Consider the following 288,358-nt stretch of genomic DNA (forward strand, 5'->3'; position numbering starts at 1 on the left):
ATGAACAGAGCTGCATAAATCTAAAATTTCTTTTCCTGCACTCTATTAGTTCATTCACAACCATATTTTCTCTCTGTAGCTTAAAACCAACAGCTATTTTTTCCTATCTTTGTACTTCCATTTCACTGATTGTACATGAATAACAAACCAGTCCTTAGCCTAGTCTACTAGTACCTTCTTGCCACTCTGCAATTCTCAGTTTCCTTTGATGCAGCCAGTTAGCAAATCCACTTCAGTAAATGCTCATTTATTCTGAGATTGTGTTCATTTAATAAACCTGCATCTATGTGGTAAAAGACTTTTGATAAATGGAGTCCACTGCATTCTCTACAAGCTTAGATACCTCCTGAAAGCATGATCTTTCCATTGCCCTAATAATTTCATATTCCTAGGCCTTTCACAATGCACATGCAGATAGTTTGTAACCTCTGTCTTATTGGCCTACAATTTCCAGAAGTTTCTCCTCCCTTCTAATAACCAGTGTTAATGTTGCTTTTTTTTATTCCTCATAACTTCCACTTTTAATGATTTCCTGTAAAAACATTTGCCACTTCCTTAATTCCCTTTGTATGTAAGTAATACAGCCTTGGGGGTGCTCAGCATTTAAATGCTTTCAATATTCTTGTAAAAATACTTTCCCATCAGTAAGTACTCCTGTTTTAAAATCTTTAATTTCCTGGAATATCAATCCATGCTCCTGGGGCAGAATTTTGCCATCAGCGAGCAGGTGGCAGGGCCCGCTTGCCAATGCATAAAATGACGCGGGATGACGACGGGTGGAACCCCTGACGTCACCCGGCCCCATTTAAATTTTCAGGAAGGCGGGCCCGCAGCTGATTATGCTGTGGGCCCGCCGACCTGTCAATGGCCAATTGAGGCGATTGACAGTATCATTTAAACAATTAAAGGACCTGCCCATCCAACCTTAAGGTTGGCAGGCAGGCCAGGAGCCCCGGCGGCAAATAGAGGAAACATGAAACCTCATCCACAAGTCGGATGAGGTTTCATGCAGGGTGTTAAAAATTTTAATAAAGTTATTCTGTAAATTATGAACATGTCCCATCTCATGTGGGGGACATGTTAGGGAATTTTTTTTTCTATTTTTAATATTTTTCAAAGTGGAAGCGATCTCCCTGAGGCTGCACTTAGCCTCAGGGAGATGTGCGCTCTTTCGTGCGCATGCACAAGAGCGCACTCTCGCTTTTAGGGAATCCCTCCCACCCGCACAGGAAGTGCACAGCGCTTCCCGCCGGACAGGCCTTAATTGGCCCGCCCACGGAAAATGGCGGCACGGCCTGCTTTGCTGGCGGGGATCAGCTCCCCGCCCGCCCAACAGGCAGAAAATTCTGGCCCTGGGGAAGTGTCGCCAATGGCTTTCAAAGACCCTAATACTTCCTTGACATTCATATGCACTAGATGTATTTATTAGATAACTAGTATTTTCTTTTATTGTTATTGAAATCTTTATCTACATTTGTTGACAGTGAAAACCAAAGCACCTTTTGAACCTGAATCCCGAAGTTCAAGCTGGTATCTATCAGGACCCAAGTACAGATAAGTCAACACTGGGAAACAGGAGCTTCTTGTACCTTTCACTTTCACATAACCACGATGTTGCAACTTGAAACACCTATAATCATCCCACAGGTTAGCCCATTGCTCAGGATGGTGAAGATGGCATTTTAAATCCCCTAGGTGGGTCTGCCAACATCACAATATAAGCTGGGATAAAAAAAATGGCACAATTACTTCCAAAATACCTCATGTCCCTTGTGCTGTCCTCCAGCAAATCAGGGATGAAAACAATGAACAAATTGGGTGGCCATGTAGGATTTTGTTTTCTTCAGAGGAAAGATTCTTGCAGTGATTCTCCCTCTATCTTTGCATAGATCTTGGAACTGGAGTAATATTCTGGATAAGTCAAATGTTCATTCATGTATTCACATTCCGTCTTGTTCATCAGTGCAGAATCTTTACAAAAGTTGTCAAAAACAATGTTACTGGTTTCACAAAAAGCATTACAACATTCCACAATCTTAAAATATGTATAAACCAAATCCTTTATTAAGTTGCTTCAGAGGTTATGAATCTTTTACATCACAGAAAATGTCAATAAGCTATATGATTCCAATGAGTCACACAACCATTTGGGCAGATATGAGCTGGATCATTCCTCATTTCCTTTGCCTCCATCTCTAAATGTTTATTTGGATCAAGATACTGCATAATTAGGATAAAATTAGTGACAGTGCTAAACTGCAATATAACCTGTGTAATGAATTCACACTTCTAACGTAATTTGGAATGCCCGCCAAAAGTGTGTCACTGCAGTCAATCCTGCTTCAGTTTTACTTCAACATGAAGAAAGAGGCATCTGACTCATTCTGTCAAAAACAGATGATACAGTTCAACTGATGCTTCTATGTAATTATGCAGCCCCCAGTAAATTAGATATTAACCACTAATGAAATTAAATTAAAATACAGCAAATGATCCAAAATAGAGCTCAAGCCAAAATTCCTGTTCAATTTTGAGAATCCATGCCAATGAGAAATGTCTCTACAATCTGCTAAACCAAATCCAAAAACCACAATCCATTCATAAATACATATCAAAGCAAATCAGCCAGTTAATAAATGGTTCTAAAAAAACGGTGCTCCACAGGGTAAAAAGAGTGACTCTATAACTATTCCAATATTATGATTATTCATCAAAAAGTACTTAATTGGTTGTAAAATGAGATTTCCAGAGGTCATGAAAAGCTCCATTTGCTTTCATTCCTCAAGCTGAACAAACCCACAGTTGCACTTGTATATCAGTATCTTATGATAGGGAACTCAGTTCCCTACAAGTTACCTACAAAGATTCTGTAACCAATGTTCCCTCCCAGATGTGCAAAAAACAACAAAGGACTCGCACACTTAAACAAATCAACTGCACACAACAAAAAAAAAGCGCATACATTGTCCACAACTTCTGGGGAGGGAAAAAACATTTGAAAATGCTAAATGACTAAAAATATATAATACCATTTGTAAAGGACTTACTCACCAATGAGATTAGTGTTACATCAGTAATGGCCTATCTCCTATTTAAAACCCAACACAAAGCCTGTTCTGATGAAAGGTAATGAACCCGAAACATTACCTCTGTTTTTCTCCCCAGGGTTGCTGCCAGACCTGCTGAGTATTTCCAGCATTTTCTGTTTATCATTCATTCCATTATCTACAGTATTTTGTTTTTCCAGAATTACTTGGGGCTGTTTGACAACAGCTTTAAAGAAATTGCAGTGATCAAAGACTAAGGCAAATAACTCAAAATAATCCCTAAACCCCGTGTGAATTAACACTCATGACACCTCCACAGTGCCATTAAAGCAAAGGATAGCAATAATGAACATTAGCTGCCCACAGTTTATAAAGAGACTTGATTTAAAGTAAAACATAAGCCCTGTACAGATGACTACATCAGATGTCGAACTTTTTTGTAACTCAAAAATATAATTATGCCCAAGTTGCATTTTGAATATTTCCTACAAGCAGCCATTAATAATGGTGAGATTTTTAAAAAAAAGAATGTTGATGGACTGTTGTAATTAAATAAGGCCACAGAAAAAATGTCTTTACATATGTTATTCATGTAAAAAAGCTTGAAAGTATAGGCTGGTTTGCTAATGATAAGATATAAACATGCCACAATCATATGCTCTTGACAAAGATTAAAGTACAGGAACAGGGACCCCAAACGCCATTATATGCCCGGAAAGTACTCTTTACACCATAAGAAATTAACATTAAAGTGCTGAAATTATTATGCTGAATGATAAACTGGTATGTTGGCTAGACATAGCTGATTTAACGTAAAGAGAGGAATAATGTTCACAAGTGCAATTTTTGTTTTTCTTGGGAAACTTTCTCCATCTGTACAAATTTAACCACATCTACCTTTCATAAAGATAGGAAATATTTACTTTGGTATTTGGAAAAACAAAATTACATTGAACAGAAAGGAGGGGTAATCTATTGAATGCAACAGAATGATGTCGCTATGGAGTAAAATTGTGAAGTGGGAACTGTACAGCCGAGTTATTTACACAGATCAACTTCGAAGGGCAGCCAGCCGTGACTGCATCTCTTCAATATCTTCCTCTGCCTCACCCTCATCAGATGCAGCTGCAGCCCCTTCAACCTCTGGCTCTGGAAGAGCATCTGTGACTTTGCTGGGAGCTTTCCCAAGAGCACCTGCAAAAATAAATGTAGCAAAAGATGTCAATAGTTCGAGTTCTGATGAAAGGTCATTGACCAAAACATTAACTCTCCCTTTCCACAGATGCTGCTTGAGCCAATAAGCATTTCCAACATTTTCTGTTTTTATGTCAAAAAGCATGTACTAGCTAATCACTATTGTGTATTAAGAAATAGAAAGAGAGCAGGCAAGCTCATCCCTCTTTCCAATGGCGGACAGAATGCACTTCTGTAATCCCAGGGACCCAACAATTCAGCATTGTCAAGAGTTACTCAACTGACATATCAGCAGTCATTCCCAGGGTCAGCATCCTGCTCTGTCCTAAATGCTGAACGCGAGCTCTCAGGGATACTAATAAATTCCATAAAATTTATATCCAAATCCCAATTACATATGGACTTCTCACTGATGGCATCTCAACAACCAATGACAATCAGATGTAAAATGTTGGGTCACAACCAGGCAGCTCCACAGGAAATACATAGTCAGATTTTTTAAACTTTGATCCTTAATATATTAACTATACGACAGACAGGGATATCCTACTTGAAGGTTCTCTCCCTCCATACTAACTTGACCTGTCAAATTGCCTCCGCCCATTAAATGGCAATTTCTATTATAAATACTGTTAATAACAAAGGGATGCAGACTGTGGAAACTTGTTCCCTTTTCCAATTCACATCCCAAAAATTTACTAGCGGAAATAACTCATTTCTGGGAATGACATTTTTTTAAAAATTGAAGAGATTCTGTGTTACTAAAGATTTTAAACATACGCAGTGGCTTTAGTTTACCTGCAGTAACCTCAAAAAGTATCTTATCGATTTCCATCTCTGCTGCTTCTTCCATTTCTTCCTCATCTTCCATACTTTCAAAAGTATCCTCTAGCATCTCCTCAATAATCCCTGCCTGACAATATAAAACAGTGTACATTATGGAAAAGTATTTTATTTACCCCATTATGTACAATACTACTAACATCATTGCCTTGTCACATATTCACAGAATGAGAAAGAAATACAAGTTATTTAACTAATCTATGAAATAATCTGAAATAGCAATAAGCACGAGACTGATAAAGGTGCAAGAAACCCATTAATTGCTTTCAGTTCTTATAAATCATCAACAACTGAAATATTTAATCTTTTCTCTCCAAAGATGCTGACTGATCTGCTCAGTCTTTAAAGCATTTACATACCGATTAAGATTTCTAGTAGTTCTTCACTTTTTGTTTAATTCAGTAAATTGATCCACTGAGCAGCTGTGCCAAATAAACCAGCTTTAATCTGCATTCTTTGTTGAATTGGTTAATCTCAGGAGAGCAACAAGACACTATATACAGCCTTAGCAATTTATGTATACCTGCTCCAATCTAGTATATTGCACCCACTGATAATGATGCTGCATCCTCTATATTGGGGTTGCTAAACCCCTGCTGAGGGTGTCACTGTAAGAGACACAAGATCACTCCCTCAATGGTCGAATAATCCTTTAGGAGGGGAAAACACTAGCAAGAAGATACTGAAGCAATCCAGTGCAGCAAGAGATTATGCAGACCGTTAGGTCACAGGTTTGATTTCAGCATGAGGCAGTAGAATAGGCCTCATCTCCCACAGTTCTCTGGAAGATACTGATGATCATTATCTTCTGATTCCTAGTGGAGTCACACAAGTCTGATAATCAGGATTAGTCCTAATACATATTCCTTCTAAAAGGAACGGGTCAGTATTTTTATGACAAGAATCAGGCAGCATATCCGATATACACAATTGTACAGCACTGTAACTCTAAAGGCTGGAGCCTGGTTTCTGTCTCACCTTCATCATTTCTTTGGACAGATCTCTCATGGTGGCTTGAATTTCAGGGATTTTTACTAAATTCTGCATGGCTTTCATCACCTCTGTGCTCTTCTCTAAGGAACCAGTGACTCTTGCTATGGCTGTGAAGAGAAGGGCGGGATAAAGAATTGAAAACTGAAGGCAGGAGCAACCTACTATAATTTTATGATCATTTCATGATGACTTCAAAAAGTTGCAGGGCTCCAATATTTTGAGCACAAAATCTCCAACAATAGCAATCACTGTAGTCCAATCTACATATAAATGATTTAAATGAACATTGGGCCCAAACGTAGTAGCTCATAAAATAAATTTAACAGCAAAGGAGTCAAAACTGTGTTTGGAGAAATTTGGCTCAGTTCATTTCAGTAAAGGAACTTGTAATGATCCTGAAGGGCAGTTATGTGGAAAATGGAGTTGTGCCTCTCATATTAGGAGAATGAGGAGCTGGAGGTTGGGTAGGGGTGGTGCAAGAAAGCTGGGCTTGTAAGACAAAACTGAAGGAAGAGAGGCAGAAAGTAAAGCTCTGTTGTACCTTGTACCTTTGTCACCAATTGTTAAATATGTTGTGTTCTATATAGATAACTGTGAATAGACTCATATCTGGGGGAAAAAAAATGAAGATGCTCTTTTCCAAATGTTACATGGGTCATCTTATACCTCAAAAATAGTTTTGCATTTTTATATATTTTGTCGCCATCCAAATACAGATGTGTACAGTTATATACCTTGTTAGAAATGGGATACAATTTACACGTTGAATCTTAAGAGCTCTAGGTGGCAAATGTGAAATGATGCACAGACCTTCTGTATGCTGCGCTCCAGGCCCTTACATGCATTTCTACCGGATACCAAAGGCATGCGCCTCTGGGAAATGTGATCTTTTTTTACATTAAAAAGCATTTGCTCTAGGTAAATATTTTTTGAAGAAGAAATTTTAAGCAATAACTGTGATATTTGGGTTTAACCACAATAAACTGACCAGGTTACTACTTCTCTAAAACCTACTTGAATGGTTACTCTGTCCTTCACTAAGACACTGCCTCCTCACCCCAGCACATCTCCAGTTCCGAGGCATTCCTTCCCCCAGTTGAAAGGGGAATCAGCCCTCTAGTGCCTAGTTCACAGAGACACTAATTATCTTTGATGCTCTTCTCACTGCTTTTTTTTAGCTACAACTTCTATATAATGTCATGCTTCTGTCAATGAGTGGACAAGAATAGCTCATCTGTTGTGAAACCAGGTAACACCCATTTGTAATCCACAGCATAGAGTATGCTCCCCAGAGCAAAACAACGTACATCAGATATAAGCTGCTGTCAGTTAGATCACCAGGGAGCACTATGTGGGCAATTAGGAAAATTTGGCTGACAGAATTGCTTAAAATTAAAATTATATTCAGTGGGGAAGAGAAATTATATATTTTTTTTAAAATACCATCAACAACTTCTTACAAAACATTCCAGGCTTTCATTTTGGGGCTAATTTGAAACCATTTTGGGTGGTACTTGGATGTGAGTAGCAATTCTAAAGCAACTTGCTCTATGTTTATAAACAGTTAAGACTATGTTACGATTCTGCTTACAGTTTTTCAGTGCTTTATGATTTATTCATTGAAATTCTGAAGTAGTTTTTTCTCTTATAAAATGAGCTGCAATAATATTTTGGAGAAAATTGTAAAATATTTTGTTATTCTTGAGTATCCCATTAAATAGAAAATACTATTGTTAAAGCATTAAGACTAAAAAATGTATTTAAACCCTGCATTCCTGGACTTTTTAAATTAATTCACAGGATGTGGGCATCTTTAGCTAGGCCAGCATTTATTGCCCATCGCCAACTGTCCTTGAGATACTGGTGGTGAGCCACCTTCTTGAACTGCTGCAGTCCATGAGGTGTAGGTACAGTGCTGTTAGGGAGAGATTTCCAGGATTTTGACTGAATGACAGTGAGCGAACAGCAATATAGTTCCAAGTTAGGAAAGTGTGGGGCTTGGAGGGGAACTTGCAGGTGGTGGTGTTCCCATGTGTCTGCTGCCCTAGGTGATAGAGGTTGCACATTTAGAACGTATTGGCGAAGGAGCCTTGGTGAGTTGCTGCATTGCATCTTGTTGACAGTACACAATGCTGCCACTTTGCGATGGTGTTGGAGGGCATGAATGTTTAAGATGGTAGATGGGGTGCCAATCAAGTAGGCTGCTTTGTCCTGGATGGTGTCAAGCTTCTTGAGATGTTGGAGCTCAAGTGGAGAGTATTCCATCACACTCCTGACTTGTGACTTGTAGAGGTTGTCAAACTTTGGTCAGTCAGGAGGGGGTTACTCGCTGCAGAATTCCTAGCCTCTGACCTGTTCTTGTAGCCACAGTATTTATATTGCTGTTCCAGTTCAGTTTCTGATCAATGGTAGCCCCCAGATGTTGATAGTGGGGGTTTCAACGAAGATAATGCTATTGAACATCAAGGGGAGATGGTTAAATTCTCTCTTGTTGGAGATGGTCATTGCCTGGCACGTTTGGCACGAATGTTACTTGCTGCTTATCAGTCCATGCCTGGGTATTGTCCAAGTCTTGCTGCATTTGGACACGGGACTGCTTCACTAACTGAAGAGTCGCGAATGGCGCTGAACAATGTGCAATCATCAGTGAATATCCCCACTTCTGACCTTAAGATGGAAGGAAGGTCATAGAAAAAACATACAAAATAGGAGCAGGAGTAGTTCATTCGGCCTTTCAAGACTGCTTCGCCATTCAACATGATCATGGCTGATCCTCTTCTCAACGCTGTGCTCCCATGCTCTCTCCATACCCCTTGACAACTTGAGTCCAGAAATCTATTTCCTTCTTAAATATATTCACTGAGTTAAGCCTCCACAGCACTCTGTGGTAGAGAATTCCACAGGTCCACTACCCTCTGAGTGATGAAGTTTCTCCTCATCTCAGTCCTAAATTGACTACATCATATCCTGAGGCTGTGACCCCTTGTTCTAGACACCTCATCCAGAGGAAACATCATTTCTGCATCCAGTCTGTCCAACCCTGTCAGAATTTTACATGTTTCAATGAGATCTCCTCTTTCTTCTAAACTCCACTGAATACAGGCCTAGTCAACCCAATTTTTCCTCATACAACAATCCTGCCCTCCCAGGAATCAGTCTGGTGATCCCTCTATGCCAAGTATTTCCTTTCTTAGGTAAGGAGACCAAAACGGCACACAATACTCCAGGTGTGGTCTCACCAAGGCCCTGCACAGCTGCAGTAAGGCATCCATGCTCCTATACACAAGTCCTCTCACAATGAAGGCCAACATACCATCTGCCTTCTTGACTGCACCTGCATGCTTGCTTTCAATGACTGGTGCACAATGATACCCAGGTCCCTTTGTACATCGACATTTCTCAATCTATCACCATTTAAGCCTTCTATTCCTCCTACTGAAGTGGATAACCACACTTTTCCAAGTTATACCATCTGACATGTATTTTCCTACTCATTCAACTTGTCTAAATCGCCTTGAACCCTCTGAACACCTTCCTCATCGCTCACATTCCCACCAAGGTTCATGTTATCAGCAAACTTGGAAATATCACATTTGGTTCCCTCATCCAAATCATTGGTATGAATTGTGAATAGCTGGGGCCCAAGCACTGATCCCTGTGGTACCCCAATAGTCATGCCTGCCACTCCGAAAAAGACCCATTTATTCCTACTCTCTATTTCCTGTCTGATAAAGAGCTGAAGGATGGTTGGGCCTAGGATGAGACCCTGAGGAACTCCTGCAGTGATGTCTTGGGACTGAGATGATTGACCTCCAACAACCACAACCATCTTCCTGTGTTAGGGATGACTCCAACCATGGAAGAACTTTCCCGCTGATTCTCATTGACTGTAGTTTTGCAAGGGCTTCTTTATGCCACGCTCAGTAAAATGCTGCCTTCATGTCACTCTCACCTCCCTCTGGAGTTGAGCTCTTTTGTTCACGTTTGACTTCGATTTCTTTCAGCAAATCACAAAGTAACAGCTCATCTAATTTATATAAAAATCCAATCTAAGCTTTTCGTCTTACACTGCCCAAGACAAACAGAAGTGATGTCCTTCTATGCCCCATTTTATTCATGACCGGTTTGGCGCAACATGAATTGGCCAAATGTTTGGGTGAGTTGTTACAACTAGTTTTGACCACGTTTTCCACATACATGGTGAAGGACTCCTTCATATTTGCGAAGGCCATACAGGACTTACATATAGATAACAATACTGCGTCCATGTGCTCATTTGACATTGCTAGCTTATTCACCAATGTTCCACTTAAGAAAGTCTTAGATCTTAGCACTGCAGCACTATATCATGGCGATCTAGATCCACCACCATTGAACTTATGAACTCAGCAACTTGCACTTGAATTCAGTTTTAATGACACCATGTATGCCCAAATAAAGAGTGTTGCCATGGGATCCCCTCTAGGCCCAGCTCTCGCAAACGTCCTTGCTGGGTTCCATGAGAAACATGTCTTCGATGGAATGACACCTAACTTCCTAGCCTTCGCATATTTCCGATATGTGGATGATACATTTGCTATAATTAAATCTGCAGCTGTAACAATTTCCTTACATGTCTTAATGGGTTCCATCCTGTACTCAAATTCACCTACAAAATAGAGCAGTCAAATAACTCCCTTTCTTTGACGTACTAGTTGAGAAATCTGCCAGGGGATTCTCTAGCATGGTCTACAGCAAGCTTACTTCACTGGTCAATATATACGTTGGGATTCTTACAGTTCCAAACGCTATAAGATTGGTCTTATCGGCAACATTGTAAATAGGGTCCAAGCCATTTGCACACCATGCAAGCTTGATGCTGAAATCGGACACAGCAAAAGCATCCTGCAGGGTAATGGCAACCCTGATCAAATCATTTTGCACTGTATATCATGCAAACTCATGAACAGCCCCAAGGCCATCACTTTCGGCCCTAAAAAGTGCTCAGTCTACCTCAGATTACCCTGGAAGGGAATGGTATCTCAAAAGTTTGAGCAACAGGTGAAGCTAGCTGTTTCATACTGCTACAATGCAGAAGCAACACAAGTGGTAATCACCACTAACAGGATGCTGCCGTCAAGCCAAAAAATGTTCTAAAAACAAAAAAACTGCGGATGCTGGAAATCCAAAACAAAAACAGAATTACCTGGTCCGGCAGCATCGGCGGAGAAGAAAAGAGTCGACGTTTCGAGTCCTCATGACCCTTCGACAGAACTTCATGTTCTGCCTATCACACAAATGAGTAATATGATATATGAATTTCATTGCTAGTGTGATGCTAGGTATGTAGGCTGTATGTCCCAAAGGCTGGTGGATCGTATCAAACAGCATATCCCAGCTGCTGTTCGCAACGGGCAGGGTACAGACTGTGCCCAACCAGCCCGTGCTTGCAAAACTCAAAACACAGTATCCAACATTACACGTGATTCCGCGATTGAGAATTATTTAGCAAATGTTGTCCAATGTGCTAAGAATTACACTGACGAATGATTTAAGATTAATAGTCGGATTCACAATGTGGCGCATGCGTGTACTGGAAGCTACATATATTAATATACAGAGCCCTGTTCTTTACAGACAGAAAGAACATGTATGTACATTGCACCTGTTTCAGCTAAGTCAATAAGTGACAGCCATTCGCTGACTCATTCCTCAGGGCAATGCCTTGACCAATTAGGGTCAAGCTGCCTGGTTTAAATTTCAAACAATGCTTGGCAGTTAACTGTCAGTCACCATCAGCGGTTCATTCTCGATGGCAACACCACTTGCCAACCAATCAGTACTCTCTTCACACACAGTATAAATTGTTGTTTTCCCCTTCTATTGGTATTTTTGCGAGTGTCCTGATGAGTGCAAGAAAAGCTTAGACGTGTCTCTTTTTTCAGCAATACTTAAGATCTGTACTACCAAACAACTAAAAATCCAGCCATTACAAGAAATTGAACTGGTATTGCTCATATAACCTTTATGATATTCACTAATGACCCAAGTCCCACTATGATACAGAATTAAAAGCATCTGTCTAAACTAGCATGAATCAGACAAGTACCTGTTCACAAAGAGTGTGCACATTAGAGCCACAAGGCTTTCAAATCCAAAACTGAAGCATAACCTCCCTACTTTTTTATTTCAAATCCAAAAGGACCTTTCAAATTTTACCTATTTTGGTTTAAAAATTTACCTGATCTGCAATTAAAATGAAAGCCAGTTAAATCTGCCCCTGTACTCTAAAGGCTTGAAAGAATCATGCTCTTCATTATAACTTAACTGTTTAGAGTTTGGTTATCATTTCAGAAAAAGCACAAACTTAAAACAAGGCTGTCTTTAATATTTTCATTACACTTTGAGACTTCAATTAAGATTACTGTCTCCTGGTAGTTCCATCCTTTTAATTTTAGAATGCTTAGAGGCCTTGATTTGGAAACCAGGGCAAAATTATAACCAGCAAGTAAAACCTTAAATGATAACTTCAAAGTACTCAGGCAAGTTTGTTTGAATGGGGTGAACTACAGTTAATTTTAGAATATTACAATAAATACCAAAACAAAATGTAAAAATTAAGTTATTTGAGAATTTAACAGTTAATATCCAATCCATCGTAGGCCGAATAACAAGTGAGTCTTGCCAGTTTTAAACCAGCTCTTGCCTTGAATACGAACATACGAAGCTACTGACAAGTAGTAGTAGGCCATTTGGCCCCTCTAGCCTGCTCCGCCATTTAATAAGATCATGGCTGATCTGATAGTAACCTAAAATCTGCATCCTGCCTACCCCCGATATCCTATCACCCCCTAGCTTATCAAGAATCTATCCACCTCTGCCTTAAAAATATTCAAAGACTCTGCTTCAACCACCTTTTCAGGTAGAGAGTTCCAAAGACTCACTACCCTCAAAGAAAAAAATTCACCTCATCTCCGTTCTAAGTGGGCGACCCCTAGTTCTAGATTCTCCCACAAAAGGAAACATCCTCTCCATATCCACTCTGTCAAGACCCTGCAGGATCTTATATGTTTCAATCAAGTTGCCTCTTACTCTTCTAAGCTCCAGCAGATACAAGCCTAGCCTGTCCAGCCTTTCCTCATAAGACAACCCACCATTCCAGGTATTAGTCTTGTAAAAATTCTCTGAATTGCTTCCAAAGCATTTATATCCTTCCTTAAATAAGGTGACCAATATTGCACACAGTACTCCAGATGTAATCTCACTAGTGCTCTCTAGAACTGAAGCATAACCTCTCTACTTTTGTAATCAATTGTCCTCACAATAAATGATAACAATTTATTAGCTTTCCAAATTACTTGCTGTACTTGCATACTAGCCTTTTGCAATTCATGTACTAAGACACCCAGATCGCTTTGCATTTCAGAGTTCTGAAATCTCTCACCATTTAGATATGTTTCTCTTTTATTCTTGCTGCCAAAATGGACAATTTTACATTTTCTCACATTATACTCCATTTGTCAGATCTTTGCCCACTCAATTAACCTATCTATATCTTTTTGTAGCCTCCTCATGTCCTCTTCACAACTTACTGTCCTCCCCATCTTTGTGTCATCAGCAAATTTGGCAGCCATCCCATCCATCCCTTAATCCAAGTCATTTATATAAATTGTAAACAGTTGTGGTCCCAGTACAGATCCCTGTGGCACACCACTCATTACATCTTGCCAACCTGAAAAAAGACCCATTTATGAGTACTCTCTGCTTCATGTCAGCCAGCTAATCTTCTATCCATGCCAATATGTTACCCCCTATACCACGAGCCTTTATTTTCCACAATAACCTTTGATGCAGCACTTTATCAAATGCTTTCTGGAAGTCCAAGTACAGCACATCCACCGGTTCCCTTTTATCCACAGCACATGTTACTTCCTCAAAGAACACTAATAAGTTAGTTAAACATTATTTCTCTTGCACAAAACCTGGCTCCACAGGAGCAATGATAAGAATTTCAACAGCCAGTTATGGTATTTTGCTGAAATCCCGGGACCAATACCAACTACTTACCTAATTGGTTCTTCATGCTCATAAGGACGGAGTTCATTTGGGCTTTTGATGCATACAGCTTGCTGACGGCCTTTCTTGATCGCACAATTTCTTTAGCTAATATAGTGCACACATCCTTTTGGCCTTTTTTTGCAGCATCTTTCACTGATCTCTTGACTTTTTCCTCTTCTCTTTGAATATCTAACAAAGCAATAGGGAAGAATTTTTGAAAAACGAGCATTAAGAACATGCACTTATAAAGCGCTTTATTTATTTATTTAATGCCTTATCACATTTCTCAGGACACCTCAACAGGTTTCACAAAATTACTTTGAAGTGCAGTTGTGGGGTGAGGTGAACCTGGCAGGCATTTTGTACATAAGATCCCATTATCAGCAGAGAGATGAATATATAGGAAATAGGAACAGGAGAAAGCCACTCAAGCCTGCACCACCATTCAGCTAGATCATGGCTGATCTGCTACCTCAAAGCTATTTTCCCACACAATCCACATATCCCTTGACATCTTTAATATCTAAAAATCTATAAATCTCTGTCTTGAAGATACTTAATAACTGAGCCTCTACAGCCCCCTGGGGTAAAGAAGTCCAAAGATTCATCACCCTCTGAGTGAAAAGATAACTCATCATCTCAGTCCTAAATGGCCTAGCCCTTATTCCGAGACTCTGGCCCTTGGTTCTAGATACCCCACCAAGGTGAAATATCTGCATCTACCCTGTCGAGCCCTGCAAACGTCTGCTTTTGATGATGTTCCTTGAAAGAGCAACGTTGGTCAGGACATCAGCAGAACTTGATGTTCTTCTTTCAATAACATGGAATTGTCAACATCCACCTGAACATACCAACGGGTTTCAAAAGCACTGCCGAGGAAGTAGCGTGCCCTCAGTGCTATACTGGATCACTAGCCTAGATTACAAACTAAAATCATGAAGACAGACTTAAACACATAACCTTCTGACTCAGGAAAATGCTAGCATGCCTAGAGCTTAGTCACTATCTAAAAAGCAACATAAAACTTGTAAAGTCTAATGAGAAAAAAATGTTTAATTTGTTGCTTTCAAAGAACTTGTAAAAGTCAACAGCAACAAGCACAGAAAGAATATGCAAAACTGGCCAAAAGGCACGAAGAAGCAACACGCCACCTCAGATTCTAACAGAGCATATCATGAATCCTACAAGTACACTTCTAACAAGGGTCACTGGGCAGCAATGAGGAATGAAAATCTTGTACAACTGCTTCCCTTTTGCTAACCAGGGGCTACGAGGTCCAACTGCATTACCCCTACCACCACCATGGCTGAGATTAGTTAACTCTGTGCAAGCTGGTAAATTAACCTTCTTAGTCTATATGGCATGCACATTATTATCTTCTTATTAAGTCTGCACCAGTTCTGAATTTGGACTGAGCAAGAAGCAAAGAATGGCTAATCTGCCCATCCAGCAATATTTATTTCTGTCCTTATTAAATACATGGAATAAACAAGCTTGTGGATGTTATATTAATATCCAGTTTATTCTAATTTTAGAAATCGAGGAGAAATGAAGCCACTGGTACTGTTCTTTCAGATAGCAAGTTGTCACCAGTCTTGATTAGCACATTTGCTTTGTTTGGGTTGGGGGGGGAAAAGAGAACTGCAGTTGAACCGATACGATTTAATGCTTTGCAAAATATTTATAAGAAGCCCAGTTCATCATCTAAAATTGCTCCCAACATAGATTATAACTTTGTCCTTCCAAACTTTGGCTATTTGTGTTGCTGGGAGATTTTTTAAATGAAAACATATGGATTTAGGTTATAAAATATTGTACACATTTTACTATAAGACTGTTGACTAGTTTGATCAGAAATCCTAGGCAAATAGTTTTCCTCAACACTTCACATAGAATATTGCATCAAACATTTAACTGAACAGTATAACGGAAAAAAACTTTACTTTCACTTACCTCGGATTTGTCTGTCAATCACTCTCATTTCCTTTCTTATTTTTAATGACCATTCTGTGACCTAATTAAAACCAAATTGTAACAGTATTAAAACCACAATTTATTTTGAACGTTGATGAGGTTAAAATCATGGAACGTCCTACCTAACAACACTGTGAACGTACCTCCACCACAAGGACTGCAGCAGCCCTGGAGGGGGCCCACTACCACCTTCTCAGTGCCAACAGCAAAGGCACACCCAGCCCAATCGACTCTCCTCAATAACATCTGGGGGCTCGTGCCAAAGTTGGAACTAGTCAAGCAACTGCCTGACATAGTCATACACACTGAACCATACCTTACAGCCAAGGTATGCCAGGAGCAGCATCAGGCATACCTAAAAATGAAAGGCCAACTTGGTGAAGCTACAACACAGGACTGCATGCATGCCAAACAATATAAGTAGCATGCTATAGGCAGAGTTATGCAGTCCCCAAACCAACAGATCAGATTTAAGCTCTGCAGTCCTGTCCTATCCAATTATGAATGATGGTGGACAATTAAACAACCAACCAGAAGAGACTCTCCATAAACGTCCCTTTTTCTGGTTCATTAATGTCCTTTAGGGAGGGGAAATCCTTACCTGGTCTGGCCTACGTGACTGCAGACCCACAGCAATGTGGTTAACCCTTAAATGCCCTCTGAATTGGCCAAGCAAGCCACTCAGTTCTCAAGGGCAATTAGAGATGGACAATAAATGCTGGCCTAGCCATCCCACGAATGAATAAAAAAAATCTTCAATTATGACAGAACCAAGCACCTTGTGCAAATGACAAGGTGCATATGCAAGCATTTTCAATCAGAACTGCCTCCCCGAGGTCCACGAGATCACAAATGCCAGCCTTCAGCCAATTAGATTCACTCCATGTGACATCAAGAAAAGGCTGAAGGCACTGGATACTGCAAAGGCTATGGGCCTTGACAATATTTCTACAGTAGTACTGAAGACTTGTTCTCCAGAACTATCTGTGTGCCTAGCAAAGCAGTTCCAACGCTGCTACAACACTGGCATCTATCCAAAACACAGAAAATTGTTCAGGTTCTTCCGATCCACAAAAAGCAGGACAAGTCCAACCTGGTTAATTATCACCCCGTCAGTCTAGTCTCGATCATGTGCAAAGTTCTAGGAAGTGTGACTGACAGTGCTAAGAAGTGAAACTTTTAAAGCAATATCCTGCTCACTGATGCTCAGTTTGGGTTCTGCCAGGACCACATTGCAGCCTTTGTCAAAACATGGGACAAATGAGCTGAATTCAGGTGAGAGTGACTGCCCTGGACATCAAGGCAGCATTTAACAAGAGTGTGAAATTAAAGAGCCCCAGCAAAATTGAAATCAATGGGCATCAGGGGGAAAACCATCCACAGGTTGGAGTCATATCTAGCACAAAGGAGGAAGGTAGTTGTGGCCATTGGAGGTTAATCATCTCAGCCGTGGGACATTGCTGCAGGAGTTCCTCAGGGTAGTGTCCTGAGCCCAACCATCTTCAGCTGCTTAATCAATGACCTTCCCTCCATCATAAGGTCAGAAATGGAGATGTTCGCTGATAAATTCAGTGCTCGGTACCTTTCGCAACGCTTCAGATGCTGAAACAGTCCACAGCAATATGCAGCAAGACGTGGACAACATTCAGGCTTAGGATGATAAGTGGCCAAGTAATATTCGCACCACACACATGGCAGACAATGACCATCTCCAACAAGAAGAATCTAATCATCGCCACTTCACATTCAACAGCATTACCATCCTTGGGGTTACCATAGACCAGAAACTGAACAGTCATATAAATACTGTGGCTACAAGAGTAGGTCAGAGGCTAGGAACTCTGCTGTGAGTAACCCATCTTCTCATTCTGCAAAGCCTGAAAACCATCTACAAGGCACAAGTCAGGAATGTGATTGAATACGTTCCACTTGCCTGGATGAGTGCAGCTCCAACAATACTCAAAGAGCTCGACATCATCCAGGACAAAAAATCCCACTTGATTGGCACCCCATCTACCACCTTAAACATTCACTCCCTCTACCACCATCATAGTGGCAGCAGTGTGCACCATGTACAAGATGCACTGCAGCAACTTGACAAGCCTCCTTCAACAGCACCTTCCAAACCTGCGACCTCTACCACCTCGAAGGATAATGGCAGCAGATGCCTGATAATACCACCACCCGCAAGTTCCCCTCCACCATCCTGACTTAAAATTATATCACCATTTCTTCACTGTCATTGGGTTAAAATCTGGGAATTTCCTCCCTAACAGCACTATGGGTGCACCGACACCACATGAACTGTTTAAAAAGGCAGCTCACCACCACCTACTCAAGGGCAATTAGGGATAGTGGGCAATAAATGCTGGCTTTGCCAGTGAAGCTCACATCCATGAACAAATATAAACAAGCTAGGAGAGGACAATAAATGTTAGCCTTGCTAAATGCCACCCATATCCCAAGAATAAATTAAAAATATATAAATTAAGCTAGTCAACAGTGGATTTTATAATTCAAATAGGAGTTAATAACAGCGAGACTGTCATTAGTAAGGCTGTAAATACAGGGGTGACATTAGTTTTAGATTACTATCAAAAAATGTCATTCTCATGGACGACTAGCAGAGCTGATAAACTCCTTTCTAATTTTTGTGCCATATAACCCTAAATTTATTCACGTCAATGTTTCTGCAAATGGTATCACTGTCTTTCCTCCAGGATCAGACCACGGAAACAATAATCAAAAGATATAGGGAAGGAAAATAAATCACTGAATAATGAATCAGAGAGATATTTGTTATTCTAATGCATTCATAACATAGTGAAATATTTATCTAGACACCGAAAGGCATTCTTTATCCAGATTGTTTGTTTTTTCATACTTTCTTAATTGGCCAGGGTTTTTAAATCTGTTTTCCACATCTCCCAAGTGATTATATGGCTCCAGGCAGGTAGGGAGTGTCTCTATCATGATGCATAAGGCATCACAACTATAGGGGACAGGCAAGGCTCTGGACCCTGCATAAACCACATTTGCTAAACTTCAACACTCAAATTCTATTCCTCACTTTTTTTATTCATTCATGGGATGTGCGCATCACTGGCTAGGCCAGCATTTATTGCCTATTCCTAATTGCCCATGAGAAGGTGGTGGTGAGCTGCCTTCTAGAGCCGCTGCAGTCCATGTGGTGTAGGTACACCCACAGTGCTATTAGGGAAAGAGTTCCAGAAGTGACCCAGTGACAGTGAAGGAACAGCAACATATTTCCAAGTCAGGATGGTGAGTTACTTCGAGGGGAACTTCCAGGTGGTGGTATTCCCATGCATCTGTTACCCTTGTCCTTCTAGATGGTAGTGATCGTGAGTTTGGAAGGTGCTGTCTAAAGAGCCTTAGTGAGTTCCTGCAGTGCATATTGTAGATGGCACACACTGCTGCTAATGTGCGTTGGTGGTGAAGGGAATGAATGTTTGTGAATGGGATGCTAGCCAAATGGGCTGCTTTGTTCTGGATGGTGTCAAGCTTCTTCACTGTTGTTGGAGCTGCACTTATCCAGGCAAATGTAGAGTATTCCATCACACTCCTGACATGTGCCTTATAGATGGTGGACAAACTTTGGGGAGTCAGGAGGGGAGTTAGTCACTGCAGGATTCCTCACCTCTGACCTGCTCTTGTAGTCAAAGTACAGTAGTTATATGCCTAGTGCAGTTCAGTTTCAAATCAATGGTAACCCCCTGGAAGTTGATAGTGGGGGATTCAATGAAGATAATGCTACTGAATATCAAGGGGTGATGGTTAGATTCTTTCTTGTTGGAGATGGTCATTGCCTGGCACTTGTGTGGCGCGAATGTTACTTGCTACTTTTCAACCCAAGCCTGGATATTATCCAGGTCTTGCTGCATTTGGACATGAACTGCTTCAGTATCTGAGGAGTTGCGAATGGTGTTGAACATTGTGCAATCATCCCTGCTTCTGACCTTTTGATTGAGAGAAGGTTCAATTTTTCAATGACACAAGAAACTGTTCAAATCCAAGTTTTTCATTTCTTCATGTGTAACCCCAGATAGTGACTTGGCTATTCTGCCCAAACAAAGAAAAAAATAGCTGACACAAATTCAGTTCTCATCTTCTGGATAGATAGCAGTAATTTGCTCTCTCAAACCAGAATAGGTGAACTGAAGCCAAATTTAGTGCCCTATCTTCATTAGGGACTGTATCAATTAACTCAACACATATCACGTGAGCTTCCTAGTTTGTATATTTAATTTTGTTCTTACCAAGTAATCCTGGGAGCTTGTCTTATATTTTAAAGGAATTACATTCAGAGTTAGCATTTTTATACCATATTTAACAACTTCCAGAAGTTATCTACAGCCAATTTTAAACGTTATCACTATTGTAACGTAGGAAAAATGGCAGCCAATTTGTGTACAAGGTCGTAGAAGTAGCAACATGATGCATTAAGTACTAGATAATTTGTTTTTGTGGCATTGATTGAGCAATAAATATAGGACAGAAAACTGGGTAGAACGCCCTTAATTTTTCTTTGAAAAATTCCATGGAATCTTTTACATCCAACTCAGAGGACAGAGAGGACCTTAGTTTAACATCTCATCTGAAGATGGCACCTCACACTGTACAGCACCAAAATGGCCAGCAGTGATTTAGTGGCACTGGATCCACAATCTTTGCAAAACTTGCATTTATATGGAACCCATAAAGTAAAACACCCCAGGAGCATTAACAGCCAAAATTTGACAGCAAGCCACATGAGGAGGTATTAGTACAAGTGGTGAAACAGGAATGGGTACAGAGCAGAGAGATTTCTATAGCTTAGGACTTTATCAGCTAAAACCATGGCCACTAATGTTGTGGGCTAAGGTAATGGGGGATGCAATTGAGGCCTGTATTTGGAGTGATGGGTGTCAGACAAGCAGTCTGAAAATATAAAGACAGTGGAGGGGTTAAGAGAAGAGCTGGTAAGGCAGGGCTAGGTGTCATCAGTGTGCATGTGGAAAATGGCACTATGTTTGTTGCTAAGGGACAGCATGTGGATGAGAAATAGGAAGAGGGTGGGGGACAGCAAGGAAAAAATTCTTATACCGATGGACTTGGAATAGCCCATTATAAAGCAGTGCACTGAGGATCTAGAGCAATGAAGCAACTCAGGACCTCGGTGTATATATGTACATAAGTCAATGAAGATGGCAGGGCATGTTGAGAGAGCAGTTAGTAAAGTATATAGTATCTTAGGCTTTATTAATAGGAACACTGAGTGCAAGAGTAAGGAAGTCATGTTGAACTTATGTAAGATGCTAGTTAGGCCTTTTCTGGAGTACTGTGCCCTGTTCTTGGCACCATACTTGAGGAAGGATGTGAAGGTACTGGAAAGAGTACCAAAGAGATTCACAAGAATGATACCAGGGATGAAGAACAGTAGTTATAAGGTAAAAACAAAAAAACTGCGGATGCTGGAAATCCAAAACAAAAACAGAATTACCTGGAAAAACTCAGCAGGTCTGGCAGCATCGGCGGAGAAGAAAAGAGTTGACGTTTCGAGTCCTCATGACCCTTCGACAGAACTTGAGTTCGAGTCCAGGAAAGAGCTGAAATATAAGCTGGTTTAAGGTGTGTGTGTGGGGGGCGGAGAGATAGAGAGACAGAGAGGTGGAGGGGGTTGGTGTGGTTGTAGCGACAAACAAGCAGTGATAGAAGCAGATCATCAAAAGATGTCAACAACAATAGTACAATAGAACACATAGGTGTTAAAGTTAAAGTTGGTGATATTATCTAAACGAATGTGCTAATTAAGAATGGATGGTAGGGCACTCAAGGTATAGCTCTAGTGGGTTTTTTTTTATTTTATATAATGGAAATAGGTGGGAAAAGGAAAATCTTTATAATTTATTGGGAAAAAAAAGAAGGGGGAAACAGAAAGGGGGTGGGGATGGGGGAGGGGACTCACGACCTAAAGTTGTTGAATTCAATATTCAGTCCGGAAGGCTGTAAAGTCCCTAGTCGGAAGATGAGGTGTTGTTCCTCCAGTTTGCGTTGGGCTTCACTGGAACAATGCAGCAAGCCAAGGACAGACATGTGGGCAAGAGAGCAGGGTGGAGTGTTAAAATGGCAAGCGACAGGGAGGTTTGGGTCATTCTTGCGGACAGACCGCAGGTGTTCTGCAAAGCGGTCGCCCAGTTTACGTTTGGTCTCTCCAATGTAGAGGAGACCACATTGGGAGCAACGAATGCAGTAGACTAAGTTGGGGGAAATGCAAGTGAAATGCTGCTTCACTTGAAAGGAGTGTTTGGGTCCTTGGACGGTGAGGAGAGAGGAAGTGAAGGGGCAGGTGTTGCATCTTTTGCGTGGGCAAGGGGTTGTGCCATAGGAGGGGGTTGAGGAGTAGGGGGTGATGGAGGAGTGGACCAGGGTGTCCCGGAGGGAGCGATCCCTACGGAATGCCGATAAGGGGGGTGAAGGGAAGATGTGTTTGGTAGTGGCATCATGCTGGAGTTGGCGGAAATGGCAGAGGATGATCCTTTGAATGCGGAGGCTGGTGGGGTGATAAGTGAGGACAAGGGGGACCCTATCATGTTTCTGGGAGGGAGGAGAAGGAGTGAGGGCGGATGCGCGGGAGATGGGCCGGACACGGTTGAGGGCCCTGTCAACGACCGTGGGTGGAAAACCTCGGTTAAGGAAGAAGGAGGACATGTCAGAGGAACTGTTTTTGAATGTAGCATCATCGGAACAGATGCGACGGAGGCGAAGGAACTGAGAGAATGGGATGGAGTCCTTACAGGAAGTGGGGTGTGAGGAGCTGTAGTCGAGATAGCTGTGGGTGTCGGTGGGTTTGTAATGGATATTGGTGGACAGTCTATCACCAGAGATTGAGACAGAGAGGTCAAGGAAGGGAAGGGAAGTGTCAGAGATGGACCACGTGAAAATGATGGAGGGGTGGAGATTGGAAGCAAAATTAATAAATTTTTCCAAGTCCTGACGAGAGCATGAAGCAGCACCAAAGTAATCATCGATGTACCGGAGAAAGAGTTGTGGAAGGGGGCCGGAGTAGGACTGCAACAAGGAATGTTCCACATACCCCATAAAGAGACAGGCATAGCTGGGGCCCATGCGGGTACCCATAGCCACACCTTTTATTTGGAGGAAGTGAGAGGAGTTGAAGGAGAAATTGTTCAGCGTGAGAACAAGTTCAGCCAGACGGAGGAGAGTAGTGGTGGATGGGGATTGTTCGGGCCTCTGTTCGAGGAAGAAGCTAAGGGCCCTCAGACCATCCTGGTGGGGGATGGAGGTGTAGAGGGATTGGACGTCCATGGTGAAGAGGAAGCGGTAGGGGCCAGGGAACTGGAAATTGTTGATGTGACGTAAGGTGTCAGAGGAATCACGGATGTAGGTGGGAAGGGACTGGACAAGGGGAGAGAGAAGGGAGTCAAGATAACGAGAAATGAGTTCTGTGGGGCAGGAGCAAGCTGAGACGATCGGTCTACCGGGGCAGTTCTGTTTGTGGATTTTGGGTAGGAGATAGAAGCGGGCCGTCCGAGGTTGGGCAACTATCAGGTTGGAAGCTGTGGGAGGGAGATCCCCAGAGGAGATGAGGTCAGTGACAGTCCTGGAAACAGTGGCTTGATGTTCAGTGGTGGGGTCATGGTCCAGGGAGAGGTAGGAGGAAGTGTCTGCGAGTTGACGCTCAGCCTCTGCGTGGTAGAGGTCAGTGCGCCAGACAACAACAGCACCACCCTTGTCAGCAGGTTTGATGACAATGTCAGGGTTGGACCTGAGAGAATGGAGTGCAGTAAGTTCAGAGAGAGACAGGTTAGAATGGGTGAGAGGAGCAGAGAAATTGAGACGACTAATGTCGCGCCGACAGTTCTCAATGAAAAGATCGAGAGAAGGTAAGAATCCAGAGGGAGGGGTCCAGGTGGAGGGAGAATATTGAAGATGGGTAAAAGGATCCGTTGAACTGGGAGAGGACTCCTGCCCAAAGAAGTGAGCCCGGAGACGAAGACGGCGGAAGAAGAGTTCAGTATCATGCCGAGCCCGAAATTCATTGAGGTGAGGGCGTAAGGGTATGAAACTAAGTCCTTTGCTGAGCACTGAACGTTCAGCATCGGAGAGGGGAAGGTCAGGGGGTATAGTGAATACACGGCTGGGGCTGGGATTGGAAGATGGGGTGGGGACGGAGGGACAGGCAGGGGTGGAGGGTCCTAGATGGGTGTTGGTGTCGATGAGTTGTTGGAGCTTGCGTTCCTTAGCACTTGAGAGAAACAGAAAAAGTTTCTTGTTGAGGCGTCGGATGAGCCGAAGAATAAAATGAAACTGGGGGCACGCGCAGCTTTGAAAAAGGGTACGGCGGTGCTGCTGGAGGGAGAGGTCGAGTGTGTTCATATGGCGGCGTATAAGGATTGTTTGGAGAGGTTGGGACTGTTTTCCTAGGAGCAAAGAAAGCCAAAAGGAGACTTGATAGAGGTAATCAAGATCCTGAAGGTTATGAACAGGGCAAATAGTGAGAAACTGCTCCTGCTCAAGGGAGCATCAAGAACTCGAGGGCGTATATACAAAATAATTGGCAAAAGGAGTAAAAGTGATGTGAGGAAACCATGAACTTCCTAAGAGGGTGGTGGAGGCAGCCTCGATTGAGATATTCAAAAAGGAATTGGATGGCTATATTAAAAGAATGTACAAGGCTGTGGGGAAAAGGCAGGGGCGTGGGACTAGGTAGAATGCTCTTTCAGAGAGCGAGTACAGACTCGATAGGCCAAATGACGACCTCCTGCTCTGAAGATTGTGATTCTCTGTTTCCCCATTATTTACAGCGACCAGCTCAACCTAACTCGTTGACCGCCTGGCAATGTGACATCAACCGACTGGATGACCCACTCATACACGGGTCGGAGCTCCAACGGTCCAATAAGCAGCGACAGGAGGCGGGAGCACCCCCCCCTCCCTCCCTCCCCTCCCCTCATGTTAGGTTTACACCGCGTCAACAATACCCAGTGTAAGGGACCATCGAGAACGCGTGGTGCTTTCGCCGATTGGAAAGTCGGACAAAACCGGATTTAAAACCGAGACCGATGGGCGGGAGGAGGGGTAAACTGCAAAGTCACTTTTTTTTGCAGCTGTTCCTCACTCTGCGCAGATATCTCGGCAAGTTGATAAATGTTACTTGGTATGGATGTACAATGTATGGCAATCAGTAATTTTATATATAGATATATATATAATAAAAATACTGGTAATATATAAAAATACCAAATCCTTGGGTGGACGCTCCTGCGATTTACCGAACAACCCCATGTCGCCGAGCTCGAGCCTGACTCTTACCCCGCCCTCGCGAGCCACTTCCGGTCCATGACGTCAGCAGCCGCGACCCTTTCGTTCTGCTGAACTGCCGCAGGAGGCGCTGTGACGGAGGAGCCGGTCAATAAAGACAACGAAGATTTATCTCGCACCTTTCACAATGTATCATGAGGAGGCCTCGCCCACTTGTCTTTACCTATTAAAAGTTTAGCAGTGTATGTACACACACGTCATAATCATTATTGTGATGTAAGGTTGCTTCAGGAATGGAAAGCCATTCATTCATAGAACATAGATTAGATCCACCCACTGCGGTTGACAGGGCCCTCTACCGTGTCCGGCCCATCTCCCGCGCATGCACCCTCACATCTTCCTCTCCCTCCCAGAAACATGATAGGGTCCCCCTTGTCCTCACTTATCACCCCACCAGCCTCCGCATTCAAAGGACCATCCTCTGCCTTTTCTGCCAACTCCAGCATGATGCCACCACCAAACACATCTTCCCTTCACCCACCCCACCCCCCCCCCCCCCCACTGGCATTCCGCAGGGATCGTTCCCACCAGGACACCATGGTCCACTCCATCACTCCCTACACCTCAACCCCCTTCTACGGCACCTTCCCATGTAACTGCAGAAGGTGCAACACCTGCCCCTTTACTTCCCCTCTCCTCACCGTCCAAGGGCCCAAACACTCCTTTCAAGTGAAGCAGCATTTCACTTGCACTTCCCTCAATTTAATCTACTGCATTCATTGCTCCCAATGCGGTTTCCTCTACATTGGAGAGACCAAACGCAGATTGGGTGACCGCTTTCCAGAACACCTTCGGTCTGTCCACAAGCATGACCCAGACCTCCCTGTCACTTGCCATTTCAACACTCCACCCTGCTCTCATGCCCACATGTCCGTCCTTGGCCTGCCGTTTTGTCCCAGTGAAGCTCAATGCAAACTAGAGGAACAGCACCTCATCTTCCAACTAGGCACTTTACATCCTTTCGGACTGAATATTGAGTTCAACAATTTTAGATCATGAACTCTCTCCTCCATCCCCATCCCCTTTCTGATCCCCCCTTTTTTTCCAATAATTTATATAGATTTTTCTTTTCCCACCTATTTCCATTATTTTTAAATATATTTCCATCCATTGTTTTATCGCTACCTTTTAGCCTATTTTGATTCCTTCACCCCACCCCACCCCACCAGGGCTATCTGTACCTTGCTTGTCCTGCTTTCTACCCTTAATTAGCACATTCCTTTGATAATATCACCACCTTCAACCCTCTTTGTCCTTTTGTCTATGACATCTTTTGGTTATCTCCACCTATTACTGGCCCTCTAACCAGCTCTACCACCGCCCCCCACCACCCCCCCCAACTTAAACCAGCTTATATTTCACCTTCAAGATATTGCTTGACAAGGAGCCAGTGTCAGGCAGCAAGCACAGAGGTGATAGGCGAACAGAACTTGCTGTGAGTCAGGACATGGGCAGCAGGGTCTTGAAAGGAATTAAGTTCCTGGAGTAGAATGTGGGAGACTAGCCAGTAGTGCGCTGGAATACTGCAGTCCAACCTAAAGGTAATAAAGCCATGAATGAGGGGTTGAGCAGCAGATGAGCTGTGACAGAGGCATCGTCAGCAATAGTAGGGATGTGGAAGTAGGCGGCCTGAGTGATGGTCTAAATACGTCGTTAGAAGCTCATCACAGTTTGTGAATAGACTGATTTAGTGTCAGAATGTTGTCAAGGAGAGGGATGGAGTTGGTAACTAGGGAACAGAGTTTGGAACAGTAACCAAAACAATGGCGTTGACCTTCCCGATATTTAATTGGAGGTGCAATTAGTAAGTGCAATATGCCTGAGCATTTATCATGTATTTGAACCACAACACCTAGTTGCCCACATCGCCTCAGTATTATGGTTAAAGAATGATACAGCGTAGAAGGAGGCCATTTAGTCCATTCTGCCTGTGCTGGCTTTTTGAAAGAATTATCCATTCAGTGCCTCTGTCCCACTCTTTCCCCATAGCCTTACAATTTTTCCCCTTCGGCTCACCACCACCTTCTCGAGGGCAATTCGGATGGGCAATAAAGATGCTGGACTAGCCAGTGATGCCCACGTCCCGTGAAAGAACAAAAATGTATTTATGGAATTCTCTTTAGAAAGTTAATTATTGAATCTGCTTCCACCACCCTTCAGCATTCCAGGTCATAACAACTCACCATAATTATTTTCCCTCATGTCATTCCTAGTTCTTTTAATTACTTTAAATCTTTGTCCCCTGCTTACTGATTCTTCTGCCAGTGGAAACAATTTATCCTCACTCTAATACAACCCTTAGCAATCTTAAAAGACCTCAGGTTAAGCATATAATGAGGAAAAAATGCAGGATTACAAGGAATGGGCTGGGGAGTGGGATTGATTCATTCTTGCGGAGAGCCAACATGGACATGATGGGCCGAATGGCCTCCTTCGATGGTATTATCTTGAGTGCTGTCAGAGCTGCACAGAATTCCCAGCCTCTACCTGCTCTTGTAGCCGCTGTATTTATCTGGCTGGTTCAGTTACATTTCTGATCAATGGTAACCCCTAGGATGTTGATGGTAGGGGATTCAGCAATGGTAATGTCATTGAATGTCATGGAAAGATGGCTAGATTCTCCCTTCTAGATGATCACTGCCTGGCACTTGTGTGGCACAAATGTTGTAGCATCCCAAGCCTGAATGTTGTCCAGGTCTTGCTGCATATGGACACTGACTGTTCTGGATACTAAGCAAGGATCTTACAATTTCCTGTCAGCCAAAGCTCAGTGACAGCACTCCTACCTCTTCAAACCCTTCTCTAGAGACTTGAGCACATAGCCTAAGCTAATACGTAAGTGAAGTATTTATTTACTGCTGAATGCTGCCTGGACTGCAGAGTATTTCCAGCATTTTCTGTTTTTATTTCATATTTCCAGCATCTGTGGTATTTTGCTTTTATGGAGTTATTGATGCCTCTGCCTGGCACTGGGGTTGAATCCCGAGATCACCTCTAGGACACGCAGACTAGGTCAGTATCCGAGTCTGGATTTGACCTCTCGCACCATCCCGCCATCCCTTCCAGATCACAGATAGGAAGTTTGGGTTTATAAACAGAGGCATAGAATTCAAAATATTAAACCATTATAAAACACTGGTTAGGCCCCAGGTGGGGTAATTATGTCCAATTCTGAGCACCATATTTTTGGAAGTACATGAAGGTCTTGAAGAGGGTGCAGAGATTTACTAGAATGGTACCAGGTATGTGGGCCTTCAGTTAACGTGGAGAGACTGAAGAAGCTGGGATTGTTGTCCTTAGAGCAGAGAGGGCTAAGAAGAGATTTGATAGAGACGTGTAAAATCATGAGGGGTTTAGAAAAAAGAGGAACTGTTTCTAATGGCAGAAGAGCCAATAATCAGAGGAAATAGATTTAAGATGATTTGCAAAAGAAGCAGACACATCGTAAGAAAAACATTTTCATGCAAGGAATGGTAAGGATTTTGAATGCACTGCCTGATATGGTGCTGGACATATATTCAAAAGTAACCCTCAAGAGGAAATTGGATAAATCATTGCAGAAATATGGGGAAAGAGCAGACGTATGGGACCAATTTGATTGCTCTTCGAAAGAGCCAGCAGATACTTAATGGGCTAAATGGCCTCCCTCTGTGCTGGACTATTCTATGATTCTATGACAATGGGAATTGCTCTTCAGCGTACTTAATTGGCTGTAAAGTGCTTTGGGATGTCATGAAATTCACTACATAAATGCAAGTTCTTACTTGGTCCTTTAGTAGAACTCAAATTTTGCTGCCTTCTGTCATAGACTACATTTTTTGCACTCACGCATTACATAACACTATAAATACAATGTTTATAATCCCTTTTTTTTCAGTAGTAATATCATTTATATCCAGGGTATTAGGTGACTTTGTTTCCATATTTTAAGGTGATCAGTCAGTTGAGGACTTTACAATTATAAATCCCTTGTAAGTGTGAAACAAATATTTGTATGGGTTCAAGATAACCTCTGCCGTTCAATAGTAAACAGACCACCATAAATACCTTATTTTTGCCAGCAGTTGAACAAGAAGTGCAGCAAAACGTACTTTCAAATATTTTCTGTATGACAATCTTTGATTAGTTAGTGAACTAATGTTGTTATAGTGTTTTCCCTCATATTTCATTCTCTCTGCTCCCAGCCACCATTCTTCTCTCAAGCAACACACCAAATCACATACAATTCATTCATCTCATCGCTGTTTGCAATGATGATCCATGCAAAATGGCTGGCATGGCAACACTTCAAAGGAATACTTTGTATATTACTTGCTTTCGGACATAAGATATTGTGTAATTGTGCACCATTCCTTTCTTCATCTCTTTCCTAAAGCACCTGGCCTTTATTGTGGAATGATTCCACAAGCATTTACATCCTCTGATCCAAGTGATCCTTCTTCAGTGAGCCTGACATTGATTCGATAGTTTTCTATCTGACCACAGCTTGCATCATAACCAAGTCTAAACTTATCACTTCAAGGCTATGCATGTACACTTTCCAGCAGGGGCACTGAATAGTGATTAGGAATAGGATCTCTGGCTGACATTTCCTCTTTTCTAGCCCAGGGGCACTACAGTCAATTAGTGTCCTCCTGCTGCCCAGGCTGAGATCAATTGAATGAATGCGTACCAAGACCTGGGATTTCCTGATCTGTATAGTTTCACTGCACGCTATGCAGAAAATGTACCGACTGACCCATTAGGAGAATTCACCATTAAACTTATTGTGCTATACCAATATTTTTCTGTATGAAAGAATACCTCCACTTTTACCTCACTGCATGTAGAAGTCTGTGCTCGAATTGATACAGAAAAAGAATTGGTATCTTGGACTGTGTTCCTCTCAACTGTTCAGCAATTTATCACCCATTATTCAAGCTGGCAAAGTACATTTGTTAGGAAAGTAAGGCACCATTTCATTCATAATGCATTTACTCTACTAGGCTAATCATTTGATCCTAATAGGAGAAACCTTAGTATATTTCAGATTTTGTTGGGATGGGGGTTTCACATGGTGGGGGTGTGTGGAATGGCAAGAGAAACACCAAAGCTGAGCACATGTTGTTCAGCTGAATGAAATACATTGCAACCTCTTCAGTTTAGAGCTCTGTTGTTCAGAAACATGGAAATATTTTGAGCAGACCCAAGCATTTTACAGTACTTCGGGAGCAGAAACATGGCAGTTACAGCATTTGGATGAGTAAATTTTTTTTTAACCACCATTTTATAACGTTTCATTTCTCTTTTATGCTTCAGTTAAATATTTACATCTAAGGTATTTTCTGGTTTACACACATCACAAATGTCATTCTACAATCCAGAAAATTTCAAAATCCAGAAACAACTTGGTACCAAGCATTCCAGACAAGAGAAGTTACCATATAGCTGATTAAAATGTTCTGAAAAGGTAATGCAATGGTGCAAAATATTGAGGAGCTAGCAAACAACTGCAACCCACAGTTCTTTGAGTAGGTTAACCAAAAGTGTATGTGTGAGGATCTAGGTTCCTCTTTTTGACAGATCATTCTCTGAATTTATTCATTCATGGGATATGGGCTTTGTTGGCTGGGCCAGCATTTATTGCCCATCCCTAGTTGCCCTTGAGAAGGTGATGGCAAGCTGCCTTCTTGAACCCCTGCCGTCCATGTGGCATGGGTACACTTACTGTTAGGAAGGGAGTTCCAGAATTTTGACCCAGCGACAGTGAAGGAACGGCAATATATTTTCAAGTCTGTATGGTGAGCTGGTGGTTTTCCCACCTATCTGCTGCCCTTATCCTTCTAGATGGTAGTGGTTGTGGGTTTGGAAGATGCGGTCGAAGGAGCCTTGATGAATTCCTGCAGTGCATCTTGTAGATGGCACACATAGCTGCTACTGTGTGCTAGCGATGGAGGGAATGAATGTTTGTGGATATGGTGCCAACCAATAAGGCTGCTTTGTCCTGGATGGTGTCAAGTTTTGAGTGTTGTAGGATCTTCACTCGTCCAGACAAGTGGGGAGTATGCCACACACTCCTGACTTGTGCCTTGTAGATGATCGACAGGCTCTGGGAAGTCAGGAGGTGAATTACTCACCACAGATTTCCTAGCCTCTGACCTGCTCTTGTCCTGAAGGGGGAGGGTGATAAGGCAGAGGTCATGGTACAGTGACATAGGTAGAAAGAGGGATGAGGTCTTGCATCAAGAATTCAGGGAGTTAGGCAGTAGACTAAAAAGCAAGACCTCTCAGGTTCTAATCTCTGGATTACTCCCAGTGCCACGTGCTAGCGAGCTCAGAAATAGGAGAATAGCGCAGATGAATATGTGTCTTAAGGGTTGGTGCATAAGGGAGGGTTTTAGATTCCTGGATCACTGGGACCGTTTCTGGGGAAGGTGGGACCTGTACAAACCGGACGGTCTACATCTGAACCAGAGCGGGACTAACATCCTTGAGGGCGGGTTTGCTAGTGCTGTTGGGAGGAGTTTAAACTAATTCGGCAGGGGGAGGGGACACAGAATGTTAGCACAAAGGGACACATCATAATAAAGTAAAACAATCAAGTCAGAGGGAGTACAGTTGCATAAAGTTTCAAGGGAGTAAGGCAAAGCTGGGTGGCCTTTACTTTAATGCCAGGGGTGTTACAGGTAAAACAGATGAGTTAAGGGTGAGGATTGACACGTGGAATTGTGATATAGTAGCCATAACTGAAACGTGGTTGAGGGGGGGCCTAATTGGCAGCTCAACATTCTGGGATTAGGAATCTTCAGGTGAGAGGGGTAGGGGGTAAAAGAAGAGGAGGCATTGCATTATTGGTTAAGGAGTCAGTTACTGCAGTAAGGAGAGATGATATATTGGAGGGGGCATCGAATGAAGCTTTGTGGATACAGCTTAGGAATAAAAAAGGGGCAGCCACATTGTTAGGTGTTTATTATAGACCCCCAGATTTTCAGCGGGAAATTGAGGAGCAAATATGTGCACAATTTGCGGAGGTGTGTAAAAACAATAACAATAGGGTAATTATATTAGGTGATTTCAACTCTCCCAACATTAATTGGGATAGACATAGTGTTAAGGGCTTGGATGGAATGGATTTCTTGAAATGTGTACAGGAGAACATTTCAGGTCAATATGTAGAGGGTCCAACAAGGGACAGCGCAGTGCTGGACCTAATTCTGAGGAATGAAGCCAGACAGGTGGCTGAGGTGGTGGTGGGTGGCTGGGTTGGAGGGGGAGGTGGTGGGGGGGGGGGTGTAGCATTTTAGTGATAGCAACCACAACATGGTACAATTTAATATAAAAGCAAAATATCGTGAATGCTGGAAATCTGAAACAAAAATAAAAATAGCTGGAAAACTCAGCAGGTCTGACAGCATCTGCGGAGAGGAATACAGTTAATGTATCGAGTCCGTCTGACTCATCATCTGATGAAGAGTCCTACGGACTCGAAACGTTAACTGTATTCCTATGCTGTCAGACCTGCATGGTACAATTTAAGCTTGTTATGGACAAAGAAATAGACAAGTTGCAAAAAAATGTTTTAGAATGGGGGAGAGTGGATTTTAGTAAAATAAGGCAGGATCTGGTCAAGGTAGACTAGGAACAGTTACTTGTGGGGAAATCTACAGAGGAGCAGTGGGAGGCATTCAAAAAGGAAATGGGGAGGTTACAGGCTCAACATGTGATAGGAAGGAGTATCAAGCCCAGAGAACCATGGATGACCAGAGATATTCAGGATAGGTTGAGAAGGAAAAGAGAGGTTTTTAGCAGGTAAAAGTGAAGCAAATCAGCAGAGGCATTAATGGAGTACAGAAAGTAGAGGGTGGAGCTTAAGAAAGCAATTAGGATGGCAAAGAGGGGATAGGAGAAAGCTCTGGCTGGTGAAAGTAGGGAAAATCCCAAGATATTCTATAAGTATATCAATGGGAATAGGATAACCAGGGAAAGAGTAGGGCCCATTAGGGACCAAGGGGACAATCTATGGTTGGAGCCAGAGGACATCGGTAGAGTGTTGAATGAATACTTCACATCCGTCTTCACCCAAGAGAATGAGGATAAAGGTATCGAATTCGGGGAGAGAGACTGCGAGATTCTTGAGCAAATTCATATAGGGAGTGACAAGGTATTGGAGGTGTTGGCAGGCTTCAAAGTGGACAAATCTCCAGGTCCGGATGATTTGTGTCCCAGGCTGCTGAGGGAGACAACGGAGATCGCAGGGGCTCTGACCCAAATTTTTAATTCCTCTCTGGCCATGGGGGAGGTGCCAGGGGACTGGAGAACAGCTAATGTGGTTCCGCTATTTAAGAAGGATTGTAGAGATAAGCCAGGGAACTACAAACCAGTGAGTCTCACGTCAGTGGTAGGGAAACTATTGGAGAAAATTCTGAAGGAGAGAATCTATCTTCACTTGGAGAGGCAAGGTTTGATCAGGGATAGTCAGCATGGCTTTGTCAGAGGGAGGTTATACCCAACAAATTTGTTTGAATTTTTTGAGGAGGTGACCAGGTGTGTAGATGAGGGTAGTGCAGTTGATGTCGTTTATATGGATTTCAGCAAAGCCTTTTGATAAGGTCCCACATGGGAGACTTATAAAGAAGGCAAATGCATATGAGATACAGGGTAATTTGATAAGGTGGATTCAAAATTGGCTTAGTTGTAGGAGACAGAGGATGATGACAGAAGGATGCTTTAATGACTGGAAGCCAGTGTCCAGTGGCGAATCACAGGGATCTGTGCTGGGTCCCCTATTATTTGTCATTTATATAAACGACATAAATGACTATGTGGGGGTGGGGGGGTAGGATTCGTAAGTTTGCAGATGACACAAAGATTCACCGGGTGGTTAACAGTGAGGTTGAGTGTCTTGGGCTACAGGAAGATATAGATGGGATGGTCAAATGGGCAGATAAGTGGCAGATGGAATTTAACCCTGAAAAGTGTGAGGTGATACACTTTGGAAGGAGTAATTTGACAAGGAAGTATTCAATGAACGGCATGACACTAGGAAGTTCTGAGGAACAAAGGGACCTTGGTGTGTTGTCCATAGATCTCTGAAGGTGGAGGGGCATGCTAGTGATGAAAAAGACATATGGGATACTTGCCTTTATCAATCGAGGCATAGATTACAAAAGTGGAAGATCATGTTGTAGCTATATAGAACCTTGGTGAGGCCACAGCTGGAGTACTGTGTGCAGTTCTGGTCGCCACATTATAGGAAGGATATGATTGCACTGGAGGGAGTGCAGAGGAGATTCACCAGGATGTTGCCTGGGATGAAACATTAATTTATGAAGAGAGGTTGGATAGACTTGGGTTGTTTTCGTTGGAGCAGAGAAGACTGAAGGGGGCGACCTGATCGAGATGTACAAGATTATGAGGGGCATGGACAGGGTGGATAGGAAGCAGCTGTTCCCCTTAGTTGAAGGGTCAGTCACAAGGGGGCATAAGTTCAAGGTGAGGGGCAGGAGGTTTAGGGGGATGTGAGGAAAAACATTTTTACCCAGAGGGTAAAACTGTTTGGGAGGGTGATGGAGGCCTCACATCCTTTAAAAAGTACCTGGATGAGCACTTGGCACGTCATAACATTCAAGGCTATGGGCCAAGTGCTGGTAAATGAGATTAGGTAAGTAGGTCAAGTGTTTCTCACATGTCGGTGCAGACTCATGGGCCAAAGGGCCTCTTCTGCACTGTGATTCTGTGATTCTTGTAGCGACAGTATTTATATGGCTAGTCCAGTTCAGTTTCTGGTCAATGGTAAACCCCAGGATGTTGATAGTGGGGGATTCAGTGATAGTAATGCCATTGAATGTCAAGGGGCGATGGTTGGATTCCCTCTTGTTGAAGATTTTCTTTGCTTGACACTTGTGTGATGCGAATGTTACTTGCCACTTGTCAGCCCAAACCTGGATATTGCCCAGGACCTGCTGCTTTTGGATATGGACTGCTTCAGTATCTGAGGAGTCGTGAATGGTGCTGAACATTGTGCAATCATCAGCGAATATCCCCACTTCTGACAAGATTATGAGGGGCATGAATAGGGTGGATAGGAAGCAGCTGTTCCCCTTAGTCATTGGAAGGTCATTGATGAAGCAGCTGAAGATGGTTGGGCTGTACCCTGAGGACCTCCTGCAGTGATGTCCTGGAGCTGAGATGACTGACCTCCATAAACCACAACCATCTTTCTTTGTGCTAGGTATGACTCCAACCAGTGGAGAGATACCCCAACCCCCCCACCCACCCCTGATTCCTATTGACTCATTTTCGGGATCCTTGGTGCCACACTCTGTCAAATGCTGCCTTGATGTCAAGGGCAGTCACTCTCACCTCATCCCGGGAGTTCATCTCTTTTGTTCATGTTTGAACCAAGGCTGTAATGAGGTAAAGAGTTGAGTGGCCCTGGCAAAACCCTAACTGGGCATCAGTGAACAGGTTATTGCTAAGCAAGTGCCACTTGATAGTACTATTGATGACCCTTTCCATTACTTTACTGATGGTGGAGAGTAGACTGATGGGGTGGTTATTGCCGGGTTGGATTTGCCTTTTTTGTGTACAGGGCATACCTGGGCAATTTTCCACATAGCCGGGTAGATGCCAGTGTTGTAGCTGTACTGGAACAGCTTGGCTAGGGGCATAGCAAGTCTTGGAGCACAAGTCTTCAGCACTATTGCCGGAATATTGTCAAGGCCCATAACCTTTGCAGTATCCGGTGTCTTCAGCCGTTTCTTGGTATCACGTGGAGCGAATTGAATTGGCTGAAGACTGGCATGTGATGCTGGGGACCTCTGTAAGTGGCTGAGATGGATTGTCCACTCAGCACTTCTGGCTGAATATTGTAGTAAATGCTTTATCTTTTGCACTGATGTGCTGGGCTCCTCCAGCATTGAGGATGGGGATATTTGTGGAGCCTCCTCCTCCAGTGAGTTGTTTAATTGTCCACCACCATTCACGATGGGATGTGGCAGGACTGCAGAGTTTAGATCTGATCCGTTGGTTGTGGTATCACTTAGCTATGCCTATCACTTGCTGCTTATGGTGTTTGTCATGCAAGTAGTCCCTGTGTTACCGTTGCACCAGGTTGACACCTCATTTTTAGGTATGCCTGGTGCTGCTCCTGGCATGCCCTCCTGCACTCTTCACTGAACCAGGGTTGATCCTCTAGCTTGATGGTAATGGTAGAGTGGGGGATATGCCAGGCCACGAGGTTTCAGATTGTGTTCAAGTACAATTCTGCTGCTGTTGATGGCCATGGATGCCCGGTCTTGAGTTGCTAGATCTGTTTGACATCTATCCCATTTAGCACTTTAGCACAGTGGTGGTGCCATGCAATGATGGTATACTTAATGTGAAGCCGGGACTTTGCCTCCACAACAACTGTGGAGTGGTCACTCCTACCGATACTGTCATCGACAGGTGCATCTGCAGCAGGTAGGTTGGTAAGGATGAGGCCAAGTATATTTTTCCTTCTTAATGACTCCCTCACCAGCTGCAGCAGACCCAGTCTAGCAGCTATGTCCTTTCAGACTCGGCCAGCTTGGTCAGCATTAGTGCTACTGAGCCACTTTTGGTGATGGACATTGAAGTCACCTGCCAAGAGTACATACTGAACCCTTGCCACCCTCAGTTCTTCCTCCAGCTTCATCAGTTGAGGGAGGGCGGTACGTGGTAATCAACAGGAGGTTTCCTTGCCCATGTTTGACCTGATGCCATGAGACTTAATTGGGTCAGGAGTCGATGTTGAGGACTCCCAGGGCAACTCCCTCCCAACTGTATACCACTGTGCCACCACCTCTACTGGGTCTGCCCTGCCAGTGGGACAAGACATACTCAGGGATGGTGATGGTGGTGCCTGGGACATTATTATCTGTGAGGCATGATTCTGTGAGGATGACTATATCAAGCTGTTGACTAGTCTGTAAGACAGTTCTCCCACTTTTGGTATTGGCCTCCAGATGCTCGTAAGGGGATTTTGCAGCGTCGACAGGGCTGAGATTGCTGTTATTGTTTCCAGTGCCTAGGTCGATGCCGGGTGGTCTGTCTGGTTTCATTTTTTGTGACTTTGTAGCGGTTTGTTACAACTGAGTGGCTTGCTAGGCCAATTCAGAGGGTATTTAAGAGTCAACCACATTGCTGGGTCTGACAGATTTCCTTTCCTAAAGGACATAAATGAACCAGATGGGTTTTTACAACAATCGACAATGGTTTCATGGTCATCATTATACCCGCTTTCGGGGTAATAGTTGAATTATTGCATCTTAAAACTAAAAAACATATTGCTTCAGAGGACAATTTTTTTGATGTTTTTCAAGTTCAATTAACAAATATCTATTATCATATTTGATAGATCTAAACCTTGTTCTTCATTGATAATCAGGTCCTATCTCCTTTACAGCGCAAATGGAATTCCCATGAGTTTTTCTGTTGTTCAAGCAGCCTTCAAGAAACTCGGTTGCTCCTTTTGTGGCATTTGACTCTCATTTCTCTATAAAGCTAATTTCCAGGGAAGCTCCAACACCTTATTTACATTCCTGGACAGTATACAAGGCTAGACCCCCAAGAAGCGACTCCACACTCCAACATCTTTCTTTTGGACTATTTTACAACTACTGTGCTTTGCTTATTCTTCCTCTTGCTCCTAAACTTCAAATAGAGTTTACACACCCTTCCTTCTCTCTGTAGCCAAATTAAAACTCAATTACATTCTCCTACCTATTTACTTTGCACATAGGACCTCAAATGTGAAACTCCTTAATTTTCTCATTCTTCAATCTTCAAGATTTTTAAGCTAAGGTTATTAGCATCACCTAATTGCTATCCTATTGCCTTATCTATTCTTTTTTACTTTGGTGCCAGGCCTTGGTCCTTCATTTAGGTTTCTCAAAAATATTTCACAGCAAACCTGTTTCATTGTAAACTGGTGTCACAACAGATTCCACTCCCTCATTTCCTTGCAGCTGGGGATGGTAAAAGCTTAGGAGCAAGTCACGTATTCTCTCTTGACTGAGCAACATCACTGAAAAGCTTGACTCGATTCTGATATTTAGCTGCTGTATTTTATGTCAAGTATTAGTTCAGTATTCAGTGACTATTTTATTAGTGGCTGATACTTTAAATTTACTCCACTATTAAATGTATTTTAGTTCAAATCTTTTGCTTTTTTTAGCTTTAGGTTGCTAACTAGGAGCACGCGAGGACTTGCCATTTGACTCATTGACTACAAGGACAAAAAGACTTGGAGAAATGGATGTTCATATCTGCATACTTTGCAACAGGAGTCATGGGCAGTAATCAAGAACAGGAATTTGGCTATTCCCATCCCCACGTCACTGTGGCCATTGACGCATTCAATTTAACTTTTAACTAGGGCTTTTCCCCAGACTTTGCAGTTCATTACCCCACCTGGATGTTACATAGCCACTTGGCCATGATGCTTAATGCCACAAAGAATCTCGAAATCTGTTCTAGTCTAATATAATCAGATAATATTCAACAGAGTGGTACGATGAACTTTGTTTTATGATGAAGGAAAACCAGTCAGACAGATATTTGGGAATGAATCATAAATACATTACTTCATGGGTATAATTATAATATGGGAAGAATAAAAGTTACAATAAGAAAATTGGTTGATATATAATTCTGAAATAGTTTGAAATATCCACATGGATAAATTAAAGCAAAGTTTTTTAAAAAATGAATAAACTATATTCTACCACCCTAATCAAGTTTTAGGTTACCATTAGTAAGTGTTCATTTTGTCATTAGCCTCTTTTCCAGGATTCCCATTATTATCATAGGAAAGAGAATTAGATACAAACAATATAGTATGCTGTACAAGTCTCTTCAGGGGGCAATTTGAGTGACTTTTTGCTTTAAAAAAGATGCGAGAAAAAGATTGGAGCATTGGAAGCTTGGGATTTTATTTCAATTCACCAAGGTCCAAAGCAGTTGATGTTAGAGCACCAGTGCCCACACATGGAAATATCCCCACAGTTAATACCATCATCTGCTGTCATTTGTGGACAGTATTAAATAGTCTTAATAAATGATTAAAAGAGTATTTAGACATTTAAATGATGGATATAAGTATTAATGTAGACATACAAGTAAAAATACAAATATTTTTAAAGTAGTGCCTGAAGTCAACTCTCTCCATCTTAGATCAAATAGCTCACCTTCTAATTATTGCATTCCTTTTAAAACAATTTATCATCTTAGAATTAAGTTGGAATATCAGATCACATTTATCCTAAAAGGTGTTGCTTTCTTTTGTCCCTTTCTCTCATGAACTTGTCCAGCTTCTTTTTATAATAGGTTAGTCAGATTCAATTAGGACCAGGGCAGATCTGTCAAAAGTTGATACAGATGGTTGATGGAAGCGAACAAGAAACAAACTCTTATTCATATCAACTTTGAAGAAAACACAGGTAAGGTCATTAGCACATTCCAAACAGCTTTGCATCAGTAATGTTAGATTGGTGTTCAATCAGGTGCTAGCAGATGGCTCAGTTAAATAATTTGCATTTAATATAGTATCTTTAATGTAGTAAAACATTCCAAAGTGCTTCATATGTGCATTAACAAAAACATTTGATGAGGTAGACAATATTAAGAAAGATGACCAAAAGCTGTAAGATGTAAGTTTTAAGGAGTGCCGTAGAGGAGAGAGAGGTATGGCAGCAGAGATGTTTAAGATGGGAATTTTAGAGTTTACAGCCTCAAGCAAATGAAAGGACAGCCACCAATGATGCAGTGATTAAAATCAGGGACGTGCACAAGGCCAGAATTGGAAAAGCAAAGATATCTTGGAGGCCTTTGGGGCTGCAGGAGATTACAGGCATAGGGAGGTCTGAGGCTCTGGGAGGTATTTGAATAAGAATAATTTTAAAATTGAGACATTATCAGACCAGGAGTCAATACAAGTCAACAAGCAGAAGTCGTGTGTGAATAGGCCTTGATAAGTATACAGGCAGCAGTGTTTTGGACAATGTAGTTGTATAGCACCAAGTCAGGCTGGCAGAGAAAAGGGATGAAAGAGAGGTTTATTGTTTGAGGTGGCAGGCTTAATTGACAGCTTGACAAGCCAATTCTTGAATAAGAGTTGATTAAGAAATCACAGAAACCAAAGACCATTCAGCCCATCGAGCATGTACCACCATTCAATGAGATCATCAATTCCCCTGGCTCCATTTTCCTCAACATACTCGATTAACAAAAAATACAATCTGATTTAAAATTAATTGAGCTAGTATCAACTGCATTTTCTGAGAGTTCCACACCTCGATCATCCTTTATGTGAAGAAGTGTTCCCTAATTTCTCTCCTGAATGGCTTGACTGTGATTTTAAGGTTATATTCTTATTTTAGACCCTCCCACCAATTCAACTACATATTATCCCTACTCTTGTCTTTTACTGCCTAACAAAACCCTGAACCAGATCAATTTGCCTTCAATTCCATGACCTTTAATTTTAGCTAAGTCTCTTACAGGGAACAGGGAATGTCTTCTGGAAATCCATATAAATTACATCAGGAGTCTAATTTTTGGCTTCCTCTCCCTGGAAAAGGTTTGAGCCTAAAACAGAGATAGTCGAGCCTCACCTTTCAGAGATAATGCCATTTGTTGGAGCAATGTCAACTGGCAGAATAAGGCATTTATCGAAGGACAATGTTCATTATGTTGATGTTACAAGAATGATAGAAATTGTGAAAACACCATTGTTTACATTCCACGTTAAGAACAAATCAGTTTATTGGTTTATAACTAGCCCAGTTACCTGGTATTCACTACACATTCACTTATCTTTCCTGCAACCCATGACGCCTATCACTCGTCCTATCCAGCTTGCTGATTTTCCCGCTTGCCGCCTCCGGAACTCTCGCAGTGAGTGACGAAAAGGCAACGATCAGCAGAGGGGTGGGGTGGGGAAGATTGTTGGTAAGAAGGAGTTAAGTAGAAATAAGTTACTGAGAGTTGTTGTTATTAAACAGATTAGTAACTGTGCATTTGGCATCATGTGCAGTTACTAATTTGTTCATATTCTATAATCAGCGTTTTATGAAGAAATGAATTGCAATGCATCCATCAGTATTTTTAAAATTCTACCTGGGATCTGATTAAAACTTTCCAATGTCCTAATTGGCCCTTGCTATTTTTCTAGTGAATACTACTGCCCCAGGGCGCAATTTCACCTTCTGAAAGATGGGAGCATTTGCAACATCACTGTATCCGATACATGAGATTTCATCAATACAACTGTTTAACTAGATCATGGTCCAAATCTTCCAAATAGTGTCAGAACGACTGTGTCAGAAACCTACACACTTACCTGTTTACATTTAAAAGGGCCCGACTTCCGACGTAGCATCCTGGAGTACTCACTCAGTGCAGGAATCCACGTGAGATGTGCAGAGATCAGCACAAGACAAACCCCCCTTGGGTGGGGGGGTTAAGGTGGTTAGTCAGGTTGGGGCAGGGGTAGCATTCGGGGTTAGAGTCAGTTTGTGGTGCATTTGGGGTGTTGGTCAAGCAGGGTCGTGGGACGATAGTCAGGGTGGGTAGTCAGGTAGGGTTGAGGGGGAAGGGGTGGAGGGATGATGATTGGGAAGTTAGTTGTTACCTGAAAAACTTAGAGAAAAACAAGTGCAAGTACCGTGGATCTCTCCCAAGTCTTCAACTCAAGCTCAGAGTTGGAGATATTTGTAGGGAGTCCCGGGGAGCAGGGGAATTATCCATCCCAGGCAATTCCCATGGAAGTCTAGGGATCAAGACTTCCACGGGGTCCTGATGTGAACCTTTCGTCGTACACCTGGTCTCCGACAATGCGGAGACGGTAAGATTTGGCGAAATATGCAGTAAAGGTTCTCTCCAGATTGTGAGGTACAAAGGATCTACTTATGGGAGTTACCATTGATGCTGAATATAAGAACCTATCAAATAGATCCTAAATTTGTAAAAATCTGACTCTTTCCTATAGCTTAAAGTCTCAATTTTTCATTCCACTTTTGATGTACAAACTTTAAAACTGCATAGACTTCTTATATCTTTGTAACTTTGGTGCTGTCTGCACTATAGATTTTTTGCCTTCACTAAACATTTGGAATGAGACAGATCTATCTTTCAATGCACATCAGCAATGAATACAAATAATTCAGTAGTATCTAATTAAGATACATTAAGTATATGGGCCATCCAATAGTATTAGGATCAAAAACACACGGCGAGCATCTTGACAATTAGTTCTCTAATTTTCAGTGTGAAATGTTTGCTGGAACCATCCATTGTATTATTGCACTATTAATTAACTGTGCTGGTCAGTTTCCTTAGTCCTTCTTTAAAAAGAGAAATGCTTAAAAAATGAACAGATACGCATAACACATTAATTTTTTTTAATTGACTCCTTTTACAATAAGCAGGTTTTCACTTCAAAATCATCATGAGCTGTCCCCAGATCTACGTAAAGAAAGAAAATTCTTTCAAATAAAATGGTAAATTCATTTATTTTTTTTCTAATAAAGTATGTCAAATCAGTAGGTCTTTCTTTTTTGTTCTCTGGTAGATGTCAATTTTAATAGTTGAACATCCCGAAACAGAACAAACAAGAATTAGTGTGTTACTGTTAAAAAAACATCCAGAAATAAACAAGGCAACTTTATTAGACTCATCAGTAAATGTAGTGCGGTTATATTGTGGATCAGCTCAAAATAAAACCTACATAAAACTAAGTTTAAACCACAAAAAAGCACAAACATGAACAACAAACATCACAATACATATTAAGTGTTAAGATATTTAACAGCCTGAAATAGATCTTAAGTACTTTTCAGACAACTAGGAAACATTGCTGCTGATTATTCTTATCTGACAAAATGATGCTTCTTTTTGTACGAAGCCCATCTGCACACAGGGCAGCAGTGTCGTCCTCCAACCAACCAGACCACAATGCATTGCTGATGGAACACATGACCACAGGGTAGCCCCATTATTAAGCAGCCATTTCTGAAATTTTCCAGGCACACCACACATTCTGAGCAACGCAGCATGTTATTGGGCCAGGTAGACCAATCTGGCTCATCATCTTCAGTGACACTTGTGGTTCCATGTAATCTTGGTGTGCTTTGAGAAATATTGCCAGAGTTTTTCTCACTGGCATTGGTTTCTTCATTAGTTTGCCCCTTTCCTTCAGTAGGCAACAGGCACGCACTTGCCTCTTCATTATCACTTATCCCTGATTTATTACACATTACGTCATGGCTTTCACTTTCAGAATCACTATCAGTCTCATGGCAACTTTCACTTATTTCATCTTCAGAATGCCCTGCAACACATTTAAATCGCCATGTTGGTAAGTTCTTTATGTAATCTGTTGGTATCAATGGGTGCAGCCACAGATCTGGGAATGCAAGCCTCTCCAGCAACAAATCAGGATCTTCCTCCCAATCCAAAGTGTGAGGGTAATGCTGAAATGAAGCAATTGGATGGAACAGGTAGCTTGTATACCAATCCCACAAACTTGATAGCCACTCAAGATTATTAACATTTACTTCATCATCATTATTATTACGTCTCCGTTTTTTTTCAAAGTAATCTATTAGCAAACCATGACCCAGGTATGTGCTGAGAAATAGAGCTGGATGGGACGAGTAGAAAGTCCAGTCAGCCCGCACCCAAGAAGCCAAAGTGGTTGTATTGGCATACCTCAAAAATTTTAAACTATATTCATAAAAACTTTCCAAATATGGTAACTGAAGAAATCCAATTATAGGTAGCCAGGACATTATTAATAAGGAGTTATAAGTTCCTAATGTGCTTATAAGCACCACAAATCGTTTTATTGTAGCACCTTGTGTTATAAATAAGTCCATCCATGCCATTAAGTTAACCAAAACTAAACTTAAGACAAAGAGATCATTTACTTCAGGCTGCAATGATCGAAGGAATACGTCCATTGCATGATGTGATATAAATTCCCCAGTAGTGTTCCCATATTTATAGATTCCTTCAGGAGTTTTCACTATATATGCTGGGAACTGGTGTACACCAATCTCCTTCATCTGACTATCATTGTTCCAGTTCTGAACATCAACAAAAATGAATTCCACACGGCCTGTAAATTTTACACTGAGAACAGAATAGAATGCAGGTGGTTGGTCCAGGTTTGCAAACAAGTACATCTTTACAAGATAGCGGTCACTTTTGTTCCATTCTTCCATTAACTGGTCAGTGCTTCGGATAGTTTTGATCCGAGATGCCACATGAGCATTTATCCATTTAAAAATATGCTCAACTTCAATCCTGCGGCCACTGTACTCCTTAAGCATCACTTTCCCTTTTGAAGTGTTAGTCTGTGGAATGGACATTATGAGTGTGGATTTCAACCATCCTCTTTTGCTACAGTATCTATAGAAAAATGCAGAGAGAAAGTGAATCAATTTTATAATTATTTGCACATCTTACAGAGAAATAGCAACTGCTAAATTATTTGTAAATACAGCTCAAATTTAGGAATGATAACTGCATCTATGTAGCTGCTTGAACAGTGAAAATATCACACGGGTGACATTGAGCATTAGAAGAGTTAGGGAAAGTTATCAAAGGCATGACTTAAAATCGAGGGATTTGAGATGGCACTGGGTGATGCATGAGGTAGTTAGATGGAAAGCTGTACACTGGGGAACAGCCAAGTCAACATAAAACTGGATGCAGCAGGAATCATAGGTGAAGACAGGATGCAGGTAAATTTTGAACAAGCTGGAGTTTATAGATGGTGAAAAATGTTAGGTCAGCAATGGGGACATTGAAGAAATTGAGTCTAGACATTCAGAAAAGTGTGGGAATAGATTTAACAGTAGGAGTGAGGTAGGGGCAGAGGTAAGCAGCCTTGGTGCAGATAGGATCTGGGGATTCAAATTCTGCTCTGGGTCAAACAGGATGGCAAGGTTTCCTGCATCTGGCTCAGCACGAGCAAATGGAACAGAAGGATATGGAATCTGTGGCAAGGTACAGAATTTAGGCAAAGGTTGAAAATGGCAGCTTGCCTTTCCAATGTTCAATTGAATGAAATATTGATACATTCATCATGGGCAATCTGACAGCAGAAGTTATCGTGAGCTTGAAGGAGGTAGTGAAGAGCAAGACTAACAGCAGAATAATTCCTTGGGGTAGGGTCATTTTTGGCAAAGCCAGCATTTATTGCTCATTGCCAGTTGCGCATGAGAAGATAGTCCTGATGGAACTTTTTTCTTGAACTGCTGCAGTCCCTCTCTAATGCCCTTAGGGAGTTCCAGAAATTCGACCCAGCAATGATGAAGGAATGGCAATAGTCAAAACAGTATGTGACCTAGGGGCATACCTTGAATCTTGGATTAGTAAGAGCGGGGGGGGGGGGGCCATGGAGACATTCCTGGGGTCTCTGGAGTTGATGTTTGAAAGGCAGAAAAGGAAACTACTGCTGGAGATATGCAAGCTGTATGCAGCTGGAAAGGATTAGGATCACGAGGGCTGCCCCACAGAGTTGGGCAATAGAGGAGAAGCAGCGGAAGAAGTGTCTTGGTTGACCATATCAAAAACTGCAGAGATGGGGGAGGGGAGGGGGTCACATTATGGTCACAGTCATACAGGATGTCATTTGAGCTTTTGTATGGTCACTTATGGTCATAGACCTGGTTCACCCTCGACAATGAAGTTAGTTAAACTGAAAAAGAGGCATAAATAGATGTGACGTTCTTGCTTTGGTTTCCATGGAACTGGAACCGGCCTCCACAGTATTGAAAGAAATCCTTCATTGTAAATTTAAAGTGCACATTTCATATTAGATGACTCATGATTTAGAAATGTTAATATCCAATGCTCACACTCAGTGTTGCTACAGATCAAGAGCCAAGCGCTCAGCAAAGAGCTGCTAAAACTATCACATGAAAATAATCTTTTGGAAGGAACCGTTAAATATATTGGCAACCTGCAGTTGTTTCCATGTCAATTACATTTTTAAAAAAATTATTCTGTAATTCTGTACAATAGCTGTAAAACACACTATAAACCATCCACATCAGTGAGTAGGAAACATAAATAACCAAAGTCAATTAACACCCCATTTATTTTACAGATTGCAGACAACTCCGAAGTTAAATAAACAATGTTATGGTCAGAGAAGATTTCACCTGGGGTGCCTCAGTATTGCTGATACTGAGGGATAAAATACAAGTACTACCTCCAGTGGTGCAAGGGTCATTTCCACCATTTAAGTCACAATAGAGCTGGCCTCTCAGAGTTCTTACACATACCAGTAAGGTGCTTATAGTATTCCCAGCCTCTGTGAGCCTTTCCCTTCCTCACTATAAAAGAATGCCTTAGTCATTGTGCAAATATGACTGCAGTAATTCAAATGCAAAATCATCTGCTGTTACCAAATCTTTCACGAAAAGTGGCCAGATTCAGTGTAGGAAAACTGGATTTTTGTTACAAATGGACACAGTTCTGTAACATAACTGCTGTTAATAGGCAGAACACAAACAGGTGCTAAAGGGTTTGTATGGTGAACAGACTATATAAAACTTACCTGGGGTCATTGGAACAATTGAAAGCTCCTGTACGTATACCAAACTGGGATACTTTCTTCACCATTTTGTGCCATTGATCCTTGCACAATAAAGGATCTTTATCTTTAGCCACAACCTGTGAAATAACTTTAAAGGTTATAATAAAACAAGTAGTATTGCTATATTCCAGAACTGCAACCCAGACTGTAAATGCCATTTACAAATTCAGAAATTACATGGCATATCATTACTCAGTGACAGAATATGTATTCACAGGTTTATGATCCACAATGACACTTCCTCTCATGCTGATTTTGGAAAGGCAGAGAACAATGGGGTGGCAGGGAGTGCCGAAAAAGAAAATTTCATTTCAAATCTGGTAAAAGTAATGCATTTCTTACTAATGTTCAAAGTGAATGAACTGCTTGAGAACGTGGTGGAGGCAGGGTGAATTGAGGCTTTCAAAAGAGAATTGAATCATTGTCTGAAAAGGAAAAAAATTGCGGGGCTACAAAGAAAAGGCAAGGGAGTGGCATTAGATGAATGGCTCCTTCAGAGGGCCAGTAGAGACATGACAAGCCCGAATAGCCTCCTTCTGTGCTGTTTGAAACTATTCCTTAGTTTGCCTACTTCTTTGAAGTGACTGCTATTCTTCCCTGAAAACATTAAAGGAAATGCAAAACATGCTGCCTGTGACAGATATCACAAAATTCCTATGTGAAAGGACTGCTCTATTTGTTTCCTATCAAAAAAGTAAACATGCAGATTGCAACATGAATGGAGACTATAGTTTGTCTAAATTCAGGCTTTTTACCTTATATAAATCAATCATTTACATTAAATCACTTCTGGAAAAAAATTACACTGATGAAATCTACTCCAACTGCATTAAGAATTTAAAAAATGAAAAGTTACATACCGTTAAGGAACAACTTTTGAATACTGTAGCAGCCAAATTACTGTTACCTTGTTTTGTCCACTCCCTCCCCCAGAGCACAAGTGTAACTGAGGTCCAGGCGTGGAAAGGTCCACATTTACCAATCTAAACAAAACTAGCAAGCAGCTTCAAAAAAAGATGAACACAATCTCCAAAAAAACTGACAACTCAAGAATGGCCCTGACCACACACCCAATGTGAAAAGTAGTTTATATAGGCTTTGTAATCGGAGCTCAATATACCCTTCAATGGATGGGGCTAAAACACAAGTACACCAAGCAAATGGAAAAATGCAAATAACAAGGGTGAAATTGATGATGCATTTCTAGATGTGTATTCTGGTTAAATTCACATTTTTAGCAGATCAGTCATGACTCCTAAATTCAGCTCAACAGTCACATTCACCCACATTCAAGACTCTGATCTGCATAATCAATTTAAAGATACTGCCATGCATCAAAGTTCATTACGGCACTGCCCCTCCCTTCTCCTCAGTTAATTCTGGCACTTTACTTTTTGCTCAAAGGGGCCTGGGGTTATTAAAATACTGGTTTGGCCTCAAGTGGAGCACCGTGTTCAACTCTGGCGCCACACTTTAGGATGTAAAGACAATGGAGAGGGCGCAGAAAGGAATTAAAAGAATGGTTCCAGAAATGAGCGACTTCACATGCAGATAGATTGGCAAAGTTGGCGCTGTTCCTTTTAGAGAAGAGGTTGAGGGGAGATTTGATGAAGGTGTTCAAAATCATGAGGGGTCTGGAGAGAGTAAATAGGGAGAAACTGTTCCCACTGGGGGAAGGGTTCAGAGCAAGGAGATACCGATTTAAGGTGACTGGCAAAAGAGCCAGATGTGATAGGAGGGAAACGTTTTTATACAGCAAACATTTAGGTTCTGGAATGCACTGCCTGACAGTGCAGTAGAACCAGATTCAATCATATTTTCAAAAGGGATTTGGATATTTATCTGAAGAGAGAACGTTTGTAGAGCTACAGGCAAGGGAGTGGGACAAGCTGTGTAGTTCTTTTAGAAAGCTGGCACAGACACGACGGGCCTAATACTCTCCTTCTGTGCTTCACCATTCTATGGTTCTATAATTTACTTGTGTAGGATGATAAAGCTCAAAGATAACTAGATCCTTAAGTTATTAATCAATATGTGACGGTGACATTACATACTTCAAATCAAAAAATCTGTCATATACTGTTTTAAAATTTGGGCACGAGATGTGAGCGTCGCTGGCTAGGCCAGCATTTGTTGTGCATCTCTAATTGTCCTTGAGAAAGTGGTGGTGAACCACCTCCTTGAACCACAGAACTTCATGGAACACAACGCTATTAGAGAGGGAGCTCCAGGATATTGTCCAGTTGATTACGAAGGAATGGCAATATAGTTTCAGGTCAGGATTGATGGGGAACTTGCAGGTGGTGGTGCTTCCACAGTCTGGTTACCTTGTTCTAGCTGGTAGAGGTTGTAGGTTTGGAAGATGCTGTCAAAGGAGGTTCAGCGAGTTACTGCGGTGCGTCTTGTAGATGGTACACACTGCTGCCATGGTGCGCCAGCAGTCAAGGGAATGATTGTTTAAACTGGCGATGGGCTGCTGATCAAGCTTTGCCCTGAATGGTATCAAGCTTCATGACTTGTTGGGAGCTGCATTAAGCAGGCAGTGGGGTACTGCATCACATTCTTGACTTGGGCCTTCTAGATGGTGAATAGATTTTGGGGAATCAGGTGGTAAGTTACTTGCCACATAATTCACAGCACCTGACCTGCTCTGTAGCCAGTGTTTATACAGCTGATCCAGATAATTTTTTGAATGGTAAACCCTAGGATGTTAATGGTGGGGGAATTGCCATTGAGCATGAAAGAAAATGGTTAGATTTTCTCCTGTAGGACTTGGCCATTGCCTGGCCCCTAGGTGCTGCAAATGCTGCTTGCCACTTATCAACCTAAGCCTCAATATTGTCTGGATCTTGCTGCATGTCAGCATTGGCTGCTTCAGTATCAGTGGAGCCGTGAATGTTACTGAACATTGTGCAATCATCAATGAGCATTCCTTCTTCTGATCTTATGATGGAGGGAAGGTCATTGATGAAACAACTGAAGGTGGTTGAGCCTAGACACTATCCTGAGGAACTCCTGCAGTGATGTCCTTGGGCTGATACTTAGCTTCTTTGGCTCCTTCATTTCTTAAAACAGCAATAGCTACTCCCTGATAAATTTAGTTTCCCCCTCATATTGCCATCAGATTACAAAACAATCATGCATTTTAAACTTTCAGAAGCCCCAAAAAGGCTTTTTGTAAAACAAAAAAGTAATTACTTGGACCAGCCATATCCCATCTTTAGTGTCTTCCACTTGTTCGTAGAAATGCATCTCGCCACTGAAGTTGGTGCTGGAGGTAGATTCCGATGCTTCCTCCTCCCGGAGTGCAGAATAAAGCTCACCCTCCATCAAATCACCTGTGGTGACAAATGCACCGAAAAAGAGGTTCAGAAATACCATAGTGTATTAGAAGGCATAAGACAGTAGAATGATATGCTAAGGATATGGTTCCTTTTTCTGAACATTCAAAATGAACTTCAAAAGACACTTTTTATAGCTAGAAAATACTTTGGGATGTCCCAAGGTCATGAAAGGCCCTATATAAATGCATTTTATTTTTAAAAATTAAACTAAGGGAGGAACCCGGCATTTATTACCTCTACCTACAAGAATCACAGAACCTACAGTACAGGTGTCCATTCAATTTACCATCCCTAGGGAGGCTCTCTGAAATTGCTAACCGTTAATTCAATTTTCCTGCCTTTTTGTATTTGTTTTTCAGACATTTATTCACTTCCCTTTTGTCATGATAATGAAGGAAAAACACCGAATTACGTCCAGAAATATTGGACTTTAAAAATAAGGCCTGAGTTTTTAAAAATGCACACAAGCCATTGCTGGAATGCTGCAGTAACCCTGCCAGTCACCATTTTGCAGGTATCCCGATCTCTCTCCCTCTCTACCAAATTCAATTCTACTGGAACCTTGAAACTGACTAGTTATCTAACGCAGTCAACTCGAATCTGACTATTCATCACAATGGCCACAACGCTCAATCACCCACTCATACTTGAGCTAGGCCAGCATTTATTGCCCATCCCAAATTGCCCTTGTTTGCAGGGCATTTAAGAGTCAACCACATTGCTGTGGATTTGGAGTCACATGTAGGCAAGGAAGGCAGATTTCCTTCCCTAATGGAAAGGAAGGACATTAGTGAACCAGATGGGTTTTTACAACTATCTGCAATGATTTCACGGTCACCATTAAGACGTTTTTTATTCCAGATGTTTATTGAATTCAAATTTAACCACCTGTGATGTGGGATTTGAGCCCGGGTCCCCTGTGTCTCTAGATTACCAGCCAGTGACAATACCACTACGCACCCCCCTCCACTTATTACAAGCTAAATTGTTACTTGTGACATGTATGGTCATGTATGCATGAGTTTTATCTTTTCTGGCCTTTAGTAGTTAATAAATTTACTCTTACATTTAACATGAGAAAGTCTGATCAAATTGGCTCCTTCAAAGCCAGAGTGATTGGAAAAAGGTAACCATGAAAGAGATTTTTTTTTAGATTAAATTTTGTTGCAACCAACAGAAGGGTGTGGGGGTGCTGAATAAAGTCAGGGAGTCAGTTCACCCTTCACCTGGGCTATAATAATTTGGGGGTGTCCCAGCCAGACAGTGACAAATTGAGGGATCTTGTCTGGATCAACAATTTTGGGGAACCTCACTTGGGGATGGGTCATAACACTTTTAAAATATAATTGGAATTAAACCTGTAAGGCATTTCACGTTCTAACAACCACCTACTTGATTTTAAAAAAATCTCCAATCCAAAACGCTTCTTTAACTCTTTGGTGAAAATTTTGTTTTTACTCTCACTGACCTTAAGTATTTTGAAAACATCGATCAGATCTTGTTTGAGTGAAAAGTGCCATAACTTCTGTAGGCTCTTCTCATAACTAAAGCCTGATTGCTTGTTTCATCTTGGTAAATCTCTTCTTTACCCTCTGTATGGTCTTAATGGCTTCCTAAAGTAGGGTGTCCAAAATTAGACAATTTAATTAGCCTAATCAATAATTTGTATAGTTTTATCATCTCTGATTTATAAAACCTAGGCTCTCAAGTTCTTTCTTCCACTTTTGAAGATTTGTGTAGCTGAACCCCTAGGTTTCTTCGTGAAAATTTAATAGCTCCACTCCTCAGCCATTACTTCACATTTATCTGCACTAAATAAACCTAATCTACTAGCAAGGTGGAAAATAAACCTGCGTGTTTATATTGTGCTTTGGATACTTAACAAGAGTATGGAAATTTTGTGTAATATTCTACAATGCCAAGTTCCAATCATATACCCTTGCTACATTTCCAATGCTAAAAGTAGTAAATTATGTATGGTAAATTTATTCCCAGTGTTTGACTAATTCAGTACATATGTACATAGACAAACAATATTTGTATCCGTGTTAAACTGTATCAATGCTAGAATGGCAGTTTGAGAAATTGAATTTAATTTTAAAAATCCAGAAATAAAAAGCTGGCACCAGTAAAAGTGACCATGGAAGCTATCAGATTGTCATACAAACCCTACTGGTTCAGTATTGTTCTTCAGGGGAGGAAATCTCCCATTCTTACCCTGAGTAGTCTATTGGTTCCAGTACAAAACAATGAGGTGGACTTTTAACTGTGCTCTAAATACAGGGTTTTTAAAAAAATCTGGATTTTGCCTCTCCCAGGAGATTACAAGACCACTGGTGGGAAAGAGTAGGAGACAGTGCTTTGTTGGACCATGATTGGGACAACTTCAGTTTTTCCCTGTCCGCCTTTATAATGGAAACTCATCATCCTATAATTAAACCCTCTGATTAGTGGCAGCGCTGTAGTATCTTCACAACAACTGACAAGTTTATATGGGCAGTTCCTGTTTTATAAAGGAAAAAATTGACAGGTAACACAAGTTTGGATTTTACAGCAAAAAAAAAGCAAAGCCATCAGCACCCTCTGTTATTAAAAGAATAAATTGGGCACCAACATTCGGCGACTGCACATGCGCAGTTAAACTAAGAAATCAGGAAGTTGCTTGTGAGCTGCCCTGCTCCTCCTGTAGCTGAGCTACAGAGTACTTCGTCAGAAGGCTTAAGATTCAAACACAGATGGAGGTGAAATTGGGGTACTTAGATGTTAAGATATCCACCAAACAAGCCAGAAAAAGATACAGCTTGTCCATTCAAGTGCAAATGAATTTGTAATAGTGTGATCAGTCTTAATTGCAGGTAAACAACCTCTCCGGCACTGAAAATTATCTTTCATAAATAAGAAAGTTCATTCTCCTTTGGATTTTAATTATTTCATATTTTTTAAAATTTCTTTTATCAACCTCTCAGTCGCATCTGTCTTTCCCTTTATTTTGCTTTCTATACACTATTTTGACCGAGATTTCCTAGTTCAGATGTTACGTTGCAATAAAGATTTTCCCAACCTGACTTATTAAAAAGATAAACAGTTGATTGCCCTATTCACATAGGTCTCAGAGTTTTGGATTTTTAATTGCCACAAATCCCTGTGCTAAGACCCATAGAAAGTTTGCAGGCAAATGCAAGTATGAAGGGAGTTGACTGCAGAATCCAGGTCAGTAAGTTTCTTGCAACATTATTCAGATTTATGGGCATTCAGATGCATGGCTCCATGTGGATTTGCAATTTTCATAACTGAACTATTAGGTAGTATCCGTTTGGAAAGGGGGCAGTGGTGTTGGAGAGAGAAAAACAATTCTTTGCTACTCTTACCCCTGCATGTACCAGCAAAAGAACACTTGTGAGGCCTGACAGCAGGAAGCTTGCAAGGAGAGGACAGGTAAAGGTAAAATTACTGCTATAAACCTGGCTTCAGCCATTTTTGAATATATATATATATTTTTTTTAAATCACAAAAGTTTATTTTCAGAAAAGGAATTCTGTCTTTGTTTTGAACTTTTTGAAAAATTGACATGTTCAAGCTAAAACGTTTCAGGTTCAGAAGCAAATTTATTTTGTAATCAAAGGTTATGTCATGTGAAAAAAAAACCCATGAAAAACACCCAAACATTTTCTGTATTTCTTTACTTAAAAGTGGCCCCATCAGACAGGCATTTCAAAAAAATTATTTCCTTAAAACCCCTACAAGATTTATAATGCTTTGAAACCATAGCCCAGATCTTCTGATCTCCAGATAGTCAGAGACCAGACGTATCCCGGAAGATGCGCTACAGGAATCCTTGGAAGCCCCAATGCAAGGATTCCATGGGAATTACCTGGGAAGTTTGAACTTTCAATGGGAAATTCCACTGCTCCCCAGGACCCTCTGGAAAAAGTCTCCAACTTTGAATTTGAGTCAGAGACTTCGGATGGTTCCGACTCACCTCGATAGTTACCCAGGAAATATTGGTCAGGAAAAAAACCCCGTCTAACTCTGGGTAGCTATACCACTGACACTCCCTAGTGCTGTTAAGAGGGGCATAGCTTGTCTTCCCCCAACAGCTCCACATCAGTTAAGCTCCACATTTCTGGAGAAGCAGGTTTTGAGGTCTCGGCAAGAAATTTGGAAATCTGGCATGGCAGAGAAAATTATGAGTGGAGTGGTATTCCGATAGTGATTACCACTTCTTGGAAGATTCAGGCCCTTACTAAATATAGCTTATTATTGAATTAAAACAGAATTTTTCTTTTAAAAAAATCAGCTGCACAGAGGAGAGCTAAGAATTTGGTGACAGGTAGAAATCAGCAATTCCAACATTTGTGGGTGAAACAAATTACTCTAGGATGGTTATATACACAAAAAGATTTTGTTTCTGTCATTCTAATAGAACTTTCCTTCTTGCCTCGCTGGCTGCCTTTTTTGGCTGAAATCCAGAACTGCTGGAATTTCTTTGCTATGCCTACTAGAACTATGAACGACAACAAACTGTACACATTAATTATCTCCTTCCAAGCTAAACTGCATAGAGACAGTAGGAATAATGGTGAGAGCAATCTGATGTGGCAAAATAAGAACTTTACATGTTACAACATCTTGTCTTCAGTTTGATTTTTTTTCTATAGTGTTAGACAGGTGTTACTAATTATGCCTAGTGACAGACTGGAACAAAATAGTGCAACACATTTCATAAAATAGGTGAGTGAGTGTATGTTAAAACACAATCACAAGTTTCAGGTGATAGTAATACAATGCTGTCAGATAATGTAAAAATCTGCTGGAAAATAATTCTTTGGAATATGGCCAAATCCAAAGAATGAAGTTCACAGTATTTTGTACTTTGCTAATTTTAATTATTTTACTTTGTTTTGAATCAGCTATGATTGCTCCCATTTGACACATTGCGACCTTATTCCTTCAAACGTAACTCATCCAAATGCTGTTCGGCTGTTGCTTTGCTGACATCATAGTGACGATTGCGATTTCAAAAAAATTGTTGCCAGCGAGATGAAAGGGATAATGTTATCTTTAGAAACATTTTCTCTGTAATGCTATCTTTTAGCAAGATACTCAGAATCATGTGTATACTGCAACCCCAAAATAATCTGCCCCAGTCACAAACTTTGCGCTGCAACACTGCAATACTTCTGGTGGTTTCTGAATCGGACATTTCACGATACATCAGAAACCAGAAAGCAGTCACCTTTATAACATTGTCATTTCAACCTTTAGACAAATGACTGAGAGAAAAAAAAATCCGATTTGACAGTGTTTTCAACCACACAAGCCCAGTTTGTTAATGTGAATTCCACCTCCAAAGTAGTCTGTGGGACATAAGCAGTGGAATAAAACAGGTAAATATTGGAGGTGGAAGGGTGAAGAGGGTGCATTAAATAGAAATAAATCGACAGTATATGTCAAAGAGAATGAAGACAGTAAAACCAGGTAAGCATTTGTTTCATTTTAAAATTTTGTCCCCCAAGAAAGAGTTGTTATTACAATAATAAAATGAATTCTGCATTACAACTACTATAATTAAGGGATGTTTCAGTATTAATGCACGCCTAGCCCAGGAACCATTGTGATCTAGAGTTAAAATGGTCACTTTCAGGGGAAGAAAATATTTATCCTTCCTGCTCTTTTCAACAGGCAATAAAAGGAATACGCTATGAAAAGAACTTCAAATTAACTTGAATTAAACATTATTTCTGTCCATAATCATTTGGAATGTTACAATTTCACTGTACTCAGAACAAATATTTCAGAAAATTAAAGTAACAGTTTAGAACACATTAATAGAGGGAAATATTATTTGCAGTTATTTCCATTTATAAGTTATCATACAATTTGAGTTAATTTGGGTTTTAATTTTTTTTTGTAGGCAAACACGGGGTGTGGAATCAAAAAATGATACCTAAGGTGTGGTTTTATCATCAGAAATCTCCCATAGAATTGCAACGTGTGTACACAACACCTGCTGTTGAAATTAAATGAGCTCCCCATAGTCTACACATTAAAGGTAAACAAGGGATAGGTGCAGTACCCATATGCTTTACTGCCAAACAGGTACATCAACTATAGAAAGCCAACTTCAGATAATTTGTACTTGAGCTACCTGATTCAACCTTGGAATTCCAATACATACTTAAGCATTAAATATTTTGAATGTATGTGCACTCGCTCTCATTTTACATGTTCAAATTTATCCTATGATGGGATGTAATTAGACAGGTATGCAAATCTGCCGAGTCCAACACTGCAATTGCAAGAATAGTAGGATTATCCTGTTACTCTCAAATTTCCAGATTTTAAAAAATTACTTTTTACTCCTCTTTTGCCTTTCTTGTCTTCAATCATTCAAACATTTGGCCAGGTGACCTACACAGCAACAGTCATTAAATTAGCATTTAAGTAGAAAGCATGGTTTGCAGCCATCTTTCTGGGCATTTATTCAGCAAAAGGACAAAATATTCTGCTATCTCCTTCCACACGAACAACAAAAAGCACAAATGTATGGACCACCACAGTCTGCCTGTCCATTACACCATAATGAACTTTATAGAGAAAAGATGTTTCCATTAGCTATTTGCACAAGGACTAGGAGGACATGAATTCAAGGTTTTGGACAAGAGATATGGGGGGGGTGGGGTGGGGGTTGGTGGGAGATGTGAGGAAGATTTATTTTAAAAATACAGCAAGCGGTAATGACCTGAAACTCGCTGCCTATGATGGTAGCGGAAGGAGAGACAATCATTGGTTACAAAAAGGAAACTGGATGGGCATGTGAGAGAAATAAACTTGCAGGGCTATGGGACAGAGTGGGGGAATGGGACTGACTACATTGCAGAGATCCTTGTGGACTTGATGAGCCAAATGGCCTCCTTCTCTGCCGTAAAGACTCTATGACTCTAATATCTCAAACTGACAACCTCAATCCAATTGGAAAATGTTAAAAAGGACTTCAACATCTAAAGCACAAAATTTCTTCATAAAGACTAACTTTAAAAATGGGAAAAAAAATCACCTGAAATAAGATTTGGATTTTTGAATTAAGTCAGTATGCCATTAATAGGATAAATTTTCTAAACCACTATCAAAAATGGACACCACCTTTATCTTTGAACTGAGGTCTCTTTTGGGCCCTTAAATAAGCTGGCACATTCATTTCATGCATCAATATTATGGCATGTGCACATTAAACCAGACTTTCTAAAGCTGCCAAGCAGTAAATAATAGTCTGCTGATGCCCGTAAAAAAAAATAAGCAAAAAAAAACTTGGCCAAGTTGTTTCGATACATTTCAATAAACAGAAAATACTGGAAAGACTCAGCAGGTCTGACAGCAGTGAGAAACAGAGTTAACCTTTCAAGTCTTTGATCTTTCATTAGAACCACTGATGAAGGACCATCGACCTGAAACATTAACTCTGTTTCTCCGTCCACAGATGCTATCTGACCTGCTGAATATTTCCAGCATTTTCTGTTCTTATGTCAGGTTTCCAGCGCCAGCAGTATTTTGCTTTTAGATCAAAGGACAAAGAAAAGTACAGCACAGGAACAGGCCCTTCGGCCCTCCAAGCCTGCGCCGATCATATTGCCCATCAATTAAAACATTTTGCACTTCCGGGGTCCGTATCCCTCTATTCCCATCCTATTCATGTATTTGTCAAGCTGCCTCTTAAACACCACTATCATACCTGCTTCCACCACCTCCTCTGGCAGCGAATTCCAGACACTCACTACCCTCTGCGTAAAAAACTTGCCCCGCACATCTCCTTTATAGATTTAAAGTGAGAGGAGAAAACTATGTCCCCTAGTAATTGACTCTTCCACCCTGGGAAAAAGCTTCTATCTACTCTATCCATGCCACTCATAATTTTGTGAACTTCTATCAAGTCGCCCCTCAATCTCCGTTGCTCTAGTGAGAACAATCCGAGTTTCTCCAACCTCTCCTCATAGCTAATAACCTCCAGACCAGGCAGCATCCTGGTAAACCTCCTCTGCACCCTCTCCAACGCCTCCATATCCTTCTGGTAATGTGGTGACCTGAATTGCACACAATATTCCAAGTGTGGCCTAACCAAGGTTCTATATAGTTGCAGCATGACTTCCCAGCTTTTATACTCAATACCCCTGCCAATGAAGGCAAGCATGCCATATGCCTTCCTGACTACCTTATCCACCTGCGTTGCCACTTTCAGTGACCTGTGAACCTGTACACCCAGATCCCTCTGCCCGTCGATGCACTTAAGGGTTCTGTATAATTCCTGCCTGTATTAGACCTTCCAAAATGCATTATCTCACATTTGTCCGGATTAAACTCCATCTGCCATTTCTCTGCCCAAGTCTCCAACCGATCTATATCTCGTTGTATCCTTTAACAATCCTCTTCACTATTTGCAACACCTCCAACCTTAGTGTCATCTGAAACTTACTAGTTAGCCCAGTTACATTTTCCTCCAAATCATTTATGTATACCACAAACAGCAAAGGTCCCAGCACTGATCCCTGCGGAACTCCACTTGTCACAACTCTCCATTCAGAAAAGCACCCTTCCACTGCTACCCTCTGTCTTCTATGAATAAGCCACTTCTGTATCCATCCTGCCAGCTCACCTCTGATCCCGTGCGACTTTACCTTCTGTACCAGTCTGCCATGAGGGACCTTGTCAAAGTCCTTACTGAAATCCATTGTCGATCATCTTTGTCACTTTCTCAAAAAACTCGATCAAGTTAGTGAGACATGACCTCCCCTTCACAAAACCAGGCTGCCTCTCACTAATACGCCCATTTGCTTCCAAATGGTAGTAAATCCTGTCACGAAGAATCTTCTCCAATAATTTCCCTACCACTGACGTAAGGCTCACCGGCCTGTAATTTCCTGGATTATCCCTGCTACCCTTCTTAAACAATAGAACAACATTGGCCATTCTCCAGTCCTCTGGGAACTCACCCGTAGCCAGTGAGGATACAAAGATTTCTGTCAAGACCCCAGCAATCTCCTCCCTTGCCTCCCTCAGTACTCTGGGGTAGATCCCATCTGGCCCTGGGGACTTATCCACTTTAATATTCTTCAAGATGCCTAACACCTCTTTTTTGATCTTAACATGATCCAAGCTATCTACACACTCTTCCCTAGACAAATCGACGGCTAAGTCCTTCTCTTTGGTGAATACTATTGAGAAGTATTCATTTAGTATCTCTCCTAGTTCTTCTGGCTCCACACACAGATTCCCACCTCTGTCCCTGAGTGGGCCTACCCTTTCCCTGGCTACCCTCTTGCTTTTTACATATGTATTTTGTATTTGCACTTGGAAGAAAACGGCAATAAACTGACGAAGCAAAGAAACCCCAACAACATAGAAGAAAGCCAGCTACAAAATGTCGTAAAAAAAATGTCTAAACAAAAAAAAACTCGACGAAATAGCTAAACAATCCCCTGTGGGGCAAGCTTTGGAAAATATCCAAAGACATTAAAAAGCAGCAGCACCACCTCTGCCCCCCACGACCACCTGATTATTTATAGTTTTTTTTTAGAAAAGAAACAAAAATACGGGGCACCCACAGCAGGTTTTTGGCAGCATCTTGCGCGGAGAAAGAGGAACAAGGCAACGCAAAGGTTTCAGGTTGACGACCCGCCGCCCATCCTCAGACCTGCTCTGAAAACAGTGCCGATCATTCGGATACCTGATTTCTGCACCAGCTCCCGCACATCTTTCTTCTCGGGCAGGCCGGCGTAGCAGATCCCCCTGCACTCCAGGATGGTGCGGAGCTTCTTGAAGCTGAGGGCCACGGGGTCCACCAACTGCGTGGCGAACACCCCGGTCTCATACCAGACGATGGCTTCGAAAAAGCGAGCCAGCACGAAGAGGACGAGGAAATAGAGGAGCAAGAAGAACAGTTTGAGCCACATCTTCACAGCAGCGGTGCCGGCCGGGGGTGGGGGGGTCAGAGGCTGAGACTTGGTTTTCCTTCCTCCCCCTTTAAAACCTGTTTTAAACCGGGCCCTCCGGGAGCTGCTGGCCCGACACAACCAACATCTCAATCGCCGCTTCGCCTTGGCGGGGGGTGGGGGGGTGGATTTTCTTTTTCCTCCTTCTGGAATATTCCCCGCTTGTCAAGTCTCTTCACCGACCCGATTTCTCTCCCTCTCTCTCAAATCTATAACGCCGGCTGCTGTCCTTCTTATATTTTTATTATTTATGGTTAGGTCGATATTTGTGGCTCTCCAGCTTTCAGGCACCACCGCATTACCATTTATTTCCCCGGCCCCGATCCAGACGCCGGCAGCGGTCAGCCCACAAGCGCAACATGCGCCTGCGCACTAAAAACTGACCTCACCGGATGGTGTGCATCTCATCTGCATTTCGCTTATTAATTATGCAAAGTCTCTTATGACGCGCCACTTATTTGCATGTTGATTATAATTACGTAGTTCTCGTGGATCGCGTCGCTCGTTTGAATATTGATATTAATTACGTAAGCTCGCATGTGACGCGCGGTCATTTGCCTTTTTATTATTTATTATTGCAAGTTATTTTGTGACACGCAGCTAGCTGGACCCCATCAGAAATTTTGGGCTGCAGCAGCCAATGAAGAGCTGCTGCTGTGGCTGTTTCCCCCTGGCTGAGAGAGGAATTGGGGAGGGACTGAGTTGGCACAGAGCAGTGCTCACTTTCCTTTAAATGGTGGCCTCACCTTCACTGAAGCAGAATTTCAGAGCTTGAGCTGCAGCTGGAGGCACTGAGGTGCATCCGCGAGGCTGAGAGTTTCGTGGGTAGCACGTTTTTAGACGTGGTCACCCCAGAGCTGACGGAAGTGCAGACAGTGAGGGAATGGGTGACCATCAGTCAGAAGAAAGGTGTCAGGCAGGTTGTCAGGAAATCCCCAGGGTGCATCTCGCTCGAGAACCGTTTTTCTGTGTTGGAAAATGGTGAGAGTGACGGTTCCTCTGGGGAGTGCTGCCACGCTCATGGCACTGTGAGTGGCTCAGCTGCACGGGTCAGGTCGGGTCGGGTCGGGTCGGGTCGGGTCGGGTGGGGGGGAGGAAAAAGAGGGGAAAAGCAATAGTGGTAGGAGATAGTAAAGGGAGCAGACAGGTGTTTCTGGGGCCATAGACGTGACTCCAAGGTGGTATGTTGCAGGGTCAAGGATGTCACTGAATGGCTGCAGGGCATGCTAAAGGGAGAGGGAAAACAGACAGAGGTCGTGGTACATATTGGTACCAACAACATAGGTAGAAAGAGGGATGAGGTCCTGCAAGTAAAATTTAGGGAGCCAGGAAACAGGTTAAAAATCAGGACCCCAAAGGTAATAATCTCTGGATTACTTCCAGCGCTAGTGTGTATAGGAATAGGAGATTAGTCCAGATGAATGTGTGGCTGGAGAGATGGTGCAGGACGGAGGGCTTTAGATTTCTGGGACATTGGAACCATTTCTGGGGGCGGTGGGACCTGTACAAGGCGGACATGTTGCACCTGAACCGGAATGGGACCAACATCCTTGCGGGGTGATTTGCTAGTGCTGTTGGGGAGAGTTTAAACTAACTTGACAGGGGGATGGGATCCTAAGAGGAGATTCAGCAGTAGGAGATGCACAGCCAAAATTAGAAGAGGGAGCAAGTGGAAGGCAGAGAAATTATAGGCCAGTTAAGACACAAGGGAGTTTGGCAAGGTTGGATGGTATTTATTTTAATGCAAGGAGTCTGACAAATAAGGCAGATAAGTTGAGGGCACAAATGAACACATCGAAGTATGATGTCATTGCTGTCAAAGGGACATGATTGAGAGAGGGGCAGGATCGGCAGCTCAATATTCCAGGTTATAGTGTCTTCAGGCAAGACAGGGAAGAAGGTAAAAGAGAAGGGGATATTGCAATATCGATCAAGGAATCAATTACAGCAGTAAGGAGGGACGACATCTTAGAAGGGTCCTCAGATGAAGCCATATGGGTAGAATGTAACAAAAAAGGAGCAATCACATTGCTGGGAGTGTACTATAGGCCCCCAAACAGTCAGGGAGAAATAGAAGAGCAAATTTCAGAAAAGTGTAAAAATAATAGGGTAGTAATAGTGGGGGATTTCAACTTCCCCAATATTAACTGGGTTAGTCATAGTATGATAAGTTTAGAGGGAACAGAATTTTTAAAATTCATCCAGGAGAGCTTTTTATGCCAGTACATAGAAGGTCCTACAAGAGAGACCTGGACTTAATTTTAGGGAATGAAGCAGGGCAAGTGGTAGAGGTATCAGTGGGGGAACATTTTACATATAGTGATCATAAGTCCGTTACATTCAAGGTTGTTATGGAAAAGGGCAAGTGTGGGCCAGAATGAGAAGGCCAATTTTAATAAGATCAGATATGATTTGGCCAGAGTGGACTGGGAGCAGCTACTTTTTGGTATATCTGCGTTAGAGCAGTGGGACTCATTCAAGAAGGAAACAGGGAGAGCACAGGGCCAACATATTCCAGTAAAGACAAAGGGTGGGACCAACAATCCAGGGAACCCTGGATGTCGAGGAATATACAGGATTGGATAAAGAGAAAAAGGGAGGCTTATGGCAGATACTGAGGGCTCAAAACAATGGAAGCTCAAGAGGAGTATAGAATGTGTTGGGAGGAACTTAAAAAGAAAATTAGGAGAGGAAAAGCGGGACATGAAAAAACATTGGCAGGTAAAATAAAGGAAAATCCAAAGTTATTTTACAAGTACATTAAGAGTAGAAGGATAACTAGGGAAAGAGTAGGGCCCTTTAAGGACCATAGTGGTAATTTGTATGTGGAGCCGGAAGACGTAGATAGGATTCTAAATGAATATTTGTGTCGGTGTTCACAAGTGAGATGGACGATGTGGGTATGGAAATCAGGCAGAAGGAGTGTAATATAATTAAAGAAGTTAGCATAGAGAGGGAGGATGTTCTAAGTGGTCTGGTAGGCTTAAAAGTAGATAAATCTCCAGGCCTGGATGAATTGTATCCAAGGCTGTTGAGTGAGGCAAGGGAGGAGATAGCAGGGGTGCTGGCAATAATTTTCAATACCTCTCTGGCCACAGGAGAGGTGCCAGAGGACTGGAGGACAGCCAAAGTGGTACCGTTATTCAAGAAAGGAGGAAGGGATAAACCAGGGAACTACAGGCCAGTCAGTCTAACCTCAGTGGTGGGGAAACTATTGGAAGCAATTCTGAGGGACAGAATTAATCTACACTTGGAGAAGCAGGGATTAATCAAGGACAGTCAGCATGGTTTTATTAAAGGGAGGTTATGTCTGACCAATTTGATTCAATTTTTTGAAGAGGTGACCAGGTGTGTAGATGAGGGCAATGCATTTGACGTAGCCTACTTGGACTTTAGCAACGCTTTTGATAAGGTCCTGCATGGGAGACTGATAACGAAGGTAAGAGCCCATGGGATCCAAGGCAAATTGGATCCAGAATTGGCTGAGTGGACAGAAACAGAGGGTAATGGTGGAGGGGTGTTTTTGTGACTGGATGCCTGTCTCCAGTGGAGTTCCACAGGGATCGGTGTTGGGTCCCTTGCTGTTTGTGGCAATATATAAACAATTTAGACTTGAATGTAAGAGGGTTGATCAGTAAATTCGCAGATGACACGAAAATTGGTGGGGTGGTAAATAGTGAGGAGGATAACCTTAGATTATAGAGGATATAGATGGGCTGGTCAGATGGGTTGATCAGTGGCAAATGGAATTTAATCTGGATAAGTGTGAGGTGATACGTTTGGGCAGGACAAACAAGGCACTGGAATACATGATGAATGGTAGAATTCTGGGAAGTACCAAGGATCAGAAGAACCCTGGTGTGCATGTCCACTGGTCTCTTAAGGTAGCAGGACAGATAGATAAGAAGGCATATGGGTTACTTGCCTTTATTAGCCGAGGCATTGAATATAAGAGCAGCGAGGTTATGCTGGAACTGTATAAAATGCTGGTTAGGCCACAGCTAGAATATTGTGTGCAGTTCTGAAATCTGCATTATAGGAAGGGTATGATTGCACTGGAGAGGGTGCAGAGGAGATTTACCAGGATGTTGCCTGGTCTAGAGAGTTTTACTTATGAGGAGAGATTGGATAGACTGGGGTTATTTTCCCTGGAGCAGAGATTTGCGGGGGGACATGATTGAGATGTATAAAATTATGAGGGGCATAGATAGGGTAGACAGGAAGGAACTTTACCCCTTCGTGGAAGGATCAATAACCAGGGGGCATAGATTTAAGGTAAGGGGCAGGAGCTTTAGGGGGGATGTGAGGAAGAATTTTTTCACCCAGGGGTGGTGGTAATCTGGAACTCACTGCCTGAAAGGGTGGTAGAGGCAGAAACCCTCATAACATTGAAGAAGTATTTGGATGTGCACTTGTGATTCCATGGCATACAAGGCTATGGTCCTAGTGCTGGAAAAAGGGATTAGAATAGTTAGGTACTTGTTTGACTGGCGCAGACTCAATGGGCCGAAGGGCCTTTTTCTGTGCTGTAGACCTCTATGACTGGAATATTACACAGATACTCAGATCACAATTTGTGTGTCTTTTTTACTGGTCAGCCATGTTGTGGTGCGGTGTGGATGCTGGGCAATACAGCACAGAAACAGGCCATTCAGCCCAACTACTCTATGCTGGTGTTTACACTCCACCCTAGTCTCCTCCAATTTTATCTACCACATCCTGTCCTTACAACACATATTTTTATTCCTTTTTCTTTCGTGTACTTGTTCCGTTTTGAAAACATTCTCGTTATTTATCTCAACCAGCTCTGTGTCACTACTCAGTAAAGGAATTTCCCTTTATTTCCTTAGAGGGTTTATTAATAATTACCCTGTATTAGATGTCCCTAGTTTTGGACACTCCCACACATGGAAACCTTCTCTCCACATTTACCCTGTTCAACCCACACAAAATCTTTTTTTCTTTCACCAGCAGCTCTTTACCTTTTCTGGAAGGGTCTAGTCTGTTTTTATTCCACCAATAACTATGAAAACAGTCACTGCAGCTTCTCCAGCCAGACATATTCCTAACATCTGGTTGAAAGGAGTCTGTCATCCCACTTCTGTTTTCTTCCTCAAAAATCACCTTTTTTTTGGGTTCTCCAATGACAGCAAAGGAGGAATAGAGAGTTATAATGTAATTAAAGGAAACTTGGGGTCTCTTGCTCATCCAATTCTGGCCTCTTGTGCAATGTCAACCTTTGGTGGCCATGCCTTCAGCTGGTAAACTTCTAGAATTTTCTCCCTGGCTTCTCTGCATCAATACTCCTCCTTTAAGACACTCTTGAAAACTTACCTCTTTGACCAATCTTTTGGTCACCTTTCCTATTAAGTTTGTTAGATAATATTCCTGCAAAATGCCATAGGATATTTTACTATTTTAAAGGTGCTATGTAAATATAGGTTGTTATAAACAGAGATGTGGTGGCATGTTGGGGTAGAGAAAGTCTGACATTAGGAGGAAGGGTGCATGACATCATGGGTTAGGAGGTTGAAGTCACTGAGGTTGAAAAAGGGAGTTGAGAGAATATGACTGGGAGAGGTATGGAATCATTGAGTAGAGATAGGGGAACTGATAAAATGGGATGGGATGGGAACAACATTTGGTTTGAAGTAGAGGAGGTTAACATGGGAGACGGGAGATATGATGTCATAAGTTTGGAAGCAGGTTTGATAGAATGGAGGTTGGTGGTTGGTTCGGTTAGAAGCAACGGCGACAAGGAAAATCTTATTTCCGAAGCAAGCGATTAGATCTGGAATGCACTGCCTGAGAGTGTGGAGGAGGCAGATTCAATCATGGCTTTCAAAAAAGAATTGGATTATTATCTGATGAATAAAGATTCGCAGCGTTACACGAAAAAAAGGTGGGGGAAATAAGACTAGGTGAATTGCTTTTACAAGGGAGCCAGTACAGACATGACAGGTCAAATGGCCTCCTTCTGTGCTGTAACCGTTCTATGATTCTATGAGGTTATATATGATATTGTAGAAACGAGGTTGTGACACATTAGAAATGTAGTGAGATATCACAGGTTAGGGTTAGGTTTAAGTGCAGGCGACAGCAGGTTTTGACATTACATGGAAAGAGGAAGGTGTGATGGTATGGGAAAGGGAGCTACAACATTATGGAGGCTGCGGTAGGCATTCATGACATCATGAGTTTGGGAGAAGTAGATTTAACACTGCAGGGTAGGAAAGGATGCTGATCAGAAGGGAAGTGTAATGCCATGATAATCCAGTTGGAAGGTTTGATGCCAAGAAATATGAGAGGGGAGATGTTATTCAGAAAGATAAGTAAGCAAGAATTAATGTAGAGTAATAACTTCTGTATACAGTGAAACACAGTACGTCACAGGCAGAAACGTTTTCTGCCTACCGAAGCACAAAAGAAGGCAAAGAGACTTCACCTGAAATAACCACCTTCAGTTTATGATGCTTGAGATTGAGAGAGAAACCATGTATGTCATTGATACCTAATTGATGTTGGTCTGGTGATCTTGAGAAAGAGGAGATAAGAGGGCTGAGAAACTGAATGTTATATTGTGAAATAATTTTAACCCATGTTAATTAAGGTATTGAGGACCACCCATTACTTGGCTCAGTGCCATATTTAGCTTTATCATGCTATTATAAAGCACCTTGGAATGTTTTATTGTTAAAGGGTTTCTTTGCAAAAATATACTTTATTCATAAAATATCTAAAAGAACATTACAAAACATTTCAAAATGGCCATCACAAAGGGCAATGATATTCAAATTTTCTGAATCACAAAAAGCTAATATGCAAGTACAGCAGTAATTAGGAAAGCTAATAGAATGTTATCATTTATTGCGAGGGGAATTGAATACAAAAGGGAGGTTATGCTTCAGTTGTACAGGGCACTAGTGGAGTACTGTGTACACTATAGGTCACCTTATTTAAGGAGGGATGTAAATGCATTAGAAGCAGTTCAGAGAAGGTTTACCAGATTAATACCTGGAATGGGTGGGTTGTTTTATGAGGAAAGGTTGGACAGACTAGGCTGGAGTTTAGAAGAGTAAGAGGTGTCTTGATTGAAACATATAAGATACATCCTCAGGCTTATTACTTTTTCTAGAAACTTTATTTGACTCCTCTTTGAATCTAAAACTATGCTTAATTTATTTTGTTAGCTATGGGCTGGACAACCTTTCCTGTTGTGTTTTTGCACTAGAAGGGAATGTATAACTGTTGCAATGCATACATTTGTTCCTTAAATATTAGCCATGGTCTATCCGCCTTTTAATGAAATTCCCCAATCTATCCTAGCCAGCTCATGTCTCATATCTTCATAGTTTCCTTTGTTAAGATATACGACCCTAGTTTCAGATCAGACTACTTTACTTTTCATCCTAATGAAGAATTCTATCATGTTATGGTCATTATTCCCTAAAGGACCCCAAACAACAAGTTTATTTATTAAACCCTTCTCATTAAACAATACCAAATCTAGGATAGCCGGTTTCCCAGTCAGTTCCTTGACATACTTGCGTAAAAAAACATCTCGTACACACTCCAGGAATTCATTTGCAACAGTATTATTACTAATTTGGTTTGCCCAGTCTATATGTAAATTAAAGTCACCCATGATTACTGGAGCACCTTTGTTACATGCATCTTTAATTTTCCTGTTTAATGCCATCTCCTACCTTATCACTACTGTTTGGAGGCTTTTGGACAACTCCCACTAATGTTTTCTGCCCTTCGTTTCTTCTTAGCTCCACCCAGACTGATTCTACATATAGGTTTTCTGAGCCAATATCCTCTCTCACTATTGCACTGATTTCACCCTTAACTAACAATGCCATGCCAGCTCTTTTTCCTTTTTGTCTGTCTGTCCTAAATATAAAGTACCCTTGGATATTCAGTTCCCAGCCTTGGTCACCCTGCAGCCATGTCTCCGTAATCACCATGATATTGTATCCTTCAAATATAGAATAGCGTCTATCAAACTTGTCTGGGTATTTTAGCTGTAGATCTTTAACTGACTCTATGGGGTCATACTTGCCTTTGTCTTCCAGGTATTGGTGCTTTGTTTATTTCAAGAATTGTCATGATTCTAAGCTCCCTACATACTGGTAAGCCTGCTACTACTGGACTTTGACTGTCTACTACATAGAAAATTTTTGATGGCCATGCTGAATTGCATTTAGTGTTATTTACTTTAGTATTATTGCTCCTATACAATGGATTGGCGAACCATTGTATGCTGTCACTTTGCTCTTGTAGACTATAAAATCAATTCTCACTTGTTCAAATATATATCACTAAGTATTCTCAAGAATAGAATATTAGTGGTAGTTAGCATGTCTATCCTGAAATGTAACATTTGCACCACTCAAGTGTCAGGCAATGACTATCTCCAACAAGAGAGAATCTAACCATCGCCCCTTGATGTTCAATGGCATTACCATCATTGAAACCCCCATAATCAACATCCTGGGGGTTACCATTGACCAGAAACTGAACTGGAATAGCCATATAAATACTGTGTCTACAAGGTCAGAGGCTAGGAATCCTGCGACGAGTAACTCGTCTCCTGACTCCCCAAAGCCTTTCCATCATCTACAAGGCACAAATCTGGAGTGTGATGAAATACACCCCACTTGCCTGGATGAGTGCAGCTTCAACAATACTCAAGAAGCTTGATACCATCCAGGACAAAGCAGCCCACTTGATTGGCACTGCATTTACAAATATTTACTCCCTCCACCACCGACACACAGTAGCAGGAGTGTGTATCATCTACAAGATGCACTGCAGGAATTCACCAAGGCTCCTTAGACAGCACCTTCCAAACCCACGAACACTACCATCTAGTAGGTCAAGAGCAGCAGATAGATGGGAACACCACCATCTGGAAGTTCCCCTCCAAGTCATTCACCATCCTGACTTGGAAATATATCACCATTCCTTCACCATCGCTGGATCAAAATCCTGGAACTCCTTTCCCAACAGCACTGTGGGTGTACCTACTCCACATGGACCACGACAGTTCAAGAAGGCAGCTCACCACCATCCTCTCAAGGGCAACTGGGGATGGGCAAATAAATGCTGGTAGAGCCAGCAAAGTCCACATCCCATTTATGAATTAAAAAAAAGACAAAGTGTATGCTTGCCATTCTTTTTAGTACAAATTATACAAATTGTGGCATAAGCTTCCAACTGAGTTATCTCATCCACGTTCTGCGATACTGTTATAGTGTGGAAAAACTGTTCGCCTTCAGGTTTGAAAAGTTCTTCCTCGTTATCTTTTTATGTGATCTAGTTTTTTGTCCACTTCATGAGTATGCCTGTGCTTAGATTGATCTTTGGCGTACTCCTTCTTGTTGTTGCCACTGTGCGGCATTTGCTTCCTGTTTGACCATGGCATGCTGTAGGCTTTGACTACTCCTTCACTGCTAGACTGTCTTCTTTCAGACTGCCGCCTTGCAGTAGTCTCAAAATGCCGGACAATTCCTTGGTTAGTGTATAAGACCGCGTTTCCCACATGTCTTGCTTTGCCTTGGTACTTGGGCTACTTCGCCGATAGTTGTTGGTACTGCATGTAGGCGTTGTAAGTTTTAAAGTTCGGGAGTCAGAGACCACCCAAAATAGGCAGTCAAAGACTCACAAATGATTTTAAGGTACTTTATTAAGAAGCAACATTATGGATATGATGCATAAATAGATAGGAAATGCATATGACTTTTGTTAGGTGAGAGCGGTTTCTTGATCCCGAAGGACAAACAAACAGATGGTACAGAATGTGCTGATCTCTATAGCTTATGGCAGCAGCCTTCTGTTCAGTAGCCAAAGTTTTAGGAAGCGCTTCCCCTGATCTTTCTCCATCTTTCCTGGTTTTTCTCCATCTGAAAAAGGCAACTGCCTGATGAGGATTGCCACCTGCCCCTCTGAGCATTATTAACATACCTTATCTCTGGTGGTCTTATGTCAATTGTTTATTCAATTGTCCATTAGCAAGGAACAGATAGATATATATTCAAGGTAATTCCTCCTATTTTTGTCGGAAGCCCGTGTAGTCAGCTTGTGGCTTAACACTTGCTAGGGCATCCTGTTTAACCTTCAGACAGTTGGTTTATGTATGGGTCATGAGGTCAACCCTCCTTATCAGGATAGCAATGCCTTGCAAAGGAAATGGCCTCGGCAGAGATAACGGCCTTCACTGTTATGTTTGTCAGCCCAGGAATCTGCCAAGGGGTTTTTCTTTATAAGACAGAAATAGAGAAATATCCCTATAATGTTCAATAAATTTATTAGGATTTTATAAAGCTATTGTACCATACAGCGATTTCCTACAGTGTTGCTGACCTGCACCTATGGCTTCATATTTCTTACCACCCTTGACTATGGAATCAATAACATGCCCTTTTTGCTTCTCCAACAGGTCTTTTTGGAACTCTTTGCTTGGGGTTGATGCAATAACAAGATCTATAATTCTTTCTGACAATCCTACCATTGAAAAATCAATCACTGCCCTTATTGCAACATCGACTCACAAATTGGTTAATTGATTCTCCTGGTTGATGCCTGTATGCCATTAGCACTAGTTGGTGGATCCTAAAATTCACCTTTAAATTAGTGCTGGTCTTCCAATGTAGTCCAGATTTTCAAAGGGTCTTATTGGTCTTCATCAGATAATCCTGGGGGCAGAATTTTTAGGTCGGCTGGTGGGCACGATCAGCGTGGCCAGGGAACGGACCGCTAACCATGATCGGACCTTGACTGTGATTTCACGCTGGCTGGCCAATTAACGGTCAGTACTTCAAAAGTATTAAATAAAGATTTTAAAACCAGAACAAAAATATCCAAGCATCACAAACAGTCATCTGAACATATACATTATAAAAATTCTGTCTGTAGACTTTATTCTTTTAAATTTAATAACGGAAATTTCATCCCGCCCTTGGGTGAGGTTTCATGAAAAATGCAAAGGCCACCTGGCCGATTTGCCCGTCCGCCAACCATGAGGTTGGGCGGACCCCGAAAAATCAAAAATTGGGGACAATTACAACTTTAATGGGCTTAATTGCCCTCTTAATTGTCAGTGGGCACGCTTCTGACTTTAGCGTATGTGCCCCCTGACCAAAATATCGCGTGAGCATAGGATGGTCGGGCATGCGCCCACACACTGATCTGAAAATTCTGCCCCTTATGTATTAATGATGTAGAGTCCTTTGTTGCCAATTGTCCTTTTGATTTTTATCACCTGCTTGTCAGGTTCCATGACTACCTGATCCAAAAAGCATAAATAATTCCATTCTTTGGCAAAAAAGTTTGAATACAGGGTGGATGTCTGGGACCTTTCAATTCATCACAGGATACTGTGTAGCCATGGTGTTAGTATTCCTTGCATTTCAAGGATTCCTCCCTTTTCTTTACATCTGTGTTTTCCTTGATTGAAGCAATACCGAAGATCTTCTGTGTCTACAGCCTGAGTTTCTGCCAGGCCCAGGGCTATGTCACATGGGCTTTTTGTTGGCTCCACCCAAAAAGTACTTTTGGTCGGAAAACTCCGTTGGCTTCACCCGCAAAGCAATTTTGACTGGTGAACACATCACAATGTTCCAATGGCCTTGCAGCCATAATCTGAATCGAACCTTATAGCCCGATTCTTGCAGACACTGATTTTTCTGACTGACAACCAATCTGGCACCCTTCCCTTTTAGTTACTCACACCTTTGAGTCCATTACTATGTGTTTGTCTCGGGATTCATTGGTTTCTTATTCTGCAAGAGATCACTCTATTTACATGCTATTTACAAAGATTAAATAAGACTAACATATATCAAGAGCTCCTCTCTCTGTGAGTGACATCACTGTGACATAGCTTCTTTTTCACATGCTCAGTATGCTCATATTAGAGTTAACTCTTTACTCTACATCGAGTACCAATCAAAAGCAAAATACTGTGGATGCTGGAATTAAAAAAATGCTGAAAATATTCAGCTGATTAAGCAGCATCTATGCAGAGAGAACAGAGCTAATGTGTGGAATTTAATGAGGGCGGCAGGGGTCCCATTGTCCGCCACTAAAACTAGAGGCATCCTCACCAGCCCAATTCCCGACAGCCCCGAGAGAATAAGATTTCTAATTGGCAGCTGGGGGTTTCTAATTGGGCTCCCAACTCCAAACGGGACATTTAATTACAGGACTTTCCTCTGTGGGGCGGAAATCCCGCCCCTGAGGGAACTGTCAACCAGTCAGACACTGGCAGCTCTCCATAATCAACAGTGCCATCAGCAGCAGTGGTTGCTGACAGTAATACACTTGGGCCTTCACCAGGGATCCCTGGAGAAAGACAAGTGAGGATAGGATGGTGGTCACTGGGAGGGGGTCGCCAGTGAGGGGGGAAGTAGGGGTCACAGGTAGGGGGGATGGGTCTCAGCATGCCCCACACTCCCCTCCCCGAAATCTGCCACTTCCAGATGCTGGCTACTTGGTAATACTCTCAGTGCCTTTGAACAAAGGACCCTCCCCACCAACTAGGCCACAGGCAAAACACTTGGCGAGTCCCCTGCCCACCATTAGTTGAATACCAGTGGTGGCGAGATGAGGCCCTTAATTGTCCCCCATTTACAATTATTCTTTGATCTGATGAAGTAAAGGGGTTTAACAACATATCAGGGCTTACTCAATGCTTTTACAGTAACTTAGCTCTTCCGTCCAAAACAAAAAAATCTCTCTGGACCATCTCTGTTCTTGCAAGCATTGCAGACATCACGTCTCTAGCTCTTTAGCTCACCTGCTGTTTTATAGCTCTATCCCTTCTATTCTGACTTTATGAAACAAACATGGATTACCTTTTAAATTACCATTTCTTGAGGTTTTCTGCAATCTCTAAAGCCCAGCATTTTAATTACCTTACCTTTCTAGCTGTTAACCTCTTAAGGCAACATGGCCCCAAGCTTTAGAGTGTAATAGGCTCCAAACTTGCTTTAATTGCATTTATACCATTTTCTACAGTGAAGACTTTAATTCCTAAAACTAAGATAGCACCCTCAGGTGAGCATGTTGAAGAAATCAAGTACACAATTCTTCTCTGTTAAAGCAAAGGTGTTTATATTTCAGAATCCAGTGTCTATAGAGCATGTAGAGGTTACCAACTGCAGAATCACACAAAACATGCACTCAATCATCCTTTTCTTGATTACCCTTGATGGATTCTCCCATCGCTTCAATGGATGAGTGTTCAGTAAGGAGGCCAGTTGTTCAGTTAATGTCACCTCATACATGATGTTAGACCAAATCTTGATTTGCAGATCCGACTGCAAATATTACATATGAATTTATGGTTGGAGGGTGGAAGAGGGCACTAAATTTGTAGTGTGCTCGCTTGCCCTGTAGGGACTTGACTTTGTTCTCCTCAAATGTTAAATCCTCTTGATGAGATAGATAGGTTCTTGATTGGTAAGGGGATCAAAGGTTACGGGGAGAAGGCTGGAGAATGGGGTTGAGAAACTTATCAGCGATGATTGAATGGCAGAGCAGACTTGATGGGCCGAATGGCCTAATTTCTGCTCTTATGTCTTATGGTCTTAAGATGACAGAGAATTCTAAACTTAGATCTGTCCAGGGTTAATTTTTCTCCATGTAGTAGTGTCCAACTTACAGACTCCGAGGATGGCTTTTAGAATGTCATTGTATCTGAATTTGGAACATCCTATAGTGTGGGTTCCTGTGCTAAGTTGGCTATAGAATAATGCCTTTGGTAAGTGGGAATCCTCCATTGAACCACATGGCTAATGCAACAAAGCTGAGCTTTGATGAGCATGCTCTTCATGCCATGTTTGCGGCACCTTGCCAGAACTTTGGTGTTAGAGATTTAGTCCTGCCATTTGATGCTGCAGATAGATCTTAAGCAGTGAAGGTGGAATGCATCTTTTCAACACTGGTAGATTGTCAATGCCTCACAGCCATTAGAGAAGTTCAAAGCCTGTGGACAAACCTGCTGAATGCTGAGTTTGCTTTTGCCAGGCAATAGACAATTTCATCATCCAAAGTGGCATTGTTGCAAAGGATACCCCCAAATTAAATTATTACCCTTACTATGGGTCAAAAACTATCAATACCTACTAAACAAACCTCTGACTTACAACCAAAGCCTCATTATCAAATTATTAGGGTGTCATGTACCCAATATCTCAAAATACTTAGGGTTCAATCTTATGATCCCTACCCCTTTGCATCTTATGTCATCTGTTTTTGACTACTGGCTCTTTATGAAGTCAGCTGTGGCTACACCAGAAAATATGCCTCCATACCAAAGAAGGAAACATAGCATTTGTAATCTGTGAGAGGTTCCCACTATCTCAGCAGATAATGACCCTTCTTTATGTGTCCACCACATTCCAATTAAGGGACCTGACCTTTCTATCTAGTACATTCAGTACTTCTCTGCCTCGCTTATGTATAGGAGTAATAGAAAAGCAAAACAGTATTTAAATGGACAGGGAGTACAGAAAGCTGTGGTAGAGGCATCTGGGTGTCCTCATACATAAATCACAAAAAGTTAGCATGGAGGTAGAGCAAGTAATTAGGAAGGCAAGTGGAATGTTGGCCTTTATTGCAAGAGGGATGGGTAATAAAAGTAGGGAAGTCTTGCTACAACTCTACTGGATGTTGGTGAGACTACACCTAGAGTACTATGTAAATTTTTGGTCTCTATTTAAGGAGGGATAGACTTGCACTGGAGACAGCTTAGAGAAGGTTCACTTGTTTGCTTCATGGGATAAAGGGGTTGTCTTATGGAGGGAAGGTTGAGCAGACTGGGCCTATACTCATTGGAATTTAGAAGAATGACATGCGATCTTATTGAAACAAATATTTCTTATGTTCTTATATGTGTGTGTGACTAATATCTATCCTTCACTTGCTGCTTGGGTTCCAATAACCCCTTCCTAGCCTATATATCTAATATTGCCTAATTACAGTACTTTATACACCTAGCTTTTCCATCTTAGATGTTCCAACACACAGACATTCCCTTTTGTTATTTCTTCCCCTTCACCATTTCCTTGCCTCTGAATTTGCACAAAAAAATGAAACATGTCTAACCTCTTTTGGTTCTGATCAAAGGTCATTGATAGTCGTTTGGCGGTACGGAACTTGAGTATTGCTGAAAAAGGAAACATGTCTAAGCTTTCCGCCTTGAACTCATTAGGACTCTCCAATATAAGGGGAAGACAACAATTTATACTGGATATGAAGGGAGTGCTAATTGGTTAGCAAGTGTCGTTGCCATGGAGAATGCACCGCTGATGGTGACTGACAGTTGATTAACAAGCATTGTTTGAAATTTAAACCAGTCAGCTTGACACTGATTGGTCAAGGCATTGCCCTGAGGAATGAGTCAGCGAATGGCTGTCACTTATTTTGCTTAGCTGAACCAGGAATGTATGTACATGTTCTTCCTGTCTACAAAGAACAGGGGCCTGTGTAATAATATTTGTAGCTTCCAGTACACACAAAAGCGCCACATTGTGAGCCTGACTGACAATCTTAAATTGGTTTGTCAGTGTAATTCTTTGCACATTGAGGATTATTCAGCAAACATTACCCAACTGTGGAATCACAATAAGGTTGAATACTATGTTTTGAGTTTTGCAAACATGTGCTGGTTAGGTATGGTCTGTACTCTGCCCATTGCAAACAGCAGCTGAGACATGCCGTTTAATATGGCCCGCCAGTCTTTGGGACATTGCCATCAGTGAGACGTGGTTGAGGGATGGGCAGGATTGGCAGCTCAACATTCCGGGACATAGAATCTTGAGGCGAGACAGGGGAGGGGGTAAAAGAGGAAGAGGCATTACATTATTAGTCAAGGAGTCAGTTACTGCAGTAAGGAGAGATGATATCTTGGAGGGGGCATCAAATGAAGCTTTGTGGGTAGAGCTTAGGAATAAAAAAGGGGCAGCACATTGTTAGGTGTTTATTATAGACCCCCAAATAGTCAGTGGGAAATTGAGGAGCAAATATGTGCACAATTTGCAGAGGTGTGTAAAAACAATAACACTAGGGTAATTATATTAGGTGATTTCAACTTTCCCAACATCAGTTGGGATAAACATAGTGTTAAGGGCTTGGATGGAGTGGATTTCTTGAAATGTGTGCAGGAGAACTTTTTAGGTCAATATGTAGAGGGTCCAACAAGGGATGGCACAGTGCTGGACCTAATTCTGGGGAATGAAGCTGGACAGGTGGCTGAGGTGGTGGTGGGGGAGCATTTTAGTGATAGCGACCACAACATGGTACAGTTTAAGATTGTTATGGGCAAAGAAATAGACAAGTTGCAAAAATATGTTTTGGATTGGGGGAGAGCAGATTTTAGTAAGATAAGGCAGGATCTGGCCGGGGTAGACTGTGAACAGCTACTTGTGGGGAAATCTACAGAGGAGCAGTGGGGGGGCATTCAAAAAGGAAATGGGGAGGATACAGGCTCAACATGTTCCCTCTAGGGTGATAGGAAGGAGTAACAAACCCAGAGAACCATAGATGACCAGAGATATTCAGGATACGATGAGAAGGAAAAGAAAGGCTTTTAGCAGGTGCAAGAGAAGCAAATCAGCGGAGGCATTAGTGGAGTACAGAAGTGCAGAGTGGAGCTTAAGAAAGCATTTCGGAGAGCAAAGAGGGGATATAAGAAAGCTCTGGCTGGTAAAAGTAGGGAAAATCTCAAGATATTCTAAAAGTATATCAATGGGAAGAGGATAACCAGGGAAAGAGTAGGGCCCATAAGGGACCAAGGGGGCAATCTATGGGTGGAGCCAGAGGACACTGGTAGAGTGTTGAATGAATACTTCACATCCGTCTTCACCCAAGAGAAGGAGGATGACGGTATGGAACTCGGGGAGAGAGACTGCGAGGTTTTTAAGCAAATTGATATAGGGAGTGACAAGGTATTGTTGGTGTTGGCAGGCTTAAAAGTGGACAAATCTCCAGGTCCAGATGATTTGTGTCCCAGACTGCTGAGGGAGGCGAGGTAGGAGATCGCAGGGGCTCTGACCCAAATGTTTAATTCCTCTCTGGCCACAGGGGAGGTGCCAGAGGACTGGAGAACAGTTAATGTGTTTCCGCTATTTAAGAAGGATTGTAGAGATAAGACAGGGAACTACAGACCAGTGAGTCTCACGTCAGTGGTAGGGAAACTATTGGAGAAAATTCTGAAGGAGAGAATCTATCTCTACTTGGAGAGGCAAGGTTTGCTCAGGACTAGTCAGCATGGCTTTGTCAGAGGGAGGTCATGCCTATCAAATTTGATTGAATTTTTTGAGGAGGTGAGCAGGTGTGTAGTTGAGGGTAGTGCAGTTGGTGTAGTTTATATGGATTTCAGCAAAGCCTTTGACAAGGTCCCACATGGGAGATTTATAAAGAAGTCAAATGCACATGGGATACAGGGTAATTTGATAAGGTGGATTCAAAATTGGCTTAGTTGTAGGAGGCAGATGATGATGATAGAAGGATGCTTTAATGACTGGAAGCCCAGTGTCCAGTGGCATACCACAGGGATCTGTGCTGGGTCCCCTATTATTTGTCATTTATATAGACATAGATGACTATGTGAGGGGTAGGATTCTTAAGTTTGTGGATGACACAAAGATTGGCCAGGTGGTTAACAGTGAGGTTGAATGTCTTAGGCTACAGGAAGATATAGGTGGGATGGTCAAATGGGCAGATAAGTGGCCGATAGAATTTAACCCTGAAAAGTGTGAGGTGATACACTTTGGAAGGAATAATTTGATAAGGAAGTATTCAATGAACAGCATGACTCTAGGAAGTTTTGAGGAACAAAGGGACCTTGGCGTGTGTGTCCATAGATCTCTGAAGGCAGAGTGGTATGTTAGTGGGGTGGTGAAAAAAGGCATATTGGACACTTGCCTTTATCAATCGAAGCATAGTTTACAAAAGTAGGGAGGTCATGTTGTAGTTGTATAGAACTTTGTTGAGGCCACAGCTGGAGTACTATGTGCAGTTCCGGTCACCACATTTTAGGAAAGATGTGATTGCACTGGAGGGGGTGCAGAGGAGATTCACCAGGATGTTGCCTGGAATGAAACATTTAAGTTATGAAGAGAGGTTGGATAGACTTGGGTTGTTTTCGTTGGAGCGGAGAAAACTGAGGACGACCTGATCGAGGTGTACAAGATTATGAAGGGCATGGACAGGATGGATAGGGAGCAGCTGTTCCCCTTAGTTGAAAGGTCAGTCACGAGGGGACATAAGTTCAAGGTAAGGGGCAGGAGGTTTAGGGGCGATGTGAGGAAAAACTTTTTTACCCAGAGCGTGGTGACGGTTTGGAATGTGCTGCCTGGGAGGGTGGTGGAGGCGGGTTGCCTCACATCCTTTAAAACGTACTTGGCATGTCATAACATTCAAGGCTATGGGCCAAGTGCTGGTAAATGGGATTAGGTAGGTAGGTCAGGTGTTTCTCACGTGTAGGTGCAGACTCGATGGGCCGAAAGGTCTCTTCTGCACTGTGTGATTCTGTGATTCTGTGATACCTAATATTGCACTTGCACTAAAATTCATTTACCACATTACTCATTTATGTGATAGGCAGAATGTCTTTTTGGCTTGATGGCAGCATCCTGTTAGTGGCGCTAACCACCCGTGCTGCTACTGCGTAGTAGCAGCGTGAAACAGTTAACTTCACCTGTTCCTCAAATTTTTGAGATATCTTGCCTTTCCAGGGTAATCTGAGGGAGACTGGGTATTTTTCAGGGCCGAAAGGGATGGCCTTAGGCCCATTCATGAGTTTGTGTGATGTACATCGCAAAATGATCTGGTCAGGGTAGCCATTATACTGCAGGATGCCTTTGATGCGCCTGATTTCAGCATCAAGCCTGCATGGTGGGCAAATGGCTTGGCCTCTATTTACAATGTTGCCAATAAGACCAATCTTGTAGCATGTGGAACTGTAAGAATCCCAATGCGCATGTTGACCAGTGAAGGTATGCTTTGGGTAGACCGTGGTAGAGAATCCCCTGGCAGATTTCTCAAATAATACGTGATTCTGCCATTGGACAACATTTGCTGAATGATCCTTAATCTGTTAAGAATTATGCTGTCAACCAATTTAAGGTTGTCAGTCGGACTTGCAGTGTGGCACCTTTGCATGTACTGGAAGCTCAATATAACTTTTTAAAATTTGTTCACGGGATGTGAGTTCACTGGCTGGGCCAGCATTTATTGCCCATCCCTAACTGCCCTTGAGAAGATGGTGGTGAGCTACCTTCTTGAACCGCTGCAGTCCATGTGGTGTAGGTACACCCACAGTGCTATTAGGGAGTTCCAGGGTTTTGACCCAGCGACAGTGAAGGAACGGCAATATATTCCAAGTCAGGGTGGTGAGTGACTTGGAGGGGAATTTCCAGGTGGTGATGTTCCCAACTATCTGCTGCCCTTGTTCTTCTAGATGATGGTGGTCGTAGGTTTGGAAGGTGCTGTCTAAGGAGCCTTGGTGAATTCCTGCAGTGCGTCTTGTAGATGGTATATACTGCTGCTACTGTGCATCGGTGGTGGAGGGAGTGAATATTTGTGGATGTGGTGCCAATCAAGTGGGCTGCTTTGTCCTGGACGGCATCAATCTTCTTGAGTGTTGTGAGAGCTGCACTCATCCAGGCAAGTGGGGAGTATTCCATCACACTCCTGACTTGTGCCTTGTAGATGTTGGACAGGTTTCGGGGAGTCAGGAGGTGAGTTATTCATCGCATGATTCCTAGCCTCTGACCTGCTCTTGTAGCCACAATGTTTATATGGCTAGTCCAGTTCAGTTTCTGGTCAATGGTAACGCCCAGGATGTTGATAGTGGGGTAATGCCATTGAACGTCAAAGGTAGATGGTTAGATTCTCTCTTGTCGGGGATGGACATTGCCCGGCACTTGTGTGGCGTGAATATTACTTGCCACTTGTCACCCCAAGCCTGGATGTTTGCCAGGTCTTGCTGCATTTGGACATGGACTGCTTCAATATCTGAGGTGTTGCAAATGGCGCTGAACATTGTGCAATCATCAGTGATCATCCCTACTTCTGACCTTATGATGGAAGGAAGGAAGATGAAGCAGCTGAAGATGGTTGGGCAGAGGACACTACCCTGAGGAACTCCTACAATGGTGTCCTGGAGCAGGGCCCTGTTCTTTGCAGACAGAAACATTGTGCCTGTTTGAGCTAAACAAATTAAGTGATAGCCATTCGCTGACTTATTCCTCAGGGCAATGCTTTGACCAATCAGGGTCAATATGCCTGGTTTCAATTTTAAACAATGCTTGGCTATTAACTGTAAGTCATCATCAGTGGTGCGTTCTCCATGGCAATGCCACTTGCCAACCAATTAGCACTCTCTTCACACATAGTATAAATTGTTGCCTATTGGTATTCTTGTGAGTGTCTTGATTATTGCAAAACGAAAAGCTTAGACATGTTTCTATTTTCAGCAAAGGTCATTGACCTGAAAAGTTAATTATGTTTCTCTCACAGATGCTGCCCAGTCTGCTGAGTGTTTCCAGCACACATCGTCTTTGTTTAAGCAACAACTTACATTTGTATGGCATCAGTAAAGAGATATCCAACGGGTTTCACAACTTGTGAAGGATTACTTTTCTAACTTGTTCAGGATGCAAATGGTTAGGCTCCTGGAATTGAAGGCCATTTATTGATGTGGTTAGGAAATTGGCTCAGTGGCAAGAGGGAGAAGGTAAAGATACATACATATATTAACAAACATATGTAGGAACATACAAGTTTGGTGCAGGAGCAGGTCACTTGGCGCTTCAAGCCTGCTCTGCCACTCAATAAGATCATGGCTGATCTGACTGTAATCTCCCGCCAAACGCCAATAACACTTCACCCCTTCTTTATCAAGAATCTATCTATCTCTGCCTTGAAAATATTCAAAGACTCTGCTCCCACTGCCTTCTGAGGAAGGGAGTTCAAAGATTCACTACCCTCTAAGAGAAAAATTTCTTCTCACCTTTCTCTTAAATGGGCGATCCCTTATTTTTAAACAGCAACCCATGGCTCTAGGTTCTCCCACAAGAGGAAACATCCTCTACACATCCACCCTGTCGAGACCCCTCAGGATCCTATATGTTTCAATCAAGTCGCCTCTTACTCTTCGAAACTCCAGTGGATAGACGCCTAGCCTGTCCAATATTTCCTAAAGAGACAACCTGCCCATTCCTGGTATTAGTTTAGTAAACCCTCTCTGGACTGCTTTTCTAAAGAACCTATTTTTTTATTTTTCTTGGACTATGGCTCCTTTTAGATAAATCTGCGTCAGAGCAATGGGACTCATTCAAAGAGGAAATAGGTAGAGTACAGGGCCAACATATTCCAGTACAGATAAAGGGTGGGGCCAACAAACCCTGGATGTCGAGGGATATACAGGATTGGATAAAGAGAAAAATGGAGGCTTATGGCAGATACCGAGGGCTCAAAACAGCGGAAGTCCTAGAGGAGTATAGAATGTGTAGGGGAGAACTTAAAAAGGAAATTAGGAGAGCAAAAAGGGGGCATTGAAAAACATTGGCAGGTAAAATAAAGCAAGATCCAAAGTTATTTTACAAGTACATTAAGAGTAAGAGCATAAGTAGTGATAGAGTAGGGCCCTTTAAGGACATCGTGGTGATTTGTGTGTGGAGCCGGAAGACGTAGGTAGGGTTCTAAATGAATACTTTGTGTCAGTGTTCACAAGTGAGAGGGATGACGGAGGTATGGAAATCAGGCAGAAGGAGTGTGATATAATTAAAGAAATTAGCATTGAAAGGGAGGAGGTTCTAAGTGGTCTGGCAGGCTTAAAAGTAGATTATTCTCCAGGCCCAGATAAAATGTGTCGCAGGCTGTTGAATGAGACAAGGGAAGAGATAGCAGGGGTGCTGGCAATAATTTTTAATACCTCTCTGGTCACAGAAGAGGTGCCAGAGGATTGGAGTCAGCCAATGTGGTACCATTATTCAAGAAGGGAGGAAGGGATAAACCAGGGAACTACAGGCCAGTCAGTCTAACCTCAGTGATGGGGAAACTATTGGAAGCAATTCTGAGGGACAGAATTAATCTACACTTGGAGAGGCAGGATTAATCAAGGACAGCCAGCATGGTTTTGTTAAAGGGAGGTTATGTCTGACCAATTTGATTGAATTTTTTGAAGAGGTGACCAGGTGTGTAGATGAGGGCAATGCATTTGACATAGTCTACTCGGACTTCAACAAAGCTTCTGATAAGGTCCCACATGGGAGACTGATAACGAAGGTAAGAGCCCATGGGATCCAAGGCAAATTGGCAAATTGGATCCAGAATTGGTCGAGTGGCAGGAAGCAGAGGGTGATGGTCGAGGGGTGTTTTTGTGACTGGATGCCTGTGTCTAGTGGGGTTCACAGGGATCGGTGTTGGGTCCCTTGCTGTTTGTGGTATATATAAATGATTTACACTTGAATGTAGGAGGGTTGATCAGTAAGTTCGCAGATGACACAAAAATTGATGGGGTGGTAAATAGTGAGGAGGATAGCCTTAGATTATAGGAGGATATAGACGGGCTGGTCAGATGGTCTGATCAGTGGCAAATGGAATTTAATCCAGCTAAGTGTGAAGTGATGCAACTGGGCAGGACAAACAAAGCACGGGAATACACGATGAATGGTAGGACCGTTGGAAGTACTGAGGATCAGAGGGACCTTGATGTGCATGTCCTCCTTAAGTAGTGGGACAGGTAGATAAGGTGGTTAAGAAGTCATATGGGATACGCCTTTATTCGCCAAGGCATAGAATATAAGAGCAGCGAGGTTAATCTGGAACTGTATAAAACGCTGTTTAGGCCACAGCTAGAGTATTGCATGCAGTTCTGAAATCTGCATTATAGGAAGGATGTGATTGCACTGGAGAGAGTGCACTGGAGATTTACCAGGATGTTGCCTGGGCTGGAGAGTTTTAGTTATGAGGAGAGATTGGATAGACTATTTTCCATGGAGCAGAGGAGATTGAGGGGGCACATGATTGCAGCGTATAAAATAATGAGGGACATAGATAGTGTAGACAGGAAGGAGCTTTTCCCATTTTGGAGAGATCAATAACCAGGGGGCATAGATTTAAGGTAAGGGGCAGGAGATTTAGAGGGGATGTGAGGAAGAATTTTTTCACCCAGAGAGTGGTGGGAATCTGGAACTCACTGCCTGAAAGGGTGGTAGAAGCAGAAACCCTTATAATATTTAAGAAGAATTTGGATGTGCACTTGCAATGCACTGGCATACAATTGGGCCTAATGCTGGAAAATGGGATTAGAATAGTTAGATACTTGTTTGACCGGTGCAACTCGATGGACCAAAGGGCCTTTTTCTGTGCTGTACACCTCTATGACTGTATGATTCTAATTGGACTGTGGCTTTAAAAATCTACCATGGCTGCAGTTAAAAGATATGTTCACTGGAGCAAGGTGAGCAATACCTACAGTGTTGCTATCCTGGAACATAGGGTGCCATAGGCGAACAGCATAGTACCAGAAAGTGGTTCTGGACTAAGGGGAACTGCCTGATGACAGTGTTTTAATTAGCTCCTGATTAGGTGACCAGGGTTTTGTGTCATAACAGTGCAGGCAGAACAGCTCCTAGCTTGAAAAGATGGAAGACCTGAAACCTCTCTCTCCTGCATTTGTAAGATTCCAGCAATTCTGCCATAATAGCTAGCTGGCTATCCCTCACATCTCTGTAACCTGTTTTCTCTGAAAACCCTGGTCAAGAGGAAAGGGGAAAAATCACCAGTAGAGACATTGAAAAGCAAGTTTTTCAACCTGTGAACCACTGACTGAAAGTGCTGGGAGACTACCTTGTGCCATCAACAACAAACTGCAATGAATTTGGAAGACATCAATCAAAATCAACCTATCTAATCCTGTACTCCAGATTCGTGCTATTGAACTGTTTTATCTCAACCTTAAAATCCATGTTTTGTGTATCTTATATGTCTGTGTGTGTGTGTGTGTTTGTGTATAGGGGTTTAAGAAGGGGTAGAATTTAAGTTAGTTATTGAGTTTGAAATTAGCAGTTCATATTTCCTTTTTTTTGCCACTAGTTAAAGACAATTTGTTCAATAAACAATTATTCACTTATTAAGTTTACAAACCTGGTGCTCTTATTCTGTTAACCTAAATTAAACAGGTAGAATTGGGGCAATCTGGTGGCTTGGTCAAACTTTTCACATTTGTCATGGCTCGGGGAACAGTGGAGCTTGGCATTACTGTCCCTAGTGAGTCATGACACTTCTAATGCATTTACATCCTTTCTTAAATAAGGGGACCAATACTGTGCACAGTACTCCAGATGTGGTCACACCAGTGCCCTGTACAATTGAAGTATAACCTCCCTACTTTTATAAAAGCAAAATATTGCAGATGCTGGAAATTTGAAACAAAAACAAAAACAGCTGGAAAAACTCAGCAGGTCTGACAGCATCTGTGGAGAGGAATACAGTTAACATTTCGAGTCCGTATGACTCTTCATCAGAACTAAGGAAATATAGAAATCAGTGAGCTGGTTGAGAGGGGTGGGACAGGTAGAGCTGGATAGCGGGCCAGTGATAGGTGGAGACAAAGATGAGATTGCCAAAGATGTCAAAGACAAAAGGACAAAGAGGTGTTGACGGTGGTGATATTAGCTAAGGAATGTGCTAATGGTGATATTAATGTCCCTTATTGTCCCCTACCTGTCCCACCTCCCCCAACCAGCTTATATTTCACCTCATTTCTATATTTCCTTAGTTCTGACGAAGAGTCATATGGACTCGAAATGTTAACAGTATTCCTCTCCCTACTTTTATATTCAACTCCCCTCACAATAAATGATAACATTCTATTAGTTTTCCTAATTATTTGTTGTACCTGCCTATTAGCCTTTTGTGATTCATGCACTAGGACATCCTGACCCCTCTACACCTCAGAGCTCTGCAATTTCTCACCATTTAGATAATAAGCTCCTTTTGTTTCTTCCTGCCAAAATGCACAATTTCGCATTTGCCCACATCATACTCCATTTACCAGGGCTTTGCCGACTCACTCAATCTATGTCCCCTTGAAGCCTCCTTATGTCCCCTTCACAACTTACTTTCCAAACTATCTTTGTATCATCAGCAAATTTAGCAACCATGCGTTCTGTCCCTTCATCCAAATCATTTATATAAATTGTACAAAGTTGAGGCCCCATCACTCTTCCATGTGCACACCACTCGTTACATCCCACCAACCAGAAAAAGACCCATTTATGGCTAACATCTGTTTTCTGTTAGCCAGCCAATCTTCTTTCCATGCCAATATGTTACCCCCTACACCATGAGTTTTGATTTTCTGCAATAACCTTTGATGTGGCACCTTATTAAATGCCTTCTGGAAATCTAAGTACAGTACATCCACTGGTTCTCCTTTATCCACAGCATATGTGAGTCCTTCAAAGAACTCCAATAAATTGATTAAACATGATTTCCCTTTCACAAAAAAATGCTGACTGTCTGATTGCCTTTAATTTTACTAAGTTCCCTGCCATAACATCTTTAATAATAGCTTCCAACATTTTCCCTATGAAAGATGTTTAGCTAACTGGCCTGTGGTTTCCTGCTGTCTCCCTCCATTTTTGAATAAAGGAGTTATATTTGCTATTTTCCAATCTAATGGCACCTTCCCCAAATCCAGGGAATTTTGGGAAATTAAAATCCATATGTCAACTATTTCACTAGCCATTTCTTTTAAGACCCTGGGATGAAATCCATCAGGACTGGGGACTTGTCAACCCACAACTCCAACAATTTGCTAAGTACCACTTACCTGGTGATTGTAATTTTCCTGAGTTCTTCCCTCCCTTCCAATTCCTGATTTACAACTATTTCTGGGATGTTACTTGTATCCCCTATAGTGAAGACCGATGCAAAATACCTGTTCAATTCATCTGCCGTCTCTTTATTTTCAATTATTAATTCCGCAGACTCACTTTCTATAGGACTAACGCTCACTTTGTTAGCTCTCTGTGTATTTAAGTATCTATAGAAACTCTTATTATCATCTTTATATTTCTAGCCAGTTTTCTTCCGTACTCTAATTTTTGCCTCCTTAGTAATCTTTTTGTCATTATTTGCTGTTCTTTATATTCTGTCCAATCTTCTGACCTGCCACCCATCTTTGCACAATGATATGCTTTTTCTTTAAGTATGATACACTGTCTTTAACTTTTTTAAGATAACCACAGATGGTGGGTCCTCCCCTTGCAATTTTTCTTTCTCATTGGGATGTATCTAACCTGTAGCCAGAATTTTCCTGTCAGCGATTTGGGGGTGGGGCCCGCCCGCCGACAGGAAATGATGAGGGATGATGTCAGGAGAAACCCCTGACATCATCTGGTCCACTTAAATTTTTAGGAAGGCAGGCGGACAGCAAAATCAGCTGTTCGCCCGCCGACCTGTCATTAAGCTCATTGAAAGACCTGTCCGTCCAACCTTAAGGCTGGTGGGCAGGACAGGAGCCCCAGCAGGCTTCTGGAAAAAGATAAAACCTCATTCGCTGGCAGGATGAGGTTTCATCTCAATTTTTAAAAAAGTTTATTAAAGTTTCACTCATATTTATTAATATGTCCCATCTCATGTGACAGTGTCACATGAGGGGGACATGTTAATAATGTTTTTCTTTCTCTATTTTTAAAGTTTTTTAAACATTCAGCGCTCTCCCTGAGACAGCACTTAGTCTCAGGGAGCAGTGCGCTTTTTCGCACGCATGCGTGAAAGGGCGCACTTTGACAGATGGGGAATCCCTCTATGTGCTTCCTGTCGGGCAGGCTGCTGGGTGGGCCTTAATTGGCCTGCCCACTCAAAACGGCGGCTGGCCCCGTTTCGGCAGCAGAGTTTGGCTGCCTGCTCGCCGCCAAGCCGGTGGGGCCCACCCGCCCATCAAGGTCAAAATTCTGGCCTGTATATTCTGAAATATCCCTCTAACTGTCTGCCACTGCATCTCCATTGAACTATCCCTTAATTTCATTTGCCAGTTCACTTTAGCTAGCTCTGCTCTCATTTCCACATAATGGCCCTTACTTAAGTTTAAAATACTAGTCTTGGACCCACTTTTCTCTCCTTCAAACTGAATGCAAAATTCAATTATATTATGATTGCTGCTCCCTAGGGCTGCCTTCACTATGAGGTTATCAATTAATCCTATCTCGTTGCATAATACCAGGTCTAGTAGAGCCTGTTTTCTTGGTGGCTCCAGATTGTGCTGTTTAAGAAACTATCCAAAAAAAAATTCTATGAACTCCTCATCTACGCTACGTTTGCCCATCTGATTTTTCCAGTCTATATGTAGATTAAAATCCCCCATGATTATCACTGTACCTTCCTGACAAGCTCCCATTATCTCTTGCTTTATACTCTGTCTTACCATGTGGTTACAATTAGGGGGCCTGTACACCACTCCCGCAAGTGACTTCTTGCCTTTATCATTTCTCGTCTCATCCCACATTGCTTCTACATCCTGGTTTCCTGAACTCAGGTCATCCCTCTCTAATGCGCTATTACAATAATTATCTAGCAGAGCCCCTCCTTCACCTTTTCTTGACTTCCGACCTTCCTAAAAGTTATGTACCTTTCAATATTCAGGTCCTAATCTATGTCATCCTGCAGCCATGTCGCTGTAATGACTATCAGATCGTGCTTATTTATTATTTGTGCTATCAGTTCACCTGTTTTGTTTCAAATATTACATCCATTCAGATACAGAGCCTTTGGGCGGAATCGTCCCAAATTGGCGCAATTTGTGGTACCGGGCATGAAAAAAAACGTTTTACCTGCCGGCCACAATGGCAGGTTTTCGCGTCATATCACCCCCTTCCCATCTCAAATTATGCAATCATGGGAAAAATGCTGGATCGCTGGCAGCCAGCCACTGATTTGCCAGCCACTCCGCTACCTTGCCGCTTCCTCACATTGGCCACATATTTAAACAGCAGTCGTGTGCACAGTTCTCAATGCTTGCAGCCCAGCACTGTTCCAATGAAGACATGCCCCCAAATGCCAAGGAGAGTGCAGCCTCCTGATTCAGTGACACATCCCTGGGACGTCTTTTGGATGCCTTGGAGGCCCACAGCAATGTCCTCTGCTCCCCGCTTTGGCCGCAGGAGGACCATCAGTCTCTGGCTTGAGAGACGATGGCAGATGTGGTCAGTGCCAATGCTGCACACAAGAGGTCAGCTATCCAGTGCAGAAAACAGATGAGTGATCTTATCCGTGCTGCCAGGTTCATCAATCTCAACTCACTCATTCACAAGCCCATCACACATTCACTGGCATCACGCTACTCTGAATCCACTTTTCTGTGTTCAACGCAGCTGCCAAGCACTAATAATCTCCACTTTCTGTCCTAGACACATCTGACACATCACCCTTAGTCAACTTTGACCCCGACCCCAACGCTAAGAGCACCTTGAATGAGGACCCCGAAGGCAGTACTGTTGAAAACCCATCACTGCGCTCACCCAGACCCTCCACCAGTGCAGCAACACACACCTCGGTGGGACCTAGATGTAGAGCAGCCTCAGGACCACAATCCGGTGAGCACAGCACACAATCTGTTCCACAGCAGGCGGAGGCAGGGACATCCTTGATCACCAGCACTCGGAGGACTGCTGGAGGGAAGGAATCTGCTGAGTCCAAGTCAAATCATGAGCCCTTGGCCTCAGTCCTCAATCAGTTGGTGGAGCTGCAAAGGCAAATCACAAGAACATCAGGAAGGGATGTCTGGTGCACTCAGATTGCAAGGGATGATGGAGGAGTTCATCTGCCTTCAGTCTGAGGTGATAGACCCAGCATGCTGAAGCACCAAGGTCAACATTGGCAGGATGGCGGCTTACATGGAGACCTTGATCCAAGTCATCGGTCCTGCACTGCTGTGCGGGCTGAACTCTGTCACTGACGTCACAGTTGGCCTCCAACAGCGTCAACGTGAGAGGGGTGTGGGGTAACTCAGTCTCACTCCAGCTTCCCCTTCTCCTCAAGGAGTGAACCAGGGGCCTTTGGACACCTGTAGGGAGGATGACCAGCAGCTCGATACCCCGGGGCCATCCACCCAGGTGACTCTGGGACTCTCCGGCCAATCCAAATCCCCTCTTCTGGTGATCCCTCAGCTCCAGCTCCACAGGCCGAGGAGGGTGCAGCTGACCCACAGCAAATCACTCAAATCAGACTAGGGCCCTCCAGGTCTTGGCCCTCCAGAGGACACCCGCCAAATCATCACAGACAGGGACTCGCAGTTGGCAGGCTTTCTCCACTTCCAGGGGAGCATCAAGATGTAGTGACAGGATTAGGAAGGTTAAGAAGATGCTGTTGCACAGCCTAGGCACAGATGTTAATCACTTGTACATAATGTTCACTATTGTAAATAAACTCACCAGAACGTCTCCTTGTCTATGGCTCTTTGTTAAGATAAGCAGAGTTTGTGTCACTCAGATGTGAAACCTTGGTTCCTGCACAAGATAAAGGCAGGTGTCTCAGTCCAAGGCCTCTTCCCTGTGCAGTGTGTAACTTTCAGACCAAAGTGATGGTCCAGCTTCACATTCACGAGATGCCTGCACCTCGATGGTGCTTGTCACTGCTGTCAGAATGTTGTTGGCAGGCATCACAGAGTTCCGTCACTCTCCCTGTATGCTCTCAGCACCTTTGAGCTGGGGGCTGGCTCCCCATCTCTTCAGCGTCTGTGTCTGGTGACTGTGTGCTCCTGAATGGGACGGGTGCTGAAGGCTGACAAAGGATCAGATGCACTTAAAGCTTCATGGCTGCGTCCCCAAGATATGACCCTGATCACAGAGCGCAAGCAAACTGTCCTCAGCCAGACAGGAGTCAGACCTTCACAGAGGCAATGTGCAGAAACACGGAGTGTCCTCACAGCATGTCGTTATCATCCTCCTGGAATCTAGTGACTATTAGGGCCTCTGCTGCGTCTCCATGACATGAGCTTGAGCACTGAGGGTATGTGTGCTGCCATCAGCCACACAGGAGTCAAATGTTCACAGATGCAAGCTGAGGATGTTAGGACTGTCCACACTGCATCTCGTCATCATCCTCCACGAATCTTTTGGCAATGGGGGCCTCCCAAGCACACCTGCCTCATCTTGCTAGTGCGATGGCCTCATCACCAATATCCTTGCCTTTGAGGACCTCATCGCCATCATCCCTTTTGATGTCTTCCTCATTGGAAAAGACATGCAGCTTTTCCATCTTCTCCTCAGCCAGGTCTTTCCTGCCATTGCAGCGCCAAGTTGTGTAGCGCCCAGCAAACTACGATGATGCGCAGTACCTTCTGTGGACTGTATTGCAGTGCTCCACCGGACCTGGGATGCAGTGGCGTGGTGGTATTGTCACTGGACGAGTAATGCAGAGACCCAGGGTAATGCTCTGTTTGAATCCCACCAAGGCAGATGGTGGAATTTGAATTCAATAAAAATCTGGAAATAAAGTCTAATGATGACCATGAAACCATTGGCAATTGTTGTAAAAACCCATCTGGTTCAATAATGTCCTTTAGGAAAGGAAATCTGCCATCCTTACCTGGTCTGGCCTACATGCGACTCTAGACCCACAGCACTGTAGTTGATTCTTAACTGCCCTCTGAAATGGCCGAGCAAGCCACTCAGTTGTATCAAACCGCTATGACGCCTATAAGGAATGAAACCGGACAGACTACCTGGCATTGACCTAGGCACCAGAAATGACAATGGCAAACTCAGCCCTGTTTACCCTGCAAAGTCCTCCTTACTAAAATCTGGGGGCTTGTGCCAAAATTGGGAGAGGTGTCTCACAGACCGGTCATGCTCATGAAATCATATCTGGCACATAATGTCCCAGACACCACCATCACCATGCCCTGGATATGTCCTGTCTCACTGGCAGGACAGATCCAGCAGAGGTGATAACACAGTGGTATAGAGTTGGGAGGGAATTGCCCTGGGGGTCCTCAACATTGACTCTGGACACCATGAAGTCTCATGGCATCAGGTCAAACATGGGCAAGGAAATCTTCCGCTGATTACCACATACTGCCCTCCCTCAGCTAATGAAGCAGTACTCCTGCAGGTTGAACACCACATGGAGGAAGCACTGAGGGTGGCAAGGGTGCAGAATGTACTCTGGGTGGGTGCTCGGTAGCATCACTACTGACTGAGCTGGCTGAATCCTAAAGGACCTAACTGCTAGACTGGGTCTGCAGCAGGTGGTGAGGGAACCAACAAGAGGGAAAAATATACTTGATCTCATCCTCAACAATCTGCCCGCCGCAGGACTGACCACTGCACCGTTGTGGAGATGAAGTCCTGTCTCCACATTGAGGATATCCTCCATTGGGTTATGTGGCACTTTCACTGGACTAAATGGGATAGATTTCAAACAACGAGACTGGGCATCAATGACCGCAGTAGCAGAACTGTACTCAACCGCAATCTGTACCCTCATGGCCCAGCATATTGTGGTTGATTCATAAAAATGCCCTCTGAACATTGCATGGGCAATAAATGCTGGCCTAGCCAGTGATGCCCACATTCCATGAACAAAAATATTTTAAAAATCCCTCCTGTACCATTACCACCAAGCCAGGGCATAAACCGTGGTTCAACGAAGATTGCAGGAGGGCATGCTAGGAGCATGGTGCTGAAAATGAGGTGTCAACCTGGTGAAGCTATGACACAGGACTACTTGCAGGCCAAACAACGTAAGCAGCAAGCAATAGACAGAGCTAAGTGATACCACAATCAACAGGTCAGATCTAAGCTCTGCAGTCCTGCCACATCCAGCTGTGAATGGTGGTGGACAATTAAACAACTCACTGGAAGAGGAGGCTCCACAAATACCCCCATCCTCAATGATGGGGGAGCCCAACACATCAGTGCAAAAGATAAGTGTGAAGCATTTACAACAATCTTCAGCCAGAAGTGCCAAGTGGATGATCCAACTCAGCCTCCTCCAGAGGTCCCCATCATCACAGATGCCAGTTTCAGCCAATTCGATTCACTCCACGTGATATCCAAGAAACAGAATCATAGAATTGTTACCGTGCAGAAGGATACCATTCGGCCCATCGTGTCTGCACTGGTTTCCTGAGCATTTTAACTTAGTGCCAACCTCCTGCCTCTGCCCCGTAACCCTGAACATTGTTTCTATTTAAATAATCATACAATACCTTCTTGAATGCCTCAATTCAACCTGCCTCCACCACACTTCCACCACAAACCCTAACCACTCGCTGTGTGAAAAAGTTTTTTCTCACCTCGCATTTGTTTCTTTTGCAAACCACTTTAAAACTGTGCCTTCTGATTCTCAACCCATTTATGAGCGGGAACAGTTTCTCCCTATCTTCTCTGTCCAGACCCCTCATGATTTTGACATCTTCTATCAAGCCTCCTCTTAGCCTTCTCCTCTCCAAGGAAAAGAGTCCCAAATTCTCCAGTCTTTCCTCTTAACTGAAATGTCTCATTCCTGGAACCATTCTCGTAAACCTCTTCTGCACTCTCTCCATTCCATTCACATCTTCCCTATAATGTGGCGCCCAGAACTGTACACAATATTCTAGCTGAGGTCTAACCAGTGTCTTATATAAGTTCATCATAACCTCCCTGCTCTTATACTCTATGCCTCTATTAATGAACCTAGATCTCTCTGCTCCTGCACACCCTTTAGAATAGTATCCTTTTTATTTTATACTGTATCTCCATGTTCTTTATACCAAAGTGCATCACCTCACACTTCTCCACATTGAACCTCATCTGCAACATATCTGCCCACTCCACCAATGTCCTTATGAAATTCTACACTGTCCTCCTCACAGTTTACAATTCTCCCACATTTTGTGTCGTCTGCAAACTTTGAAATTGTCCCGTGCGCACCAAGTTCTAAATTACTTATATATATATATCAGGAAAAGCAAGGGTCCCAATACCGATCCCTGGGGAACCCCACTACAAACCTTCTTCCAGCCCAAAAATACCCATCAACCATTACTCTCTGTTTCCTATTCCTCAGCCAATTTTTTATCCACATTGCTACTGTCCCTTTTATTCCATGACCTATAACTTTCCTCACAATTCTATTGTGTGGCACTGTATCAAACGCATTTTGGAAGTCCATATATACCACATTAATGGCCTTTCCCTCATCAACCATCTCTGCTACCTCTTCACAAATCTCCAGCAAGTTTGTTAGACACGATTTTCCTTTAACAAAACCATGCTGCCTCTTCTGAATCAATCCACATTTTTCCACGTGACTATTAATTCTATCCCGAATAATTGTTTCTAGAAGTTTCCCTACTACTGGAGTTAAACTGACTTCTGCTCCAGAACTTGCTGCACCCATAGCCGAGTTATTCCAGTACAGCCAGAACACTGGCATCTCCCCAGCAATGTGAAAAATGCCCAGATGTCTCCCTCCCACAAAAAGCAGAACAAATCCAACCTGGCCAATTACCGCCCCATCAGTCTGCTCTTGATCATCAGTAAAGTGATGGAAGGGGTTATCAACAGTGCTATCAAGTGGCACTTGCTTAGAAATAACCAGTTCACTGATACTCAGTTTGGGTTCTGCAAGGGTCACTCAGCTCCTGATCTCATGGTTCAAACATGGACAAAAGGGCTGAACTCCAGAAGTGAGGTGAGAGTGAATGCCCTTGACATCAAGGCAGCATTTGACTGAATGTGGCATCAAGTAGTCCTAGCAAAACTGGGAATCGGGGGGAAACTGGCCACTGGTTGGAGTCATACCTAGCACAAAGGAAGATGGTAGTGGTTGTTGGAGGTCAATCATCTCAGTTCCTAGACATCACTGCAGGAGTTCCTCAGGGTAGTGTCCTCAGCCCAACCATCTTCAGCTGCTTCATCAATGATCTTCCTTCTATCGTAAGGTCAGGACTGGATACTGAAGCTGTCCATGTCCAAATGCAACAAGACCTGGACAATATCCAGGCTCGGGCTGACAAGTGGCAAGTAACTTTCTCACCATAAAAGTGCAAGGCAATGACTATCTCCAACAAGAGAGAATCTATCTATAGCCCCTTGACATTCAATGGCATTACCTTCGCTGAATTCTCCACATCAGCATCCTGGGGGTTACCATTGACCAGGAACTGAATTGGACTAGCCACGTAATTATTGTGGCTACAAAAGCGGGTCACAGGCTAGGAATCCTGCGGTGAGTAACTCACCTCCTGACTCCCCAAAGCATGTCCACCATCTACAAGGCACACGTCAGGAGTGTGATGGAATACTCCTCACTTGCCTGGGTGAGTGCAGCTCCCACAACACCATCCAGGACAAATCAACCCGCTTGATTGGCACTACATCCACAAACATTCACTTCCTCCACCAACAACACAATGGCAGCAGTGAGTATCATCTACAAGATGCACTGCAGGAACTCAACAAGGCTCCTTAGACAGCACCTTCCAAACCCACTACCACTACCATATAGGAGGACAAGAGCAGCAGATGCATGGGAACACCATCACCTGGAAATTCCCCTTCAAGTCACTCACCATCCTGACTTAGAAATATATCGCCATTCCTCCACTGTCACTATGTCAAAACCCTGGAACTACTTTCTTAATGGCACTGTGGGTGTACCTACACCACATGGACTGCAATGGTTCAAGAAGGCAGCTCACTACCACCTTCTCAAAGGCAACTAGAGATGGGCAATAAATGCTGATTTATTTGGCGATGCCCATATCTCATGAATGAATTTAAAAAATGAAAATAAAAGGCAATGACTATCCCCCCTCAATATTCAACGGCATTAGCACCGCTGAATTCCCCACCATTAACATCCTTGGCTTATGAAACTTTTTCAGAAACTTAACTGGACCAGCCATGTAAATATTGTGTCTACAGGAACAGGTTAGAGGCTGGGAATTTACCTCTAATTCCTTAAATCTGTCTAAATGGCACAAGTCAAAAGTATGATAACATATGGGAACACCACCACATGCAAGTTCTCCCCCAGTTTATAGACCAGACTGAACTTGAACTTTTTCACCATTTCTTAATTGTCGCTGGGTGCAGGAACTCCCCTGCGAACAGCACTGTGGGAGTGTTCCTACACCACATGGACTGCAGTGGTTCAAGAAGGCAGCTCGCACTACCTCCTAAAAGGCAATTAAGAAGAGGCAATAAATGCTGGTCTAGCCATTGATGTCCACATCCCATGAAAGAATAAAAAAGATCCAATTTAAAAAATGAAAAAAAGTTATAGAATCACTGAATGATTACAGGACAGAAGGAGGCCATTTGGCCTGTTGAGTCTCTGGTGGCTCTCTGCAAGAGCAATTTAGCTATCTCTGCTTTCTCTCCCTTTCCCTGTAGCTTATCCAATTCCCTTTTTTAAAAGTGATGTTTGAGCCTCCCTTTACCATCCTTTGAGGCAGCACATTTCAGATTGTTCAAATGTTCAACGCTGTGTAACAAACTTTTTCCTCATGTTGCCTTTAGTTCTTTTGCCATCACTTTAAATCTGTGTCCTCTGTGTTTCAACCCTTCTGCCAATGGGAACAATTTCTCTATCAATATTGTCTAGACCCAGCATGATTTTGAACATCTCTATTAAATCTCCTCTCAACCTCACCTTCTGAGGAGAACAACCCCAACTTCTCCACAATATCCGCCTAACTGGAGTCTCTCATCCCCGCAACCATTTTCATCAATCTTTTCTGCATCCTCTTTAAAGCCTTCATTTCTTTCCCAAAGTACAGTAACCAGAACTGGACTAAGAGTTATATTCCCCTATAAAACCCAAGATCCTGTATGCCTTTTAACCACTTTACCAACTTGCCCAGCCATCTTCAACAGTTTGTGAACATATACCTTAAAGTATCTTTGTTCCTGGACCCCATTTAGAATTGTACCCTTTAGTTTACATTGTCTCTCCTCATTCTCTGTAGCAAAATGTAGCATTTCACACATCTAGGAACATAGGATTTAAGAGTAGGAGTAGGCCATGTGACCCTGCTCTGCCCTTCAATAAGATCATGGCTGATTTGATTGTGGTCTCAACTCCACTTTCCTGTCTGTGCCTCATTACTCTTGACTCACTTGTCTATCGAAAATCTATCTGACTCAACCTTGAGTAAATTCAATAAACCAGCCTTTGTGGGGAAGAGAATTCCACAGACCTATGAGAGAAAAAATTTATCCTCGTCTCTGTTTTAAAAGAGAGACCTCTTATTTTTATACTGTGTCTCCCTAGTTCTAGTCTTCCCCACAAGAGGAAACTTCCTCCCAGTATCTACCCTATCAAGTCTCCTCAGACCTTACATGTTTCAATAAGATCACCTCTCATTCTAAACTCCATTCGGTATAGGCCTGACCTATTCAACCTTTCTTCGTAGGATAAGCAGTTCATCCCAGGAAGCTGAGAACTGAACTCAATTATATATTTTTTCAAATATGAAGACCAAAACTGTACACAGTACTTCAGGTGTGGTCTCACCAAGGCCCTGTACAGCTGCAGTAAAACTTCCCTACTTTTATATTCCATCACCTTTGCATTAACTGCCAACATTCCACTTGCTTTCCTAATCATTTGCTGTACCTGCATACTAACTTTTTGTGATTCATGTACCAGGACTTCATAGACTCTTTACTTCCTCTTAACAATGTACTTTCCTGTCTACCTTGGTGTCACTGGCAAATTTAGCAACCATAGACATGATCCCTTCATCCAAGTCAATAATAGTTGAGGCCCCCACACTGACCCATGTGGCACCCCACTAGTTACAGCTTGCCAACCTGAAAATGTCCCATTTACTCCTACTCGCTGCTTCCTGTTAACCAATCCTTTATCCATGCTAATATGTTACCCCTATACCACGAGCTTTTATTTTGTGTAGTGATCTTTGATGTGGCACCTTATCAAATGCCTTTTAGAAATCCAAATACACCACATCTACAGGTTCCTCTTTATCCAGCAGGAATTCAGCGATGGAAATGCCATTGAACATGGAGGAAAATGATTCGATTTTCTTTTGTTGGAAATGGTCATTGCCTGGTACTTATGTGGCTTGCCACTTATCAGCCCAACAGCCCAATCCTGAATGTTGTCCAGATCTTGCTGCACATGGGCATAGACTGCTTATCCATGATGCTACTTTCCCTTTTATTTCTTGGGCTTCAACTTTGCTGACAAACCTATTATGTGGCACTTCATCAAACCTCTTTTGGAAGTTCATGTCGACCGCATTACCCTCATGAACCCTTTCTATCATCTGGTCAAATCCTCAAGCCACTACATTACCATGTGCCTGCATAAAAAAAACACTGATGTTTGTTTGAGCTACATTTTTAAACTTTTTTTTATTTCTATAGATAATATGCAAGGGATTAAGCAACTTTCTTGATAACAAAGGTCAGATAGCTGTCACGCCAATAGGCTTCACAAGGTACAATTCTTTAGAGAAAACACATTGGGAAGTCTAATGTGCTGCTTGGATTTTATAGGCACAGGTTTCATATTGATAATTTCATATGATGCTTGCTATACAAAGATTAGAAATATTGTGTCAAGAAAACAAGAAATTGTAATATTTTTCTTTTGGTAATATCATTGTCATATTTCTTATGTACTGGAAGACAGGCTGTTGGAGGCTGTAAGTATGGTAACTGGAGTAAGAGACAGAGTAACTGCAAGTGTATAAAACCAACAGTAATAAGTGATTTTGATATGTTAATGAACCAAGAGGAACTTCAATCAGAATTTTACATAAAGCAATAACAGCAATAGTTTGAATTGAGTTGTTTTAGTTCAAAGGGGGATATATGCAGGTTGTAAAATGTGTAATTAAGTAAGGTAAAGATAGGGTAAATTAATTTTTTAAAAAACATAAGAGCTAGAGGAAAGAAACGAGTTTAATCAGTTCTGGGAAGAAAGCATTTCTGAAGAGACTGGTTGAGACATTAGAGAGATCAAAGGGAAGGAATGTATTTAAGGAAATACTGATGCCTATGTGGGGTAGCTTTTCAGATCTCCCAGAAGACAGCAGGATAGCTGGTCAGACCTCCCAGAAGACACTGTAATCAAGACCAGACCTGGAGAGCCAGTTATTCTCAGCCTCAGAGGACGCCCCCCCCCAAAGGAAAAGGCACTGTGTGTGTAGTAAAATTAGTTGAATTTTATAGATTTTAAAACCTATAAGGATAGTTGCTGAACAGAAGAGGGGAAGGTTAACTCTGAGGGTAGTTAAATTAAGATCTTTTGGAACTGTTTTAAAGTACTGTTTACAGTATGAAGCCATTCTTGCATTTAGGTGTAATTTTTTTTTTTGCTTTTACTTAATAAACATTTAGCCTACTATAAAATCATCACAAGTATTTGGGGACATCATTTCAGGATTTCAGAACCTCTCCTCATACTGTACAAATTGCAAAAACCATTTTGTAGCTGTTTCAAGTTTCCCTTTGGGATTTGGGCGCAGAATCACAGAATCACAGAGTCACAGTGCAGAAGAGGCCTTTCGGCCCATCGAGTCTGCATTGACATGTGAGAAACACCTGACCTACCTACCTAATCTCATTTACCAGCATTTGGCCCATAGCTTTGAATGTTATGACGTGCCAAGTGCTCATCCAGGTACTTTTTAAAGACAGCTTGGCATTTATCATCAGCTGTGCCATAACAATTCATAATGATCAATATGGCAAGAGAAATCCAGCTTTTTATTTCAGGATAACCTGGCTTCAGTCCTTCTTACAGCCTTGGTCCAAATTTGGACAAAAGGACTGAATTCCAGAAGTGGAGTGAGAGTGATTGCCCTTGACATCAAGGCAGCTTTTGACTGAGTGTGGCATCAACGAGTCCTAGCTAAAATGAAGTCATTAAGAATTAGGGGAAAACTCCCCACTGACTGAAGTCATACCCAGCACAAAGAAAGTTGATTATGGTTATTGGAAGCCAATCATCTCAGCCATAGTGCAGTGCTACATGAACAGTGCTCAGGGTAGTGTCCTAGGTCCGACCACCTTCAGCTCCTTCATCAATGATCTTCCCTCCATCATAAGGTCAGAAATGGGGATGTTCCTTGACGATTGCACAAGTGTTCAATTTCATTTGTAACTCCTCAGATAATGAAGCAGTCTAGGCCCACGTGCAGCAAGAGCTGGACAACTTCCAGGCTTGAGCTGACAGGTGGCAAGTAACATTCATGCCACACCAAAGCCAGGTAATGCCATTCTCCCACAAGAGATAGTTCCCATGGCATTCAACATCATTACCATTACTAAATTCCTTACCATTAACACTCTGGAGTTCGCCATTAGCCAGAAACTTAATTTGACCAGTCACATAAATAATGTGGCTTCAAGAGCAGGTAAAAGGCTGAAAATTCTGCAGCAACTCACCTCCTGACTCTCCAAAGCTTTCCACCATCTACAAGACACAAGACGGTGATGGAATACTCCCCACTTCCCTGGATGAGTGCAGATCCAACAACACTCAAAAAACTCAACACCATGCAGGACAAAGCAGTCCATTAGCAGCCCATCCACCACCTTAAATATTCCCTCCACCATCAGTGTACTGTGTCTGCAGTATGTATCATCTTTAAGATGCACTGCAGTAACTCACCAAGGCTTCTTTAACAACAGCTTCCAAATCCACGGCCATCTAGAAGGGCAAGGGTAGCAGGTGCATGGGAACACCACAGTCTGCAAGTTCCCCTCCTAGTCACCATCCTGACTTGGAACTATATTGCTGTTCCTTCACTGTTGTGGGATCAATAACTTGAAACTGCCTACCTAACGACACGATGGGTGTATCTTCATAACACGGACTATGGTCATTCAGGAAGACAGCTCACCACCAACTTCCCATGGGCAACTTGGAATGAGCAATAAATACTGGCCTTATCAGTGACATCCACATCCCTTGAATAAATTTTTTTTAAAGTTACGAAGGATTACACTCCTGTGGGAACCACATTTACAGGTTTGTTTTGGTGAAGTTAGGCTTATTTTAAAACTAACATTTCATATCTTAAAAGGTATGTATATTGACAGTCCACAGGGCTGATTTTAACTCATGTCCTGAGTAAAAGCAGTGGTAGTTGGAATACCTACCACTCTTTTCATACTTCCACTCCAGCTTTCGTGATCTTGCATAGGGTTCTTAGATGGGTAGCCAGAGAGAACCCACCTGTTTCAGATGGGAGGATGCTTCTAATGTGCAAATCGGGGTCATAGGACCCCAATTGTAATTTCAGTGTTACAGCTGTGCTGTCTAACTGCCTATTTATTTCAGGTAGTGGCCAGTTTCCTTAAATCAAATGTTACATTTTGGGGTCTGGAGGAGCGCTGCTCCTTGGCTCACACAAAAAAATTCTGGGTACCGTGGACCTGTCCAAGATCCTCCCAGTGAATGGATCACCACCTTCCACTGTTCCAACTGTCAGCTTGGGAGCTGGCCAATTTCCCAGCCTCTTACAATTCACAAGATGCCCATTTGCCATCTGTCTTTACTTAGTTTCTAAATTTAAATTTCTTATTGTGTTAGATCTTAGACTGACATTCAGAATCACAATATTGTTACAGTGCTGAAGGGACCATCTGGGTTATAATGTCTGCATCGGCTCTCTGAATGTGCAATTCATTTAGGGTCATGCCCCTGTAACCCTATACATTCTTCCTTCTTAGATAGCAGTTTAATTCCCTTTTGAATGCCTTGATTGAACCTGCCTCCACCACACTCTCCAGCAGTGCATTCCAGACCTAAACCAGTCACAGTGTGAAAAAGTTTTTCCTCAAGTCACCTTTCCTTCTTTTGCCAATTACTTTCAATCTGTGCCCTTTCATCTTCAACAGAACTCATGGGAACTGTTTCTCTCTATCTACTCTGTCCAGACCCCTCATAATTTTGAATACTTCTATCAAATCTCCTCTCAGCCTTCCTTTCTCCAAGGAAAATTTGTTGTGATATCAAGAGTGAGCTGCATTTTTGGAAGTGCTGTCCTTTAGATCAGACATTAAGCTGGAGCCCAAGCTGCCCATTTAGCTGGATGGAAAATAATTTGTTACAGACAGGAGCGGGGTTTACTTTAAAACAGCCCTGATTTCTCCTCTCACCACCCATCCATAAACAGAAAGGTGTTTTTGATTTTTGATTTCCCCTTTTATAAATAGTGGCATATTTTCTCCAACCTGTCAGTTTTAAAGTGATTCAATCCTCTATTAATAGCCCCACACTGAACGTGGGATAGGGTAAAATCAGAGGGTTAGTTTACTTTATAAACACTCCAAATACAGGGAGGGGGTATTTCTATGTAATCCCGGTACATTCTCACAATAAAATAGGGATAAGGGAAAGAAAGGGCGAAGACGACAGAAAAAAAAGAAAAGAATTATTGTTTCATGAGAGTCCAGAGTCCAGAATCAAAAGTCCAATGGTATATTCCTTCAGAGAGGTTAGCCAGCTGAAACTGATGCAGGGTGATCCACTTTTCCAGTAACGCTGACTTCCACGATGGGAGAAGTACATAGAGGTGAATCAGTTTTGCACTAGATACTGGTACAGAAGTTTAGACATTCCAGTAGAAACCAGGGTAGATGAGGGCTTAAAAACAAAAAACTGCGGATGCTGGAAATCCAAAACAAAAACAGAATTACCTGGAAAAACTCATTTTCTTCTCCGCCGGTGCTGCCAGACCTGCTGAGTTTTTCCACGTAATTCTGTTTTTGTTTTAGATGAGGGCTTGGCAGTTTAAACCTGGACATAGCCCTTTATTTGCTGCTGCTTTGTTGATGGAAGATGACAGACTGCCTGGATTCAGATCCATAAGACAATCTTACAGCTTCTAGCAACTTGGGGGTGGGGGTGGGCGAGGGTGGGGTGGTGTTATCTGACATAACTCCCACTCCTGGTTTGGACAAAGTGTGTAAATTCCAGTCTGGATTCTTGAGATGGTTAATGTTGCATCCATTAATAAGTTCCAGCAGTTTCAGGGCCTCTTTGTCTTTGCAGACATATCGTCTCCATTGGCCAGAGCTCTGTTTGTAAAGGGTCTTTGAGCATTTCCTTGGAATTTGATTTCTGCAGTCACAGGGGGCATTAGCACCTCTTTGGAGATTACAAGAGACTTGTTCTCTTCTGAAGGCTATGAATTCTTTTCATGTGAGCCATAGCTCGTCAGGCTTCAGTCAGTGTAAAGATCTTTGCCCATTTAAAAAAAAGGTATTAATTTTATAAAGTAGCCATGATGATATATACATATAAATATTTTCCTTGGAAAAACTCAGCAAGTCTGACAGCATCTGTGAAGAGGAATACAGTTGACATTTTGAGTCCTTATGATTCTTCATCAGATCTAAGGAAATAGAGAAATAAGGTGAAATATAAGCTGGTAAAGGAGGGTGAGACAGGTAGAGCTGGATAGGGGGCCAGTGATAGGTAGAGGCAAAGAAGAGATTGCCAAAGATGTCGTAGACAAAACGACAAAGGGGTGTTGATGCTGATATTATCTAAGGAAGGTGCTAATGGGGGCATTAAGGGAAGCAAGCAGGACAAGTTAGTGGCAGATCGCCCAAGTGGAGGTGGGGTGGGGGGAAGTGATAGAAATGGGCTAAAAGATGGAGATAAAACAATAGATTGAAATAAATTTAAAAATACGTGGGAAAAGATAAATAGATATTTTTTTAAATTATAAATTATTGGAAACTGGGGATCGGAAAGGGGGTGCGGATGGAGGAGAGACTTCATGATCTGAAATTGTTGAACTCAATATTAAGTCCGGAAGACTGTTAAGTGCCTAGTCGGAAGATGAGGTGCTGTTCTTCCAGTTTGCGTTGAGCTTCACTGGAACAGCAGGCCAAGGACGGACATGTGGGCATGAGAGCAGGGTGGTGTGTTGAAATGGCAAGAGACAGGGAGGTCTGGGTCATGCTTGCGGACGGACCGAAGGTGTTCCACAAAATGGTCACCCAGTTTGTGTTTGGTCTCGCCAATGTAGAGGAGACCGCATTGGGAGCAGCGAATGCAGTAGACTGAATTGAGGGAAGTACAAGCGAAGCACTGCTTCACTTGAAAGGAGTGTTTGGGCCCTTGCACGGTGGGGGAAGTAAAGGGGCAGGTTTTACACCTTCTGCGGTTGCATGGGAAGGTGCTGTGGGAGGGGGTTGAGGTGTAGGGGGTAATGGAGGAATGGACCAGGGTGTCCCGGAGGGAACGATCCCTGCGGAAAGCCACCGAAGTGGGTGAAGGGAAAATGTGTTTGGTGGTGGCATCATGCTGGAGTTGGCGGAAATGCAGATGCTGTCAGACCTGCTGAGTTTTTTGAGCTGTTTTTGTTTTTGTTTCAGATTTCCAGCATCCACAGTATTTTGCTTTTATCTAAATATTTTCCTTCATGTCTTTTGGGCATGACAAACTTGTGGCTCTCTTCTGAAAAATAGCAGCGATGTCCTGGCCAACATTTAACATCCTTCCGCCAACTCCAGCATGATGCCACCACCAAGCACATCTACCCTTCACCCCCGGCGGCTTTCCACATGGATCGCTCCCTGCTCCCCATGCGGTCTCCTCTACATTGGAGAGACCAAACGCAGACTGGGTGACCGTTTTGCGGAACACCTTCGGTGTGTCCGCAAGCATGATCCAGACCTCCCTGTCGCTTGCCATTTCAACACACCACCCTGCTCTCATGCCCATATGTCTGTCCTTGGCCTGCTGCAATGTTCCAGTGAAGCTCAACGCAAAGTGGAGGAACAGCACCTCATCTTCCGACTAGGCACTTTACAGCCTTCCGGACTCAATATTGAGTTCAACAATTTCAGATCATGAACTCTCTCCTCCATCCCCAGTCCCTTTCCAATCCCCCTTTTTCCAATAATTTATAATTAAAAAATATATGTTTCTTTTCCCACCTATTTTTAAATTTATTTCAATCTATTGTTTTATCTCCACCTTTTAGCCCATTTCGATCCCTTCCCCCCACCCCACCCCTACTAGGGCCATCTGCCACTAACTTGTCCTGCTTGCTACCCTTAATGCCCCCATTAGCACTTTCCTTAGATAATATCACCGTCAACATCCCTTTGTCCTTTTGTCTACAACATCTTGGGCAATCTCTTCTTTGTCTCCACCTATCACTGGCCCCCTATCCAGCTCTACCTGTCCCACCCTCCTCTACCTGCTTATATTTCACCTAATTTCTCTATTTCCTTAGTTCTGATGAAGAGTCATATGGACTCAAAATGTCAACTGTATTCCTCTCCGTAGGTGCTGTCAGACCTGCTGAGTTTTTCCAGGTATTTTTGTTTTTGTTTCAGATTTCCAGCATCCGCAGTATTTTGCTTTTATCTAAATATTTTCCTTCATGTCTTTTGGACATGACAAACTTGTGGCTCTCTTCTGAAAAATAGCTGGGATGTCCCGGCCAACTTTCAACATCCTTCAACTGCCACCACAAAAACAAATTAGCTGGTTATTTATCTGCTGTCTTTTCCCCAAGAGGCAACAATGACTTCATTTCAAAAGTTAACTTAATGCCTACTCTGGTATCTCCTGAAGATGTGAATGATACTATTTAAATGCAAGTTCCCAGAATCACAGAATAGCTACAGCACAGAAGGAGGCATTTCAGCTGTCGTGTCTGCTCTGTCTCTCAGAATCATCATTTGATGCAGAGTTGAGTACATATTTGCAAAGCATAGAAATGGCAGGCAAATGGGATTAGAATTGACAGTGCCAGCACTAACACAGATGCACCTGCCCAGGAGGTTTATCTATGCTGTAAATTCTGTGATAATTAAAAGCTTGGCATCCTTGTATTGAATACAGCAAATTGGCATCTCTGCAAATGGCAAAGCCATCTAAATAGATGACCTGAATTTATTTCTTGTGCTGTATGATAAGTAAAATGAAAAGGGAACAAGGCAGTTGTCATTCTTAATACAAGTCAAAAACAATATACCAATTTACACATATTGAGCTCAGAATAGATTATATCAATAAAAACATTAGTGAATCTTGACAGGTTTGTTTCCAAATATACTTTTCTAATTAGAAAAATTCAGCAGGTCTGACAGCATCTGTGGAGAGGAAGACAGAGTTAATGTTTTGAACTTTTCTGATGAAGAGTCATACGGACTTGAAACTTTAACTCTGTCTTCCTCTCCACAGATGCTGTCAGACCTGCTGAGTTTTTCCAGCTATTTTTGTTTTTGTTTCAGATTTCCAGCATCCAAAGTATTTTGCTTTTGCCTTTCTAATTATCTACAAAAAAAAAACTGCATTTTTGAATTCTTCCATGGGATGAAGTGTTGCAGACAAGGTCAGCAGTTGTTGCCCATTCCTAATTGTCCTTGGGAAGGTGGTGGTGAGTCGCTGCATTCCATTTGATTCAAACTTTCCGCAGCAGTTTGGTACAACTAAGTGGCTTGCCTGGCCATCTCAGAAGGTGGTTAAGAGTCAACCACATTGCTGTGGGTCTGGAGTTACATGGTAGGCCAGACCAGGTTTTTAAGAGGAATTTCCACCCCTCCATCATTTTCACATAGTCCATCTCTGACACTTCCCTTCCCTTCCTTGATCTCTCTTTCTCAATTTCTGGTGATAGACTATCCACCAATATTCATTACAAGCCTACGGACTCCCACAGCTACCTCGATTACAGCTCCTCACACCCCGCTTCCTCTAAGGACTCCATCCCATTCTCTCAGTTCCTTCGCCTCCATTGCATCTGTTCTGATGACGCCACTTTCAAAAACAGTTCCTCTGACGTGTCTTCCTTCTTCCTTAACCGAGGTTTTCCACCCACGGTGGTTGACAGGGCCCTCAACCGTGTCCGGCCCATCTCCCGCACATCCACCGTCACACCTTCCTCTCCCTCCCACAACCATGATAGGGTCCCCCTTGTCCTCACTTATCACCCCACCAGCCTCCGCATTCAAAGGATCATCCTCCGCCAGTTCTGCTAACTCCAGCATGATGTCACCACCAGACACATCTTCCCTTCACCCCCCCCCGGCGTCTTTCCGCAGGGATCGTTCCCTCCAGGACACCCTGGTCCACTCCTCCATCACCCCCTACACCTAAACCCCCTCCCACAGCATCTTCCCATGCAACTGCAGAAGGTGCAACACCTGCCCCTTTACTTCCACTCTCTTCACTGTCCAAGGGCTCAAACACTCCTTTCAAGTGAAGCAGTATTTCACTTGCACTTCCCTCAATTTACTTTACTGCATTCGCTGCTCCCAATGCGGTTTCCTCTACATTGGAGAGACCAAATGCAGACTGGGTGACCGCTTTGTGGAACACCTTCGGTCTGACCGCAAGCATGACCCAGACCCCACTGTTGCTTGCCATTTCAACACTCCACCCTGCTCTCATGCCCACACGTCCATCCTTGGCCTGCTGCAATGTTCTAGAGAAGCTCAACGCAAACTGGAGGAACAGCACCTCATCTTCCAACTAGGCACTTTAAAGCCTTCTGGACTGAATATTGAGTTCAACAATTTTAGATCATGAACTCTCCTCCATCCACACCCCCTTTCTGATCCCCCTTTTTTCCAATAATTGATATAGATTTTTCTTTTCCCATCTATTTCCATTATTTTTAAATGTATTTCCATCCATTGTTTTATCTCTACCTTTTAGCCTATTTTGATCCCTTCCCTCCACCCCATCCCCACTAGGGCTATCTGTACCTTGCTCGTCCTGCTTTCTACCCTTAATGTCACCCATTAGCACTTTCCTTAGACAATATCGCCACCTTCAACACCTCTTTGTCCTTTTGTCTATGACATCTTTTGGTTATCTCCACCTAACACTGGCCCTCTATCCAGTTCTACTTGTCCCACCCCCCCCCCCCCCCCCCTTAAACCAGCTTATATTTCACCCCTTTTCTATTTTTCCTTGGTTCTGTTGAAGAGTCATACGGACTCGAAACGTTAACTGTGTTCCTCTCCGCAGAAGCTGTCAGACCTGTTGAGTTTTTCCAGGTATTTTTATTTTTGTTTCAGGTTTTTAGAGGATTCCCTAAAGGACATTAATGAACCAGAGATAAAAACAAAAAAACTGCGGATGCTGGAAATCCAAAACAAAAACAGAATTACCTGGAAAAACTCAGCAGGTCTGGCAGCATCGGCGGAGAAGAAAAGAGTTGACGTTTCGAGTCCTCATGACCCTTCGACAGAACTGTTCAAGTTCTGCCGAAGGGTCATGAGGACTCGAAACATCAACTCTTTTCTTCTCCGCCGATGCTGCCAGACCTGCTGAGTTTTTCCAGGTAATTCTGTTTTTGTTAATGAACCAGATATGTTTTTATGACAATCAGTGATAGCTGTCAAGGACACTGTTACTGAGACTAGCTTTCAATTCCAGATGTATTTATTAATTGAATTTAAATTCCACTAGCTGCCCTGGTGGGATTTGATCCCCAAAGTATTAACCTCCTGGGTCTCTGGATAATTAGTCCAGTGATATTACCACTATGCCACTGTCTTCCCTTTACCTATATTTTAATCACAAAAATACAATTTAGTATCTGACGCTCAACATTACTGAACACCACTGGCTTCTAAGAACCTACCTCAACCTTGGGTCAGGGGTCGGGGTCAGCTGGTAACATAGCAACAGCGGGTCAAAGGTCAAATCAGCTGCGGCTGCTCAGTGCCCAATAAACAAGCGCCGGCATCTTCATCTAATAAAACATACAACCGAACCGACGGTGTTAAAAAAAACCTGATTTGTAATCAGAGATTCGCCGCCTTCATTTTACAAAATATTATTCTCCCAACTCTCAGATTCGCATAAATGTAATCACAGTACTAACTTCCGGTTTGATCCATGGGGTTAGGAACACAGGGAGTTGTGAATGATACTTTGGGAATAATCGCATCTAAATGATCACATTGGATTTGCATCAGATAGGACTTGTTTGGCTCATGACGAGCTGTATGCATATTTAATTTTTTTGCCGCTCTGCGGTACTGTTAGCGGTACGCCTTCCTTCCGTGCCTCCCCCCCCTTCCCTCAGTCGGTTTGTGAAGGTAGGTATCTCCCACACGTCGCACAAAGTCGCAGCTGCCGTTTGGCGAGAAAAACAAAAACAGTCGCGCGGGGGGGGGGGGGGGGGGGGGGACGCAGGCGCAGGGAGGGCCGGATCGGAGCCGAGGGAGGGGCGCAGGCGCGAAGAAGGCCGGGTCGGATCGGATCGGGGGTAGGGGCGCAGGCGCGGATAGTGCTGGGCCGGTTCGGTTGGGGGCGCAGGCGCGGATAGTGCTGGGCCGTTTCGGTTAGGGGGAGTGCAAGCGTGGATAGTGCTGGGCCGGATCGGTGGGGGGCGGAGAGGGTCAGGTTGAGTGAGAGACGCAAGTCTGGAGACGGTCGGGCCGGATCGGATTGAACCGGAGCGGGTGGAGGGACGCAGGCGCGGAGAGGGCCAGGCCAGATCGAACCGGAGCGGGCAGGCGGAGGCGGCGGCGCAGGCGCGCTGCCGGACCCGGGTGGAGAGAGAGACATCCCAGGAGTCAGTCAGCGTCCGCTTGGCGGAGCGCTTCGTCTGACTTGTCTGTTTACCATCCACATCCCGTCCCCTCATCTCCCCCCTGTCCCCTCTCCCCTTCCCCATCCTCTCACGCTCTGTTTGGTGAAATCATGGAGCAATGTCTGAACGTGGAGAGGGAGCTGGATAAAGTGCTGCAGAAATTCACCTCGTACGGGCAACACTGCGACCGGACCCTGGAGGAGCTGATCGAGTACACGAGCGGCCTGAGGCAGGAGTTGACCCAGACTGGAGGTGAGCGGCGCCATGGCGACCAGGACACTGGGCCAGCAGCAGCAGTTTATAATGGTGCTCAGGCCTGTGGTGTGTGTATTTGTGTGCCTTGACATAACTCAAAGGCACGTTTCATTCGGACTGGGCCATCCTCTACGCCAATGTCACATTATAGTCACTGACTAGTGTATTTCATACTTACACTACTTTTGACTACACTGGTTTGCCCATTTGTTGTGTGTGTGTCTGTGAGAGATATTTATTTATCCTCCACTGCACTGCTTGAGATGAAGTGTGTATTGTACTACATTGGTAGTGCATGATTCTGTGACTGGAAAGTTACACTGCAACTGAGGGCAAGTGTGCAATGTACCATTACTCTTAAAACATTACACATTTTAGCTCCAGTGTCATGTAATGTTATGCAACATTCACCTACACTATTATCACACTTGAAATGATATATTTGCACAGTTGACATATTTATGATTGGGAAAATTAATCTTACAGCACTTATATAGGGCCTTTGTCAGACCTGGAGAACTGTGCAGTTTTGGTTTCCTTATCTGAGGAATGATATACCTGCTTTAAAGGATGTCCAATAACGTTCTCTAAACTGATTCCTGAGATGAGGGTGTTAACTCATGAGCAGAAATTGAGTAGACCAGGCCTATATTTTAAAATTTCTATTATAATTGTAAAGGAGGTGCAGGAGCAGAGCGATCTAAATGTACATCTACACAAGTTGCTGAAGGTAGCAGGACAGGTTGAGAGAGTTAATAAAGCATACAGGGTTTTAGTCTTCATAATAGGGGCATAGGGCTCAAAAACAAGGAAGTTATGTTAAACCGTTATAAAACATTGGTTTGGCCTCAACTGGGCTATTGCATCCAGTACTTGGCACCACGTTTTTGGAAGGATGTGGAACTTCAATTACAGATGGTTAATAATTAGTTTACTGAAAAATCATCATGGTGGCAGGTGCAGAATTGTGATGTTACAAATAAAACAAGTAATATAATTCATAATTGTTATAGACAATCATTAAAATAAAAACTAAAGTATAAAATAATAAAAGGATTGTACAAATATCAACATTTCAGTAGACAATTACAATACATTGCATAATGCAGGATTCCTCAATGTACAGAATGAAAATGAAAGGTCTGCTGCACTCTGCATTTTGTATTAAAGTCCATGGATCATATATTGTCAGGTTGAGTTCCTTTGTCAATCATTTACATATTATTTATAAGTTTTATAAAGTAGGCTAGGACACTGGTAGGGGATAGGGCTGTCTGGCCTTTTCATTCTCTACCTTATTTGTGGGATAGTGTCGCTTTTCCTTAATTTAATCACGTATTTATTTTTGTGTGGTTGTGGCAAGAGATAGTGACAATGAGAGGTGAGACTCAAGAGTTTTCTAGTGAAGTCAAGACAGAACTTTTTCTGCCTTTCAGTCAGGGAGCACATTCAGTAATAAAAACAGAAAATGCTGGAAATACTGGCAGCATCTATGTAGTGAAACAGCTAACATTTCATGTCGATGACTTTCATGAGAACAGTATTCTGCTTTTCAATTCAGTTGTTTGATTGTGCTGGGGTAACTTTGATACATGTTACCTAGGATCGGTTTCAGTGCTCGTTTCCGAATAGTTTCAAGCTTGTTCACATGCTCTTTGGAAAACCCAGCATTCTTAACTGGCCCTGCTTATTCAACAATGAGTCTCACGTAATTACTAAACACAGTGAACAGGTTAGTTTGAGATACGTTGTAATGCTTGAGAGGACATAGCATGTGAAATCTTCTATTTGTTCCCTTAAGCATTTCACGTACTTGGTAATTCCATTTGAGAATGTAGATTCATAATAGTTTAATGTAGATAGATTGGAGAAGTTGGGACTATTCTTGGAGAAGAGAAGATGAAAGAGGTCTGACAGAAGTATTCAAAATCATGAGGGATCTGGATACGGAGAAATTCTTCCCATTGGTGGACGAATCAAGAACCAGAGGACACAGGTTTAAGGTAATTGGCAAAAGAAGCAATGGTGACATGAGGAAAAACTTTTTCACACATCGAGTGGTTAAAGTCTGGAATGCACTGCCTGAGATTGTGGTGGAGGCAGATTCAAGCAAGGCTTTCAAGAGGGAATTGGATTATTATCTGAAAAGGAAAAATTTGGAGGGCTATGGGGAAAAAACAGGGGAGTGGCACTAGGTGAATCAGCCATGGACATGACAGATCGACTGGCCACCTGTTCTGTAACTATTCTATAATTCTCTTCTATATTTTATAGAGTTTAGAAGAATGAGGGCTGACTTGATTGAAACATGGAGTTCATAAGAGCCTTAATAGGATAGATGCTGGGAGGAGGTTTTGTTTGGCTGGAGAGTCCAGAACTAGGAGTCAGAATTTCAGAAACAGGGGTCGGCCATTTAGATTTGAGATAAGAAGAAATTTCTTCACTAATAAAAGGGTTGTGAAGTTTTGGAATTCTCCACCCCAGAGAGCTGTGAATGCTCAATTGTTGAGTATATTGAAGTCAGAGATCAATATATCTTTGGCATACTAAGGGAAGCAAAGGATACAAGGAAGGTATCATTAAGGTACAAAATTGGATCGGATTCGAGGTGCACAATGACCCTAACCTTCCTATTTCTAATGTTTTTATTTACAATATGTTCTATTGCAGTGATACTACAGTATACAGATCATATATTACAGGTTTCAGCCTAAAATTCAATTGTTATGGGTATGTGGTCTGTGTGGTGTGCACAGCGTGACTATGGTAACATTATAGTGCACTTAATTGTTTGATAGTATGCTGTGCTACAATCTTAATGCAGTTAGGAGAGGGAGACTACATAAGTAAACATATTAGAAAATCTTGTAGATTACAACTTGGCTTTTACACTGCTCAAAAAATCATGCATGGATAATAGTCTGCAATTTGTAATAAAATGTATTACAAATTGAACTATGCTCTAACAGTGTTGTGGTAAGAATTTAGGAAAGTATAATATATCAGCAATTTTCTGAGGTTGTAGCAGAGGTGTTTTGTTTTCCTTGAGTTTATAGTGTAACAGCACTGAATGTGAATTTTTTTTGTTGCATATAATGTCAATTTGAACTTCAGAAGCATGTTAAGGGCATAGCTAGATTACAGCACACTGGCCAAGGTTTTCTTTAATGTATTGGTACCAAGCTCTTTTCCAAAGCTTTTAGTCATCTGCCTTAATGCCGCCTTATGTGGCTCAGTGCCAAATTTTGATCGACAATGTTCCTGTGGAACACCTTGGAATGTTTTACTATGTTAAAGCCCCTATGTAAATACTAGTTTTTATTGTTGTTAGTGATTATACTGGTTCAGATTTTGTAATATATTGTGTTTATGATTTTATCAGACGAGAGGGGGAGGTGAGCGGTTTACATCAAGCTATCTTCCCTCCATGATTAGTAGATACCTCCTGATACTTCAACTGATTTTGACTAGTTTGATTTTTCCCCATTGCCTTGCACCTTTTTCCTTTTCAGACAATAATCCAATTCCCTCTTGAAAGCCTTGATTGAATCTGTCTCCACGACACTCTCAGGCAGTGCATTCCAGACTTTAAACACTCGCTGTGTGAAAAAGTTTTTCCTCATGTCACCATTGCTTCTTTTGCCAATTACCTTAAACCTGCGTCGATTCATCCACCAATGGGAAGAGTTTCTCCCTATCCAGACCCCACATGATTTTGAAAAGCTCTGTCAGACCTCCTCTTCTCCAAGGAGAACAGTCCCAACTTCTCCAATCTATCTACACTAAACTAATTAGTTTTTGTTTCTTTTGAAAAGTGTTTTACAGCCTTTGAAGTACCTTTTGTGATGTTGTCATTGCTGCATTTCTTGCCTTGCAACAGTGAATTTGTGTGCAGAAAGGTCTCACAAACAGCAATGTGATAATGACCAGATAATGTTTTAGTGATGTCTGGATAAATATTGGGCAGATGGCACCATGTTGAAAGCAGTGGGCAAAGCCCAATGTCTCTGGCAGAGAAAGTGTTTCGAGTCCTTTGTGTTGGAGCTTTCTTTGTCAGTGCATTTAATGTTTGAGCCAACTCTGGAGTATAAAGATGCATGATTGGAATTGTATGTAACTTTAGAAAGTTATAGACAACCCAGTCAAGTAACTTATAATTGACTGCATTTGTACAATATTCCAGTGAGATTTAATGTAAAAAAGATGCATACTTAATTTTTTAAGACATGAGATTAGATGTGTGTGTATTTTCTGAACCGCGATTCAATAACCTGGCGATTAATATAGCTTAAATCATGATTGTCCTTTGCACTCTGAGATTATGTTAGTATTTATTTCATTCTGTTGGATGCTTGACTATTGCTGAAAAATAGAGACAAGTTGAAGCTTTACATCTTGCACAACGGGGAGGTAGTGGTGTACTGGCATTGTCACTGGACTAGTAATCCAGAGACTAGGGTAATGTTCTGGAGACCTGGGTTTGAATGCTACCATGGCAGATGGTGGAATTTGAAGTCTAATGATAACCAAGAAACCATTGTCGATTGTTGTAAAAGCCCATCTAGTTCACTAATGTTCTTTTGGGAAAGAAATCTGCTGTCCTTACCTGGTCTGACCTACATCTGACCCCAGATCCACAGCAATGTGGTTGACTCTTAACTGCCCTCTGAAATGGCCTAGCAAAACACTCAGTTCAAAGGCAAATAGGGATGGGCAACAAATGCTGGCCTTGCCAGTGACACCCACATCCCAACAAAGAATAAAAGAAAACTGATCAGTTTACTTCGCAAGAAGTCATAGAGTCAGAGGCCTACAGCACAGATAAAGGCTCTTCGGCCGGTCGAGTCTGCACTAGTCAAACAAGTATCTAACTATTCTAATCCCATTTTCCAGCACTAGGCCCATAGCCTTGTATGCCATGGCATCGCAAGTGCACATCCAAATACTTCTTAAATGTTATGAGGGTTTCTGCCACCCTTTCAGGTAGTGAGTTCCAGATTCCCATCACCCCCTGGGTGAAAAAATTCTTCCTCACATCTCTCTAAACCTCCTGCCCCTTACCTTAAATCTATGCCCCCTGGTTATTGATCTCTCCACCAGGGGAAATGTTCCTTTCTGTCTACGCTATCTATGCCTCTCATTATTTTATACACCGTGTCCCCCCCCTCAATCTCCTCTGCTGCAGGGAAAATAACCCCAGCCTATCCAATCTCTCCACATAACTAAAACACTCCAGCTCAGGCAACAACCTGGTAAATCTCCTCTGCACTCTAGTGCAATGACATAAAGGCAAGTCTCTCATATGCCTTCTTAACCACCTTATCTACCTGTCCCGCTACCTTAAGAGACCGGTGGACATGCACACCAAGGTCCCTCTGATCCTCGATACTTCCCAGGGTCCTACCATTCATCGTATATTCCTGTGCCTTGTTTGTCCTGCCCAAGTGCATCACCTCACACTTATGCGGATTAAATTCCATTTGCCACTGATCAGCCCATCTGACCAGCCCATCTATATCCTCTTGTAATCTAAGGCTATCCTCCTCACTACTTACCATCCCACCAATTTTCGTGTTACCTACGAACTTACTGACCAACCCTCCTACATTCAAGCCTAAATCATTTATATGTACCACAAACAGCAAGAGACCCAACACCGATCCCTGTGGAAACCCACTGGACACAGGCATCCAGTCACAAAACTCCCCTCGACCATCACCCTCTGCTTCCTGCCACTCAGTCAATTCTGGATACAATTTGCCAAATTGCCTTGGATCCCATGGGCTCTTACCTTTGTTATCAGTCTCCCACGTGGGACTTTATCAAAAGCTTTGCTGAAGTCAAAGTATACTAGACTACATCCATTGCAAGTGAGTAAGGGAAGAAGCAATAAGGGAAAGCAACAATTTATACTAATTATTCTAATTCACCTGGTGAGTTTCTTTAACTTAATCAGTGAGCTAGTCAATACATGACCAGTCTGGAATTGAATTTCGTTTATCGCCTTTATGTTTACACAGGCTGTGAGCAGCAAATATTGCATAACTCTCTTTTGTCATGTATCCCTTCACACCTCCATTAATGTATATACTGTATATATATTTTAATGCCAATCCTAACTGTCCCACTTCAGTAGCTTATTCAAGTTTTCTCTTCATGGGCTACATAGGTGCATACCATGGAACCTGAGGACCATCTAAAAAGTTTAAATCTGTGTTAATTTTGCATTTATCTTGATGTATTTACTCCTACCCTGGTGTTGCAATTTAGGATTAATCCACCAAGAATTAAAAGCAGTTTTTTCCTGACTTCCACATCCACAAATGTTAAATAACAATATTTAAAGGATAAATAAGAAGTGCAAGTGCAAATGGGACCGTCGTTTGGCTTGGATCTCTAGGGCTATTGATTGGACCCTGGCATAGTATCTTTACTCATCAGAAGCTCATGGGAATAACTTGTTCACTACCATAGTAGAACTCCTATGTAGGCATCCTTTTAATTGGGCACACTGATGTAGGAGGTATATGGTAAATGAGCACCAGCCAACATATGTAATGGGATTCAAAATACATTAAATTAAAAATGTTGATAGTGTGAAAAAACTTGTAAACATATAAAAAAAAATACTTTTTAGGTAGCAGCTTTCCTGAATGGGCATCCCAAATGCTTCAGAACCAGTGAAATATCTTAGAAGTCCAATCACAGTTGTGATCCCATCCCATGAACAAATAAATTTTTTAAAAGTTGTAATGTAGGAAATGTGGAGCCTGTTTGCACAGAGAGCAATGTGATGATGAAGGTTGAAGGAGGACTTGCCTGCTTTTCTAAATGTCTGTCGAGTATCCTTTATCTGAAATTTATCTGAATTTATCTGAAATTTCGGCCCTTGGTGCCGATTACTTTGCGGATTTCAGATTTTTTTTTTGGATGCCACCTATATGCCTAGGTCTACTTACAGTACAATAGCCTAAACCTGGGCCAGCTATAGCCTAAAGTAAATAAAATGGCTGGAAAAGCCAGACATACCACTGAATAATAAATACACAGTATCTGTCATAAGTTTCTTTTTGACATGTTGATCACAAAAATTGCAAGGTAAACAGTGCAGACAAAAACAACTAGGCTTCCATGCTAAAGGTTGATGAGGTTAAAAAAAAAGTGGGGTTTTTGGATGTGTTCAGTTTTCGGATTTACAGATAAAGGATACTTGACTGTGGTTCCATTGTATTTTTACGTCTGCCTGAGAGGATAATGGGTCTTGGACTAATGTCTCATTTGAATGACCTAAAACTAATTTTTTGAGTGAAGGAAGTGTTTTTTTCTGTGTATGATTTCAAAAGCAACCAGAAAATGTCTTCACTATGTTTAATCAATATTATAGTTATTTACTTTTGGGAAGAACAGCATGTTTCTGTCTGTTAGCATCTTTGTTGATTTCACTGCTACTGTTTAAAGCAGTGTTCCATTAATTTCTATTCAAAACCCTATATTAATTCTTATGTTACACTGAGAGAATGCTGCATGCTGTACTGTTTATACCAAAGTACCACCTTACTACACATTGCTGATGAGTTTGTGTGTTCTCACATCTGCAAGAAATGATCACCTGTAAGCCTACTGCCACATCTGTTCAGGTAATTTATGGCAATATTGCTGCACTTCATGTACACTGTTAAAGTGACCATTGTGACTTAGTGTACACTGACAATTACTTTTTATGTGAAGGTATAACCATTGCTCAATGGGTCAGAACTATAAATTCTTATTAGTGTAGGACTTATTTTTAAATTCATTCGTGGGATGTGGGCTTCGCTGGTTGGGCCAGCATGAATTGCTCATCCCTAGTTGCCCTTGAGAAGGTGATAGTGACCTGCCCTCTTGAGCTGCTGCAGCCCATATGGTGTAGGTACACCCACAATGCTGTTAGGGAGGGAGTTCCAGGATTTCGATTCAGCGACAATGAAGAAACGATATATTTCCAGTCAGAATGGTGAGTGGCTTGGAGGGTAACTTCCAGGTGGTGGTGTTCCCATGTGCCTGCTGCCCTTGTCCTTCTAGATGGTAGTGGTCATGGGTTTGGAAGATGTTGTTGAATGAGCCTTGGTGAATTCCAACAGTGCATCTTTTAGATGGTACACACTGCTGCTACTCTGTGTCGGTGGTGGAGGAAGCGAATGTTTGTAGGTGTGGTGCCAATCAAGTGGGCTGCTTTGTCCTGGCCAGTGTCAAGCTCCTTGAGTGTTGTGGGAGCTGAACTCATCCAGGCAAGTGGAGAGTATTCCATCACACTCCTGACTTGTGTCTTGTAGATGGTGGAGAGGCTTTGGGGAGTCAAGAGGTGGGTTACTTGTCGCACTATTCCTAGCCTCTGACCTGCTCTTGTAGCCACAGTATTTATATGGCTAGTCCAGTTCAGTTTCTAATCGATGGTAACCCCCAGGTTGTTGATAATGGGGGTTTCAGTGATGGTAATGCTATTGAACATCAAGGGGAAATGATTGGATTCTCTCTTGAAGGAGATGGTCATTGCTGACACTTGTGTGGCGTAAATGTTGCCACTTGTCAGCCCAAGCCTGGATATTGTCCAGGCCTTGCTGCATTTGGACGTGGACTGCTTCAGTATCTGAGAAGTCACGAGCGGTGCTGAACATTGTGCAATCACCAGCGAACATTCCCACCTCTGACCTTAGGATGGAAGGAAGGTCATTGATGAAGCAGCTGAAGATGGTTGGGCTGTACCCCGAGGACACTATCCTGAGGAACTCCTGCGGTGATATCCTGGAGCTGAGATGATGACCAACAAGAAAGACAGCCATCTTCCTTTGTGCTAGGTATGACACCAACCAGCGGAGAGCTTTCCCCCTGATTCCCATTGACTCCAGTTTTGCTAGGGCTCCTTGATACCAAGCTCATTCAAATGCGGCTTTGATGTCAAGAGCAGTCACTCTCGCCTCACCTCGGGAGTTCAGCTCTTTTGTCCATGTTTGAACCATGGCTGTAATGAGGTAAGGAGCTGAGTGGCCCTGGCAGAACCCAAACTGGGTGTCAGTGGGCAGGTTATTTCTTAGGTGTCGCTGATAGCACTGTTGATGATCCCTTCCATTACTTTACTGATAATGGAGAGTAGACTGATGGGGCGGTAATTGGCTGGGTTGGAATTGCCCTGGTTTTTGTGTATGGGACACACCTGGGCAATTTTCCACATAGGTGGGCAGATACCAGTGTTGTAGCTGTACTGGAACAGTTTGGCTAGGGGCAGGGCAAGGCAAGTCTTCAGTACTATTGCCAAAATATTGTCAGGGCCCATAACCTTTGCATCATCCAGTGCTTTCAGCCGTTTCTTGATATCATATGGAGTGAATCGAATTGGCTGAGGACTGGCATCTGTGATGCTGGACCTCTGGAGGAGGCCTAGTTGGCTCATTCACTTGGCACTTCTGGCTGAAAATTGTAGCAAAAGCTTCAGTCTTATCTCTTTTACTGGTGTGGTGGGCTCACCCACCATTGAGAATGGGGATATTTGTGGAGTTTCCCCCTCCAGTGAATTGTTTAATTGCCCACCACCATTCACAACTGGATGGGGCAGGACTGCAGAGCTTAGATCTGATCCTTTGGTTGTGGGATCGCTTAGCTCTGTCTATCACTTGCTGCTTATGCTGTTTGGCATGCAAATAGTCCTGTGTTACAGCGTCACCAGGTTGACATTTCATTTTAGGTACATCTGGTGCTGCTGCTGGCATGCTCTCCTGCACCCTTCATTAAACCAGGGTTGATCCCCTGGCTTGATGGTAATGGTAGAACGGGGGATATTCCGGGCCATGCGGTTACAGATTGTGTTCAAGTACAATTCTGCTGCTGCTGATGACCCACAGTGCCTCATGGATGCCCAGTCTTGAGTTGCTAGATCTGTTTGAAATCTACCCCATTTAATACTGTGAAGGTGCCATACAACACTACTTTATGTGAAATTTGGTACAGTAACCTATGAATTTAGTATGATATTTCCAAAAATTTAGTATTTGATAACCATGCAGGACATTACATGACTTTATGGTGATTATTAACTTGCCATTAGCTGTATGAAAACATGCAGGATCTGGATAGTGTAGTAAGTGGCTCAGAACCCCTGGCCTAGGAAGAGGAAAAATCAACATAATATTATTCAACACTCAATGCCAATCCAGTTAAATGTCAGGTGAGGATAAGATCAAGTTCAGAGGTAACCTGGTCGAGAGCCTGCGCAACTCATTGTGAGAGCTCATGCCTGAAGGCTGAGCACTTGAATAAGGTAGTGCAGGATTTGTTAACGCTTCCAAAGCCATAGCCCATTTGGGTTGGTATTTCCAGAATAGCAATGGAGAAAATTGCACAATTTGAAGGTGAGATATTTGAGTATTGTTGAAAAAAAGAGACATACTGTCAAAGCTTTTCATCTTGGATGCACCAGGACAGTTGCAAGAATACCAAATTTCAAAGGGAGTAACAATTTATATTGCATGAAAAAAGCATTCTGATTGGTTGACAAGTCAACTCTGTTCATGGTGTTGCTATGGAGAATGCACCAGGGACTATTGTCCCCCATGCTTTAATTCAGAAAAGGTGCAAAGCCTGCGGTGATGAAACTCATACTCCCCTTCTTCAGTTCATAGGTCGGGGGTACCCAACGAATCTCGGGCCTCCCGTGCATGCGCTGCCAAGAAATGGCCACACATGCGCAATTCGGGTTTTCTCTGCTCTTCAGGTCAGGACCGGCCCTGTGCGCCTGTGCAGAAGAAAAGAAACAGAATGGTGTGAAAATGCAGGTCAGATGAGCTTGAACAGAGCACCATTGTCTTGTAGGTGCCCCAGGGCGCAGGACACAGAGAGACAGGGAGAAGGTCCCAAACCAGGAAGGGGGACAGAGAGGTCCCAAATTGAAATCCCAGATAAGGGACAAAGCCAGACAGAAATAGGTCCTCTTAAGTGAAGTTGAAGAAAGGAGCAGAGTATTAAGCTTTAAATTTAAGATAGTCTGCTCCCTGTGGCTCTTTAAACGAAGTGGGCACAGGAGGAGCCTGAAGATGCGAGAAGGCAGCCAAAGGTTGTTCACTCCATGCTGCAGGCTGCTGGGGCAAAGATGCCCCTTTGGAGCAGTGGTGTTGTGCTTGACATGGCCGAAGATCTGAGATTATGCTTGGAAAGTGAAGCTTGAATGTGTTCGGAGATCCAGGGAAAGGGGATCTTGGAGGGCGAGATTGAAGCCCTGTGAGGTGGGTCGTCGTTGAAGCCATCCAAGTGGGAGCGACTTTAGGAGAGAATTCCAAGGCGAGATCTTCAAATGTGGAGATTGGAAACCCTCATAAGAAAGGCGAAGTTTCAGTGAGATTGGTTGGTTCACAATGTGACAAAAATCTGCGTCGCTTGTTGAGAAATCCATGTTTTGTTCGCATTTGTCATCTATTGTGTAGTATGGTGTGCCATAGTTTGTACCATAGTTTGCCTGCTAATTCACATGTACCTCATAACTACCCTGAATGTTAATGTCTAAGATAGATATTGTAAATTGTTTTATCTTTCTGAACTTGTGTAGTAAAATTTATTTTTGTTTGTTCAAAATCCATGGAACTATGTGGCCTTATTCACTTTGTAAGCGTCTTAAATCTCAAATTTTATCACAAGGGCCACTAGGGATGGGCAATAAATGCTGGCCCAGCCAGCAAAGCCCACATCCCGTGAGTGAATAAAAAAAATCTGCTCTAAGCAAAACATTATTGGGCCCTAACTGGATCTCCCCCCATAACCTCAGGCCTGGCTAAGAATCATAACCCTGGACATGTTCTTTCTGCTTGAATAATGTCTAATGTCAGATGTGGTTCCGCAATTGGACAGCACCTACTGAACAATTCTGAATGTGCTAAGAATTTAAGATTATCAGCTGGGCTTGCAATATGGCTCATTTACGCCTGCTAGAAGTGCCCTGTCCTCTTTGTTACAAACCATAGATAATTCCAATACTTTATTTGTAATACAGCATTATGTACTAATTCATGATTTAATTTCTGAATTTAAATTATTTTGAATTTTTCCAAATTAAGCTTCTATTCAGCCAAATTATTTTGCTTTGTGGCTTACAGTTTCATGCTCTGAAGAGAAATGATACTGAGGTTGGGATTGTTGAGACCTTGTCCTAAGAGGATGCTTGGTGCTGATGTAGGGTGTTCAATGATGATGATTCAGTATGGAAACCGATTTATATGGTGCTGTGTCATGTACAAAGCAAAATCAGGATATGCGGGATCCTGCAACTTCAAATTATCTGACATAAATTTTCTGATCAGCTTCAAAATTTTCTGATATAGCCATATGCCCTCGGCCCAACCATCTTCAGCTGCTTCATCAATGACCTTCCTTCCATCATAAGGTCAGAAGTGAGGATGTTCGCTGATAATTGCTCAATGTTCAGCACCATTTGCCACTTCTCAGATACTGAGGCAGTCCAAATGCAGCAAGACCTGACAATATCCAGGCTTGGGCTGACAAGTGGCAATTAATGTTTGCGTCACACAAGTGCAACAAGAGAGAATCTAACCATCACCCCTTGACGTTCAATGACATTACTATCACTGAATCCCCCACTATCAACATTCTCGGGGTTACCATTGACCAAAAATTGAACTGGACTAACCATATAAAAACTGTGGCTAGGAATCCTATGATGAGTAACTCACCTCCTGACTCCCCAAAGCTTGTCCACGATCCACAAGGCACAAGTGTGATGACATACTTACCAGTTGCCTGGATGAGTGCAGCTCCAACAACACTCAAGAACCTTGACATCATCCAGGACAAAGCAGCCCGCTTGATTAGAACCACATCCACAAACATTCACTCCCTCCACCACTGATGCAGGATAACAGTAGTATGTACCATCTACAAGATGCACTGCAGGAATTAACCAAGGCTGCTTAGACAGCACCTTCTAAACCCACGGCCCCCATCATCTAGAAGGACAAGGGCAGCAGATAGATGGGAAGGCCACCACCTGGAAGTTCCCCTCCAAGTCACTCACCACCCTGACTTGGTCAAAATTCTGGAACTCCCTCCCTAACAGTATTGTGGGTGTACCTACACCACATGGATTGCAGCATTTCAAGAAGGCAGCTCAACATCACTTTCTCAAGGGCAACAAAGGAAAGGCAATAAACACTGGCCCAGCCAGCGCAGCAAATACCCCTCAATGAATTAAAAAAAAACAAATTTCCTTGATGACCTTGATAGATTTCTAAGTTGGAAACTCAGACTTGAACAATTCAGCCTATTAGACCATTCTTCAATATTGTAGTTAGACTGAAATTGCAATTTGATGAATTGGGCATGTACCATCTATAACTCCACTTGAGATGACTTAGCACTTGTCAAATCCAGACCAACCAAGGCAGAATTATCACCATATCAAATAAATGATTTCCAAGTCTTTGCCTAATACTGAACTCATCAGTTTTATTAAGCTTGTTTCAATAAAATGGAATTAAGAGATTTGTAGAATATCATTTCAAAACTTAGTATTGCTTATATATGGGAAGAAAATCAAACATAAAGGTGAATACTATTATTAAGGAAATATCCTTTTCTCATTTATTTCAACATAGTTTACTTTATTAAGCAGTCTATATCCCTCATGATTTTGAACCCCTCTCTCCTCTCAACCTTCTTTTCTCCAAGGAGAACGGCCTCAGCTTCTCCAGCCATGTAACTGAAGTTCCTCATCTCTGTAATTGTTCTCGTGAATCTTTTCTGCACCCTCTCTAATGCCTTCACATCCTTCCTAAAGTGTGGTGCCCAGAGCTGGATGAAATACTGATCGAGGCCAAATCAGTGTTTTGTACAGGGTTATCATTACTTCCTTGCCCCCATTTATAAAGCTCATGATCCTTTATTAACTGCTCTCTCAACCTGCCTGGCCCCGACAGTGATTTGTGCACGTATACCCCAAGGTCCCACTGCTCTGCACCCACTTTAGAATTGTGCCCTTTATTTTATATTGCGTCTCCTCGTTCATCCTACCAAAATAATCACTTGACACTGTGTTCGAGAAGAGGATTGCCACTCACTTGATATAAGCAATAACTGGTGTGGTGTTCTTTGTTTTTCTGTGCTTTCTAAAGCTGGTACTGATTTTCTAGTGCTATACAATCCCATTGGCAACAACCATTGGGTGAGGGAATCTGTTGTGGCTCAGTAACATTATTGCTGCCGTTAGGTGAATGGTAATTTGTGATAAAAACAAAAAAACTGCGGATGCTGGAAATCCAAAACAAAAACAGAATTACCTGGAAAAACTCAGCAGGTCTGGCAGCATCGGCGGAGAAGAAAAGAATTGACGTTTCGAGTCCTCATGACCCTGTCGAAGGGTCATGAGGACTCGAAACGTCAACTCTTTTCTTCTCCGCCGATGCTGCCAGACCTGCTGAGTTTTTCCAGGTAATTCTGTTTTTGTTTTGGTAATTTGTGACTCCACCTAATGGAAGATGGAGCAAAAGTGTTTTGACTCAATAATTTGTTTTTGTTTTAAATGAGTTTTGTTTAGCAAAATATGTATATACGATCATACAGAATAAGAGCAGAAGTAAGCTATTCAGCACATCGAATCTGCTCCACCTTTCATCAGGATCATGGTTGATTTGTTTGTGTTTCGAATTCCACATCCCCATTTACCTCTGATAACCTTTTGATTCCTTGCCTAACAAGAATCTTTCGACCTCCACCTTAAAATTATTCAATGACCCCCAACTCCTCTGCTGCCTGAGGCAGAGAATTCAAAAGTTGCACAATCCTCAGAGAAAAAATTCTCCTCATCTGTTTCAAAAGGGCAGCCCCTAATTTTAAAACAGTGCCCCCTAGTTCTGGACTTGCCCATGAGAGGAAGCATTCTTTCCATGTCCACCTTGTCAGTATCGTTCAGGTTCTTATATACTTGAATCAAGTCACCCATCAGTCTTCTAAACTCCAGTGGAAACAAACCCAGTCTGTCTACTCTTTCCTCACTCATTCCAGGTATCAATCTAGCAAACCTCCTCAACTGCCTCCAACACATTTACATCTTTCCTTAACTAAGGAGACAGAAACTGCACACATTTGAGATGTGGTCACACCAATGCCCTGCATAACTGAAGCAAAACTATTCTGAAAACTAGAATTTGTTCATTGAATTACTGCCATGTAACTTACTGCTTACTCTGCTTTCCATAGGAAATTTTTATTCTCGTTTACAAAAGCTGTTGTTTTTACAGTGGACTCTCACCTCCGGTCAAGGCAGATGGCTTATTTAAAAATTGAGGCATGTTGCATAATTTATACAATTACAATCGCAACTATACCATCACGTGCGGTCACTCTACTCCATTATACCAACCAAAGTCATCCCTAGGGTATGTTTAATGTATTGGCACCAGTATGTAATGGGAAATATTATACCAAAGTCAATATATTGTCTCTGCTATTGTATTCATTCATCCCATAAAATTGGTCTCCCACATCTTTCATTCTGGTGTTGCCTTCCAAATACAGCATAAGTTGAAGAACAAAATTTACAGTTGGACTGTTGAAGGGTTTCTCACAGTTCAAGTAGAGTACAAAAATTTCCTCAGCAATAAGCTTTACAGTAGCAAGATTGTATAATGATTAATATAAACTGTAGTCACCAAAACTGTATGTTTTCTTATAACTGCGATTGGCCCACTACATGAAGACCAATATTCACCTGACAGCCAAGATCTTGGAGGTGGCAGGCAATGTGGTGGGGGCCTTGCTATCTTTGCAATCTTCACCAGTTTTTCAGATTTAAAATCTGTTTGAAACAATCTTCAAAGCACCTTCTGTAGTGTGGGCCTGCAATGCTTGATCTCTTGTATTGTTTAATCAAAAATCCACTACACTGAAAATCTCTTAGACAATATTATGCAATTCAAAAGAGAAGTTTAATTTTTGTGTCATTTGAATGCAGGAAAATAACGAAACAACTGTCATGAAGAAAACAATTCAGCTTGTGCATTTGCTATAGCTGAAACATCAATGAATTAATTGGTTTTAATTAGGGCTTAAAAAACTTCCATGCTGTTAAAACATGTTTTCATTTAGAAGCAGCTTAATTTTAATTAATTTACTTTGAGCACCAGCTGAAGTAAACAGTGTAGCTGAGGAGAATGTTGCCAGACGTCTGGATAGCTGTTAAACCTGCATAGCTGTTGGGAGGTAAGCACTAATTCACTGGAAACATAGAAAATAGGAGCAGGAGTAGGTCATTTGACCTTTCGAGCCTGCTCCGCCATTCATTATGATCATGGCTGATCCTCTATCTCAATCCCGTGCTCTCCCCATGCCCCATGACACCTTTAGAGTCCAGCAATCTATCTATTTCTTAAATATTTTCAATGACTTGGCTTCCACTTCCTTCTGTGGTAGCGAACTCCATAGGTTCACCACCCTCTGAGTGAAGAAGTTTCTCCTAATCTCAGCCCTAAATGGTCTACTCTGTATCCTGAGACTGTGACCCCTTGTTCTAGACCCCACAGCCAGAGGAAATACCATCTCTGCACCCAGTCTGTCCACCCTGTCAGAATTTTATGTTTCAATGAGATCCCCTCTCATTCTTCTAAACTCCAGTGAATATAGGCCTAGTCGGCCCCATCTCTCCTCATATGCCAATCCTGCCCTCCAAGAAATCAGCCTGGTGAGCCTTCGCTTCACTCCCTCTATGGCATGTATATCCTTTCTTTGGTAAGGAAACCAAAACTGCACACAATACTCCAGGTCTGATCTCACCAAGGCTCTCTACAGCTGCAATAAGACTTGGGGGAGGTAATGCCATAGTGGTATTGTTGCTGGACTAGTAACCCAGAGACCCAGCGTAATGATGTGGGGACTCAGGTTCGAATCCTGCCATGGCAGATGGCGGAATTTGAATTCAATAAAAATTTGGAATTAAAAGTCTAATGATCATGAAACCATTGTCGATTGCTGTAAGAACCCATCTGGTTCACTAATGTTCTTTAGGGAAGGAAATCTGCTGTTCTTACCTGGCCTGGCCTACAGCAATGTGGTTGACTCTTAAATGCCCTCTGAACTAGGGCAACTAGAGATGGCCTGGACAGCGATACCCACATCGCATGAACAAATAAAAAAAAGACATCCCCGCCCCTGTACTCAAGCCTCTTGCAATGAAGGCCAATATACCATTTGCCTTCTTAACTGCTTGCTGCATCTGCAGGCTTACTTTCAGTGATTGGTGTACAAGGACACCCGGGTCCCCTTTGTATATCAACATTCCCCAAGCTATCACCATTTAAATAATACTCTGCCATTCGGTTTTTCCTCATTAAGTGGATGACTTCACACTTATCCATGTTATACTGCATCTTCCATGTATTTGCCCACTCACTCAAGGGTAAAAGAGTTTTCTCAGTAAGACTGTATGATTATATTCAGTACATATTAATGAAGTGTCGGTTACTTATGTTTGTTCTTGCACTCAGCACACCTTAATGAGGTGACCAAAATAAATGAAACACTTAAGATGCTATAACCAGCAACTTTGAAATTGATTTTGATGCAAATTGGTAATGGTTATTGTTTATTGCCAGATGTAAGAGATTGTCATTTTAAACGATGAGGACTGTACCACATTTTTTGGATGTTTTGTTGCAATTGTGACATTCCTTTATCCACTATATCAACAGGATGTTGACCTGTTTTAACCTGTTAAATCACTACTGTTCAATAGTGAGTACTTGAAGGAAGAAGACTTGTGGAAGGGGAAGAAAACTTCTGTCTATGAATCACAGTAGTTTTTCTTTACATTTACTAAGGAAAGAAATTGAAGAGCAATTGAATCCATAACAGCTCCCATTAGCATTTTCTGCATTATTTAGACAGCAATATCAAAAATAAAATAAAAAATATTTCTAGTACAGCATAATATAAAGAGTGTTTTTTAGGTTCTCTATATCTGTTATCACATCACGACCTGGAAACATCTAAGCACAGGCTGATGAAGCAGCAAGTGACATTGGTGTTGCATGTCAGGCAATAATGATCTTCAACGAGAGAGAGGGTCTAATCATCTCTTCTTGATATTCAACGCCATTACCATCATCGAATTACCCACCATTAATATCCTGGGGATGTCACCATTGACCAGAAACTTAACTGGACCAGGCATGTGAATACTGTGGTCATCAAGAACAAGTCAGATATTGGGTATTCTACGGTGCTGACATCCTGAGAATGAAGTTCATTAAAATTAACTGAAGAGAGTGGATTTTGAGTGTGTTATTTTGGATGTAGTTAAGCTTCTATTATACTATAAATTTCAACATACATACCAACTAATTATTATTGCAGAAAAAAAGAGACTTTTTTTGTCGAAGGTTCTTGTCTTGCTCTCATCAGGCCAATTCACAAGAAAATACCAATGTAGTAGGAAACAAGAAATAACTGTATGAGGAGAGAGTGCTGATCGGTTGGCAAGTGGAAAGTCTGATTGGTAGAGGCCTTGCCATGGAGAATGTACCAGTTGCACCATGCATTCTCCATGGCAACGCCTCTACCAATTGGTGTCCATTGTTTCTCTTTACATTGGTTTTTTTTAGCGAATGAATGCAAGACGAAAACCTTTGACAAAAAGTCTCATTTTTTTTCAACAATATTCAAGTTCTGTGCTACCAAACTTTAGTTGGCAGAAATTATCAGAGGGCAAAAAATCATGCTGGGTGTTTTATGAGCTGTGCTAAGTTATCAATATAGGAATAAGGGCTGAACTGATCATATTTTAAAGATTAAAATTCATGTTTTTTTTCTTTTTATGTGGCATTAGGGCAAGATGTTGAGTTGTCAGGGACCTTGTCGCTTGTTTTGTCTCAATGTTGCAAAAGAATAAAGGACACAGTTCAAAAACTGGCTTCCGACCATAAGGACATTCACTGCAGTGTTTCACGAGTAGGTAAAGCCATTGATCGGGTAAGTTCATGCCAATTTCTACTGACTCTGACCACAACTTTGTTCTTACAGATTTGAGTTAAGTTAATCCAGTGGTAAAATTATGCATGTGATTTCTTTGTTATGTTTTAATATTACCCTTCTATGTGACGCAAGGATTTAGGATACACCAATCCCTTTATCAAGTGAAGTTTCTTCAGTCACTGAACTTTTCTCCTGTGGAGCTTCCACCCCAACCTTCCGAAGCTTCCACAAGATCCTTTTCTTCAACTATTCCTTCACCCCCAACCTTTTTTTTCATTCACTTAGGTCCCAGATACTCCTTTGTCCTCACTATGACATTATCAGCTCTCACATCCAGCAAGTTTCAATGCAAATTATATTTGAGTTGAAGTCTCCAGAAAAAAGTCCAAATAATGGTGCCTGGTTCGCAATGCCCCGCACCAGCAAGATTTGGCCCTTTGTTTTTTGTGCACTACAGACACAAAGGATCAATTGAGTGTTGAAATATTTTTACTGTACTTTCAATTTTAGGTCAACAAAACCCTTAAGTTTTCATCATTAAAATTCATAGTTCATTTATAACCAGTGAGGTTTCTTTTGAATGTCATGCCTGAACTTTCCTGCAAGATTGCTCAAAAAGGAGAACAGATTGTTTAATATTTACTTACCTGTGGTTTAAATTTGCATTTACTTTATATCTCTTAATTGATGTTTAGTGTATTTTGAGAAACATCTTTTTAAAATTGAGTTTATGAATAAAATGATGTTGTACCATTTTTCCATCACTAGACATCACAGTATTTCAAACTGTGCCAGAAACCAATGTAAACATATGAAGGACCGATAATAATATCAGGGTACAAATATTTGTGACATTCCTTTATCCACTATATCAACAGGATGTTGACCTGTTTTAACCTGTTAAATCACTACTGTTCAAATAGGAAAGAAATACCATACAAACTAATCGACTAATATCGCAATTCGTAATTCATGTGTTGGTATCATTCAGTTAATGGATATTGCACAAGCTATAAAAATAAAATTCTGGGTGTCTATCTGTAAGCTCAACATAAACAAATCAGCTTACAAATTTTGTTTGGTTGTTAACTGATTAAATTTTCAAGAAGCCTGTTGCACCCTATTTAGATTTACTTACACATCAAATTAAAACAATCATATTTATTTTCTTTAACTGCAGGGTTGACTAAGACAAGTACAATATTTATATTTATTTTATTACATGATAAATAAGGAGCTGATTTGATGGCTTTTTTCTGGTCCTAAAAGTTATTTTGTTTTCTCCACAATTTTTCAGCACTGAAAATATATCGTTATAATTGACATAATAAACATAGTATGTTTTCTTTTCTTATTTAACGACCCCATCACCATATGCAAACCCCCCCCCCCCCCCCCCCCCCCCGCTCTCAAAACACACCAGGCTGAGGTATAGTTCCAGGACCACAGTTCATTCTCTTGCACTTAGCCCAAAATGCCATTTTGCAGCCTGATAGTGAGTGTTGTCAATTAGATGCTACACCATACACCTACACCTTCTTGAGGGCAATTAGGGATGGCCAATAAATGTGGGTCTTGCCAGCAATGCTCTTATCCCGTGAAAGAATGAAAAAAAAAACACTGAAGAAGGCGGATATTCTAGGGGCATTTTGGATGAATGAAAAAAAACAAAAACAGAATTACCTGGAAAAACTCAGCAGGTCTGGCAGCATCGGCGATGCTGCCAGACCTGCTGAGTTTTTCCAGGTAATTCTGTTTTTGTTTTGGATTTCCAGCATCCGCAGTTTTTTTGTTTTTATCTTGGATGAATGAAGTTAGATGGGGTGATTGGCATTCCTTGTCTGTAATTATTTTGTGATCTTGTTGGCAGGCTAGTCAATAGCAGGTGAAGAGTAGGGTGGGTTTGGGTTGCGGGGGCATTATAGCAGGGCATGGTTTTGATTCTATACTCACCCAAAATCTGCATGTACTTCCAGCATGTGTTATTGGGCAGTGATTAGTAGTAGGAACCTTGGTCAATTTTGGTTATATCTTTCATAAATGTTAAGACAAATTGCTAATACTCAAGCAATATCAACTGATCTGGCACAGTTTCTGTAGATTAGCCTTTTTGTGAATAAACTCATTGAGCCATCAAGGAAATTGCAACTTGTGTATATAAACTGTAAAGTGAAGCATATACAGTATCTTTTTGGTACATAACCCTAAACAGAATTTTGGCACTTAAGTTGAGTAGCTGATATTAATGTTGCTCCTGATAATGCATAATGATTACAATGATCAGCTCTTTTAGTGGGAGGCTTGCTGAGAAAACCACAGCTGATTTTTGTCCTCCTGTTATTCAGGAAAATGCAATAAACCTCAACAGCGTAACTGAGAAATTAAAGCCTAAACTGCTGGCTATTCGGTTGTAGAGATGATAAATTTCTATCACCACCTGGATTGTACAGTTACCTTTCTACACCTGTGGTGCCTTTGAGTAGTGGCGTAGTGAACTGCTGCTCAGTAGTTCTGCAGTACTATATTTTACAGAATTCTGGTTTATAAAATAGTTGATTTCCCCCTCCCCATTTATGTCATCACTAAATACACCATTTTGTTTTGCTGTCTTCTGCTTTTTTTAAATTCCAGGTATTTCGGCATGTTTCCCCATTCTTTATACTTACAGTAGATGCCAAATACTGCTCCTTTTATCCAAGAATGGGACAGAATTTTGCTACGAATCAGGTAACTTGGTTAATTTCTTACCACCCAAAACAAATTTTGAGTTGTGCAGCAGTGTTCATAAAACCTTGCTTTACCAATGTTCCCTGTTTGGCACTTTGCTTATGGCCCAGCATTGGGCATGACACTGCCACCATCTGACAGTTCTAGCCTATTTGCTGCATTGGTTGTTTTAATAAGACCATAAGATATAGGAGCAGAAGTAGGCCATTCGGCCCATCAAATCTGCTCCACCATTCAATGAGATCATGGCTGATCTGATAATCCTCAACTCCACTTTCCTACCTTTTCCCCATAACCTTTGATTCCCTTACTGATTAAAAATCAGTCTATCTCAGTCTTGAATATACTTGACCAAGCAGCCTGTACAGCCCTCTGCAGTAAAGACTTCCACAGATTAACTACCCTCTGAGAGAAGAAATTCCTCCTCATTTCTGTTTTAAATGGGTGACCCCCTTACTCTGAGATTATGCCCTCTGGTCCTAGACTCTCCACAAGGGGAAAAAACCTCTCAGCATCTACCCTATTAAGCCTCCTAAGAATCTTATATGTTTCAGTAAGGTCGCGCCTCATTCTTCTAACCTCCAATGAGTACAGGCCCAACCTACTCAACCTCTCCTCATAAGAAAACCCCTCCATACCCGGGATCAACCTAGTGAACCTTCTCTGGACTGCCTCCGATGCCAGTATATCTTTACTTTGATAAGGGGACCAAAACTGTTCACAGTGTTCTAGTGCCTTGTATAGTTTTAGCAAGACTTCCTTATTTTTATACTCCATTCCCTTTGAAATAAAAGCCAACATTCCACTTGCCTCCCTTATTACCTGTGGACTTGTATGCTACCTTTTTGAGATTCATGCACGAGGACCCCCAAATCCCTCTGTGCTGCAGCCTTCTGCAGTCTTTCTCCATTTAAATAAAATTCAGCTCCTTTTCTTCCTGCCAAAGTGCATAACCTCACATTTTCCCACATTATATTCCATCTGCCAGGTTTTTGCCCATTCACTTAACCTGTCTATATCCCTCTGTCGACTCCTTGTGTCATCTTCACCACTTGCCTTCCCACCTATTTTGTATTATCTGCAAATGTGACGATGGTACATTCACTTCCCTCATCTAAGTCATTAATATAAGGCCCCAGCACTGATCCCTGTGGCACTCTACTAGTTACAGGTTGCCCATCCTGAAAATGCGCCCCTTATCCCAACTCACCCTTTTCTATTAGTTAACCAACCCTCTATCCATGCTTATATACTACCCCCAACACCACGGGCTCTTATCTTTTTAAATAGCCTTATGTGCGGTACCTTATTGAACGCCTTTTGGAAATCCAAATAGATTAAGTTTACTGGTTCCCCTTTATCTATCCTGCTTGTTACCTCCTCAAAGAATTCTAATAAATTTGGCGGGCATGATTTCCTCTTCATGAAGCCAAGCTGACTCTGCTTGATTAGATGATGTAATTCTAAATGCTCTGCTATTACATCCTTTATAATGGACTCTAACATTTTCCCAATGACAGATGTTAAGCTAAGTGGCCTATAGTTACCTGTTTTTTGTCTCCATCCCTTTTTGAATAAGTCTTAATAATTTGAGATGTAGGTGGAAGCATGCCGTACTCTCTATTAGCAACATAACTGTTCAGACCATAATTCTTGTAAGGATACTGAACTTCCTTGCACTTTCCTGGGAATTTTGTACAAGAAGGGCTGGGAATGAAGTTGAAAGATATGCATTGGTCTTATTTCTTTTTCCTGCCTTCATCAGCCATGGCTCAGTTGGGAGCACTGTACTCTTTGATTCATAAGGTTCCAGGTTCAAGTCCTACACCAGGGCTTAAGCACAAAAATCAAGGCTGACAGCAGTGCAATACTGACAGAGTACAGCACTGCCTGAGCTGACATCTCTCAGATGAGACGTTAAACCAAGGTCCCATCTGTCTGCTCAGGTGGATATAAGAGATCCCATGGTATCATTTGAAGAAAAGCAGGAGTTATCCCTAGTGTCCTGACCAATATTTATCCCTCAATCACTGTTGCAAAAATCTGGTCATTATCATATTGCTATTTGTGGGAGATTGCTGTGTGCAAATTAGCCGCTGTGTTTTGTACATTATGACAGTGACTATACTTCAAAAGTACTCAATTGACTGTAAATTGCTTTGAGGCACCTGGTGGTCATGAAAAAACGCTATATCAATGCAAGTCTGTCGTTGGTCTCTCTGTCTCCAACTTTCATTCTCTTTCCTGCTCTCTGGTTTCTGCTCTCTCACGAACCCCCCCACCCCCTCACTGTGTCACGACCCCTCCCCCCCTGCCCTTCGCCTCTGGCCATATATCCTCATGGTCACAGGGATTGCCTACTTCCACCTTTGTAATATTAGTTGGCTCCATTCCTGCCTCATCCCATGTGCTGCTGCAACCCTCATCTGCATTTTGTTACCTCCAATTTTAACTACTGCAATACTGTCCTGGCCAGTCTCCCATCTCTGTAAACTTCGTCTCCACCAGCACTTGATGGAGTTATGAAACCTCCGATAAAGTCCACTCACCCACTGTCCCTGTACATGTTGGCCTACGTTGGCTTCCAGCCTCAACTTTATTCTCAGCTTGTGTTCACCATTTCATATCTACATGACCTCTTCCAATCCTAGAACTCTCCAATTCTGGACTTCTGCATCCCTCATTTCCTTTGCCCCACATGCCTTCAGTTGCCTAGGCATTGAACTCTGGAAATCCCTAAACTTCTGTGTCTCTCCACCTCTCCTCCCATAAAACACTTCTCAAAACCGGCCTCTTTGGCCAAGCTTCTAGTTACCTGTCTTAATATTTCTTTCCTTGGTTTGGCTTCAGTTTTTGCCTGATTACCCCCCTTTAGTTGCATCTATTAATTAATTGCAGTTAAATTCTACCAGCTGTCGTGGTGGGATTTGAACTTGTGTTCCCAGAGCATTATTCAATACTGCAAGCTGAATTTTCCCAGAACAAAACAGCAGATTGCTCAAAGTTTGACAATAGTTATGATGGAATTTCTACACTTTAAGGCTGTTGCACAGTTACAGTTACCTCTAATAATTTACCCCAATTAAGAAGCAACTCTGCTGGACACCTCATACCTCTTTGAATGCCACTCTTGGAACTGAGTGTTAGAAGGTGCCAAGGCAGTATGCATTGACTTACTTGCCTGGCAGTTTTTTTCCATTTCTCCCTTTGCTGCCTTGGTAGATGTAACTGACCATTCTCTAATCCTAATGGTACACCTTAGTGTGTTTTGAAACTTGTGTGGGCACCAGGGCACTGTATCACTCAATTAAATCATCCTTGCTTTGCAATCATTCACAAAATGTCCTCACTTGTGTAATCTGCCTATTTCCATCTCTCACATTGCCCAACTCTGTCCCTACCTCAGCTGATCCACTGCTGAAACCCTCATCCATACTTTTGATACCTCTACACTTGACTATTCCAAAGCTTTGCTGCACATAATGCTAACTTGCACCAAGTCCCATTCGCCCATCACTTTTGCGCTCACTGACCTATACTGGCTCCTGGTTAAGCCAGCCTTGACTTTAAAATTCTCATCCTTATTTTCATATTCCCCCAATGACTTTGCCCTCCCTATCTCTGTAATCTCCTCCAGCCATACAACTCTGCAAGATTTCTATGCTCTTCCAATTCGAGGCTCTTGAACATCGCTGATTTTAATTGTGCCACCATTGGCAGTGTCTTCAGCTGCCAAGGCCCTATGCTTTGGAATTCCCTCCCTAAACCTCTTCTCTTCTCTATTTCTCTTTCCTCCTTTAAGACACTCTTTAAAGCTTACCTCTTTGACCAAACCCTTGGTCATCTGCCCTAGATCTCATGTGGCTCGGTGTCAAATTTCGTTTGATAATGCTCCTGTTAAGTGCCTTGGTACGTTGTACTATGTTAAAAGGCGCTTTATAAATCCACGTTGTTCAGTTATGTAATGATACAGGAAGGAGTATCTGGAGCTTCATCTTGGATCTTGTTTTCTCGTTCTTCATTTTTACTTCATTTGTTGTGCTTGATATGACTATTGATAATTGTGTAAGTAAAGAAATAGATTTTCTTCTTATTGCTTCATTACTTTTGTAAGTTGATACTCCTATTTGCACTTCATAGAATTTTGATGCAGATATCAATGGCGTGGCAATAGATGGTTGCTGGCAAACTGACAGCCAGCGTCTCCTTAGTGAAGTGATGGTGGAACACTTCTTCCGACAAGGGATGCTGGATGTGGCCGAAGAACTCTGTCAGGTAAAGTAATGGACTCTATAGTAGTTCGTATTCAGTATCATTGGTAATTCCTTACTCTTTCCTAAACTGCTTCTCTGAAATTGACCAAGTATTTCAGGACGGATTAAATTTGCTAGACGAATGCAGCCAATTCTTTGTGCTCCACCGCGCATATATACTTTCTCTTCTCATTACATACTAACTTTTGCACCATGTGTTTTTGATTTGTCAGACGATTTAGCCTACACTGTATAGTGTATTTCAGCAGTATGAAATAAATATTGTCTATTTAATTTGAGCTCTCCTAGCCTATTGTACTTGTGTTGAAGTAATTTATGCATGAGTTAACTCTATAGAAGGAACTTTCCTGATTTCCTTTAATTACTGCTTGGAGAAGGAAGTTCTTCAGAATGTTTACTAATTTATATTCATCAGTTTCAAGCTCCTTTACACATTTTAGGGTTTTCATAACGTTCCTGAGAGTACTGCAAAAATTGTTTACTAATGTGTTTATTTCTGTCACTACCCTTCATCTCTAGATTCCTGTTTGTTACTCTAGTCGCCTTTTTAACCTATTACTGCATTCTCTTATTCATCTTGGGTGGAGCGCCTCAGCATTCGGTATTGACACTATTACTTTTTCCAATTTACAATAGTGACTTGTATTCAAACACCTAGTGTAAATTGGTTGCATCTTCAGATGATATCAAATCAGGAGAGTCAGAGAACTGTAGTGAGATTATGAATTCTGCCATTTTGGTTATATTGTTCAATATTTTGCTGCATCGAGGAGGAAGAAATTGATAAACTAAAGAATGAGCTGTTTTTAAAAAACAACATTGACAGAACAGTGGCAAATTAATTTTAATATCGACAAATATAAAAATTCTAAATGTATAGAGGAAAAAAGGTAACCCACACAAGAAATAGGAAACATTAGAAATAGGAGCAGGAGTAAACCATTTGAACCATCAAGCTTGCTCCATAAGTGGTGTTGAAATAAACAAGGATGAAGTTGAAAAGACCCTTGTGGCTTTCATAAACCCAGAGCACAAAACATTCAATCATTGCAATGTAGTAATCAACAAGGACAGTGAACAAAATAGTAGAATACAAATCTGAGGAATTCAATTCTGACTGCAGTACTCTAGCCAGACCACAGCTTAACTACAGTGTCCATTTCTAGTTATTGAGAGTTGAGGGAGGCATTCAAACATTGGAGATAGCAAGAGCCATCACTGCACGAGAAGGCAATGAGAGGTAATCGAATAGAGGTAAAATATATAGAAAGTTTATGGAAAATTACTTTATTTTGAGAATGGAACAAGTGGTAACCAGATTAAACATATAAGAAGGACGCTTAGGGCTGATACCAGGAAATTCACATAGTCAATATGTAGAATGGTTTTCCATGTAGAATATTGAAAGCAAAAACCCGGAATCATTTAAGAAGCAGTTTGGTTATGCGGCAAAGTGACTGAGTCTTTTTGAATGGTATCCCTTGTCTATAAATATAATTTCCATTAACCCCTTTCCATTAACCTCTTTTATTCCTGCAAGCCGTATAGAAATTGCTTTTGTTTGGTCACTACCAGGTTCCTCATGCCAACAGGAACCGGACTTGTTTTTCGAGTGCTCATTTTTAATACTTGAAGAATAGTTTAGAAGCATAAAGCTTATTGTGCTAGCTGCAGAAATCTCTTTTGTGATTGTAAGAGTGAAATTCTGAATAAGGCTTCCACATGCTATCCTGGGAAGCCTGCTGCTGCCGCCATCCAGATCAAGCCCCAAACTGCTATCGATGTGAGCTTGGTCCTGGTTTCCTGTGCCACTAAAAGTTGGTTCTTGCCATGGGACATAAGAACTAAGCTACTAAATATTGCTGTAAAGATAGACATGTTGCTGAAGCTTTTCATCTTGCACTCATCAGGACAAACGTAAGAATTCCAAATTTCAAACAATCACAGCAATACTGCAGGAGAAAAGGGTGTTGATTGAATGGCAAGTCGACTTTGGCCAAGTCTTTGCCATGGAGAAAGCGATGGAGAATGTGGCTCATTTATGCTTGTGAGAAGCGACATACGTTTATACACAGGATCCTGTTCACTGCAAATATAAGGAATTTGTTAAAATTTTTTGAGTTGAGTTTCTCATATTTTGAGGAAACACAGTATTTTTGAGCAACAAGTAGTTTATTTGTCTCTTATCCATAATGATTTGTCAAATTGCACCTGGTATAGAAATATTGTACTCATTTGTCCATTAGGAAGCTGGCTTGTGCATAGAAGGAAACCAAAAGGAACCTTTTGTAGAACTAAATCGAATCTTGGAGGCACTCAGAGTAAGAGATCTAAGGCCTGCACTAGAGTAAGTTGCAATTTTTGAAATATTATACAGTGCATTTTTAACAAACTTTGTTCAAGCAACTTGACTGATTAACAAAAGCAACATTTCAGAATTGACTGCCTCCTGTTTAGAAATGTTTGTGTTCCTGGAATACAATATAGTTCTGATTTGTGGTTATGGTTTCAAATTATGACTTCATATTTCTTTGCTATCAACTGAGTAACTCTGAAAGAGTAATACAAAAGCAAAATATAACCAAAGCTGGAAATCTGGAATAAAAACAGAAAATACTAGAAACATTCAGCAATTCAGGCAGCACCTGTGTACAGAGAAGCAGAGTTAACGTTTCAGGTCTGTGACCTTCCATCAATTCCGAGCTCCTCTTTCCACAGATGCTGCCTGAATTGCTGAGCACTTCCGGCATTTTCTGCTTTTATTAATGCCTGAAAGAGTCCTCCTTCTAAGAAGAAATGTTTCTATTAAAAGTGAAATACATTTTTGCTCAAATTTGAAAGAGTGGTGAAAGGCATTGAGAATTTTTGTTGTTCTGTGTATGTAGGTGGCTTTAGTTACTCTATTTGTGACTCCTGTCCAAATGTGGTAAGGTTATCTCAACATTATTTGGGTGTTTGGTGTTGTGCAATTAGAACGGGATTTATTTCTTAAACCTATTAAATAATAATTTTATTTATTTTTTGCTTTTTTTATTCATTCATTCATAGGACATATGTGTATCTCCGACAAGGTCTGCATTTATTACCCATCCCTAGTTGTCTTTGAGAGGGTGTTGAGCTGCCTACAGCTAGGTGGCTTGCTATTTCAGAGGGCAGCTAAAAGTCAAACACGTTGCTTCTTGTTTGGAATCACATAAGACATATCCAGCAAGGAGGGCAGATTTCCTTCCCTCAAGGATATTACTGAACCAGATGTTTTTTTTGCAACAATTAGGTAGTTATGTGGTCACCATTACCGATGCTGGCTTTTTATCTTCCAGATTTTTATTTAATTAACTGAATTTAAATTCTCCAGCTGTCTTGTGGGATGTAAACACATGTCCCTGAATCATTACTCCAGGCATCTGGGTTACTAGTCCAGTAACATGACCACTGTGCTGCAGTTCCCTTGGTTTATTGTGATTCCTGTCATAATCGCAGTTAATGCATTGGTAAATTTCTTTTCCTTAAAGATGGGCAGTTGCAAACCGAGAGATGTTGATGGCACAGAACAGCTCCCTAGAGTTCAAGCTACACAGATTATATTTTATAAGCCTGTTAATGGGAGGCACTGAAAATCAAAGGGAAGCACTTCAATATGCTAAGAACTTCCAGCCGTTTGCTTTAAATCACCAGAAGGGTAAGCTGGGCTTTGGCTTGAAAATGTGTATTGTAGGAGCGCATGTTTTAATGTATGTCATAGATTATATGTTTTTCTCTCAAATTTTCTCCCCTCCTCTCGTGTAGGCAATTCCACAGATGCCAGTTGCCCTCTGATTCTTGAAATAAACTGACATTATACAACAACAACATGCATTTTATAGTGCTTTAACATAGTAAAAAGTCCCAACGTGTTTCACAGGCGTGTTATCAGATAAACTTGACACCAATGCATGCAAGAAGATATTAGAACAGGTGACTAAAAATTTGCTCAAAGAGGGGGAGATTTAGGGCAGGAATTCCAGAGTGTGGGATCCAGATCACTGAAGGCACAACTGCCAGTGGTGGAGTGTAAGAAAATTGAAGGTGCACGAGAGGGTATAATTGGAAGCATGCAGTGTTCTTGGAAGGTTGTGGTACTGGAGGATGTTTCAGAAATAAGAAGGGGCGAGGCCATAGAGGAATTTGAACACAGCAGTGAGAATTTTTAAACTTGAGACATTTTAGCTGCAAATGGACTTGAGACAGAGCGGAAACGTTTATACTTGAGTATTGATGGTGATCATTAGCAGGCTTATTTGACTTGGGGATATAGCAGCCAAGCTCAATTCTGTTCTCACTCAGTCTCTCCAAACAGTGCAGTTCCTTTGGGGATCTCCTAACTCTGGCTAATTTTATCTTCCCTTTCCTAAAGCATTAAGGAAAATCATAGTGTCCTTTGCACCCATTAAAGTCAATTAATTTAGCACAAACTGGGGATTGAACTTGCAACCTATCTGATCAGTATATTTCACTCCACTCAGTGATGGATCTGAATTAGCAAGGAAAGCTTCCAACTTTGTAGATTAAAATGACATATTTTGTGCTGAGAGGTAGTAATTGCCAATGCATGTCCTTGAAACTCATAGTGCATTGGCCCTCAGTGATTGATAGGAGAAGAAAGTGGGTATTTTACAGTTATGAGAAGTACAGAAAATAAAAAGGGTGTTGCAAATCTGTGGGCTGAATCTTACCTATGTCAGGCGGGTTGGGCGGGAGCAAGCGGCGGCAGGTGTGGAGTCGATTGGCTGCGCGCCGCCATTTTATGTGGGCAGGCCAATTAAGGTCCCCCCCTACATAATATGCGTTCCATAGTGCTCAGCACTACCTGTGCAGGAGGAGGGAGAATCGGAGCCTGCGCCCTTTCGTACATGTGCGCGAAAGAGTGCAGCAACCTCCCTGAGGCATGGAGCAGCCTCAGGGAGATTGAATGGGCAATAAAAATTCTTAGAAATTCAAGTAAAAAAAAATTTAAACATGTCCCCTCATGTGACAATGTCACATGAGCTGGGACATGTTTGTCAAGTTCACCAAATTTATTTATTAATTTTATAAAACTTTCAGGAAACCTCATCCTGCCCGTGGATGAGGTTTCCTGGAAAACCTTAAGGTTGGACTGCAGTGTTAATGATAATGACTTTCTTAGTGGCCTTAATAAGCCTTTGACAGTTCGGCAGGTGTGCAGCCGCCTCTGACACGCGCCCGCTGAATGCAATATCGGAATGATGCGTGATGATGTCAGGACACGCGCCCAACGTCATCACACGTCATTTAGCGCGTCAGCATGTCGGGCCCATCCCTGCACGCCGATGACCTATGTGTACATATTGAAATGAGCAAATGTATTATGTGAGTGTTTTCTTTTATATTTAATTTGAATGTAAAAGGTAGACTGCTATAAAATGCTGGACAGGGGAGGAAAGTGGGAACAAAATGAACAAACATTTAAAGTAAAGCTGGTACATTTCAAGATTGTAAAAGTAATTTTGATTTTGAAGATTGATGCATGCTCGTTTTAGTTAATATACATACTCTGATTTTTGCTTCTTTACAGACATCCAAGTGCTAATGGGAAGCCTTGTTTACTTGAGACAGGGAATAGCAAACTCGCCATATATGCATTTGTTAGATTCTAACCAGTGGGCTGATATTTGTGATATCTTCACCAGGGATGCCTGCTCTCTCCTTGGTCTCTCAGTAGAATCACCACTGAGTGTCAGGTATGAGTAAATATTGTTAGATCAGATTACACAATCATATTTTCTGAGGGCTCATACATATTCGGAACTGAACTGAGATTACCCAAACTCATTTTGTCTTTTGCACCCAGCAGACAGAGACTCTTAAGTCCAGTCTGGACCTAATTTGATCCCAGGTCCCAAAGGTAAAATATCAGCGCCCAAATCACTTGAGTGCACCTATCTTGTACGCTTTTAATGGAGGTCATGTTACTGCTCAATGAATAAATTAGCACATGTGCAGTAAATCTTAGTAGGCACTCATAGAACACACTATCATTTGTGCCTTCAGTATGTGTTGTGCAGTGCCCTACGGTTAGTAAAGGTTTTGAAATTTCAAAATGTGCTTCGTTTACAATACCAGCACAGGATAAGGGGACTAAATGGGCTTTTTCTGTGCTATATATTCTATGTAATGAAATTATGATTTCATAATTTCAGAGATTGATCCTGATGTAGTTGCATATTGGTGAACTACTTTTATTCACTTGATGGCAGTGTTGTACCACTTCAAATTCACATGTGTAAATTATATTTCCTGTTGTTACGTACCTAATCTTATTGGCCCTGCATCAGGAAGTACAAATGAAGCCTAGGTGACCCTCCTCACTTCAAGAATAAAAACTCTCTAAGAATGATTCATCTTATTTTCACGCATCTTCTAACTAATTTGAGAATTGGGATTTCTGTTGTCTCAGTCAGGGACTGTTTTGTTTGGAAAAACTTCAGGAGAGAACATTTTTTTTTCTTTTTAGTAACTAGAAAAATCATTTCTCAATTCTATGATCATTAGGGCTTAATTTACCTTACCATTGTTCACTCTAAACAACTTCTACATAGCAGTTTCACATCCCCGTGGATTTTGTAATATTTAAACATCTTTTCACCATAAACCCATCAAGATTGCTGGATCATCGCTCCCAAACCTTTTCAGTTGGACATTATGCTACATTGATGAAATGTTTATTATACCATGCTTTCTAAAACCACATATCTTATGTTCACAAGAGCTATTTAAAAGCTAATTCACGATAAGCTATATGCTATGTTTGAAATGTTTTGAATTAAGTTGATATATGTATCTCTATTAAGAATTATTTATTCAGTTTTTCAGCAGGGTGTATTGCATTGCCAGCTCTCATTAACATTAAGGCAGTCATTGAGCAGAGACAATGCACTGGAGTATGGAATCAGAAGGATGAGTTACCAGTAAGTGCATATTAATGTTTATATTCAGATTACACATAAACCCATGATAAACACAGACCCGTGGTAGAGCTTGGACCTTCAGCTTAAGGTTGAATGCTGGAATTGGCAGCCAAACTCAGGAACGTTGTTGCTACCAGCTCACTATAATGACAGTTAGCCAAGAAAGGATCCGTTGTATAAATTGTTCAAACAGGTTCTTTTTTCAGTTGGGTGATTAAAGCCGAGTGCTGCTTATACTTGATGACTCTTCAGGCTGCTTAAAAATATGATGGAGATACATTAAAGTGAGTTGTGTTGAAAGGAGGCAAGAAAATCATTTACATTCAAAATACTTCTTTGCCACTCCTTAGTCCCCATTCAATGTTGAACACCTTAAAGAAAATGTTAGCATTTTGGTAGCACTCTATATACTAGTATTCAAGGAAAGTTCTCGATTCCTGATCCTGCAGTTTTGCACACTGTTGTGTTCTCATTTTAAAGCCCAGGACCCCAGTGTTGAATCAGTCTCAAATTAGAGACATAAAAATTTAGTCTGTGGTGCATACTAAGGCCACTAACCTAAACATTAACCCCTTTCCTGAGATTTAGTCCTCTGATGCCTTCACCAGACGTTTCCTTATCTCCAACAGCGAACTGTATTTTTAAACATGATGGCACTGCCTCGAGAGATCGTTTGTTCCATGATATTCAAGATGCATTGTTGCTGGTGACAAATATAAATAATGGTCAGAGTTCTGGTTAATGCAAGCTGCCATTTTATATTTAGCTGAGCAATGACCCATCCATACATACAGTTCAGTAATTTGTTTTTGCATTATTGGTCTATGTAGACAATATCAAAGAAGCAGTATGGTGACAAAGTTTGAACAATGAAAGAGTGCAAAGTTTAAAAAAAAAAAACCAGGTGGTAGCATTTAACTTATATAAGGCCACGGAGCACTGCAATTTTGGGCAGCTCATTATAGGAAGGACATAAAAACAATCGAAAAATGCGGTGGTAGCATTTAACTTATAGAAGGCCATGGAGCACTGCAATTTTGGGCAGCTTATTATAGGAAGGACATAAAAACAATCGAAAGGTACAGCTTAGATTCACTAGGATCTTACCCAAAACCTTTCTGAAAGTCTCCTCACTTTATTAGCTGTGCAGTGAAGTTCTAAGGGGAAGTAGATTAGGAGCAGCTCAATACAGTTTTTTCTGGGGAAAACACAGCCTCCTATTTAGCCCTTGTTTGATATTAAGTTGACAATATTACACAGGGGCTGTGAGGATGGCTGTTGTCAGAAATTGGAATCATAACTTCAATTTTCCCACTGTTGTTGTGTTGCTGTGAAGCAATTTCACATCCGGCGATACAGAAGTGGAGCAACTTAAGTTTAGTAGTTCGAGTAGAAATGAAAACTCTCAGTAATGTTGCTGGTGGTTTCAATCCTGATGTCCAGGCTGCAGATGCAGTGTAGTACTGGGGTCTTGAAGCTTGGCTGCATTCTTGATATGCATCCTTGTCATGATGCTCCTGTTGGGAGCATTGCCTAACAAGCTACAATTGGGTGTCTCCCATTGCAAGCTAACACTCTGTACATCTTATGACTAGAGAGAGCTTCAGAATCTCAAAAAACTGCAGCTGTATTTAGAACTAGCATTTATAATAGGTATTTTATAATAAATTGATTGCACCCTTACACATCTGCAGTGTGAAGTATTAGGTAACCTGAAACTGGGATTTGACATTATTATTAGGCATAGAGAGGGCTTGGCGACTGCCTATATTGTACTTAAATTGGGAGTGCTTGTACCTGAAGTAAGGGAGTTTTCCTAGGGCTGGTATCCCGTAATTTAAAAATAGGGGAAAAAGATAATGTTGCCCCTTGTTAATATGTGGCTGGTGCAATTCACAAGCATCTCTTTTTAAAATAATTGCCTAGTATTACATCAAACGATATATATATGGATTGATGTTATATTGTCCTTTTGTTACCTCTTCAGATTACCAGTTCTTTATCTGCCTCCCATTGGTTTCCTGTATGCAACAGACTGATTGCAAGGTTCTCATCCTTGTGTCAAATCACTCCATGGTCTTGCCCCTTCCTACTTTTCCTTTGGCTGTGCATTACTGTACACACCTTCCCCTCAGATACTGATCCAGTTCCAAAAATTCTTCTGCCTAGCCATCTTTGTTTTTGTCCTCAAAATTCTTATTAACATTTTCTTTGGCTGTGCCTTTGCTCTCCAATCAAACCCACTTTCCATTCCCGCCAGCCCCCTACACTCTTGCTTGCTTCTTACCATTTCTGAAACCTTGCTCCCTTACAAAGAAAGTCATATTGGTGAATCTTATTTTTCTACTGATTGTTTTCTAGATTGAAGTAGACCTGGGTAAAAAATGTTGGTACCACTCAATATTTGCATGCCCAATTCTTCGACAACAGACCACAGAATCCAATCCACCTATGAAGCTTGTCTGTGGCCACATAATCTCACGAGATGCTCTGAACAAAATGATCAATGGAAGCAAGTAAGTGTTGTCCCACAAATTTGCTTGGATGTTTCTATTTAATGTTTGCAGTTATTGAACACCCAGATGAAATAGTAAGTGCCTTTGGTGCATATTTTCAAAATTTCTTCAGTAGAAAAGGAGTTCTTCATTCAGCCTCTCATGCTTGTTCTGACATTTAATTAGATCATGGTTGATCTGTACCACTACTCCATTTACCTGCCCTTATTCACATTGCCTGATAGTGTTATCCACAAAAAAATATTGATCTCAATCTTCAGATATTTCTATTAACTCGGCATCACAACTTTTAGAAGCAGGAGTCGATCAAATGACTCGTTAAGCATGCTCCACCATTCAATTTGACCATGGCTGATCTTTGGCTTCAACTCCACTTTACTGTGCACTCCTGATATCCGCTGATTCCCTGAGACACCAAAGATCTGTCTATCTCAGTCTTAAATGTATTCAACGATGGAGTGCCCACAACCCTCTGGGGGTAGAGGATTCCAAAGACTCTCAACCCTTTGAGTGAAGAAATTTCTCCTCATCCCGGTTCGAAATGATCGCCCCCTTACCCTGAGACTGTGCCCTTAGATTCTAGAGGAAACCACCTCTCAGTATCTACCTGGTGAATCCCTTTCAGAATCGTGCATGTTTCAATAAGATCACCTCTTGTTCTTCTAAACTCCAGAGAATATAGGTCCAATTTACTCAGCCTGCCCACACCCTTCATATGAAAAAATGCTACCTGATCTCACTTCTAAATTGGGCTCAGCTCTAATGCTAAGATTATGTTGCCTTATTCTGGATTCACACACTGGAGGAAGTAATTTCTCCACGTTGATGTTATTGAATATTTTTTCATCTTAAATGTGAATGTGCAAATATTAAATGGATAGTTTACGAAATATTAAATAACTACAGATTAATGTTTAGCTTCTTGCCCTAGAATGTAAGCACATATTTTTATCCCATTCGTTTTTAATTTTATTTTAGTTGCTGCTTATTCCTCCATCCTAACTGGCATCTGCAACTAACAATTTCTTGGTTGTGATGGTGGAAGAATGGCTTGTCCGTAATCCTCTGTCCAGAACCCCCAATAGAATAGGCATGAATGTAAACGAAGGAAGTTTCTTTTGGTGGAAATAGGTAATTACCATGCGCTGCACCAGCCCTCTAGGGATGGGCTGGGAGGCAGGTGGGGCAGGAGGCACGTAAGATGGCGAGAGAAGGTAGAGATCGATTGCCTGTTGTCTTCCTGCTGCCATGGAATTTTCCCAGCAGTGGTTAAGGTGGAGGATGGCATCTTTCGCTCTCTTCCACGCCACCGCCCCGCCAACCCAGAGGCCAGTTGAGCCAAAAACAGAAAATGCTGGAAAAACTCAGCAGGTCTAACAGCATCTGTGGAGAGAAACACAGCTAACGTTTCAAGCCCATATGATTCTTCAGAGCTACAGAGAAGTAAAAATGTGATGAAATTTATACTGTTTAAGCAGGGGGTGGAGCAGGTGAAGCTGGATAGAAGGCCAGCGATAGATGGGGGCAAGGGAGAGATTGCCAAAGATGTCATGGGCAAAAGGACAAATGGGTGTTAATGGTATCATTACTGGCTAAAGGAGCCATTGTGAGCAAAGGAGCAATTGAGGCATTTAAATGGTCACCACTGGGATTTTACCGATCGCATTTGGGTCCTCCTTTGTATGGGAGATCACCTGGTGAACACTGTTGGCCTCACTGCAGACTCTGGGTGGAGCGGTTGGTGGTGAGGGGGCTCCTGTTCGGGCCTGGGATGGGGGAGGGGGCCTGGTGGCAACGGCCCCGGTGTCCCCAATTTCCATTTACCTGGCTATGAGGATGCTGCTCTCATAGCATCCTCTCTACCAGGCGCAGTGCCAGAAGTGGCCAGCTCTCCTGTGAAAGCTGACACTGCTGGCCGTCTGGGTAGGGCCCATACCCAAAACAGACTTTAGGGCCTTTCCAAGTACCCTGCAAACGATGCTGGCTAGCCACTGCGGAACCAGGTTTGTGTGTGACTTAACAGGCAGTGCTAAAGGGACCGCCTGTTGGGCTGCAACTAGTTAGATACGATCTTAAAACTCTCCTGAATGCGGAATCGAGAGGAGCAAGAGTGACCCCCCCCCCCCCCCCCCCCACCCACGAATTCCCCTGCCACCAATGCCACCTGCCTCAATCACCCCTTTTCTGGTTCCTTTAATCATTTATCCGATTTTCAGTGTGCTTAGACAGCAAGCTGGTTAGCAGAGACCTATCTTTGGGTGTGCATTACGTGCTCGGGTTGTCTCCTGCGCTCCCTGAACTTCTAGGCCTATGACTCTGATATGACTTGCGTGGGCACCTTGGACTGATTTAATAGATTCAAAATGAAACGGTGCCCAGGGACAGTTGCGATGTAGCCAAATATACTAAATGAAGGTATGGGGGGATCATCACAGCCATCCATGAGCCAGCTTTTACATTTTAGCTGGGAGCTGGTGAGTGGAGAGGATGTGATCACAGGACGCTTGGAAAATATCAGCAGGATTAGACAAAGTCAGCATGGATTTATGAAAGGGAAATCATGTTTGACAAACCTACTGGAGTTTTTTGAGGATGTAACTAGCAGAATAGATGAAGGAGAACCAGTGGATGTGGTGCATTTGGATTTTCAGAAAACTTTTGATGAAGTCCCACATGAGAGGTTAATGTGCAAAGTTAGAGAACATGGGATTGGGGGTAATATATTGACATGGATTGAGAATTGGTTAGCAGACAGGAAACAGGACTAAGTAGTTCTTTTTCAGAACGGCAGGCGGTGACTAAGGGGGTACTGCAGGGATCAGTGCTTGGGCCCCAGCTATTCGCAATATACATCAATGATTTGGATGAGGGAACCAAATGTAATATTTCCAAGTTTGCTGACGACGCAAAATTAGGTGGGAATGAGAGTGGTGAGGAGGATGTTAAGAGAATTCAAGGTGATTTAGACGGGTTGAGTGAGTGGGCAAATACATGGCAGATGCATTATAACGTGGCTAAGTTTGAAGTTATCCACTTCGGTAGGAAAAACAGAATGGCAGAATATTATTTAAATGGTAATAGTTTGGGAAATGTTGATATATAAAGGGACATGGGTGTCCTTGAACACCAGTCACTGAATGCAATCATGTAGGTGCAGCAAGCAATTAAGAAAGCAAATGGTATGCTGCCCTTCATTGCGAGAGGACTTGAGTACAGGAGCAAGGATGCCTTGCTGCAGCTATACAGGGCCTTGGTTAGACCACACCTGAAGTATTGTGTGCAGTTTTGGTCTCCATACCTAAGAAAGGATATACTTGCCATACAGGGAGTGCAGCAAAGGTTCACCAGACTGATTCCTGGGATGGCAGGATTGTTGTATGAGGAAAGATGGGCTGACTCGGCCTGTATTCATTGGCGTTTAGAAGAATGAGAGGGGATCTCATTGAAATGTAAGGGGACCTCATTGAAATGTATAAAATTCTGACAGGGCTGGACAGACTGATGCAGGGATGATGTTTCCTCTGGCTGGGTGGGGGGGTCTAGAAGAAGGGGTCACAATCTCAGAATGTGGGGTAGGCCATCTAGGACTGAGATGAGGAGAAATTTCTTCACTCTGAGAGTGGCGAACATGTGGAATTCTCTACCACAGAGGGCTGTGGAGGCCAAGTGACTGAATATATTTAAGAAGGAAATGGATAGATTTCTGGACTGTAAAGGGATCAACGGGTATGGGCAGAGAGCAGGAGTATGGCGTTGCGATAAAGGATCAGCCATGAACATATTGAATGGCGGAGCAGGCTCAAAGGGCCAAATGACCTACTCCTGCTTCTATTTTTCTGTGTTTCTATGTTCTAGGTTTCTAATCAAGGAGATTCAGAGAGCCAAATGACATCTCCATCTGCTCATTTAGGATCCAGAAAAGCTGCCACTCTTTGTATATGAATTTTAATAAAGCCTTTGACAAAGTACCACAAAAGGCTAGTGAAAAAATGAAGGCACGATGAATAGGGGCGTTGGGGTGGGTCAGTGTCAGCTTGGATTAAAAAATTGGCTTACGGACAGAAAACAGCGAGTCATAGTAAATGTTTTTTTTTAAGACTGGGAGAACGATAGACAGTGGTGTTCCCCAAGAATCAGTGGTAGGACCACTTCTTTTGTAATTTAAGTAAATGACTTGAATATTGGAATACAGTAAAATATAAAAATTTGCTGTGGCTGGCTGTGAGCATGATTGCAACAGGATATAAACTGGCAAAATGGGCACAAAGTGACAGATGTATGAGGTGATGTTTTTTGACAGAATGGATTGAGAGAGGGCATATCTATTAGATGTTGCAGTTCTAAAGAATGTACAGTGGGACCTTGGGGATCATGTGCATAGATCTTTGAGGGTGGCAGGACATATTAGGAGAATGGTTAGCAAAGCACTGGGAAATTGGGCTATGTAAATTGAAGTATTGAGTACAAAAGTAGGAAAGTAATGCTGTACCTGTTAAGGCTGCAGCTAGAGCTTTGTATCCAGTTCTGGTCACCATACTTTGGGAAGAATGTGAGGGTCCTTGAGAGGGTGTAAAGGAGACTTACTAGAATGGTTCCAGAGATGAGGAACTTTAGCTACTAGATTACTTGGAGAGTTAATTGGAGAAGCTGGAGTTATTTCTCCTTGGAACCATGGAAATTGAGGGGAAATTTGATAGAGTTGTACAAGATTATGACAGGTTTAGTTAAGATAAACAAAGAAAAGCTGTTCCAATAGTTGATGGTTTAAGGACCAGTGGGGACAGGTTTAAGGTTTAGGCTGGGGGGTGTGGGGAAGAAATTTTTACGCAGCGAGCGTTAATAACCTGGATCTCGCTGCCTGTGAGTGTGGTGAAACCAGAGACAAATGATTTCAAAAGGAAATTGGATGAGCACTTGAGGGAAATAATCTTACAGGACCATTTGGATAGAGTGGGGGAATGAGGCCGATTGGATTGTTCCACGAAGGGCTGGTATGACTCAGTGGGCCGAACAGCAGCCTCCTGTGCTGTAATGACTCTGTTTCAACTCTATGATTCTAAAGATGATGTAGTGTTGGAAATATTTGTCATTTTGTGCTAAGATAACAACTTGGGTGTGTTGGTCCACTTTTTCTCATTTATTTGTGGTATATTGCTTAGTTGGTCATGTCACAGTTTTGATTATCACGTGGCAGTGGAAGTAAATTAACTAGGTAAATAGCCAGTGTTGCCCAAATGCATGAAACAAAATAAGATGAGGGAAACACACATTGATTTCATTTTAAATGTTAGGAACTTTGCAGATGAAAAACAAAGTTATGTTAAACCTGTTTTAATCAGTGAACCCCTATGACAGTGAGAGTTCCTTTAACCTTGGTCTGTTATATACATTTCAGCTCACAGGAACGCTCTGCTATGGTGGTAGAATCATCCTGTTTTATTTAGTGTCCAATCATAGGACAGTTATATAGTCAAATTGGAAATTAATAGCTAAAATTATATCTACATTTTCAGTACTATACCCAAAAAAGAAAGTAACCAATGAACACATTTCCAAACAGGCTTCTGATTTCAGAATTGCAATCAGCATTGTGGGGAATGCTGACTTGATTGAGAGACCTGAGCACCGCGACTGCTAACTCTCTGTCCAGAATGGATTTGAACCCAAGAGTCAGATAGCAATCTGAGTTTGTGTAGTATAATTGGTAGGCTATTACTTAATTCTGATGATTTATAAATGATTAGCTTAGAATTAACAATCAATGTGAGAAACACAAAAATGTCTTTGTGCAGTCTTGAGGTAACCGGAGTTGTGCTTCTTGTTGAAATATGTTTGGTAGGGTGATCATGATAGATTATTTATCTTCCTGTGATTCTTTTTACTGTGATTTTCTAATGACCATTTATTTTTTTTCTTCACTCCCTAGGTTAAAATGCCCATATTGTCCAATGGAGCAGGCACCAGCAGATGCAAAACAGATCTTCTTTTGAAGATTATTGTGATTTGGGGAGTGGTTTAAGAATTTTGAGCAGTGCTGCAGCAATTCATTGTTCTGTTGGACTAATGCTAAGTTGTAGAATGGTGTGTACATGCGGACGTGTATTTGGGATGAATGAAAGAGGAAAACTACTGGATATAAATTGGTTGCAATAGGGCTTTGGAACTCAGCTTGGTCTTGGTATTTGATCAAGTGAGTACACCAGCACTCACCATTTCATGCAGTTATTTTATATTGAGACAATACTAGCAGTGCATTTTTTAAACTTAAAATATATGTAATCACCCATGAACAACACATTTCATATGATTCCTTATAGTATCATTGTCATTTCATGGGTTAAATTTGATTTTTTAAAGTTCAGTGTGATCTTCATTCTTTAAAAAAATAGAAAAATTGAATGTATGAGTAGATAATAACTACTGGTAATGTTTGCATACCTTTCTATGTTGGTTTGATTGAGGTAGCTTTGATATATTTTCGTGTAATTTCTTTCCTGACACAATTTGACACAAGCTCAAATATTGAGTGTGCATATATTAAGCCCCCAGGGGCTGATTATTTAAATTTACTGTAAATTTAAACAGCATTTGCATCAGAAGTGGACTAGCGAAGTATTGGCATGGGGAAGGCAACAATGCATGAAGGATAGACGTGTATAATTTTGCTTCATGTAGGTAATTTAGTTAGGTGTATGGTACCATGTCCAATACATAATTACAATCTGAAATATAAAACTGAAAAATCTTATTAAACAAGTTGTATACCAAACATTTGTGTACTTTGTCACTGTTTGAGGTGTACACTATCATTGCAGGATGGGTTCTGTTGAAGGATGGGTCAGTTTGTTATCTTCCAGCATATGGATGGTGAAATTTCATTATAACTGTTCTTAATTATTTTCTCTGCTTTATTGTATGAATTAATTTAATGTTAAAGTCTGCACTTTGGAAAGGAGTTCTGAAATATTTTAATGGCATCATGATGACATTTGTGAACAGTGTTGAAATTTAATTAGCTTTCTCTCCCTTTAGCTTCATGTTACAAGTCACTTTTTTTTATTCATGCCAGTTGTGTACTTTTTACATTGTCACTACAGATTAAGCCCCCCAAATATCTGAGATAAGCAAAAAAGCATTTCAGATTTAGATCATATTTTATCAGTCGCTGAACAACTGTAATTTTAATATTACTCAGGGAACGCAACTCAAGAATGCAGGCGCATTTTTGGCTAAACCTGCTTTTCTGGATAAATAAAGTTTATTGTTGGATAGAGAATCGCTTGTCTAATGAGCGTGAACATGGTTCATTTATCTCTGGAATTTCAATGCAAATATGATGCTTCATTGGAATAGCAGCCTCTTTCCTGCAAAATCAGCCTGCTAAAGTTCAATGTTTGTGATTAATGCATGACTCTGAAACCTAATCGTTGATTTAAGGGACAGCATTTGCTGCATTCCTAGTCGCCAGTAATAAGTCCACAGGTTTGAGAGACTGTCTTGCATTTATGTAGCTCTTTTCATGACTACAGGGTATCCCAAAGTGCTTTACAGGCAGTTAAGTATTTTCTTGAAGGGTAGTCACCATTGTAATGTAGGAAATCCAGCAGCCAATTACTGTACATAAAGCTCCCACAAAGTGTTGTGATAGTGATCATTTAATGGACTAGAATACATGGGATTAGAAGTCATATTATAGCTGGACAAAGACCTGGTTAGATCACACCTGGAGTATTGTAAGCAGTTCTGTGTACTACATCTTAAGGATATATTGGCCTTGGAGTGCGACATAGATAAAGAGATGTTACAAAAACTAGGGATATCCTCTGGAATTTAGAAGATTGGGGTGAATTGAACGAAGTTTTCAAAATAGTACAGAGAATTGCTAGGGTAGTTAGAAACTATTTTCACTGAAGCCTAGGACTAGGGAACTAAAGCCAGACCTTTCGGGAGTAAAATTAGGACACACTTGTACACACAAAGGTTGGTTGAAGAGTGAAACTCACTTTTGCAAATGATAAACCGATGCTAGATCAATTGTTAATTTTAAATCATAAATTTTTTTGTTAACCAAAGGTATTAAAGGATATAGAATAAAGGCTGGACATGGAGTTAGACTGCTTTTAGAATTCAGAATCAAGAGGGTTAAATGAACCCTTTAACCTCTTCACTCTCAAGTTCTGAAGTAAATTGAAGGGATAATCCTTATTGGTGACAGTGGTTATGTTTTATTCAGTATAAGTAAGACTTGACATATGCTAATGCCTAAGCAGTAGTATCAAAACACAACAGCATTACTGTTACACCCTGGGGCAGAGCACAATTTTTATGTAACTACTCCCTGGATGTGTCCCAGTTAACATGACATGTAATGCCTCCATAATCCCTGCAGGGGGAAGTCTTGCTTATATTTTCTTCACACAGCAAAGCCTATGGAGGCTGATTTAACCCAATCATTGGGAGAGCGTTCTCACAGATTAGCCAAGCAACCATATACACAGAAACATATCTTAGTGTCCCAGCTGCCATCACCATCCCTGGGTAAGTCCTGTCCCACCAGCAGAACAGACCCAGCAGTGGTGGTTTACAGTTGGAAGGGAGTTGCCCTGGGAGTCCTCAATGTAAACTCCGGGCCCCATGAAGTCTCATGGCATCAGGTCAAACAAGGGCATATAACCCAATCTCTAGTTCTGGTGAAGGGTCATGAGGACTCGAAACGTCAACTCTTTTCTTCTCCGCCGATGCTGCCAGACCTGCTGAGTTTTTCCAGGTAATTCTGTTTTTGTTTTGGATTTCCAGCATCCGCAGTTTTTTGTTTTTAACCCAATCATTACTTCACTATTATTTGAATGGCCAATTACAAAAGATATGATGGGAAGACAGTGGTATTATCACTGGGCTAGTAATCCAGAGACCCAGAGTAATACTTTGGGAACTTGGACTCAAATCCCACCACATTTAGATGGTGAAATTTGAATTAAATAAAAAACTGGAATTAAAAGTCTATTGATGATCATGAAACTATTATCAATTGTCGTAAAAACCCTCATTCACAAATGTCCTTTAGGGGAAGGAAATCTGCCATCCTTACCAGGTCTGGCTATGTGTAAATCCAGATCTACAGCAACGTGGTTGACTCTAATGCCCTCTGAAATGGCCTAGCCACTCAGTTGTGTATCAAACCATTGAAAAGCCTAAAAGGGATGAAACCCTCAATACAATTCTGCTGCAAATGATGGCCCACAGCACCTCATGGTTGCCCAGTCTTGAATTGCTAGATCTGTTGGAAATCTATCCCATTTTGCGTGGTGGTAGTACCACACAACACGATGGAGGGGAACTTCGCCCCCACAAGGACTGTAGTGGTTACTCCTACCGATACTGTCATGGACAGATGCATCTGCGGCAGACAAGCTGGTGAAGATGAGGTCAAGTATGTTTTTCCCTCTTGTTGGTTTCCTCATCACCTGCTTCAGACCCAGTCTAGCATCTATGTCCTTTAGGATTGAGCCCGCTCGGTCTGTGGTGGTGCTACCGAACTACTCTTGGTGATGAACCCAGAGTACATTCTGCACCCTCGCCACCCTCAGCGCTTCCTCCAAGCAGTGTTCAACATGGAGGAATACTGATTCATTTGCTGAGGGGGGCAGCACATGTAATCAGCAGGAGGCTTCCTTGCCCTTGTTTGACCTGATGCCATGAGACTTCATGGGGCCCGGAGTTTACGTTGAGGACTCCCAGGGCAACTCCCTTTCAACTGTAAACCATCACTGCTGGGTCTGTTCTGCTGGTGGGACAGGACTTACCCAGGGATGGTGATGGCAGCTGGGACACTAAGATATGTTTCTGTGTATATGGTTGCTTGGCTAATCTGTGAGACAGCTCTCCCAATTATGGCTACATGTAGGCCACACCAGGTGAGAATGGCAGATTTCCTTCCCCTAAAGAACTTTAACCTCATGGCCTGGCATATCGCCCACTCTACCAAGCCAGGGAATGAACCCTGGTTCAATAAAGAGTGAATGAGGGCATGCCAGGATCAGCACCAGACGTACCTAAAAATGAGGTGTCAACTTGGTGAAGCTACAACACAGGACTACTTGCGTGCCAAACAGCATAAGCAGCAAATGGTAGAGCTAAACAATTCCACAACCAACGGATTTGATCCCAACTCTGTTGTCCTGCCACATCCAACCGTAAATGCAGATGGACAATAGCTGGAGGAGAAGGCTCCATAAATATCCCCATTCTCAATGATGAGGGAGCCCAGCACATCAGTGCAAAAGATGAGGCTGAAGCATTTGCAAATATCTTCAGCCAGAAGTGCCAAGAGGATGACTCACCTTGGCCACCTCCAGAGGTTCCCATTATCACAGATTCCAGTCTTTGCCAATTCGATTCACTATAAATGCTATCAAGAAATGCTTGAAGGCACTGGATACTGCAAAGGCTATAGGCACCGATAACATTCCAGTAATAGTTCTGAAGACTTGTGCTCCAGAACTTGCTGTCCCCCTAGCCAAGCTGTTCCAGTGCAGCTACAACACTGGCATCTACCCAGCAATGTGGAAATTTGGCCGGGTATGTCCTGTACACAAAAAGCAGGGCAAATCCGACCCAGCCAATTACTGGACCGTCAGTCTACTCTCAATCATCAGAAAAGTGATGGAAGGGGTCATCGCCAGAGCCATAAAGTGGTACTTAGCAATAACCTACTAGCGCTCAGTTTGTTTTCAGCCAGGATTACTCAATTTCTGACCTCATTACAGCTTTGGTTCAAACATGGACAAAAGGGCTGAACTCCAGATGTGAGGTAAGAGTGACTACACTTGACATCAAGGCAGCGTTTGACTAAGTGTGGCAACGAGGAGCCCTAGAAAAACTGATCTGACTGATAAGATCCCACGCAGGTTAGTAAACAAAATTAGAGCACATGGGATTGGAGGTAGTATATTGCTATGGATTGAGAATCGGTTAACACAGAAAACAGTAGGAATAAACAGGTCATTCACGGAATGGCAGGCTGTTATTGTGGGCTATCGCAAGGATCAGTGCTTAGGCCATAGCTGTCCACAATCTATGTAAATGATTTGGATGTGGGGACCAAATGTAATATTTCCAAATTTGCTGTTGACACAAAACTAGGTGGGAATGTGAGTTGTGAGGAGGCTTCAAGGGGATTTGGACAGGCTAAGTGAATGGGCAAGAACATGGCAGATGGAATAAATTATGAATGTGTGAAGTTATCTACTTTGGTAGAAAAAACAGAAAGGCAAAGTTTTTCTTAACTGGTGAGAGGTTGGGAAGCGTTGATCTCCAAAGGGACCTGAGTGTCCTTGTTCTTGAGTCACTAAAAGCAAGTATGAAGATCAGCAAGAAATTAGGAAGGCAAATGGCATGTTGACTTTCACAAGGGAATTTGAGTGTAGGAGTAAAGATGTGTTGCTGCAGTTGCATAGAGCCGCACCTAGAGTATTGGTCTCCTTATTTAAGGAAGGATGCACTTGCCATAGAGGGAGTGCAACGAAAGTTGACCAGAAAAATTCCTGGGATGGGGGATTGTCTTATGAGGACAGATTGGGGAAACGGCGTCTGTGTTCTCTAGAGTTTTGAAGAATGAGCGGTGACCTCATTGAAACTTACAAAATTCTTACAGGACATGACAGGGTAGATGTAGACAGGATGTTTCGCCTGGCTGGTGAGTCTAGAACCAGCGGACACAGTCTCAGGATAAGGGGCAGGCCATTTAAGACTGAGATGAGGAATTTCTTCACTCAGCATAGTATATCTTTAGAATTCTCTACCCCATGGGGCTGTGGAAGCTCAATCATTGAGCATGTTCAGGATAGAAATTGATAGATTTCTGGATACCAATAACATCAAGGGATATGGGTACAGTGTGGGAAGGTGGCACAGAGATAGATGATCAGCCATAATCTGTTTGACTGGTGGAGCAGGCTCAATGGGCTGAATGGCCTATTCTTGCTCCTATTTGCTATGTTCCTAAGAGTGATCAAGGAGAGTTAAAGAACCAGATAAACATAAAGAATGTAGTTTGTGACTTTGTTTTGGACATTTCAAGAAGGTCCACGATGTATTGGAGGGAATGAATGGGAAGTTATGAGAGAGATGGATATGGACATGGGAGGTGATGTTACATTCAAACCTATGACGTGGATACATCTGATATGTGCTTAGCACGTTAAGAGAGGTGGTCACACCACAGCTTAGGAGCCCAGAGGCAGAAGGGGAATGGGTCCTGGCAGTCCAAGAAAATTAGGCAGGTGGTGCAGGAGTCCAATCGGCTTTCCATTTTGAATACAGTGTTGGTTCCTCAGAGGAGTGCAGTCAGAGCCAAGTCTGTGGCACCCACAGGCAGCTCTGCTGTACAAGAGGGGAGAAAGAAGAGGGGAAGAGCAGTAGTAATAGGGGACACAGGGGAACAGACAGGCATTTCTGTGGCCGTAGATGTTACTCCAGGATGGTGTGTTGCATCCCTGGTGCCAGAGCCAAGGATGTCATAGAGCAGCCGCAGGACATTCTTCTGGGGGAGGGTGATCAGCCAGAGGTCATGATCCATGTTGGTACCAATGACTTAGGTAGGAAAGGGGATAAGTTCCTGAAAGCAGACTTTAGGGAGCTAGGAAGGAGATTGAAAACCAAGAGCTCTAAAGCAGTAATCTCAGGATTACTTTCAGTCCCACATGCAGGCAAGTATAGAAATAGGAGAACTGAGTGATTAAAAACATTGTTGGAAAGCTGGTGTAGGAGGGAGGGCATTAGATTTCTGAGGCATTGGGACCAGTTCTGGAGAAGGTGGGACCTGGAGAAGCCAGACAATCTGAACAAGACTGGGACAAATATCCTCACAGGGAGATTTGCTGTTGAGTGGGGTTTAACCTAGATTGGCAGGGGAATGGGACCCTGAGGGCAAATTCAGAGCAGAGAACGGGAGATGGAGAATTAGTGAGAGAGTCTGAAAGACAGAAGTAACACTGGTTAAAAAGCTTACAGCACAGGAATTTGGCAGTGTTAAAAGGTATATATGTAAATGCAAGCAGCACAGTGAATAAAGCTAGACACATGGCAGCATGATATCATTTCTATAATGAAAACTTAGCTTAAGGAGAGGCAAAAATGACATTTCAAAATCCCTGGATATAGAGTTTTTGGGCATGATAAGGTGGGGGATAAAAATGGTGGTGGGGGGGGCGGGGGGCGGTGTGTAGCATTATTGGTTAAAGAGTCAATTACAGCTGTGAGGAGGGTTGATATACTAAATGAAGAATCAAATGAGGCCATATGGGTTGAGCTCAGGAATAAAAACAGGTCAGCCACGTTGCTAGGAGTGTACTATAGACCCCAAATAGTGGAAGGGAGTTAGAAGGGAAAATATGTAAGCAAATTTCTGAGTGCAGAAACAATAAGAGCAGTAATAGTTGGGGACTTGATATCCTACTATCAATTGGGAAATGAACAGTGTGAAGGGCACAAAATTCTTGAACTGCAACATGAGGGAAGTTTTGGAATGTAAGGTGTAAAGGGAACATTTGCATTTTTAAATAAACCGGTCTAGCTTGAATGCAAAGGAGGGAGTGAAATGTTACACCTAGCCATGTGAAGTTTAGAAACAGCGTGTTTATTTTTCCCAATGATTACTGGTAAAAGTGGTACTATGATAGATTTTTATTATTAGCGAGGTAAAAGTCCAAAGACACAGTGAAGCAGTGGGAATTTGCATTGAAAGAGGAAAATATGTATGAAGGAGGGAAGGCTGTGTGTAAGAGCGGGCATTCTAAGATCTAACACAAGTGTAAAAAGCCTCCAGCATCTAAGCCTCAAGCTGCTGTCTACAAAGAACTGAAGCAGAGGAAAACTCATTTTCAATTTGACTGTTTAGGGTATTGTGTGTTACTTTGCCTGGGTCTTTTAAAGTATATATGTCTCACTGTTGCCTTAACGAGGTGTAACTGGGGTTTAGATTAATTAGGGAATTTAGAAGTTATCATAGTAGTAATTTGTAGATTTATGTATAGGCTTAAAATCATTTCTTCTATTGAAGGTTTAATTTAGTTTTGTAAGAAATCTATAAAACTTGGTGGCCTTTTACTGAATTCAAAGCCCGCATTTCAATATATATACCAGTTGCAAATAGTTGTGGCAGCTGCTTCAAGTTTCCCTCTGGGATTTGGGCAGCTTGGCATTTACCATCTGCCTGCTATAGCACCCTGGTTATCCAGAAGCATATGGGCCAAGATAAAGCAGAAAAAGAAAGCTTATGATAGTCACAAAAGACTTAAGAACATGAGAACATAAGAAATAGAAGCAGGAGTAGGCCATTTGGCCTCTCAAGCTTGCCCTGCCTTTCAATAAGGTCATGGCTTACCTTCCCTAGGCCTCAACTCCTTTTGTGCCAGCTCCTCATAGCCATCAACTCCCCAATATTTCAAAAATCTATCTACCTCCTCTTTAAATACTTTCAGCAATCTAGTCTCTACAACTCTCTTGAGGTAGAGAATTCCAGACGTTCGCTACCCTCTGAGAGAAGAAATTCCCTCACATCTCGGCTTTAAACGAGTGTCCCCTTATTGTGTAACTATTGCCCCTAGTTTGAGATTTCTCTACTAGTGGAAACATCTTCTCAACATCCACCCTGTCAAGCTCCCTCAGGACCATGCACATTTCAATAAGGTCATACCCCATTCTTCTAAACTCTAAAGAATAAAAGCCTAACCTGTTTAACCGTTCTTGATAAGTCAACCCCTTCGTCCCAGGAATCAGCCTAATGAATCTCTTTTAAAATGCCTCCAATGCCATTATATCCTTTCTTAAATACAGGGACCAAAACTGTACACAATTCTCCAGGTGCAGCCTCACCAACACCTGTACAGTCATAAAAAGACTTACATGTTCTTAAACTCCAACCCCCCTAGCAAAACAGGCCAAAATTCAATTTGAGTTCTCAATTACTTTCTGCACCTGCATGCTAACTTTTTATGTTGCACGCACAAGAACACTCGGATCCCGCTGTGCTGCACTTTTTTGAAGCCTCTCTCCATTTAAATAATAGTCTGTCTTTTAATTCTTCCACCCAAAGTGCATGACATCACACTTTCCTACATTAAACTCCATCAGCCAAGTTTTTTGCCCACTCACTCAACCTATCTATATCCCCTTGCAAATTCCTTATGTCCTCATCACCACATGCCCTTCCACTTATTTTTGTATCATCAGCAAATTTGGATGCATTACACTCTGTCCCCTCTTCTAAGTCATTGACATAGATGGTAAATAATTGAGGCCCTAGGACTGATCCTTGTGGCTTTTGTCTTTCCAACCTGAAAAAGACCCATTAATCCTGACTCTGTCATCTGTGTGTTGACCAATCGTCAATCCATGATAATACATTATCCCCAATACCATGAGCTCCTATCTTGTGCAATAACCTTTTATGTGAAACCTTATCGAATGCCTTCTGGAGATCTAAATACACTATATCTACCAGTTCCCCTTTACCAACTCTGTTTGTTATATCCTCAAAGAACTCTAGCAAATTTGTCAAACATGATTTCTCTTTCACAAAGCCATATTGACTCTGATTGCGCTAAGATTTTCTAAATGTTCTGCTATTTCTTCCTTAATAATGGACTCTAGCATTTTCCCAATGACAGATGTTAGACTGATTGGCCCATAGTTTCCTGCTTTTTGTTTCCCTCCCTTCTTGAACAGGAACATCACATTAGCGATTTTCCAATCTGTTGGGACCCTCCCGGAATCCAGTGAATTATGGAATATTTTGACCAATGTCTCCACTATCTCTGCAGCCACTTCCTTTAAAACTCTTGGATACAGGCCATCAGGTCCTGGTGACTTGTCTGCCTGTGGGAGGTATGATTGGGAAATTTGCAGATGACACAAAAATTGGCCGTGTGGTTGATAGTGAACTGGATAGCTGTTGACCCCAGAATGGTATCAGTGGTTTGATTGAACGGGCAGAGAAGTGGCGAATGGAATTCAATTCGGAAAATTGCGAGGTAATGATTTTAAGGAGGGCAAACAAAGCAAGGGAATACTCAATAAATGGGAAGTTGTTGAGAGGGGTTGAGGAAGTGCATGTCCACCTTGGACTGCATGTCCACAGGTCTTTGAAGGTGGCAGAACAGGTAGACAAGATGGCCAAGAAAGCATATGGAATGCTTTCATTTAATGGGGAGGTATTGAATGCAAAAGCAGGGATGTAATGATGGACCTGTATAAAACACTGGTTAGGCCACAGCTGGAATTTTGTGTATAGTCCTGGTCATCACATTGCAGAAAGGACATTAATGCTCCAGAGAGAATGCTGGGTGGTGGGTAGTGGGTGGCGCGGGGGGCAGGGGGTGGCGCGGGGGGGGGGGGGGGGGTGGGGGGGTGCGGATTTACAAGAATGTTGCCAGGGCTTGAAAATTGCAGCTATGAGGAGAGATTGGAAAGGCTGGTTGCTATCCTTGGAACTGAGGAGGCTAAGGGGTAATCTAGGTGTACAAAATTATGAGGGGTCTAGATAGGGTAGATGGGAAAGACTTGTTTACCCTAGCTGAGGGGTCAGTTACCAAGGGGCATAGATTTAAGGTGACTGGTAAAAGGATGAGAGGGGACATGAGGAAAAACTTTTTCACCCAGATGCCCACCCAAGTTGATTGTTGAGGCTGAAACGCTCAACTCCAGTGTTGGAAAGTGGGATTAAAATGAACGGCCAGTTACTTCGTTCTCCTTTTTGACCGGCAGAGACATGGTGGGCTGAATGGCCTCTTTCTGCTCTGTAATTTTCTATGGCTCTATGACCACAGCCAGTGGTAATTGCTGCACAAACCAAATACCAGAGGGAAACTCGGCTTATGGGCCATGACTTTTTTTTGTATTCCGAAAACGTAGAAGACGTACCGATCTCACCAGTAAGAGGCCCAGTAACACTTTTGGGATTTTTAAAATTTAAAAGTAAAAGTTTTATTAACAAAAAAAAACATATGCACATAAGATTACAGTTACACAGTTAAGGTTAGTCTTACAAAACATTCCCCTAAAACTCTCTACTTGGTCAAATCCAAGAGTAAATACCTTCCATACAACACTCCCTTATAGATATTTACTGTGAAATTCAATAAGATTACACAAGGCAAACTGCTGTAGCTTCAATAAGGGCATACCACATGACTTCTACCCGCTTCTACTCTGCGGTGGAATCCACTTCAGAATAAAACTGCTTGCTGCAGCCCAAGTTTTTTCTGGCTTGACTGGATAGGTGATTCAAACTGCATCCTCTCCCACCCCAGATCTCCAGCTATGGCTCAACAGCTCAAACAGCTCCAGCTTTCTACATTCCCAGCCATATCTCACAGCTCCACAGTAACTCTAAAATACCTTCTCCCCTTTCGTCTCACTCCCGTTGTTCTCACACCTCTTCGAAACTCAGACTCTTCCAACTTTCATGGTTTCATCTTTTCTTTGCTTTCAGGACAAGAAAATATAATATCTCCACTACTATTTGTCTATGGAGCTCCTGCAAGGTGCAAACATGTTTCTTGTGATCTCTGACTCCCCTTTGATATTCAAACAAACTCTCAACTTATCTAAAAATGCAAATGTTAGATCTAACCTATTTACTTGTACCTTAAACTTAACACCTCTACCCTTGTCATGCTTCCAAACCCCCAGACAACCTTATTCCAATCAGCCACTTTCCCAGCTTAAATAAATCATACACAGCCCAACCTTCTTTACAGAATAACACAGTATTCCTCAAAATATTACAAAATAACATCCATTCTCACATTTCATGCATATCTGTACTGCAGACTGTCTGAGATGGCCGATGAGCATCTGAGCTAGCTTGGAGTTATCAGGTATCATGAATACTTCATGCTCTGGAATTCTTTACTCCTGTGGGAAGAGCCATCCTGTTCAAGATGTTGTTTGCAGGTGATCCAGCAGCAAAGGGTGGAAGCACAAGGCACAAGTCATAAGTGTGATTGAACACTCCCTACTAGCCTAGATGGATGAAGCTCCAAGCTCATTCAAGTTTAACATTATCCAGGATAAAGCAGTCCATTTGATTGGAACCCCATCTACTGGTGCACCGTGGTTGGAGTGTGCATTATATACAGAATGTAGCAACTTGCCAAGTTTTCCGCATCAGCACCTTCTCAAACCCACAACCATCACCATGATAGGGATACAGGTGCTTGGGATTACCATTGCTCCAAATCCCACCCTTCCCCCCACCACACCCCCCCCCCCCCAAGTCACATATCATCCCAATTTGGACATATATCACTGTCTCTTCATTGTCACTGGGTCAGAACCCTGGAACTCTCTTTTTAATGCCATCATGGGAGTTCACCACATGGACTACAACATTTCAGAAGAAAGTCAACTATCACCTTTCATGGGCAACTAGGGATGGGCAATAAATGTCAGGTTTTCCAGGAATATCTATCTCCAGAGAATGAATAACAAATGGGTGTTACAACCCTGCCGCAACATGTCTTGTAAAAGTGAGATACATAATTAAAGATATTTTGAGACACTTGTGGTGGAAACTATAAATGCAGTTTGTGAAGTGTAGTGTTTGTGTGCAAAATACTTCAGCTGTCATTATACCTTTTTTGCTGGTTTTTCACAAATTCCTTTACCTCATCTCAATCTTTTAGTGCATTTGGAGCCTCCAGAGGAATACCGACCTCATCCACTTTGTATCTTTTTATTTACATTGTTTATATGGCACTGTTAGGAAATAGAGATAGTTTAAGTAAGGTATATTTGTATTTGAGGGTGTTAGGATTGAGTCTTAGCTTCACTTTAGAAGATGTTTGCATTTCTAATGAGAGCTATAGGACTTGAAGCTAAGATAAACTAACAACAGTAGAGAAACTGGGCTGTTGATGAGCAACAAAGAGGCAGATCCCTCCTACAGACACACACAGAAGAAAGTAGAAACAGCAGTTTGATTTGGAAGCTGTTTGAGTTCAGTTGGTTTTGAAAGTAGCTGCCAGGAGAGACTGGAGCAAAATGGACAGATAGCCAGTCCCAAGCTAAAGAAATTACCTCAAAATCTAGGGAAGTGGGATAAGAGAAAGTCCTAAGAAAACCTCTTAGTCAAAGGGAAGGACAAGAATCTGGAAAAGGTCCTGTTAACTGAAGTTAAGAGTGAGATGCTGAGAGAAAGGCTCCAAGCTTCAGATTTAAAGAGACAAAAGCTGTAGAAAGCAGATTTAAAACGAGAACAACTTGCAAGAGGTCAGAAAGTCCAAAGAGACAACTGAAGGTTTGCTATGGGCCTGTGAAGCAGTGATATACTGTTGACAGCTGAGTCGGTGAGTGAGAGTGCATGGAAGACAGCTTGAATGCATGTGGTGACACAGGGGAGAGGAACATTGGAAGGAGAGTTTGAAACCCTGGAGGTGAATCCTTGCAGCAGGCACCTAAGAGGAAGCATCTGTTTGAGAGAGGATTCCAAGGCAAGATCTTGGAAAGTGGAGTTTGGAAACCCTTGTGTGAAAGACAGAGTTCAATGAGACTGGTTGGCTCACAGTATAACAAAATTCTGGGGGGAGTTGAGGAGAGATCCATAGCATCTGGTTGAAGTGGCATTTATCACTTGGTTTCAGAGTGTGGTGTGTCTGCCCATCAGTTGCCTATTGGTTTACATGGACTGTGTACTTACTGTGAACATTAGAGTATAAGATAGCTTTTGTAACTTGTGCTATCCTTACAAATCTGTATATATCTGTAACAGTGTAGTTGTGGGTGAAGGAGTATTGTAATGACTCCAATGACTCTGTTCAGTAGCTTCTCACCATGTACCTAAACAAGCAAATAAAAGTTAAGATCTATCAAGCTGGGCTACACTGGGATCAGGCTTGTCCAGTGGTAACCTCAGCTGGGGATCATAACTGCATCAACTGTTGAAGTGTCAAGAGGAAGATAAACAGAAATGCACAAAAGGCAAACTAACCAACAAAGACAAGTAATTTATGGTGAAAAATATGCCAACATTATAAAGACCAAAATAAATGTCATCTAAACTTAAGAAATCTAATTAAACAGGGTAGGTCCAAGGACACCCCATGTGCCCAGTTTAAATTGGCAAGCGGCAAACTGTCTTAATGTTGGTATCACATGATGAGACCTATCCATGCTTGTTGTGCAGCCTAAGTTTTGTTTTCTTCCAGGATAGAGTTCCACAAAATGCAGCAAAATAGCACATGATTGGCAGATACTATCCACTTGAGAAATTGTAGAAATTGATGGCTTACAGCTCTGAGATCATTGCTGAGGAAGTTGATCAAGTGATAACACAAGTATTGGCCCACTGGAACCTTCTCCAGTTGAATAATTTGACTGGCAACTCAGTCAAGATAATGCCATGAGAGGGTGTATGGGTGTATTAGAGTATAATTCTTTCTATTACCTTTCAGTATCATTGTTATGGGTCAGTATTGAATTCATAGCCTATAGTTTTATGCATCTCTTAAAAATCAATCCTGCAAAACACAATGAACACAGAAGTGTCTTTTAGTGTGTAGCCTTCCTAGCATTTCTTCAGTACTAATTACACAGCAGGATGGACATGGCTCTATTGTGGTAGTGCATATCAGCTAAGAAATCTTAAAGGAAAAGGAGGGGCCCACATGAGGAAGACATGGGAATTGTGGAAGCCAGCCTTAAGACCTTGAACGTTGTGGTAGGACCAGGTCTTGGCCCATCCTTTCCACAAGCTTGCTTGAAGCAGTAATACAAAACTAGCCATATAGCCTGGAGCCATATAATGGAAGGGGTTTGCCTGGTTTAGTTGTAGCGGGCAAAGCATGGAAGGTGGAGGGTAGAATAGGAGCCAGCTTATGTGCTCTATCCAGAAGGAAAATGGATAATTTTGTTCTACTTCTGTATATTCTACAGAATACAACAGGCCTGACCAGCTATACCCATCAAGTTCAAGAACTTTAATATGTGAATTCTCTGATACCTTGTACCATAAGTGTTACCTTAAGTTTATGTGAAATAATTGGTAATAATGGTTATGATTGTATATGTATAAGCATTAGCAATAAAAGTTACCATTGTGTGCTCAATTCCTATAAAAACTAATAAACCATATTATCTCGAGGAGTTTATTATAAATTTATAGGTAAGAATATAATGGATCTGATGAACCAACTCTTGAGATATCGATATTCACCAAAAGAGTGAAGTGCACTTGGTCTGCAGGTAGGTTAGCACTTTGATCTGCAAAACATTGCACAGTATGAAGCCAAGAAACTACATTTGATCAAACTAGAAATGAGAATTCTTGATCTTCAGGTACAAGTCTTTAGCTTGTGGTTGTGCAGCAGTGCACAGTTCATTTGCTATTCTATACTGGAAGTGTACTATAACCCTGCATGTGGGGTGTCTTTTTTCAGCAAAATGTGCTTACAGTCAAATGATACATTAAAAATGGAAGTTTTGTTAAAGGGAACAGAATTATTTAGGAATTTAAGAATTTCATATGCTTTAATGAGATCACCTCATTCTTCTAAACTCTAGGGAACATAGGCCTAGTCTATTTGAACTTTTTGATGATATAACAAGCAGGGTATATAAGAGGGCACTAGTGAATGTTGTTCAGTGGATTTTCAGAAAGCATTTAGAAAGAAAATGAAATGCCACAGTCTTAATCAATTACGTAGAGGCAGGAAGGTGGTGGGGCCCCACCTTGCACCCTCTGGCCCCATTAAATGACCCCCCCACCACATCCAATTTTTCCTTGGCACAGGGCATTAAATTCCACCCTGCACTTCAAAAGTAATTCATTCATTGGCTGTAAGGCACATAGATGTCCACACATCATGAAAGGCATGGTATAAATGCAAATGTTTCTTTTTCTTTTTATATTCTCTGGAGTTTAGAAGAATGAGAGGCAATCTCATTGAAACACAACAAAGGAGCTTGACAGGGTAGATGCTGAGAGGTTATTTCCCCTGGCTGGAGAGCCTAGTCTCAGGATAAGAGATCAACCATTTAGGACTGAGATATTGAGAAATCTTTTCACTCAAAGGTTTGTGAACCTTTGGAATTGTCTACCTTAGAGGGTTGTCAGTCAATAAGCATATTGAAGTCTGAAGTTGATAATTTTTTGGGCCTTAAGGGAATCAAGGGATATGGGGATATGGTGGGAAAGTGGAGTCGATGTAGAAGTTCAAAAATGATTTTATTGAATGGTGGATCAAGCTCAAGGGGACATTTGGCTACTCTAGATCATACTTCTTATGCTCTCACAGCACAGAAATCATCAACTCATATATGAGTTAATTACTGCCATTTATTTTGCTACATTACAACCCTCTGAATGATGGACAATGAGGAAACCTATTTGTTTCGCTTGCTAAGTAAACCATGGGGATGCCAGTCTGTGGCTTTTATGACATGTGTAAGAAATGTAAAGCTTGAAAGCTGTTGCATCTGAAGAGCATGGAAACCAGCATCTGTGGCCAGATGACATCCTTGATAAATACAGAGATCTGTAATACAATGTTCCTGTCTTGAGTCTATGAGTTCACTAGTCGAGTAAACTCGAATTGCACACTTTCATATACACTTGTTAGTTGATGCTCGCTGTCAATAATGGAGAGAGACCAATGTAAGAACTAACTATGGTTGTTTATTGCAACAGAGGGCAGAGCGCTGAATCCTTGCACGCTCCCACAACCACCTCCAGCTCTAGACTTACAGTTAACCAGTAGTCCATGCTGTACGTTGATTGTTCAGCACTGTCATATGCATTCTCTTAAAAGTACATGGTTCTCCACTTTACCACATCCTTCCCCCTTTACTTAAAAAATGCAGTTGACAAATTTAATAACATGTGAACTATTTACAGGAATAACTATTTACAAATCAAGTCTCTCAGGAGGCTTTTTTGGACATGTTGAGCGTCGCAGTTCAATGACCTCGGCTGGTTTTTCTGAGAGCTCCTTTTCAGGGGACAGTTGTCTGCTAGGTTCCTCAGTGGAAATTGGCAGGTTTATCTCCCCGACCCCCTCGGGTCCCATAGGCCCCACCGGTGCTTCCAAATCGTGTGACCCGTCCTTTACACACAGAATAAACTCAAGCATAGATGAAGGCTACTTTTCTTGTGGGGCTGGTGTTCGTTTGCAGAGATTATCCATGTGTTGCCTAATTATTCAGCCGTTTACCAATACGTTATAGGAGAGAGGTCCAGTTACTGCACTCACCTCGCCTAACAGCCACTTGGACCCATCTCCAAAGTTCTTCACGAGGACCACGTCTTCCACTGTGAAAGTTCTTTTGTGACCATGACCATCGTGCCTGGTCTTCTGCGCCTCTTGGCTTTTCTCCACCCTCCCCTCTAAACTCAGCTGGATAAGGGTCAGGGGGTGGGGAGACGTCTCTTCATTTGTAGTTCTGCAGGGGCAATGCTGGTTGTTGTGTGTGGCGTAGTCCGGTATGCAAACAAGAACCAGGACAATCTTGTGCTGATGGAATCCTCTTCCATCTTTTTCATCCTGGATTTAAAGGCTTGACTACCCGTTCAGTTCAATGCTGGGTGGTAGGGTAAGGTTTTGATATGGGTAATGTCATGAATCTGTGGAACTCCCCACTGGTAAAAGCATTCCTGTTGTCGGACACGAGGACCGATGGCTATCCATGCAATGGAAAACTCTGCCTCAAATGGTCTATGGTGACATGGGTGACCGGACTTCATAGACGTCCATCCATTTGGAGTGAGAATCAATCAGTATAAGGAACATTGTGCCCAAGAAGGGACCCACGTAATCGACATGGGTGCCATGGAGCTAAGAGGGGAAGTTTTTGCACCTGCTGGCATTGAGGACAGCTTTTGACCATGGTTTCAATATCCAAGTCCATGCTTGACCACCACAAATAGCTGTGGGCAAGCATCTTCATTGTGCTAATACCTGGGTGAGCACTATATAGCTGGGCTAATAACGGCCTTCGCCCCCTCAGGGGCACAATAACCCTTGCTCCCCAGAGTAATATGCCGTCCTGGCAGGAGAGTTCATATTTACGATCAGAATAGGGCTTCATCTCCTCGGATTTAGATCCACCTGACCAACCATTCAAGACCTTCTCCCGGACGTTAGACACTAGTTGGTCCCGGCCTGTCTACTCATGGATTTGACTGATCTGAACAGGGGAGGAATACAGAAAATTTAGCACTAAGACCAGTTCCTGGGGAATTGGAGCCCCCCATTATTAGCTGGAAGGGGAAGGTGGCTAAGTGTGTTGGCATGTGCGATTTGACTACCTGAACAGTGAATAAAAGTATATTCGTAGGCGGCTAATATTAATGCCCATCTCTGGATACGAGCGGATGCGATAGGGTCTTCTTTACCTTCTCCAAACAATCCCAGTAGGGGCTTGTGGTCGGTTATGATATGGAAATGGTGACCGTGGAGATATTGATGAAACTTCCAGATGTCGAACACAATAGATAAGCCCTCCTTTTCAATCTGGGAATCTCGTCACTTTGCAACACTGAGTGTGTGAGATGTATAACCAATGTGTTATTTGGGGCCATCCTTCATCTAATGAGAAAGGACAGCACCTATTCCATAAGGGGACACACATCATATGTTAAAATTAATTCCTTCTTGGGATCAAAGTGGACCAACAATCTTAACAAGCGCTTCCCTTTCAGGAAGGCATCCTGTTGCGGGGCTTGCCAACTCCATTTCTGGTTTTTCTTAAGTAGGCCATACAATGGGGCCGTACAATGGGAGATTTGGGAGGTATCGGTTGTAGTAGTTTACCATGCCTAAGAAGGCCTTAAGCTCTGTGGTATTTCTCAGGGCAGGTGCCTCCCCAATGGCCTGGACTTTTTCTTCCACAGGATGCAGACCCTGCGCATCAACCTTGTGGCCCAAGTGAACTACCTCCTTAACTTGGAACAGACACTTCACTCATTTTAAATGTACCCCAACTTGTGCGAAGCCTTTGAGCACCTCTTCTAGATTTGCTAAGTGTTCATCGTCGGTCAGTCCAGTGACCACTACATCGTCCAAGTAAACGATAACATGGGGCAATCCTTGGAGCAAATTTTCCATTGTCCTTTGGAAAATAGCACACACCGAGGAGACCCCAGAGGGTAGACGTGTGTATTGATACAATCCTCAGTGTGTATTAATGGTGATGAATTCCCGAGAGTCTTTTTCCAAATCTACCTGCTTGTAGGCATGGCTCATGTCTAATTTCGAATATGTGGCGCCCCCTGCCAACTTCGAATACAATTCCTCAATCTTGGGTGTCGGGTGTCTATCAAGTTTGGCCACTTTATTGCCAGTTAGCTTACAGTCACCACATAGACTCACGCTTTGGTCTGGCTTCAGTACAGGTACGATGGGTGCCGCCCACTCAGAAAATTGCACTGCTTGTAGGATGCCCAATTTTTTCAGTTGGGTTTCAAATTTGTCCCGTGGAGCATAATGGACTGGTCTGGCCCTTATAAATCTGGGGGCTGCATTTGGGTCTACATGGACCCTGGCCTGTAGCCCTCGAATCCTTCCTAACTCATCACTGAAAACGGAAACGTACTTTTGCAACAATTCCTATAAGCCTTTCGTTGTAATTTGAAAAATTTCGGCCCATTTCAATTTAGTCTTTTCGAGCCAGTTGTGGCCTATTAAATTGGGGCCCTCTCCAGCCACAAGGGCAGCCTTTCAGCTTGATCTCCATACGTCACTTAGACTTGACATAGCCCTTTCAGTCTTATTTCTTCACCCATGTATGTTCTCAGTTTAGTGTCTGAAACTTCCAATCTTAAAGGATGGGTTCCTTTATTCAAGTATCTGAATGTATGTTCTCCAATGATGGACATTGACACTTCCATATCAACTCCCATCTTAACAGGTTGTCCATCAACTATAATGACTACTTGGATTGGCTCGGTTGTACCCACTTTCAGGTTATGTAATGAATGGATGTCTGATTCTATTTCTTTTGGTTCTTCCATGAGACATATTTCACGATTTCTCCCTTTGTCTTTAAAATGCTGTCTCAGCATATCTCTGCAGTGCTGCATTATGTGACCATACTGGTGGCAGGAAAAGCATTCGACTTGTTTGAATTGTCGATCGCCCACTGGATGCCTGGATGCAATTCTCTCATTCATTTTGTGGGTTTTCATTTGGTACTGCAGTTATTTTACTGATTGTACATAGGGGTCGTTTCTCGCCTGGCTGTGGGGTCCGATGTTTGTGCGCCTTTTGTTGTTCGTCTGTCCCGCCCTATCAGATTGACGGCGCCATTTTGTGTATCTCTATAGCCTCTGAATTTCTAACAGCACTCTCCATGGCTGTGGCTAATTCTAATGCCTTACTGAAGTCTAGATTAGCTTTAGCTAGCAAATGCCTTTGAATAGTATCATCTCTAATCCCGCATATCAGTCGGCCTCTCAACATACCACTAATGGACGTTCCGAATTCACAATATTCAGTTAATGCCTTTAAATTGGCAGCATACTCAGCTATTGTCTCCCCTGGAAGCCTGTTCCTTAAATTGAACTTGAAGCACTGTATAGTGACTGAAGGCTTTGGTTTCAGGTGGTATTGTGCAATTTTTATTAACTTGTCAAAAGTGTTTTGCCTTCCGCAGGGTTGCCCTCTCTCTGGGGTCTCTTATAATTTTCTGTCCATAGCCATTTTCCTTGCATGTACCTCTTTAAATGTACTGCAGCTGTAAGAGCAGTCACTGTTTTTTTCAACTCTGTCTCTGCAGCTGTCTGTGCTGTGTTTCACACTCCTTTTGAGTTTTGGCAGGATCTCCGCAATTGTGATTCTGCAGGGTTTTTTTCTTTTCTCTTTTTTTTTTCAAATTTAAAACTGCAGCACTGCTTCCTGATCTGATTGCTGTCTATTTTATAACTTAAGTGCAGATTCTCTTTCTAATGTTTTGCTCACCCGTCTTGTGGATTCTCGCTCAGGGGTCTTACAATTTTGCTATTTTCATCCTCGTCACCAGTTTTATGTCTTGATTCTATGAGTTCACTAGCCGAGTAAACTCAAATTGCATGCTTTCATATATACTTGTTAATAACAGAGATAGACCAACATTAGAACAAACTATGATCGTTTATTGCAACAGAGGGCAGAGCGCTAAATCCTTGTGTGCTCCCACTACAGTTAACTAGTAGTCTGCGCTGTACGTTGATTGGTCAGTGGTGTCACATGATTAGTCCACTTGCACTTGCACTTAAAGGTACATGGTACTCCACTTTACCACAACAACCAAGGGAGGGGGGAAGGCAGAGAGCCATGCAAGGAAAAATATTAACATTGCAATATCGATTCCTTCACTGGTTCGCTTCATGTATTTTTCATAGAGAATCCAATAATCTTTACGTAAAATAACCAACCAGAATGTTTCTTGGAGCTGCTGGTAGCTGGCTGAGTAAACAGGCTGAGATATCAGAAAGTCCAAGTCTAACAATTAAGATTTCATGTTGTGATTCTCATTCAATATTGACAATTTTCTGGTGATAACTTTTGTGTACAGGGGTACTATAAATTTTTAAAAATGAAATAGTGAGATTGTAGTGGCACGGTTGATAGCTTTAAAGTGTATTGTTTCAAAAAAACCAAATGCACCTTGGCTGAACTGATAAAAACATCCTTTTGATCCTCTGCCTTAGCAACCTGCAGCATGTAATGGGTGTGACACTGAATTGGGAAGACATAGGCACTGTAACTGAGGGCCAGGCCACTGTGCTCTGTCTGCACCCTTGTTGTGGTACCTTGTCTTTCTCAGAACATGAATGCACAAGTTACATTCCTCCCTTTAAAAAAAGCAATTTTATGTTTTTGCACAAAATTTCATAACCAGCCTGCACTTCCTGGTACAGTTTCATATCTTTCAAATAAATAACAGGGACCTCTGTTTATTTGACACCTCAGAATGTAACAAAGCACTTTAAAGCGCATGAGGTGCTATTGAAGTGCAGTCACTGTTGTTATGTAGGAAACATGGCAGCCAATTTGCGCACAGCAAGACCTCATAACCAGCAACGAGATAAATCATCAGATAATCTGTTTACAGTGGTGTTGTTTGAGCAATAAGTATTAGGGAGAACTCCCCTGCAAAAGAAGCAATGGAGACATAAGGGGAACATTTTTCACACAGCGAGTGGTTGGGATCTGGAATGCACTGCCGGAGAGTGTGGTGGAGCCAAATTCAATTGAGGCATTTAAGAGGGAATTGAATTATTATCTGAAAAGGAAGAGTGTGCAGGGCTACGGAAAGAAGGCTAGGGAGTGGTGCTAGGGTAAACTGCTCCTTCAGAGAGCCAGCTCAGGCATGATGGGCTGAATGGCCTGCTTATTCTGTGATTCTTTGATCCGCAATTAAAAGCCACATCCCAACACTGCGGGCATTTTTCCCGTGTCGGGAGGGGCCCACTGCTGTGTGGGGAGACCACCAAGTGGGGTGGGTCGCCAACATTAGTTGGATGATGGCTGCAGAGATAATGGTCTTAAATTGTTGAACTCCATTTTTTGCTGATTTCTTGATTTTGTTTCTTTTTTTTTGCTGATTTAATTTAACTCAAGATAAAAATACACTACCACCTTCTCATGACAACTAAGGATGGGCAATCACGGACCTTCCCTTTTGTTCTTCTTCTTTACTTGTCCCATTGCTGTCCCCAGGTCCCGCCACCTGCCAAAGCGTGGTCAGCTAATGCTTTCAGTCCCAACAGCTGGATTGAGCCATCACCGAAAATATTTAGCCACCTGTTTCTATCAAATAGTGTACAATATGGAAATGGAAGACCTCTTGTCCAGTGTAATTTATCCATTCATAAGGAACTAGCTTTTTCCAAACATTCTGTTACTTTGTTTTGATAGATTGGAATACCCCAGAATTGAAAACTCCTGACAAAGATTTCCATAAACTAGATTCCATGTGATGTACCTTCAGACTACATTACTATCACCTCATGTCAGGGCACCCATAGCAGCACTCAACTGTGTTCTTCAACTGATTCCATGATTTTTTTCATTACTAATGTCCTTTGAGGAAGGGACTCTACGAACCATAGCTAACTCATAACTCCAGTCCAACACCATATGGTTGACTCTTAATGCTCTGTGAAATGGCCCACTCTTTGTTATAAAGATTTACAAATAAGGCAACCATCATCACCTTTTTAGGGTTGTTATGGAGCGGCAATAGATATAGCCTTTCCATTGGCAAAAAGTTTTAACAAGAAACCTATTTCATGTGTTGATTGCTCATTGAATTAAAACTATGTTTTGCCATCAGACCTGAATTTGCCTTCATCCACAGGTTCCCCTTTATCTATGCAACAAGTAGCATCCTCAAAAAATTCCAACAGGTTTGTCAAACATGATTTCCCTTTCATAAATCCATATTGACCCTGCCCAATCATATCATTATTTTCTAAGTGTTCTAAGTCTGAGTTATCACATCTTTTATAATAGCTTCTAATATTTTCCCTACTACTGATATCAAACTAACAGGTCTGTAGTTCTCCGTTTTCTCTCTCCATCCCTTCTTAAATAGTAGCATTACATTTGCTACTTTCCAGTCTGTAGGAAACCTTCCAGAATCTATAGAAAGATAACCACCAATGCATCCATTATCTCTGTAGCCACCTCCTTCAATATTCTGGGATGTAGCTCATCTGGACCAGGAGATTTATTCACCTTCAATCCAATTATTTTTTTGAGTACTGCCTCTTAACTAATACTAATTTCTTTCAGCTCCTCATTTTCACAAGTACCTTGGTTCCTTGGTATTTCTGTGAGATTTTTTGTATCTTCCTCAGTGAAGTAATTGTTTATTTTCTCTGCCATTTCCCTATTCTCCATTATAAATTCTCCTGCCTCTATCTGTAATCGACCCACGTTTGTCCTTGCTAATATTTTCCTTTTCATATACCTAAAGAAGATTTTACAGTCTGCCTTTATGTTACTTGCTAGCTTGCATTCATCTTCTCAGTTTCTTGATCATCCTTTGCTGGATTCTAAATTGCTCCCAATCCTCAGGCAACGCTACAAGCCACTTCCTTTAATCTAATGCAATCTTTAACTTCTCTTGTTAGCCACGGTTAATTCACATTTACAGTTGGGTTTTTGTGTCTTAGAGGAATGTGTATTTGTTGTAGACCATGTAATACTACTTTAAATACTAGCCGTTGCCCATCTACCATAAAATATTTTAAAGTATTTTCCCAATTCACCATAGCCAATTTGCCTCTCATACCTTCATAATTTCCTTTATTCAGATTTAGGACCCTGGTTTCAGAATGCACTATATCACTTCCAAACTTAATATAAAATGCTAACATATTCTGGTCACTATTTCCTAATGCCTCCTTTACACCAAGGTTATTAATTAGCACTTCCTCGTTAGGTAATTCTAAATCTAAGATAGCCCGATCCCTAGATGGTTCCTCAACGTACTGCTCCAGAAACCCACCTTGTACACATTCCAGGAATTCATCCTCCACAGTATTAGTGCTGATTAGGTTCACTCAGTCTATATGTAAATTGACATTGTCCACTATTACTTTATTACCCATGTTACATCACAGAATCACAGAATTTTAACGGCACAAAAGGAGGCCACTTAGCCCATCATGTCTGCGCCGGCTCTCCAAATGAGCATTATGACCTATTGCCACTGCCCTGCCTTTTCCCCTGTACCCCTGCGCATTGTTTCTATTTAAATAATCATGAAGCTCTAATTTCCTGATTTATACCGTACCCAATAGTACCACTACAGTTTGGTGGCCTAACAACTCCTACCATTGTTTGCTGCCCCTTGCAGATTCTTAGCTCCACCCAAACTGAATCGACATCTCAATCCTTCAATCCAAAATCCTCAATAATGTACTGATCTCGTCTCTTATTAACAGTATTACCCCACCTCCTTTTCCCCTCTGCTTATCCTTCCTAAATGACGAATATCCCTGAATATTCAGTTCCCAGTCTTGGTCACTCTGTAACCATGCCTTCATAATGGCAATCAGTTCCTACCCATTTACCTGTTCAAGCCTTCAAGTCATCTACCTTGTTGCGAATGCTGCGTGCATTCAGACAGAGTGCCCTTAACTTTGCCTTTTTATTAATATTCTGCTGTATGATCTTGTTTGATGCTTGCCTTTGTTTCATCTGCCTTTGTTTCATCTGCCTTCTAATTTTGCTTATTACTTTTCTGCTTCCTGTTACCAGTTTTGCTTCCCTCGAACCTGAGCTCCCTCTCAGGTTCCCATCCCCCTGCCAATCTACTTTAAACCCTCCTCAACAGCATTAGCAAACCTCCCTGTGAGGATGTTAATCCCAGTTCTGCTAAAATGCAATCTATCCATCTTGTACAGGCCTCAACTGTCCCAAAACTGGCCCTAATGCCTCAAAAATCTGATGCCATCCCTCCTACACCAATTCTTCAGCCACTTGTTCAATTGCTCAATCTTCCTATCCCTATGCGCACTTGCACGTGACACTGGGAGTAATCCCAAGATTACTGCTTTTAAGGTCCTGCTTTTTAATTTCTTTCCTAACTCTCTAAAATCTGCTTTTAGGAGCTCATCCCTCTCCCTGCCTATGTTGTTGATACTGATGCGGACCACGACCTCTGGCTGTTCATGCTGCCTCAGAAGAATGTCCTGCAACTGCTCTGAACCATCCTTGACCTTGGCACCAGGGAGGCAACATACCATCCTGGAGTCACACCTATGGCAGCAGAAACACCTGTGTGTTCTCTTATCCACTTTCTTTCTCCCGTCCTGTCCAGCTAAGTCACCAATTGCGCCACAGACTTGGCTCTTGCTGCATTCCTCTGAGGAACCATCTAAAATAGAAAACCAGTTAACAAGTGAGATGGACTCACAGGACTCCTGCACTACCTACCTGGTTCTCTTAGGTTGCCTGGCAGTCATCTATTCCCTTGCTGCCTACACGCTCGGAACCTGCAGTGTGACCACATCTCCAAACCTGCTGTGAAAGCAGCTCTCTGCCTTGTGGATGCACCACAGTGACTCTAGCCGCTACTCGAATTCTGAAACCTAGAGCTCAAGTGTTTGCAGCCATTGGCACCTCCTGCAGATGTGCTTGTCTAGGACACATGGTATGTCCACGGCTATACACATACCACAGGAGGGACATTCCACTTGGCCGAGCTGCCCTGCCATAGCTTAACTTTACAAACTACTTAGTACGAGTAGAATAACTTACCAGTTACTCACCAATCAGTACTTGGGGCACAACCAGGCAGCAGTTACATAGAGATTGCAGATGATGATAATGCTGTTGCAATTTGATACTACTGCTCGGACATTAGCATCTGTCAAGTCTAAGTTATACGAATAAAATATAATCACTGTTGTAAGGGTGTCACTTTGAATCAGTTTGAAACTTGAGACTGAGGGGGTTAAAGGGTTAATTGACTTTGTTACCCTGAATTCCAACAAAGTGGCGACTGAGGCAAGGGTCTGTTGGTTTTTATTTTAACATTTTATTCAGTGTTAGTGGGATCCTAGCGTGTGTGACTGATCACCTGACGGCTTAGGAAGGGAACCTTTGGAAGTGTAGGGCATTTGATCCATCAGTAGTGAAGTGATGGGAGATTAAGTTTGGTTGACTGGATTTTGCCTGCCAAGGACAAGGACTTTGAGAAACTGTCTGCCAGTTACTTAGTCTTGTTTCTTGTGAGTCTAGAAGGGAGCTCCTACAAAAAGGCAGTTGACTGGGTCCATTGTCCGATTACCTGGTGCAAGTTTAAATTGGGTTAAAGGAATCATGTATATGACTCAATTGTTCCTTCTCTTTATGTGGTTGAGGATGACTTGCTTCCACTCCAGTTTGATGGGTTCTGACATGGCTGCTAAGACCAATGTGCAATCTGCAGATTCTGCCACATGTGGAGTAGTTGGTGCTTGAGGGGTTTAGTAGATAGGTTGTTTAGAGGTTTGAGTGCTCCTTCTGACATTTTAGCTTCACCTCTGCACCTTCCTCAATGAAGTCTCCCAATGTGTTTGGTCTCTTCTTGAACAAGCCTGCTCCATTTTGGTCGGTCACAAGCCAGGGACTCCTTATGAGTCAACAAATATATTTAACCACTTCATGGATGCTTTGAGGCCATCCCTAAAGCATTTCCACTGTTCTCCTGGGAGTCCCCTATCCCAACTGAGTTCTGAGTAGAAAGTTGCTTCAGGAGTCTGGGCATATGAACGACATGATTTCAGTGATTTTTAAAAAATTCATTCACGGGATGTGGGCTTCGCTGGCTGGGCCAGCATTGATTGCCCATCCCTAGGTGCCCTTGAGAAGGTGGTGCTGCCTTCTTCAACTGCTGCAGCCCATGTGGTGTAGGTACACCCACAGTGCTGTTAGGAAGGGAGTTCCAGGATTTTGACCCAGCAACAGAGAAGGAACGGCGATGTATTTCCAAGTCAGGATTGTGCGTGGCTTGGAGGGGAGCTTCCTGGTGGTGGTGTTCCCATGTATCTGCTGCCCTTGTCCTTCTAGATGGTAGTGATCATGGGTTTGGAAGGTGATGTCAAAGGTGAATTCCTGTAATGCATCATGTAGATGGTCCACACTGCTGCTACTGTGCCTCAGTGGTGGAGGAGTGAATGTTTGTGGTTGGGTGCCAATCAAGCTGCTTTGTCCTGGATGGTGTAAAGCTTCTTCAGTGTTGTGGGAGCTGCACCCATCCAAGCAAGTGGGGAGTATTCCATCACACTCCTGAATTGTGCCTTGTAGATGGTGGACAGGCTTTGGGGAGTCTGGAGATGAGTTACTCACCGCAGGATTCCTAGTCTCTGACCTGCTTTTGTAGCCACAGTATTTATATGGCTAGTCCAGTTCAGTGCCTGGTCAATGGTAACCCCCAGGATGCTGATGTGGAGAATTCAGCGAAGGTAATGCCATTGAATGTCAAGGGGCTACAGGTAGATTCTCTCTTTTTGGAGATGCCTTGCACTTTTATGGTGAGAAAGTTACTTGTCACTTGTCAGCCCAAGCCTGGATATTGTCCAGCTCTTGTTGCATTTGGACATGGACAGCTTCAGTGTCTGAGGAGTCACGAATGGTGCTGAACCAAGGCTGTAGTGAGGTCAGGAGCTGAGTGGCCCATGTTTGACCTGATGCCATGAGACTTCATGGGATCTGGATTCAATGTCGAGGACTCCCAGGGTGACTCCCTCCCAACAGTATACCACTGTGCTGCAGCCTCTGTCCTGTTGGTGGGATAGGATATACCCAGGGATCGGGACGGTGGTGTCTGGGACATTATCTGTAAGATATGATTCCATGAGGATATCTATGTCAGGCTGTTGCTTGACTAGTCTGTGAGACAGCTCTCCCACTTTTGATACTAGCCCCCGATGTTAGTCAGGAGAACATTGCAGGGTCGTGACTGCTGTTGTCATTTCCGGTGTCTTGGTCGATGCTGGGTGGTCCATCCAGTTTCATTCCTTTTTTTGGGACTTTGTAGCATATTGAGTCAACAATCTGCATTTGAGAATCAACCACGTTGTTGTGGGCCAGACCAGGTAAGGGCAACAATTGACAACTGTTTCATCGTCACCATCAGGCTTTTAATTCCAGATCCTCATTGCATTCAAATTCCACCATCTGCCATCGCAGGATTCGAACCTGAGGTCTCTGGATTACTAGTCCAGCGACAATACCACTACACCATTGCCTTCCCATTAGTGCCTTGATGCTGGGCAAGTTGGCTCAGGAGAGGATGCTGCTGTTGGACCATCTTTCTTGCCATTGGATTTGGAGGATCTTGCGAAGGCACCACTGGTGGTACTTCTCCAATGCTTTTAGGTGCCTGCTATAGGTTTTCCAAATCTTTGAAACATAAAGAAGCGCAGGAATCACAGCTGCTGGGTAAACCATGACCTTAGTCTTGGATTTGACATCCTTGTTCTCAAATATTCTTTATCTCAGTCAGATGACGGCTGAGCTGGTACATTGGAGACCGAGGTGAATTTTGTCATCTATGCCTCCCAAGACACAGAAAATGGTCCACATTTTCCAGGATCTCGCCATTGATCCTAAATGGTGCAAGGAGGTGTTTTGCTGTGGGAGTTGGTTGGAAGAGGATTTTAGTTTTCCAGGCATTTAGTGAAAGGCCCATTTTCTCGTATGCTTTGGAGAAGGAGTTCTCAATGACCGAGAACTGGGTTTCTGAGTAAGTGTGCACACAAGCCTTATCTGTATACTGAAACTCTCCGATTGGAGTGGTTTTGGTTTTGGATTTGGATCGAAGGCAGTGTAGGCTGAACAGTTTCCCAGCTGTTCTGTAGATTATCTCCATGCCTGTGGGTAATTTGCTGGAGGTGAGCTGCAGTATTGTAGTGGGGAAAATGGAGAAAAGAGTCGATATAGTGACGCAATCCTGTTTTTTTTCTCTTTATCCTTTCATGGGATGTGGGCATTGCTGGCAAGGTCAGCATTTGCTGCCCATCCCTAATTGCTCTTGAACTGAATGGCTCACTAGGCCATTTCAGTGGGAAGTTAAGAGTCAACCACATTGCTGTGGATCTGGAATCACATGTAGGCCAGACCAGGTAAAGATGGCAGATTTCCTTCCCTAAAGGGCATTAGTAAACCAGATGGGTTTTTACAACAATCCATGATAGTTTCATGGTCACCAGCAATTCCAGATTGATTAATTGAATTTAAATCCCACAAGCTGCCCTGGTGGGATTTGAACCCTGTGTCCCCACAGCATTAATTTGGGCCTCTGGGTTGCAAGTCCAATGACATTACCACTACTTTGTTGCCAGTTTTCTCTGAGATAGTGTTTGTGGTGGTTTCATTGTTGGGGTTCATGGCTTGCATGTCATCTTAGTGCAGCAGAGGATGGCGACAAATTTCTGAGGGCAGACAAATTTAAGGATTGTACTCCGTTTGCCTTCACTGTCAACAGAGTCAAAAGGCTTTTGCGAGGTCAAAAAAGGCATTTTCAGCACTTAGTGTTGTTCCTTGCACTTTTCTTGAATTTGCCTCAAATTGAAGATTGTGCCTGTGGTGCCACTCGAGGGAAAACCGCAGCGTGACCCTGGGATGAGTTCCTTTGCCACTGGGAGCAGATGGTTGAAGAGGTTCCTTGCAATGATCTTTCCTGTGGCAGACAGCAGGGAGATGCTTTTGTAGTTACTACAGTTGGACTTGCCTCCTTCTTGAATATAGCCACGATCGCATGTTGCCTGAGATCTCCCGCATGCTCTCCTCTTCCTAGATGAGATATATGAGATTGTGCAGCCATGCCAGGAGTGTATCCCAGTCGTGTTTCAGAATTTCATCAGGGATTCCATCTGCTCCAGGAGCTTGAGTAAATGATTCAATTGTACCCACAGCTTAGAGTGAGAAAAAGCTCTGGGGACTGAAGGAACAGTTAAGTGAATATAAGTCACAATTTCAAAAAATTAAATACTGCATCTTAAAAATTGATGAACTGTTGGGTCAGTTGAGGCAACGTGATGTTGTGGCCTCAACTGAAACCGCCCAGAAAACAATCTAAGGGCAGTGCAGCAGGGTTAATAATAACAATAAGCTGCTGAGATGATAGTTCAAAAGATGAAAGCAAAGGGACTTCAAAAGTTGAAACCATCACTCAGTCTGACCTAAAATGCTGCCAGCTCTTATACCAAGAAGAATGAAACATTAAAATTACTGAGAGAAAGTAAGCCTTAAAAGCTTTGGAGTAGGGGTAGCAGGAGGCCTCGCTATAATCTTCCTATCTTCCCGAGATACGGGGGAGGTGCCAGAGGATTGGAGAGTGGCAAATGTGGCACCCTTGTTCCAGAAATGGTGGAAGGACAATCCTAGCAAAGACAGTTCATTTAACTTCAGTAGCTGGTAAGATTCTAGAAATAATAATCAGCAAAAAAATCAACAGGCAGTTGGACATGCTCGAGTTAATTAACTGGAGCCAGCACAGGATTTGGAAAAGGCAGGTCTTGCAGGACCAATCTAATTGAATTTTTTCATGATGTAACACAGAAGGTTGATGAAGGGAAAGTGGTACATGTTGTCTAAATGGATTTTAAGAAAGCACTTGACAAGATACCACATAGAAGGCTGGTTTACACAATTGAGGCTCGTGGAATAGGAGGGTCAGTGTCCCATTAGATAAAAAGATTGGTTTAAGGACAAAAAACAGCAAGTTGTGGTAAATGATTATGTTTCAGACTAGAGGATGGCAGACAGTGGTGATCCCACAGGGTCAGTCCAAGGACTACTGCATTTTTTTTTGCTATATATAAATGACTTGGATCTTGGAATGCAAAGTAAAATTTCAAAATTTTCCAATGATACCAAACTTGGAGCAGTAGCAAACGGTGAGGATGCTTTCAATAGCCCGCAACAGGACACAGCAGGATGGGCAGAAATGTGGAAGATGGAATTTAATACCGAGAAATGTGAGGTGATACATTTTGGTAGAAAGAATAGAGAGAGGCAATATAGACTTAATGTTATAGTTTTAAAGAGTGTGCAGTGTTATGGACAGGAGTGGGGTCAATTCAATCAGCATTATTTTCCTCTTTCTACTTGTCCTTAAACAGAAGGTAGTTTGAATTAGTTTGTTTTAAAGAATAAGCGGTAGTGTGTTTTTTTCCCAACCCCTCGATTTTTGTGTGATCCAATTTTATTAATGACCCACAGCCACCTCGAGGTACAATTAACTCAGAAGGTTGATTTATTTCACACATTCAAAATCTACAAAAGGAATGTCTGCAATGTCCCACTTTGCATTCACACAGTAAAAGTGGGGCTAGAGAAAAGGAGGCTGACAGTTTGAGTTCCACAGAAAAATATTGGTACACATAACTTCCAGAGTCCCAAAGCCAGAGTCTAATGAGGAATTCTTTCATGTGGGCATTTTGATTTCAGCTGTCTGGAGACTGGTGTTATAAGCTTCACTTTTCAGGTAGTGTTGATGTCGCAAGGTGAAGTGGGTGCACAGAGATTAAATCAGTCCTGTGCGTGGCAGTACGAAATCTTCCAGCAGAGTGAGGTTAGAGTGGCCAGTTGTCCTGCCTGGACAGAGCCAGCTTCTTTGTGGCTTGACAGCTGGATGGTAAAACAGCAAACTGAGTGTGTAGCCCAGAAATATAGCATTAAACTGTTCCAAGGGCCAAAGTCTTGGGCCATGTGACCTTCCTCCTCCAAATGACTTCAAAAGAGATGTTTACCCAGGGCCTGGAATCAGCTTTGTTTTCAGGACTGATAATGTCTCAGCCATCATGGGTTGAAAGGGGTACCATTTATTTTGAAGGTCTGGTGTTTGGGAAGCGGTAAACCCACAGACTCTGCTAGCATGGTTGGCTCATCAAATGCAAATGATATTCCTGTAGCTCCCTTTGAAATTGGTCTGAACAGTACCAGGGGGGCTATTAGTAGTTTCCTAGGCACAATGAGGTGTGACATTTCAGACTGAGAAGAGAATTCTTTTGTCCTGGAGAAAAAGTCCAGTTTAAAAATAAAAATAGCAATAAGGACAAAGTTTTTAAATACATACAGTTTTGGGTTTCTTTTTCATGTCAGAGGAACCCAACAGCAGGAACAGATGCATCCGGAGGTACATGTGCATTGATATTTGAAGGCAGCAGGACATATTGAGAGAGTGGTTAGCAAAGCATATGGGATCTTGGGCTTCATAAATAGAGATATTGAGCACAAAAGCAGGGAAGTTATGCTGAACATTCATAAAGCTTTGGTTAGGCCCCAGCTAGATTATTGCATCTAGTTCTGGTAACTGCACATTAGAAAGGATGTGAGGGTTCTGGAGTGGCTGCAGAGGAGACTTACCAGAATGGTTTGAGGGATGAGGGATTTTAGTTACAAGGATAGATTGGAGAAGCTGGGGTTGCTCTCCTTGGAGCAAAGGAGATTGAAGGGAGATTTGATAGAGGTGTGCAAGATTATGACAGACTTAGATAAGGTAGGCAAGGAAAAGCTGTTCCCATTATCTGATGATACAAGGACTATGGAACACCCAAGTTTAAGGCTTTGGGAAAGAGATGCAGGGGGAATATGTGGAAGTGGGCAGTGGGTGGTAATGACTTAGAACTCGCTGTTTACGAGGGTGCACAGATGGGAACAATGATTTCAAAAGAAAATTGGATGGGGACTTGAAGGAAATACACCTGTAGGGCTATGGGGAATGAGTGTGGGAATGGGATTTCTCCAAGGAGAGTTGGCATGGGCTCAATGAGCTGAATGGCCACCTCCTGTGCTTTAAATTACTCCATGACTCTTAAAGAATGTTGGAATTTCAGCTTGTGTGAAAGTGTGGGTGAATTTGTGGAAGTTTATGAGATTACCCTATTTTCTTTTATTTGGGAGTCTCTGGCTGGGATTTTCTGGCCCCACTGCAGGTGGGTCTTGCTGCAGGCAAGGTGTCGCTCCGGGATTGGACGATCCCGGCGGTGGGTGGGTGCAGAAAATTCCGCCCCCTGTGTAGTAAGTGAAGAGGCATATCAGGTTGCATGGGATCCCATATCATGGGATTACCCGGGCTTGGCCAAGATGTGGATATAATTTTTAAAAGCGTTTGCAGTTAAAAAAAAAACTAGAATGAATATGACCTCAAATGACTAGCCTATGGGTCAGTCCATGATAAAGCTAAAGGAATGTGATCTTTGGATCAGGATAAATTAAGTTCATGAATGGTCTATGAGTTAAACTGTAATAAACTGATAACTTGACCTTAGGGTCAAGATATGCAGATGACTAGGCACTGCAGTCAAACGTTAGGATAGATAAGCAAAGTTAATTCTTTGGAACATTGTTTGAACTAAACGTCAGCTCGCTCCATGATTGTTTTACAAATTTCTCTATAACTGTGGAGGTGATGAACAGATCATTCCGTGTTTACGTTGTAAATTCATATGTAATTAAGGATGTAACAAATTAGATGTACAAGATAAGAACATTGTGAGTTAATGGCGACTCTCCCAAAGATGGTATAAATAATGGGCAGGAGCTGTGTAACTTCGAATTGCCTCTTAGAGCAGCTGAGAGAGCATTCCCCCGTATACATACTTGTATTGAACAAAGTGCTAAACTGCTGCTTGGTTTATTGCAGCTAACTCTGTGTCAAGTGTCTTTTATATAGTCCACAACATTAGTGTGTGTGATTGATTGTTTATATTGAATTCCAACACCTCCACTATGGCTGAGAGGCTTACGCACACCTTTCTCACCTCCAGGCTATACCAACATTCACCTTGCTGTCCTCTCATCCTTCAGTGTACAGGGCATCTGTGAGACCCCACCAAGAGCGCTGTGTACAGTTTGGGTCTCCTTACTTAAGGAAGGAGTGCATGTTGCACTTGTATTGGAAGCAATTCAGAGAAGGTTCACTAGGTTGATTCCTGGGATGAGGGGTTTGTCTTATGAGAAAAAGTTGATCAGGTTGGGCCTATACTCATAGGAATTTAGAAGAAGGAGAGGCGATCTTATTGAAACATGTGAGATTCTGAGGGGACTTGACAGGGTAGATGCTGAGTGGATCTCTCCTCTCATGGGGGAATCTAGAACCAGGGGGCACAGTTTCAAAATAAGAGTTCTCCCATTTAAGACTGAGATGAGGAGGAATTTCTTCTCTCAGAAGGTCTTTAGTGTTTGGAGTTCTGTTCCCCAGGGAGCAGTGGAGACTGGCTTATTGAAGATATTCAAGGCTGAGTTAGTCAGATTTTTGATTGGTAAGGGAGTCAAGGGTTATGGGGGATGGTGGGGGGGGGGGGGGGGGGGGGGGGGTGGGGGGGGGGGGGTGTGGATAGACAGGGAAGTGTAGTTAAGGCCAAAATCAGATCAGCCATGATCTTATTGAAAGGTGGAACAAGCTCAAGGGGCCAAATGGCCTTCTGCTGCTCCTGTTTCCGATATTCTAATTTTCAACCCTCATAAACATCAATTTGTACAAAACTCTGCTCTATGCATCTTGTACCACACTAGATCTAATCGCTTGCTTCGGAAATAAGATTTTCCTTGTCGCCGTTGCTTCTAACCTACCCAAGCACCAACCTTCATTCTATCAAACCCGCTTCCAAACTTATAACATCATATCTCCCGTCTCCCATGTTAACCTCCTCTACTTCAAACCAAATATTGTTCTCATCCCATTCCATTTTATCAGTTCCCCTATCTCTACTCAATGATTCCATACCCCTCCCAGTCATATTCTCTCAACTCCCTTTTCCAACCTCAGTGACTTCAGTCTCCTAACCCATGATGTCATGCACCCTTCCTTCTAATGTCAGACTTTCTCTACCCCAACATGCCACCACATCAGTTTATAACAACCTGTACTTATACATAGCACCTTTAAAGTAGTAAAATGTCCAATGGCATTTTGCAGAAATATTATCTAACAAACTTAATAGGAAAGGTGACCAAAAGATTGGTCAAAGAGGTAGGTTTTTAAGAGTGTCTTAAAGGAGGAGATAGAAGTATTGATGCAGAGAAGCCAGGGAGAAAATTCTAGAAGTTTACCAGCTGAAGGCATGGCCACCAAAGGTTGACATTGCACAAGAGGCCAGAATTGGATGAGCAAGAGATCTCAAGTTTCCTTTAATTACATTATAACTCTCTATTCCTCCTTTGCTGTCATTGGAGAACACAAAAAAAAGTTGATTTTTGAGGAAGAAAACAGAAGTGGGATGGCAGACTCCTTTCAACCAGGTGTTAGGAATATGTCTGGCTGGAGAAGCTGCAGTGACTGTTTTCATAGTTATTGGTGAAATAAAAACAGACCAGACCCTTCCAGAAAAGGGAAAGAGCTACTGATGAAAGAAAAAAGATTGTGTGTGGGTTGAACAGGGTAAATGTGGAGAGACGGTGGGAGTGTCCAAAACTAGGGACTTCTAATACAGGGTAATCATTAATAAACCCTCTAAGGAAATAAAGGGAAATTCCTTTACTGAGTGGTGGCACAGAGGTGGTTGAGATAAATAACATGGATGCTTTCAAAACGGAACTAGACGAGTACACGAAAGAAAAAGGAATAAAAATGTGTTGTAAGGACAGGGTGTGGTAGGTAAAATTGGAGGAGACTAGGGTGGGGTGTAAACACCAGCATAGAGTAATTGGGCTGAATGGCCTGTTTCTGTGCTGTATTGCCCAGCATCCCCACTGCACCCCAACATGGCTGACCAGTAAAAAAGACACACAAATTGTGATCTGAGTGTCTGTGTAATATTCCAGTCATGGAGGTCTACAGCACAGAAAAAGAACAAAGAACAAAGAAAAATACAGCACATGAACAGGCACTTCGGCCCTCCAAGCCTGCGCCGATCATATTGCCCGTCAACTAAAATATTTTACACTTCGGGGGTCCGTATCCCTCTATTTCCATCCTATTCATGTATTTGTCAAGCTGCCTCTTAAACACCACTATCGTACCTGCTTCCACCACCTCCTCTGGCAGCGAATTCCAGACACTCACTACCCTCTGCGTAAAAAACTTGCCCCGCACATCTCCTCTATAGTTTTCTCCTCTCAACTTAAACCTATGTCCCCTAGTAATTGACTCTTCCACCCTGGAAAAAAGCTCCTGACTATCTACTCTGTCCATGCCACTCATAATTTGTAAACTTCTTTCAAGTCACCCCTCAATCTCCTTCGCCCTAGTGAGAACAATCCGAGTTTCTCCAACCTCTCCTCATAGCTAATAACCTCCAGACCAGGCAGCATCCTGGTAAACCTCCTCTGCACCCTCCAATGCCTCCATATCCTTCCGGTAATGTGGTGACCAGAATTGCACGCAATATTCCAAGTGTGGCCTAACCAAGGTTTTATACAGCTGCAGCATCACTTCCCAGCTTTTATACTCAATACCCCTGCCAATGAAGGCAAGCATGCCATATGCCTTCCTGACTACCTTATCCACCTGTGTTGCTACTTTCAGTGACCTGTGAACCTGTACACCCAGATCCCTCTTCCTGTCAATGCACTTAAGGGTTCTTCAATGCACTTAAGGATTCTAAAAAGGCCATTCAGCCCATTGGGTCTACACCGGTCAAACAAGTACCTAACTATTCTAATCCCATTTTCCAGCACTAGGCCCATAGCCTTGTATGCCATGGCATCGCAAGTGCACATCCAAATACTTCTTAAATGTTATGAGGGTTTCTGCCTCTACCACCCTTTCAGGAAGTGAGTTCCAGATTACCACCACCCTCTGGGTGAAAAAATTCTTCCTCACATCCCCTCTAAACCTCCTGCCCCTGACCTTAAATCCATGCTCCCTGGTTATTGATCCCTCCACGAAGGGGAAAAGTTCCTTCCTGTCTACCCTATCTATGCCCCTCATAATTTTGTACACCTCAATCATGTCCCCCTGCAATCTCCTCTGCTCCAGAGAAAATAACACCAGTCTATCCAATCTCTCCTCATAACTAAAACTCTCTAAACCAGGTAACATCCTGGTAAATCTCCTCTGCACTCTCTCCAGTGCAATCACATCCTTCCTATAATGTGGATTCCAGAACTGCATGCAATATTCTAGCTGTGGCCTAACCAACGTTTTATACAGTTCCAGCATAACCTCCCTGCTCTTATATTCTATGCCTTGGCTAATAGAGGCAAGTAACCCATATGCCTTCTTAACCACCTTATCTACCTGTCCCGCTAACTTAAGAGACCAGTGGACATGCACACCAAGTTCCCTTTGATTCTCGGTACTTCCCAGGGTCCTACCATTCATCGTGTATTCCCGTGCCTTGTTCGTCCTGCCCAAGTGCATCATCTCACACTTATCTGGATTAAATTCCATTTGCTACTGATCAGCCCATCTGACCAGCCAGTCTATATCCTCCTGTAATCTAAGGTTATCCTCCTCACTATTTACCACCCCACCAATTTTCGTGTCATCTGCGAACTTACTGATCAACCCTCTTAAATTCAAATCTAAGTCATTTATATATGCCACAAACAGCAAGGGACCCAACACTTGAACCCTGTGGAACCCCACTGGACCCTCTGTTTCTGTCCACTCAGCCAATTCTGGATCCAATTTGCTTTGGATCCCATGGGTTCTTACTTTGTTATCAGTCTCCTATGTGGGACCCTATCAAAAGCCTGGCTGAAGTCCAAATAGGCTATGTCAAATGCATTGCCCTCATGTACACACCTGGTCACCTCTTCAAAGAATTGAAACAAATTGGTCAGACATGACCTCCCTTTAACAAAACCATGCTGACTGTCCTTGATTAATCCCTGCCTCTCCAAGTGTAGATTAATTCTGTCCCTCAGAATTGCTTCCAATAGTTTCCCCACTACAGAGATTAGACTGACTGGCCTGTAGTTCCCTGGTTTATCCCTTCATCCCTTCTTGAATAACGGTCCAACTTTGGTTGTCCTCCAGTCCTCTGGCACCTCTCCTGTGGCCAGAGAGGTATTGAAAATTATTGCCAGTGCACCTGCTATCTCCTCCCTTGCCTCACTCAACAGCCTGGGATACATTTCACCCCGGCCTGGAGACTTATTTATTTTTATGCCTGCCAGACCACTTAGAACCTCCCACCTTTCTATGCTAATTTCTTTAATTATATCACATTCCTTCTGCTTGATTTCCATACCCCTGTCGTCCCTCTCACTTGTGAACACCGACACAAAGTATTCATTTAGAACCCTACCTACATCTTCTTGTTTTCAAGAAGGAGTGAGCTAAAGCTCTTGGATCGAAAGGGATCAGAGGATATGGGGAGAAAGCTGGAGCAGGGTATTGAGTTGGATGATCAGCCAAGGTCATAATGAATGGAGGAGCAGGCTCGAAGGGCCGAATGGCCTACTCTTGCTCCCAGTTTCTATGTTTCTATGTTTTCCGGGTCCACACACAAGTTACCACTATGGTCCTTACTCTTTCCCTAGTTATGCTCTTACTCTTAATGTACTTGGAAAATAACTTTGGATTTTCCATTATTTTACCTGCCAATGTTTTTTCATGCCCCTTTTTGCACTCCTAATTTCCTTTTTAAGCTCCTCTCTACAGTCTATACTCCTCTAGGGCTTCCACTGTTTTAAGTCCTCAGTATCTGCCATAAGTCTCCCTTTTTCTCTTTATCCTATCCTGTATATTCCTCAACATCCAGGGTTCCCTGGATTTGTCCCACTGCTCTGATGCAGATTTACCGAAAAGTAGCTGCTCCCAGTCCACTCTGGCCAAATCATATCTGATCTTATTAAAATTGGCCTTCCCCCCAATTTAGAACTCTGATTTCTGGCCCATCCTTGTCCTTTTCCGTGACAACTTTGAATCTAACGGAGTTATGATCACTATATGCAAAATAGTCCACCTCTACCACCTGCCTGGCTTCATTCCTAAACATTAAGTCCAGGACCACCCCCTCTCTTGTAGGAACTTCTATGTACTGGCTTAAAAAGCTCTCCTGGATGCATTTTAAGAATTTTGCTCCCTCTAAACCTATCTCACTATGACTAACCCAATTAATGTTGGTGAAGTTGAAATCCCCCACTATTACTACCCTATTATTTTTACACTTCTCTGAAATGTGCCTACATATCTGCTCTTCTATTTCTCTCTGACTGTTTGAGGGCCTATGGTACACTCCCAGCAATGTGATTGCTCCTTTTTTGTTTTTCAGTTCTACCCATATGGCTTCATTTGAGGACCCCTCTAAGATGTCATCCCTCCTTACTGCTGTAATTGATTCCTTGATCAATATTGCGATACCCCAATCCTCTTTTACCTCCTTCCCTGTCTCACCTGAATACCCTATATCCTGGAATATTGAGCTACCAATCCTGCCCCTCTCTCAACCATGTCTCTGTGACAGCAATGACATCATACTTCCATGTGTTAGTTTGTGTCCTCAACTCATCTGTCTTATTCATCAGACTCCTTGCATTAAAATAAATACCATCCAAGCTTGCCAAACTCCCTTGTGCCTTAACTGGCCTATAATTTCTATGCTTTCCAGACTCACTTGCTCTCTCTTCTAATTTTGGATGTGCATCTCCCCCTGCTGAACGTCCTCTCAGGATCCCATCCCCCTGCCAATTTAGTTTAAATCCTCCCCAACAGCACTAGCAAACCTCCTCACAATGATAGAATTACCTGGAAAAACTCAGCAGGTCTGGCAGCATCAGCGGAGAAGAAAAGAATTGACGTTTCGAGTCCTCATGACCCTTCGACAGAACTCAATATTCCAGGATATAGGGTATTCAGGTGAGACAGGGAAGGAGGTAAAAGAGGATTGGGGTATCGCAATATTGATCAAGGAATCAATTACAGCAGTAAGGAGGGATGACATCTTAGTTCTGTCGAAGGGTCATGAGGACTCGAAACGTCAACTCTTTTCTTCTCCGCCGATGCTGCCAGACCTGCTGAGTTTTTCCAGGTAATTCTGTTTTTGTTTTGGATTTCCAGCATCCGCAGTTTTTTTGTTTTTATCTCCTCACAATGATGTTGGTCCCATTCCGGTTCAAGTGCAACCCATTCAGGTACAGGTCCCACTGGCCCCGGAAATGGTCCCAATTTCCTAGAAATCTAAAGTCGTCCCTCTTGTGCCATCTCTCCAGCCACCCATTCATCTGGACTAACCTCCTATTTCTATACTCACTAGCGCATGGCACCAGAAGTAATCCAGAGATTACTACCTTTGAGGTCCTGTTTTTTAATCCGTTTCCTAGCTCCCTAAAATCTGCTTGCAGGACCTCGTCCCTCTTTCTACTATGCCGTTGGTACCAATATGTACCACAATCTCTGTCTGTTTGCCCTCCCCCTTTAGAATGCCCTGTAGCCATTCAGTGACATCCTTGACCCTGGCACCAGGGAGGCAACATACCATCCTGGAATCATGTCTACGGCCACAGGAACACCTGCCTGTTCCCCTTACTATCAAGTCTCCTACCACTATTGCTCTTCCCCTCTTTTTCCTCCCCCCCATGCAGCTGAGCCACTCACAGAGCCATGACCATGGCTGCACGCCCCAGAGGAACCGTCACTCTCACCGTTTTCCAATACAGAGAAATGGTTCTCGGGCGAGATGCATCCTGGGGATTTCCTGACTTACCTGCCTGACACCTTTCTTCTGACTGATGGTCATCTGTTCCCTCGCTGTCTGCACTTCTGTAAGCTGTGGGGTGACCACGTCTAAAAATGTGCTATCCACGAATCTCTCGGCCTCGCGGATGCACCTCAGTGCCTCCAGCTGCTGCTCAAGCTCTGAATCCCGGAGCTCAAGAAGCTGCAGCTGGTGGCATTTCCTGCACACATGGTCAGCCAGAGTGCAAGGAGTGTCTAGGACTTCCCACAGGTTGCAGGCGGTACATAACATGGGATTGAGCTGCCCTGCCATATCTCTAGTTGAAAAAAGCCCTTACTTTACGTTAAATGCTTTACATTAAAAAAGGTTAAATTATTTATGTACTTTAAATAAAAACCAGAACCCTTACCTTTCTTTGGCTTACTCTATTTTAAACTGGAGAAAAAACACTTACCCACTACTCACCAATCAGCTCTCATCTTTGTGCTGACGTCACTTTTTGAAGCTTCCCCACACTTGTGCTGGCTCTGATCTCTCCCCCGCTCTCTTGTGCTGCCTTGTGATGTCACTCTTGTTATTTTCAACAAGAACTGACTGCAGGACACTCTCCCCAGACTGCTTCACTGCGATGCTCACTGCAGGACAGTCTTCCCCTCAGCTCTTATTTAAAACAGCCCATTAGACAGAATGTGATTAGGTTTAAACACACTATTACATGTTATATGCTGTGCTTACAATGGGTAAAAATTCACCCCATCTTCAAATTTCTCTCTGGTCTTTCCCTATCCTTTTATGGCTGCATGTCCTGACACCACTCATTCCAGCCAGAATGGAAATGACTCAGTAATGTGCCATCCAATCAATTTGCTGTAAATTACTGGAATTGATTTACGTCACACATGATGATGCTATCCTCCACTCACTGCATTTTGCTCCTACTTGTATTGGGAGTCTCTGTTGCAGTTTTGTTGTGGAGTGTTTCTATCTGCAGTTGGAACAGAATGTTTTCTGACCAGATTCTGCTTTAAGTTTGGCCTCCAGCAGCGTTTGTGTGTGTGTGTGTGTGTGTGGTGGGGTATTTACTGTAATTATTTTATATTGCAATTGCAATTTGTATGCAATTCTAGACCTAGTCTTGGGGAATGAAAAAGGGCAAGTGGGTGAAGTGACAGTTGGCAACCATATCAGGGACAGTGATCACAATTCAGTTAGATTTAGCATTTCCATGATAAAAGACAGAGATAAGGCAGGAGTAAAAGTCTTGAACTGGGGGAAGGCAAATTTTGCAGAAATGAGAAGGGACTTCGCTGAGGTGGACTGGACAGCACTGCTGGAGGATAAAACAATAGAAAATCAGTGGGAAGCACTACAAAGCTAATTGTACAAAGTAGACATGTCCCCCACAAAAATAAGAGTGGTACTGCCAAATCTAGACCTCCCTGGTTGTCTAGAGGAATACAGGGGAAGATCAAACAGGAAAAGAAAGCGTACAATAGGCACAAAGAACTAAGAACTGCAGATAGCCTACACAAATATAGCAAGTGCAAGGACGAAGTAAGAAAGGAAATAAGGAAATCAAAAAGAGGACATGAAAAAAGATTAGCAAGTAATGTTAAAGATAACCCAAAGATGTTTTACCAATACATTAATACTAAAAGGTTAGTTAAGGAAAATGTGGGACCTATCAGAGATTAAGATGGAAACATATGTGTAGATGAAGATGCTGTGGGAAGGGTTTTGAATGAATAATTTGTCTCCATGTTTACAAAGGAAAGGGAGGATGTAGATATAGTGGTCCAGGAGGAATACTGCGAGATGTTGGATGGGATAGTCATAAAGAGAGAGGAAGTACTCGAAGGGCTGAAATCCTTGAAGGTTGATAAGTCACCAGGGCCAGATGGATTGTTTCCGAGGCTGCTGAAGGAAGTCAGGGAGGAGATAGCAGATGGTCTGAGGATGATTTTCCAATCTTCACTACATACAGGGGAGGAACTGGGGGACTGGAGAAATGCAAACATAGTTCCATTGTTTAAAAAGGGATCAAAGGAAATGCCAAACAATTGTAGGCTAGTTAGTCTTACTGTCATGTGGAAAGGCATGGACTAGTCAGGGATGATCAGGATGGATTTGTTAAAGGAAGGTCTTGCCTCACAAATTTGATTGAATTCTTTGAGGAAGTGACAAGAAGGGTTGATGAAGATAGTGCAGTGGATGTTGTATTCATGGATTTTAGCAAGGCATTTGACAAGATCCCACATGGCAGATTTGTCAGAAAAGTAAAAGCCCATGGGATTCAGGGTAATGTGGCAAACTGGATAAAAGGTTGGCTTTGTAACAGGAAACAAAGGGTAATGGTCCATGGATACCCTTACGGATGGAAAGTTGTCTCAAGTGGTGTTCCACAGGGCTCGGTGTTGGGACCCTTGCTGTTTGTGTTATATATTAACGATTTGGACGTGAACGTGGGGGGCACGATTGGGAAATTTGTAGATGACACAAAGATTGGCCGAGTAGTGGGTAGTGTAGAGGATAGCCATAATCTCCAAGATGATATAGATGGGTTGGTGGAGTGGGCGGTAAAGTGGCAGATGGATTTTAACATAGAGAAGTGTGAGGCCATACATTTAGGGAGGTCAAACAGTTACAGGGATTACTCAATAAATGGGAATATACTAAGAGGGGTAGATGAAGTGAGAGATCTTGTGAGAGACAGGTCCCTGAAGGCAGCAGCTCAAGTAGACAAGGTTGAAAAGAAGGCATATGGAATGCTCTCCTTCATTGGCAGAGGTATAGAATATAAAAGTAAGGATATAATGTTGGAATTGTATGAAACACTGTTGAGGCCACAACTGGAGTATTGTGTGCTGTTCTGGTCACATTACAGGATGTAATAGCTCTGGAGAGAGTGCAGAGGAGGTTTACAAGAATGTTGCCAGGGTTAGAAAAGTGTAGCTATGAGGAGAGATTGGATAGGTTGGGGTTATTTTCCTTCAAACAAAGAAGGCTGAGAGGTGACTTGATGGAGGTATACAAAATTATGAGGGGAATAGATAGAATGGATAGGATAAAATTGTTTCCCTTGGTGGCGACTTCTAGAACCAGGGCACTTAGATTCAAGATAAGTGGCAGAAGGTGTAGGGGGGACATGGGGAAGAACTATTTTACGCAGAGGGTAGTGGGTGTCTGGAATTCGTTGCCCAAGTTGGTGGTGGAGGCAGAAACTCTAAACTCTTTTAAAAAGTAGCTGAATCTACACTGTAAGTGCTGTAAGCTGCAGGGCTATGGGCCGGGTGCAGGAAGGTGGGATTAGAAAGGGCACCAGGGTGTCCTTGGGCTGGCGTGGACAAGATGGGCCGAATGGCCTCCTTCTGTGCTGTAACTTTTCTATGGTTCTATGGTTTCTAAGATGTTACAAGTTCGAGCATGCCTCACTGCACAGTGATTTCATGTCGAGAACTCAACCAACACGGAGATCAGAGGGGGAGGATGTGCCGTCGGGTCATAGCCTCCCTCTCGCAGCAGGTACACGCCAGCTAAGATTTTATCTCACTCCGATGGGGTTGATATCCCCGATTCCAATTGTTTCTTTTGGTCCACGGTTGCACACGAACTCGAAAGTGGTGAATGAAATCAGATTTCCGAAGGAACGTCCGATTGGGTCTGTGTAAGGTGAGGAGCGTCTGTGTTTCTTGTTAAACGGGAGGCCTCTGACCCACACACTTTCTGTGAGGAGCACCGGGGTTGTTTGACGAGGTTTATTTTATGCCTGCGTTGGTGCAAAAGCGAAAGCAAATATTTTCCGTGCTGGCGAGAATTGTTCAAGTCTGTGGCCAGTCACCTGCTGCGGTTTGTGAAGCGACAGAAAGACCAACGAGACTCGGGCTGTTGTTTACTGCAATCTTTAATCTCACAAAAGCTACATTCAACTCATCTCAGGTTTGTCAAAAGTCCACAAGCACCAAGAGCGGAACCGCTTGGCATTTATAGGGCTAAAGACGGGCTTTCTCAGGGGAAACAAAAAGGAACCGGTTAAACAAAGTCATCTAAAAAAGGTTATCAAATGATTCATTAACCCTGACAGAATGTGGAAATTCCAGTAGGATATACAGTAATTTTTAAAATAAAATACACATATTTACAAACAAATCCTAACTCCCGGATTGAATTCCTCTTCCTTGCAAACGTCCTTCCTCAGCCCATAGTTAAATCCAGCAACACCTTGGTGGAGATGGTCACAGTTTGGCAATGAACTGAGGCATGAGCCATATGCACGGGGTCGGATATCCCAATCTTAACACCCTTCTCGGGATTAGTTCCTGTACCATTTAGGAGGCTGCAATCACTCCCCGGCCAGAAAGGAGTTTAAGACGGAATTTAAGCAACCCCCTAACCCACCCCCCAAGTACAGTAAAGCTATACCCCCTCCCCCCCTTTCCCCTATGTAACCATACCTCCTACCCTCTAAAGGGTAAAATGAGGAGAACGATTGCTCGGCCCATTTGCTGAAGTGGAGATCAGCATCCTGCAATTCTCCCGGTCACAGTGACCGGAGCAGTGAATACTCGAAGGTCAGGATCTGTGGACTCCAGCTCCCCCTCGCCCCCCAGGGCTGATTGAAGTGACTGGCACTCCAGAGTGTCAAAGCGGAGACCGCACGTCCCAGTGTTTGAAACGGGCCGGCCTTCGGTAACCCAGTGCTTGTGGGTCCAATCAAGAGCTGAATTCTTGGTCGGACACAGAACTGCCCGGTGGGAGGGGAGGGGAGCGTTGGCGAGGGGGTGAGACAAATCCACTTTTGTATCTGTCACGAATCCCGTTTCAACATATTCGCGAAACACAGGTTTCAGCTGGAACAATGTTATGACAACCCAAAGGCATTGTGCAAAAGGTGAAGACCGCTTGAAGGGTAGGAGGTCAGTCGGATGGTCTCATATAGTTCCCAGAGGTGATTCGAGAATCCAGTTGAATCGCACATGTTTTCAGACACTAACCTGCAGTGGGGAAGATGTCAAGATCTTGTCAATATATTCTTGAAACAACATAGGTGAGCAAAGAAACCTGCACCCGGGCCACAATACAGTGCGCCAGATCCTAACCCTAATTCTTTCAGGTGAATCCTAATCTCTAGGACGATGATAGCAGAGCTGTACGCTAATTCTGAGAGCGATTTATTTTACCATTCAGAGTCAAGTGGAAAAGAACGTTACAGTTACACAGATCGTCCCTCTTCAAAGGGACCTGGGAGGACAGAGATTACAGGCTGTAATCTTACTGGATGAGTAACCCAGATGCCTGAACTAATTTCCGGGGAATTTAAAAGCAAATTACTGCGTAGGCTGGAAGTCAGAAATAAAAACAAAAATAAAACGTTGAAAGACTCAACTCCGAACGAAGAGTCAAATTGGGCTGGAAACGTTAACTCTGTTAATTCTGCTGAAGGGTCATGAGGACTCGAAACGTCAACTCTTTTCTTCTCCGCCGATGCTGCCAGACCTGCTGAGTTTTTCCAGGTAATTCTGTTTTTGTTTTGGATTTCCAGCATCCGCAGTTTTTTTTTTTTGTTTTTAACTCTGTTTCTCTCTCCATAAGATGCTGCCAGACCTGCTGAGTTTTTCCAGCATTTTCTGTTTTTATTCCAGGGAATTTAAATTCAATTAATTAATGAAGCTGGAATAAAAAGCTAGTCTAGGTAATGGATTGTCATAGCAACCCGTCTCGTTCATTAATGTCCTTCAGGGGTGGAAATCTGCCATCCTTACCTAGCCTGGCCTACATGTGACTCCGAACTACCTTCTGAAATGGCCTAGCCAGCCACTATGTATCAAACAACTATGAAAAAGTCAAAGAAATATAAAACCGAACAGACTGCCTGTCATCAACCTAGGCATTTGAAATGACAATGGCACATCCAGCCCTGTCAACTCTGCAAAGTCCTCTTCATTAGCGTCTGGGGAACTAGTGCCAAAATTGGGAGAGTTGTTTCACAGACTAGGCGACCAACAGCCTGATATAGCCATACACACTAAACCATACATAACAGCCCATGTCCTAGACTCCTCCATCACCATCCTGGGTGTGTCCTGTCCCCCCAGCAGGGCAGACAGGTGTTGGCACAGTGGTATACAGTTGGGAGGGAGTTGTCCCCAAGCCCTCAACATTGGCTCCGTGGCGTCAGGTCAAACAAAGGCAAGGAAACCCGTTTATTACCACCCACTGCCCTCCTTCAGCTGATGAATCAGTACTCCTCTTGCAAGAAGTGCTGAGGGCAGCAAGGGCATCACATGCACTCTTGATAGGGACTTCAATGTCCATCATCAGGAGTGGCTCAGTAGCACCATTACTGACTGAGCTATCAGAGTCCTGAAGGACCTATCTGCCAGTCTAGGCCTGTGGTAGGTGGTGAGAGAACCAACAAGAGGGAAAATCCTACTTCACCTCATTCTCAGCAATCCACCAATTGCAGATGCGTACATAAGTGCATTGGTAAGAGTGACCACACTCAGTTCTTGGGGAGACCAAATCCTGTCTTCAAATTGAGGGCAACCTCCATCATGTGTGGCACTACCACTGTGCTAAATGGCATAGATTTCAAACAGATCTAGCAGCTCAAAACCAAGCCTCCATGGGCCTGTACTCATTGGAGTTTAGAAGAATGAGAGGTGACCTTATTGAAACATATAAGATTCTTAGGGGGCTTGACAGGATAGATGCTGAGAGGTTGTTTCCCCTTGTGGGAGAGCCTAGGACCAGAGGGAATAATCTCAAAGTAAGGGGTCACCCATTTAAGACAGAGATGAGGAGGAATTTCTTCTCTCAGAGGGTAGTTAATCTGTGGAATTCTTTACCACAGAGGGCTGTAGAGGCTGGGTCGTTAAATATATTCAAGGAAGATTTTTAATCAGTAAGGGAATCAATGATTATGGGGAAAAGGCAGGAAAGTGGAGTTAAAGATTATCAGATCAGCCACGATCTCATTGAATGTTGAAGCAGACTCGATGGTCCGAATGGCCTACTTCTGCTCTTATGGTCTTATGGGACTTTGTAAGTCATCAGCAGCTGCAGAATTGTATTCAGCCGTAATTGGTAACCTCATGACCTGGCATGTCCCTCACTCTATCATTACCATTAAGCCAGAGGACCTACTCTGGTTCAATGAGGACAGTAGGAGGCATGCCAGGACCAGCACCAGGCATACTTAAAAATTATGTACCAACCTGGTGAAGCTACAGCACAGAACTATAAGCATGTTAAATAGCTGAAACAGCATGTTACAGACAGACCTAAGCAATTCCACAATCAACAGATCACATCAAACCTCTTCAGTCCTGCCACATTGAGTCGTGAATGGTGGTGGACAATTAAACAATTAATTGGGGGAGGGGACTCCACAAGTAACCCCATCCTCAATGATGGGGAAGCCCAGCACATCAGTGCAAAAGACAAGGCTGAAGCATTTGCAAACACCTTCATCCAGAAGTGCCAAGTGGATGATCCACTTTGGTCTCCTCCTGAGGTCCCCAATATCACAGATGCCAGTCTTCAGCCAATTCAATTCACTACAGATGCCACCAAGAAATGACTGAAGGCTGTGATACAACAAAGGCAATGAGCCCTGATAACATCCTAGAGGTAGTACTGAAGACCTGTGCTACAGAACTCACCGCACCACTAGCCAAATTGTTCCAGTACAGCTATAACACTGTGGAATATGGGAAATTGCCCAGCTCTTTCCTGTCTACAAAAAGCAGGTCAAATCCAAATCAGCCGACTACTGCCCCTTCTGTCCGCTCCAAATCATCAACAAAGTGATGGAAAGTATCATTGATTGTGCTGTCAAATGGCACTTACACAGCAACAATCTGCTTATCAATGGGTTGGATTCTGCTAGGACCTCATTACAGTTTTGGTCCAAACATGGACAAAAGAACTGAATTGCAGAGCTGAAATAAGAGTGACAACCCTTGACATTAAGGCAGCATTTGACTGAGTGTGGCGTCAAGAAGCCCTAGCAAAATTATAGTCAATGGGAATTGGGAGAAACCTCTCCACTGGTTGGAATCATACCTAGCACACAGGTAGATGATTGTGGTCGTTGGAGGCTTATCATCTCAGTCCCTGGACATAGCTACAGGGGTTCCTCAGGCCCTAGGCTCAACCATCTTTAACTGCTTCATCAATTACCCTCCCTTCATCATAAGGTCAGAAATGGTGTTGTTTATTGATGATTGCACAGTGCCATTCCTCAGATATTGAGGCAAGCCCTGCTACATGTAACAAGACATGGACAACTTTTAGGCTCAGGTTCATAAGTAACAAATAATATTCAGAGCACACATGCGCCAGGCACTGACAATCTCCAACACAAGAGAATCTAACCATCTTCCCTTGATGTTCAATGGCATTACCATCACACAACCCCGCATAGACAACATTCTTCATGTTATAATTAACCAGAAACTTAACTGGATGAGCTATATAACTATCATGGTGACGAGGGCAAATCAGAGAGAATCAGGGAATTCTGTGACAAGTAACTCCCCAAAGCCTGTCCACACTCTACAGAGCACAAGCCAGGAGTGTGATGGAATACTCTCCACTGGCCTGGATGAGTGCAGCTCCAACAACACTCAAGAAGCTTGACACCATCCAGGACAAAATAGCCTGCTTGGTCAGCACCCTATCTACCATCTTAAAACATTCACTTCGCCACTAGCAGACAATGGCAGCAATATGTGCCATATACAAGATGCATTGCAGCAACTTGCTAAGGCTTCTTCAACAACACCTTCCTAATCTGAGACCTCTACCACCTAGAAGAACAAGGCAGCAGATGCAAGGTGCCATCACCATGTGCAGTTCCCCTCCAAGACACATAACATCATGACTTGGAACTGTATTGTCATTCCTTCACTGTCTCTGTCAAAATCCTGGAACTCCCTCCCTAACAGCACTGTGGGTGTACCTACATCACGTGGACTGCAGCATTTAAGAAGGTGATAAGGAGTGGGCAATAAATACTAGTCTCATCAGTGACATTCATATCCCATGAATGAATAATAAAAAAAATGACTGGACTATAAAGGACCAAGGTCCATACAGTTTGCCTCCTACTGTCCTGGCAGTTGCATAATACAATGACGTTGGGATTGTTGGATGCCAATTCATCAATCTCTATCAATTAGTCTACAACAAGACCCAGACATGACATGAGGAAATCGCCAGTGGTGGAGAGCTTTGGAAACCATAGGTCCAAAGTCACCTGTTCCTCCTAAGCATGCTACACTTAGTACATATCATGTCCCATTTACTCACATATTCTATTTCAAAATGTCAAGGAAACAGCAAAGCTATAACCCACTGAGCTGTAACAATTGTGTGTTCATCTGAGCTGTTCAGACATGTAAGATGCAAGAATATAGTTACTTACATTCAAACTTCACTAAACTAAATTTACTGCTATTCTACAGCTATCAGTTACATTCTAGAAACCACACTTTTCTTTGATAATAGTCAAAGCAGTCAAAATTGTCAAAAGCCAATCTAAAAACAAAGAAAAATCTCTTAAAATCCCCTAATGAATAATGAGCTGGCATTTTGAAGGTTATTAGCAAAGTATCACCAGTAGCATTGATGGAAACTATAGCACAGGCTAACCAAGTGCAAGAAGAGCCATCCCTGAAATAGTAACTGCAACCGAGCAAAATTGTGCAGGTTTGAAAACTAAAGTTGTACCCACTCCTGCCACTTCTCAACAGACAGGTTAGATTAAACTTGGTCCCCAGTGTAAGTTTATGGGCACCTCCCCTCTTGCTCCATTTTAGAGATTTTGATAATTAAGTGTTGAAGCTCCACAACCTTTAATCAAAAAATTTCTCATTGGAATTTTCTCACTTCCTCCCTTGAAAGTACTGATTTCTGCTGGGCTACAGTTCCACAGGTATGAGGAATCCCAGCGTATTTTATCCTGGAGCTATTCTTCATTTGTGAACTTATATAGTCAGAGAGGCAACCACAGTTGAGTCTGGTCTTCCCCCCTTCTGACATCAACCTGTGTGCCAGTTCCAGCAGAGGTCAGCTAATAGAAATCAGGAGCCATTGCCTTGTTTGATTTCTTTTCCTCATTGCTGGCTCCAAGCACTGAGGCCAACTGCAAGTATCAAAAAGGAGCACAGTCTAGCAGTTAATTCGGGAACAGTTAGGTTAGCATCTGTGGTTGGGAAAATTTTCAAATCTTTAATTAAAGGTTACGAAATGACTAACTATCTAGAAAACACAAGCAGCCAACACAGATTTCAGAAAGGAAGATCATATTTGTTAAACCTGATAGGAGGTGACAGATATGGTGATTTGGGGAAACACAGTGGATATGGTGTACATGGACTTTCAGAAAGCCTCTAATAAGGAGGCACACAGGAGAAACCTTGAAAAGATTAAAGGGTATGAAGCTAGGGGGGATAGCAAATTGAATTCAAAGCTTGTTAGAAAGAAGGAAACAGATAATAAGAGGTAAGAACAGTCCCTTAGATCATTTGGAGTAGTTAACATCAGGAAGCTTCTTAGATTTTACCAAAAGCTCCTGACTTCAACAACCTACCTGACTATTTTCTTAAGTTGAAATAAACAATGTGAAACCTTACTGTCCTGCTTGAACCTCAGTGGAGCTTCTTCCCATCCACCACTAAAAGAGCACACTTCTATCATTATAAATTTATCCATTTCCACCATATCTCCAGGTGTTTGTCTTTGAAATATTTATGTCTGTTTTTATTACTTGAAGAGTAGACTTCACAAACACACTCCTTTCTAGTATCCTGGGCTCCTTCCCATACTAAAATCCAACTTGTCTAACACTCTGCTAGGCACAAATTGTCTAAGTCCCACTCATCCATCAACTATGTCTTTGTTGACCTCCATTGACTCTGTATCTTCCAATGCACTAAATTCAAAATTGTTGTCTTCATTTAAAAATTCCCTGCAGAACTTTTGTAATCTCTTCCAGCCCTACAACTATTTTGCATCCTGCTACATTCTGACTTTGGGCTCCTGTACATCACCCTCCCCAGCATTGCTACTTGGTGGCAGTTGTCTAGGTCCCATTTTAGGAATTTCCTCTCTAAATCTATTTGCCTTGCTACTTCAATACACATCCTCAAAATCTATCTGTTTGGCTGAACATGTTATCACCTAATCATTTAATTATCACCCAGTGAAGAACCTTGGATATTTTATGACATTAAAGGCACTATACAAATTAAGGTTGTTATTGGGATGTTCTGCTTTGTAAGACTCATTACTAAGTAATTGCAAAACCTAACATATATTGCTGCACCTGTAGCTCATCTATGCAACACTAAGAACATTCTTGCACGATATCCATTGGCATGGTTCTTTCCTTCGTTGAGGTAGAGTACTTACTCGTTAATGGTATCTGTTTGATGGTCTTCTAAACTCTTCAGCCATTGGTCTAAATAAATAATGAATAAAGAATTATGTTGATGCATGAAGAAACAATTCTTTATCTTGAATATATTATAATTTTGTAACTGACTTTGGGCATTAATATGTCACCTGCCTACAAAAGACATCAGCTAAATTGCAAAACAACTGCAATTCATAGTAAGACAGGCATACTAAAGAAAAGTTGTCAGATGAATTTTGGGGGCTGACTTATTTCATGTATTTTAAATACTTATGCCACAACTTAGTAAGTGGCTTTCTGAAAACTGGATGACTTATTGGTACAGGTCTATCCCTGAAATACTTAAATAGGAACAAATTGCTTTACATAAAGCATAATTGCTAAATATTTACTGTGCATTTAAGATATTTTTCACATTCCAGGGTTGAATTTTAGTTAAATGAATATTTCTGAAGTGACTTATATCTGTTTACTTAATACAAAACAATTGGAAAATACATTTAAAACTAAACTGATCACCATTTATATGAATCCTATAATACCTGCCCCACAACTGTGCTCAAATTGGTTAGTATATGTTAAAAATTAATGGCTGGTGCACTAATAAGTATGATTTATGTTTAAATAGAACAAATATTAAACAGTATTCATACTATTGAGTAAATTTGGGTGTGGCCTGAATTATGGTTTCAGTTTTTCAAAATGTGACCTCAAATAAAGGAATAATCTAAATGTAAATTAGAAAAGCATTGTTCTGGTCTTCACTTGGTATTTTTTGCAAATCTATTAGCAAAAATAATATTTATCCTGCATTATATTTTCTTTGTTAATGGGCCACATATCTTCTGGCCTGTGCCAAGGCTATTCTCTAATGCACTGCTAAAATAATTCCTACAGCAGTTTAGCAATGGCAAATGTATGGAACAAACAAAGCCCAATTGGCCTATCAAGCCTATATTTGTATAAACTATCTGTTATGAACACCTTCTGATTAATTTGACTGCCTGAAGGAACATTTTGGACAAATATAACCTGATCCCCAAAGATAATCAGGCAAAAAATTCCAGAACATTTATCCACTCTAACATCTCCCTAATGCAGTCATAATCTACCATCTTATTTAGGAACCTCATTCTCTGCTCTTGACCGCAGCAATATACCCATGGATTATTTGATTGTTTTAATCTATACTTATCCTTATAACCTTTAACTCAATTCTCAACTAGATACGGCTGAATCCACAATCTCCCCCTCCTTGAAGGGAGATGCATTTCCTCCACGTTTTTGTATATCAAAGAAAGCAGAAACTCAAAACTTGATAGACTTCAATGATTATTAGAAAGTGTTTCCTTCCAAATAAAATACTATGAACTAAGTGATGTTCAAAGGATTAGGTATTTGCGTGAGTGAACAGAGTGAAAAATTTCGTGGCTATAATTGTGCACCTGGCTATCTTTGACCTTTACCGTGTTGTCATACGAAGCATTCATCAATTGTTAGCAAGAATAATAATCTGGAACACATTATGGATAGACAGGTCCAAATATGATTTCATACAAAAAACTGAATTTAATATATAAAATTATGAATATTTAGGAATAAGCAATATTATTGTGCTTTATTTGTGCATTTCTACTGATATCATTAGAAAGAGTTTGATTAGTTTACTGATATTAACAGAAACGCCAAGATTAAGTTCAGCCATATAATTGATATTCTGTGATCAACCTTTTTAAAAGAGAGACCATAAAATATTGAACACTTCTTCAAAAAAGCAGAAAAAGTATATGGCTAAAAATGGCATCATAGCCTGAGAAAATGAAATACCATTGTGTACCCTAAGGGATGGATTGAGGGAAGGATTCCAATGTTGTATGTGGAAAGTAGTTGGCAAGAATGGAGCAATGGAGTTGTAAGAATAGATGAAAATTTGTTTGATTTTCTTTGGAATAGACAGCAGAATGTATCATGTTCCGTCCAAGGATTAAATGGACTAGGTTGGATGTGATTTGTGGAATGACTGACTAACCAAATGTTTTTTTCCTGCGCATTCTTGTGATCTTAAAATAAATCTAAAGTTAGGAAGGAACAATTACCTTGTTGCAGGGTTCAGACTATGCTATCCTCTTCAGTTGGATCTATCTGCATTAGTGTCACTTCCCTGCCCTTTCTCCATACGTATCCTTTTATATTTTTCCTTCCAGAATACATATCCAACTGCCTTTTGAATTATTGTTTTTGACTCTGCCTGACCATCAGCATTGGCAAAGCATTTCCCATTCTAATGATCAGATGTATGAAAACATTTTCTTTAGTTTTTCTCTTTGGTCATGATAATCCTGAGTTGCCAATCCTAGGTTGCCAATTCACTAGCCACTGATGTTAATGTTATAAATGCTGCGGCAGATGCTCTAGTTGTGACTAAAAGCATAGAGGAAATTGGGGAAAGGTTGAGGCACATGTATAAGGACCAGTTTCCACCTGTGTAGAGGGGAAACTGTGTGGAAGGAAAAAGTAAACTGTACTTATGTTATAAAAACAAAAAACTGCGGATGCTGGAAATCCAAAACGTACTTATGTTATAGTGGGTCTTGTGAAGAAGCCTATGTTGAAGACAGACTGGTTCTAGCTTCTTCCTTTGCTAGATGCCTGCTCATTGAAAGAACAACTGAAAGCAATTTTTCATTTTTAATTCCTTTAAGATATTTACAGTAATAAAAATTTCTATTAGATTCTCCCTAAACCTTGTCAAATCCAGTTAAAAAGATGTAAATTTAAATCTTACATCATAAATGTAGCCTTCCGTTACAAGTACCATTCTAATGAATCATCATTATAACCTCTTAGTGCTTTTGCTATTCTTCCTATAATGGGATGCCCAAAGCTGCAGAGGCTCCAAACTATAGCCTAATCAATGTCTTATCATTTCCTTGTTTTTATATGCAATGCCCTTTTATATAAAATCTAGCAAGTCAATTTGCCATCTCAACATTTGAAGATCTCTTTCTTTCTCCGCTCTGTTAAAAGTCTCACAGGTATTGTTCTTTGTACTAAAATGTGCTACTTCACATTGCACTAGTAGAAAGTTGGATTTTATTTTTTACGGGGCATTTGAAACTATTCTTTTAAGATTCCTTTTTAAATCAATGTGGTACACAGGAGCTCCCATAACTGTAAACCAAGTGAGACAAAAACAAGAAATATGAAAATTATCAGCATGCAGATATATATGTGGAGAGAGGAAGAGAGTTAACATTTCAAGCCAATCATCTCTTATCAGACATTTTCTGTCCATAGCTCTGTAGTAATGTTAATTTGTAATTTATTTATTCATTCGTGGGATTTTGACATCATGGCCAGACAAGGATTTATTGCCCATCCCCAATTGCTTTTGAGAAGGTGGCTATGAGCTGCCTTCTTGAGTTTCTGCTATCCACATGGTGAAAGTACACCCAAAGTGCTTTAGGAATGGATGTCCAAGATTTTGACTCAGTGCTGATGAAGGAAGTTGATCAATTTCCAAGTCAAGATGATATGGGACTTGGAGGGGAATTTGCAGGTGGTGGCATTCCAATGTCCCTGCTGTCCTTGACTTTCTACCCAGTAGTGGTCAAAAGGCATGGTTGAAGAAACATCAGAGTTGCTGCAGTGAATCTCATAGATGGTACACACTGCTGCTACATTGCACTGATGGTGGAGGGAGTGAATGTGGTGGCCGGGGTGCCAATCAAGTGGGCTGTGCATGCTTTCCCCATTCCTGTATATTTATCTTGCTGAAAGTGCCACATGTTAGGCTTTTCTGCAAAGTTAAATCCCATGGAATGAAAAAAGCAGTAGCAACATGGATATAAAACTGACTAAGGGGCAGAAAGCAGAGAGCTCTGGTGAATGGCTGTTTCTCAGACGTGAGAAGTATACTGTGGAATCCCCAAGGGAAAGTGCTGTTTCTGATATACATTGATGACTTGGACTAGAGGGTACAGGGCACAATTTCAAAATTTATAGTGACTTGAACCTTTGGAAGTGTAGTAATCAATGAGGAAGATGGTAATAGGCTTCAAGAGTACATTATACAGCCTGGTGGAATGGGCAGACACATGGCAGATGTAGAAAAGTATAAAGTGAAATATTTTGTTAGGAAGAATGAGGAGAGACATTGCAAGCTAGATGGAACAATTTTAAAAGGGGGTACATGAAAAGAGAGATCTTAGAGAACTTGTGCATAAATTTCTGAAGATTGCAGGACAGGTTAACAATAAAAACAAATGGGATCCTAGACTTTATAAATTCAGGCAAAGAGTAGAAAAGCTAGAAATTTGTGCAAAACCGATATAAAACAAGAGTTTAGCTTGAGCTGCAGTACTGTGTCCAGTTCTGGGTACTTTAGGAAGGAAGTGAAGGCTTTGGCAAGGGTGCAGAAGAAGTTCACTAGAATGGTTCCAGGGATGAGGTACTGCAGTTATGTGGATTGACTAGGATTGTTCCCCTTGAAACAGAGAAGATTCAGAGGGGATTTTATAGAGTTTTTAAAATCATAGGGTGTTTAGAGACAGTAAATAAAGAGAAACTGATTCCAATCCTAAAGAGTTGATAACCAGAGGGCATACATATAAGGTGATTGGTACAAAAAGAAACTGAGATGACACAAGTAAAAAAGTTCTTACGCAACAAATGGTTAGGATTTAGAATGCACTACCTGATGGATACAGATTCAATAGTAGCATTCTAAAGGGGATTGGATAAATATGTGAAGGAGAAAGAAAATGTAGGGCTATGCAGAAAGAACAAGGGAATGGGATTAACTGGATTGGTCTCCAAAAGAGCTGATGCAGGGCGGTAGTGCTGAATGGCCTCTTTCTGTGCTCTGATTGTATGAATGATCTGCCTCTTCCCTCCTTATCCTTTCCGAACCTTGATGAGGTCCTGCACCATTAGATTTGGCCCTTCACCTAAACTTATCAGTTTGAAGAATTACATATTCCTTCCCAGGCAATGACTCTTGACTTTCAATTCAATTTTAGGTAAGATGAGCTAAATGAAGAATTCCAGTCTATGCTTTGGCAACACCACATGGATGGAATATGTTATGCAGCCATTTTACACAGCCATTTCCCTACAACCCCTTTGTCTATTCAACAACAAAGCGTCAAAGTGATGCACTTTGAGAGATTTCTGAGAGATGTGACAAGCTGCTACCTCAATGAAAGTCTCTCTGTCCCCTTTCAAATCTGAATGCCCTTTTTTTTTTACCGAATCAAATGTGATACCGACCTCTTTCCAAATTGATGCTTACAGCGTCTCCTGCGGGGCCCTGGAAAACAGAAGCAGATCAGGTTGTGTGCCTATGCAACCAGACTGATTCAGCATGCTGAATTTTAAGTTTCCGAATTAAATTTAAAAAAAAGAATAATGTGAAGCAACATACTTCTGCAAAAAACGGTGGAGACGATAATCAGTGCGAGCAGCAGCAGAAAGGCTGCACCAGCCAAAGGAGCCAAGATGATTATGTGGCAGGACATTTCATCTTTGTTGATCACTAAAGTAAAAAAAAACACAGGAAATTTATGTAAAAACAACAAATAATTTGTAATGTGAATGTCAAGGCAAATGTGTCGAAAATTTACACGAGCCTAATTCAACTTTTCTTTGTTGAGTGAAAAAAAAAGTATTTCAATAAATAGAATACTATTTGGGAGAGAATTGTCCACCTTTAATATTTAACATTGAAAATGATAAAATCTACAGTGCAGAGAACTTGCCCAAATATACACCGTTTGAAACCCTATAAAATAGCAAGTTAGAAGCAGAATATATGCCATACATAGATTTTGGCAATGAGTAAAAATCTTGGGATCAGTGTTGTAACTCCAGATGTTAATTCAACCGAAAGCAGCAAATCCAGCAGGAAGATCTCCTGCTTTAAGAACATAAGAGACAGGAGCAGGAATAGGCCATTCAGCCCTTTGAGCCCGCTCCGCTATTCAATGAGATCATGGCTGATCTACTTCAGCACCATGTTCCTGCACCATCCCGTAGCCCTTGGTGCTTTTAATATGTAGAAATCTATCAATCCCCAGTTTTGAACGACTGAGCCTTCACAACCGTCTGAGGGCAGAGAATTACTCTTATCCTGGTAAAGCAACAGCTGTTGATCGTATAGCAGAGGGGCCTTTGTAATAGTCTCCTACACCATGTGGAAACTTTATAACCCCCTCCCCACCAATTACCTAACTGTGTTCTTTCAACTGGACTTCTATATTTAAAATCGCTCCGATTAAACCTTTAGCTGAGTGCTTATGTCAGACAGGGTTGGTTAAGGTTTTCGACCAGTTTGGGGTTGAATTAAAAGCAAAATACTGCGGGTGCTGGAAATCTGAAATGAAAACAGAAAATGTTGGAAAAACTCAGCAGGTCTGACAGCACCTGTGGAGAGAGAAACAGAGTTAACGTTTCGAGTCTGTATGACTCTTCTTCAGAGCGGGTTACTGTCAGATCAGCGGAAAGACATTCACCTGAGACCTAAAACTTTGGTCCATTTGTGTTAGTGGATGGCAATGCTCACTTCTCCCAGGTGCAGCTTAATGTTATGTAATATTCGGACGCTGTTGTGTTTTATTATTTGGAAACCATCTCCCTTCTCTGCTGAAACTTGCCGGGGGGACGGGGGCTGTTTCCGAAAGACCAGTAGCCGAGATACGCGGACATACTGAGAAGGGGGAATCTTTTACTGAATTTCCATCGCCTCACTCGGTTGGAATTAGCCCTCCTGGCCCCGTCCGGGAAGAAAGGTTTGAAGTTCCGCTAAGGTCTACTTTGAGCGCAGCGTTAGCGACGAAGTTTAGCGACCAAGGCTATTTTGGCAGGTCGCCGTAGGCTGTCACTTCTTGTGCGCAGGACCTCGCTAGCAAAGCCCAAACTTAAAATGATATGCGGCTGTTTTGGGGAAATCCCTTTAACTTAAACTTAACTTAAACTTAAACCCCTTAACTTAAACTCAGACGTGGATAAAACTTCTTATACAAGAAGCTTACACAAGTTTTAACTAAATAAATGCAATCCGCAATAAACATATAAAGGCAGGCTAATAGTCCAAGCCTTCTTCACTCCATGCCCACCCACACTGGGTGACATGGTAAACCCATCTGTCTACACCACTGCCACCAGCGAAATACAGACCAATATTCCCTTTAATATTGATGCTAACGTGGGGTTAAGAATGACCTTCCAAATAGCAACAGGGTGATTGGATTGGTGAACATTTCCACTAGACGGTGCGTCTAAAGCCACAGAGGGGGTGCGGGATGAAGGCAGCTAGAGTTGGGAAGAGGGATTTGAGATACTAGGAGAAAGAAGGTTAAAGGAGATTGAATGGCGTCAATGAAGTATACATGTTTGACGGGATGACGGGAAAGAAGGCAAGTTCCTTTAGTTGAGAAGTCGGTGTAGAAGGCCAAGCGAATCAAGAAGGCAGCTCACCACCACCTTCTCAAGGGCTATTAGGAATGGGCAATAAATGCTGGCCCAGCCAGCGAAGCCCACATCCCGTGAATGATTTTTAAAAAAATATCACAGAGTGAAACGGGGGCTGGGTGAAATGTCTTTCTTCGGGCATTATTGAGAATGACACAGAGACGTCGATCGTTGCATATTTTAAAGATAAATGAATTTTTAAAAAGCGAAACAGAAGATACAGGGAGATGTGGGGACTGAGGCAGTGGAATTAATGTTGGACTGTTCTGGGAAGGAACGATGATGGCCCAAATGGCCCCCTCCTTTAACTTCTAGGGTTCCAACAATCGACATAAGAATCTTCAAAATGACATCTCGGGTGGCTTGAGACCTAACAACAATCTTGCAATGTCTGAACCATGGTAACTGTTACACGAATCTTGCCTCTGGAGGTGATTTAACATTAGTTTCCACGGCCCGGAGATCCTGATTGAATAAGCCTTGTTTTGTACCTTTTTCAGTTGAGTGGTATGGGGTCGTTTCTGCGTTCTCCGGTGTGCTTAATGTCGTTTTCGGCGTGGTGGTCGTCGGCTTCGGTGTGGTTTTAATTTCTGCATTTATTCAATATGTAAAATTTAGGGGGGTGGGGGGCGGAGAAAGACATAAATTTAACAATGTGATATATAGTGAAAAATAAATATAGGTCGAGTTAAAATATTAAAACATAGAAACTCATCCAAAATATCCAATGAGTGCATGAAATATCAATTTAATAAATTAAAAGTAACCCTGGTTTTATTCAGCAATGACATCCCACCCCCACCCCCCCCCCCCCCCCCCCACCCCCTGGACCCCCCTTTACTGACCTTCCAGGTAGTACTCATGGGTTCTCCCAAACTGCATGACCATGCTCTTTATCATGAGACAGTAGTACTTCCCCGAGTCTTCCTTAGCGAAATTGTAGACCCTCAGGGTGACTTTCTTAGATGATTTTTCAGCACTGTGTTTGTTGCTATTTACAGGTTTTGATTTACCCAAACCAGACACATACAGCAAGAATTTCGGCTTCGCATTTTCTCCCTGCAGGAACCAATATACTCCCTCGTCTGCCAACAGTGAGCAGTTTATGGTAATGGTTGCCCCATTCTTGACCATTGTTCTCCATTCCTGGAGAGCGGTGGCTGTAAAGCAAAGACAAGTAATATCAGCGTGTCCTCATGTGCGATTTCTGGACGAGAACAGTTAGCCCATCATATAGTCACTTAAGGCACAGGAGGAGGCCATCGGGTCCATGCCTGATCAACGGGAGATGTAGGGGCTCTGAACCTGAAGCATTTTCATATCAATTGCTACATAGTTGATGTAAACGGACTGTCTTTTACAGTTGCTCTGTTCAAAGGGTCAGTGTTGAAAAAGCCGTACCCAAATAATTTATCAACGAATTTTTCGGCGAGTGCAATTAAATGATAGAAAATAGCAGAAGGCCAATTCGACTCTCTGAAAGGACTATCCAATTAATCCCATTTTCCCTCTATTCCCCGCAGAGCCTCCAATTGTTCCTATTTCAGGTTTTGCTTCGCAACAAAGGTTCGGGGAAATCAGCCGAGAGGTTTCTTTTTATTAAAAACGGATCGCTAACTCGAATGAATTCTCCAATTGCATTAAAGGCGTGAATCGATGCAAAGATAACTGTTGATAAAGTTGCAGTTTTGTTTAACCCGCCCGCCTGCCGTCAGTTAGAACTGGATGTATTTCCCTTTTCCAAATAGCCGAATTATCTTAATCTGTATGAGCCGAATGAAATAAAGCAAATTACTCAGCTTACTTGTCAGTTGGATGATGAAGAGGAATCCAAGAAGCTTCATGTTGCTGCACTTGCTATAAGCCGCTGTTTACCAGGAGCGGATTCCTTTACTGGCAGCAGCCGATCTCTGCGCTGCCTCAGGACGTGAGGTCACTGCCTCAGTAGGCGTATACACCTTTTCTAACGAGATCCTCCATGAACATTCATGTCGAGTGAGTTTTAGTCCGCCATCCTCCAGGACTACGAGACCTGCTGGATTTCAAACGCCAGCCTCGTTTGCTTGTTTTATACGTGTACAGATCTAACATAGATATTTCTGTCAGAAATAACAACAAAGAAAAAGTCGAAAAAGAAACACATCGGGCAAACGCTAAATCGACGCTTGTATTAATAATAAACAAATGTGTGCAAATCTAAATTCACTAATATACAATTGATGTACACAAGGGACTTGGAACAACCAAAATACTTCAGAAAACCTTACATGACCTTACATGCACCTGTGAGCCGTATACCACTTGAAATTAGGTATTGCTTGAATTATGTTATTTGAATAGGGTATTGTCTGAATTACATTATTCGAATGGGGTATTGTCTGAATTACATTATTTGAATGGGGTATTGTCTGAATTACATTATTCGAATGGGGTATTGTCTGAATTACATTATTCGAATGGGGTATTGTCTGAATTACATTATTTGAATGAAGTATTGTCTGAATTACATTATTCGAATGGGATATTGTCTGAATTACATTATTCGAATGGGGTATTGTCTGAAGTACATTATTTGAATGGGGTATTGTCTGAATTACATTATTTGAATGGGGTATTGTCTGAATTACATTATTTGAATGGGGTATTGTCTGAATTACATTATTCGAATGGGGTATTGTCTGAATTACATTATTTGAATGAAGTATTGTCTGAATTACATTATTCGAATGGGATATTGTCTGAATTACATTATTCGAATGGGGTATTGTCTGAAGTACATTATTTGAATGGGGTATTGCCTGAATTACATTATTTGAATGGGGTATTGTCTGAATTACATTATTCGAATGGGGTATTGCTTGAACGGTATCTCATTTGATGTTTGTTTGGGTGATAGCTCGTGTTTGCATCAACGCTCTTACACAAATTCAGTTGAATCGACACGTGGTTGTTTTAATACTTCGGCATTTCCTTAAATGGAGATTTATTGGTAATTTCCGGAATGAGCGCTCATGATTTACGGAAAACCGGAAATCAATACACGGCAGATGATTGCAGCGACGTTCATTGGTGTTGCATTTTTTTGATTAAATAGTAAGATTTGATATTTCTGTTTCTTCAGATCAAGCTGCCGATTTAACAACTAACCCAGAATCGAGCAAATGAGAAATTGTTCACCATCAAGCTTTTATTGGGAACATTTGAGGAATTAGTAAATAGGTTGAATTCTCATATAAAATTAATACAAATTTTGCTCTTCTGCCCTTGTTCTTGGGATGGACATGAACCAAAAAAGCAACGTAAAACGCGCCTCGGAAGATCCATGGAACCCTGGAAACTGGGTTATACAAATTTGGATACAAACCTTTAATTCCATTTCACAATTAAATGTGAAGCCTTTCTACATATTATTGACAACTATTAGGGAGTGTGACTCCATTCAAACCAACATGTGGCACATGATAAAGTTACAATACTGTGGAAATATGAGGGTCGCAACATGTACGCAAAGTCCATCACATTGGTTTGCTTTCATCGTTTTACTTGTCACAGAGCGAGTGCAGCGAAGGTTTACTAAATCAATAAGATAAAAGCAAAAAAACTGCGGATGCTGGAAATCCAAAACAAGAATAAAAACAAAGATACCTGGAAAAACTCAGCAGGTATGGCAGCATCTGCGGAGAGGAACACAGTTAACGTTTCGAGTCCGATTGACCCTTCAACAGAACAAGGGTCATACGGACTCGAAAGGTCAACTGTGCTCCTTTCCGCAGATGCTGCCAGACCTGCTGAGTTTTTCCAGGTATCTTTGTTTTTGTGTTTTTTTTACACTAAATCAATCCCTGGGATGGAGGGATTGTCCGATGAGGGAAGATTAAATAGACTGGGCCTTTAATCTCTGGAGTTTAGAAGAATGGGAGGTGATTTCATTCAAACATACACAACTCTTACAGGGCTGGACAGGATAGCTGCGGGAAGGGTGATTCCCTTGGCTGGAGGGTGAGGGTTCGAGAACCATGGGACACAGTCTCAGAGTAAGGGGTAGGCCATTTAGGACTGAGATGAGGAGCAATTTCTTCACCCAGAGGGTGGTGAACCTTTGGAATTCTCTACCCCAGGTGGCTGTGGAGGCTCAGTCACTGAGCATGTTCAAAACTGAGATCGATAGGTTTCTATATATGAAAAACATCAAGGAATAGGGGATAGTGCAGGAAAATGGTGTCGAAATAAAAGATTAGCCATGATCTCATTGAATGGCAGAGTGAGTTCGAAGGGCTGAATGGCCTCCTCCTGCTCCTACTTCTTATGTTTAAGAGGCTAGTCACACTCCCTAATAGTTGTCTATAATATGTAGAAAGGCTTCACATTTAATTGTGAAATGGAATTAAAGGTGTGTGTCCAAATTTGTATAACCCAGTTTCCAGTGTTCCATGAATCTTCCGAGGCGCGTTTTACGTTGCTTTTTTGGTTCATTTCCATCCCAAGAACAAGGGTAGAAGAGCAAAATTTGTATTAATTTTATATGAGAATTCAACCTATTTACTAATTCAAATGTTCCCAATAAAACGCTTAACTGCAGCCCCTTCATTTATGCCATCGATGCCTGCAGATCTCCAGTTGAGAGATACTAGGATTAATCACTTCACTTTCTTCATTGATCCCCAGCAAGAAATGCTGTCAGGAAGCAAGGTTATCCATAATACAACTGGGTGTACTCCATTAAAATTCTTGGCACATTCCACATTTTCTTGTATCCGGCCAGAAACTACTTGTTAAAGGTCTAAAGCTGTGGCCCTTGGCAAAAAGTTGGCGAAAATATTGCTCTGATTGTATTTAACTAATGGATTTAGTCATTGTTAAGACTTCAGAATTCATCATAAAAACAACCATCCTTTTATAAGGTTGGCATCGTTTGTATCCTCTTCATATTCTGTTTTTCTTAGCTCCTGCTCTCCGATTTTAAATCTTTATTCACCGATTCAACATTTTCTTTAATTTGCCTAAACAAATTGTTGTGTCAGTTTTAAATTTCCTTCTTCCAATATCTGCTACAAGGCTGAATCTCATTGCCTTACTCGCATCAGATTGCCCCTCAGCCTCCGAGCTTTTCATCATTTCAGACACACTCCGCAATGTTATATTAAAACTGATCTCTCCGCTGCTCAATAAGCAATTTTGCCCTAATTCCCCGATTTCCACTCAATTTCAAAGTTATTGGTATCTTTCATTTCTCTGATTCTCATAATGTTCATAGCGGATCTACAATGATATTACTGATGGTAAATTGCACTGCATGGTTTCTAATAATTTAATGTCATGTAAAATATATTGTATTGTTCTATCATGACGGGAGTTTGGCCCTTCATACACAGTTACACATTTATAACCCTATCCTAATAGGCGTGAAGGCACTCCCTCGAGGAAAGGCTGAACAATGCTTTTTCCTCATGTTGCTAAGAATGCTTCCTTTTACTTTTGAAACATTGCCCTCCAACCCCACCCCTCTCGTTCTGCAGCTGAAATTCTTATGCACACCTTGATCACTTCAAAGCTGTTTTGTCTCCGATACTCCTCTTGATGGTCTTCATAAACTACTAGTCATCCAGAGCTTGTAACCCACGTTCTTAACCTTTTGAAAGGCGAAACCCTCATTGTCTTATGTTTATTTCTCTTGTGACCGACCAGAAACTACTTTAAGATCCTAATCCTAATGTTAAAATACCTCTATGGCTATACCTGCTCATTATCCTCTAGCTCCATGTTCCTTGTTGTACCCTCTGCCTCTTCCTGGTTCTTTATCTTGCGATCCCTAGTTCCTTCAGCCTACCCCTCCACAAGCATCCCTACCTTGGCGCCCCATGTCCTACTTTGAAAAGGCCCTTATTTTGATTCCACCCCCAAACCTATCTTCCCTTTTTTCTGTCAGTTACATGACCATTCTTTGTCCGCCATCTTGTGAGATGACAAAATGTCTCTACAGATGAGAAGCAAAATATAGGAAGTGCAGTTGTTGAACTGGACGCTAATTGTTGACGGAAACTTTCTCATTAGACTGTCGGTTACTTATCAATTCTCAGCTCCAAGCCCTGGGCAAAGCATTCTTCATCAGGGATAGTAGAAACCAACAGGAAATGACGGATTTGCCGTCTATTTTTTTTAAAAGACGCTGCTTGTATATTGATTGGTAAGTGTTCTGTCTGTTTACAAGTATTTGAATTTCAGATAAGCAGGTTCAAATGGGACAGAGACTTTGCGTGTACTTTGAGGTGTGACATGAAGCATTGTTAGAGAATTCCAAAGGTTCACCACCCTCTGAGTGAAGAAATTGCTCCTCATCTCAGTCCTAAATGGCCTACCCCTTATTCTGAGACTGTGTCCCCTGGTTCTCATTTCAGGCTCTTCCTTTTACTCTGCCCATCTATAGTGGTTTCCAATTATTCATTGGTGCTATATATAGTTGAATTATTCCAGACAAAATCGTCTCATGTAACCAAACAGCCCTTCTCTCAATTTATTTTATTTTCATATTCCGTCTGTTCTTGTTCTCTCTAAAGACCTTACTGAGCACTGCTGTAAAAAGCCAACGTCCTTTATCCTGGCTCTAGTGCGCGTTCTGTAATATGAAAACATTTTTACAGTGTCACCATTACAATTATCTCTTCATGGAGCTGTTTACGGTTTTACTTCCTGTTTCTTAACATACATTGAACACAATTCGAAAAAAAACGTTGCCTGTAAGAATAATAAAGATTGCAACAACCTCCATTTCACGTTAAGCATTTAAACTATTTAATGCTCGTTGCAGGCCAACAATATCACTTATTGAATACCTTTGTAAATTTTTCACTTGCATTTCTGACAATAGGTGAGTTATAATATTCGTTTTTTCTCTTTGTTATAACTGTGCAATTGCTAGATAAATACCTTTCACTTTGCGAAGGTCTACCTCACATATACATCAAGAGCATTCTTCTAGGTTGACTCCTCATAACGGATTTCATTTCGATCATTGGTATAGTGGAATTCGGTGGTGGTAATGAATAAAACGGGTTCCCTTCCTTCTCTCCAGAAACTCCAATTCCACAACCAGGAACTGAAGCTTTACGTGAAATCTGGCTCTAAAATGTGTCATAGGTATGAGAAAACTAGAATTAGAATCATAGGATGACACTGCAGGGACGGAGGCCACTCGGCCCATTGTATCTGTTCCGGCCCTTTGAAAGAGCTATCTAATTAGTCCCGCTCTTTCCCCCATACCGCTGCAAAATTCCTGCCATTCGGTATTTATCGATAAGCTGCATTCGATATAATTTTTGAGGAAACGGTAAACAAGAATATTAGACATTTAAAAAAAATATTGTGTAGGGAAGTCGAAAGTCCCAAGTTCCTCTGAACGAAAATGCCCCAAGTTTCACTTTCTCTCGGCTGCGGTGCTGTGGCGGGAAACCCGCCATAATAAGAAATGACAGGACATTCCCTCCGTTTAGCTCGGACCGCTTTGGGATTTACAATCTCCTCACTAATTACTGCATCCCTCCTAGAAACCTAATGTATAAAGTCTACTCCAGACCTGATGCTTAGGTTATAATCGTATAAGATCCTGCTCTTGACAGCGTGGCAAAAATGGACCTTAATAAAAGTGAATCTAATAAGGCTTCTATAACAGCTAATGAGGCAGTCACCAAAATAACGTGCAACATTCGCACGCTTGACGACAATGATACTTGTTGTCTACTGGTAATCGTCTTCGCGGCGGAAACAAACTTTTCTGTTTACTATCTCGGTTGGGTGTAAAAGGCACGAAGCAGAAAGCCAGCGAGCGCACGAGGCGATCTCGGTGCTGATTTTCCCCTCCGAATTGTAACTGTTTCCTGTTGAAGCAGCGAGTCTGCAGCAAGCAGAACAACGTCAACGCCCGCAACTGGTAACCTGCACATACTTAAAAGTTCCTAGTGGCCCTGATTAACAAGTTGACAATAACATGGCGCATCAACCAGTAATTTGCTTGGTAGATTTCTGCTCATATGCCAAGACTCAGGAATATTTAAAGTGAGGCAGGCTAAATGTAAAACGAACAATTTCTACTTTTAACCTCCTTCAGTGTATCTGCAATGTGACCTTAGTTGTGGAATCCATGTTCAGATGATAATGCGCTCCTTTCAGTGATATTTGTAATTTTGTAAATCGGTAATTGGCATGTCCAGCCACATGATAAGATCTTTCATGGAGTGGTAGGACTCATTGGAGCACCAAAGAACCAAGAGATAGACTGTTAGCGTTTAGAAAATGTTTGCTTTGAGGCTAATGTTTTCTCGCAGTTCTTCAAATTCTATTGAATGGGAATGGAACAGGTAGTTAGTACACGAGAAAAGCAAAACGCATACACAGAAGTCGTGTTCCAGTGCTTTTTCGCAAAATAGTATGTTTCACTCTGTAATCATCAAAGACTCCAGCTATCCTCACTCAGAAACAAAATACTTATTAATCGGAATGCCATCCAACATTTCTGAAGAGGTTACAACTGAACTGAATGAGCTATTGCAACTGAGTATGATACCGATATAGCACTAATACTGACCCGGGTGTTGGAAATTATTCTGTATTTCACAACTTTGGGTTCCCATTGCATGAGTACAATGACCAATTATATCGGTCGCAGGCAGGTCACTGGAGTGCAGAAGGGTTAATTTTAAACACTAAAAGAACAATTGCTTGGCCATAATGTTCCCCCCATACAACTGGCTGCCCGTGGAGATTATGACAACAGCTAACTTTATATTTGGGAGATGTCTTTTTCATTTAATTTTTGTAACATGTCAAGCCTATTAAACTGTGTAAATTACAATGAAACATATGTAACATTTTTTGCAACTTTTTTTACCTTGCAGCATAATTGTCCTAAAATGTAAACTTCCTTACAGTTACTATTATTTGTAGATTGCGGAAATAAAGGAACTTATAGAGCAGTTAACAATTTATATATTTAGAAAGCGTGCAGGTTTGAAACCAGTAACCATTGAAGCACCTTTTCCTCAGTCTTCCTAGAAAGCTTGAACGGATCTCCAGCAGCATAGCTCATTCTGGTGATTCCTTCTCCTGGCCACCGTGTCCTTAAATTTTCATGAGCTATGTTTCTTGACCAGAATACATTCTCCAATCCACATTCTGTCTGGTAGCTAACAGAAAAACAACCATTTTCCCCTTGCTGACTACAACCATTGCTGTCCCTGTCTCTCTCTTCAGGACTCTGTCTCTCTGTCCTATGTTTCTCAATCAGTATGTCTGCCCAAGGCCAGGCCAACTGCATCTGCCTTTGTGTTCTGGTGTGAAAATTAACACTTGCATTTCAACAGAACTTGACTAGCATCCCCAGTCCCCATGGTAACCAGGTCACATCAGCAGGGCAGACATACCAGGAGGTCACATGTTCATTTTTTAAATGTTGAATTAAAAGAGACAATTTAAAACATAACCATCTTGTACAATCTTGCATTTTTAACACCTCCTCACTAAAATATGAAAAGATTATTACTGTGGTAACATAGGTTTTGACAATACTACCAACATTTAACATTGTTAGCACTCTAACCATTAACTTACTATATACAGTACAAGTAATAATCTCCCACTTTGTCACATTTCATCATTAAACAGTGTGTCTTGGCAGCACAATCTCATGTGACAATTAAGATTTAACGTTCAGCAATTCCAACTCTCCAGTGAATGAAAGTTCATTTTGCTATTAGTGGCTTCACTTTTCATCCTTCATCTGTAGTAAGTCTTATTTCTCATTTTGCATAGTTTTTTTTTAGCTTTCCCAGGTGCTGGGTTATAAAATGTTTCACTTGGTCAGCTTAACTTTGTCAAGAATGTCATTGATATCTGACAATCCCTCTGGATTCAGAAACTTCCTTTGTTTTTCTTTAACACTATACATCTGAATGTCATAAGGTGTTAACCTTTCAGCACAGTCTTTAAATCACCCCATTCATCTTTTACTTCCAAATCTCCATTCTCTTTCATGGATCCAAGTTCTTTAATGTCCAAGTTCATAAAGAAAAACCCAACCAGCCACACAATTGAATTGTCCCCCTCCTATTTAAATGCAGGATACTGCTCATTTCCATGATTTAACCTTTCAGTTTTCTTTTCCAGGAGATGCAGATTTAACACTGCATCCTTTTTTTTTACAAGCAGTTCATTCTTCTGCTTTAAGAATTTCATGAAGGTTATGTTGTTGACCAGATAATAAATCTTGGTACTCTATTTTTTAGTCAGTTCATGAATTATTTGTTTCTTTGTCTTCCCACCCAGCACATGCCTTGTCCAATTCTTTTCCAACAAGGGCAACAGTGTCATCATTTTGAAGTTTTAATTTGCAGCCAAGAACACAAATCCCTCCTCATAGTGCCATGGTATCAATGTTACTTATAGTCTCAGTTCAAAGCACTGCATTCCTTTGTTCCATCATTTGGAGTGCTGCTGTTATAAGTTTTGACATCTGTTGCTCAGGTTCAGTCTGTAGGTTCAATTCAGACAGCTTTAATTCATCAGAACAGAAAGTGTTGGAAAAATTCAGCAGGACTGACAACATCTGTGAAGGGAGAAATAGAATTAACGTTTCAAGCCCAACAATCAATTGATGAAGAGTCATATGGACTCGAAATGTTAATTCTGTCTTCCTCTCCACAGATGCTGTCAGACCTGCTGAGTTTTTCCAGCAATTTTTGTTTTTGTTTCAGATTTCCAGCATCTGCAGTATTTTGCTTTAATAAAAATATTTCACACTTGAACATCATTTTTTATAACCTTTTATATTCTGATCTATTCAAACAATGTGAACATTTGAAGCTATTGGTTTCTATTGCCTACTGGTACAGTGTTTTCTGAAATCACGATATGCACTCCCACAAGTGCCTCAGTTTTGACTTTTAGTTTCCAATAGTTTGCCTTCATATGTCCTCTCTTTGACAAAAATAATATATTGTTCCCCTTGACTCATATTTATACTTCATACTGTCGTTTTAAGTACTCTGAATATGTCTTTTCATTTCTGTTCTTTCTCATTGTATCCAGAATTTTATTTATTATTAGATCTGTTACTTTCCCAGTTTTTGTTTCAGTTTACAAACAATGGTCTACTGCTACTCACATGCTTGTGGGACAATTCCTATTCATCAGCCATTATTTCAGCTGCTCATATGTTTGAAACATTGTGGCATTCTAGGTAGTACCTTATTCCTAAAGGGAAACTACTTTTAAATTCTTCCATTAGCACTAGCTTTCTAAGATATGTAAAATTTTGTTCAATCTTCATAGATCTATACCAATTATCAAATATCATTTCTTTTTCTCTGGCAAATTTCTCAAAAGCCTGATTCTGTTTCTTCCTTAAATTTCTAAACTTTTGCCTGTATGCATCTGGCACTAACTCAAAGGCATCAAGAACAGTAGTTTTCACTGTATCACAGTCACTAGATTGTATATCTGAAAGAGAAGAGTATACTTCTAATGCTTTCCCCATGAACACACTACAATAAAACCATCCAACTTTCTTGCTTACCCTTGACCTGATTCTACGCTGACGGTAGCACGTTCTGTCATAGCCTACTCTGTAATTATCCTCTCTACTACGCCCAGCTGACCATGGCTACACTACATGCTGCAACTGCTTCTCCTCTCCCAGTTGCTGGCCCACCCCTCTCCACCCCTCTCCACCTCCCAACCCGGTTGCTGAGATGGACACCACTGCAGCTCCTCCTTAGTGAACCACCCCACCTCAGAATTGGTGGACCTCATCTCCCTGTGCAAGTTCATAGGTATAAAGGTCAGTAGCCCCCACTAAGGTGTGCACATCCATATAAGGAGACCAAGTTACTTACCCCAAACACAATCATTAGTACCTGCCTCAAGTATTTATTCCTATAATCACAAGCCTTTGCCCATTGGATGACATCCAGCTTGTTGCTTTCCCATTTTATACTGCTGATTTTATACTTTTTCAGATCTCAATAATTTGCCGTTGTGCACTTGCCTCCTCCAACCTACTGAGTTGCAGATATAGCACGTGACCTGTGTGTGGTCAGGAAAGAGCTATTGCAATTACATAATTGCATATAATTACTGTCTTGACTGCTACAATTTGCTTGTCATTTCAGCCAAGGGAGTTTCCCACTTCATTCCCAACCTTTTTTTATTCATTCATGGGATGTGGCCGTCACTGGTTGGACCAGCATTTATTGCCCATCCCTAATTGCCCTTGAGAAGGTGATGGTGAGCTGCTTTCTTGTACTGCTGAAGTCCATGTAATGATGCTGTAATACTTCATGGGATCTTGCACCCAGTGCTGCCACCTTTGGTGGGTTTGTTCTGCCAGTGGGGCAGGACATATCTAGGGATGGTGATGGAGGAGTCCAGGATGTTGGCTGAAAGATATGGATCTGTGAGTATGACTATGTCAGGCAGTTGCTTGATTAGCCTGAGGGACAGCTCTGCCAATTTTGGTCCAAGTTCCTGGATGTTAGTGAGGTGGACTTTGAAGTGTTACTGGGCTTTTCAAATTCTGCCCAAGATGGTGCAGATGGTTGGTCCTGTTTTATTCTTATTGTTTTTTGTAATAGTTTTGACACAACTGAGTGGTTTGCTAGGCCATTTCAGGAGGCCATTTCAGGAGGCAGTTAAGAGCACTGTTGTGGATCTCGAGTCACAGCAGATTTCCTTCCCTAAAGGACATTGGTGATCCAAGTCAGTTTTTATGATAATCTGGTAGTTGCATGGTTACCATGGTTGATTTTAACACTTTTTATTCCAGATTTTATCTAATTAACTGAATTTAAATTCCCCAGCTACCATGGTGAGGTCATATCTCTGGATCTTTAGTCCAGGCCTCTAGATTACTAGTCCAGTGATATAATCACTTTATCACCATACTCCAGCATCTAACAACCAAACTTGTGTCCAATTTAAAGAACCTCACAGGTTGATTTAAGGCCCTTTGGAACTAACATGAGAACATTCTAGTGTGGATGTAGGTGCTTATCCTCCACACAAATAGTTGTCCTAATCTCTGTGCCCACCCTAGCTCTAGAATCACAGATTCTTACAGGAAGATGGAAGCCATTTGACCCATCCCATCTGTGTCAGCTCCTAGAGCTTTCCAATAAAGATTCCTTTATTCCTTTAATCTCTGTTTCTTCATCTACCTATCTAATCTACTCTTAACATGCCTATGATTCAATCCCTAACCGCAGTGCCCTTTCCACAGTCTCATACCACTTGTGTAAAAAGGCTTCTTCGGCTCTGTGCCCTAACTCTGTTATGTTAAATTTTATATTTATGTCTTGCTCTAGACCACTCAATTTCCACAGTTTCCTTCTATCTACTCTGTTTGGTCTTTTCCATTTTTTAAAACACATTTATCAAATCATCCTTTAAACTGCTTTGTTCCAGTGAAAACCTCCCCAGGTTCAACCCCAAATTGGTTACTGCATTTCTTACATGACAAGTATGATTATATCTCCCAAAGTACTTCACTGGCTGTAAAGTGCTTTACGATGTCCTGTGGCTATGAAGGGAACTATAAAAATGCAAGTCTTTTTTAAACAGGTAAGTTACTTTATTTGATTGAACAAAGAACATTTGATGTAAATACAGGAAACCTGAAATAAAAACAGAAAATATTGGAAATATGCAGAGGGCAAGTCCGCATCTGTCAGCAGAAAAGAACAGATTAAGGATTGGTGATTCCTTCATCAGGACTCATGAGTGAAATATAGCCCAGCATTTCTACCAGGCTGGGAAGACATGACAACACATTTTATTTATATAACACTCTAAACCAAAACTTGGTCAAAAAGGTAGGTTCTACAGAGTGTCTTAAAGGAGGAACAAACTAGGGGACACAGTTTAAAAGCAAGGAGGCTCTCATTTAAGACAGAGATGAGATTAATTTTTTTCTCTTATGAATCTTTGGAATTCTCTTCCCCAGAGATCAGTGGAGGCAGGGTCATTGGATATATTTAAGGCAAATAGTTTCTTGACTAACAGAGGATCTGAAGAGGGCAGGCAGAATGTGGAGTTGAGGCCACAATCAGATCAACCATGATCTTATTGAATGGCAGAGCAAGCACGAAGGGCTGAACGGCCTACTCTTGCTCCTAATTCATGTGTTCATATGTTCGTACATAAAGTGAGGCAGAGGTAGGGAATGTATTGCAGAATGGTGGGGCTATTAAAATCGGGATGCGAAGGAGGGCAGGATTAGAGGAAAGTTCTGGGGCTGGAGGAGATAACAGGGATAGGGAGGGGTGAGGCCATGAAGGGATTTAAAACAAGGATGTGAATTTTAAAATTAAGTCTTCCTTTTACCAGGAGCCAGTGTAGGTCAGGGAGCACAGGGCTGATAGGTGAACGGGATTGGGTTCAGACATGGGCAGCAGAGTTTTGGATGACCTCAAGTTTGCAGTGGGTAGAATGTGGGAGACCAGCCTAGAGTGCATTGGAATAATCAAATCTAGAGGTAACAAAGGCATGAATGAAGATTTCAGCAAAGGTATGTATTATGTATATAGAGGACCCCAGGTGACTGAAATGGTATACCAGTGACATGATATTTGTTTAAACAGGAGAATGGCCAAGAATAGAACTGTAAGGATTATAAATTGAAAGCAAAGGAGCAAGACAAGTCTATTCATAATGTTATTGGCAATGCGACTTGAAACCCTCCAGGAACTTGTTTTGTGTCTAACTTGTTAACACCCACATCTTGTACAAACTGATCTGTTGGGGCTTACCTTGTCTGAGGCCGTGGACAGACTGTATTGCACATGGGGAAATGTCTTTGGTATCGTTCTGGCCAAGTCTGTGCAATGGAAACCCCAAAAGATTGTAGCTGATGATGCAAACCGAAAACTGGTTAAGGACACGTTGAGGAGCGAGAAGCAGCTTCTTGATCACAGTTCCTTTCATATGGAGCGGATGGAGAATTACAAATGACTGTTAGGTTTGGGATTTGTTAAGGGGGATGTTAGCTCCAGCCGGTTGTTTCTCGAATCAGTGCTCATACAGGTCGGATCACGGTACTTCGGTCTGTTTTCCTGCTTCTAATTTTAAATGCGGCTCATTGCTGTCTTGGACACAGAGAAGTCAGAACCAGTCCTTCATGTGCTGGCTCTGATGCTCAAAATTAATTAATTTTCGGGATTTGCATTTGAAGAGGGAATTTGCATTTCTATAGTGCCGTTGGGGAGTTTAAGACGTACCAAAGCGCATTACAGCCAATGCTGTAATCTAGGGAAATATGGCAGCCAATTTGCTCCCACAAACATTAACTGAGAATCACCAGATGAACTTTTTTTTAGTGGTGATGCTGGTTGCCCGTGCTTTAGTGAATACTACCCTAGAGGCCTCGGTTTAATATCTCATCCAAAAATGGGCACTTCCAGCAATGCAGCAATTGGCACTGCACTCTGAGCCTTGATGATCAGCTCAAGCCTCTTGAATTAGTCTTGAAACCACAACCTTCCGAATGAGAGGTAAGAGTGTCATCACTATGACAAAAACTGACAAACTAACAATGTTTTACATTTCTGACCTAGTGTATTTCCACAAATATTGCAATTTATTTAGCCATTTGCAGTTACTACATGATGTCTTGAATGGCGGTAATTGCATATCATTGCAAAACTGAATTTCTAAGGACATGCAACTCTAACCAGTGACTGCAGTCGGCCAATCTGCACCCTACATACTTTTCACCGCATGAAATCCCACACGCACAGACAAGGCAGCAGGTGTATTCTGCAGTCTGCAAAAGGGAGCTGATTCTGTGCCACCTGCTGCTCTGTGCAAAAGAAACACCCAAATATGTATTCACACTTTAACAACTTAATGATTACTTCCTCCGCACAGACTGCTTCAATAACCATTATAATGTAAATTCCCAATGTCCAAACAATGAACAATACCTTATATTTATAAAACACACTTATTGTAATGAAATGTCCTAAGGCACTTCACAGGGATATTATAAAGCCAATTATGACACCGAGTCACACGAGCGCCATGGTCAGATGGCGAAATGCTTGGTCCAGCAATTAAAATTGGGGATGTACAACAGGCCAGAATTAAGGGACGCAGGTATCTTGGAGGGTTGTGGGCCAGATGTTGAAGAATGGGAAATAGGCGATCTTAGTAATGGTGTGGATATATGAATAAAAAGATAAACCAGGTAAGATAATGAAAAGATGGGGAGAAAGTAGATGTGGCATCGTAAGCACCTTCTTCTCCAATTCTATAAATGAAGTTTAAAAAATTATTTCATTTTCAGGAAGCATTTAATTTCAAAAGGAGTAATGATAGGGTATATTTCAACATCACTTTGCATTGGCTGAACTGATAAGAAAATCTTCCAGAAAGTCTGGAATTTCCTTGGAGCTATTGACATTTCAAGCCCGAAACTTGAGACTAAAGATAAACAAGTATCAATCTTGTATCTTCGTCACTAGGCTGTTGTTTATGGTTCTGAAGAGAATGCATAATATGATTCTTCTTTTGCCAGATTTTGTTAATATATTTAAAAGTTTAGGCTATGATATTATCAGATTGATACTTTGCCAGTTGTGTATGGACTAGAGTTGACCTAGTAGTATTAATCTGACACCCAGATCATTTCAAAAGTAATTTGTTGATTGCAAAGAAATTTTGAATGTCCTCAGAACATAATTAAACAATATATAAATGTCAATTCTTTCCTTTACTGCACAACTGATCTGCTTTTACAAACCAAAAATGTAATCTTAGTAATCTTCTTCACAGTAATGAGAAAAATGTCATTTCCAATATCCACACCTAGACAGTTTGGAAACTGAGAATTTGATGAGTTGAACATACGGTTTATAAATGCAACCTTATCAGTATTATATAATAAAAAACAGAAAATGCTGGGAAAACTCAGCAGGTCTGGCAGCATCTGAAGAAGAGTCATACGGACTTGAAACATTAACTCGGTTTCTCTCTCCACAGATGCTGCCAGACCTGCTGAATTTTTCCAGTGTTTTCTATTTTTATTTCACATTTCCAGCATCTACTGTATTTTGCTTTTATCTTATCAGTTTTATCCCGAGTAATTATGCATCTATAGCACATTTTTATGTGGAGAGGAATTATCAAATGTAATATTTTCTAGCTCTTTGCATAATTCAAAATATTTTTATTTTTCTAGTGTATTTTATTGTTTCAAATATTCATGCATGTAATAGTATTGGAATCAACAGGCTCTTTGGAAAAAGTACTTTACATAAATGATTCCTTTACTATACAGCATGGGGGCATTTTGTTCAATAAACAAACTAAATGAAGAAATATCTTCAATGCTCCAGTAAAAGGTGTTTTAAGATTTAAGTGTGAAGAAGGGTAGTGCAACATTTAATAATATTTTGATCCATTGTAACTTCTAAACCCTTTACCAAGCCTTCCCTAGTTCTAAACTCCCTTTCTGTGGATTATTGTCACATTCATTAAATAATCAAGATATAATCAAACAATGCTGGAAACTACACAGCAGCCATCAGAAAAGTTTCGGTCAATTTCATATTGAGGTATGAGCATCTGGAGAAAGCTGGACTGACCATAACTGATTTCACTCAACTGAAATGGATGTGGGAAATGAATTAAAAAAAAACAATCAAATGTATTGAGAATTTATTCTGCTTCATGATCAAAAATTTATATTCCTAATCACCAAAAATAGGCCAATATTCTTAACTGAAAAACCCAATGCACTTTACATAAGAGTTTAATGTGGAAATAAGAGGGAATTTGGAACACAGGCACAAGAGGGCAATGTTTTATAAGTCCCTTGTTACCTCAAGAAACAAAATGGATATCTAATTAAACTGCTTCATTCAATTATTCAGCACTTGCTGAATACAATTATTCTGAAATCTGTGTTAAATTCCAATTGGCCATTTTACTGAAATAAGGAAAATAATGCAAAGCCAAAGTTTGGAAGTTCATCCAAAATATTAACATGGGTGTATTGGCAAAAATGAGCAGTTGTCCAAAAATCATCAGTGTCCCTATCCCTGTAAAACATCACATAACACTAATGTAAACATGTTAGGGGATCATGTAGGATGGTGGCTGAAATTGTTTAAACTTCTTCATAGTTCTTAGCCACAGGCAACACTTGGGCTTTAATTGAGCTCTTCCTGTGCCACAGATGAGTTAACCTATACTAGATGCAGCCCCATGGATGAGATAACCCATCAAGTGAGACCTCACATTGCAACTTGTCAATGAAGTAATTATTTTTGCAAAATGCAATCATCACTATTTCATGTCAGCTATCAGCTAATCAGAAACCAACATTTTCAAAGTGTCTGCACCTTCATGATAGAAAAAGATATAATATTTCCATTTATAGAGCACCTTATCACTTCAGAACATCTCAGTTGATTCCTGCAAGTAATTATACTTTTGGATTGCAGTGACTGTTATATGAGAAGGGATTAATTGAAGTAGTGTGATCTGAAACTGGGGTCCTAAATCTTAATAAAAGAAACTAAGAAGGTATGAGGTGTGAGTTGGCTAAGATAGATTTGGGAACTTCATTAAAAGGTATGACAGTGGATAGACAATGGCTAATATTTAAACAGTGAATTTATGCATTGCAACTTCTATACATTCCTTTCTGGTGCAAAAACACAACAGGAAAAGTGACCCAGCCATGGCTAACAAAAGAAATTAAGGACAGTATTATGACTCCAAATAGGAATCATATAAAAGTGCTAGAAAAAGTAGCAACCTTACCAATAGTTTAGAATTCAGCAAAGGAGGACCAAGAGATTTTTTTTTATTCATCCAACGTCGTGGTGGGTTGCTGGCTAGGCCACCCCTAATTGCCCTTGTTTGGAGAGCATTTAAGAGTCAACCACATTACTGTGGGTCTGGACAGGTAGGCCAGACCAGGTAAGGACATCAGATTTCCTTTCCTAAAGGACGTTAGTGAACCAGATGCATTTTTACATTTGACAATGGGTCATCATTAGACTTTTAATTCCAGATTTTTATTGAATTCAAATTCCACCACCTGCTGTGGCAGGATTCAAGCCTAGGTCCCCAGAGCATTACCCTGGGTCTCTGGATTACTAGCCCAGTGACAATACTACCTCATCACCTCCCCCTCATTGATTGATTAAGATAGGTTATACAAGTAAACTTGCAAGAAACATAAAAGCAGACTGTAAAATCTTCTATAAGTATGTAAAAAGAAAAAGATTAGTGAAGACAAATGTAGGTCCCTTACAGTCCAAAGCAGCAGTACTTATAATAGAACACAAGGAAATGGCAGGGCAATTAAATAAGCACTTTGGTTCTGTCTTCATGGAGGAAGACACAACTAACTTCCCAGAAATACTAAGGAACCAAGTGAGAAGGAGGAATTGAAAGAAATTAGTATGACTAAAACAATAGTGCTGGAGAAATTAAAGGAACTGAAAGCCAATAAATCCCCAGGGCCCAATAATCTACATCCCAGGGTATGAAATGAGGTGATCATGGAAATAGTGGATGTGTTGGTTGTCACCTTCCAAAATTCTGCAGATTCTGGAACAGTCCCAGCAGACTGGAGAGTGGTGAATATTACCCCACCATTTAAAAAAGGGAGGGAGAAAACAGCGAAATGCAGACTGGTTAGTCTAACATCAGTAGTAGGGAAAATGCTAGAGCCTATTACAAAGGATGTGATAACAGGGCATTTAGAAAATATCAACAGGATTAGACAAAGTCAACATGGATTTATGAAAGGGAAATCATGTTTGACAAACCTACTGGAGTTTTTGAGGATGTAATTAGCCGAATAAATAAGGGAGAATCAGTGGATGTAGTGTATTTGGATTTTCAGAAAGCTTTTGATAATGTCCCTCATAAGATGTTAGTGTGCAAAATTAAAGCATATGGAATGGGGAATAGTATATTGGATTGAGAATTGGTTGTCAGACAGGAAGCAAAGAATAGGAATAAATGGATGTTTTCAGAGTGGCAGGTGGTGACTAGTGAGATACCACAGAGATCAGTGTTTGGGCCTCAGCTGTTCACAATATATATCAACGATTTGGATGAGGGAACCAAATGTAATATTGCCAAGTTTGCTGAAAACATAAAACTTTGTGGGAATGAAGAGGATGAGGAGGGTGTTAAGAACTTCAAGGCAACTTAGACAGGTTGAGTGAGTGGGAAAATACATGGTAGATGCAGTATAACATGGATAAGTGAAAAGTTATCTACTTTGGTAGGAAAAACAGATTGGCAGAGTATTATTTAAATGATGATAGATTGGGAAATAGCTATGTACAAAGGGTCCTGGGTGACCTTGCACACCAATCACTGAAAGCAAGCATGCAGGTGCAGCAAGCAGTTAAGAAGGTAAATTATATGTTAGCCTTCATTGCGAGAGGACTTGAATACAGGTGCAAGGATGTCTTACTGCAGCTGTACAGGCCTTGGTGATACCACACCTGGAGTATTGTGTGCAGTTTTGGTCTCTTTACCTAAGAAAGGATATACTTGCCATAGAGGGAGTGTAGCAAAGGTTCATCAGACTGATTCCTGGGGTAGCAGGATTGTCGTATGAGGAGAGATTGGGCTGACTAGACCTGCATTCGCTTGAGTTTAGAAGAATGAGAAGGGATCTCATTAAAATGTATAAAATTCTGACAGGGATGGACAGACTGGATGCAGGGATGATATATCCTCTGGCTGGAGGGGGGTCTAGAATAAGGGGTTACAGTCTCAGGATATGGGGTAGACCATTTAGGACTGAGATGAGGAGAAACCTTTTCACTCAGAGGGTGGTGAACCTATAGAATTCTCTACCACAGAAGGTTTTGGAGGCCAAGTCACAGCATATATTTAAGAAGGAAATAGATAGATTTCTAGACTCTAAAGGCATCAAGGGGTATGGGGAGTGTGCAGAAGTACAGCGCTGAGATAGAGGGTCAACCATGATCATATTGAATAGCAGAGTAGGCTCACAGGGCTGAATGACCTACTCCTGCTCCTATTTTCTATGTTTGTATGTGAGAAAATGGGACAAAAAACATTGAGTAGATAGAAAGTAAAAATAAGAGCAAGGTAGTAATAATAGAAAAGAGAATGGGGAAAAACAGAATGGGATAAAAAGAGAAAACAGGAACAGAAATAGTACTAAAACAGAATTTTAAGTAAAAAATGTTATGTTTCTTTTTGTGTTTCGAGGTTAATATTGTAGTCTATATTTGATCTCAGAGTTTCTTTATCCATGCAATATTGTGGCTTGATTATGGGCAGAATTTTCACCTTGACGGGCAGGCCTGTGCCTGACCTGCTCGAGCGTGTAATGATGCGCGTTGATGTTGGCTGACGTCAATGTGCAGTTGCGCGATAGTTGGGTTCACGGGCACGCTGCCAGCTAAAAGGCCTGTTAAGGCCCTTAAGTTATCAATTACTGTAAATTTTTCACTGCCCGCTCAACCATTCAGTTGGCAGGCAGATGAAAAGGCCAAGTGGCCTTTGCACTTTTTGGAAACCTCATCCATGGGCGGGATGAGGTTTCCAAAAGCAAATAAATATAATACAAAAACTTTATTTTTAGATTAAAAACTTGTCCCTGCTCATGTGACAGAGTCACACGAGGAGAGTTTTTTTACATTTTTATGTTCATTAATTTTCTTTGATATCTCTCCATCTCCCTGAAGCAGCTCTGTGCCTCAGGGAGATTATGCAGTGCTCAATCGCGTGCATGCATGAAGTTCGCACTCAGCCTGCTCGCCCTTCTCCCCCCACCCCCCCCACCCCCGCACAGGCAGCGCTCAGCATTGCCGCTCTTGTTTCATGCTGGGTGGGCCTTAATTGGCCCGCCAGTGTGAAATCACGGTGCAGTGCTGATTGCAGTCGGCGGTCAGCTTCCTGACTGCCTCCACCTGCTCCCACTGATCCTGCACACCAACGGCAAAATTCTGCCCTATGTTTTATTTGGCTTGAGCTAATAAAATGAGACTAGAGCTTCCAGGATTACAGTCTGAAAGTTAACACAGCAGGGAAGGCAGTACTGAATTGTACAGGTTGCAAGAAGAGGGAAATGGAGGCGAGGGGGCAGGAAGCATGTGGGTATTAAGAAATTAGCCATCATGCTGGCACTAGCTGTTGGAGCTTAAATTGGAGTTCAGTAGCTCTGTCAGTGGCAGGGACGGTCACCAGGGCTGTAAACATTTACGAAGTGAACAACTCCTTTTTTACCTGACCTAGTTCTGACACCCATCATATCAATGCCCTCAAACTGTAAACTTCATTGCTAAGATTACAAAGACCAAAATCAAACATTTTACCTCTCTACTACAGAAGACTCCATTCTTGGTTTCACAAATTGTTCCATGACTGTTATAATTTTACAAATTACTCTGGTGCACACCGCTGGTTCCCATCTTTTTGTGTTTGGTTATCTATTCTAGTGCTCCTACAAGATGGTTCCCCATTGGGTTGCAAGTTGAGAGGCTGCTGAATTTCTGCCGTGGGCACTCCAAGTGTTCTAGGTGGGTGATCTTCTGGCTGTTGGGGGCCTGGTTACAAATCAGTGAAACTTGAATTCTGACTGATCAGTCTGGTACAGCTGGGTGACTGGCACCAACATGTATACGTTTGAGGAACTGGTGCATAGAGGGTGTGCTGTCACCCCAAGGAAAAAATCATGTGTGCCTCTCCGATACTCTTTTTTCGAGAATAGAGTTCAGGTGCTCTGGAAGGCTCTTGAAGACCCTACTCACACTCTCCTTTATGTTTTGTAAGCCAGACAATATGCTGTACCCAGAGCCAAGATGACAGTGGCCAGGATTTCTCTTGAAACAGTCAGATCTGTCAACACTGAGGGGGTTTCATCATTGTGGGTCCCCTAACAATGCTCATAGAGCTGACAACTCACTCTGTTCGATTGCACGGTTCTGATACCATGAGCTGGATTCCTCCATGCTCTCAGATATTGTGCAGCAGTTCACTAACATGCATCCCAGTGCAATTAGAACTTCCCTGCCGATCTTGTGTATGTAATGTGTGTCCTCTGCAGCAGAGATAGGATGCGAGCTCTGTCTCTGGTGAACTGCTTCCTCAGTCATCCAATGCCACTGCCCTTGCCTCTTCACACTGGTGCTGAGTTCATCTCCATATGTAGATGGACACTCTGAACAGTCTCTGAGCTGGTTTGTGCAAAGGTAATCTTGAGTGACCTCCCCCTTTCTGTTTCTTCTTCTTTTCTTAGGCCTGTGTCAAGCTTGTAGACATGAAATCGAATGCAGAGAGATGTATTTGCATTTGTTGCTATTGGGAAGCATAGGCAGGCAAGTGGCTTCCGAAAGCAGCTGCAACCTGTCATGGAGCTTTTGTATGAGTGAGATTTAAGAGATCGGAATGAGAAGATGGCTCTAATCCATGCTGGATCTGCCCTCCAGACTTATTAGATGCCATAATCCTCAAACGTTCTCTGTCTATATCCATAGCCTGCTCTTCAGAGGTAAGGACAGCACATGGATGAACCCTGGACCTCCTCCTGAGTCTGCCTGCTCCCTGTTATTGCCAATAGGGAATTCACCAAGAAATCCAATAGGGAACACGACCTTGCCCTGTGAAAAAGATGAGAGTGTGTCAGTGTTAGAGCAGCGAGAAGTTTTGAGGACACACATGTCAGGGTAGACTGTTGTCACTGATATATGAAATATGGCAGAGGTCTGAGGAGGTGAAGGATGTAATGGTGAAGAGAGTAACAGATGCAGGATGTGGTACACTATAACCTCTCTGGTCCGGAATGCTTGGGAGCAAGTAATTTCTAGATTTCAGAATTTTCTGGATTATAGAATGTCATCAGAATGCCTAACCACAAATGTGTGAACCAGAAAACACCATCGATATAGATATTTACCTGAAGCATAAAACAGTGATAAAACATTATAAAGCAGTAATAAGAATTGTTTTACTTATCCAAACACTATATCTGTTCTGCTCCCAAAGTACTGTACTAAAATGAAGCTCAAAGATTTTCTGGACAACTGGTGTTTCCAGACTTTGAATTTCCAGACTGGAGAGGTCATAATGGTTTTAGGCGATGAATCGTGCTGCAGTGATTAAAGGAGTGTACTGAAAATTGAGGGAGGGAAGGGCGGTGAGTGCTAAGGCAACAGGTTAAGTAGAGCCATCAGAGATACAAGTTAGGAAGCTTACCTGAGTTATCTTGGTGAGGTTATTGAACTTTCTACTACCTTGTAGTCATACCCTGGAGGGTTGTGATGCTTCTGACAATGACCCTCTCTGTCCACTTATGCCTGGCAGTTTGCCTTTATATCTTCCTGCCACCTGGAGGATAAATATTCCTCTTCTTGTTAACCTCCTCCATCAAGTTCAACACAGAAAAATTCAAAGGGGTACATTTTGGTAGGAATAATAGGGAGGTCACTTATTACTTGGAATGTGCAAGTCTAGGTGGGGTGGAGGAACAAAGATCCCAGTTAGAGTATAATTACACCAATCACTATAAAGTTGCACCACAAGTTAGCAAGGCCATAAAAAACAAACCAAGCACTAGACTTTATTTACAGAGGGATAGAATTGAAAAGTAGGATCAGTATGCTAAACCTGTATCGAACCTTGGTTAGCCCAGATAGTGCACTGTGTGCAATTCTGGTTGCCATATTATAAAAAGAATATAGAGGTAGCGGAGAGAATGCAGAGAAGATTGAGGAGGATGATACGAGAAATGCATGGGTATATGTATCAGGAAAGGATTGACATGCTGGGTCTCGTTCCTGTTGAAAAAGAGGTGACCAAAGAGATGTCTTTAAAATTATGAAAGGGTTTGATAGAGTGGATTCAGAGAGAATGTGGGGAGGAGCATAATTAGACGCCACCAATATAAGATAGTTACCAAGACATCCAAGAGGGAATTCAGAAGAATTAAGAATGTGGAACTCGCTACCACAGAGAGTAGTTGAAGCGAATAGTATTGACACATTTAAGGGGAAACTAGACAAGCATTTGAAGAAGAAGGGATGGTTAGGATGATAGATTTAAATGAGAAAGATAGGAGGAGGCCCTAGTGGAGCATAAACACCAGTATGGACTGGTTAGACTGAATTGCCTATTACTGTGCCATATATTCTATGTAATGCTATGTTATACCTCAGAAAAATGGAGGAGGCGGGCCTTGCTGTTTCTGCTGTGCCTGCCATTGTCTACAATCATTGGTTATAGTTCTCTGCAGCCAAAATGCACTATCCCTTTTAGAGTTGCAGGATGCCTTTAAATGGACACCGATATAGATGCTCCCATTGGGGGAGATGCCCATTAACAGCGCAATACCTATTTCATTTTAATTCACCACAAATAATCAATTTGGGGCCAGTGTTGCGTCCATGTGATTGGGCACACAGTTTGAGTGGAATGGCTGTTCTGCACTAGTTTCAACTCTGTAATGTTAGATTATACTCAGTGCATGCAGTGAGACTCTATTCAACATTACAGCTGCTCAAAGAAATGAAGATCGATATCTTATCCTGCGATCAACAGAGGTTAGTTTTTCAACCAAGCAACTGACTGGAAATGAAATATGTTTTTTTAAAATAAAATACAAGAAATAGTTCTTTTCATTTCAATTATTATTATTTTAAAAACACACAAAATCACTGCTTTTTCAGCTGCAAAGTAAACATTTTACACTTTCTGTATGATACAAACTGCAAACAACAGAATAAGCGAAGCCAATATTACATAGTAAACACAAGGGAGACAATGTTTTACATCCATCATTGTAACATTTACCTGAAGAGTGTTTTGAAATGATCACAGGCAGGAAAAGTCCAGCTGGTGCATCAAGCCTGCCCCACTCACCATGATGTCCAAACCATCATGGTTAAACAACTCTTCGTAACCCCCTCCCCTCCCACCCCGCCATATCCCACTCACTCCTGGGACCATGTAATCTCGAAGGAAAAGCAAAGATTGAAGCCCCGAATGCCTTTAAACCTGCTAGGAGTTACTCACAGATGTGTATACTCTTTCATCCCAGTTTTCAAAACCAAAAGAAACAGAATGGTAACAATATAACAGGGCAAAAGGTAGATGAGACTGAGTTCAATAGTATAAAGTTCTGACTGCAACTTTCAAAAGCACAAAAACGTTTGCGATAACATTCCAGTCCTTTCTCCGCATGTCGGTCTTGTGATGTTTTTGATGTGTTAATTACCTGGAATAAATGTAAACACAAAATATGGAATAGTAAACCATGCTTCACTAACAACAACAACTTATATTTATATCGTGCCTTTAACGTAATGATATGTCCCAAGGGGCTTCACAGGAGTTTTATAAACAAAGTATTACACCGAGCCACACAAGGGGATATTAGGTCAGATAGGCAGGTTGTTTGGAATGTTTTAAAGGAGGAAAGCGAGATAGAGAGGTAAAGGGAGGGTATTCCAGAGTTTGGGATATAGGCAACTGAAGGCACGGCCGCCAATGGCGGGGCAATTAAAATTGGGGATGCAAAAGAGGAATTAGAGGAGGGCAGATATTTCAAAGGGGTGTGGAGCAGATGAGGTGTGGCAGGGTGGGGTCAGGCGATGGTACAGAAGTGCAAATAGGCTGTCTTAGTAATGGTGTGGATATACATGAAAGAAAAGAAAAATTAGGCAAGATAATTCAAAGAAGAGCAAAAAGTAGATGCACCTTCTGAACAATCTTCTTCCCCATGAGTGAAATTTGACAACCTTTTTAATTTTTGGAAGTGTTTCATTTCTTAATTCTTCCATGAGGTGTGGGCAGTGCAAGGCCAGGATTTGTTGCCCATCCCTAATTGCCAATTGCCCTTGGATGAAATGGCTTGCTCGGCTATTTTAGAGAGCAGTTAAAAATCAACCACATTGCTGTAGTTCTGGAGTCACGTGTGGGCCAGATTGGGTAGGGACAGCAGATTTCCTTCCCTAAAGGGAACCAGATGTTCTTTTTAAAAATAACAATCAATGATAGCTGTCATAGTCATCATTGCTGAGACTAGTTTTATATTCCAGATTTGTTAATTGAATTTAAGTTCCATCAGCTGCTGTGGTGGGTTTTGAATCCCATCCCAGGCTCCCTTCTTTTCCTCCTCCTTGTTTGGCTGTGTGGTAATTATGGTTTTATTTAGTGTGTAATATACCTTTCAGAATAATGCTTGTTAAGGGAGATCACATAATCTTTAGTACCCAATAGGAGAGTAGCATGGGCTACCTCAGTAGTTAGCAGTCAGTAGTGTAGAGATAGGGTTTGAAGTGAAAGCACACATGTAGTTGCTACTGAGTACCTTTGTAAATAAACTTAAGGTTCCCACCTAAGAAGCGTCTGCTGATCAACTCTATCAATAGTACCCACTCGGCCACCACTCACAACAGGCTGCAACAGGATTTTTTAAAGGATGTGCTTGCCAATAACTGTTTGTATGTTGTGATCATAAAAGACACAATCAGAAAAATTGTCTCTATTTCAATGGCTTTGTAATGTAGAAGGTACAGTGATACAAATGAACAGCTATTTTTGACTGTGATTTCAAGTCATTGGAATGTGGCTTTTATCTTTTTAAAAATTCAATTAGTGGTTTCCAGCTAGTAAATTCATGAAGTCATTTTTTATAAAGTATGATTTCACAACAAACTTGGTGATTGCAAAGGGATTTGGAATGTCCTGAGAACATGGTTGAACAGTATATAAATGTCAATTCTTTCCTTTACTGCACCAATTATCTGCCTTTATAAACCAAAAATATAGCCGTGGTAATCCTCTGTGTAGAACTGAGAAAAATATAATTTCCACTATCCACACTGAGAGTTTGGAAACAGCGAATTCAATGAGTAGAGCCTGTGGGTTGTAACTGCAGGCTTATCGGTTTCAGTCTGAATAATTATGTCTCTATTGCACTTACTTCTTTTTGATGCAGTGAAGAATTCTCAAAAGTAATGTTTTCCAGTTCTTAGTATTAGTCAAAATATTTTTCATTTTAAAGGGTACTTAATGTTTCAAATATTTATGCACATGACAATGGAATCAACAAGTTAATCAGTAAAAGCACTTTACATAAATGATAAATGGACCTGTTTGGGGATTATCAGGAACTAGGAACTAAATTAAAGAACAAGTCCTCAAGGGTTATAATCTCCAGGTTACTACCCGAGCCATGTGCAAATTGGCATAGGGACGCAAGAATAAGAGAAGTAAACACGTGGCTAAAGGAGTGGTGCAGCAATGAGGGGTTCCATTTCGTGGGGCACTGGCATCAGTATTGGAACAGGAGGGATCTGTATGGATGGTCTCCACCTGAACCAATCTGGGACCAATGTTCTAGCGAAAAGGGTAAATAGGGTCGTCAACAGGACTTTAAACTAGAAAGTCAGGGGGGAAGGGAAGGGTAAAACTCCAAGAATTATGACTAACGGGAAACAAAGCAGCAGGTTATCGTGTGTGGACGGGGGAATGCATTCAACTTCATGGAAAATTATGAAAAAACTGAAAAGAAAGGAGAGCACAGGAGAGGGTATTAAATTCTGCGGAACACAAAATAGGACAGAGTGTATTGAAAGGGCTAGGAATCTAACTTCAAGCATATCAAATAAAGGGACGACAATGAGAAAGGGGACGGGAAATACAGGACTGAAAGTGTTGTATCTGAATGCACGCAGTATACGAAATAAGGTAAGTGAGCTTGTAGCGCAGATTGAAATTGGCAGGTATGATGTGGTGGGCATCACAGAGACATGGCTGCAAGGGGATCAGGACTGGGAGCTAAATATCCAAGGATATACATCCTATTGAAAAGATAGGCAGGTTGACAGAGGGGGTGGGGTTGCTTTGTTAGGAGGAAATGAAATGAAATTGATAGCAAGAAACGACGTAGGGTCAGATGATGTAGAACCTGTGTGGGTAGAGTTGAGGAATCGCAAAGGTAAAAAAACCATAATGGGAGTTATGTACAGGCCTCCGAACAGTAGTCAGGATGTGGGGCACAAGATACACCAGGGGATAGAAAAGGTGTGTAAGAAAGGCAAGGTTACAGTGATCATGGGGGATTTCAATATGCAGGTAGACTGGGAAAATCAGGTTGGTAGTAGATCCCGAGAAATGGAGTTTGTGGAATGTCTACGAGATGGCTTTTTGGAGCAGCTTGTGGTGGAGCCCACTAGGGAACAGGCAATTCTAGGTTTAGTGATGTGTAATGAGGCAGATTTGATAAGGGAGCTTAAGGTGAAGGAACCCTTAGGAGGAAGTGACCATAATATGAAAGAATTTTCTCTGCAATTTGAGAGGAAAAAGCTGGAATCAGATGTAACAGTATTATAGTTGAATAAAGGCAACTACAGAGGCATGAGGGAGGAGCTGGCCAGAATTGACTGGGAGATGAGCCTAGCAGGAAAGACAGTGGAACAGCAATGGCAGGAGTTTCTGGGAGTAATTTGGGAGACACAGCAAAAATTCATCCCTAGGAAGAAGAAGCAGACTAAAGGGAGGACGAGGCAACCATGGCTGACAAGGGAAGTCAGGGACAGCATAAAAGCCAAAGAGAAAACATACAATGCGGTGAAGAGCAGTGGGAAACCAGGGGATTGGGAAGCCTACAAAGACCAACAGAGGAAAACTAAAAAAGAAATAAGGAGGGAGAAGATTAAATATGAGGGTAAACTAGCCAGTAATATAAAAGAAGATTGCAAGAGTTTTTCTTTAGATATGTAAAGGGTAAGAGCCAAAAGTGGACATTGAGCCGCTGGAAAATGACGCTGGAGAAGTAGTAGTGGGGAACAAAGAAATGGCGGAGGAACTGAATAGGTACTTTGCATCAGTCTTCACAGTGGAAGACATGAGTGACATCCCCAAAGTTCAAGAGATTCGGGGGGCAGAGGTGAGTATGGTGGCCATTACCAAGGAGAAGGTGCTAGGAAAACTGAAAGGTCTGAAGGTGGATAAATCACCTGGACCAGATGGATTACACCCCAGAGTTCTGAAGGAAATAGCTGAAGAGATAGTGGAGGCGTTAGTGGTGATCTTTCAGGAATCACTGGAGTGAAGGAGGGTCCCAGAGGACTGGAAAATCGCCAATGTAACCCCCCTGTTTAAGAAGGGAGTGAGGCAAAAGACAGGAAATTACAGGCTGATTAGCCTGACCTTGGTCGTTGGTAAGATTTTAGAGTCCATTATTAAGGATGAGATTTCAGAATACTTGGAAATGCATGGTAAAATCGAGCAAAGTCAGCATGGTTTCATCAAGGGGAGGTCATGCCTGAGAAATCTGTTAGAATTCTTTGAGGAGGTAACAAGTAGGTTAGACAAAGGAGAGCCAATGGATGTTATCTACTTGGACTTCCGGAAGGCCTTTTTGACAAGGTGCCGCACAGGAGGCTGCTCAGTAAGATAAGAGCCCATGTTGTTAGAGGCAAGGTACTAGCATGGATAGAAGATTGGCTGTCTGGCAGGAGGCAGAGAGTGGGGATAAGGGGGTCCTTCTCAGGATGGCGGCCGGTGACTATGGAGTTCCGCAAGGGTCAGTGTTGGGACCACAACTTTTCACTTTATACATGAATGGTCTAGATGAAGAAACTGAGGGCATCCTGGCTAAGTTTGCAGATGATACAAAGATAGGTGGAGGGACAGGTAGTATTGAGGCGGGGAGGCTGCAGAAGGATTTGGACAGGTTAGGAGAATGGGCAAAGAAGTGGCAGATGGAATACAATGTGGGGAAGTGTGAGGTCATGCACTTTGGTAGGAAGAATAGGGGCATAGACTATTTTCTAAATGGGGAGAGAATTCAGAAATCTGGAGTGCAAAGGGACTTGGGAGTCCTAGTCCAGGATTCTCTTAAGATAAACTTGCAGGTTGAGTTGGTAGTTAGGAAGGCAAATGCAATGTTGGCATTTATTTTGAGAGGACTAGAATATAAAAGCAGGGATGTGCTGCTGAGGCTTTATGAAGCTCTGGTCAGACCTCATTTAGAATATTGTGAGCAATCTTGGACCCCGTATCTCAGAAAGGATGTGCTGGCCCTGGAGAGGGTCCAGAGGAGGTTCACGAGAATGATCCCAGGAACAAAAGGCTTAACATATGAGGAACATTTGAGGACTCTGGGTCTATACTTGATGGAGTTTAGAAGGATGAGGGGGGATCTGATTGAAACTTACAGAATACTGAAAGGCCTGGATAGAGTGGATGTGGGGAAGATGTTTCCATTAGTAGGAGAGACTAGGACCCGGGGGCACAGCCTCAGAGTAAAGGGAAGACCTTTTAGAACAGAGATGGGGAGAAACTTCTTTAGCCAGAGATTGGTGAATCTATGGAATTCATTACCACAGAAGGCTGTGGAGATCAGGTCACTGAGTGTATTTAAGACTGAGATAGATAGGTTCTTGATTGGAAAGGAGATCAAAGGTTATGGAGAGAAGGCAGGAGAATGTGGTTGAGACACTTATCAGCCATGATTGAATGGCGGAGCAGACTCGATGGGCCGAATGGCCTAATTTCTGCTCCTATGTCTTATGGTCTTATGATTCCTTTACTATAAAGCATGATAACATTTATTTTAATTGACAACCTGAGTGAAAAAATATCTTCAATGGTCTAGTGAAGGGGTGTTTTCAGGTTTAAGTGAGAAGGAGATTGGTAAAATATTTAATGATATTTTGATCTAATTTCTAAGCCCTTTTAGCAGGCCTTCGCTCTTTCTAAGCTTTCTTTCTGTGGAATGGTGGTACACTGACTACTTTATTCATTAAAGAGAGCAATCAAAGTCTTATAAAATGCTGGAAACTATTCAATACCGTTGAGGTTTTTCTCTCAATTTCATATCAAGATAATGAGTCATTTCGAGAAAGTGGGACTAACTATAACTGATTTCACTCAACTGCAAATGGATGTTTTAAAATGAGTAAAGATAACAACCAAAATTATTTTAAAATTACCTTGTTTCATCATCAAAAATCAACATCTCTCATCACCAAAACAAGGTTGATACTCGAATGTTAAAAAATGGACTTTACATAGAGCTTAATGTACACTTGGAACACAGGCACAAGAGGGCAATGTTTATAAGCTCCCCATTACCTCAAGAAATCAGGTGGGTATCCAATTAAAATGCTGCATTCAGTACATTCAGTGGTTGCTGAATATAATTACCCTGAAATCATTGTGCTCAATCCTAACTAGCTATTTTACTGAATTAAGGAAAGTTATGCACAGCCAAAGTTTGACAGTTCACCAAAAAGTGTGATTTATTTCAATGTGTGTCCAATAATCAAAATGGGCAGTCAACACAAAAATCACCCTGGAATGTGTTCCTGCCCCTGTAAAACATTCATAACACTAACTTATGTAAACATGGTAGAGGACCAGATGGGGTGGTGGCTGTTTTTGTTTAAACCTCTACACAATCCTTAGCCGCTGAAAACAAATGATCTCCTACAGTGCCATGGATGAGTTATTCTGTACAAGATGCATGTCCCATGGTTGAGATAACCCATCGAGTGAGACCACTCATGTATCTAATGTGAAAAATTGTGTCAAAGTTGATCCCAACATGACAATGTAATAAGTGATTTTGCAATATACAATAATCAGTCTTTCAAGTCAGATATCAGCAAATCAGAAACCAATTTTTTCAAAGATGGGAAACTATAGATAATAGTTTCATGTATAGAAGACCTTATCATTTCAGAACATTTCAAGTTGATCCATACAATTAATTACACTTTTGAAGTTACTGTAATGTGAGAAAATGGGACCTAATATATTAGGTAGATAGAAAGAAAAAAGTGAGAGATGCTTTTAAGAGCAGCTCCGTTTTCTGTTGTTGAATTATGCATTTTTTGCAAGCTGCTATCTTATAACTGTCTCCTTTGCAGCAAAATTAGTTAATGGAAAAAATTGCAGCTACTCAAAGAACAACTGTTTTAACAGACTGGTTCTTGTAATGGTAAAAATAAAAGCAAAATGGTAAAAGTAGAAATGAGAAACGGGAAAACAGAGCGGAAATAAAAAGGACAAACAAGAACGGATATAGCATTAGAACTTTAAGTAAAAATTTGTTCTGTGTTTTAAATGTAGTTTGAGATTAGTATTCTATGTCCGATCTCAGAGCTGCTTTATTATTATATCACAGTGTAGTTAGTTAAATATACAATCAAATATAAAACACTTTAATTAAATTTGTCACTCAGGTGCCATTGTTACCTTTGAATATATAATGGTTATGTGTATCTCATTTCATTATGATTAAAAAATTAATTAAAAATGCTTTCATTATTCTCAGAAAATTGGAAGAATCAAGAATTAGGTATTGGTCTTAGATATTTTGACATACTGATCTCAGGTTTAATAGTTTTCACAGTGGGTGGAAATGTATCTAAAGCATAACAGAATCACACAGGAAATTTTGAGTAGAAAGAAGTCATCAAAGCCAGGGGACCCATGCTGACACTAGCTCCTGAAGCAATTACTTTTAACTACCAATTATTATTATTATTATTATTATTATTATTATTATTATTGTAAAAGTATTAGCTATAAATTATTGCTCCTCATGTTTAGGCTGGTATCCCAGAGGTCTTAACAATTATAATTCCACTACCTTATTGTTCCTTAATGCTCATTAAAAATAAAATCCAAGCAATGGAAGGTGATTATGAGTGATTTCAAGAAATTTTTGCATATCACTGTCCCTCCCATTAGAAAGGCATCCCTTGAATGGATGGGTTTCAGTGCTCACAAGATGATAAGCTTGGACAATGAATCATCAATATAATGAATATTAAGAAATAGCCTGTCAGCTCTACAAGGTTACTGCAAAGCACTTTACCTGTCTTTTAATAATAAATTAATATGATGGTTTAATTGGTATAAAAGACCACCTTTAATTTAATAAAGCAAGTGTCTTAAGCGCAGCTGCACTTATAAGCTGAAAACATTGTAAAAGAGCATCAATGGATTGTCACTCAATTTTATTGTAAAATACTTTGATAAGCTTTTGCAATTATTCTGACATGTATTGAGTTGAGATAATGTTAACCTGATTTGTAAGATTGAATAATAGGTTGCATGTTTTTTTTAGATAAACTGGATACTGGCGCAGAATTTATTGAATTTAATGACGTTTCCTGTGATAACAACATAACTTAGGATTCTCTTAATGATGGAAAACGCCACCACAAAATTGATATATATATCTACCATGATCTGATTCATGTGAAGGTGAAGAGCCAATAGAACAAAGTGAAAGGCTAGGAGGGAATGTGAGGTTAGGTTTTAAAATCCTATAAATTGTAGGAGTGTTTAAACCTACAGCGGGAGGAGTTCTACATTTTTAATGACAGAAAACAATAGTTAATAAAAATAATATCCTATGCTTTCCTAATTGCTTGCTGTATCTGCGTTCCTTGTATGAACACACCCAACTTTCTCTGACCATTAACATTTACAAGTTTCATGCCATTTAAAAAAATATTCTGCCTCTAATGCAAGTATATCCTTCCTTAAATATGGAGACCAAAACAGCACACAGAGGGAGAAATTTAATTCCCTCCACTGTGGCGAGTTTGGTGGTGGGGGGTGGGGGGCATTTAATCAGGTGGGAGAGTGGCAGGTGGGGATGCCACACCTCTGTTTCGATTAAGTCATGGAGGACCTCTCGCTGTGCAGGAAGCTTTAAAAGTAAACCCTGACGTGTTTTCTTGCAGATTTCCAGGAGGGGTTCCTCATTCAAAGGCACTCGGAAGGGAGGTTCCGCTGAGAGCCACACTGCCTTCCCTTGCTGCCAATGTTCCTTCTCACCCTCCCCTCATGACCTCCACCTCTCGGCTCTGATTGGCCAGCAGCTCTTGGTGAGTGTGTCTTCCTTGATCTGGGGTAAGGTCTGCTACTGCACAATTAGGTGCTGACTGGCATTTAATTCAATGGGTTTTCCTGAGACTCTTACCAAAAACCCTGTCACCTCCACTATTCCAGTATTCCAGGTGTGGTCTCACCGAAGCTCTGTACAATTATGACAAGACTTCTTTATTCCTATACTCCAATCTCCTTGCAATAAAAGCCAACATACCATTTGCCTTCCCAATTGCTTGCTGTGCCTGCATGCTAGCTTTCTGTGTTCGTTGTACAAGCATATCCACGTCTCTCTGAGCATTAACATTTACAAATTTCACAGCATTTTAAAAAAATTCTGCTTTTCTATTTTGAATAACCAAAATAAATGACCTCACGTTCCCACACGATACCCCATCTGCCATCTTGTTGCCCATTCACTAAACCTGTACATATCTTCTTGCAGTCTCACTCTGCCTTCCCCATAGCTTGCATTCCCACATAGTTTCGTATCATCAGCAAACTCAGGTACATTACTCTCTATCTCTTTGTCTAAGCTATTAATACACATTGTAAATAGCCGAGACCTCAGCTCTGATCCCTGCGGCACTCCACTAGTCACAGCCCGCCAACTTGAAAATGCCACATTTATGCCCATTCTGAGAAACAGCCATTTAGTTCAGCAAACCCATTTCTCCCAATGATCACGCACTATTTGTTGAATCTTTGACTCCACCAAACTCACGTTCGCTCATGAGGAAAGGTTCTGAAATGTTGATCCCTATCCCTAAAGATAAAACAAGCGAATCTTCAGGACATCTCTATAATTATATATTCCATATTATTTAGTTATGAATGGTTACCATCCTGTTCATACTGCATTTCTACAGAAGAAACATAAGAACCGGAGTAAGTCATTCAGATCCTTGAGTTTGTTCCGCCTTTAATTAGATCATGGCTGATCTGCACCTCAACTCTATTTATTTGCTCTCCCTTGATACAATAATGTAATATGTATCTCTTAATTTCAGTCTTGAAGATCCCAGTTGATCCTGCATCTACAGCTTTGTGAGAGCATTCGAGAGTTTCGTATTTCTATTGTAATTTGTGTGAAAAATTGCTAGAGGTCTCCTAATGACTGCTCCTGAGTTTTATTATTATGTTCCTCCTTTATCTGGATTTCCCCCAACAGAGGAAAAGGTTTCTCTATAACTCCTCTATCAAACTCTTTATCATTTTAAACTTCTCATTAAATCACCCCCAATCTTCTAAACTCAAGGAAATACAATTCACTTTTATGCACCCTGTCCTTCTAATTTAATTTAATTATGGGGCAGCGGTGGTGGCAGTGGTGTGGTGCTATTGTCACTGGACTGGTATTCCAGGGACCCAGGGTAATGTTCTGGGGACCTGGGTTTGAATCCCACAACAGCAGATGGAGAAATTTGAATTCAATAAAAATATGGAATTAAAAATCTGATGGTGACCATGAAATCATTGTCGATTGTTGTAAAAACTCATCTGGTTCTCTAATGTCCTTTAGGGAAGGAAATCTGGCATCCTTACCTGGTCTGGCCTACATGTGACTCCAGACCCACAGCAATGTGGCTGACTCCTAACTGCCCTCTGAACAAGGACAATTAGGGATGGGCAATAAATGCTGGTCTAGTTAGTGACCCCCACATCCCATGAACAAATAAAAACAATCCTTCATGTACTGTGGCATCTACGTTTTACTACCTTCAAAGCTATATCCTTCCTCATGTTTGGTGTCCAAAATTGAACACAGTACTCCAGATGAGGTCTGACCAAGGCTCTGGAGCAATGACATATGCATTCTCACTTTTCTATTCTAACCTAAAGGCCAGACAGTACAAGAACCAAAGATAAATTGCACCATTGTTGTACATGGACAGTGAATGTAATTAACTGTTCCAAGGCATTTGTCAATACACTGTACTGTATTCTAACATTCACAACTAATTATCAAACTTCATATGGTACATTAGTAACACTAAGTTAGCTGCAGAGAAGGGGATGTGAGATGGCTGGGGCAACGGAAACAAGGTGAGTCAGAGAAAAACAAAAATGGAAACACTTCCATTTGTACAGCATATTTGTCACATCTTCAGGAATTAACATCCAATAAATTAATTTTGAAGCTTAGTCACCATTAATATGTAGAGGTATTTGGCAGGCATTTTGCACACACCAAGATTCGATCAATAGAAACTAAGTTAATGCATTCCCACATATACTTTTTATGATCTGGTCAAATGACACTGCTGTTTGCAAATTAGCTGGCTCATTTCATTATAGCAATAATTCCTCCTCCTTTGGGGACCACGGACTTCCATGGGGTTGGTCCATGATTATGCTTGGCAAAGTACTGCAGTATGGCTGACCAGGAAACTCCTGCCCTTTGCCACCTTCCATCAAGCACACGGGACGGATTAACCGGCTGATAATCAGCCAGTTTGGCCACATTATGAACACACCATGGCCATCAAGTCCGGAGGTAAGGATGTGAACCCGGACTCTCCACAATGACTATACTTCAAAAGATACTAGATTGGCTGAAAAGCGTTTGGGACGTCCTATGGTCAGGAAAGGTGCTATATAAATATCAAGCCTTTCCTTTTGGTGTTGGGTGAAGGTGTCTCTGTTCTTTTTGAAATCTGTGACAGGAGGACCCACCTGAACATGGTTGAAGATCTGATCCAAAAAGTAATGGGGACTCTCTCAGTACCACCAGCATCAAGAACTCCCGAGCGTTCAAGACCGAGAGCAAGGCTTTACTCACACAATTCTGTAGCTCAGAAGTGACTCCCCAGTGTCCTGGTGAAATATTTATCCCTCATCCAGATTATCTGTCACGTTAGTGTTTTCCGGCAAATTGGTGATCGCATCTCTCACTATAACAGTGACTGCACTTCAAAAGTAAGTAACTGGTTGTAATAGGTTTGCAATAGGACGGAGCTGGTGTTCAGTTAAGACAGGACCTGGACAAACTTAAACAGAGGCACAGTGTAGTTTGACCTGGGATTAATTTGCTTGTCAACACAAAACAGTGTTGTTGAGCGGATCTTGTCCTACTGAACCTATGAGCTCGATTTATCTTCGTCCTTCTATGTCTTTGTTAAACTTCTGAAGTTAGTGCCATTGGCCGACAGACCTACTACCCCAACTGGCCAACCAAAAAACCGACCCCGATTCTGTTAAAATATTGCTGCGTATGTAAAGAAGCTGTCAGCATGTCTAATTCATATCGATAGTAGGATCTAAAACAGCAATGAGCAGGAATTTCTCTTCCCTTTCGCGTCCATTAAGAAGTTAGGGACAATAGGGGAGGAGACTCTCTCCAATTGTTCGTAGGGTAAAGGGCAGACTTCTGTTAATGAACACAACTGAAGCGACACAACGTTGACCCCACATTTGGTCAGATCACCACTGCTACACACCCATCCCACTGGACACCTCCCTGAAAGCAAAAGTTGTCTTTACCTTTTCCGAAACTGGTGGGGACATCGCCTCCGGGGAACTGGACAGCGAAGAGAAACAGGGAAATGGCGAGTAAATAAATACTGCAATGATTCATGAAATTCAGCAATGCCGATACTAACATACTTTGGAAAGTAACATCGGGACTTACTCTTACTCTTCTTTCTACGGTGGATGACAATAGAAACGATGGAAATCAGCAACAGGAGGTTGCAGGCAATCAATGAGCCCCAGATAGTCCAGCTGCACACATACCCTGGAAGAACAGCACAACTGCACATCAGCAATCTTTGGTCATGGAACACAAAGTAATGGTCATACCTATGCACAGGACAAAGCAAGCCGTGTTACTGGGCAAATCAAATAAAACATTCCCCACAACACAGAAGTGATCCCATGGCTTTTGGATAAGAGGGCTTTGAACTTCGTCAGGGGTGAGCGGCCGGATCAAAATGGTCTTTTCCCAGTCCTGTAGGTGCTGAATTCTAACTACAGCTCAGCATTACCTGATCAGATGCCGCGATCCTGTCACCTTTTACACCACTGCTTTCAGATATCAAAGCCAGCCATCCCATTCAAATTTTAGACTGTGGGCCAGCGCTGTTTCATTCCACATACAGATTGTCTTTTTGGGGGGTTCTTGTTAAAGCTAATCTTGGCTGTAATTTTATCACTACTGGAATAGAACATTTTAAAACTCAACTCCTTGGAACTGAAATGTCTTAAAGGTTTTGTCATCAACACTGAGGTCTTTACGTTCATGATTTTTAAAAATGATCCTGGGAATTTGTATGATATATATCCTTTTTAAAATATTCGTTCATGGGATATGGGCATCGCTGGCTAGGCCAGCATTTATTGCCCATCCCTAATTGCCCATGTTCAGAGGGCATTTTAAGAGTCAACCACATTGTTGCGAGTCTGGAGTTACATGTAGACCAGACCAGGTAAGAGCAGCAGATTTCCTTCCCTAAAGGGCATTGATGAACCAGATGGTTTTTTTTTAAACATAGGAAAATACAGCACGAGAGAGACTGGCTATTCCCAAACATTAATGTCTCTCAGTCACTAGCCCCCTCAAATACATACTCAATTCTCCATTGATTTTTCCTTCTCCATATTATCTCCTCTGTGGCCTCACTATCATTTGGCGCTGTCGCCATTGGTTGGATCAAGACTCGATCCTGCGCTTTCCCTTTCAGATTAAGCCCGTGTCCCATGGCTCTAGATGGTCTGTCTATCTGTTGACAGATGAAGCTGTCATGTACATGGGCCTGTTGACTGTCAGGGACAAGATGTAAGCAAGTTAAAGAGAAGGAAAAAAACAAAGCTTTTGGTAACAAGGCCCCTTCACGACTTCAGCACATCCTAAAGTATTTTACAGCCAATTATGCACTTTCAAAGCGTGGGCACTGTTGTAATGTGGCGACACTGCAGCAAGATCCCACACACAGCTTTGAAATAAATAACCATTTTGTTCGTTATAGGTGTTGGTTGAGGGATAAATATTGTCTATGACGCCGGGAAGAACTCCCCCGCTCTTCTAATGGAGCCTTGGGATATGTAACGTGCACCTGATAGGGCAGGGGGACATTAGCTGAACGCCTCACTCCAAAGGACAGCACCCCCAGCATTGCAGCACTCCTGCACTGGACCACATGCTCAGATTCTGCAGAAGGGCTTGAACGCAAGATACTCTGATGCATGTCCTCACCGAGCCAAGGCTGCTGATCTGGTCTGGCGAGTTCCTGCTTTGTACCAAGAAGCTTTTCTGCCACTCGGTGTAACCTTGCATTAAGAGAAAGAGTTACAACACACGGTTTCTGCATTTTATGAAACTATTGACTGAAATCTGAAAACGAACGCATAAATCTTGGAGATAGCCAGCAGCTGGGCTGCTGAGAGAGTTCTATCCACTCACTAACCTAGTGTGTGTTTAATTCACTCTGCAGCCTATGGCGAGCCAGATGATGATGTGGGTTTATTCCCCCCCCTCCACACCCCGAGTGGTTTTTTTTTGTGTCTCTTGTTGATTATTTTCAGCCAACAGGTTCGCTTTTAATTTTTCTTTACATTTTCGGAAGAAATCTTGAACCTAAAGAAATATTGTGCCACTGTTTTCAATTTGCACTGCAAACTGTATAGATTACCACCCCCCCACCCCCCACACCCCCTCCAGATGCATGCACGTGGATTTGGATTCAGGAATTCACAATTGTGTTTTTATTTTATTCCTATCAAATGAAAACAAGTTCAGACTGGGTTCTGACCAAGGGAGATAACTCCTACATGGTTAACCCTACCCCACTGCCTTCACAGATGCTCCCTGACCTGCGTTTTCTGTTTGAGTTCAGGATGGTTGCCTTTGTCCTTGTTCATTCTGCCAATACACCAAATACCAATGAATTTTGAAATGTAACGATTCGTTTTATAAAGATGAATTTTAAAACGAATGATACTTCGTGTAAAATTGGACAGCCTGAGGGGAACTTCTGCAGTTCATCAATCATGTCCGAGAGCATTGAAAGAGCGCCCACTGCAATTTTTAAGAGGGCGATGGTCTCTTAAGCATTAGTGTAAAGGATGACCCCCTAGGCCGTGGGGATCAATGACGTCGTTTTTTTTTTACTTGAGCAAAAGGCAACACAAACACGATGGGCTGAATGGTCTCCATCTGCGGGGGAAAGCTGATCTGTAAATTGAAGGGCGGGTTTATACTGCAAATCACGAGGGCTTCCTGTGAACAAAGCACCGGGAGTCTCATTCATCTTAGCAAAAAAATCCTCCGCCTCAAATGTCTCAAGGAAAGGGACAAGGGAGCATCCTTTGCATTTGCCACAAGCCCTGTATCAGCTTCCTGACAAATCCGCGGCCATTTACTGAATTCATTAAAGATCGGAGGTAACAGGTTAAAAACGCTCACACCATAACTTAAAACCAATGTATTTGCATGTTAAAAATTTACTACATTTATCGCACTGCTGTCAAGTCCAACGAGAATAAATAACAACAACCTGCATTTATATAGCGCCTTTAAGGTGCTCAAACTCCCAAGGAGATTCAATGGAGCATTATTAAACAACAGCTGACACCCAGTCACATTAGGGGGTATAAGCGCAGGTGACCAAAAGCTTGGCCACGTTTTTTTTAGGATTGCTTTAAAGGAGGAGAGAGTGGTTTAGAGAAGGAATTCCAGAGCCCATGTCTAAGGTTCACTAAATCAATCCCTGGGATGGAGGGATTGTCCGACTGGGCCTTTAATCTCTGGAGTTTAGAAGAATGGGAGGTGATTTCATTCAAACATACAAAAATTCTTACAGGGCTGGACAGGATAGGTGCGGGAAGGGTGATTCCCTTGGCTGGAGGGTGGGGGTTCGAGAACCAGGGGACACAGTCTCAGAATAAGGGGTAGGCCATTTAGGACTGAGATGAGGAGCAATTTCTTCACCCAGAGGGTGGTGAACCTTTGGAATTCTCTACCCCAGGTGGCTGTGGAGGCTCAGTCACTGAGCATGTTCAAAATTGAGATCGATAAGTTTCTATATATTAAAAGTGTCAAGGAATAGGGGATAGTGCAAGAAAATGGTGTCGAAGTAGATGATCAGCCATGATCTCATTGAATGGCGGAGCGGGCTCGAAGGGCTGAATGGCCTCCTCCTGCTCCTATTTCTTATGTTTAAGAGGCTAGTCACACTCCCTAATAGTTGTCTATAATATGTAGAAAGGCTTCACATTTAATATATATTATATTATATACATTAATACAAACCCTTCAGGATTCACTCAACTCTACATCAAAGTGAGAAAACTTTGCCAGCACTTCATCGGTGGGTGTGAGGATTTTACACAAACGGAATAACTCAGAAAAACAGCTCAATCTAGCGCTTGACCTGGGCTGACTACCAAACAAACCCAGCGGACTGTTTCCAACAACACTCAAAATAACTTAAAAAAACCAGTAAATGCTGGAAACGGTCAGCCAGTCAGACATGGCGGGAAAAAGAGTTAAGGTTTCGGCTTAAAAACACAAAACGCTGGAAAAACTCCGAGCTGAGCACTCCAGGCGATTCCCTCTCTCCCCAGTTGCCGTCAGACCTGCTTGGTTTTTCCGGCGTTTTCTGTTTGTGTTCTCAGAGTTCCAGCATCCGCAGTATTTTGCTTTTATCTTAAACATTCCTGGTTGATGACCTTTCGTCAGAGGACCGAAAAAAAAAGTGAATGCAGAGGCAGATTCAGATCAAGCGGCTCCAGAAAAAACAAATCTGCTCTATATGGCAAGGTTGTGTCAGAATCGAACCATTTTAAACCAGGCGATCAGTGCGGACAGTTTAATAACCCTTTGGCATTTAAATGAAAAGCAACCCTATTTATCAGTCAGAAATATTTCATGGGGAGACAGTCCCTCTCAGATAAGTTTAATGCGGTTTGCAATTTATCTTACCGTTACTATCCGCTTTCTTCTTGCGACGAGTGTTCGGGTACTGGTCGCGATAGATTGTGCGGCCTTTTGCAGTTGGAGGCGGCGAAGTCACTTGCTGTCTCGCTGGAACTGAAATAAACAGCGTTTTGTGAGCCTTTCTTTCTAGGTTGTTCTATATCCGAGCGCCTTCTGTCAATCAAAAGCGAACAACTGCCAAATAGAAACGAGGATCATTTAAATCAGACCTGATGGTGCCAATGATTTATTACAAATCAAATTCTGACTTTGTTAGATAAAAGCAAAAAAACTGCGGATGCTGGAAATCCAAAACAAAAACAAAAATACCTGGAAAACCTCAGCAGGTTTGAACTGTGATCTTTTCCGCAGATGCTGCCGGGACTGCTGAGATTTTCCAGGTATTTCTGATTTTGTTAGATTTGAGAACGGCAGCAAATTCTGACTTCTCCAAGAATCCACAGCCAGTAAGTAGAACAATATGAACCAAAGACAACCTTTCTAAAAGCGGATCACAAATCGTTAAGGGAAATCGGTATAGTCTGAAAAGTGCAGCTTCGGAAATGATTAATAATTAACAATTTTGCAAATGGTAATTACCCCAGAGCAAACATTTCCAAAACAGGGATATATGAAATCACGAGTGAGCCGCTGTCTGGTGGCCTCTAAGCTGAATCTGCCCTTACATGTTTTTTTTCAAGTTCTGATGACAGGTTAATCCTGCATTTCTCCACGGGTGCTGCCTGATCTGCAATATATGTAAAATATTATGCTCCTTTTGGTAATGTTGCAGTTCACATCGCCCAAATACGAGATCTGCTTACCTACGGTCACCACGCTTCCATCTCCCGTGTACGCGGCTTGAGATTTGGTGATGAGGCAGATGTAGGTGCCTTTGTCGGAGAGTGTCAAGTCCTTGATCGTTAACCTGAACTGTAGTCGAAAGGTGTCTCTGTTCACAGTGAACCGATCAGTCATTCCAACTCCATTGACCTGCTTATCCAGGACATTGGCCGACTTCAGAAAATGCCCTGTGGAGCTGTGGTTGAATTTGTACCAGAATACGTCTTCGAGTGATGCCCCTTTCAAACTGCAGGTGAGTTCGATCTTATCGCCTTCGGTCGCCAGTACTTCCCTTGGAGTCTGGACTAAGGCTGGCTCCGGGTGGGCACCTGGTCAGATAAATGCACATGTGTTTCTTTTTCCATAAAATATCAGCTCATTTTAACATCCCTTTACTCCCTTTCTGTCTTTCCTTCCACCGGATAAGCGAATACAGATTAATTAGAAACATTCAAAAGAGAATTGGATGTATACTTCAAAAGCAGACATTTACACGAATAGTGGGAGAGAGCAGGGGAATGGGACTAATTGGGTATTTCTTTCGAAGAGCAGGCACTAGTACGATAGGCCGAATGGCCTCCTCTGCAGTATGATTTTATGATTCGACAGCCGAGCCTGGCACTCATCCAGTCCAACAGCTGCTCAAAACTCGCTCAAGCAATAATACCACAACAATATAAAATCCAGCCGTTTCATACAATGCAACTTGTCAGCTCTAAATGCACTTACATTTTATCCAAGAGCTCAGAATATAAATATATCCAAGAAGTTTCATTTTGCCCAAGGGTCAAACTGCTGTTCACTGAAGACTAGAGGAGGAAGTTCCGCTATAAGAGAGATACTAGCCGCCCCTCTGTAACGCGGGGGCTCCCTGACACTCGGCACCACTCAGCTGCCTGCTCAGCGGCACGTCATTCACACATAAGGGGTTTATATGCAAATAGCACTGACAAGCGAAAATCTGGACAGCAGCTTCGGTGCCCCAAAACTACTCTCAGGACAACAATCTGACCAGTGGTGCAAAACGTTAGCCTTCCACATTCAACAGTTCCGTGTTTCAACAGGCCATTCATTGTTCGACATTTGACTTTAATGAACATTACAGAACATGAAAGAGATAAATGTTATTGTATGATCCCATCATTGACATTCCTTTCACAGGCAGCTCTTCACAGTTAATATTCATTGATTGTGTTCAAGGACTTCAAGATGCACGTGAAAAACTTGAATATGATTGCACTTTTTGTGATAGCCATTTTGAAATATACTTTATTCGTAAAATATCTGAATGAATATTATAAAATATTTTTTAAAATAATCATATTCGCAGCATAATGACTAAATAACAAAATGTTGTCCCGATACACGTTTACGATAATCATCGCGAGGATGTATCTGGGGGCTTAGCCGTCTGTAAATCCCAATACTTCATTCTAACACCAGGGTAAAAATACTGTGGATGCTGGAAACATGCAGTGTAAGCTGAAAAGAATGCTGTCAATATTCAACATGTCAAGCAGCATTTCTCCACATCTCTCTACATGCTGCCTGACCTGCTAAGTACTTCCAGCATTTCCTGTTTAAATTGCGTTATTCTGACCGAACTCACATTTCGAATCTTCGATGCTCCTTTGAGGACTCTGAATAAATACTTTGGAAGGTTTCAAAGAAGAACAAACGTTTGGGGCATAGGAGCTCAGAAAACAACAGAACGGGGAAAGTCAGACATCCGGACTGTGTTCTTTTAGCGTAAAATATTTCAAACCATATGCATGAATAATATAAACATAGCGGGATTTAGCCGGTTGTTCAATTCGTATTATGAGAGCATCAACTGAGACAGTAAACTCAAAGCCAAGAAGCTTCTAGAGAGAAAATGGGAATAAAGCTCCTGTGAGTTAGTTAGTCCAATGGTTAACCCAATGGTGTACATCGGGAAGGAATCATGCGGTATACATGAAGCTACAAAAAGATAGATAGGTTAAATGAATGGGCAAAGATCTGGGAAATGAGTATAATGTGGGAAAATGTGAAATTGTCCATTTTGGTGGGAAGAAGAAAAGAGAAGTTAATTATCTAAATGGTGAGAGATTGCAGAGCTCTGAGATTCAGAAGGATCTGGGTGTCCTACTGCATGAATCACAAAAGGCTAGTTTGCAGGTACAGCAAGTAATTAGGAAAGCAAATAGAATGTTATCATTTATTGTGAGAAAAATTGAATGGAAAAGTAGGGAGGTAATGCTTCAGATATACAGAGCACTAGTGAGACCACATCTGGAGTACTGTGTACAGTATTGGTCACCTTATTTAAAGAAAGATGTAAATGCATTGGAAGCAGTTCAGAGAAGGTTTACCAGGCTAATATCTGGAATGGGCGGGTTGCCTTATGAGGAAAGATTGGACAGACTAGGCTTGTACCTGCTGGAGTTTAGAAGAGTAAGAGACGACTTGATTGAAACATATAAGATTCTGAGGGATATTGACAGGATGGATGTGGAGAGAATGTTTTCTCTTGTGGAAGAATCTAGAACTAGGAGTCACTGTTTAAAAATAAGGGGTTGCCCATTTAAAACAGAGATGAGGTGAATTTTTTTCACTCAGAGAGTCTTGAATCTTCGGAACTCTTGAAAAGAGTGAAAAGACGGTGGAAGCAGAATCTTTGAATATTATTAAGGTGGAGGTGGATAGATTTTTGGTAAGCAAGGGGGTTATCGGGGTAGGTGGGATGCAGATTTCAGGTTACTATCAGATCAGCCATGATCTTATTAAATGGTGGAGCAGGCTCGAGGGGCTGAGTGGCCTACTTCTGTCCCTTGTTCCTATGTTCATACATTCATTTAGGTATTGAGTCAAATTAATTTCTGAGGTAGATGTAGTCCCTGAAAGTGTTCAGCTAAACTGGGTGCATTCCCAATTCAGCCCCAGTGTACCTATAGTGTCCATTGTTTCAAGGGCAGTCAGGTATATTCAACCACTTGAAGTGCAATGAACAAAGTGTGTTCATCTGAAAGGAGTCAGCTAGGATTGAATAATGGCTATTGGGGATGGATAATTACCTCAATGTTTTGTAATGTTCTTTCAGATATTTTATGAATAAAGTATATTTTTGCAAAAAAAAGTTATTTCAGGACCCACTGAAGCTGGGGCAGCCGCCAAAGAGGCTGGGTATTGGTCGCTGTCTAAGACCTTTCAGCCATAGTGCACCCAGGGGCTGGGAATTGTATAGCCCCTCGGACTGTATGTCTCACATTGAATGTATACAGTGAATACTAATTGTATCACAGTTGTATTGAAGCACCTCGAATTGCAATGTGATCTATGTAGACAACTTAAATACCATTGTATTGTCTGACTATCTGTAATGACCATTTTGAAATGTCTGTAATGTTCCTTTGATCTATGTGGAAAACTTGAATATGATTGCACTTCTTGTGATGTCCATTTTGAAATGTTTTGTATTTTTTTCAGATACTTTATGAATAAAGTATATTTTTGCCAAAAAAAATACTGCGGGCGTTACTTTCACCGATTGGGTTAGAGAGTTGCAGAGAGTCCTCTGGGTAAATTGAGTGCAACAAAATCCAGGATAGGTTAGATTGTGCATAGCCTGTGGAAGGAGCACGTTTGATACGTCCAGCTGCCTCTTCTCATTCTAATCTTTGTGAACTTTAGATTTAAATCAAACAAAATTCCAGAATACTTTCTGCATTACATCTGATTAATCGCTATCATTGGCACCATATTTGCTGAGCTCCAATGGTCGAAACCATCACATTCCACATGATATCCCCCAATGTGTATTTGTGCTGGGACACATCTGCAATGTAGGATATATGTTCAGCATCAATGATCAGCCTTAACTGCTTCATGTATTTCACATGTACACAACCGGGACAGAAACAACCCTGGTCTCAAGTCTACCGGGAGCACTAAATATTACAATAACAATTTGATAAAATTCACTCGGCTTTCTGAAACAGAAGAAGATATGGTTCTATGACTATGTGTAGCAGATTCTTTTCGTTACCTTACTAGACTGCATTTACCATATGATATACCATTATGCAGGACTGCACTCTGTATGTTTATATTAATTCATTAAACTCTAATTACTCTGCAAGAATACAACTGTGCACTAAGATAAAAACAAAATACTGCGGATGCTGGAAATCTGAAACAAAAACAAAAATAGCTGGAAAAACTCAGCAGGTCTGACAGCATCTGCGGAGAGGAGCACAGTTAACGTTTCGAGTCCGGATCCGACTGTGCACGTTACTCGCCGCGGATTTAATGTCCTTCATTAAGTGATGAAGACCGAACCTTAGCAAGGACATTGTAAAGAACAGCTCAGTTGCCGTTCTTCAGTCATTTAAATTATTGTAAGCGCGCTGTCTAAAAAAAATGCATCAAGCTTCAAATGAAATTCAGATTTCCGTCAGAATTTCTCCAGTGCTTGGAATGAATCCGGCGCTGCTCTATGACTAGGTAGGAGTTCTTAGCGCCACTTGACAGAAAATATTGATGTGCTGCCATTTTTGACGTAATGTTGCTTCATAAATATTGAGCACATCAACAGTTTTGTTGTAATACTGCATTTTCAACATGTTCTTGCAGCAAGCTTAGAGGAAACTAAACGTAGCCACAGAAGGCGTCCAAAAACGGCAAAAAAAATGATCGTGTTCCGATCATCGTCATTCCTGTCGGTTCCAGGTAAATATAGATAATGGCTTAGTTGTACACTATCTCTCGGAGAACTGGTGGCACAGTCGTCCAGTTGTTTATTGTGCATTTGGTTTTACATATCATTTTCACAGAAACGGGCCATTAAAACCAACTGGCCCATGTTGATGTTCATGCTGTACATGAGGCATATCCCTCTATTCCTTTCTTCCTTATGTGCTTATCTCGCTTCCCTTTGAAAGCATCATTGCTATTCCGCGTGGCATTGAGTTCACATTCTAACCACTCTCTGGGTAAAGATATTTTTCCTGAAGGGCTAATGTCATTTATTAGTGACTGTCTTATATTTATGGTCTCTATTTTTGACTCCACACATGGTTTCTATGTCTTTCCTATCAAACTCCTCCTAATTTTAAAGGCATCTATTAAGTTATCCTTTAATCTTTTCCTTTCCAGAGAAAAAAGCCCTAGCCTGTTAAATCTTTCCTTATAGTTAGAACCTCGTGGTCCTGTTTGTATACACTTCTCTTAATTCACAGAACTTATGTTGATTGCCTAAGGTACCCTTTGACTGAATTATTTACAAAAAAAATCTATGTAATAAGTTTTTTTAACAGAACTTTAAAAAATGTCTTCATGGGATGTGGGCATCACTGGCAAGGCCAACATTTATTGTCCATCCCTAATTGCCCATGAGAAGCATTGCCCATTGTAGAACAACTGTCAGCGTAAATTATTGAACACCAATTGGAGGGGGTGGGGGGGGGGGGGGCGCGTGTGGACACGGTGGTGTAATAGTAATGTCACTGGACTAGTGATCCAAAGGCCCAGGCATATGGGCTCTGGGGACATGGGTTCAAATCTCACCATGGCAGCTGGTGGAATTTAAATTCAGTCAGTAAATCTGGAATATAAAGCTGGCCTCAGTAATGGTGACCATGAAACCATCATCACTTGTTCAACTACTCCACATGGCAATGAAATCTGCCATCCTTACTTGGTTTGGCCTGGCCTACAATGTAGCTGACTCTTAACTGCACTCTGAAATGGCATAGCAAGCCATTCAGTTCAAGAGCAATGAGGGATGGGCAACAAGTGATGGGCCTGCTTGTTATGATTGAATAAAGAAAAAAAAAGGTTTATAATTGTGGGGGTCTTTGAGACAGTGATATATAATTAGTATGCAGAACTTTCATGTGGATTGCTTCTCATGGAAAATTGTTTCCAGCAAGTAAACCATAAGAAACTCACCAATCATTTATATCCTTCTTCAAAGGACAAGGCCCACCTCAGGGGTGCTGGGAATTTAGCCCAGGCTGTTGGCAACCTTATATCTTATTGGCTGCCACCTGGTTTCCTGCATTTTACCCTCTGTAAACTTGAGGTCATCCAAAATTCTGCTGCTCCTGTTTTAACTCACAAAAAGTCCCATGCCCCTGCTGTGCTCACTGGCCTACATTGGCTCCCATTAAGCAGTGTGTTGATTTTAAAATATTCACCCTTGTTTTGAAATCCCTCTATGGCCTAGCTCCAACTACTTCTGTTATTTATCCAGCTCTGCAGCCCTCCAAGATACCTCCTTCCTTTTAATTCTGGCCTCTTGTGCATTCTCAATTTTAACTGCTCAGCCACCAGTGGCTGTGCCTTCAGTGGCCAAGGCCTTAAGCGTTGGACTTCCCTCTCTCGATCTCCCCGCCCCTCTATCTCACTTTCAAGACACATATTAAAAACCTAGCTCTTTGACGGGGCTTTTGGCCATTTATCTTAACAAATGGTGCAATGTCAAACTCTGTTTGATAATGTTCCTGCAAAGGGCCTTGGGATGTTCCACTATGTTCAAGGAACCACAAAAAATGCATTATTGTTGTTGAAAAGAACATTTTTAAGAAGGAACTGGGAAGAATTCCGGCCCAGGAATAAAATGTAGATTCCACATTGCATAACAAGACCTGTAATTCTGAGAGGAGTTTAGAAATACGGGTCATATTAAGCACTGTACTGTTCCTTTAAGATGAGTACAATCAAACGAGTTCGTCACCCAAGAAACATTTTAAACATACTGTATATGTGTATGTGTATACTTATCCATAAATATAAAATTAGAACAAAAAGGAACTCTACCTCAAGATACCTTGGTGTTTCACACCATCCCCTCCCCTCCACATGCAAAGGCATTTTTGCTCCAGGGACTGAGATAGAATAAAACCCCCAAGGAGCGACCGATTTCTAAACAGATGAAACAACCAGGCGGTGAGTAGTCGCGTCTGAAGGAAGTTCTGGCGGCGTGTTTGGTAGCAGCTCCAGTTTCAAGGTTTTTTTTTATTCAGCGCAAGGATTATGGAAACTGAATCAACGAGCTGTGATTCGGAGACCAGTTTATGGATTCCCATTGCATTTCATTGTACTGTTCAAATCAAGGCCGCATTGTTCGGGTAAGTGAAGGTGAGGGCAACGCACAGTGCTTGTGGAAAGGGAAGGGTTGCGTACAGATGCACAATTCACTCCAGTATCCCTACATTTGGTTAAGTGCTAGATTCACCGATCGTCAATTCTACCCTGGCCTAATAATATACACGTGATCGACTTGAACTCCAGGCCTCAATTCCCAAATTTTATTTTTGGGAATAAGTCCAGCAGCGTCTTACTCGTGAAAGACGAAATTCCTGGGAGGGCAGCCCCAACGAACAAGGGCTCAATAGCACTGTATCAATGTGAAAATCCTATTTTGTTTAGAGGGGTCATCAATACTGGTGCCGCAGTGGGACATTTTGGGTGGGCCTCCCAAGACAATTTGACTTCTGACAACAACTTCAGATCAAGGTACAGTCAGTACCTTTTTTTTGTGTGAAACATATGGTATAATTAATCGGAGTTGTCAACGGTTTCCTTTATTGTTTTTTTTTAACGGGGTTTTTAACTTTCTCCCAAGCCGCAAGCCGCGTGGGCGAGCTGGTACAGAGAGCACACGTGGGTGTAGGGAGAGATATGCTGAGGAGGGAACCTCGGAATTTGTTGAAATATTTGTTGAATGTAGCGAAGCGGCCAATACTGCACCGAGAGCAGTAAACACTCGTTATCAATGTGAATGTTACCTCTAACCATTTAAGGTTTGGATAGATCTTCACAACACTTAAAACCTTCACAACATCGAATCATTGCAAGTGACCCAGGGAGTCCTTAAGGTTTAATAGCGAGAGTGAAGAAGGGCTTGTGTTTATATTAGTGTCTTTCACTACCTCAGGGCACTTAAGGATTCACAGCTAGTTGTGCACTTTTAAAGTGGCACTTCTAAATTGCCAAAAGCAAAACATTGCGGATGCTAGAAATCTGTAGGAAAAACCCGAGAATGCTGGAAATACATAGCCTGACCTGCTGAGTATTTCCAGCATTTTCTGTTTTCATAACCAATTCGCCAATTTGTGCGCAGAAACCCCCACAAACAGTAATGACATACTGAACAGATAATCTGTGTTTTGTCAACGATTGCCAGTTGAGAGGTAAATATTGGTCACAATACCTACTCTTCTTTGGATGATACCATGGGATCTTTCATATGTGACTGAGAGGGCGGACAGGGCTATGGTTTATCCTCAGCCGAGAGAAGACACTTCCGACAGGACAGCACGCCCTCAGCACTGTCCTGGAATGTCAGAAGGCCAAGTTATAGGGTTATGGCGAGCTGGCATATTGAAGATTCCAGTTTTTTTTTGTCCCTAGTTTCTGCAGTTGCGTTCACAGGAAAGTATATTCACACATGCAAAGTCTTTTACACATTTCATTATTCATAAATTTAGAAGGGAGCGATGTGATAACTAATAGTACAATGGAAAGCCACGAGGTATAAAGTGGTATGGTGGCGAGGTGGAGGTCAAACAGCTGAAGAGGGATATGAATAAAAGGCTACCAGATAGTACAATAGGAAAGTCTAAAAGCTTTCATAAGCGTAGTAAGAAGTAAAATAATGGTTGAAGTGGGGTGGGACAACTGAGAGATGCAAGGGAGTGTAATTGTGGAGGATGAAGTTATGGTAATGGTATGAAATAAGTGTTCTGTGTCATGTTTTACAATTGATGGAGGAAGTGAGAATGTAGGTGCACTAGAGGAAAGTGTGAAATAGTTAAAGGTAACTGCAGAAATGACATGAATGATGAAGGAAAAATTCATCAAAAATTAAGGTGGATGAGTCACTGGTGCCCAGATAACAATCCACACCATTGAAGAAAGTCAGAGAGGAGATAACAGAGACATTGGCCACATTCTCCTTAAATATGCAAATCGCATGTTGCAAATGTTGGCACCATTATTTAAGTGGGAAAGGGATATACACGGTAACTGTAGACTGACTGTGGGCAGATTCCGAGGGCTGAATTTACACCCCTCGGGTTTTAAACGGGATGTAGCTTAATTTCAAGGTCTTTTAACTCAAGTGGTGAGAGCGGTGCTCCTTCCCGTTCAATCTTTCCGAAAGGGCCCAATTAAGAACTCGCCTCTGGGATCACTGTCCAATTAGGAACTGCGGATGGGTTGATGAGGCCAAGGACAAATGGGCGGGAGTGATTTTAAAGGGCGGCCAGCAGTTTTAATGGGAGTGCTGCCGAAGAGACTGGCACACAAGGGCAGGCTGAAATGGAAGCGAGATGGGGAGGGGCTGCACCACACAGAGACACCTCCCTGGTGGTGGTGAGGGAAAGGAAACACATCCTGTTTCCTGAGAGTGGGAGGTGGCGGAGGCCAGTGAGCATGACCAAGCAGGCATGGCTGGAGGTCACGCAAGAGGTCAGCAGTGTAGTCAGAAGGATGTGGATGGAGTGCCACAAGGGGCTTCAATGTGCTTTCGAGGCCTGGCAAGGTCTGCATGGAATGGCTGAAAAGCCACACTTGTTTGCAGTAACACTGAGAAAGGTGTGCCGGGCCCCCTTCCTCATCCATCAGAAGCACTCACTCCAATCTCACCCATGGTGAAACTGATAAATGGTCACTGCCCTTTCCAGTGGGAGGACCATTGGATGTGTTAGTGCCTCTTAATGCACACAATGGGCCCCTCATATTCATTACACTCTTGTTCTTCACCTTGCAGGAGGACTGAGTGCAGGACACCCAGGAGAGGGGTGGCACCAAGGGTTGGAGCCCCCTTGTTGGAAATCCTGATGCTAATAGAGAAAGAAGCCCTGGAGATTGGCAGGATGGCAGCATCATGGAGGGCAAGATGGGGGAGTGACAACATTAAGGAGCTGGAGTCTGAGCTGCAGACATTGCGCCAAATCAGGGAGGGGAAAAGTTACCTGGACACTTTGATTCAGGAGGCGGTCACACCCTACAGGTTAGATCATTGGAATTTGGTCTGTGATCAGGGGCAGGAGGGTATGACTGCAGGTGAGGCAGGTATGGAGAGCCAGGGAGTAAAGTTCGAGGAGCCTCAGCCCCTGCAATTGTGCAACAGTTACGAGGTTCTTGTAAGCTGTGTGGACTGAAGGGAGGATGAGCGAACTGATGATGGCATCATGGTACACGGAGCCATTCAAGTGGTGGGAGGAAATAGGAATGTAGTATTGGTATGGGACTGTATAATTAGGAGGATAGATACTGTTATCTGCAGCCATGAGTGTGAGCCCCGAAGGCTGTGATGTTTGCCCGGTGCCAGGGTTAAGGACACCTCCTCAGGGCTGGAGAGGAACGTGGAGAGGAGGGATCCAGTTGTCATCATCCCCACATTGGTACCAATGGCATTGATAGGACTAGAAAGGAGGTTCTGCTGAAAGAATTTGAACAGTTAGGAGCTAAATTAAAAAGCATAACCTCCAAGGTAATAATCTTGGGATTACTACCTGAGCCACGGGCAAACTGGCAAAGGGTAAATAAAGTCAAGGAGTTAAATGCATGGCTCAGAGATTGGTGTTGGGGGAATGGGCTTCAGTTCATGAGGCAGTGGCACCAGTACTGGGGTAGAAGAGAACTGTTCTGGTGGGGTAGGCTTCACTTGAACCATGCTGGTGTCCTGGCAAATCAAATAACTAGGGCTATAGCGAGGGCTTTAAACTAAATAGAGGGAGGAGGGTTCTGGAGAGGGGATAAGTAGGTGAACAAAGCAAAAGGATATGGTGGCATTGCAGAGCAGTGACTTAGGTAATGATACCCAGAGTGTGACAGGAAGGGACAAAGTGTACAAACATAAAAAATAGCAGCAAATGGGGTCAAAGGGGGAAAAATGGTAAAGAGACAAAATTAATGACTCTTTACTTAAGTGCACGTGGTATTCAGAACAAAATAAATGAATTAACGGCACAAATAGCAGTTAATGAGTATGATCTTATAGCCATTACAGAGACATGGTTACAAGGAAATTAAAGCTGGGAAGTAAATGTTCAGGGGCATGTGACTTTTTGAAAGGACAAGCAGGAAGGAAAGGGTGGTGGGGTAGCTTTGTTAGTATGAGATGGAATAAGTACGATAGCAAGAAATGATCTTGGATCGGAAGATGTGGAATCCATATGGGTGGAGGTAAGAAATAACAAGGGGAGGAAGATACTGGTGGGAGTAGTCTATAGGCCCCCTAACAGAAGCTATACTGTCAGACAGAGAATAAATCAAGAGATAATGAGGGCATGTAAAAAAGCAGTATATTAATCATGGGTGACTTTAATCTTCATGTAGATTGGGAAAATCAAATTGGCAGAGGTAGCCAATGAGCAAGAGTGTATTCAGGACAGTTTCCTAGAACAATATGTCATGGATCCAACCAAGGATCAGGCTATTTTGGATCTGGTGATCTGTAATGAGGCAGGTTTAATAAATGATCTCAGAGTAAAAGATCCCCTAGGAAACAATGACCATAACATGGTGGAATTTAGCATTCAGTTCAAGAGTGAGAAATTTAGTTCAGAAACAACTGTGTTAAACTTAAAAAGGGGTAATTACAAAGGAATGAGGGCAGAGTTTGCTCGAGTGGACTGGGAAAGGAGTTTAACAGAAAAGACAATTGATGAACAATGGCAGACATTTGAGAAAATTGTTCATGAGTCACAACAAAGATATATCCCAGTGAGGAAGAAGGATTGTAGGAAGGGGGTAAACCAACCATGGTTAACCAAGGAAGTTAAGGATTGTATCAAAGTGAAAGAAAAAACATACAATGTGGCAAAAATTAGTGGTAAGTCAGAAGATTGGGGAAGTTTTAAAAACCAACAGTAAATGATCAAAAAAAAGAGGGAGAAAATAAATTTTGAGGGTAAACTAACAAGTAATATAAAACGGAGAGTAAGAGCTTCTTTAAATATATAAAAAGGAAGAGAGAGGCTAAAGTCAATATAGGCCCCTTAGAGAATGAGGCTGGGGAATTATGGGGAACCAGGAAATGGCAGAGGAGTTGAATAAATACTTTGCATCAGCCTTCATGGTAGAAGACGCTAATAACATACTAAAAATACCAAACAATCATAGGGCAAAAGGGTGGTGAGGGGGTGGGGGGGAGGAAATAAATATAATATCTATCACTAAAGAACAGGTACTAGGGAAACTAATGGGGCTAAGGTCCAATAAGTCACTTGGACCTGATGGGTTGCATCCTAGGATATTAAAGGAAATAGCTGCAGAGATAGTGGGTGCGTTGGTAGTCATCTTCCAAGAATCCTTCGATTCTGGAAAAGTCCCAGAGGATTGGAGAATGGCCAATGGAACACCCATATTCAAAGACGGAGGGAGACAAAAAACAAGTAACTATAGGCCAGTTAGCTTAACATCTGTCATTGGGAAAATGTTGGAGCCTATTATAAAGGATGTAATAGCAGAGCATTTAGAAATGCATAATATAATCAAGCAGTCAGCATGGCTTCATGATAGGGAAACCATGCCTGACAAATTTATTAGAATTCTTTGAGGAGATAACAAGCAGGATAGATAAAAGGGAACCAGTAGATGTAATATATTTGGATTTCAAAAGGGCGTTTGATAAGGTACTGCACATAAGGCTACTTAATAAGATAAGAGCCCATTGTGTTGGGTTAATATATTAGCGTGGATAGAGGATTGGCTACCTAATAGAAGGCAAAGAGTTGGGATACAGGGGGCATTTTCGGGATGGCAGCCTGTAACTAGTGGAGTGCCACAGAGATCAGTGCTGGGGCCTCAATTATTTACAATATATATTAATGACTTGGATGAGGGAAATGAATGTACTGTCGCCAAGTTTGCAGATGATACAAAAGTAGGTGGGAAGGCAAGTGGTGAGGATAACACAGTCTACAGAGGGATATAGACAGGTTAAGTGAGTGGGCAAAAACTTGGCAGATGGAATATAATTTGGGAAAATGTGAGGTTATGCATTTTGGCAGGAAGAATAGAGGAGCTGAATATTTCTTAAATGGAGACAGACTGCAGAAAGCTACAGCACAGAGGGACTTGGGATCCTCGTGCATGAATCACAAAAAACTAACTCACAAGTTCAGCAGGTAATAGATAAGCCAAATGGAATGTTGGCCTTTATTTCAAAGGGAACAGAGTATAAAAATAGGAAAGTCTTGCTAAAACTATACAAGGCACTAGTTAGAACACATCTAGAATACTGTGAACAGTTTTGGTCCCCAGATATACTGGCATTAGAGGCAGTCCAGAGAATGTTCACTAGGTTGATCCAGGGTATGGAGAAATTTTCTTATGAGGAGAGGTTAAGTTGGTTGGGCCTGTACTCATTGGAGTTTAGAAGAATGAGAGGCGACCTTAATGAAACATATATGATTCTTAGAGGGCTTGCCAGGGTAGGTGCTGAGAGGTTGTTTCCTCTTGTGGGTGAGTTTAGGACCAGAGGGCATAATCTCAGAGTGATGAGTCACCCATTTAAAACAGAGATAAGGAGGAATTTTTTCTCTCAGAAGGTTGTTAATCTGTGGAATTCTTTATCACAAAGGGCTTTAGAGGTTGGGTTATTAAGTATATTCAAGGCTGAGATAGATTTTTAATTAGTAAGGGAATCAAGGGTTAAGGGGAAAAGGCAGGAAAGTGGATCTGAGGATTATCAGATCAGCCTTGATCTCATTGAATGGCTGAGCAGACTCAATGGGCCGAATGGCCTACTTCTGCTCCTACGTCTTATGGTCTTATGATGGGTGAAAGTACCATGTTTTAACCATGCAACCTGGTTGCATTTGCTTCTTCATCTGCGCAGTACTATTCATAAGTTCACAGTTGAATATCAGCAAAATGTCAGAAGGTGCAACATTTGAGAGCTAGCAGTTTCACTAGTTGAAGTGTACTCTTTCCTGCAGGGCATTGCCAGAGGTACAAAAGCAGCAGCTGCATGAGAAGGCAGTGCAGAATTTACAGGATGAGCAGCATTCTGAAGATGCATCATTACGTGAGTTAAGTGCACCCCCCACCTGCTCAGATACACACATATTGGTAGGTCCTCAATCACCGATAGCATGGATGGAACAAGATGAGGAACACATCACATGTGGGCAGGAGCAGGTGATGGAGGTAGTGAGAATCCTCATCAGAGGACTGAGACAGCTCCAGCTATGATCAGCTGGACACATCTGCCAGAGTTTCCCTGAGGCAATATGCAATCTTGGGCAGAATATGTTGGAGTCCATTTGTGCCCTGTGTTGCCATGGTTTCAGACATATGAGCACATGGCCTCCTCCATTGAAAGAGTGGGCAGCTTCATGGACAGTCATCTGTGACAGGCCAAAGAGAGATGCAGGACCGGTGCAGTTACTGTGGAGTGAGATACCCTCGGAGCAGCTTTGTTTGACTACACGGTTCCTAAGATCACTTGCCACTTGGAAGTTTTCTTTAACAACGTTACTGAAAAGCATTCAGGGCTCCAGTGAATATTGCATACAGTCTTAGTGTCGGTTTGAGGTTGGAGAGATTTGCATCAAATCATCCTAAGACTCTGTGTTACTCTTTGGTGAGGTTTATTGAAGTGCATTTTAAAGCAGTAACTTTATCTTTTTTGTTTTCTTCTTTTTATCACTGCTCCTAAATCTACCTTTTCAGGCGCCAAAGCTGTTCAGGTTTTGTAGCTTTGCACATTGGTTTCAGTGCTTCATAACCCTGACTCTTTGCAGATAATGATGTGGTTTGACAAGGAGATGCTTTTTCTTTTGGTACATCATTTCATAGAATTAGATAGAATTTACAACAAAAAAATGGGCTATTTGATCCAGCTTTAGGGATAGGCAATAAATGCTGGCCTTGCCAGCCATGCCCACATCCCGTGAATGAACAAAAAAAATCTGGTTTATGCCCATGCTTTTGCTCCACATGTGACTGTGTTCCCACCCTATTTCATTTAACCCTAGCAACATGCCATCCTATTCCTTTCATGATCATGTACTTATCTAGCCTCACCTTATATGCTATTCACCTCAACCGCTCCATATAGCAGCAGATTTCATGTTCTCACCAAGCTCTGAGTAAAGAAGTTTCTCCTGAATTCCCCATTGAATTTTTTGATGATAATCTTATATTTAAGGCCTCGTGTGTTAAAGTCCCACACAAATGTCATAGTGTCATTACAATACAGAAGGAGGTCATTTGGCCCATGAATCAATGCCAGCTCTCTGTAGAACAATACAGTCAGTCCCATTTCCCCTCTCCATTCACAAGTTGTTTTCTGCAAGTTTATTTCCCTCAAGTGCCTGTCCAATTTCCTTTTGAATTTACTGATCATCTCCACTTCTACCATTGTTGTGGGCAGTGAGTTCCTTTAGGAACAGTTTCAAAGAAGAGTCATGTTGGCCTCAAAGCACTGTTTGTGAAACTCTGTTTCTCTCTCCACAGATGCTACCAGACCTCCTGAGTTTTTCCAGCACTTTCTGTTTTTATTTCAGACCTCCAGCTTCCGCAGTATTTGACTTTTATTCCTCTCAGCATTGCCTGAAATGGTGGTTGAAGCAGATTCAATAATAACTTTCAAGTAAGAAATTTGATATATACTTGAGAAGGAAAATTGCAGAGCGGCGGAGAAAGAGCTGAGGAGTTGGATTAATTGAATAGCTGTTTCAAAGTGCAGGCACAGCTATGATGGGTGGAACGGTAGAGTCTTTGCAGCACAAAAGAAAGTCATTCAGCACATTGAGTACATGCCGGTTCTCTGTATGTAGCTCAATCCAGTCAGTCTCATTCCCATGTTCTATCCCCATAGTCTGTAAATTTATTTCCCTCAAGTACCCATCGAGTTAAATCATTGATCATCTATGCTTCCAAGGTTATTATCTGAATAGGAAGAATGCGCAGGGTTACAGGGAGAAGGCAGGGAGTGGCTGTAGGCCAATTGCTCCTTTAGAGAGCTGGTACAGACACAATGAGCTGAATAGCCTCCTCCTGTGCTGTGCCAATTTTGTGATTCCACCTCCCTGGTAGGCAGTGAGTTTCAGGTCATTGCCACTCACCGTATAAGCAACTACTTCCTCACATCCCCTCTGTATCTCTTGCTCAAAATCTTAAGTGGGTCGCTGGTCCTTGTGCCATCAATGAAAAGAACAGCTATCCTTTCTCTACCTCATCTAAACCTGTCATAATCTTGTACATCTCTGTCATATCTCCCCTTGGTCTCCTTTGCTTCATGGAGAACAACCCCAGATTCTCCAACTTAACCTTGTAGCTAAAATACCTCATTTTTGTTTTTTGTTCATTCATGCAATATTGGCGTCAATGGCTAGGCTAGCATTTATTGCCCATCCCTAATTTCCCTTAAGAGATGGTGGTGAGCTGCCTTCTTGAACTGCTGCAGTCCATATGACATAGGTACACCTACAGTGCTGTTAGGGAGGGAGTTTCAGGATTTTGACCCAGCGACAGTGAAGGAACGGCGATACATTTCCAAGTCAGGATGGTAAGTAGCTTGGAGGGGTCCTTCCAGGTGGTGGTATTCCCATCTATCTGCTGCCCTTATCTTTTGAGATGGTAGAGGTTGTGGGTTTGGAAGGTGCTGTCGAAGAAGCATTGGTGAGTTCCTGCAGTGCATCTTTTAGATGTTACTCACTGTTGCCAAAGTGTGCTGGTGGTGGAGGGAGTGAATGTTTGTGGATGGGGTGCCAATCAAACTTTGTCCTGGATGGTGTCAAGGTCCTTGAGTGTTTTCGGAGCTGCATGCATCCAGGCAAGTGGAGAGCATTCCATCACACCCCTGACTTGTGCTTTATAGGTGGTCTGTAGGCTTTGGGAAGTCAGGAGGTGAGTTACTCACTGCAGGATTTCTACCCTCTGACCTGCTGTTGTAGCCACAATATTTATGTGGCCAGTCCAGTTCAGTTTCTGGTCAATGGTAACCCCCAAGATGTTGATGGTGGGGGACTCAGTGATGGTAATGCCATTGAACATCAAGGGGCGATGGTTAGATTCTCTCTTATTGGAGATGGTCTTTGCCTGACACTTGTGTGATGTGAATGTTACTTGCCATTTGTCAGCACAAGCCTGGACATTGTTCAGGTCTTGCTGCATTTGGACATGGCCTGCTTCAGCATCTGAGGAGTTGTGAATGGTGCTGAACATTGTGCAATCATCATCGAACTTCTAACCTTCTAACTTTATGATGACCTCATTTCAGGAACCATTCTGGTAAATCCCCTCTGTACCCACTAAAGGACCTTCATAACCTCCCTAAAGAGTGGTGACCTGAACTAGACACAATACCGTAGCTGGGGCCTAACCAGATCTTTATACAGATTCAGCATAACATCTCTGCTTTTGTACTTATACCTCTGTTTATGAAGCCCATGATTCCATATGTTTTGTTACCTTGTTGCTCTTGCAACCTGATCTATGCACATGAACTCCAAAATCCCTTTGACCTGCAGACTGTTTAGAACTGTGCCATTAAGTCTACATTGTCTCTCCCTATCCCTTTTGTCAAAATGGATCCCTCACATTTCTCTGTTAAATTCCACCTGCCACTTGTATGCCCATTTTCTTAGCCTATCTATGCCCTGTTTCAGCCAATTGGTATGATCTTATTGTTTGCCACACCTCCAAGTTTGGTATCATACTCATCAACTGTTTTAGCATCATCATTTTCTCCTATGATTCCAGCACAGTGAATGTCAGATATTTCTGAGAGCTAATCTGATGGTGTCCAACACTGAGTATTGGAAGAGTTCATAGCAATTTTTAAAATTGCATTTTCAAAGCTGTGAAACAATCTCAAAATAGTTGAAGGGGAAGGCAGGAGAACATAGCGAACCATCATTTCCCTTGGAATATTTGAGATCCTGGTCAAATATTGGTCACTATAACTATTTATCCACTCCATTTCAGGAGATAACACAATATTTACTAGATCTTTGTGAACATTTCTTCCGCAGATCCTCTAATCTGTAGTTTCTCTTGAGGCTTTTTTGTACTATTCCCCACTTGTGCATTCATAGTAGAAATTCACATTCCTTTACAAGGATGATGGGGGAATTTGTTGTCGATTCCAGTAGAGATATTTAAATAAAGCAGTTTGTCTGAAGGAATAGGTTCTGTTGTAAAATGCTGGTTATTTTTGCAACAGTGAACCACCTGTCATTGAGTGATTAAAAGAATAGTACAGAAGCATCTGAATCAGAAACTTTATAGAATAGAATTTCAGTTGCTCAAGTTCAGCCATTTTATTTGGAATTGAGCGTCACAGCAGGATACTGAATAAACTCTAATGTTACTCAGATGTCAGAGGGATCTTATCAATGTAATAATCATGTACAGCCAGACAGAGAAAAAATAAAATAAAATAGGAACATTGTTCAAAAGAACAGGAGTAGACTATTAAGCCCCTTGGACCTGTTCTGCCATTCAATTAAATTATGGCTGATCTGCAAGCTAACTTTATTTATTTATTCATTCATTCACAGGATGTGAGCTTCTCTGGTTGGTCCAGCATTTATTGCCCATCTCTAGTTGCCCTTGAGAAGGTGGTGGGGAGCTGCCTTCTTCAACTGCTGCAGTCTGTCAGTACACCCACAGTGCTGTTAGGAAGGGAGTTCCAGGATTTTGACCCAGCAACAGCGAAGGAACTGCGATATGGTTCCAAGTCAGGATGGAGAGTGACTTGGAGGGGAACTTCCAGGTAGTGGTGTTCCCATCTATCTGCTGCCCTTGTCCTTCTAAACGGTAGCAGTCATGGGTTAGGAAGGTGCTGTCTAAGGAGCCTTGGGGAGTTCTTGCTTAGCATCTTGTAGATGGTACACACTGCTGCCACTGTGTGACGGTGGTGGAGGGAGTGAATGTGGTGCCAATCAAATGGGCTGCTTTGTCTTGGACTGTGTCAAACATTTTGAGTGTTGTGGGACCTGCAGTCATCCAGACAAGTGGGGAGTATTCCATCACACTCCTCACTTGTGCCTTGTAGACGGTGGACAGGCTTTGGGGAGTCAGGAAGTGAGTTACTCATCGCACAATTCCTAGCCTCTGACTTGCTCTTATAGCCACAGCATTTAATTGGCAAGTCCAATTCAGTTTCTGGTCAATGGAAACCCCCAAGATGTTGATGGTGGGGGACTCAGTGATGGTAATACCATGGAACATAAAGGGGCAATGGTTAGATTCTCTCTTCTTGGAGATGGACATTGCTTGACACTTATGTGGTGTGAATGTTACTTGCCACTTGTCAGTCCAAGCCTGGATATTGTCCAGGTGTTGCTGCATTTGGACAAGGACTGCTTCAGTATCTGAGGAGTCATGAATGGTGTTGAACATTGTGCAGTCATCTGCAAACATCCCCACTTCTGACCTTATGATGGATGGAAGGTCATTGATGAAGCAGCTGAAGATGGTTGGGCCGAGGACACTACCCTGAGGAACTCCAGCAGTGATGTCCTGGAGCTGAGGTAACTGACCAACAACCACAACCATCTTCCTTTGTGCTAGGTATGACTCAAACCAGTGGAGAGTTTTCTCCCTAATTCCCATTGACTCCAGTTTTGCTAGGGCTCTTTGATGCAACAGTCTGTCAAATGCTGCCTTGATGTCAAGGACAGTCACTCTCACCTCAAATTGGGAGTTCAGCTGTTTTGTCCATGTTTGAACCAAGGCTGTAATGAGGTCAGGAGCTGAGTGGCCCTGGCGGAACCCAAACTGGGTATCAGTGAGCAAGCTAATGATAAGCAAGTGCCACTTGATATCACTGTTGATGACCCCTTCGATTATTTTGCTGATGATGGAGAGTAGACTGATGGGGCAGTAATTGGCCAGGTTGGATTTGTCCTGCTTTTTGTGTACAGGACATAACTGGGTAATTTTCCACATGGTCGGGTAGATGCCAGTGTTGTAGCTGTACTGGAACAGCTTGGCTAGGGGCACAGCAAGTTCTGGAGCACAAGTCTTCAGTACTGTTGCTGGAATATTGTCAGGGCCCATAGCCTTTGCAGTATCCAGTGCCTTCATTCCTTTCTTGATATCACATGGAGTGAATCAAATTGGCTGAAGACTAGCATCTGTGATGCTGGGGACCTCCAGAGGCAACCAAGATAGATCGTTCACTTGGCACTGAATACCCAAGGATACTCAATATTTAGGACGGACAGGCAAAAAGGACAAGGAGGTGGCATGGCATTGTTAGTTAAGGGTGAAATCAGTGCGATAGTGAGAGAGGATATTGGCTTAGAAAATCTAGATATGGAATTAGTCTGGGTGGAGCCCAGAAGCAACAAAGGGCAGAAAACATTTGTGGAAGTTGTCTATAAGCCTTCAAACAGTTGTGATAAGGTAGGGGATGGCATTAAACAGGAAATTAGAGGTGTATGTAACAAGGTTGCTACAATAATCATGGGTGACTTTAATCGACATATAGACTGGGTAAAACAAATTGGCAATAATACTGTGGCAAATGAATTCCTGGAGTGTGTACGAGATGGATTTTTAGACCAGTATGGTGAGGAAGCACCTAGGTAGCAGGCTATCCTAGATTTAGTATTGTGCAATGAGAAGGGCTTAATTAATAATCTTGTTGTGTGGTGTCCTTAAGGAAACAGTGACCATAACATGATAGAATTCTTCATTAGGATGGAAAATGAAGCAGTCCAATCTGAAACTAGGGTCCTAAGTCTTAACAATGAAAGCCATGAAGGTATGAAGTGTGAGTTGGCTAAGATAGATTGGGAAACTTCATTAAAAGGCAGATAGACAGTGGCTAATATTTAAGGAATGAACGTATGCATTGCAACAATTATACATTCCTTTCTAACACAGAAACACAACAGGACAAGTGGCCCAACCGTGGCTAACTTAAGAAATTAGCGATAGTATTAGATCCAACGAAGAGTCACATAAAGTTGCTAGAAAAAGTAGCAAGCCTGTGGATTGGGAGCAGTTTAGAATTCAGGAAAGGAGGACCAAGAGATTGATTAAGAGGGGAAAAATAGAGTATGAGAGTAAACTTGCAAGGAACATAAAAGCAGACTGTAAAAGCTTCTATAAGAATTTAAACTAAAAAAGATTAGTGAAGACAAATGTAGGTCCCTTACAGTCTGAAACAGGGGAATTTATAATAGAGAACAAGGAAATGGCAGAGCAGTTAAACAACTACTTTAGTTCTGTCTTCATGGAGGAAGACACAAATAACTTCCCAGAAACACTAGGGAACCAAGGATCTAGTGAGAAGGAGGAATTGAAGGAAATTAGTATTACCAGCAATATTGCTGGAGAAATTAATGGAACTGAAAGCCAATAAATCCCCAGGGCCTAATAACCTACATCCCAGGGTACTAAAGGAGGTGGCTAAGGAAATAGTGGATGCGTTGGTTGTCATCTTCCAAAATTCTGTAGATTCTGGAACAATCCCGGCACATTGGAGAGTGGTAAATGTAACCCAGTATTTAAAAAATGAGGGAGGGTGAAAACAATGAATTACAGACCGGTTAGCCTAACCTGAGCAGTAGGGAAAATGCTAGTGTCTATTATAAAGCTTGTGATAATGGGACACTTAGAAAATATCAACAAAGCCAACATGAATTTATGAAAGGGGAATCATGTTTGACAAACCTACTGAAGTTTTTTGAAGACATACCTTGCAGAATAGATAAGGGAGAGCCAGTGGATGTGGTGAATTTGGATTTTCAGAAAGCTTTTGATAAAGTCCCACAAAATGAGGTTAGTGTGCAAACTTAAAGCACATAGAATTGGGGGTAATTTATTGGCATGGATTGAGAATTGGTTAGCAACAAGGAAACAGAGAGTAAGAATAAATGGGTTTTCTTTGGAGTGGCAAGTGGTGACTAGTGGGTATCACAGGGATCAGTGCTTGGGCTCCAGCTATTCACAATATATATTACTGATTTGGATGAGGGAACCAAATGTAATATTTCCAAGTTTGCTGACGACACAAAACTTGGTGGGAATGAGAATGATGAGGAGGGTGTTAAGAGGCTTCAACGTGATTTAGACAGGTTGAGTGAGTGGGAAAATATATGGCAGATGCAGTGTAATGTGGACAAGTGTGAAGTTATCCACGTTGGAAGGAGAAACAGAATTGCAAAATATTATTTAAATGGTGATAGATCGGGAAATGTTGATGTACAAAGGGATTTTTAGTATAGATGCTAGTAATTTTCTGACGATCGATGTCAAGCTAACTGGTCTAAAATTCCCTGGTTTCCCTCTCTCCCTACCTTTCTTATATGGCAGAGTGACATGCACAATTTTCTAATCTAAAGGATTGGTTGCAAAATCAAGAGAACTTTGGAAGAACAGAGTGAAGACATCTGCAGTGTTCTCACCTACTTCCTGGAAAACCTGAGATCAAAGCCATTCAAATGCTTTAATTTTGCTGTACTCTTTCCCTTTTCACACTCCCCTCTCTTTAATGTTTATTATTTTACCATTTGCTTTATTCCTATATACCATAATCGATTAAGTTATCTTGTCCACATTAATACCTTTATTTAGATTGTTCTCCAGAACCACACTATTGAATTTGATGGCGGAGGTGATATCATGAAAAGAACAGTGGTCTTGACAGGTTGGTAAGTCAAATTCCAGATGTGCAAACTGATAGTGTCAACCTTTTAAACCATCAACACTGAATGTGCCATTACTTAGAGACCCATCTCATTAGCTGCCCAGCAGCCCAAGCATCTTGTGGCAATATTACTCAAAGGGTTAACTCAAGATAAAGAAGCTGCTTTCATAACATCGTTCGCCCACTCACTTTTCCAGAACCACTTCATCCATTCAGGGTCATGGGCATAACATAACTTTTACATCAAATTATGAAATCAATAAATATATAATTTGTAAAGGAGAAAGAAAGGACACAAGAGCTAAAGAGCAACAGTTTTGTCATGGACTAGTAATCCAGAGGCCCAAGATAATGCTCTGGGGACCTGGGTTCAAATCCCACCACAGCAGATGGTGGAATTTGAATTCAATAAAAAATCTGGAATTAAAAGTCTGATGATAACCGTGAAACCATTGTCAATTGTCATCAAAACCCATCTGGTTCACTAATGTCCTCTAAGTAATCTCTAAGGAAATCTGCTGTCCTCGCCTGGTCTGGCCTACATGTGACTCCAGGCCCACAGCAGTGTGATTGACTCTTAAATGCCCCAGCAAGTTACCCAGTTGTATCAAACCGCTACAAAGTCACAAAAAAGGAATGAAACCAGACAGACCACCTGACATCGAAGTAGGCCCCGGAAGCGACAGTTGCAATCTCAGCCCTGTCGATCCTGCAAAGTCCTCCTTACTACATTTGGTGGCTAGTGCAAAAATTGGGAGAGCTGTCTCACAGACTAGTCAAGTAACAGCCTGACCTGGTCATCATCACAGAATCATACCTTACAGATAATGTCCCAGACACCACCATCATCATCCCTGGGTATGTCCTGTCCCACCGGCAGGATAGACCCAGCAGTGGTGGTGGCACAGCAGTAAACAGCCGGGATGGAGTTGCCCTGGGAGTCCTCAACGTCAACTCCGGCCTGCATGAAGTCTCATGACATCAGATCAAATATGGGCAAGGGAACCTCCTGCTGATTACCACACACCGCCCTCCCTCATCTGATGAATCAGTGCTCCTCCATGTTGAACGCCACTTGGAGGAAGCACTGAGATGGCAAGGGTGCAGAATGTGCCCTGGGTGGGGGACTTCAATGTCCATCACCAAGGGTGGCTCAGTAGCACCACTACTGACCGAGCTGGCTGAGTCCTAAATGACTGGGTCTGTGGCAGGTGGTGAGGGAACCAACAAGAGGGAAAAATATACTTGACCTCATACTCACCGACCTGCGTGCTGCATATGCACCTGTCCATGACAGTATCGGTAGGAGTGACCGACTCATTGTAGAGACAAAATCCCGCCTTCGCATTGAGGATACCTTCTGTTGTGTTTTGTGGCACTAGCGCCATGATAAATGGGATAGCTTTCGAACAGATTTAGCAACTCAAGACTGGACATCCACAAGGCACTATGGGCCATCAGCAGCAGCAGAATTGTACTGGAACACAATCTGTAACCCCATGGCCCAGCATATCCCTCACTCTACCATTACAATCAAGCCAGGGAATCAACCCTGGTTCAACGAAGAATGCAGGAGGGCATGCCAGGAGCAGCACCAGGCTTACCTAAAAATGAGGTGCCAACCTGGTGAAGCTATAACACAGGACTATTTGCATGACAAACAGCATAAGCAGCAAGTGATAGACAGAGCTAAGCAATTCCACAACCAAGGGATCAGATCTAGGCTCTGCAGTCCTGCCACATCCAGTCATGAATGGTAGTGGACAATTAAACATCTCACTGGAGGAGGAGGCTCCACAGATATCCTCATCCTCAATGATGGAGGAACCCAACACATTAATGCAAAAAATAAGGCTGAAGCATTTGCTACAATCTTCAGGCAGAAATGCCGAGTGGATGATCCATCTCGGCCTCTTTCGGAGGTCCCTAGCACCAAGATACCAGTCTTCAACCAATTCGATTAACTCCATGTGATATCAAGAAACAGATGAAGGTACTGGATAGTGCAAAGGCTATGGGCCTTGCCAATATTCCGGCAAAAGTACTGAAGACTTGTGCTCCAGAACTTGCCACAACTCTGGCCAAGCTGTTCCAGTACAGCTACAACACTGGCATCTACCCGGCTATGTGGAAAATTGCCCAGGTATTTCCCATACACAAAAAGCAGGACAAATCCAACCCTGCCAATTCCTGGCCCCTCAGTCTACTCTTGATCATCAGTAAAATACTGTAAGGGATCATCGACAGTACTATCAAGCGGCACTTGCTTAGCAATAACCTGCTCACTGACGCCCAGTTTGGGTTCTGCCAGGGCCACTCAGCTCCTGACCTCATTATAGCCTTGGTTCAAACATGGACAAAAGAGCTGAACTCCTGAGGTGAGGTGAGAGTGACTGCCCTTGACATCAAGGCAGCATTTGACAGAGTGTGCCATTAAGGAGCCCTAGAAAAACTGGAGTCAGTGGGAATCATGGAGAAATGCTCTGCTGGTTGGAGTCATACCTAGTACAAAGGAAGATGGTTGTGACTGTTGGAGGTCAGTCATCTCAGCTCCAGGACATCACTGCAGGAGTACCTCAAGTAGTGTCCTCAGCCCAACCATCTTCAGCTGCTTCATCAATGACCTTCCTTCCATCATAAGGTCAAAAGTGAGGATGTTCGCTGATGATTGCACAATGCTCAGCACTATTTGCTACTCCTCAGGTACTGAAGCAGTCCATGTCCAAATGCAGCAAGACTGGGTCAATATCCAGGCTTGGGCTGACAAGTGGCAAGTAACATTCGCACCACACAAGTGTCAGGCAATGACCATCTCCAATAAGAGAGAATCCAACCATCATCCTTTGATGTTCAATGGCATTACCATCACTGAATCCCACATGATCAACATCCTGGGGGTTACTATTGACCCAGAAACTGAACTGGATTAGCCATACAAATACTGTGGCTACAAGAGCAGGTCAGAGGCTAGGAATCGTATGCTGAGTAACTCACTTCCTGACTCCCCAAAGCCTGTCCACCATCTATAAGTGAGAAGTGTGATGGAATACTCCCCACTTGCCTGGATGAGTGCAGCTCCCACAGCACTCAAGAAGCTTGACACTGTCCAGGACAATGTAGCCCACTTGATTGGCACTACATCCACAAACATTCATTCTCTCCACCACTGCCGCACATTAGCAGCAGTTGTACCATCTACAAGGTGCACTGCAGGAATTCACCAAGATTCCTTAGACAACACCTTCCAATCCCACTACCATCTAGAAGGACGAGGGCAGCAGGTAGATGGGAACACCTCCACCTGGAAGTTCCCCTCCAAGTCACTCACTATCCTGACTTAGAAATATATTGCCGTTCCTTCACTGTCGCTGCGTCAAAATCCTGGAAGTCTCTTCCTAACAGCACTGTGGGTGTACCTACACCACATGGACTGCAGTGGTTGAAGAAGGCAGCTCCCCATCACCTTCTCAAGGGCAACTACGGATGGGCAATAAATGCTGGCCCAGCCAGTGTAGCCCACATCCGTAAATGAATTTTAAAAAAATTATCAATAAACATTGGCATCTCTTTGAATTTGTACCTTCCTTGTAGGCATTACACGGACACGCAGATAGGAAAAAACATGGTATGATCCAACAAGGTACTGAACAACAATAATGGTGGGCAATTAAACAACTGTCCAGCGGAGGAGACTTTAAAAACATCTCCATTCTCACTGATGGGGGAGCCCAGCAAGTCAGCGCAAAAAACAAGGCTGTAACATTTGCAGTAATTTTCTGCCAGAAGTGTCAAATGGATGATCCATCTCATCGTCCTCCTGAGTTGTGCAGTATCATCTTTGTCAGTCTTCAGACAATTCAATTCACTCCAATTGATATCTAGAAATGGCTGAAGGCACTGGATACAGCAAAGGTTATTTATGGACCCTGAAAACATCCCAGTAGTAGTACTGAAACTTGTGCACCAGAACGTGTTGTGCCCCTAGCCAAGCTGTTCCAATACAGCTATAACACTGGCATTTTCCTGACAATGTGAAAAATTGCCCAGTTATGTCCTGTTCACAAAAAGTAGGTCAAATCCAATCCAGCCAATTATAGCCCCATCAATCATTGGCAAAGCAATGGATAGTATCATTGGCAGTGCTATCAAGTGGCACTTACACAGCAAAAACCTGCTTACTGATTCCATCGGGGATACTTGGCTCCAAACTGCATTACAGTCTCGGTTCAAACATGGACAAAAGAGTTGAATTCCAGAGGTGAATTGAGAGTTATTGCCCTTGACATCAAAGCAGCATTTGATTGAATGTGCCACCAAGGAGCTCCAGTGAAATTGAAGTCAATGGGAATTACGGGGTCACGTCTAGCACAAAGAAGATGGTTGTGGCTGTTGGAGGTGAATCATACCAGGACACTGCTGCCGGAGTCCGTCATGGTAGTGTCCTGGCATCAAGTATGCTAAGGGCTCTCTGGGAGAGATTATCTATTTATTGCTGAATTTTGGGTGATTGGTAGGTGTGCGTACATGCCCTCTAAGTACTACAGTCAGATTGTCCACAGTCTTTTCAGACAGGATCTTTACAGCTTTCTACCTCCTCAGTCTGGGTTGGAACGCAAATTCCCAGCAGTGAAAGGTCAGTGCCTGCCTAATCTATTCATTTATTAGCAATCAAAATTGATGTAAAAAAAGTATATTTCTGAGAAACTTCTGGTTAAATGAACTAAGTGAATGAAAAGGATTAGAACCATTTTCCTTAGTTCAAGGAAAATATTTTTTTTTCCAAAATTTGCCATGTTTTGTTGACTCATCTTGTACCTACTATATACTTGCTGTCTTTTTATATTAGTATTGATTTCTGATGAAACCGAGTAGTAAGATATAAAGAAGCAAGGTGAGGTATGATCTCATGCCTCACATATAGGTCTGTGGTTAGTTCATACCAGATAGCAGTAACATGGTTATATTTTCTCACAGCTCTTACCATTCTTCAGATGAACTACAGGATATACAAAAACAGAATTACCTGGAAAAACTCAGCAGGTCTGGCAGCATCGGCGGAGAAGAAAAGAGTTGACGTTTCGAGTCCTCATGACCCTTCGACAGAACTTGAGTTCGAGTCCAAGAAAGAGTTGAAATATAAGCTGGTTTAAGGTGTGTGTGTGGGGGGCGGAGAGATAGAGAGAGAGAGAGAGAGGTGGAGGGGGGGGTGTGGTTGTAGGGACAAACAAGCAGTGATAGAAGCAGATCATCAAAAGCTGTCAATGACAATAGTACAATAGAACACATAGGTGTTAAAGTTAAAGTTGGTGATATTATCTAAACGAATGTGCTAATTAAGAATGGATGGTAGGGCACTCAAGGTATAGCTCTGGTGGGGGTTTTTTAAAATTTTTTTTTAATTTTTAAAAATTTTTTTTTAAATAATGGAAATAGGTGGGAAAAGGAAAATCTTCATAATTTATTGGAAAAAAAAGGAAGGGGGAAACAGAAAGGGGGTGGGGATGGGGGAGGGAGCTCACGACCTAAAGTTGTTGAATTCAATATTCAGTCCGGAAGGCTGTAAAGTGCCTAGTCGCAAGATGAGGTGTTGTTCCTCCAGTTTGCGTTGGGCTTCACTGGAACAAGGCAGCAAGCCAAGGACAGACATGTGGGCAAGAGAGCAGGGTGGAGTGTTAAAATGGCAAGCGACAGGGAGGTTTGGGTCATTCTTGCGGACAGACCGCAGGTGTTCTGCAAAGCGGTCGCCCAGTTTACGTTTGGTCTCTCCAATGTAGAGGAGACCACATTGGGAGCAACGAATGCAGTAGACGAAGTTGGGGGAAATGCAAGTGAAATGCTGCTTCACTTGAAAGGAGTGTTTGGGTCCTTGGACGGTGAGGAGAGAGGAAGTGAAGGGGCAGGTGTTGCATCTTTTGCGTGGGCATGGGGTGGTGCCATAGGAGGGGGTTGAGGAGTAGGGGGTGATGGAGGAGTGGACCAGGGTGTCCCGGAGGGAGCGATCCCTACGGAATGCCGATAAGGGGGGGTGAAGGGAAGATGTGTTTGGTGGTGGCATCATGCTGGAGTTGGCGGAAATGGCGGAGGATGATCCTTTGAATGCGGAGGCTGGTGGGGTGATAAGTGAGGACAAGGGGGACCCTATCACGTTTCTGGGAGGGAGGAGAAGGCGTGAGGGCGGATGCGCGGGAGATGGGCCGGACACGGTTGAGGGCCCTGTCAACGACCGTGGGTGGAAAACCTCGGTTAAGGAAGAAGGAGGACATGTCAGAGGAACTGTTTTTGAAGGTAGCATCATCGGAACAGATGCGACGGAGGCGAAGGAACTGACAGAATGGGATGGAGTCCTTACAGGAAGCAGGGTGTGAGGAGCTGTAGTCGAGATAGCTGTGGGAGTCGGTGGGTTTGTAATGGATATTGGTGGACAGTCTATCACCAGAGATTGAGACAGAGAGGTCAAGGAAGGGAAGGGAAGTGTCAGAGATGGACCACGTGAAAATGATGGAGGGGTGGAGATTGGAAGCAAAATTAATAAATTTTTCCAAGTCCCAACGAGAGCATGAAGCGGCACCGAAGTAATCATCGATGTACCGGAGAAAGAGTTGTGGAAGGGGGCTGGAGTAGGACTGCAACAAGGAATGTTCCACATACCCCATAAAGAGACAGGCATAGCTGGGGCCCATGCGGGTACGCATAGCCACACCTTTTATTTGGAGGAAATGAGAGGAGTTGAAGGAGAAATTGTTCAGCGTGAGAACAAGTTCAGCCAGACGGAGGAGAGTAGTGGTAGATGGGGATTGTTCGGGCCTCTGTTCGAGGAAGAAGCTAAGGGCCCTCAGACCATCCTGGTGGGGGATGGAGGTGTAGAGGGATTGGATGTCCATGGTGAAGAGGAAGCGGTTGGGACCAGGGAACTGGAAATTGTTGATGTGACGTAAGGTGTCAGAGGAATCACGGATGTAGGTGGGAAGGGACTGGACAAGGGGAGAGAGAAGGGAGTCAAGATAACGAGAAATGAGTTCTGTGGGGCAGGAGCAAGCTGAGACGATCGGTCTACCGGGGCAGTTCTGTTTGTGGATTTTGGGTAGGAGATAGAAGCGGGCCGTCCGAGGTTGGGCAACTATCAGGTTGGAAGCTGTGGGAGGGAGATCCCCAGAGGAGATGAGGTCAGTGACAGTCCTGGAAACAATGGCTTGATGTTCAGTGCTGGGGTCATGGTCCAGGGAGAGGTAGGAGGAAGTGTCTGCGAGTTGACGCTCAGCCTCCGCGAGGTAGAGGTCAGTGCGCCAGAGTCGACATTAGTAATCTCAATTTCTCTGCTCCTCTCACCCATTCTAACCTGTCTCTCTCTGAACTTACTGCACTCCATTCTCTCAGGTCCAACCCTGACATTGTCATCAAACCCGCTGACAAGGGTGGTGCTGTTGTTGTCTGGCGCACTGACCTCTACCTCGCGGAGGCTGAGCGTCAACTCGCAGACACTTCCTCCTACCTCTCCCTGGACCATGACCCCACCACTGAACATCAAGCCATTGTTTCCAGGACTGTCACTGACCTCATCTCCTCTGGGGATCTCCCTCCCACAGCTTCCAACCTGATAGTCGCCCAACCTCGGACGGCCCGCTTCTATCTCCTACCCAAAATCCACAAACAGAACTGTCCCGGTAGACCGATCATCTCAGCTTGCTCCTGCCCCACAGAACTCATTTCTCGTTATCTTGACTCCCTTCTCTCTCCCCTTGTCCAGTCCCTTCCCACCTACATCCGTGATTCCTCTGACACCTTACGTCACATCAACAATTTCCAGTTCCCTGGCCCCAACCGCTTCCTCTTCACCATGGACGTCCAATCCCTCTACACCTCCATCCCCCACCAGGATGGTCTGAGGGCCCTTAGCTTCTTCCTCGAACAGAGGCCCGAACAATCCCCATCCACCACTACTCTCCTCCGTCTGGCTGAACTTGTTCTCACGCTGAGCAATTTCTCCTTCAACTCCTCTCACTTCCTCCAAATAAAAGGTGTGGCTATGGGTACCCGCATGGGCCCCAGCTATGCCTGTCTCTTTATGGGGTATGTGGAACATTCCTTGTTGCAGTCCTACTCCAGCCCCCTTCCACAACTCTTTCTCCGGTACATCGATGATTACTTCGGTGCCGCTTCATGCTCTTGTTGGGACTTGGAAAAATTTATTAATTTTGCTTCCAATCTCCACCCCTCCATCATTTTCACGTGGTCCATCTCTGACACTTCCCTTCCCTTCCTTGACCTCTCTGTCTCAATCTCTGGTGATAGACTGTCCACCAATATCCATTACAAACCCACCGACTCCCACAGCTATCTCGACTACAGCTCCTCACACCCCGCTTCCTGTAAGGACTCCATCCCATTCTGTCAGTTCCTTCGCCTCCGTCGCATCTGTTCCGATGATGCTACCTTCAAAAACAGTTCCTCTGACATGTCCTCCTTCTTCCTTAACCGAGGTTTACCACCCACGGTCGTTGACAGGGCCCTCAACCGTGTCCGGCCCATCTCCCGCGCATCCGCCCTCACGCCTTCTCCTCCCTCCCAGAAACGTGATAGGGTCCCCCTTGTCCTCACTTATCACCCCACCAGCCTCCGCATTCAAAGGATCATCCTCCGCCATTTCCGCCAACTCCAGCATGATGCCACCACCAAACACATCTTCCCTTCACCCCCCCTTATCGGCATTCCGTAGGGATCGCTCCCTCCGGGACACCCTGGTCCACTCCTCCATCACCCCCTACTCCTCAACCCCCTCCTATGGCACCACCCCATGCCCACGCAAAAGATGCAACACCTGCCCCTTCACTTCCTCTCTCCTCACCGTCCAAGGACCCAAACACTCCTTTCAAGTGAAGCAGCATTTCACTTGCATTTCCCCCAACTTAGTCTACTGCATTCGTTGCTCCCAATGTGGTCTCCTCTACATTGGAGAGACCAAACGTAAACTGGGCAACCGCTTTGCAGAACACCTGCGGTCTGTCCGCAAGAATGACCCAAACCTCCCTGTCGCTTGCCATTTTAACACTCCACCCTGCTCTCTTGCCCACATGTCTGTCCTTGGCTTGCTGCATTGTTCCAGTGAAGCCCAACGCAAACTGGAGGAACAACACCTCATCTTGCGACTAGGCACTTTACAGCCTTCCGGACTGAATATTGAATTCAACAACTTTAGGTCGTGAGCTCCCTCCCCCATCCCCACCCCCTTTCTGTTTCCCCCTTCCTTTTTTTTCCAATAAATTATAAAGATTTTCCTTTTCCCACCTATTTCCATTATTTAAAAAAAAATTTTAAAAAATTAAAAAAAAAATTAAAAAAAAACCCCCACTAGAGCTATACCTTGAGTGCCCTACCATCCATTCTTAATTAGCACATTCGTTTAGATAATATCACCAACTTTAACTTTAACACCTATGTGTTCTATTGTACTATTGTCGTTGACATCTTTTGATGATCTGCTTCTATCACTGCTTGTTTGTCCCTACAACCACACCCCCCCCTCCACCTCTCTCTTCTCTATCTCTCCGCCCCCCACACACACACCTTAAACCAGCTTATATTTCAACTCTTTCTTGGACTCGAACTCAAGTTCTGTCGAAGGGTCATGAGGACTCGAAACGTCAACTCTTTTCTTCTCCGCCGATGCTGCCAGACCTGCTGAGTTTTTCCAGGTAATTCTGTTTTTGTTTTGGATTTTCAGCATCCGCAGTTTTTTTGTTTTTATACAGGATATACAATGCAATTTTAGTTGGACAGCTTTAGAGCAAGATAAATATTTTGTACATAATTATCTAAATTCCATTAATTTTCATAGAAGTGCATATCAATTGGATACAACTGAATATTCTACCTTTGACATTATAGTCCATGCCACCCTTTGAGAAGAAAGAACATAATAAGGTCTGATTTCACCCATCTATATCGTGTCAATTATTTCTAATGTTACTAAGGAGTTTGAGGCCTTCATATTATGGTCCCTACCCCCATGCTGCCTTGGCAGTAAGCAAAGCAGCAATGTCGAGATGTTGGCTGTGTCAATGGTACATCAAACCCTACAGGAACATTAGTGTGTTAAGAGTTGCATATGTAAGCTTCTGTAGCAATGTGTGCCCTGCTGTAGAACCGTGTTAAGTATGCAAAAGGATTCAAGAAGACAGCTCACCACCACCTTCTCGGGGCAACAAGGGATGGGCAATAAATGCTGGCCCAGCCAGCGAAACCCACGTCCTGTGAATGGATAAAAAAAAGGGCTATGAGATGGTATAACGGGAGGAAAAGCTTTATGGCATGCATACATTGCCAGTTTACTGAATCAGTTCATTGATCACCGACACCTCCAGATGGGCACTTAAACAAGATACCACGAGGCACTGTATCTTCTCACACACGCAATATTTGAAGGATGTGATTGTTCTTTTTCTTGGTACATCTGTCAATACCTCACAGCACCCTGCATCACGTACTCATGGTGCAAGCTCCAGCCCAGGAGCATCTACCACAGGGCGCTTTGATAGTCAGTTTCAGGATGGGCTAACGTAAATATGCAGTGAACATACACCTTCACCTTTGTTCTGGTTTGAGGGCATAAATGATCTGTTTTGATAAATGGTCGTTTAAACTCCACTTCAATCAAAAGCTACTCTTGTTATGTTGAAACCCATGTACTGTATTTTGTTAATTAATGAAAGTCATCACAATTTGTGCTGTAATATGTGTTCAGTTGAACACATCATAGGCTTTATATTTATTTTATACTTCCTTTAACAGCAAAAGGCAGGTATTTTGATGTGCTAATCGAGTATTTTCATTTTGAAAGAAATACTAATTTGGACTGAAAGATGCTGTGACCAAACTCTAAGAAAGTGTCATTTAAAGTAGTAAATGTATATCTGACAGATTACTGATGACTGCTTCTGCTGCTATGCCGCTCTGTGTTAAACCTAAATGCACAACCAAAATAAATCTTATGTGCCACCTTCTGGTGATAAAATGAAACTGGAAGAAGGTGGCGGCTCAATGAGAGACATGGCCAACAGTTTCAAAAAATCCTATTTTGCCAAAGAGTTGAGCATACAGTCCCATAAGGGTTTTTTTTTATGACTGAAATATTTGTTTACACTTAAGCTTTTCATGTTTTGGTCCCTGCTTTTATATGTTTGCTTTTTTTCTGTAGTCTGGAGAACTAATCTATCCCTTGTGGGCATAGGAAGGTAATTTTCTCCTAACCAGCTGTGGTTGTATTCCAACCAGCTTTGATCCAGTTTCTACCTTGTGTGATTCCCGGTGATCTTTTCTCTTCCTTCAGCTGTGGAAATGCTTTGTCTGGCCATGGTTGTTCTCTCGATTTACAGTTTGGTTTGATACCCGCTTCAAAGTCTCATTATTTGGAAATGTTGTGGTTCGGATGAGTGGCAATATTATCTTTACCCTCATTCCCACCAGCTTGGAGTCTATT

At 42.1% G+C, this 288,358-nt stretch overlaps 4 protein-coding genes across 12 annotated transcripts; 1 reads left to right on the forward strand and 3 right to left on the reverse strand.

Annotated features, from left to right (window-relative positions):
- Positions 1-2,042: 2,042 nt before the first annotated feature.
- rnf103 (ring finger protein 103) lies at positions 2,043-108,201 on the reverse strand. 8 transcript variants are annotated; one of them, XM_041184164.1, is made up of 7 exons: positions 60,103-60,747; positions 50,239-50,378; positions 16,068-16,128; positions 14,124-14,303; positions 6,063-6,184; positions 5,040-5,154; positions 2,043-4,241 (listed from the first exon to the last, which is right to left on the reverse strand). In XM_041184164.1, the coding sequence occupies exons 1-7, from the start codon at positions 60,326-60,328 to the stop codon at positions 4,099-4,101; spliced, it is 987 nt and encodes a 328-aa protein (XP_041040098.1). In that variant the 5' UTR covers positions 60,329-60,747; the 3' UTR covers positions 2,043-4,098. The 8 variants fall into 8 exon arrangements, with proteins under 8 accessions (XP_041040098.1, XP_041040089.1, XP_041040054.1 ...); XM_041184155.1 differs by lacking the exons at positions 50,239-50,378; positions 60,103-60,747 and adding an exon at positions 25,350-25,442; XM_041184146.1 differs by lacking the exons at positions 2,043-4,241; positions 5,040-5,154; positions 6,063-6,184; positions 14,124-14,303; positions 16,068-16,128 and adding exons at positions 43,595-43,761; positions 44,360-44,843; positions 47,002-47,117 and having other exon boundaries at positions 60,103-60,758.
- A 430-nt stretch (positions 108,202-108,631) lies between these two features.
- Positions 108,632-151,443, forward strand: LOC121279355 (E3 ubiquitin-protein ligase RMND5A). The gene is made up of 10 exons (XM_041190541.1): positions 108,632-109,190; positions 128,047-128,189; positions 130,824-130,919; positions 135,060-135,194; positions 137,440-137,540; positions 138,706-138,872; positions 140,766-140,931; positions 142,056-142,158; positions 144,520-144,674; positions 150,601-151,443. The coding sequence occupies exons 1-10, from the start codon at positions 109,049-109,051 to the stop codon at positions 150,662-150,664; spliced, it is 1,272 nt and encodes a 423-aa protein (XP_041046475.1). The 5' UTR covers positions 108,632-109,048; the 3' UTR covers positions 150,665-151,443.
- A 44,779-nt stretch (positions 151,444-196,222) lies between these two features.
- Positions 196,223-212,494, reverse strand: cd8b (cd8 beta). The gene is made up of 7 exons (XM_041199928.1): positions 212,418-212,494; positions 211,459-211,773; positions 211,105-211,203; positions 208,569-208,679; positions 208,415-208,454; positions 203,140-203,188; positions 196,223-196,715 (listed from the first exon to the last, which is right to left on the reverse strand). Exons 1-6 carry the CDS (start codon positions 212,455-212,457, stop codon positions 203,143-203,145), a joined length of 651 nt encoding a protein of 216 aa, XP_041055862.1. The 5' UTR covers positions 212,458-212,494; the 3' UTR covers positions 196,223-196,715; positions 203,140-203,142.
- A 22,413-nt stretch (positions 212,495-234,907) lies between these two features.
- Positions 234,908-255,075, reverse strand: LOC121284201. 2 transcript variants are annotated; one of them, XM_041199460.1, is made up of 6 exons: positions 255,003-255,075; positions 254,255-254,602; positions 253,437-253,544; positions 249,147-249,251; positions 248,999-249,035; positions 234,908-234,988 (listed from the first exon to the last, which is right to left on the reverse strand). In XM_041199460.1, exons 1-6 carry the CDS (start codon positions 255,046-255,048, stop codon positions 234,952-234,954), a joined length of 681 nt encoding a protein of 226 aa, XP_041055394.1. In that variant the 5' UTR covers positions 255,049-255,075; the 3' UTR covers positions 234,908-234,951. The 2 variants fall into 2 exon arrangements, with proteins under 2 accessions (XP_041055394.1, XP_041055403.1); XM_041199469.1 differs by lacking the exon at positions 234,908-234,988 and adding an exon at positions 236,590-236,873.
- Between the last annotated feature and the right edge of the window lie 33,283 nt (positions 255,076-288,358).

The sequence above is a fragment of the Carcharodon carcharias genome, chromosome 1, assembly GCF_017639515.1.
Source record: "Carcharodon carcharias isolate sCarCar2 chromosome 1, sCarCar2.pri, whole genome shotgun sequence".
In the NCBI taxonomy this organism is placed as follows: domain Eukaryota; kingdom Metazoa; phylum Chordata; class Chondrichthyes; order Lamniformes; family Lamnidae; genus Carcharodon; species Carcharodon carcharias.

Bases quoted from the DNA above. Each gene is read 5' to 3' on its own strand.
- rnf103 (XM_041184101.1), bottom strand. From the start codon at position 60,328: ATGTGGCTCAAACTGTTCTTCTTGCTCCTCTATTTCCTCGTCCTCTTC. The intron at 47,118-50,238 runs GTAATTACTTTT...GTTATTTCACAG, and splicing joins ATGGGATATGGCTGGTCCAA to GTTGTGGCTAAAGATAAAGA. The intron at 44,844-47,001 runs GTAAGTTTTATA...ATTTTTCTATAG, and splicing joins AATTGTTCCAATGACCCCAG to ATACTGTAGCAAAAGAGGAT.
- LOC121279355 (XM_041190541.1), top strand. From the start codon at position 109,049: ATGGAGCAATGTCTGAACGTGGAGAGGGAGCTGGATAAAGTGCTGCAG. The intron at 109,191-128,046 runs GTGAGCGGCGCC...ATGTGGCATTAG, and splicing joins GGAGTTGACCCAGACTGGAG to GGCAAGATGTTGAGTTGTCA. The intron at 137,541-138,705 runs GTAAGTTGCAAT...TTTTCCTTAAAG, and splicing joins GATCTAAGGCCTGCACTAGA to ATGGGCAGTTGCAAACCGAG.
- cd8b (XM_041199928.1), bottom strand. From the start codon at position 212,457: ATGAAGCTTCTTGGATTCCTCTTCATCATCCAACTGACAA. The intron at 211,774-212,417 runs GTAAGCTGAGTA...TTTGCTTTACAG, and splicing joins CTTCATCATCCAACTGACAA to CCACCGCTCTCCAGGAATGG. The intron at 211,204-211,458 runs GTCAGTAAAGGG...GAATAAATGCAG, and splicing joins CCATGAGTACTACCTGGAAG to AAATTAAAACCACACCGAAG.
- LOC121284201 (XM_041199460.1), bottom strand. From the start codon at position 255,048: ATGAAACTTCTTGGATATATTTATATTCTGAGCTCTTGGATAAAAT. The intron at 254,603-255,002 runs GTAAGTGCATTT...TTATCTGACCAG, and splicing joins TCTGAGCTCTTGGATAAAAT to GTGCCCACCCGGAGCCAGCC. The intron at 249,036-249,146 runs GTAAGTCCCGAT...TTCGCTGTCCAG, and splicing joins CCGTAGAAAGAAGAGTAAGA to TTCCCCGGAGGCGATGTCCC.